We start from the raw sequence: 262,711 nt of genomic DNA on the forward strand, positions 1-262,711 counted from the left end.
TCCTGCATCAGTCTTATCATATCTCAGGGAATCCAATGATTCCTTTCAGATTTTGAAGTCCTTCAACAGTCTCATTGACAATTTTTGCTGTTTCATGAGTCAATTGCCTATACACATTGGATTAATAGTCATATGCTTTTTCATGTGCTTCCACACTAGCGAAAGTCAGAGATGGAACCACCAGATGTTTCTTGGGTCTTTTCCTTTGTTTCAAGGTCTTCTCTTTTTCTTTCTCTCTCTGACGGACAAGGCAAATATGGCTCGTTGGCACCCATCTGATTCCTTCTCCATCTGTAGAAATACAAGCAAACCCTCTCCCCCAAGCAGTTAACCTATCTAGTTCCTTCCCTTCACCACTTTCTGGCTCTCTCACACTGGATACTGCCCTTCTGGCAAGTTATAAAACCTGTCTGCTGAAGCCAGTGCATTGTTATCAAAAATCAAAAAATATTGTAAAGACCTAAATTTAAAAGTTCTCTAGGATTACTTGTGGTTCCCCCTTTCTTTTGTTTTTTTTTTTGAGGAGCATCTTGATTGTCTCTGTTTCTCCTCTCTACTATTGCCCCCTTGAGGATTAAAAAGTATGCCAGTGGTGTGTAAAATCTGATACTGTGCATAAAAGTATGCAAAATTTTTAGAAGTATGCGCAGGTCCATTATCTGTTTTAATTGCTTGTGGCACACCCATAATTACAAAAGCTTGTATAAAGAATTCGGTGATCACACAGGCAGTCTCTTTTGCTGCAAAAGTAAATCCTGAAAAGGTGTCTACTACAACATGGATAAAAGACAGATGACCAAAAGATTTATAATGGGTTACATCTATTTGCCAAATTTTCATTGGGTCTCAAACCATGAGGGGTCTTCCCTGGAGGGAGCATAGGAGTATGAAAAGGAAGGCAAGCTGTACAGGCTTTTACTATGCTCCTAGCTTCCTCTTTTGTTATCCCGAATTGCAAACATAAAGCTCAAACAGCCTGATGATATTTAGAATGAGAATCTTGGGCTGCCTGAAATAAAGGAGTATTAGCTAACATTGTTAGAAGGCTTATTTGCCTTTGAATTACCATCAAAAATAGGACCTGGAAGTCCACTATGAGAGTAGACATGCAAGATAAAAATCTTACCTTGACTCTTTTTTACTTGCTCTTGAAGTTCCTTAAAACTATTATTTTTTTTTATTATTAGAATTTATTAGAAGCTATAAACTTTATTTGGGCTGTGGCAATTCTTTGTACCACACCTATTGAATAAGATGAATCAGATATTATATTTACATCTCCTGGATAATAAGAGTTAGCATGATTACATACAATTCATTCTGCTAAGTGGACTGAAAAGGAGTTCTGACTACTCTATAGTTAAGTCATGAGAGTATACAGTATAAATGTTATGTATGGATGCATCTGTAAAGATAGTTGATCCTTTAAGAGGAACCTTAGAAACCTTTTCTTCAAAAATCCATTGCCAATTATGTAATAGCCAGATTATCTTTAATGGAGACCCCTGTGTAAAATGTGGAGCAGTGGCCAAGAAAATTTGCCCCTCTGGGATGGTTTCACAGCATACATTAATTTGTGCATTGATATAAAAGGTGTATATCTTGTTAGGTTTTATCGCAGATAATTGTACTACTCTCTTATTGACCTTTAAAGATTCTAGCCACAAGCACTGGGTAAGGAGTAAGGCTTTGGTCTGGCTCTGCTGGGAGGGTCACCCATTGGATCACACTTTCTCCTTGAAGGACTGCTGTGGGTGCATCTTATAGCAAAAACTGAATATTTCCAAGGGTTTTTGAGTAACTCTTTCAACCACATTGGATAAAGCCAGTTCAACTTCTCTCAAAGCCTCTTGAGCTTCTTTTGTAAGCTGGCATGGTGAATTTAAAGCAGTGTCTCCCCTTAAAATGTCACATAATGGTTGCAACTGATAGGTAGTTAAACCTAACACTGGATGCATCCATTGGATATCTCCTATCAATTTCTGAAAGTCCTTTAAGGTGTTCAACTTTTCTGTTCTTAAAGTTTTTGCACTGTAAGCACCTTAGGATATACTTCATATCCTAAATATTGAAAAGGAGCATGCCTTTGAATTTTTTTCTAGAGCTATATGCAATTTGTAGTTCCTTAGTGTTTCTATGTTCTTTTGTAAACATGCTTCTAACATTTGCTCCTCAGGTACATACCCCAAGATATCATCCATGTAATGTAATAACATAACCTTTGGAAATGCTTTTCTTACAGGAGTAAGAGCAGCAGCAACATACTTTGACACATAGTAGGGCTATTTTTAATTCCTTGTGGCAAAACTGTCCATTCATATTTTTTATAAAGTTCAGCTAAATTAACATTGGGTACTGAAAAGGCAAATCTTTTCATATCCTCCTTATCTAGAGGGATGAAATAGAAACAAACCTTAATGTCTATAACCCAAAGAGGCCATTCTCTAGGCAACTGAGTAGGAGATGGAAGCTCAGGCTGAAGAGTTCCCATAGTTTCCATCTGTTCATTTATTTTTCTCAAATCAGTCAACATCCTCCATTTTCCAGATTTCTCTTTTACAACACACACAGGGGAATTCCAAGGACTTAGAGAAGATTATAAGTGTCCTTGGTCAAGTAGCTCCAGTACTATATCTAATAAGGCTTGAATTTTTTTCACTTGTTAAGGGCTACTGTTTTATCCACACTGGTGTATCAATTTTCCATTGAATGGGAACAGGTAAGAGTGCAGGCAGGCCTTTAATAGAAGTCCTGCCTAAAAAGCTGAAGTACTCAATTGTAATCATAACTGTTGTAAGATGTCTCTTCCTGTAGATTGATGGGGATCTTTTTAACTACAAAAGGAGTAAAAACTCCTGCTTACCTTCAAATTTCCATCTTAAAAGGGTAGCACTAATTTCAGTTACTATTGATCCTCCTATGTCAGACATATGGGTTTCTCCCATAATCTCTGGCCAATGACTGGGCCAACTGGCATCTTTAATGACTGTACAATCTGTACCTATGTTTATCAACCTTTTCAATGGTATTCCATTTATATAGATTGTGAGCCTAGGATGGTCAATTGTAATAGTTGCAGTCTTAAATATTCCTGGATTCTGTTGCTGGGAGCCAAAATCTGGGTAAATATCATCACAGGAGTGTGTTATCAGTAAACCTGATGTTACTACTTCTCCTGGGCGATAAGTCACACATTGTCTACCTGTATTAGTGACTAGCTACATATTCCCCAGTTTCCCAAATTAGTGTATGGATGGACATTGTTTTGTAAGCACTCTCAGGAAGTGAAATAGTCAAGCCTATTGTGTGTGGAGGCAAAGGATCTATAGGCCAGATAGGGACATATTTCACTTCTCCAGGGTATATCTCAGTAGACCCAGCTGCATACAACTCTATTCTCCCCAATTATAATCCCTTTCCCCATCTGGTTGCTTCTCTGCTGATTGATCATGTTGGAGTACTGAACTTTTAAAGACTCTCTGGTTGTAACATGGGCTGCCATCATGGCCCAAGTGTTTTTTGCCTGGGGCCCTGGAACCAAGCCCTGCTTCCCATTTCCCTGAGTCAATCTACATTCTGATGACCAAAGGAAGCCTTTTTGCATTTTGGACATGGGGTTTTGGGTTTTGTTCTCCCACCCTGTTTTTTCACTTTATCTTTATGCCAACACTGAGCTTTCAGATGCTCTACTTTACCACACTGAAAGCATCAACAAGTCTCTTTGGAAATGCCTTGCCAAATAGAATCCTGTGTTCCCATGTTCAGATCTTTTAAAGTCTGCATCATAGCCTGGGTATAAAAGGTATTTGTGCCCACTGTGGCACAGCATCTTATGATCTCCTCTAAAGCGGTATCCTTGTGTAGTCCTAGTATAATTCTTCTACAATCCTAATTAGCATTTTGTCTAGCAAGTTGTCTTATTATAATTTCTGTTGCAACATTTTCACCAATAGTTCATAAGACAGCTGTTTGCAGACATCCCATGAACTCAGCAAAGGGTTCATTTGGACTTTGCTCTATTTTCGTGAAGACTTCCCCTGCTATCTTGCCTTCCTGGGAGGATGCCCCATGCTTTAATAGCAACAGAAGCAACAGATAGAACATATGTTCATATGCTGCTTTAGGGCAATTAATCTGCACTAAAGTGTCTGCATAAGGATCTATACTGGACCTATACTTGCTAGTTGATCAAAGGTGACTGATATATTAATTCCCATTTGCCTATTTTGTTGGGCTTGTATTCTACATAGTTCACTATACTCAGAAAGCCACAACAAGTTTTGTCTAGGTTCTAAACATGTCTTTGCTATAGATTTCCAATCACTAGGGGGTTAAAATGTCATAAGCAAAATTTTCTAATACCATCTTAACATAAGACAATGTAGACCCATAAAGAGCGCAAGCCTTTTTCAGATCTTTGACAATTTCCAGATTAAAAGAAGTGTATCTTCTCTGGTTTGACCTGAAGAATCAAACTCTGAAATCACAGGGTATGCTTTTATACTCAAATCAGATGTATCCTGTCCTTCCTCTTTAGCTTTAACTAATGCCTTTTGTAACCATGTCTTAGAGGGTGAACAAAACTGCTACATGGGTGGTGTTGATGGTGTCACTACCTTTTCACCTGATGGTATCACTCCTCCTCTTCCCTCTGCCTACGAAGATGAAATTGAGGGAGGAAGGTCAGGAGATGGGTAATGCTCTAAGGGCACTTTGGGTGTAGGTAGAAGTGAAATTGAGCTGTGAAAGTGAGAAACACCACACTTCTTAAGCTCATCAGCACTGTCCTTAACGTACTTAACTTTTTCCAGCCCAACTGGCCATGCCCTCCAGCTGTGTTATTAGTACCATCCCCCTCCTGCTCTTTCTCCTCACACTTCCTTCTCTGGCTGTTAACATTAAAATTTTTTATTGTTTTAGAACTTGTGGGATTCTTTAAAACATTACATAAGGAATGTTTCCTCAGGAATTGAATCAGGACCCATAGCTTTGTAATATTCAATTAATTGCTTTTTCACTATTTTCCACATATGTGGTTCTAATTTTTCTTTCTTAGAGAACCAAGGAAACATGCACTCTCATATATTTAAAAGTCCAGTGATTTTCCAAGTTACCAACAAATCTTGCTTCTTTATTAACCTAACTATGCATGCTACACATTCCTCTGAGATGGGGGACGCTCTTTTCTTAGTATATGTCCCATTTCAACTGAAAAACAAAAGTGACTAATTTAGCCCTTACTAAAGTTTCCTGCTTGTCTATTTTTGTACTCACCTTATTTTTGGGTCACAGGGACTTCTCCACTAGCTTCCGATCATTCAGTTGAACTGCTGAATGTAGGTCCTTACATTCAGAGTCTCAAGTCTAGGGCCCCACATTGGGGCCAAAATGTAACGTCTGAACTAGTTCTCTGGAGGATCTCTGGATGATCCTTGGTCTTAGATGGAGGAGTATTGAAGGCAGGAGACTTACGAGGGTGGTCAAAGATGGAGTCTGTTTATTTCAAGTCCTCTCAGCCCTTGAATATCTTAGAATGATTACATCACTACAGCACACTGAGCATGTGCCAACTGTAGAACCATTACATCACTATATCCATTGCGCAAGTGCTAACTATGGTAGCATTACATCACCATAGCACACTGCACATGTGCTAATTATAAGCATTCTGCTATTGATATGTAAATGCATCTCTTGACTGTAAGTATTCCTTGCTTCAAGTAAAACACAAGTGGTCACACTCTCCCTGACTCCTTAGGAAGGGGGAGAACCCCAAAGGGAGGTGGTCATGCCCTCCCTGACTTCTCAGGAAGGCCAAGAACCCTTAGGAGAGATGGGGAGCCAAACCAAAATTTGTCAGCAACCTCTGGGCTGAAGGGTCTTATACCTTACCCAGAGCTCCCCCATTATCTGTGACTCTCTACAATACTTTACTCCTTTTTTTAATTTGCAAAAGAGGAAATGGGAGGTAAAAAGAGAATAAGTAGTTCAAATTCAGTAACAATGTTGATTTCCTTATTTCAGCAGTTTGTATACTATATGGCTTCCTATAAGCATTTATTAAATGGTTTCTATATTCCAGGTACTAGGCTGAATGCTAAAGATGCAAACATGAAAAATCTCTTCTCCTCAAGGAACTTACATTTTATTGGAGGAGACAACAGGTATACATGAATATGTGTGTGTGTGTGTGTGTGTGTGTGTGTGTGTGTATGCAGATATGTGTATGAGTATACACAAAGTAGATTTATTATAATATAGGGAAGGGGAACGTCCTCATTAAGTAGTCTTATTGATTCTTCCTCTTATCTTTTATATGTGCCTCCTCTCCATTCATAGGGCATCAACCTTTTGCAAGTCCTCACTAACTTGTTCCTGTTTAGGAAGTAAAGGTGAAAAGAGGGTGGATCCAGGCATGGAAAACAACAGCCTGTACAAAGACACAGAGATGCAATGTAGAGTGTTATATATGAGAACTAACAGGAAAGCTAGTTTGCATGATCACACAGCTCATAAAGGGGAATAATGTGTAATAATAAGCCAATAAAAATAGGCTGAAGCCAAGTAATGAATAGCCTTAACTGGTAAGAGAATTTTGTTTTCAATCCCAAATGCTCTGAGATTGACATGAGCAAAACTGTACTTTAGCAATATTACTTTGGCAACAATGTTAAGGATAGATTGGAGAAGAGGAGAGACTTGAGGCAGGGGGAATCAATTAAAAGGATATTGCAATAGTCTGCAAAACGTAATAAGGAACTGAATTAAGGTGGTTTTCATGTGAGTGGAGAAAAATATTCAGATGTAACAGATGTCATGGAGGAAAAAAGCAAAAGGACTTGGTAGCTGAATGGAGTATGTGTGGAAAGAAAAAGTGAGGAGTCAAGAATAACTGCTAGGTTACAAATGAAGTTTGCTGCAAGTATTGTGGTAACCTTGACAGAAAAGGGATATAAGAAGAAAGGTAGGTTTGGAAGCAATGATAATGAGTTCCACTTTAGAAACGTTGGATTTGAATTGCCAATGGAACATGTAGTTTGAAATGACTAAGAGGTTGGACCTCATATGCTATATAACATTGTAATTCTATGTAGAAAGTGAAATTTTTCAATGATTACAATATGTTTCTTTTTTTTTTTCAATGTAAGAGTTTCTGAAGACCTTAATGCATCAACTTAGTCCTAGTGTCTCCTAATTTATCACAAAATTTTAGAATCTGCTACATATTAGATGTGATGGTAAAAATATTGTTTCTAAACCAGTGCATTATGACACTTTGTTGTGTTACTAATGATAATGGAAGGGTGTAGAATAGGAGCAAGTATCTACATTTCCTGTCATTTACGTACATGTAACAGCCATTTCGAACTCATGTTATTGATTGTTCTCACAAGTAATGATTTGTGTATTCTCTCCCCTATTGGAATGTAAGCTCTTTGAGAAAAGGAATTGTCTCTTGCCTTCCTTTATATCCCTAGCATTTAGAACAATGCCTGGCACACAGTAGGCATTTAATATATGCTAGTTGCTTGACTGATTGATTAAACTGGTAATTTGAACTTCATTTTTGTCGTTAGTCATTTCAATCATGTTTGGACTTGTTGTGAAACCATTTGGAGTTTTCCTGGCAGAATAGTGGAATGATTTGCTATTTCCATCTCCCTGTTTATTTTACAGATGAGGAAATTGAAGCAAACATGGTTAAGTGAGTTGCCTGAAGTCACACAGTAAATATCTAAAGCTTCATTTGAATTCAGGAAAATTAGTCTTTTTAAATTCAGACCTGGCGCATATCTACTATACTACCTAGCTATTCTTTATACTTTAGCTCTAAAACTTTAGGAGAAAATGCTTGAAATAGACACATGTATTTTATGTAGTGTTTATTCTGAAAGACAATCTAATTCGTTAGACCGCTGAAATTAAGTAATTTATTGAATTTAATACAACTCTTTGAAATACTTTTAATCTTTATTTAAATGTGGCTATTACAATGAGATAATGATACACTGTGTTTGAGACAATGCAATAGATACTGATTACATTTTAAACATGAATAAAAGTTGAGAGGAAAAAAATTTTTGATATAATTTAATATCTTTTTTTATTGAGCTTATAGTCTAAAAGTAGGATGTAGTACATATACAGATAATAGAAAAATACAACAACCATGTAGTAGAGAAGTTTGATTTTAAAAAAAAAATTATTTGAATTATATCTTGAAGTAAAGTATTCAAAGCAGTGGAGTTGAGGAGAGAGTACATTCCTGGCACAGAGGATGATCTCATACAAAGGAAAAGAAATGGAAAACTGAGTGTTGTATGTGAGAAATTTTAAGAAGGCCAGGGGGGTTAGATGATAAATATGAGAAGGTAAGTAAAGTGTAATAATGCTGTAAAGGTTGTCGGAGTCAAGTTGACAAGTGCTTTGAGGACCAAACAATATTTTATCCTAGATACAATTGAGAACCATTGTTGAGTACGACAATGACATGGTGAGACATTTTTTGGTTTAGGATATCACTTTGGCAACTATGCGAAGAAGGGATAAACACGGAGAAGACTTAAAATAGGGAGACCAGTTAAGAAGCTTTTGCAATAGTCTAGGCAAGAGGCAATGCAAACTCTAAAATGGGTGGAGAGGGAGTGTGAATAGAGGGAACAGAAATGACATGAGAGATGTTGTGAAGGTAGAAATGAAAATATTTGGCAATAGATTATTGCTGTATAAGGTAAAGAAAAATAAATAGATAAATAAGGCTGAAAAATTTTTAGGCCTTAACAGAAATAGGAAAGTTTGGAAGAAGGAAGGTTGTTGTGGTGGTGATGGTGTTCTGTTTTCCATAGGTTGAATTGGAAATGTCTTTGGGACATCTAGCTTGAAACACTTAATAGGTAGTTGGTGATTTTTAACTGGAGTTCAGAGAGCAGACTGGATATGTAGATAATATTAGTCATTATCAAGTGAAAAGATGTAGATAAAAAAAGTGAAAAAAGCTTAGAAGAGTACCTTAAGGTACAATCACATTTCAGAGTCACAATAGGGATGATTACTAAATGAGAACTAGAAAGAAATACGAGTAGTGTTCAACAAACACAAGAATATAATTGACAAAAACTGCTGAGGAAATTGGAAAACAGTATGGGAAAAATTAATCTTAGGACAACATCTTAGACCAGACATCAAATAAGCTACTATGAATGAGGGACCTAATCATAGAACACTACATCAATAACAACTTAAAAAAACCCGAATTTATAAAAAATACAAAAACAGTAAGTTCTTTCCAGAGTTTTTCTGGGGAAAATGAATAACTACTCAAGAGATAGGGAAGATCAGAAAAGACAAAATAGATGTTTTCTATCATATAAGTTTAGATGCTTTTACAAGAATGGATTGATATATTTAGGATAAGAAGAAAAGTTATTTTGTGGGGAAAAATTCTTCATTAAATATTTTTGATAAAGGGCTAACATCTAAGATATAAAGGGAATTAATATAATCACACAAGGCAAAGAACCATTATTTGACAAGTTGAAGCATAGAAATAGTCTTCAGAAAAAGGTAAATTATCAACAATCACATAAAAATGCTCTCAAATGAAAAAATTAAAACAACTTTGAGGTTTTATCTCAAACTGACAAAAGTGATAAAAGAAAGATAAAAGTATTTACTAAGTACTTACTATATATAGCCAGGCATTGTTCTAACTAAGCATTGAGGATACAAAAGCATTGTTAATAAAGCTGCACCATGATCTAACCTTTCTGGAAAAAAATTGAAATTGTCCAAAAGATATTAAATTATTTATACCCTGTGATACAATTAAAAAGGGCATATATTCCAAAAAAGTAAAAGAGAGAAAAAAGTTTCATATATATCAAATTATTTGTAGCAGAATTTTTCCTCTCAATAATATTTTATTTTTCCAATTACATGTAAAGATAGTTTTCAAATTCATTTTTGTAAGATGTTGTATTCCAATTTTTTTCTCCCTCCCTTACTTTTCCTGTCCCCAACACAGCAAAAAATCTGATATGTTATACACGTACAATCATGTTAAACATATTTCCATATTTGTCATGTTGTGAAAGAAATACATCAAAAGGGAAAAAATCCATGAGAAAGAAAAAGTTAAAAAAAAAAAGTTGAAGTGGTATGTTTTGATCCACATTCAATTTCCATAGTTCTGTTTTTGGATGCAGATGACATTTTCTATCACAAGTCTGTTGGAATTGTCTTGGATCAATGTATTACTGAGAAAAAACACGTTAATCATATTTGATCATCACATAATCCTGTTCTGCTCACTTCACTCATGTAAGACTTTCTAGGCTTTTCATTTCTGCTCATTATTTCTTATAGAGCAAGAATATTCTATTCCATTTACATACCATAATTTATTGAGCCATTCTGCAATTGATGGGCATCTACTCAAATTTCAGTTCCTTGTTACTACAAAAAGAAATGCTACAATTTTTTTTGTACATGTGGATCTCCTTTTCCCTCTATGATCTTTTTTGGGGTATAGATGTAGTAGTAACAGGGTGTAGCAGAATTTTAAAAGATATCACTAAATTGGAAATTTACTGAAGTATCTGTTGAGTAGGGAGAAAGCTGAACAAATTGTGATATATGAGTATAATGGAATATTATTTCTATATAATTTGTGTGTATGAAGATTCAGAGAAATTAGTGAATATTTGTATAAATTGATGCAGAATGAAGCAAGCAGAACCAAAAGAATAGATACAATGACCACAGAGGTTGAAGAAGTAATATGGGAAACTTGAAAAGAGAAAGTTTGAGACAGCTGTTGTTACAAATTCAACACAATCATTTAAGGAAGAATAAGGAGATTTCCCTGAACTAAGGAAAGCCCAGTTGAAATCATATAATATATGATATATATATAATATATATGCCAAAACAAGGAGTGATCACAGAAGTCCCTGGTCAATTTTATGGGTTCATTAATCAGAAAATTAAGAGTGCAACAGCCATTGTTTGGAAATATTTTTAGAACATATCCCAATGGGCTGAATCATAACAACTATACTCTTGCTGAGAGGATAGAAGGAGTTCCTTGTGAATAGGAATCTAGAAAATAGTCTGCTGTTAAAAGAGCTTTCTTTGTGGTCTACAAAAACAAACTAAAAGATGAGCTCATTTTGGTGTACTTCCCTTTCTTCTCTTATTCAAAAATCCAATGTGCAGCAAAGCAGATATTAATATGCTTTCTGCTGGGAGAGGAAGGACCTATACTCATGTGAAATATTCCCTTGTGTATGACTTCCTCCACCAACATTTAATACTATGTGAATAGTTAGAGAGAAACCAGATGGCTGGGAGTTGGCAAGTCATAAGTACTTATAAGACAAGAGAGCAAGAGACAGTAGATGGTTCCTACACTTCTCTTTATTCACATAGCCATCAACAATTTTAGACCCTTATGTCTCTCGAGTAGATATAAATGCAAAATCCTCTTAATTGGTTTCCTTGCTCCAAATCTCTTATTTTCTATTTAATCCTCCACATAGTTGCCAAAGTGATTTTCTTATCATATAGATCTCTGAGAAAGCAAAGCCAGAGTAGAGATGATGGATATGGAGAGTAGGGAGGGATTGAGAGACCTAATATTAAGGTGAAAACAGTACAGGTATAGAAGAATGAGGCAGAGGAAGAGAGAACAATACATTATGATACAGGTGAAATGATTTTTATGTGTTAAGTGAAATAAGTTCAGTGTTTTGAAGATTAGAGTTTTTTAAGGAGGTATCACTGTATTCATTGATGTTGCAAACTAGTATGTGTCAGAGGTGGTAGTAGAAGGAAATGGTGAGTCAAGGCCTGAACTTCTTGAGAAAGGAGATAGAAAGATCTGGGGATCAGTAGATGACTTCAAAAAAGACAGAGCAATATAGATATAAGATAGGGGAAATTAAACCTCAAAGAAGAGGTTACCAAGTAATGGTAGAAGAGCTATCTAAAATGGTAGTAAGGAACAAAGTTTATGTCTATTCCTTGCCCCAGCCCAATGTGTCAGGAGCACAGTACTATGATCCCATGATTGAAAGAAACATTAAAACTAAGTTCCTGAGCAGGATCCGAGATCCATTTCCAAAGGTCAGGAACCTGTGATGGTATCATTGCTCCTGGTCCAACTCTGAGTAGGATAATAGCAGCCCTCCAGGACAAAAGATACCCTATATATTTCTCTATTAGATAATGATCCTCACATCCTGTAGGAAAATATCCATGAATGGAACTTTATTTTTTATTAAGGCATGGTATGTATGTGGCCTTATGTATGTGAAATTGTTCACAAAACAGGGGTACTGAATTCAACCAAGTGTACGGACAATTAATACTGTGGAAGTGAAAGATGAAATGACTAAGGAAAGATTCAAGCTTCCTAGCTTATCTATTTATTAAGCAATGTATGCCAATTGTCTAACAAATAGGTATCAGGCCCCTTCCTCAGTTTAAGGCTGGACCTGAAATACAGGGGGAGACAGAATTTTATACATTAAAAATAATTAATCAAATAAGGTCAATTAACAAAAAGGAAATAATAAAATATTAGATTATTTGATTTGTAATTGGATGAAAGATTAGGGACTTTCCAAATTGGGAGAGGGAGAGTAAACAGATGCAATTCCTGAATTCAGAAGAGGTATTTTATTTCTGCCAATTATCTATGACCACTCAAAGGAACATGAACACAATAACTGACTGATCAGTATGGTCACTTTTCAGAAAGGATATATGGATATATGGGTTGCTTGAGATATACAACTATTTGAATCTCACTTCAATTTCTAGTCAATATATGTCTTTGGTTAAGGAGGAGGTAGATCAATTTCTCAGTCATAATGGGCAAAGTTCAAACAATATAAGGTTTTCTACCAATTCTTAAAATTGAATAAAGTTTTCTCATAAGAAAAAAATTGAGCTAGATCTATAATAGAATAGGAAGGGAACTAGGCTAACTCCAGAATTGAGTCACAAGAGGAAGTTAGTATGGTTCATTCAATTTCCATGATTAACCACTTGTTCTAATCCCATCAATTTACTTAAACTCGCAGGTTTTATTAAATTACTTCAAGGAGCTCATGATCTATTTAGGAATTAACAAAAGAAAATATATTTATTAAAGGGTTACTATGTGCAAAGCACTGGCGATACCAATAGAAAAGACAGTTCCTACCCTCAAGGACCTCACATTCCAATGGAAGAGAACGTATTTGGGAAGTTTCATCTATAAGGCAGGTAGAAAGGCCCAGTGGATCTAGGATGTAGCAACAAGGCAGATAGTACTGCATCTCCTTTACTATCACTTCCACTCATAAAACCTACATATATTTCTGATACTGAACCATTTGTTAAGAACTTTCTTTCCTGGGCCTTTAGTATCTGTAGCTATTGAGTCAGGGACTGCAAAACTTAGAGAGACAAATTTGTTGGGTATAGCCTCCATGAGAGTCACTCTTGAGTTGATGGCAATAGGATTCATGCTGTAAGAAGGTATTGTGGTTAAAGAAGAAAACATAAGAACAAGTGAAAAATTAAATAAGCATTTTTTAAAATGGCTTGGCCATGTGGACATGTAATGGACATGTAATGAAAAGTAGGATACTCTCTTGGGACTCTAAACCCCAAAGTTGAGGTTTAAAACAGAAAGCCAATGATGGAATGTTGAGTATTGAATTGCTAACTAATTTATGAAATTATGAAATGAAGATGGACATGCCCAGTTCTTTGGATACACATTGGAAAATACCATGATGGCAGTGGGAAATGGGGCTATAATCACACTTTAATAATCATAGAGAGTGGGGACAAACATAGAAAGTAGAGACAACTGGTGAAAGGAGTAAAGAGGCAGATGGTATGGAAATAAGACATGGGATCATGAAGGAAGGCAGGGATGATGGAGAAGAGAATGGGGAGGAGAGGTAGAAATTAACACTCACATTACCATCAGTTAAACAGAATTGGGAGCACTAATTAACATAGACCCAATGAAGATGAAAGTGGTAATGATGGGAGGAGTTTTTATAGATATTTTGGAGGTAATAGTGGGGGAAAAGCAACTATTCCATTTTTTAGTCAGTTCACTAACATATCCAAATAATTTCAAAATTGTCAGTAAAACTTTAAAATTAACATGTTCATATCATCTCAAACTTCTCAATACCATTTGGTGATCTGCTGGTTTTTACTATGGAAGACTGGAATTTATCTGGAATTTACATATCATAGGACCAAGTGATCCTATAGGATGCAGTGCCTACCATAGCTTTCTTTGATTCAGCACATTATTACCACAATGTGAATTTTAATTAATATACAATTTATAAAATATGTTCCCCTTTGATCTTTTGGATGGTTTGTATGTGACTTCCAGTTTCTCCTTTGCAATCTTACTTCTTGTTATTGTCCCTTTATACTAGCTACTTATAAACTTACTGTACTTACTAGAAAATTGGAGGTGAGATAGTGAGAAGGACCAGAACACGAGTACAATACATGGAAAAGAGTAAAGTATAAGAAAATTGGAAAAATTGGAAGTGACCAAGTTGTTAAGGGCTTTAAAAGACAAATAGAGAATTTTATATTGAATCTCGGAGAAAATAAGGCACCACTGGAAGTTATTAAAAGGAAAATATGGTAACATCTGTGATTTAAGAAAATCACTTTTGTAACTCAGTGAAAGATAGATTGGAGTGACAAAACACTTGCAATTGGGAGGACAGCCAGAAGGCTATTATAAAAGTCCAGTCATGAAAGGATGAGCATCTGAGATGCTTTACTGCCATTTTTTTACCTGTCATGACTGGGATTCAAAGGTGTCAAAACATGTCAGAAGGTTGCTTGTAGCCTGCAATACTCCCAAGTATAGCCAAAACCAGATTAAAATGCAATTGGGGAATATTAAATAAAACTACAATAAAGAATAGATAACATCACATTTTAAAACTAAGTCTATATGTAGCCTACAGGTATCCTTATGTACTAGTTAGTGGCCTTTGCTTCTATTTGAGTATGACACCACTAAGACTATCACAACATATAATATGTGGGAGATTAGGAAGAAATGAAAGAGATGATATGGTAAGGAATAATTAACTGGAACAATTTAATTTGATTAAGAGAGTGAGAGCTAATGCATAATTTTATTTATTTATTTAAGTTTATATTTATTTATTTTTCAGGTTATACATGTATATTAATTTTTTACATATTTCCATATGAGTCATGTTGGGAGAAAAAAAAATCACAACAAAAGAGAAAAATCCTAAGGAAAAAAACTGAAGAAAAAAAGGTGGAAAATATAGTATGCTTCCATTTGCATTCAGTTTCCAGTTTCCTCTTTGGATACAGATAGCATATTCCATTCAATTGGAATTGTTTTGGATCACTGCATTGCTAAGAAGAGCCAAATCTATAATGTTGATCATCATACAATTTTGCTGTTGCTGTGTACAATGTTTTCCTGGTTCTGCCTGCCTTAGTCAGTAGCAGTTTATGTAAATCTTTCCAGTCTTTTCTAACTCATGTACAATTTTAAAGAGATAGCGAACAAGGTCAAAGCTGCTTTAAAAAAAAAAAGATAAGTTAATGGCATTGATTGACTTGCAAATATAAATTTAATATGTTATGGAGTATGGCAATAAGATGAAATAAAAGCTTAAGACTGGAAATTTGCTTGCTGTAATGAAAAAATAAGTTATTCTAAAAGTCTTAGTGCAGCTTTAAGCTTTATTGTTTAAAATCGCTGTTAAAACTGCACTTAGATTTTTGGGATACCTTATATTAAGTAGAATCAGCAACATAAAGATAGAATAGTAGGAAGTAATAATGTGAAGAGAATTGGAGTACGAATCACCGAATCAATGACACAAAAGGAAAGGAAAGACAGGATATCAGAATAAGTTCTGAGTCATGGCTATAGACCAGTTATAGGAGATGCTGAGATAAAGTGTTATGATTTTTAATGAACTGAAGTAGTAATATAGGTGTTGAACTTGAAGGCTAGAATGTTTGAGAGGTGATCAGTCTATGTATTGAATTCCCAGGGAACGGTGTCAAGGGTTTAGTGGTAAGGAAGACTGTAATAGGGACTGAACAACCAAAGAATATACAAAAAAGTTGAATTAGAAAAAGGACTTATAGAGGAAAAATATAATTTATGCAGTATGTTTAGCTTGAAGTAGTAGCAAATATTGAGTTGGGAATGTCAGTAGTAGGTTTATCAGAATAAAGAGAAAGGATGATCTGAATGTAACTCAGGCTTACAGAATTCTTGTAGTAATAATGGGGTTTTGAGTGACTCTCCTTGTACAGGGACAACTAATTAATGGTGTTCAGCACCAAATGTTGGGAAAAGGGGTTTTGGACCTCCAAAGCATATTGGGGTTTTGGGCCAGAGGTTAGGATTGTCTCAAAAGAATTTGTAGCCTTAGACTACAAATCAAGGGGGAAAAAGTTTAATACTCTGGTGATAGTGGGTTAAAACCAAAGAAAATGGATTTTAGTAATTAACAAAGAGAAAACTAAGTTCCTTAGTGGAACTCACAATTAATCAGAGGGAAAATGCTATTAAGGAGGATGACACTGTTAAGACATGGCAAATTGTTAGAGCATTTGAGATGCCATAAATTGGGCTAAATTCCTAAAGATGGAATTTTAGCAGAGGGATTAACCATGGACTAGTAGACTAATCTTAAATAGGAGTTAGGTGCTAGTGGGAGTTTACAGTAGAGTAGGTCTAGGAAAATATAACTTCAGAGATTGACATCATAATTTGGCTTTCTGATTGGCTATAGTAAACTGTGGGATCAAGATGATTTTTCACTTAAAGCCAGATAATGCTATCTGTGCTTTTACCAGTTTACTTCAGGGAGTATCTTGGACAATAAAATTCAGGTTCTCCATGGATATAACTCCCTGCTACCAAATACCTGGGATCTTATTGAGGCCCCATTAGTAATAAGATGTAGATGAAATATAGCAGGGAAAGGAAGCAAAATGGGATTAAATAGTGTCTCATGGCCATTTAGTCCAACCCTTGACTACAAGATATTTCTACCACAACATACCTGAGAAGTATGGCCATCTCAGTCATTCTGATTTTGTTTTTTTGAAAGTTCAGCAATGGAAAATGCTTAGAAGTCATATGTCTTGCCACATTCCCTGAAAGTATAGGTAGAACAAGATATTTTTGAGAGATGATCACCTCCAATTAAGGATGGTTGAATTTCAGCTTCAATGATTTTGGAGGCCATGTATTGTGACAAATAAATAAATAAATTGGAACTTACAATAGTCAGGAGGTCTCCTTCAAATCTCAGCTAGAGCTTTACCTTCAAAAAAGTCTTTCCTGATCCCCTTTAATGTCAGTACCTCCTCTCTGTTGATAAGTTCCAATCTATCTTCAATACAAACACATATGTTTTTACATATGGTTGTTAGCATACTGCTGTACCAGGCAGCTGGATAAAGCCTGGAGTCATGAATTTGGCCTTAGACACTTACTAGCTGTATAACTCTGGGCCAGTCATTTCACTATTTGCTTCAATTTCCTCAAGTGTAAAATAAGCTGAAGAAGGAAATGGGGACACAATGGAAACAACAACTTCAATTGTAAAATGTGAGGATCAAATAACATGTATAAAAAATGCTTAGCACATTGCCTTGCATGTAATAGCTACTACATAAATACATACTCTTTCCCTCCATTAGTACTATATGCTCCTTGAGAGAAGGGCCTGACTTTTGCCTATTTTTGTGTCCCAAGTACTTAACCACAGTGTCTAGTATATAGTAGGTACTTAATAATAATTGTATTCTCTGTACTTTTAGTAAGCCACCGTCTACATTCTATAATTAAGATGCTGAACCAGAAGTATTTTTTGTTCTTTGAGGAACAAGGATGAATCAAGAAATCTATCTTTAGAAATTGTAGAATTCAGGAATTCTTGAACTTGAAGATACTCCTGAGGCAACTGACACTGTTCAGGATATCTCTCTGAAAGCTAGTTAGCTAGATTCCAGAAATATCTTCTTTAAGAAATTCAAAATCTTTCTTCTACAAACAAGTTTGGGATTCAAGAAGCCCAACAAATTTAAGAAATGAGAGTCTTTGAACTCCCTTTCAGGCTGCATGCAAGAACATATCTCCTACTGATATGTATTTCTAGTCTGTTTACTGCTGATCCTGACTGGGAGATAGGACAGGAAAAAAAAAAAAAAAGGGTCAAGGGAAAGAACAAATTAAGAGTAGGTCAACAGCTTGAGAGCCCCAGAGAATGCTATCATAATAGCTAAAATTTATAAACTGATTATTCTAGCTCATATTTTATAAATTTTAATTATTATTATAACTGATTATTCTTTACTTAAAACTTCTTCCTCCTTTTGCCTCTGTGATATCATACTTATATTCTCTCTTCTATATTTCAGATTACTCTTTAGGTTCCTTCCTTAGCTTTCTCATGCATGTCCTTTCTGACCTTGGTATTTAGGATTCCCACCACTGGATCCTAAGCTATCTTTTCATTGGTATCTCTCATTATTCCCCAACACTCTTGTGGTCAGTTAGTCTGCAAATATTTATTCAGAGCTTATTATGTTTCAGGCAATGTTCTAAGCACTGGATATATAAAGAAAGGCAAAAAACAGTTCCTGTCTTAGAGGAAGACACATTTTGAACCTGCTTGTTAGGTAGGGAGGTGGCAAGTGAGATGAAAATATGTTGACGCTGCTTTTACATGCATATCTAATTTTGTACTATAACAATTAAGAATTTACAATCTTCAGAATCTCCTCTTCCCTTTTCCTCACAGAGGAGCCCACTCTGGGTTAGTGACTCATTACCCTTATAGGAAATGGAATAGATTCTTAGCTGAGAACATGGAAAAGGTATTAAAAAACTCTGTCAGGTCTTTAAGCATTGAACCTACCTAAATTCATAAATAGAACCTAGACTGGGACTCACATGGGTTCTATTGGCATTTGTGAAAGCAGCAATTGAGATCATATGAGAAAGAATTGGCTAAAGAGATCTAGATAGCAGAATTTGCTTTAAGGTATTAGCAGAACAGAAGAGGGTAGGGCCAGTGTAGAGATCTTCATTTAAGGTAAGGTAGATAACAAGGTTTGAAAACGCTGGTGAGCTAGTTTGGGAGTCTAGAGTGAGGGTGGGGGAGGAGGGGAGTCCTTCTTACTGGAATGTGTAATGGACAGGTTAACAGGTTAAGAGCTAGGGTGGTGGTAATTGTAGTGCTGGTGCAGGACTGGAGTTTGGAGAACAGGTTAAACTTTCCCAGCCCAGACCTACTGGGTCAAGGGTGAGGAATCCCAAGAATGACCAAACTGGGAAAAGTAAGAGGAACACAGATTTGGAAGATCATTTAGTTCTAAGGTGTGTGTGTGTGTGTGTGTGTGTGTGTGTGTGTGTGTGTTGACTCCAATGGCAGTCTGGTGAAATTCACCCAAAGGAGGTAGACTTAAGTAGTTAGGATCAGTAGAGTAGACAGTGGATCTGCTAAGAGTGAGAATGATTTTTTTGTTAACCAAATGAACAGTTGACACTTTTATCATTGACCAAATTGAAAGAATGAATCTTTAGGAGAAGCTAGTTAGTTCTAAGCTATTTTTGATTAGGGTTTCTATTTTAGTAATTCTAAAAATAAAGAAAAATGAATTTTTGTTTTTACCATAATTGGGGAATTTCACCTTTTGTTTTACAATGACTAGAGGGAGGGTTTTTTTGGTTGTTTTGTTGTTTTTTTTTTTTTTTTTTTTTTTTTTGTCAGCTAAAAAACCTAGGCTGGCTAATGATCTCTAAACAGATCTTTATACCTTTAATAAATAATAATCTGACATATTTGACTAAATTTGAGATTGTTTTTAATTCTACAATGCTTAATAAATGTGTGTTGAATAAATTATACAGTAGGAAGATTATCTCCTTTTTTTCTATTGATACTTCCTATGTAAGCTCTTTGAGAGTAGGGATGGTTCATTTTCTGTTTGTATTCAGATCACAACACCGTGCCAGACTGGTAGAGTATAGACATTTAATAATGGTTTGTATGATTGATTGTCTACACATCTGAGTTTTGAAAATTCTTTTTACCTTTCTCAATAAATTTTTACCTTAAACTAAAGTTTAGGAGTTTGGAAAATTCTCATTTTAAGAGGATGTCATTAGTGACACTTTCAGAAATAACAATGGGATTAAATGCCTGAAAAAATAATATTTAAGAGTTAGAGGTTAATGGAGTTGGTATTAAGAGTTAAGTCTACTAAAAAGAAACCTGACAGTGACCTCTACGGAGGGGTATTGTGTGATCACACAATGCTTCTATGATATATAAAGTCCTTCACAATCTAGACCAATTTACCTTTAAATTTATGGTACATTATTCCCTATTATGTATACTTCATATGTAGCCAAATGGGTATTTTTACTATTTCTTATATTATGCTTTCTAGCTCCCATTTTCCTGTTTTGGCAGTGCTGGAATGAACTCCCTCTTTATGTCTGCTCTAGTTTCCTTCACACTCAATTCAGTACTACCTTCTCTTTGAAACCTTACCTCACTAGCCAGAGCTGTTAGTACTTCAACAAAACAAAACAAAACAATTTGTTATTCACATATATTGACACAGAAAACACTTTAAAAAAATATATATACTCACGTGTTGTCTTCCCTGATAGAACTTAAGGGCCTTGAGGCTTTAGGACTTTCCTTCCTGTCTTTGTATCCTTAGTACCTAGAGTGGTGCCCCGCACCTGGCATTAAAATGGTTATTAAATATAATAATGTTTTTATCTTGAGAGATGACCTTATTTTATTTTTAAATTAGAGTCTTTGTCTTTTATTTTTAAGATCATTGTATTTTCCTAAATATCTTAAGCAAAACTTTAAAGAAATCTCCATCATCATCAAGCAAGTATTTATGAAGAGCACTTGCTAAAGTGCCTAGAACACCAAAAATCAGACCACAGTCCCTGCTTTCAAGGAGCTCATCTTCTAATGGAGACAATACAAAATCGACTTTTTGCATACAAAATGGAAGGTAAATCTCAAGAGGAAATCTTAAGCAGTCATAGAACCATATATTTAAGAATTGTAAAGTCAATAATGGAGGTCTCTAACGCCTTCATTTTACCAATCAACAATAGAAGTCATTCAAACCAACTCCCTCGTTTTGCAAATAAGGAAACTGAGGTCCAAAGAGGTTATTGACTTGTCGAAGGATAGGATTCCTTAAATTTTTTTCACTCGTAATTCCCTTCCTCTACTTCACCTTACCCCAGAAATTTTTGACTCTGATATAAATGTATGTAAAAATAGGATATACATCTTTTCTGATAATAAATCATAATTCCATGATCCTCACATTATGATCTCATCTGGAGTTATGAACTAATTTACCAAGCTGAGATCTAAGATTTTATATTATGCATATGCATGAATATACTCACCAAGTCCATGCATATGCATAATACATACATATATGCATAGGTAAATGTGTGTGTGCCTGGCACATAGTGGGCACTTAATGAAAGTTTATTGAATTGAATCAAATACATGGAGCAGGGTCTTCTGACTCCAAATGTAAAATTCTATCATTCTGCCTCTTCTCTATACTATTCTTTGGAAGGGAGATGAATGGCATAAGAGGTTTCTTTAATTACTTTTAAGCACCACGAAAGCCTGGATGTTTATCCTAACTAGGTTGGAGCCCACAGTTAGTGTACCGTAACAAAATACTAGTCGGCCTGAAGTTAAGAGAGGCTCCCCTGGACAGGAGGGGGTGCTCTGAGAGTTCTCCAGGGGAGCCTGTCGCGTACCCCAATCTTCTCTGGCTCCCTTTGTAGATCACCTTCCATCCTCCCTTTAGGATGGCAACATCGCGAAACTGGGACACGAAAGACTCAGTTTTCGTACCCGCAGCAACTTCCCCCGCACCCGGTCAAACAAACTCGGGACGGTAGGGAGAAATAATCTCTGCAATCGAGACCATTCCCACCCCTTTCCCCCCTCTAATGGTCCCGAGACTTCCTGAGGCGAGCTGGGGCTGGGAGGGGGGCTCTCCGCCCAAACGTCATCGATTGTCACGTCGCCCCCCGCTCCTCCAATGGCCAACCTCCCTCCACGATACGCACGGACCCTCCCCCCCCACCTCGCGGACGCAGCTCCGGAGCCTGGGAGACGTGACGTCACCTCACCTGGCAACTGCCTAGCGGGCGGTAGTAACAACTAGGGAGGTGGGCCGGGGGTGGGGGTTTCGGGGAGAAGGGGGAGGGAAAAAAAGACTTCTCGCGAGATTTCCCCCACCTTCCACAAGTCCCCGATCCCTTCTCCCGGCAGCCGCGTCCGGGCTCTCAAGTCAGCGGAGCTCGAGCGTGCGCTCCTCTCCACCACAGTAGGAGAGGGGAGGGGTTGGCTGACGCCGGCGGCGGCGGCGACAGCCTCGGGCTTGGGACCGGCTAGCTCCCCACCTACCCTCCAGAAGGGGGCCGGGAGGGGGAAAGGAGCTAGCTGGGTGGGGGGAGGGACGGCAGGGCGTTTGGTCGCCGCCGCCGGTGTGGAGTAGCCGGATCCACCACCACACCACCACCTCCAACACATCACCACCACCACCCAATCACACCACTACCACCACCACCACCTCCACAGCCACCACCATCACCACCGCCACTACCATCATCACCACCACTTCCACCTCTACCTCCGCCGCCGTCGCCGCCTCTTCCTTCTCAGATTCTTTAACTGACTGGACCGGCTGGAGGGAGCTCGGGCGGATGGACTCGCCGCCTCTCCCCGCCTGAGCCCCCGCATACCGACCGCCCTGTGGGGCTGAAGCCCGGCTTCTACCGCACGAAACCACTGCTCGAAAAAGAGGAGGAGCCACCACTATCGGGCTTCTCCGCGCCGCAGCCTCCAGCATGGGTAAGAGACCAGCCCCTGCCCTTCGCGCCCGAGCTTACTCCTCTTCCCCGACCCCCTCCTCTGGGATGGCGCTCGGTGGGGTGGGTGAGACACTCTAATTTGCCCTCGCTGGGCCTCCCTCCCCCTACCGCTAGGAACCGAGCTGGCGGAAAATTTGAGAGAAAGAGTCCCTCTTTCCCCCTACTCAATTCGTTGACACTCCCCTTCCCAATCAAACACTGTTGTAGAAGTGAGAGAACGAGGCATACCGGCCTCGGCACTGACTTGGGATAAGAAGGCACCCTCCCCCTCCCCCACGGACTCCTCATCTTTTCTTGGAAGGAGAATCATTTAAATAACTCTTTGGCTTCTTCCACTTTTGATATTTTCATTCAGTCTCCTTGATTTTTCTGTTCCCTCCAAACTATGCTCTTCAGATAGGTGTTGGTGCTAGGGATTTGGCTTCATTTCCTTTTAATTTTTTCTTGTTTTCCTTCCCTCTACTCCCCTCTACCCTTCTTGGAATCTAGCCTATTCCCCATGGCATATCTAGAGAGGTTTGGGGATGAATGGGTGGTTCACCCCATGTCTTTACTCCCACCACCCAGAAGAAACAGACCTCGAACTATCTTTAAGGATTTTACTTTTCCTTCGCTTCCTTCCCCTGTCCTGCACCTACACTCTTCTCCGCCCCTTTCCCTCCTCCCTTCCCGGTCCACGTAGTATAGAGGAGGGCGATTGAAAAAAAAAAAAAAAAAAAAAAACCTGAAAAAGATAATTCCATGATTACTCTTTTTAGAAAGTTTCAGCAACAGATCTAACTATCCCTTAGAAAAGGGATTCTTAACCTTTTTTTGTCAATGTCATGGCAGTTTGGTGAAACCTCTGGACCCTTTCACAAAATGTTTTAAAATATTACATAAAGTACATAGAATTATAAAGGGAATTATTGAAATTTTATTGAAATACAATCAAAACATTAAAAAAAAAAAGCCAAGTCACGGACCTCAGTTTAAGAACTTTTATTTTAGAAGATATTTTTGGAAAATGTATCTAGTTAAAATGTACCTTATTCAGAATTTTGCTTCTGTGTGGAAGTGATCCTATATGCCATGAAGACTTCAGTGTTTACGTTTTTTGGCCAATTGTTGGCAATTATCAGATATCCTCTTGAATGTTCTTTTAGGGTTTGATGTGATTTAAATTTTGAACCTTTTGAGAAAAGATTTCCTGTTTGGAATTAAACTTCCTTACCAGAGAGAAAAAGTTCTAGTTAGGATGTTTTTCATAATATTTTCAAGTTTTTTAGGGTTTACAGACTTCAGGGTGCTTGGTGTGGACTGAACTAGATTGCTTTTTCCTTTAATGTAAGTATTAATGACAAAAGAAGTGTTTTATAAATAGTAAGAAAATCTCTAACTTACTAAAGTAACTAAGAAGTTTTTAAGAGGTAAGAATATGTTGCTTTTAAAAAATTTTAATATCTTTTTGCTGATACAAAGTATAAAATAAAAGTCTCAGTAATTTTAGTCTTCTGTTGGAATGGTGTGAATAAAACAACCAACAATTATCCTTTGTATTTGATAAAGATATTGATCCAAATCAGTAAATTTTGGAGATCAATCAGTGGTTTTGTAAAAGCCAAGAATATAGGATAGTACTGATCTGGCCAGCATCATGTTTTATCCATCTTTTTTTTTTTTTTTTTTTTTTGGTAGATATTTTAAATGTAGCAATTACTAACTTTTTTATGCATGCTTGATTAGAAATTTTCATTGTTTTCAAGTTAATTTTTTGGCCTATTCTTTTGCTTTAGAAATGTAAATAACTTTTAATGTCAATCAAATATTGAGATCAGGCACTTAAAATTTTTTTTGAATGAAAATTTTTTCCCCTCAGTAGTATTTTATTTTTCCAATATGTAAAGATAGTTTTCAACATTCATTTTTGTAAGATTTTTTATTCCAAATTTTTTTCTCTCCCCTTCTCCAAGACAGCTGGTAGTCTGACATAGATTATACATGTATAATCATTTAAAATATATTTCCATATTAATTGTTGTGAAAGAAAAATCAGAACAAAAGGGGAAAACCATGAGAAATAGCAAAGAAAAAAGATGAAAATAGTATACTTCGATCTGCATTCAGTCTCCATAATTCTCTTTTTTGATACAGATGGCATTTTCCATCCCAAGTTATTGGAATTGTCTTGGGAGCACTGTGTTGCTGAAAAGAGCCAAGTCCATCAAAGTTGATCATCACATAATCTTGCTGTTACTGTTACAAAGTTCTTCTGATTCTGCTCACTGCATTAAGCATCGGTTTTCTGTTTTGTTTTTGGCTTGGCAATCATAGAATTTTATTTTGTAAAACTTTATTTAAATACTGTGTGAAGTAAGAGTAAATAGGTTTTGAGTGAGAACCTGCTCAGAGGACTTTAATGTGAGAAATAGCCTTTTTTTTTAGTGCATAGAATTTATGAAAAATATTTTGATTGTTTAGACATTTTCTACTTATATATTCTTGATGCTGTTCTGTATTAGTGAGATTGCAGGAGAACTGAAATGATAGATGAGGTTATACTGTATCATGAATTATTGACTGAAAAAAATTTTTTTAAGTTATAGTAGTATTTACCCAAATTAAAAGGTTTTGAAAATTCAAGCTCAGTTTTGGCCAAACAGGTTTACACAATTAAAATTTTAAGTTTCAGTATGAAGTTGTGTTAAACTTCTCAAATGAAGTAACTTGTATTTAAGGTAGTAAACATTTGTCTTCTAACAATATGTGTGTGACCTTGGACAAGTCTTCTAATCTCCCTAGACTTTATTTTTTTCTTCTCTAAATGAAGTTTGAATCAGATGGCTTCTTGATCCCTTCCAGCTCAACATTAATGATGAAATTGTCTTTAATTTGAAAATACTTAATTTAACGTAATTATTTGTTAATTAAAAACATTTGTTAGTGCTAAAGGTTTTAACTTAAAATATTTTTAATTTTTTTCATCTATAATTTAAGTGCAAAAATCTGAAATTCTTCCTATGCTTAACTTATTAGTTGTGTTTTTGGTGTGGGTACTTTCTTCCTTATTTTCCCCAGTGAACAACACTAGTTTTCTGTTTCAATTGTTATCTATCAGTGGAAAAAAACAACTTGATAGCAGAATATTGACTTGATTTGATGTGATTATTGAAATAATAATAATAAAAAGTTTATTTCCAGAAATTAACTGGGAAATAAGGTGACAGTTCTATCCATTCATGTTAGGTATTTTGCTGATAAAAAGCAAAAATAATAAGACAAAAAGTTGCAAAAAAGAACACTAAAAAAACAGGAATTTTAGTTTTCAACTTGTTACCAGATAAAAGGTATTGGCATTAAATGAATGAAAAATCAGTTAGTCTATATTACTTATTATGTTGTGAGTACCACCATCTTTTCCCACTACCTTATATTTATTTTTCATTTATTTAATTGTTTTTCCTGATATGTACATATTCTTCCTTTCTAGAAAGGAAGAGTCCTTCTTAGAGGAGAGGGACTCAGATTTTGTTTTTATACAAATTTTGAAGCATGCAGAAAAGCATTTGCAGCTCCTATAGCTCCTTGAACAGTATAGTATTTGACACATTATAGTTTTTTGTGTATGCTTTTTGAGTGATTAAAAAATAAGAAAGAATTTTTATAGTTATGTCAAATCAATAGTTTTGCCCTACACTGTCTGATCTAAATTACTGTCGTTTGAAATGAGATTGGACAGAAGTTACCTTAGCTATTTAAGAAAATAGAGTTAAATAAATTAATACCATATTGAACTGAATATATACAACTTTAAATTGAAAATGACCTTTTCACAGAAGGAAAAAAAAAATGGTAAAAATATTCTTTCGCATCTAAAACATCAAATATTTTTTAATCAATATGAAATCAAAATGCAAATACATCTGTTTTCCTAGTTAGAAGAAGATATTATGAGTGTTTCTGATAGATAATATAAAGCTAGCACTGAAGAGATTATTGTGGAATATCTTTATAAGCTTATGATTTCCCATGAATCATTTATCTCATTTATCTCTGCAGATAATTCTCAGATCTCTGTATCCAGCCTTAGCTTCTGTCCTGAGTTTAGTCTCACATGTCCAACTGTCTCCAGTTGATTGACCTGTAGACACCCCAAGCTTAAAAGTATCTAAAATTCATCATCTTTGTTTTTGGATTCTCCCATTTTCTCAATTTCCCTATTACTTAGTCATTGTGATATCATTTCTGGCCTTGATTTCATTCTTGACTCTTTTTTTTTTTTTGAGCTCTCATCACTTCATATCTGAAAGGCCTTTGGAACAATTGCCTTAGTAGTTGACCTTCCAGCCTGAAGTCTGTTTTAAAAGAGAGTCTAGTCTGTCACAGGTTTGACCTTGTCAAACCAATTTCTTCCCTTAGTGAATTTCTATGGCATTCTTTTGCCTCCAGGATTAATATAAAATCCTCTATTTAGCATTTAAAGTCCTTCAGTCAGTCAGTAAACTTTTGTTAAACTATTTGCCCAGGCTCTGTTCTTTAGATACAGAGAAAGATCAAAGTAGGTTTTTGAGGAATTCATACTTTGGTGGGGAAGATAACATAATGTAAAAACAAACTACATAAAAAGGTTGGAAATAATCAATAGAGGAAATGAACTAAAATTAAGATTAGGAAAGGCTAACTGTAGAATGTGGAATTTTAGCTGAGACTTGAAGAAAGCCAGAGGGTAGAAATGTGGGGAACAGCCAGTGAAAATAGCCAGAATTGAAGATGTAAGTCTTTTTTTGAAGAACAGCTAGGAGGCAGGCCTAGTATAGCTGGTAGGATATAAGATGACTGGAAGATATGGATAGGTTCTAAAGAGTGTTGGATGACAAATAGAGGATTTTATATTTTCCCCTAGAGGTTATAGGCAGCCCCACTGGATTTTATTGGGAAGGATAGGAGATTGACATAGTAAGATTTAGGCTTTGGGAGCATTGTTTTTACAACTGAGTAAAGAATGGTTTGGAGTAGGGAGAAACTTGTGTCAGGTCGACCAATTGGTTAAGCTATTGAAGTGATCCAGGCATGAGATGGTGAGAGCCACCTCCAGCAGAATAATAGTGACTGTGTCTAAAGAGAGAGCGGAGAGTAGAATTACATTGAGAGATGTGAAGATAAAAGTGACAGGAATTGGAAATAGATTGGATATGCGTGTAAATGGAGAATGAGGAATCAAGGATGACACCTAATAATGTAATCCTGAGTAGTAAGGAGGATGGTGTTGCCCTGGACAATAATAGGAAAGATTGGGGAAGAATATGGAAGAAAATATATAGTTCAGGCTGCAGAGAGAGAAAAATGATTGAGGATTGAAATAAGGTCATTAGATTTGGCAGTTAAGAGATCATTAATAACTTTGGAGAGAACAGTTTCAGTTGTATAATGAAGTTGGAAGCCAGGCTGAAGAGTTAAGAAGATAGAAAAGAGGAAATGGATATGACTTCTCAAGAATGTTAGCCTTAAAAGTTTGGAGAGAGGTGGGACTCTGATTTAGTTTGGCTGATTGGATCAAGTGAGGGTTTTTTGAGGCTTGTGAGGACATGGGCATATTTGTAGGCAATAGAGAAGCAGTCAGTAGACCAGAAAGATTTAAGATAAGTGAGAGAGTAGGAGTGGTTGGAGGAGGCAAGTCTGTTAGAGGAAACAGGTTGGAATGAGATCACTTGTACATGTTAGAGGGATTAGCTTTGGCAAGGAAATGTGAAATGGAGGAAGGAGGACATAATAGGTAAGGTTGCAGGGGAATATGGAAGGAAAGATATGGTTCAGGCTGTAGAGAGAGCAAGAAGGATGAAGATTGAGGTTATTAGATTTGGCAATTAAGAGATCATTAGTAACTTTGGGTTTGTTAGAAGGCATCTGGGTGATATGAGGAAGAAGGGAGAGATCTCGGTGAATATCCTCATTTTTTCCAGTAAAATATTAGACAAAGTTCTCAGCTAAGAGATTGTGGGGAGGGGCAGGGCAGTTAAGGAAGATTTGAGGAGGGAGGAAAAGATTTAGCAGAGTTAATATAATTTATATTTGAAGCTATCTATGCTTATCTTCCTACCTCCTCCTCTTTTATTCCCCTTGTTTTTTTAAACATTTCTCTTCACCCATTCTTTGGTCCAATAACTGAACTTGTTGCTTCCCCTTAAACGTAAGTTCCTTGGTTTCCTTCGAGTCTTTTCAAATCCCACGTTTCATGGGAGACCTTTCCTGATCTTTTAGTTCAAAAGTCATACCTGTATCCTGTTCAACTCCTACTCATGTCCTTTCATAAGTTCATTACATGGAAGTGTCTGCCAAATATGAATGACTTATTTTTTATTTTTCGGATATTATGAAAATATCAGTGAAGCATGAAGGCTGTCATTTGGATGGATAGCTCTAGTTTTTGTAAAATGATCTGGTTTATCCTTTTGTTGTTGTTGTTCATACATTTTTTTTTCTTTTTGACAATCCTTTACGATTTTTCACATTTGCTTGTTAGTGATGTGTTGCAGCCTTCTGATAGCCACCAACACCCTTTTTCATTGCTCCTGTAGTGATCCTTAACTTGTCTATGCATTGGAGCCAAATAACATCCTTTGGAAAGACTTGGGTTTAAAAGATAAGACCTCTGTTTCAGGGAGAGCTTGGTAACTACAAGAACTTTAAAATTTTGGTCAGTGCTGCCTAATCTCTTCAATTCCAGACCCCATTGTCTATTGGCAAAGGGATCAGAAGATGATAAAATCTGTTATGAGGGTAGGTCTAGGTTACTCAGGTTCATTGATAATACATTTTGAAAGAGTTTAGAACTTTTGGAAGTCTTATGGAGAGTTGTACACAGTCTTTTCTTTTTTATTATGAATTTAAATATCAAAGAGCATGGACCGTTTCAGTATACAGAGAACAAATCTCACAAAAATTTACCAGCCTGTTCTATTTTGGGCACACAGACTTCTATGTTTCAAATTTGTTATAGCTTTTACATAAATTTCTTTTCAAATGATCATCTCTGTATATATGTATATGAGATCCAAGACAGTTCCAGTACTCTTGGAGTGGAAAATACTATCTTCATCCAAAAAGAGAACTATGAAGACTGAATACAGATTGAAGCATACTATTACTTTTTTTTTTTTTTTTTAACATTTAAATGCCTTTACTTTTTTTTTTTTTTTAAATTAAAGCATTTTATTTACAAAGCATATGCATGGGTAATTTTTCCAACATTGACCCTTGTATAACCTTTTGTTCCAGATTTCCCCCCCTTTTTTCCCACCCCTTCCCCTAGCTGGCAAGGTAGTTTAATACATGTTAAATATATTGAAATACATGTTAAATCCAATATATGTATACATATATACGTTATCTTGTTGCACAAGAAAAATCAGATCAAGAAGGAAGAAAAAGAAAAACTGAGAAAGAAAACAAAATGCAAGCAAATAACAACAGAGTGAGAATGCTATGTTGTGTTCCACACTCTGTTCCCATGGTTCAATATCTTTACTTTAAAAGAAAAAAAGAAAAAGGTAGGATTCTGGGTTTTGAATCCACTTTGCTATTCCTTTCGTTTTTATTGGAGATTTCATCTCACTCACACTTAACTATTTTGATTACTACCTATATTTTCTTCCATACTTTTTTCCTTCTTTTTTTGTTTTTCACCCTTTTTTGTAATCTTTTGCTTCTGTCTACCATCTCCCTTGGTCTACCCTCTCTTCCGTCAGTTCTTTCCATCCCTGATTGTGTATGTTATTCCCTCTCTGAGTCAATACTGATGATGATAAGGTTAAGGTTAAAATGATGCCCATTACTTACTTTTCCATCTTCCCTTCCATTGTAATAGATCTTTGGTGCTTCTTCATGTGAAATAATTTACTCTATTCTTCTTTTTGTACCCAGTATGCTCTTTCTCATTCCTTAATTATTTCTTAGGTCATTCCCTCAAATTCATCTTACATCACCTGATACCACCTTTTTATATGTGTATGTGTGTGTGTATATATATAATCATGTTTATATATATATATATATATAAAATCATATGTTTATATATATATATAATTTATAAAACTTCTTCTGGCTATATATATAGAGGGATAGAAACAGTTCAGCTCCATTGAATCCTTTATATTTTCTTTTGTCTTTTTCTTTTTAAAAGGCTTCTCTTGGTCTTTGGGTCCTGACAAATTTTTTGTAAACATTACGAGTGACCTTTTTATTTTTCCCCTTGAAGTAGTATGCTTAATTTTCCTGGGTAAGTGATTCTTGGTTATAGTCTTACTTAGCTCTTTTGCTTTCTGAAATACCAGGTTCCATGACCTCCAGTCATTTAATATTGCAGCTGCCAGATCCTGTGAAATCCTAATTGAGTTTTTTTCTGGTCATTTGCAACATTTTTTCCTTGGTCTGATAATTGTATAATTTGACTATGGTGTTGCTTGGAGTTTTTATTTTGGGATTTCTTTCCTGAAGTGATAAGTGTATTCTTCCAATGCCTTTTTCATTTCTGGTTCCAGCATATCAGGGCAGTTTTCCTTGACAGTTTTTTGAAAGATTCGATTATGGCTTTCAGGTGTCCCCTGATTCTGACACCGTCTTTCTTGGATCTGTTTTCCAGATTAGTAGTTTTTCAATTTTTTTTTTTTTCATTCATCTGAATTTGTTTGATTGCTTCTTGATGTTTCTTGAAGTCATTAGCTTTCACTTGCCCAATTCTAACTTAAAGAGTTGTTTCCCCCAGGTTAGCTATTGTATTTTCTTTTCCATTTGGCAAATTATACTTTTTGGTTGGTTGGTCGTTGTTCTTTGTTTTCAAGGAGGACCAAAATGACATCACTATGTTAGAGTCAGGTTAATATGTCCAACTGGCTGATCCAAAAAAATAAAAAATAGATACCAATATGAACTCCGAATGCTCTGCCTCAGGTCAGATACAAATAATTCCTATGAACATTTGTAGAGGTGGCTTCTCTAATTTATTGCACCTCACATTTCTTTTAAGCTAATTAAATTCAGCTTTGCTCACAGAGCATAGCACCTTCTCTGATGAGAGCACAACATACTGGGTAGTCCTGTGCTTGTTGTACATCTTGCATGTTGTACAATAGATTCTAAAATTTTTAACAGAGACCTTGAGAGTTGTCCTTGTATTGATTTTTCCATCTGCCTCATGAGTTCTTTCAATATATGATATGTCCATAAAATAATCTTTTTGATATAGCATATAGCATTTGAACAATGTGGCCAAGCCCAATAGAGTGTGCTCTCTGCAGTATATTTGGAATACTTGACAGTTTAGTTAAAAAAAAAAAAAAAAAAAAAAAAAAAAAAAAGGACCCTGGTGTCTGGTTTTATCCTGCCAGGAGATCTTCAGAATCTTCCTAAGACAATTCAAATGGAAGCGACTGTTTCCTGGCAGGGCCCTGGTATATTGTCCAGGTTTCATAATGAGGTAAGCACAACCGATTTCTGTAGACCTTAAGTGTGGTAGTCAGTTGTACATAATACCTCTCCTCTCCCATACTTTTCAGGGAGTTTTTTCTTCAGGGGATTTCTGTATCTCCTTTTATATTTGGCCAGTTCTACTTTTTAAGCCCTTTTCCTTTTCCAGTCTATTGACTCTTTTTAAAATTTTCTTGCATCATTCTCATTTCTTTCTCAAGTTCTTCTTCTACCCCTCTTATATGATTCTTAAACTACTTTTTCAGCTCTTCCAAAAGTTCTTTCTGGACTTGAGATGATTTCCTATTTTTCTTTGGGGTTTTGCTGTCTCTTTCCTTTCCTGGCTGGTATAGTTGCAGTTTCTTAGTGAAAATTTCTAATTTCTCTTCTCCAAGAATGGGCAAGTCCTTACTAGTTTTACTTACTGACTTAGGTGATTATAATGCTGATTTTATGTGATAAAACCAGTTTGTCCTCAGTCAGAAAATTTTGAGAAACTAACAAACATTATAAAAGATATAAAAGAAACATAAAACTCAATACGTGTTATATTTTTATGCAAATCAAACTTCCATCTATAAAATGAAAGACCCAAATAGACCTGTGATCTCATCAATTTGGATTTTCCTTTCTGTGAAGCAGACAACAACCTATGAACTTATGCAAACCAAACTTTTTATGCATCTCTTGACCTCACCCTCCCATGGACTTGCTACTTATTTTCTCACTTTCAGTTAATAATATGAAGATGCCAGTGGATTTTTAGGGATGTGTCTCAGTTGTCTTATGACCAGCCCATTTTCTTTTCTGCTCATTTTTCTTTTCTGTTTTTTATAGCATTTATCCATTATAATTCTTTTTTAGTAGTATGTTGCAGCCTGCTCTTGATTATTAGGGACTTCTCATTTACTCTTAGAGTAATAGTCAATTTTAGTTCTTCAGAGACCATAATATTCCATATTTCCTGCTTTACAGAATTATAATAATGTTGATATTGAAAATGGGTTTCTGAGAGAAGTTTGGGGATAGAGTAAGACATTTTCTGTTTTCTCAAATCAGTCCAACTTGTTCTCTTCTTCAGATGGAAACCCTACTTATTGTCCATTTTTATTGTCTACACAATCAATCAAACATGCCTATGAGGCTCTGGGGATATAGAAATACAGTCAATAGGATGCTCCATGCTTCAGGGGCCTAATGAAAGACAGCAGTTTGGAGTTTACATTCTAATTGTAGCCAGCAAGAATACATATTTATGTGCCCTGAATATATTTAAATAAAATAAATACAAAGTAGTTTGAAGGGGAGGGCATTAGCAGTTAAAGACTTCAGGGAAGGCTTCTGATAAAATCTGGTGCTTGAAAGTGCACTTTGAAGGAAAAAAAAATTAATAATTATGGGTATTTGGTACTTTAAGATGACAAAGCACTTTACATATGTTACCCATTTGATCCTTGCAACAACCTTGTAAGATAGGCGCTATTATTTTACTCAGTTTGCCTATGAGGAAATACTCACAAAAATGTTAGGGGACTTGCTTAGGATTACATAGCTAGGACATGTGAAATAGAAGTTAAATTCTGGCCTTCCAAATTACAAGTACAGAACTGAAACCATTGCATATCCTGCCTGAGTCTCTTTTCTGAGGAAGGATGAGGAGGGAGTACAATCTAGACATTGGAGACAGCCAGTATAAAGTCATAGAGATGGGATATCCAGTGTAATTTGTGAAAAGAAGAGAGAAAGCCAATTCAGCTGGTTTGAAGAATGCAGATGGGAGAATAATATATAGTGAGGCTGGAAAGATAAGAAAGATAGATTTGGGGAAGATTGAAAGACTTTAAATGCTAACCAGAAGTTTGTATTTGATTTTAGAGGCGCCCCTGACATTGTTGATCGCTGTGTTTCACTGAACTGAATCTGTAATAATTTCAACAGCAGGCATTCACAGAAATAGTCAACAGATTTTTAGAGTTAGAATAGACCTCAGCAACCAAAAGAAGTTGCTCCTTACTGATTATACCTGACTAGTGGTCAGGTGGTCTAAATGCTGTATATCAGAGACCTCCTTTGAGGAAGAATCTATTACTTCTGAGGTACCTCATTCTAATTTTGAATAACTCCCAATTGTTTGGAAGTTTTTCCTGACATCAAGCCTGACTGTGTCTTTCAGCATATCTTTAGCTCATTTCTCCTGGTTTTGCTGGTGCCAAATACAATTTAATCCCTCTGCCTTTTGACAGTGTTTTAAAGACATCAGTCATCTCTGTCCTTTCCCCTCAGTTTTGTCTTGAGTTTCTCCTGCATTCATCTTGAGTTCTTAACCTTTTTTTGTGTCAGGAATACCCTAAAAATACCTTTTTAGTCTGGTAAAAAGTCTTTGATCCCTTATTATCATCATCATCATCACTATCAATGCTAACAAATTAATGGTTTGTTGCCTATATTCATAATTGAAATTTCAATTAGATGGTAGTAAAAATAAAAATGAAATTTTTTAGTGAATTCCTGAACTCTGGATTTAATGTTAAGAACTCCAACCTTTAAGTGATCTTTATGTGATAATAAGTCAAGATCCTGTGTGATCATTCTGTTCTCATCTGGATACTTTACAGTTTAGCAGTGTTTTTTTGAACTAACATATAAAACTCCAAGTGTAGTCCAATCAAAGTTACAGGACAGGCTTTTCTTATAAACAAGGCCTTAGCTTATATCCCAAAGAGATTTTAAAGAAGGGAAAGGGACCCAGATGTGCTAAAATGTTTGTGGCAGCCCTGTTTGTAGTGGCCAGAAACTGGAAATTGAATGGATGCCCATCAGTTGGAGAATGGCTGAATAAATTGTGATATATGAATGTTATGGAATATTATTGTTCGGTAAGAAATGACCAGCAGGATGATTTCAGAAAGGCCTGGAGAGACTTACATGAACTGATGCTGAGTGAAATGAGCAGGACCAGCAGATCATTGTATACTTCAACAACAGTACTATATGATGATTAATTATGATGGACGTGGCTCTCTTCAACAATGAGATGAACCAAATCTGTTCCATTTGTTCAATAATGAAGAGAACCAGCTACATCCAGCAAAAGAACTATGGGAAATGAGTATGAATCACAACATAGCATTTCTATTCCCTCTGTTTTTGTCTGCTTGCATTTTTGATTTCCTTCTCAGGTTATTTTTACCTTATTTCTAAGTCTGATTTTTCTTGTGCATCAAAATAACAGTATGGATATGTATATACATATATTGTATTTAACATATACTTTAACATATTTAACATGTATGGGTCTACCTGTTCATCTAGGGGAGAGGGTAGGGGGAAGAAGGGGAAAAGTTGGAACAGAAGGTTTTGCAAGAGTCAGTGCTGAAAAATTACCCATGCATATATCTTGTAAATAAAAAGCTATAATAAAAAATTAAATAAAAATAAAAAAGGCCTTAGTGCAGCCCAAGAAAGCCTATTTGACTGCCACTTAATACTGCTGACTCGTATGTAGTTTGATGTCAATTTTTCTTAACAAACTATCTTCTAACTTGCCTCTTTCCTCAACAAGACTTTCTTGTAAAACACAATTTAATTTTACTCTTCAGCATATTAAGGTCTTTTGGGGATTGTTGCTTCTGTCATCCATTGTGTTAACTGTCTTCTGCAGTTTTTGAGAAGGTTGTCAAGACTTTTAAGTTATTGGGGAAAGTGTTAAAACATTTTTAGGGCATTGGTGCTAGAGTTAACTCTTGCCAGTTTGACAATGAAATCTTAGAGACTAGATTTTCAAACAGTTATTAATCCATCTAATTGTATTATCATCTAGCCCACATTTTTCCGTCTTTTACATGAGAATAATACAAGATAAACGTCATCAAATTCTTTGTCAAAATATAGGTAATTTATATAGCAGTTCCCTGATAAACTACTCCAACATCATTTTTTTTACTATTGTATTAACCAATCCAATAGGTGTGAGGTGATACCTCAGAGCTATTTTTATTTTCATTTCTCTAATCAATATTTATTGAGATCTTGGGGGATATGACTATATGTAGTTTTGATTTCTTCAACTGAAAACTGCTTGTTCATATCCTTTGGCCATTTATCAATTGAGGAATGTCTTGTAATATAAATTTAACTCAGTTTTTAGGCCTTTATTAGATATATTTGCTATAAAAATTATTTCCCAGCTTTCTGATTTGTTTTTAATCTTGATGACATAGATTTTGTTTATGCAAAGCCTTTTTAATTTAATATAAACAAAATTATCCATTTTGAATTTTTATAAATGTTCTTTGTCTCTTGTTTTGTCAAAAATTCTTCCCTTTTCTGTAGACAGGTAAACTATTGTTTGGTCTCCTAATTTGCTTATGCTATTATATTAACCTTTGTGTCAATGGTAGTACTTTCTGGGTTTCTTTTGATTATATCATTTATGCCAAGTAAATCACCTGAAATTGGATGGTTGTTAGTTTTGACAAATATTGGGAGGTTCTCTGCTTTTTCTTACATATATCTGTGTCCTGGGAAGACAACAGATTTCTTTATTGGTGTTATTTTTATTGGTAACTTTTAATCAAATAAACCTGCCTTGAATGGGGAATTATCCACTACCATGACTATTCTTTTCTTTGTCCTTTGATTCTTAATGCATGATCTTCCATCTGATAGTTGCAGTAGCTCCATTTTCTCATTCCTTGAAAGAGGAATAGACTCTGAGAGCATCTACCTTCTTTCTCTTTGGAAAGAGTTTCATTATATAATAGATCAGAGGACTTGCTGGTGATTGAATTGCCAGCTATTTAATATACAGTGATAAGTTATGGTTTTGAAAATCTGAATATAAGTAGTAGACATATAATGGAACATTTCTCTTAATTTACATGTGGACATCTGAGATTCCTCTTGCTTGCATAAGTATGCTTACTTCTGACTGATGTGTTTTAAGGATAGTATTGACAAGCAGCAGTATATTCAGAGTAAGATGATCAGCATGCGGAGAAGATTTGGAAACTATCTATTTTAGATGGTTATCTGGAGAAAAGAACATTTAAGGGAGAAATGATAATTGCTTTCAAGTTTTAAAGGTTGTCACATAGAAGAACGATTAGTTCTATTTTAGTTGGCTCCAAAGAGCAGAATTAAAATCAATGTATTAAGTGCCTACATATGCTAGGCATATTGGGTACACAAAGACAAATGAAATAGTTCCAAATACAAGGTAGTTTGGTGTGAGGGGAGGACCTGCTACTTGGGTGGATTCAGGAAGGGCCTCTTACAAAAAGTGGCATTTGAATTGAACTTAGAATTCTAAGATTCTGAGTTACAGGATGAAGAGTAATGCATTCCTGGAATGGGGGACAGCCTATGCAAAAGCCTAGAGAATGGGAGCTGCTTTGTTGCATGGGGAATAAGAATCACCAGTTTGGACTAATTATCGAATGTGAGAATAAGCTGGAAAGGTTAGTTGGTGATTCTGGGCAAGTCACTTTTTTATTATAGCTTTTTATTGACAACATATGCATGGGCAATTTTTACAACATTGTCCCTTGCACTTACTTCTGTTGCAACTTTTCCCTTACCTCCATTCACCTCCTTCCCTAGATGGCAGGCAGTCTTACACATGTTAAACATGTTAAAGTATATCCTAGATACAATATATATATGTGCACACAGTTCTCTTGTTGCACAAGAAAAAATGGATTCAGAAGGTAAAAATAACCTGGGAAGAAAAACAAAAATGCAAGTAGTCCACATTCATTTCCCAGTGTTCCTTCTCTGGGTGTAGCTGATTCTCTTCATCATTGATCAATTGGAACTGAATTGGATCTTCTGTTTGTTGAAGATATCTATTTCCATCAGAATACATCCTCATGTAGTATTGTTGTTGAAGTATATAATGATCTCCTGGTTCTGCTCATTTCACTCAGCATCAGTTCATGTAAGTCTTTCCAAGCCTCTCTGTATTCATCCTGCTGGTCATTTCTCACAGAACAATAATATTCCATAACATTCACATGCCACAGATTACCCAACCATTCTCCAATTGATGGGCATCCATTCATGTTCCAGTTTCTAGCCACAACAAAAAGAGCTGCCATAAATGTTTTGGCAGACACAAGTCCCTTTCCCTTCTTTAATATCTCTTTGGGATATAAGCCCAGTAGTAATAGTGCTGGATCAAAGGGTATGCACATTTGATAACTTTTTGAGCATAATTCCAAATTGCTCTCCAGAATGGTTGGATTTATTCACAACTCCACCAACAGTGCATCAGTGTCTGGACAAGTCACTTAGCCGCAATTGCCTCAGGGAAAAAAAAAAAGTTGGAATCAAATTTTAAAAGGCTTTAAGTGTCAAACTCTGGAGTTTTGTATTTTATTTTACAGGTAATAGGGAACTACTAGAGTAGTGTTATGTTTTTTCCAGCATGATCAGTTTGAACAGTATAATTTTTAGCATCTGGTCAAAGACTTTGAGAGTAGGAACTATTTTATTTTTGTTTTTGAAGTCTTAGTGATAGGAATAGTAGTTCTTTAGGGATATTGGGCTAATTTTTGTGCAAGAAATATAAGATGACTGCATTTTCAAAGCTTGGATAGAAGCATCCATAGATTTCCTTTTCAACTAAGTTTAACAATAAGATTTAATATCAAAGATCCTAGATTTGTTGAGTTTCAAGGGACCTTGGGAAATATTAAGTTCAGTAGTGTATAGTGAAGGAATTGAAGCTGGGGCAGTAAAGTGACATGTTCAAGACCCAGATATAGTAAGTAGATCACCTAACATTTGAACTTAGTTTAGATCCTGAATCTAGTGCTGTATCTTCTACAGTGACATAAAAATATCCTACTCAGAAAAAAAATAAGCTACTTTATTTGTTAATTGATGAATTTTGGTGCATGTCATAGAAAGGATTTCTGTTCATGTTTGAGTTTGAGATAATCTTGTTTTATGAAACAAGTCAGTTTTATCATACAGAGTTTTGTTTTTGTTTTTTAAAAATGAGCTACTTGGAATTACGTTTTTTGGTTTTGAAACTTCAGTGATAAAAGAAAAGTTGAAGATTATGTAAAAAAGTTGATTTTTACCTTAACTAGTATGGTTAGTAACTAGTATACTAGTATGGTAAAAGAAAATTTGCTCACCAGATTTAAAAAGGCAGAACAATATTTTGGGGGTTCTTTTTAGTCCTGTTGTGTTTTTAAATCCCTTTTAGAGTCTTTGAACAAATTTTAACTGGACTTTGTGATTTTTAGTTTGATATAATGTTGAAAATATTTAGTCTTTTGTCTTGAAAGCAATTATACTTAATTTTTGAAGAAAAATTTGTATGTTGTCAATCTTAAATCACCTATGGGTAAATATCTTGTTTCTACCTAGCCCTTAATATTTTAATGGAAATCCATGTCTTTTCAGCGGCATTGTAGTCTGAATACCTGGATTTTAATTCTAGTCTTGCCATTTTATGACCTTGGACAAGTCATTTAATCTCTCTGGTTCTCAGTTTGTTTAGCTACAAGATAGCTTCCAAGGTTTGTCTTCATTCTAATCTATGTTATTAAGACATTTCCGAGATTTTAAAAAGTTTTATAAATAAATTATTATTAGCCACATTCTGTTCAAAATAATGTCATATTTTTTACATCAACTCTCTCCTGATACATGGATTATATGAGCCTTACTCAAAATTAATCTAAAAAAAAATGTAACAATTTTTTAGCGACCAGTTTGAACATCAAGTTTTTTGAGGAAAACAGGGACTATTTTGTTTTTGTATTTGTATCCCTACTGACAGACACAGAATAAGGTGCCTAAAAATGCTTATAGGATATTACTATATTAAGAATTAAGAATAAAGTATGGAAGATTCTTCAGCTACCAGAAAAATATGTATTGTTTGGGAATGTGCAAGAAATGCTGCTTATCAAAGAGTTTAAATATTTAAAACCCCCCCCCCCCAAAGAAGTTGGCAGCAATTTTGGCCTTATTTTTGGTAAAAAATAAAAAAAAACCCTCATCTGTAGCCTTAATTATATTGAATTCATCAGTCATTTATGAATTTCATTTATCATCAAAGCACTGTGTTAGGGAGGATGAATTCTGTGAGTAGTTGTAATGTTATCTTATCAATTTGGTTTTACAAAAGCTTTGTGAATTATAGTGTAAGTATTCTCATTTTACAGAAATGGAAACTGAGGTTCTGAGATTGAATTCTTGCTGGAGAAGATATTAGAGCATAAACTAACACCTAGATCTTTTGACTCTTAAATCTATTGTTCTTCCCACTAAGATAGATCCAGTGCTCAATTGGATTCTTTTTATGAGGGTAGCAAATGTAACATTGACCATTTAAGATGCTTTATAACTCTTACTTGAAAATGTCTTTTAAAATAGTCTAAAAATGCTATATTCAGTTTTGTTAAGTATTGATAATGAAGAATATGATGGTTTTTCTGATTTCCTTTCCCTTAAGTTGATGAAATCCATTTATCTTATTATATCATCATCATTCTTCTTCTTCTTGTATAATTTTTATCTTTTTTTTTTTTTTTATGACTTGAGAATCTGAGTAATAGTACTTGTTTGATTGCCTTACAGTGAAATGAACAAACATTCAGTTTATCTTGTAGACTTCTGTTTGTTTGGATCAGTTTTAAAGTGTAAATGATAATTGTAAGAGATAGATTCTAGGAGATGGCATCTTGGGATGATATTACCTCTGTTGTTGAACCTCATTCCTTTATGACTTGCAACCAAGTGTTAAAAACCTTTTAATTGCCTGCATGTTATGAATATCAATGAAAATGCATTGGACAGAGTTCAGTTAAATTAAATTATGGATTAAATTATTGTAAAATTTCAAAGAATTTGGACTTCACTATCTTTGAAGTTTATTTGTACTTGATTTGGTGTTTGATCAGTATTGTAACAACTTTCCCCACTTAGGACACAGAATGATCTTCCAGGTTATAAATAAAACAGAATTGGAAAGGTGAGCTGTGTGTCCGAAATAGGAACTTTCTTTGGTGCTTTTAGTCTCTAAAACTCTTGTGAATGTAATTTTAATGGTTTTCAGAGATTCTGTGACTGTTGTCTATACCAGGAACAATTTTAATCCAGGTCTTTATATCTCTAGAACTCTGATAACTTGTTTAGTAACTTTTCTTGTCTTCTCAGAGTAGTGAATTCTCAACTGTTATTTATTTATTTTTTTTGGTAATGAATTCTTACTGTTTATATTTTTTCAATAAAATCTGACCCTTAGCTATTTTGTCATTATTTCTGCTTTGAGTTTAAGACATTTGATGATTCTATACAGCCTACTTGGAATAAATGAAGTTATTACAACTATTTGTTTTATGGAAATAAAAGTAACAGCCCTGATCAAGTAAAATAACAACAAAAAAAGTAAACATCTTTTGGTGACTTGGTGATAGTATTAGTCTTTTATCATTTGACTGAGAAATATTGTAATGCCAGAGAAACTGAGGGAAGATAGAGATTAGAGAGTATTTAATAACTTATTTAAAGGGGAGAGATTTACTGAGACGGAATGGATCCATGGTTTGGTCCCAGGGCTGAATGAGACTATCATCTCCAAGAATCCAGCAAACAATGTGAGTTCTCAATGACTTATATACACATGGCTCAGACTCAGGGGGTAGACTGCCCCTGAGGCAGGGGCCGAATCAGGATGCTGAAAGCAGAACAGGACTCTAGAGCCTCCAGAGATGGGGAAAGGTATCTTGATAAGACAGTATCTGACATTCTCATAGCTTGGGATGGGGAGAGGTATTCTGATATTCTAAAATATAAGATCTTTTATCCTTATCAAATATTCTGATAAAGAGGCAGGGAAGATTTTGCAGGACTGAGCTTTGAACTGATAATTTTAGACTGAAGCAGAGAAACTGAGTCAGGCCTGGGTCAGGATAATTAGAGAAACTGATTCAGGACAATAAAAGAGAACTGTGGCATAACAGTATCAGGGGGTAATCTAGAATTAAAGATATCATAAGCTATCTAGTTCAACTGCCTTATTTTATAGAAGATATCTTTTAGATTATTATAGCAGAGTAGAGAAAGCACTGGAATTACTTAATGTAGTTCTGCTACAAATTAATATAACCTTAGGCAAATGATTTCAACTTTGTATGTCTCAGCTTCTGTCTCTGTAAAATGAAAGGAGTGACAAAACATTCCTCCATGTGACCCTGCCTAAAAATGTATGTGTATCTCATTCTGCATCATAAATGTATAACACATCTTGTGTGACTTATTTAATTAGCATATGTTATCATTGTCTCTTTGGAATCACATGTAATCATTTATCAGAGTTCTTAAGCATTTCAGAATTGTTTGTTTTATATAGTTTTGCTGTTATCTTATCAGTTGTTACTCCTATTCTGCTCATTTCATTTATATTAGTTTGGATATTATATTAGCTTTGGATTATTAAATTTGGATATATTGGATTATTATATTAGTTTGGATAAGCCTTTCTAGCTTTTTCAAAATTATCCCCTTCATCATTTCTAGTGGCACAATAACATTCCATGACATCCATATATGTTAATTTGTGCAGCCATTTTCCAGTTGATAACCACCTTTGTTTCCATTTCTTTGTTACTACAAAAGGAGTTTGTGTAACTTTCAAAAAAGCTGTTTTTGATACATAATAAATCCCATTCATATGCCATACTTCATTAACTAAAAATTGGACGTAGAATCATCTTTACAATATTGCTATTACTGACTGGCTTTTTCTTTCTTCTTCTTCTTCTTTTTTTTTTTTTAGACATGTTATTTTCCTCCTTCTAATAATATCTTTTTGGTTTGGCAGCAGACTGTATGTATGTTGTCCAAGGATTTTTTTTTAAAGTCAGTTTTATTTTCATTTCTGAATTCTTTTTCCCTCCTCTTCCCTCTCCCTCCCTTCTCCCCGCCCCCCCACTCACTTCTGGGAAGACAGGTAATACAAAATACTTTACAAGTATGTATAGTCATGCAAAATAAAATTTTAAATTAGAGAAAATGTGCTATATAATTCCTTCCTCACCTTCTTTTAGGTAAGATGAATTTCTGACTCCAATTGTGTAGTCTTTCTGTTAACCATTTCAGATGAGTGAAGCTCAAGTATTTCTTTGTCTCTTCCCCTTCCCCCAATATAATTGTTTTATAAACTCTTCCTTGTGCATTTTTGTTTTCTTCCTCTCTTTTCTCTCTCCCATTGTATTCCCCTTCTCTATTCTTTCATTTTTCTTTTGAGATCATCCAGACACAACAAAATCACATCCAGACTCTGTTTAATTCGATTCCCTCTAATATTTTTGGTGGTGATAAAGTTCTAAGGGGTTATGTATGTCATCTCCCTGTATAAGAATGTAAGTAGTTTAATCTTATAGGTTCTTTTTACTTCTTTTATTTACTTTTTTATGCTTGTCTTAAAAAAAAAAAAACCCTTATTTTAAAATTTTTTATTTCTGTTTATTTTTTTAAATTAAAAAAAAAAAACAAGATAAGAAAAAGGAATACAAAACAAAATAAAAGAGAACATTGTCATGTGCCCAACAGAACATTAGGGAGGATTTAAAATATCTAACAACAAAATACCAGATCAAGAAAGTATATATATTAATAGAAGAAATTATATTCATGAATGTACATTTTTCTTTACATCATTGTGAATTGTTCTTTTATTCTTGTCTCTGCACCTTATTTACTTTATTCTTTTTTTCCTCCTTTCATCTCCCCACCCCAAGTAAGCTATAGTTAAGAGAAAACACACACACACACACACACACACACACACACACACACACACACACACACCCACCCCATTTCCTATTTGCCTATTACTTAACTTCCCCCCACCCATCAATCCCTCCTTTTTCTTCTTCCCATACCCTTGCTTCCCATCTGCCCGTTCCCCCCTTCTTTTTTTATAGATTTTGTAGGATATTACACCCTTCATGGTATATATGTACTATTGCCTATTAAACCCATTCTCTATGTGAGTCGGTTTTCAGAACTATGAGCCCTCCTCCCTCCTCAATGCCTCTGTTAGTCTATTCTCCCTCTGAACCTCATTTGTATAACATAATTATTTTTACCTTACCTCTGCCCCAATCTTTCTTTTGAGTTGCCTTATTGTTAATTTCAATTTTAAACATATGCTTTATGTAAAAAAAAAATACATTATATATTATATTATATATGAATGTTTTGTTCATGTTGAGTTCCTGAAATTGATCTTTGATAATTGGTTCTTATGTGTTAACTTTTCTTTTAAGTTTGGATTTGGTTGATAGAAAAAACTGAAAATCTGCAAGTTCTTTGAATGTCCATTATATGTTGCTGGGTTTAATTTTTTTTGGCTTCAGGCCTAGTTCGTTTGATAGGGAGATAAGATTCTAAGATTTGCAATCTTAATTATTGTGGCTGCTGCTTTTATACAATTCTAATTGTAGGTCCAGTGTATTTGAATCGTTTTTTCTTGTTTCTTGAAAATTTTCTGTTTGATCTGGGGTTTTCAAAATTTGGCAATACTGTTCGACAAAAGTGTTTTCTACAAAAGAGCTCTTTGAGTTTGGTGATCATTGGTGGATTTTTTCTATTTTCACTTTCCCCCCCCCCATTTTCTATAATTCCAGGACAGTTTTCTTGGATTATTTCTTGTGTGCCAAGATTATTTTTTGGTCACAAATTTTAGGTAGTTCAGTATTCTCATTCTCTTCTTGATCTGCTCTCCAGATCAGTCATTTTTCTTATGTTTCACATTCTGTTCTTTTTTTTTTTTTTATTCTTTATATTGTTTTGATATTTCTTGGTCTCTGTTTCATTGGCTTCTTAATACTAATTTCTAATTGTCTAATTTTAATTTTCAAAGGGTTATTTTTGTTTTTGAGACTTTGTTTCTAGTTGGTTTAACTTTTTTTTTCACAATAATCTTGATTTTCTTGGATAGTTTAAAAAAATCTTTTTTTAGTTTTCCCTCAATATGTCTCATTTGATTTTTATATTCTTTTTTGAGTTATATAAATTTTCTCTGGGCAGGGAGCAATTTCACATTATTCTTTAGGGGTAGAAGCTTTTTTTACTTCAATGCCTTCCTCTGAAGATAAATCTGTTTTCCCCCTTCCTATAGTAGGTTTCTGTGGTGGGGTTCTTCTTTGCTGGTTCTTTTTTTTTTTTTTAAAGAGATGTTAATATAAGCATCTATGAAGGGATGGTGCCTCAAGCTTCCTTTCAGCTCTCCCTTCTGACTAGGAACCCCAAACCTAGAACTCCACCCTCTTGCAAATGCTCATAATCCGAAGTGTCTATGCCCCACTGCTTCTGCACTCACCAGGTTCTGGTTCCTTCTCTGCTGCCTCTTCCTCCCCTCCCACCCTTCACCCCTCTTGCCCCCTTTCCCCCAACAATAGCTCCCAACAACAGCTCAGCTGAGCCTGGCATTCCTTATCAGACAAGATTCTCCCAGTCTTCTCTGACGCATACACTGACTACACAAATAGTCCAGGAAGTGAAAATCTGTGGTTCCTTCTGAGATTCCAGCCACACCGAATTAGCCCAAGGAGTTCCTACTTAATGTTTCTTTTGAGGTAGCTGGAGGTGTTTGCACTTTACATTGCTTTAAACCCTCAATTTGGGGTCTTGTCTTCAGAACTCATTGGCTTGTCCTAGGAGATGTCTGTTTTGCCCCAAATCTTGATTTTTTAAAAATCAGTCTGTTTGTCCTGAAGTGCAAATTTGTTTCTTTTGTGTAGGGGAAATTGGGAGAGCTTGAAATTTACCAACCTACACTCCCATATTCCCAGAATCTTCCCCTCCAACTTATTTTTAGCATTTAAAAAATTCTGCGTTTCAAACTCTTCCTTTTAGCTCCTCTCTTGCCCATTGAGAAGGCAATTAGTATTATTATTTTAAATTATTATTTAAATTATTATTTTAAAATGCAAAATCATATAAAATGTTTTCATATGAGCTATGTTGCAAAAACAAAAAAGCAATAAAAGATTTAAAAAGTGAAAAAAAAATTAACAATTTACTTTCAGAGTTCATCAGTTCTGTTTCTGAAGGTGGATAGAATTTTTCATTATGAGTCCTTTGAAATTATCTGGTATCACTGCATTGATAAGAGTAGTGAGTCTTTTTTTTTTTTTTTTTTTTTTAATAATTATGACTTTTTATTGACAGAACCCCCATGCCTGGGTAATTTTTTTTTTTTTTTTTACGACATTATCCCTTGCATTCACTTCTGTTGTGACTTTTTCCCTCTCTCCCTCCACCCCCTCTCTCAGGTGGCAAGCAGTCCTATACATGTTAAATGACACAGTATATACTAGATACAATATATGTGTGCAGAACCGAATAGTTCTCTTGTTGCATGGGAAGAGTTGGATTCAGAAGGTAAAAATAACCCAGGAAGAAAAACAAAAATGCAAACACTTTACATTCATTTCCCAGTGTTCTTTCTTTGGGTATAGCTGCTTCTGTCTAGCATTTGATCAATTGAAACTGAATTAGATCTTCTCTTTGTCGAAGAAATCCACTTCCATCAGAATACATCCTCATACAGTATCGTTGTTGAAGTGTATAATGATCTCCTGGTTCTGCTCATTTCACTTAGCATCAGTTCATGTAAGTTTCTCCAAGCCTCTCTGTATTCATCCTGCTGGTCATTTCTTACAGAACAATAATATTCCATAACATTCATATACCACAGTTCACCCAACCATTCTCCAATTGATGGGCATCCATTCATTTTCCAGTTTCTGGCCACTACAAAAAGGGCTGCCACTAACATTTTGGTACATGTGGGTTCCTTTCCCTTCTTTAGTATCTCTTTGGGATATAAGCTCAGAAGTTACACTGCTGGATCAAGGGAATGCACAGTTTGATAACTTTTGGGGCATAATTCCAGATTGCTCTCCAGAATGATTGGATTCGTTAACAACTCCACCAACAATGCATCAGTGTCCCAGTTTTTCCACAAACCCCTCCAACATTACTCATTATTTTTTCCTGTCATCTTAGCCAATCTGACAGGTGTGTAGTGGTATCTCAGAGTTGTCTTAATTTGCATTTCTCTGATCAATAGTGATTTGGAACACACTTTCATATGAGTGGAAATAGTTTCAATTTCATCTGAAAATTCTGTTCATATCCTTTGACCATTTATCAATTGGAGAATGGCTTGATTTCTTATAAATTAGAGTCAATTCTATATATATTTTGGAAATGAGGCCTTTATCAGAACCTTTAACTGTGAAAATGTTTTCCCAGTTTGTTGCCTCCCTTCTAATCTTGTTTGCATTAATTTTGTTCTTACAAAGGCATTTTAATTTAATATAATCAAAATTTTCTATTTTGTGATCAACAATGATCTCTAATTCATCATTGGTTACAAATTTCTTCCTCCTCCACAAGTCTGAGAGGTAAACTATCCTATATTCCTCTACTTTATTTATAATCTCCTTCTTTATGCCTAAATCATGGACCCATTTTGATCTTATCTTGGTATATGGTGTTAAGTGTGGGTCCATGCCTAATTTCTGCAATACTAATTTCCAGTTTTCCCAACAGTTTTTGTCAGATAATGAATTTTTATCCCAAAAGTTAGTATCTATGGGTTTGTCAAATAATTAGATTGCTATAGTTGACTATTTTGTCTTGTGAATCTAACCTATTTCACTGATCCACTAATCTATTTCTTAGCCAATACCAAATGGTTTTGGTGACTGCTGCTTTACAATATAGTTTTAGATCAGGTACAGTTAGGCCACCTTCATTTGATTTTTTTTCATTAATTTCCCTTGAGATTCTTGACATTCCATATGAATTTTTTTGTTATTTTTTCTAGATCATTAAAATATTTTCTTGGGAGTCTGATTGGTATAGCATTAAATAGATTAGTTTAGGGAGTATTGTCATCTTTATTATATTCACTCGGCCTATCCAAGAGCACTTAATATTTGTCCAATTATTTAAATCTGACTTTATTTGTGTGGAAAGTTTTCTGTAATTTTGCTCATATAATTCCTGACTTTGCTTTGTTAGATAGATTCCCAAATATTTTATGCTATTGACAGTTATTTTGAATGGAATTTCTCTTTGTTTCTCTTGCTGTTGGATTTTGTTGGTGATGTATAAAAATGCTGAGGCTTTGTGTGGATTCTTTTGTATGCATAACTTTGCTAAAGTTATGAATTATTTCTAATAGCTTTTTAATAGAATCTCTGGGGTTCTCTAAGTATACCATCATATCATCTGCAAAGAGTGATAATTTGGTTTTCTCATTACCTAGAGTAGCTGAGTCTTTTATAGTATTGCTATTATAGTGTACAGTGTTTTTCTGGTTCTGTTCATTTCACTTTGTATCAGTTTATATAACTCCTAGGTTTTTCTGAAACTTATCCTCCTTATTATCCTGACCATCAAAATAGTACTCTATCACAGTCATATTCCACAGCTTGTTTTAACTGTTCCCTAATTGAAGGACATTTTTTTTTTCAGTTTCAATTCTTTGCAACCACAAAAGGCTATATTTTTGTACATAAATATTCTAAGTGTATATCTATATAAATGTACATATTACATATATATTACAGTGTATATAAATGTTCTATAAATATTTCCATTCATAAAGTTCTTTTTTCTTTGATTCTTTGGGATAGAGACAGTAGTTGTATTGCTTTTATGTTTTTCTTGAGTCCTCTGTCAGATTTTTAAATTTTATTTATGCTCTTCATCAGGAATGCTTAAAAATCCTCTATTTGATTTGAAGGATGTTTTTTTTTTCTCCTGTAGAATTATACTATGTTTTTTCTGGGTAAGTTATTTTTGATTCTAAGATTAAATCTTTTTCCCTTCTGGAATATCGTATTTCACACTCTACACTCCCATTTAGTGAAGGTTGCTAAATCTTGTAGAACTCTAACTCTGATCTTAAGGTACTTGAATTTTCTCTCTCTCTGCCTGCATTACTTTTACCTTAATTGGAAGTTCTGGATTTTGGCTATGATATTTCGGGAAGTCTTCACTTTGAAATTTCTTTCTGAAAATTGAACAAGTGAATTTTTTCATTGTTTACTTTGCTTTCTGAGGTCAAGGCAATTTTCTATTATGATTCTTGAAATTTAATGTCTAGGCTCTTTTTTTCCTTTATGGGCTTTTAGGTGGTTCAGTAATTCTTAAATTTCTTCTTGATGTTTTCTAAATCAGTTTTTTCTATGAGATCTTTCATATTTATTTTTTTCAGTACTGACTTTATTATTTCTTAATGTTTCTTGGAGTATCATTAACTTTGGCCAATTCTAATTATCAAGAAATTATTTTCTCCTGTGAGGTTTTATGCCTCAGTTGTTAATTTCCTGGAGTTAGAATTTTTTTTAACCTTTTAAAAAAAATTCTTTAATTCTTCCAGAATTTATTGGTTTGTATTTTACTTTGAAACTTTGCTAGTATTTTAAAATAATTTTCTTTTTCTGTGTTTGTGTCTTGAGCCTTACTTTCACCATACTAACTTTTTATGAGTAGTTCTTTTCTTCTCTCTTCTTTCTTCCAACCTACTTCTTGACTTTGGACTTTGTAACTTCAGAATTCTGAGTACTTGGATAGGTAAGAAATCGTCCTCCCTGAGTTTGTCCTTTTATGTTCTCCTGCTCTTTTCACAGCTCCATGGTGCTTCTATCTTTCTGTACTCCCAAATTAGTATAATATGAGGAGAACTCTGTTTATATCCTCCTGGTATGAGTTCTTCAAGTTTCCTGTACCAGGTTGGGTTCTGTTGACCCAACTTACTTGAGTTTCAGTAGACTTCTATTGGACTAAAACACCATCAGTCCACTATTAGGTACTCTGTAGATTTAGTGACAGGGTCCTTTTGGATATAGGACTTTTAACCTGCTGAGTTCACTGCAGGCTTAGATTAAAAGCTATAATTGAGTCTTTGCTGCTCTGGGTTTAGCATAGAACCACACAGTTCTTTTTTGTTTCCAGAATTTGTTTCTTGTTCATTACACAACTGAGATGGGGTCATGCTATCTTGTGACTAGCTCTTTTCCACCCTGGACTATGACCTGGAACTGGATAATGTGTGACAGAACTGCCAGATGGTACCCATTTTTGTATGCTGTGCTAGTTAACTACAGAGATTCCATGGGATCTCCCTCAGTGCAGAAACTATCAACACAAGTGATCAGTCTCAATTCCTTTTAATACCTGTTCCCTGTTTTGTTGCTGCATTTGGTTGCTCTGGGCTGGAATAACGACTCACTGTGATTTTTTTTTTCTTGGTTTCCTGTGAATTTTCTAGATTGTTGTGGAGGAACGATGCAGTGAGTTAGGTAAAAATGATTTTCACTTTGCCGTTTTGATTTCCTCCATCCCACCAGTTTATCAAGCTCTCAGTGTTTATCACCAGGTTTATTATAGAATTTTTTTACTTTAATTTTTTTTAACCATAGAAACTCTTGAATACCATCTTATATTAAAGAAGAATCTTACATATACTGTAGGAAGGGATAGCCATACTGACAAAATCACAGGTCACCAAAAATGTCAAAATTTAGGGATATAATTCTTCTGGTAATAAAATCACTGGCTCAAAAGTGGTTTCATTTTAAAACTATTTTTTATTTCCTGATTTTTTTCTAAGGATGTCAAATTAGTAGTTTTATCACAATATACTAATAGGTAGCCTATTTTTTCACAAATCTGTGGTGATACTGATTTTGGGTATTGGAACTTGTAGTTTTAACTGTCTAGGCTGATTGTGATTTGGAAATTGCTACTTAAGGGAAACTAGCAACCCATTGTCAACTTAAGTGCTTGGGTAATTCTGTGGGGGCAGTGAGAGATTAAATAGCTTGTACTTAGTCACCCAGCAAATTGTTTTTTAAATGCTGAATGTTAGCCTCAACTTCCTGATTTTTAGGCCTGCCCTTTATTGTCTTCTACAATTATCTTTGCCAATTTGGTGGATAGAAGGTGATACCTTGAAGTAGTTTTATTTTCTTCTTGCTCATAATTAGAAAAATACAAACAATATTCAGTTGATTATTAACTACTTACTTTGAGAACTGTCTGTTAATTTTTTTAGCCATTTATTTATTGGGAAATGGCTGTTGCACAGTTTAAATAGTTTTGTGCCTACTGAGAAGATAATATGTTTTGGTGTGGAGGTGTCAAATATGTAGACCACATATAGCCTGCACTCTGAATTAGATTAAAATGTAATTGGGAAATATTATGCAAAATAAACAAGTATATTAAAACATAACATTGCATTTTGGTTTTTAATTATATTTTTTATTTCATTAAAAACATAACAATTCAAAATTTTTTCAACATTCATTTAAAAAATTTTTGAGTTCCAAAATTTCTGTCTTCTGTTACTACATCCCTGGAAAAAGCAATAGGATATTAGTTATGCATGTAAAATCATCCAAAACATATATCCCTATTATCCATGGTTGCAAAAGAAAATACAAAGCAGCAAGAAAAAGTGAAAAAAAGTATGTTTTGAGTTCATCAGTTCTTTTTAAGGGTGGAATAGCATTTTTCATCATGGTTCTTTTGGAATTAATTGTTTTTGTTCATTATTTTGATTAAAGTGCCTGGATCTTTCACAGTTGATTACATTTTTAAAATAAATCAATATATGGCTGTTAAGGATTTTTATATATAGATTAGTCGGCCAACTTATTTCTATTTTAGTTTCTCTTTTATTTTGAAACCCCTGAAAAAACATCTCTTCCTCTCTCCTCCTCTCTATGCCTCTTCCCTTCTTCTATTTTTTCTGCTTTCCTTTTTCTCTCTCCTTCTCCCCCCCCCCCCTTACTTTCCCTTTTATCGTCCCATCTCTCACTCCTATCTCTCCTCTTTCTCTTCCTACTCCTCACCTGAAACAATTTTTCCACTAATTTTATTGGAATTAATTGTTTTGGCAGCTTGGTTTTTTTATGGGGGTTGGAGTTTGAGTGTCACTTATTAAATGGGGAGTAAACAATTTTGTTTTTTTAAGACTATTCTCATTCTTTCTACAGCACAGGCCATAAAGATGTCCATAAAGGTATTGTATCTGAATGGAAAAACTCAGCATCCATAAAGTAGTTCTGAATGTAATCCCTCAAACTGGGAATTTTTTCCTGAGCATTTTGAATGGTGCTGGGAAGAAGAGAGGATTACCTCTAGGTAGACATTTTCTAGGATCTTCTGCTAATAGAAGGGATAGGGACAGTGAAAATAACTTACCTTGACTCTGGCATGATGACTTCCTTCATTTAGTATCCATCAGGTATTGTCTGGCTGGTTATTAAGTAAGCATTATTCCTCTGCTACTTCTGTTTTGTATTGGTGAGATCTATATTTTGGGGTTCCCGGTCAGGAAACCAAATGATGAGATTAGATTCAGGGAACCAAAATAATAAGATTAGGGTTTCTGGTGGTCAGGGAGTTAAATGATAAGGGTTAGTAGCAGGTTTGGGGTTCAGGGAACCAAATGAAGATATTTGGCTCCCCTAAACCCCTTGAGATTTGGCGCATGGATAGGAAGTTTTGGGAACCCCCCCTTCTGGTGGTGCCAGAGATTCTTCATAAAAGAATTTATGAACCAAAAAGTTAGACTGATAAAAATAAGTTTATTATAGGTATTGGGAAGTCAGTCTTTGCTATGCATGAATAGAAAGGCTGAATTCCTTAGTGGCAAAGTCCTGACAGAGAGATATAAAATCTCATTAGGGAAATAGATGAAGATAAAGAGAGGGTAACACCAGAAGAAAATATCATCCTAACAGGCAGAGTTTTCTAATATGCCAGGAAGCGGTTCCTTGGCATGGCATATTAGCTCCTCTGCAAGGATTGAGCGCTAAGTTGGTTCTTTTTATCTACATGCTGGGTTTCAGCTTGAGCTGGAATTGAATAGAAAATCTTCATTTGATTAGGGTTGGAATTTCTCACCCAAGACTCAACCAGCCCCACCTACATAATGAAGCTGTTTGTCCTCAGGTGGGATCTTTACAGTGGCTGGATTCAAAGGAGAATTTGTCCTTGAAGGAGTTTCAGAGTTTTGGGGCTCCCTTCAGTACCATCTAGACTTATCATCTTCCTGCTGTGGCTAATGAAGTAATTCAGTTCAATTGCTTTGGAGACACTTTCAAGAGATGTAGCTTTTTCTCTTACTCTGCTTTTTCCACTACAAATTAGTCTCTTTTGCTACCTAAGAATTTACCTGTTTAGATTCAATATCCTCTGTGAACTTTTTCTAAGGTGAGATCTGTCAAAAATATGTGATTTGGAAAGATTGTAGAATTTTACTATTCTTCCTAAGATTATCACTTACTTGCCCTGGGGACTAACTCTGAATGATCAATTTTCCACTAATAATGGGAGCTACCACTAACTTGAAGATCTATGGCTGCAGATGGTATCACTTATTTGTTTTAGTCCTTGTCAGTATTGGTGATAATTTGAAGTATGTGGATGGTAACAAGTTAGAAGAAAAAATATAGTGATGTTGACATTCTGAAAGCCTGCTACTATTTACTGGGATGTTTCATGACTGAGAACAACAGTTAAAAATAATTGGTTCCCTCCCTAGAGGATAAGAAAATGGTTTCCTTTCTCTACATATTATCTTAGACACAATGGCACCTGTCTAAAATGACAGCTCCTTGGCTAGCATCCACTTTATTTAAGGCAGAATTGACAGCTCCTACAAAAGCTCCAGCCTGAGCCAAACTTGAAATATTTTATAACAGCCACATCTCCTGAAGGACTCAATCTTTCTGCTCTCTTTTCCCTGTGAAAAAAGGATGATCAATATGATATTAATTTCTTCCTCCTTTCCTATCATGATAACCAGATATTTAAAAAATGCTTTATTTCCCCAATATTTATAATCTTTTTTTATTGTATAATAAGCTATCTGTTGTAAGCCTAGATTCTAATGATGAGGCACATAACTTCATGTAGGGAAAAAGCCCTTGAATGAGGTAAGAACTAAATTCTAGTTACATTTGGCTTCATCATTGACTAATTGTATAACTTTGGACAATTTTTTTTTTTGGTCTCTTTTTTTTTCCCCCCAAATAAAAGCAGTTGGATTAGATACCCCTCAGAACTCCTTTTCAGCTTCAGACTAATGTGATTATAACAGTTAAATTTTCCATAAAGAGTTCTCTGTGGGATCATATCAAGAATAAAAAATTCAAAGCTTAATGGCAGATGAAAAACAGCACTTTAAAATGATAACCATAAAATGCCTATTAAATTATTTCAAACTAGACATCTTAAGATCAACATATCCAAAACAGAATTCATTCTCTTCTTTCCCTATTCCAACCTTTTCTTCCCAAATTTCCTATTTATGTCAAAGGCATTGCCATTTTTTCAGTAGCCATGATCTTTGATTCTTCATTTTCCCTCACTTCACAAAATCAGTTGCCAAGTAATGCTTTTTCTATTTCTGTAACATCTCTTGCAATTGACCCCTTCTCTACACTTACAGGTACCACCTTGGTTCAGTTTTCATTCTGTCTTAACATTAAAATGTTCTAATTGGTTTCCCTGCCTTAAGTACTTCTCCACTTCAGTCCATTCTTTACACAACTGCCCAGACCTGATGATGTCAATGCTCTTCTAAGTAAACTCTTAATGATTCCTTGGATCTGTGGGATGAACTATATAAACTCTTATTAGGCTTATAAAACCCTTCAAGACTTAGCTCAAACCATTCTTTCTCGTATCATTGTACATTCATTATTCCCCCATTAAAGCAATCTTGCCAAACTGGCCTCTCTGTTCTATTATACACTATACTGACTATTGTATCTATGATTTTGCCTTGCCTTCCCCCAGTTCCATACCTGTAATTCATGTATTTCCTCCTCAACTCTGCCTAATTGATTCTCTGTCTTCATTCAAGGTGGAGCTCAAGTACTATCTCTGACCTGAAGTTTTTACTTAACCCTCTACTTTTTTATGCCCTCCCTCCTAAACACATGCAAATTAAAACAACTTTAAGCTTCTCTTTATTTCTATCAAATTAGCAAAAGTAGTTAAAAACAGTTAAATTCGTTGTTTTTTGTAGTATGGGGGGAAATGTTAATTGCTAGGATAATTATAAACTTTTGGGATAATAGGAAAACAATCAAATCATTATTTAAATCATAAGAGCTGTTCAAAGATTTTTATAACAGCATTGCTTTTTTTAGATTTTTGCAGTTTAACATAAGGGTCCTACAAAAAAGGGAATGAACAAATAAGTTGTGATATACTAATTAATGAAAAATACTATAATGAAACTAAATGTGAGAATTTAAATACATATGATGTTTTTCTTGAAAAAAAGAATTAAAATCATAAGATTGATGTGATTTAGGACCAGATGGTATCTTTGGGGTTCATCATGTGAATTCACAATGACCATTCTCTTTGGCAAAAGATTTATTTAGGAGAGGAGAATACAGACAAGAGGAAGAGATACATAGACACCAAGAATTGTATTAAATAAGATTGGCAGAGCACATAGTTAACAAGAAAAGGTGTTTTGACAATTAACGATAGGAAAGACAAGTTTCCTAGTAGAACTCATAGTCAGGAGAAAGGAAATATTCCATGAGGTGTGGGAGTATTGCATTGACTGGCAGTCTAAATCCTAAAAGGGATTCAATATCCTAAAAGAGTTAGTTAGACATAAGGACAAGAAAGGCACCATGAGGGTATAACAGGAAGAGGAGACAGACAACCATATGGCATGGAGGAAAGATACCATGAGGCAAGAGTACCACAGAAAAGTATAACTCCAAAAGGAGTTCAGCAAAGATAATGTGAGCTATGGACAGATTTATATGGGAAATTTAACCTGAGGGGTTTGATATTATTCAGATTTCTGACCAGACATAGCAAGGTGGGACTAGTGGGCCTACCCACCATCTCCACAGAGGTTAAATTGATCCCCATCAGCGCTTTCTTGTTTGCTTTCGGGAATAATTCCATCAATACTTCAATCTTTCTTTATCAACTCCACCTAATTATTCAGGACACCTCGGTAAGACTGAGGTATTCATAATCTTTTTTTCTTATATCTAGTCAATCTAATTTTTCTCCTTTTCCCCTTCCAGTTAAGGAATTTTATTTCACTTCCTCTTTAACTTTTTTCATTTCCTCATCTTGTCCTAAAAGGGATTTCTTTGACTCATCCTCATTTTCTTCATTACAAACTAGAATCAGTGGAATCATAAGTTAACTTGGTTAAAAATTGGTAAAAAAATTTTTTTCCCCAGTATAATTATTTTCCTCTGTAATCCTGTGCATTTTACTTTGTGCATGTAAAAATATTTTCTTGAGAAGTTGTCCACAGGCTTCACCAAACTGTCAGAGGACCGGGACTCAAAAAAAGGTTGAGAATCCCATATAAGAGGATAAGTGAATGGTAATGATTTTATTTTTTTTTAAATCTTTATATGGAACTTATTGAGACTTAGAGCACATAGAAAAATAAAAAAAGAATAAAAATAAATAAATAAAAGCGCTTTTATTTTTACACTGTTGCTATGCCAACTTCTCTTTCTCTCCCTAGGATATTTGGGGAAAAAAAAGACTATTTAGCAAGTCAAGTAACATATAACTTGTGACTGACAGGGGGAGTCAGGATAGCATTTTCTCAACTATTTGTCATGTTTTTCCTGAATCCTGTGTTTTGTCCTGGTTTATTAATATTATATTACATTTATGAACCACTTTGCTCAGTATTTATATAATTCTTTTAGATTTTTAAAGGGCTTTAATGTATATTATAGCATTTGATCTTCGCATAGCAACCAAGAGGCAGCTGCTATTTATATTTCTAATTTTACAGATAAGGGAACTGGGGCTGCAAGTAAGAAACTTGTCCAAGGTCCATAGGTGTAGTAAATGTGTTTGAGGAGGTAGTATTTTAACTTGAATTTCCTCATTTTTCCTGGCACTCCACTACATGGTTTTGAGTATGTTGGGGTATATATGTAAAAATGGCAAAGTTTATGTTGTCACCCTTGAAGGAAACACATTTCCAAATTGCTTTCCAGAATATCTAAACCAATTCACATCTTCACTTCTTATAGTCCTTCTAATATTGACTTAATTTCATTTTTTGTTATCTTTTCCGATTTGCTGGCTGTAAAATGGACTACTAGAATTAGTTTGGTTTATTTTTTTATCTTAGTATTGAATTTTGGAGCATTCTTTCATAAAAGACCAAAATTCTTTTTTGGAGAACTGATTGTTTATGGAATGAAGTAGAAAAACAAAGAAGGATAAAATACTTTTAAGCTTCTGACCACTTCTATGTGGTAATGATGATAAATATTTGTGTTATTTTCTTATGTTTTGGATTGAGAGGACAGAATTTCCTTGATATAAGAACCCTGATGATTAACTACCTTTTTCTTCTAATCAAGTTTTAGAGTTGCTTAGAGTTCTGATTAAGTAATTTGTCCAGGTACCACTTCTATATTAGACTGGATTTACAGTATATATCAGAGACCAGATTCACATCCAGTTCTTGGCTTCCAGGCCAGTTCTCCTCTCTGTGTCTCTAAAGTCATTGTCTTATATTTTTAAAAAATAGAATAATTTTTTAAAAATGGTGTTAACATTTTATGTTAAGTTTGTGTATACATTTTGACTTTATTCTTGCATATGGCAAAACTAATTTTTGCTATATACTTTTCAGTTTTTCTCAGCTGTTGTCAAATGGAGTTTGTTCTTCCTTAAGTAATTTTATGTTCTTTATAGAACAAGGACTCGAGGAGTTTGAATAAAGTTACTAATTATGTGTGGATCTATATTCCTTTTAGTAAATTTTTTTTAATATTTAAAACTAAAAATGAAATAAAAAACAAAATAGAGAAAGACAAAAAGAAAATTAAAAAACCCCACATTGTCATGTGCTTAGCAGAACATGTGGGAGGATTCAAAATATGTAATCATAAATTTCTATTTCAAAAAGCATATATAATAGAAGAGATGGTATTAATGGATGTCCATCTTTTCTTTGCTTCCTTAAAGGTTGTATTCTCTTGTTCTCTGCTCTACACGTTTTACTTTTTTTTTCTTCCTACTTTTATCCCCCCCTCAGTCCACCTTCTCTAATAAGCAAGCTACTTCTTAAATTCAGGTATATTCACATTCACACAGAAGCACATGTGCACACACAAGCACATGTACAATACATATATATCTATATATGCATACAATTGCATACATATATACACACATATATATGCACATTTATACATAAATTCTACAACAGTATTGAAATAGCTTGACATAATGTAGATTTCTCTCTTGATTGAATCTTTTAAGTTTGACTTTGTCTAAGATCAATAATTACTAACCCTATTTTTTTCCTAATAAATTCTACCCTTAATCCTTGTTATAGTGTTTGTGTATATCTTTCATTTCCTCTCCCTGCTAACTCTTGTATATTAATTCTACTACTTAACTTGTTTTGCTGTTATTTAACCTCCCCCATCCATGATCCCTTCCTTAAGCACATGTATAATACATATATTTCTATGTATACATATACCTACATACTTATATAATATACACATAGCACATAATTTACACATAATTTATCTAAAGCAGTATTAATATAGCTGACATATAATGTAGGTTTCTCTTTTGATTGAATCTTTTAAGTTTGACTTTGTTAGATCAATAATTACTAGTCCTATTTTTCCCTAATAAATTCTACCCTTAATTTTTGTTATTGTGTTTGTGTATATCTTTTATTTCCTATCGCTGCTAATTCTTATATGATAATTCTTTCCTTAACTTGCTTTGCTGTTTTTTAACCTACCTCATCCATGGTCCCTTCCTTTACCTTCTCCCATCATTTTCCTCTCTTTTTATCCCCTTCCTATTAATTCATATACTTTATCTGGCTCACCTTAATTTAAATATCCTTCATATCCTATCTTAGTCCTGTTCCCCTACATCCCTTATTTCTCTATAGATTTTGGAGGATGCTGTTGTTCCCTATTTAACTCATTCCTGATGTGAGCAGGTTTTCTAAACTACCAACTCTCTTCCCCACTCTAAAGCCTCTGTGTGGGTTCTTCCTCTGTGCATCATTTATATAGCATAATTACTACTTTTACCTTTTCTAGATAGTTTTGCTTTTAGAGTGAGAATCACACTTAACTCTGTTCCAATCTTTCTTTTGAACTATCCAATTACTGATATTAATCTTAAACATATGGTTTACTATTTTCATGTAAAAAACATAAAAAAAAATTGTTATTTTTCTTGAGTGCCTTGAAATTAATTTTTGATGCTGGTTGTTATATATTAAATTTTACATCACGTTCAGATTTGGTTGAAACAAAGTCCTTGAAATCTGCTAGCTTGTTGAATGTCCATTTTTTTTTGTTTTATTTTGTTATTCAATATTATAGTTTTGCTGGGTCTAATATTTTTGGACACACAGGCCTACTTCTTTAGATTCTTTCTCTCTGTCTCTCTCTCTATATATACATACATATATATGTGTGTATGTGTGTATATATTAAAAAACAGGACCTACGGTATTTTATTGTAGTTATTAATAAATCTTGTATAATTCTAATTGTAGCTCCAGCTTTTTTTTTTTTTTTTGCTTCTTGTAGAATTTTCTCTTTGATCTGGGGATTTTGAAATTTAGCAATAATATTCCTATATGTTTTTCTTGTAGCATCTCTTTAAAATTTTTTTTTAATAATAGTTGTTTATTTTTCAAAATGCACACAGAGAGATAGTTTTCAACATTCATTCTTGCAAAATCTTGTGTTCCAATTTTTTCTTTCTATTAGTCCTTTCTAGAAATCAAGTAATCCAATATAGGTCAAACATGTGTAATTCTCCTAAACGTCCTTCTATTAGTCCTAGAAAACAAGTAATCCGATATAGGTCAAACATGTGTAATTCTTCTAAACATCCTTCCATATTTATCATGCTGCGCAAGAAAAATCAGATCAAAAGGGGAAAAAATGAGAAAGAAAAAACAACCAAGCAGACAACAAAAAAGGTGAAAGTGTTATGTTGTGATCCACACTCAATGCGTACAGATGGCTCTCTCTTATTTCAAGTCTATTGGAATTGGTCTGAATCACTTCATTGCTGAAAAGTTACATCCATTTCAGTTGATCATCATCAATCTTGTGTATAGTGTTCTTTTAGTTCTCTTCACTTTACTTACTTAGCATTGGTTTGTATAAATCTCTCCAAGCCTTTCTGAAATCAGCCTGTTCATCATTTCTTACAGAACAATAATATTCCATTACATTCATATTCCATAACTTATCCAATCATTCTCCAACTGATGTTTCCAGTTCCTTGCCACTAAAAAAAGAGTGCCATCTTGTAGTATCTCTTTGAGAGGACGATAGGTAATTTTTTTTTTTTTTTTAATTCTAATTTCCTTTTGTTTTCTATCACTTCAGGACAATTATTTATTTATTTATTTGTTTTTACTGAGGCAATTGGGGTTAAGTGACTTGTCCAGGGTTATATAGTAGGACAATTTCTTTATTTCTTGCATTATTGTGCCAGTCTTTTTTTTTTTTTTTGTGGTCACAGCTTTCAGATAGTTCTATAATTATTATATTTTCTCTTCTTGATCTATTTTTCCAGATCTGTTGTTTTTCTTACAAAATGTTTCACACTGTTTCTGTTTTGATTTATTTCTTGTTCTTTTATAGCTTCACTGGCTTCCCTTTGCCCAATTCTAATTTTCAAAGAATTATTTTGTTCTCTAAGATTCTGTTTCTCCTTTTCTAATTAGTTAACTTCTCCTATCCTCTCCCCCTCCAAATAATCATCTTGTTTTTCTTGGATGGTTCTTATTTTATTATTATTTTAGTTTTTCCTATCTGTCTCATTTCATTAAAAATTTTTTTTTGTCTTTTTTGAGATCTTTTATAAATTCTTAGCCATTTGACATTATTCTTTGGAATAGAAAGCACTTAAAAAAAAAAAAAAAACCTTCATTGTCCTCCTCTGAAAATGAATCCCAGTATTCCCTATTTCCATCGTAAATTTCTATGGTTGGGTTCTTTTTTCCTGCCTGTTGATTTTTTTTTTTTTTAAGAGAACTATTAGTGTAGGTATTGGGATGGCAAGTATAGTGCCTCTGGTTTCACTTTAGCTCTCCCCTCTGATCTGGAGTCCCAAACGACTACCTCCACCCTCTTGTCAAGTGTCCCTAGAGTCCCTGCCTCACTGCTTCTGCACTCTCCCATGTGGTAGTTCCTTGTCAGTTTCTGCCGCACTGCTCAGTCTGGTTGTTCCTAATCAGCAGAGTTCTTCCTGACCTCTGACTACCCTTGCTGTTAGGAAGAGGTGAAAATTCTGTGGCTTAGGTTACCTTCCCAACCCCGCTGATCCCAGGTCTCCCTGCTTGTTTTTTCCTGCAGATCTATCCTGGAGGAGTTTACACTTCATATGGATCTAACTTTGGTCTTAGGGTCTTTTTTTGGATCTTTTAGGGCTGTCTCAGGAGGATATTCCTCTTCTGCCCAGGGACTTGGTTTTTCCCTCATCTGAGATCATCCTAAGGAGCAGTTTTGTTTTGTTTGTAGGGGAAATCTGGAACTCTTGAATTTTCTGTTCTACACTGCCAGTTACTTAGAATCTTTCCCTTTATAGTAAATTATAAGAAAATTAAAACAATCTAAAAAATTGCATAGCAAAGTTAATGAACCTTAAAGATTTATTCCCTCTTTTCTCCCCCAAACACACATGCCAATTATAAAATAATAAAAGCCTATAAACTTATTTTTCTCTAATAGAAAAAAAAAATTAGAGCTTAGAGACTAAAAATTTCCCCAAAAGGATCTTTTTGTTGGATTTGCTAATTTTAGATGATTGAATTAAATGGTTTTTTTAGTGGTCAAGTAGTAATTTCATCTAGCACATGTGTTATTGTGATTATTTTATAAGTCATAACTGATTATAATTAATTTGATTTTTTCCTTTCAGTTGACTATATTGTGGAGTATGACTATGATGCAGTACATGATGATGAACTGACCATTCGTATTGGAGATGTCATCAGAAATGTGAAAAAACTAGAAGAGGAAGGATGGTTAGAAGGAGAACTAAATGGAAGAAGGGGGATGTTTCCTGATAATTTTGTTAAGGTAAGTACTTTTATAACTTTTTTCCATATCTTTTGCAAATTTTGAGCTTTTTGTTAATTTATTTAAAAAATTCTGTTGTGTTATCTTTTAAAATACAGGTGAAATCATTTCAGAGTAAAGCTGAATTTTTGTCTTGTCATGGATAGTATTAGTAGTGTTTTGTACATCTACTATGATGTATTTTTTTCCTTTTTTAAAAGTATGTGTTTATTTAAAAATTAAATGCAAAATAAGGAAAAACAAAATAGGAAAAAAATACTGCCATGTACCCAGCAGAACATCAGGGAGGATTCAAAATATGTAACAATAAATTTCTATTTCTAGAAAGCATATATATTAATAAAAGACATTGTATTTCATGACTATCCATTTTTTCCTTTGCTTCTTTTAGGTTTTCTTTTGTTCTCTGATGTGCAGTTTTTACTTTTTTTCTTTATAAAGAATAATATCATATGACAAATATTTTCTTTGCCTCTATATGTAATATTTATACTTTATATGTCACAGTTATACTTTAATGATTATTAATATTTACATAGCTATGTTTTATAGGATATTTTATATTTCATTTAATTTTTATAACAATCACATAATATTTATTCTGATACCTAATATGTTGTGCTAAGTCACTTACAAATGTTACTTCATTTAATCTTCAAAATAACCCTTGGATTTTAGGTGCTATTATCCATTCCTATGTTGCAAAATGTGTCTCTCTGTACCTTCCCAGCCAGCACTGCAAGAAGGCCTCCAATTGACACGTTTTTTTTGTATACAGACACATACACACACATACATACACACACACCCTCTCCCTTATAGTATGTATACTTATGTATACTTCTATTCCAAGGTCACATTTGAACTTGAGTATTTCTGACTTCTAGCACCATGCTTTTTCTATAGCACCATTTCAGATTGGTTATTAAATGAGTCACCTGTGAATGCTTAGGATGCAAAATAAGGATTTTGGGGAGAATTTAGTGAGGTCATTGTGAAGTGATTAGAACAGTGCCTGGCTGGAAATGTGCTTCATGCAAAAAAAAAAAAAAAAAGAATTGGGTAACTATATTATATTTTGTTGATCTGTTAGATGTTTTGTTTCCTATCTTAGCCAAGGAAATCAACTAATCATATTCATTTCATGATATCTTTGTTTTTATTTTAATATTACCTAAGTTAATATCTAAAGTAGGAGGCACTTAAAATTGGAGTTGTTCAGTAGTTCAAGAAGTAAAAGACACAGAAGTTTTAGTAGCAGCAAATCAATTCGATTAAATAAGTTGTTGAATCATGCTCAGCTTTTAAAGACTACAGATAAGATCCTTGTCTTCTAGGAACTTTTAGGAACTAAGAATACTTAAGTAGAAAAGTAAAATCTTATTTTATCTCCTTGAGAGGGGGGAGAGAGAAGAGAAAGAGAAAGAGAAGAGAGACTGAAGACAAACATATACTTTTATACAACTACAATTAATTGTTGGGAAGACTTTCGTTATATCATTCTCAAACATGCCCCTGCAACTTCCTTTTGGTAGATCTAACTCTACCTGATAGAGCCAATTAGGACAAGCTCTTAATTCTTTCACATAATAGCTCTTCTCATTTTCAGAGTAGATATCTCCTAGTTCCTTGGATTGAATCCTTAGGTAGCATGGTTTCAAGGCTTTTACTTTTTGTCTTTTGGAATATCATATTCCAAGATTTTCTGTCTTTTAGGGCTGTTGGTACCAAGTCTTGTTTTTCTCTTGGTGGACTTCTAATCTGTGTATAAATCATCTTCCAAAATTTGTGGCTTCAGCCATCTTTCTGTGCAGTTCTTTATATAAAGGAAGATATTCATATTTTTCTTTGTATTTCTTGTTTGTTAATTGGTGCCTTTTTTTGAACATTGCTGCTCTGTGTGTACAAGAGCTGTTTTCTTCCCTGACATTCTATGGTACTGTTTGAACTGGAAATCCCCAGGTCCCTCTTTTTCTGATTTGAGTTATTTGTAATGTTTGTGCTTATGAGAATTTATCTTTTTCTGTCTTTTAGATTTCTGTAATACAATTTATATAATATGGATACTGTAAGTTTTTGTGAACTTCTGAAAATTTCTCATTTGCAAACCAAGGATGTGTGTCCTGCTTATCTTTTCCTTCTCTATTAAGATAAAGTGATCAAGTTTCCCCAAGGTATCCATAATTTCTTGAGGTACTAGTTTCTACTTATGGGTCCCCATCAGGTTCAGAAACTTTAGTTTTTCTTTTTTCCTTTCCTGGATCATCATATATAAAATATATATTTATTTATTTATATTTCCTTCCCTTCCCTAAACTTTGCCTTGAGATTATTTATCCCTATCCTTTCATTGAATCCTATTAGTTCCCTATGGATTCTCAATTATCTTCTTTATGGAGATGACCTGTTTATTATTGTTCTTTACTGGACTCAGTGTCTTATGAAATTCAGCTTTCATCTCACTCTTTTTACAGAACATTATCTTTTACATGATTTTCCTTCTATTTTCTGTATATTTCTTTGTTAGATCTAAATTGGTTGTGAGTTACTTGTGTATTAATCTCTTCAGAGAAGACCTATTTTTCTTTTTCAATGGAGTTGCTTCTCTCTTTGTGTTCAGAATTTTGTTCTTGAACATCTCTTATTCCTCCAGGGACTTATAAAGCATTTCTATCTTTTTTTCCTAATTTTTTAAAAATAAATTTTTATTGATGTCCTTTATTTTTTAATGTCCCCTATATATACTATTCATTTCCCTTCCCTCTCTCCTCTCTTATACAAATTTTTAAAAATAAGAAAAAAAAAAGTAAGCTAACATTAAATGTTATGTTCCACACCTGTGGTTCTTCAGTCTGCAAGGGAGATAAAGAAGGGGAAGGGATCCTCTCATATGACTTTGTTGGGGTCTAAATTGGTTATTATAATTTTGCAGCATTCAGTTTTGATAATTTCCTTGTTGTTGATGCTTTTTTAAATTTACATTAACATTATATAGACAGCTAGTTCAAACAGGCCTTTGACACCTAGACTTGGGAGGATCTGAGTTCAAATCAAGTCTCAAACATTTAGTACTTGTGTGATCCTGGCAAACCACTTTAAACAGTTTTCTCATTTGTAAAATGAGCTGGAGAAGGAAGTTGCAAGTCACTCCAATATCTTTTGCAAGAAAACTTTTAAGTGGGATTATGAAAAGTTTGACATACAAAACAGCAACAACAAATTGTATATTTGGATTTCTTGGTTCTGCTTGCTTCACTTTCTGTCAGCTCATATAAATCTGTATTCATTATTTATTGTTATCAAAAGTCTTCCTGGAACTTGGATCCGGGAGTAAGCCCAAGAGGAGCTGCCGCTGCCCACTGCTTTCCCAGTTGTGTAAGCTAATCCAGGAGTAGTGTTATAACCAATGCTCTTTTAGAATGAAAGAGGAATTCTTTATTCAGTTCTTAAAAGAAGCAGGTGTACTCTCAAGGAGGACACACTAATAGAACCAGAAGCAAGCCAGATACTGTTAGTTTACTTCTCCCTTCATTACCTTTCCCTTCAAGATTTGGATTGGTTGGATTAAATGTCAGAATATAGTTACACTTGGTCACAGAAATTATAATTGGTTGGCTTTACAATCCCTTTTATTTTTCTATTCCATATGTCAAAAGGCTTGTGTCCTATAATTGACTTTAGTCAGTTTGGGCTAATTTAAGCCTGGGCCCCTTTATTTAGGAACTTTGTTGTTCAGCCTGTTCCTTGACTCATGGAGATACCTTAACAAGATAACTTCACCCCTCCCTTCATAGTATTGTGACAGTATCTGTAGAAACCTAACTTCTCATACTTCTCATATTATACACAGTATATTCTGTTACAGTTATGCATCACAATTTATTTAGCTGTTCATTCAAGTCAAGCCAACGAGCATTTATTAAGGGCTTACTACATACTTACTACATACATATACTGGGATAACAAAAATGAAAGACAGAAATAGCTCCCAACAATTTTAAGTGAATAGCAAGGAGATTATGCAAACCATACCATACTATGTCATGCTGTGCCATATATAAACAAACTGTAGAATAGGATGAATTGAAAGTAATCTTGGAGGGAAAGACACTAACATTAAGGAAGACTTGGGAAAAGCTGCTTGCAGCAAAACTTGGGTTTTTCGCGAGACTTGAAAGAAGCCAGAACCAGAAGACAGTTGTTAAAGGAGAGAATTCAACACATGGGGCTTTGAATAGCCAGGGAATAGTAGGAGTTTCTCTTGAGTAATTTGGAGCATTCTTATGATTATTAATAGTAGCAAAAGTTAATTGTTAATTAGCTAAAATTAATAGCAATTTTGGGAAATATTTGCTCATTTCCTTTGAATACTTATATATCAGAGAATATATTTTGATCAAATATATTCTTATTGTCTGTATATTTTGAATATCAGACAGTTATCAATTTGATAGAAAGTACTTTCCCTACTTTGTATTTTTATCTGCTTCTTTTTCCTGCGGTGGGGTGGGGAGGGAAGGGAATGAAATAGTATTTATTAAAAGTGCTTGCTTTGTGAAATATTCTGTGCTAATCATTAGGAATACAAATGCAAAGAAAAAGAAGAAAGAATTCTGCTTTCAAAAAGTTATTGTACTCCAATGAAGATAACAACATATAAAAAGGAGCTAAAAAATGGTATATGATATTGATTTAAGTCTATTTCTGTCAAGGGACTTTCTAGTTTTCCAGTAATTCTTGGCAAACAAGGAGTTTTCTAAGTTAAAAAAAAAAAATTGGTGAGCTGGGGAGGAGTTAATATGTTCTATTTAATTTCCACTTTGTCCTTATCTAGGATGTTTCATTTATCTTACTTTTTCTATTTTTTAATCAGTACCAAAAGCTTTTGATGATTATTTCTTTTTATATTGTTTGAGGTCTGGAAATATTCCTCCTTGATGCCTACTTTTTACTTTATTTTCTTAGTATATCTGTTTTTCCTTGTAATTTTACAATTTTGTCTAACTTTGTAAAGTATCCCTATAGATTGATATATGACTGAGTTTATAACTTAACTTGATATACTGTTATTTTCATTATACTGTGACATGATTGTGTAATAATCATTGAATGTTCCTTCAGTTACTTAAGTTATTTATTTCTTTAAGAAATATTTTATAATTATGTATTTTTAGATAATGAGTGTGCTTTGATAAATTCAGCATTTTTTTCCCTGAGTAAACTAAACTATCATGTCATCCAGAAAGAGATTTTTTTTCTTTTCTTTTCCCAATTCCTTTCTTTTCCTTCTCTTAGTGATTTGCTAGAATTTCTAAAATTAATATTATTGCTGGAGTTTCTAGATCTAATATCCCTGTCGCTTGAAAGTACTTATGTAAAAAAATTACTTTTCTAACCAAATAGGAGCAATTTTATGCTGCTTCTAAGTTTGTCTGCCCAATAGCAGAAACTATGATGCTAAAGAATTAGGTCAGATTAGGTAATCAGTATTTCCATGTTTATTTTCTTGGTCTTTTTGTTTTAGTTCCTACTTTTATTCTACCCTATTTTTTCCCCCTATTTGCTTTATTGTTATCTTCTCAGTTTAAGATGAGAAAAAAGAGAAAAATATCAGTTTTAAGTTATGATAGTGGTATGGAGGGAAAATTTTTAATGTTAGGATTTTTTTTTAAAGCTTTTAGAAAAGAGATATTTCCTTTGAAGATATAATAGCAGCAAACGTATGTTACCTTATAGTATATTCTTTCTTGTACTACTTTAGTTCTCTTGGTAGAATAAAATCAGTCTGATCAAGGCCTTGTTCCTGGATAATCTTTGATGACTACTATTGCTACTCTTGAACTGGTACTCCTTAGCTCCTTGGGGCTTTAGTGCTTAGATTTCTTTAAATATCTAGATCCTTTTTGGGGTTTAGCTTTCAAGAATTCCAATGCTTCTTTATTTCTCCTTGATTTTCTAGGTCAGTTGTTTTTGCCATAAAATACCTCATATTTCTTATACTCTTTTGAGCCTTTTGACTTTATTTTTTTAACATTCTTTATTGTCTAATGGAGTCATTGCTTTCTTTTTTGGTCTGTTATAATTTTCAGGGACTTTGTTACTTGAGCAAGGTCTTGTACCTCTCATTTCAGACTATTATTTTCCATTCTTTTCCTCCAGTACTTTTATTTATAAAAAAAAAAATAGTTTAAAATTCTTTATTAAACCCTTCCTCTCTTATAGGAATTCTAATTTAAAATTATGTTCTTTATGTTTTTCTGAGACTTTGTAGTTATATTGGAGTCATTTTCTTATGGATCTGTAATCTTAAGGGTTCCTGTCACCATAATTATTTGTTTGCTTCTCTCAGGCTACTTCTAGACTTTGTTAGGGCTGTATTCTATACTGGAGGAAATGCCTGGTCTGGTTTTATTGATGCTTTCTTGAGATGATATTGCATGCTATTTTATTCCAAGATCTCAGGGTTAGCTTAGAATAGAGACTTGCAAGATATTAGTGCTCCTAACTTGGTTTAATTCAGGGCAAAATTTGATTTCTGGTTTTCTGGTCTCAACTCTGCATTTTGTCTGTAGATTGCTGTTGCTCTCATCTATTCTTGCCATTCATAAAGTTCTGTTTATTTAGAGCAAAGAAGTTTAAGTTAGGTTCTTGACCCCTTGTGATTCTTCATCAGATTTCAGACTGGGCTGGAATTTAGATGTGAATGAGATCCCATTTTTCTTATAAGGAACCTGTGTCATACAGCTACTGATTGTTTCTGGGCTTGATCCTTGTTATGTTTCTTGTTCTAGGACTTGTGATGCTCCATAACTCTGAATGCCAACTCTGAATATAGGATTCTCTCCTCTTTCTATCCAGGATCTATGATCTGTGACTGGGAACTTATGCAGCATTTGTCATATTCCTGCACACTGTACAAATTTAGATCTCCTTTACTTGGATACGTGTTTTTTTTTTTTTTTTTTTTTTTTTTTTGTCCTGATGTACAGCCTTTTCCTATGATGGATTGCTCCACGTGACTATTACTGACTATACCTCATCCACAGTACCCACATACTTCTCTGTTTATATTACTATGCTGACCTGAATTGGAAAAATGATTCACTGTGATTTCTCTGGTCCCCTCCCCCACTTAAATTTCTCAGTCAGGATTCAGTTTTTTGTGTTTTCTAAATCTGTTTGGTGGAGTTGTGGGAGAAAAGTTAATTCTGTTTGGTCTGCTTAACCATCTTGTTTCTGACTTTCTTTAGCCTGAGCCATGGTTTTGCTTGCTTTTTCTTTTAACCTCTTAATCAGATTTTTTTCTTTTATCTCTAGATTCATTTGACAGTTAGGTGGCACGTTGAGATAATGTTTATAAAGTGTTTAGGATACTGCCTGACCTATAGAAGGCCCTTAATAAATGCATCCTTTCCCATCTCCCTTTCCTCTCCCTTTCTCTGCCCCCCCCCTCTTTCTAGCTTCCCCTCCCCCCAGATTTATAATCCTAATCACTTTGGGGAAATATTTTTGATGTTTTTTTGTTGTTGTTGTTTTGTTTTTGTTTTGTTTTGTTTTTTTTTGCTGAGGCAATTGGTGGTTAAGTGTTATGTGTCTGAGGTCAGATTTGAACTCTGGTCCTCCTGACTTCAGGTCTGGTGCTCTATCCACTGCCCCACCTAGCTGCCCCCTCTATTTGCATGTTTAAAGATTTTTAAAAGTAGACTAAACTCTGTCAAAAGCCAAGATATGCATTTTTTGTTAAGGAAACTTAAATGGTTATAAATAAAAGTTCATTAGAGCTTTACTTTTAGATGTAAAGAGCTGAACTTAGCAAGAATTCAAGTGAAGAAAGACATTTGATAAGAATCATAAACCTTTAGAATTGTCCTAGATCTTAGATATGATCTAGTCTAACAGTCATTTTATTTTATTTTATTTTTTGATTAAAGCTTTTTATTTTCAAAATATAGGTAAAAATAATTTTCAACATTCATCCCTGCAAAACCTTGTGTCCTCCAATTTTTTTTCTTCCCTTCCACCCCAATCTCCTCCCTTAGATGACAAGTAATCTATACATAATCCAATATTTGTTAAACATTTGCAATTCTTCTATACATATTTCCATAATTATCATGATGCACAAGAAAAATCAGATCAAAAAGGAAAAAATAAGAAAATAAACAAAATGTAAGCAAGCAACAATAAAAAAGGTGAAAATATTGTGTTGTGGTCCACATTCAGTCCCCTCTATATCCTCTCTGGGTACAGATGGCTCTTTCCATCACAAGACAATCATTGGAACTGGCTTGAATCACCTCACCTAATGTTATAAATGCTTTAGATTTAGTAAAATTAAGAAGAGGCTGATATGTGTGGTCATATTATACTAGATATAGAGGAAATACAAAGATTAATAAAATATTGTTCCTGCCTTAATGAATTTATTATCTTGTTTGAAGTATGGGAAGGAAGGACCTGATTCAAATTTAAGTAATTTATAATATAAAGAGTTATCATGTTTTTGCAAATGAGAAGTATAAATGAAGTGTGATGCAGGGAAGAGTCTAGAGAATAATGGGATATTTACTTTAGATTTTAAAAGGGGACCTTGGAAGTCATTTAATTCAAGCTCTAAATTTTACCGAAAAGAAAGCCAAGGCTGTTGAGAATAGTTATTTGGGTTTTCCAGGATTAGCCAGGTTGTGTGGTATAACTGGGGTTTGAACCAGGTTCTTTAGATTTAATATAATTCAGCACTTTTACTGATATATTATGGTCTTTTCTGAAAGGATTTTTCTAATGTAATATGGAAATATTCTGCTACCAGAAATTTGGAATATTTTTTATTTATTTATTTATTTTTTATACTAAAGTTTTATATAGCTCAGAAGAAGGAATTTTTGTGAATTCACTAACTGAAACAGCAAAGTTTGAAATTAGTGGTGCTTAATTGGAGGATTTTACTTCTTAGGCCTAGGGAAATATTCACAACACCCAAGGGAAAAAATATTGAGGAAAAAAAAGCATTTTTTTTTTTTTAAGTGGGAAAAGAAAGGGACTTCAGAGACATAAAAGGTTTATTTGACTCATCTGCCAAAACTATTTTTGTAATCCTTGGTTTTGATCATATTTATTCCTTGCCTCCCAGATGAATGGCTCACTTTTGCCCATATTGTAAAATACAGAGTTCCTTAGATTAGCACTTATTATTTAGAATTTGACCTTTTTTCTCAATCATATTTCATGCTATTTATGTCACTATATTAGACACCTTGTATAACTCTGTCTCAGATGCTTTCCTTGAAAGTTTGTTTTGACAAAGGAAAAGTGAGACAGAGAGAGAAAGGAGGGAAAGAGGGGAGGGGGAGAGTAAGGAAGAGAAAGAAACAGAAGACAGACAGAAAAGATAAGGGGAATATGGTGACTGTTTGGTGATAGAGATATCACTTGGCAGTAAGTAAGTCTAGATTATTGAGTGGGACAACCTCCCCTCTCAAGATAAACATCATTAATATTATACTTTGATAATAATAGGTCTTATCATATATATTTTCTTACATATATTTTTCAGCAGTTTCCCAGACTTGCTGCAGATTTAATGAAGTAAGTGATTCAGTAAAGAATGTAGTCATACTACTTGCCTTCATCTAACTAACTTCATGCTAGATAAAAGTTTTGAATGCCTTACCTCTTGCAAGAAAGACCTTCCATCCACAATTTAACTCTCTTTCCTTAAAGTCTTATCTCATAAATTCCCTTTCAAGTTACATCCCAGTTATTATTCCCCTTCTATTCCTGCTTTAATTTATCTTAGTGCCTTTGTTCATACCGGTCAAATACAGTCTCCTCTTGAAAGCCTTATCTGTTACTGTAAAGCTAGGAAGCATTATTCTCTTATCAAATTTTTTAATATTTCATTTTATTTAATAAATTATTTTTAATTGAACAAATACTTTATTTTTCCTTTCCCTTATTAAACATGTGTGGAATAAAGAAATAAAAGATAAAGAATTTACAGGAATATGTGAATTCTTTTTCTGTATTTTATTTTCATTATTTCTGTTTTTTCCTTATGACATGTATATGTGTATATGCAGGCCCATATGTACTTGAGCCTTGGCCAGCTATATCTGAAGACTGACGGCCTGATTTTCTGTTTCCTAGAAATCAGATGTTTTTCCTCCCGGGTTATTTATACCTTCTGAATTCAATTCTCTCTGTGCAACAAGAAAATTGTTCAGTTCTGCACACATATATTGTATCTAGGATATACTGCAACTCATTCAACATGTAAAGGAAAGGACTCTTGCCATCTGGGGGAAGGGGTGGAGGGAGGGAGGGGAAAAATCGGAACAGAAATGAATGCAAGGGATAATGCTGTAAAAATTACCCTGGCATGCGTTCTATCAATAAAAAATTATAAAAAAAAAAGAAATCAGGCGATTTCGGGCATACAGAAATCTTCCATTCCAATCTCTCTGGATAGCAACAACCAATTAGATGCCTCCCCCTCTCCTTCTCTATGCTCTCTTACTTGTAATGTAATCTCTTGTATAAAAGTTGTGTATCTTTACTATTTCTTTAGCCCTCCTACCACGAGCTTTCTCTTTCCCTTGTCTCGTGATAGAATGGCTCATCCTTCGGAGATACTATTGCTTTTTGGGGGAGTGGTTCTTATTTACTCTTTTATAGAGCCCCACTGGTGTCTTTTTTTTTTTCCTCCTTCCATCTTTAATAGATCCTAGAGAACATATAATTTGTTACTTGTACTTTTTTTGGTTGTATTTATTTACTTTGTATTACTATAAAATTATTTCAAATGATTCTTTTATTGAATATCTTTATTAAAAAAATTTTTTTATTGTCATCGATGATTAGGCTCAGGTTTGCAGAGTAATTTCGGATTGTGTCTTGAACTGTGTGCTCTTTGGAACACTATTCTCTTCAGTTCCTGACTCAGTTTCTCTGCTTCAGCTCAAAGCTCAGTCCTGCAAAACCTCCTCTCCTCCCTCTTTATCAGAATATTTGATAAGGATAAAAAATCTTATGTTTTAGAATATCAGAATGCCTCTCCCCATCCCAAGCTATTGGAATGTCAGATACCTTTCCTCCCCCCATTCCTCCCCTCAACTCCCCTCAATCAGAACCAGATTGTCAGAGTCCCGTCCCGCTCTCAGCACCCTGACTCCACCTCTACCTGAGTCTACCCTCTGAGTCTGAGCCAAGTGTATATATATATATGTCATTGAGAACTCAAATTGTTTGCTGGAATTCTTGGAGACTATAGTCTCATTCAGCTCTGGGACCAGTAATTCTCTCCCAATTTAATAAGTTATTAAATTTTTCTCTAATCTCTATCTTGCCTCACTTTCTCCAGCATTATATTATTTGCATTCCGTATCCTTTATATTTGAAATTTTTTTTTTGATTGATTACAGATTTGATGTTTGTATTGAAATTTTAACCATTGTGTTTGTATTAAATTTTGTGCAACTGTCTTACTGGTTTTTAACTTCCTATGTTTTTCTGAGAAGCCCATGATCCTTTTAACCCTGTGCATCCTCTTTGAGATCACTATGTTGCTTGGTTGGAGATCATGTTTTGTTTTGTTTTTTTAAACAATATTTTTACTTTTCTTCTAGATTGGCCTTCAATTTAAATATGTTTAATTTCCTTCTTATTGCTCCTCCATTATAAGAATCTGTTTTATTTATATCCATCCTTTCACTACATCCTCTTTGTCTCCTGTTTACGCCTGTTGAGTGTTGCATAGTATTCATAGCATGATGTTTGTTTGCTTATATTGTAATGCTGGAAAAACTGAGGCAAGGTAGAGATAAGAGAGTATTTAATAATTTATTTGAAAGGGAGAGATTTACTGGGACCAAATGGATTCATGGTTTGGTGCAGCATGGATTCAATGCTGAATGAGACTATGGTCTCCAAGAATCCAGCAAGCAATCTGAGTTCTCAATTACATACATACAAGTGGCTCAGACACAAGGGCCGAGTCAGGGGCAGAGTCCAGATGCTGAAGTGGGAATGGGACTCTGACAGGGTGGGGGGAGACACCCTAGAGATGGGGAAAGGCATTTTGATAAGACAGTATCTGATATTTTGATTGCTTGAGATATGGGGAGAGGCATTCTGATATTCTAAAATATAAGATCTTTTATCCATATCAAATATTCTGATTAAGAGGAAGAAAGAGGTGGTTTTGCAGGATTGAGCAGAACAATCAGAGAAACTGAGGCAGGATAATTTAGGGGAACTGAGTCAGGATAATTAGGAAAATTGAGTCAGGATAATAAGAGAGAACTGTGGAACAACAATATGTATAAATGTAATTGTGTTAAACCTACCTTTGACTATTTCATATGAAAGTGAAATTTATGAAATATGTTATTTTCATTTTACTTTCTGTTTCTAAGAGATCTGGGCAATTTTTACTTAAAATTTTGAAGTATGATCTCTAGACTTTTGAGGGTAGTCTTGCATAATTTCTTAGATTCTCTCTCCATAATCTATTTTCTAGATCTTCTAGTGCTTTTCATAATTTTTCCTTACATTTTCTTCATTTTTTTTTTAGTCTTTTAATTTTATATTATTTTTGTCTCATTAAGTCATTCTTCCTGTCTTAAGGTATCACTTCTTACTGTTCTTTCTTCTCTTAACTATTCCAGTATTGTGCCCCATTTTTTTCCCCAGGTACTCTTGTTCTCCTTTTGTTCAGGACATTTTTCTCTCTCAGGCTCTACATGAATTTGTATTGGAGTTATTCTTTTTTGTATTCATTTCTTTCTCAGTTAATTTCTCAGTGCAAGATTTTTCTGCATCATATTTGGCATTTTCTTTGATTTGTTTATATATTCTCACCTCAGTGCCTAAGTTTGGAGCTTGTGTTTGAGTCAAACTCTGCACCTATACTCCTCGATGGCATGGGTAGTTGCTGCTTGTTCTATAGTACTTAAAACTAGGCCCTACTTTTTCTACCTTTGGGCATTCCTAAAGTTGTAGGGTTTTCACACTGCTGTGGCTGTATATTCTGTTTGTGGTGTCTCATTTTAACTCCAGGATAGCTCAGCCTACAGAGTCACTCTGGACAAAGCAGCTTTATACTTGTTGAGGCTCTTTTTTTTTTTTAAATCATAATTTTCAGGTAGTCCAGTAATTCTTGAGTACTCTCCTGGATCTCTTTTCAGGTCAGTTGTTTTTCTAATGAGATATTTCACATTTCCCCCCTATTTTTTCATTGTTTTGATTGTTTTATTGTTTCTTGGTGTCTCACATAGTCAATAGTTTGAGCAAACTTGATGCGCAATTTAGGTATGTACATTTTTTAATATGTAAAAATGTACATTTTTAATTTTTAAAGGAATTGTTTTCATCAGGGAATTTTTGTACCTCTTTTTCCCATCTCACCAATTCTATTTTTTAAGGAGTTCTTTTATTCAATGACTTTTTAACATTCTTTCCTTATTTTGCCATTTTTGCTTTTTAAGGAATTCTCTTATTTATATATCTTTTTCCCATTTGGGTCAGATTTACTTTTTAAGGAATTTTTTATTTTGCTTTTGTGCTCTTTTACCATTTAGCCAATTGGTTTTTTCAAGTATTTTCTTAAGCACGTGTGTGTGTGTGTGTGTGTGTGTGTGTGTGTGTGCGTGCGCGCGTGTATGTGCGCGCACGCATGTGCATGGCTTCTTTACTTTTTTCCTATTATTTTCTTGCATCACTTTTATTTCTCCCCAATTTTTTCTCTACCTCTCATATAATTTTATGAACTCTTATAGGAATTCTTTGTAAGGGTGAGAGGTTGAGGCAACCAGTTGACATTTTTCTTTTAGTTTTGATTTTGTTGTCACCTTGAGTTTTTGTTCTCTTTCCTGTCACCTTAGTAACTTTGTATAGTCAAATTCTTTTTCTGTTACTTGCTTATTTTTCTAGCCTTTTTTTTTTTTTTCCTGAGGCAATTGGGGTCAAGTAAGTTGCCTAGAGTCACACAGCCAGAAAGTGTTAAGTGTCCGAGTCCAGATTCGAACTCAGGTTTTCCTGACTTCAGGGCTGGTGCTCTAACCACTGCACCACCTAGCTGCCCATTTTTTGATTTTTATCTGTATGTTAAAGTTGGCTTCTGCTACTGGGTGGTGCGGGGCACAGAGTTCCAAGCTTTAGGTTTTTTGTGTATCCGTTTTCAGAGCTAGTTCTGGGGTTCTATTAGTTTTCAGTTCTTCCAAGGTGGTATGATCTAAGGAGAGCTGTGCTTAATACTCTCCTGTACTATGCTCTAGTCTGTTATCATAAGCACTCTTTTCTGCCCCTCACACTATGAACAATGGTCCTGCTTCCCTGCAGCTTCAAACTTTGATTTGCTTGGTGCTGTTTTTTCATCCTAGTACTGTGACCTAGATGGAAGAGAGTAGGCTGTGCAGTAGAGTCCTACATCTAGGGGCAGCAAAAGGACCCTGTAATTTCCCTTTGACCCATTGTCTGACTCCCTTACCATCTGAGAGATTCAGAGGTGCTGCTGCTGCTGCTTTTAATTCTGTCATCTTCAAGGCCTTCTGCTTGTTTGGTGGGACACTTAATCTGTGCTCCATTCTTACCCAAATATTTCTTGTCAACCTTCTAAATTGTTTTCGGCTAGAAAATTTCATCTCATCCTTTTGTGGATTCTGCAGCTTTAGAATTAAGTTTGAAGTATTAAAATTGTTTGGAGAGGAATTTGGGAGAGTTCAGGAGAATTTATTTCTGCCTTTCTCAGCCATCTTGATGTTTCATCATCCTCTGCCACCACCACCATCTGAAATGGTATTTACAAATAGGAATACAAGAATATTACTTGGAACAGGATCAAGAGCTCATTGCACACAGAAACATCAAGATTATGTGATGATCAACTGTGATGAACTTGGCTCTTTTCAACAGTGAGATGATTCCAGGCAATTCCCGTTAGACTTGTAATGGAAAGGGCCATCTGCATTCAGAGAGAGAACTTTGGAGATTGAATATGAATTAAAGCATAGTATTTTCATCTTTTGTTGTTTGTTTACTTGCTTTTTATTGTCTTTTTTCCCCTTTTGATCTGATTTTTATGTGGCTTGATGAATAAGGAAATATATTTAGAAGAACTGCTCATGTTTAATCTTTATTGCTTGCTGTCTTGGGAGGAGGAGGAATACAGGAAGAAAAATTTGAAATACAAAGTCTTGCAAAAGTGAAGTTTGAAAACTATCTCTACATGTATTTGAAAAATAAAATCTTTTTTTTTTTTTTTAAAGAATTACTTAAAGGGAACAGAAAAAACTAGTAATAGCAAATTTCTTGGAAAAGAAGGTAAATAGAAAGTATTTATTGAACCTAAAAGTAAAAAGCAGAATGGCATGGGGGTAGCTCCTATTTTCGAAAGCTTTATAAAGACTTTACAACTATTATTACAAGTTAATGCACAACCTGTTCTCTTTGTGGCATTTTTGATTCAGCAGCTTAAAAGCAAAAGTGGGTGTGTTCACAAAAATGTTTCAAGTGCCAGTAAGTTAATTGTTGTTCCTTCTATTTTTGTTTTTAAAATGTAGTATTTTTCTTGCTTCACAGTCATAAATCGTGATTAATTATTTTAATTCTTTTGTATTTAAAATATAGTAAATTTTAAGTGAAAATGACTCATGTCCATGATCTATTCCCAGAAAAATATATTGTGGCTTATGAGTAAATTTAGCACTTTTTCTAGAAGGATCATTGCTTTGTTTCTGTTTCTGTTTTTAATATTATTTTAAAAGTTATGAAACCATTTCATTATAAGTGGTAGTAGAATATCAGCGCTCAGGATTTCTTTAGTAGTCAAGAACCTACTTCCTTTTATTAAATTTATAATTAAATTGAGCAGGTGACTTAATGGCTGTCATTTCATTATTAGATTTATATAGATTAGTTTTATAGCAAAAAAGTTTTTAAAAATTTGAATTATTTAAAAAATTAATTTATGTTGAGAGAATCCAAAAATTCAAAATATATTTTGTATATAACATTATTCATTTGAATTTCTATTTTTTAAAATAGAAAAATAGAAACATCAAGATGTTTTTTTCCCAAAATGTATGCAAAGATAGTTTTCAACATTCATCTCTGCAAAACCTTGTGTTCCAAATTTTTTTTCCTCTCCTTTTCCTCTACCCACTTTCCTAAATAGCAAGTAACCCAATATAGGTTAAACATGAATAATTCTTCTATATATATTTCACAATTATGCTGCACCAAGAAAATTCAGCTCAAAAAAGGGAAAAAATATGAGAAAACAAAAAGCAAGCAAGCAAACAACAAAAAGGTGAAAAATACTACATTGTGATCCACAATTAGTCCCCACCAAACTCTCTGGGTGCAGCTGACTCTTTCCATCACAAGTCTATTGTAGTTAGTCTGAATCATCACATTGTTAAAAAGAGCCATGTCCATCAGAATTGATCATTGCATAATCTTGTCTTGTTACTCACTGTACACAATGTTCTCTTGGTTTTACTTAACTTTATTTTAGCATCAGTTCATGCAAAGTCTCTCCAGACCTTTCTGAAATCATTTTGCTTATCATTTCTTATAGAAGAATAACATTCCATAATAGGTTAATCAGCTTTCTCCTCCTGATGGGCATCCACTCAGTTTCCAGTTCCTTGACACTACAAAAAGGACTGCTACAAACATTTTTGCACATGTGAGTCCTTCCCCCCCCCCCCTTTTTTTTAATCTCTTCATACTGGGATACAGACCCAGTCAGGTACTGCTGGATGGATGGGTATGCACAATTTAATAGCCCTTGAGGCATAGTTTCAAATGGTTCTTCAGTTTACTACTCCACCAACAATGTATTAGTGTCCCGATTTTCCTACTTTCCTTCCAACACTTACCATTTTTTCCTATAATCTTAGCCAATCTGAGAGGTGTATAAGGTTTCTCAAAGTTGTCTTAATTTTCATTTCTCTGATCAGTAGTCATTTAGAGCATTTTTTCATATGATTAGAAATAGTTTTAATTTCTTAGTCTGAAAATTGTTCATATCCTTTGACCATTTATCAACTGGAGAATGCTTTTTTGAATTTTTATTTTTAAAGGAAAAATTAAATAGAAAACTGAATAAACTAGAGAATTATTAGTCACCCTTTGTGTGTAATGTCGAACTGCTTTGAAGGACTGAAATAGCAATCTCTTTCTTCCTACTCTAGTGTCCCTCACACCACATAATGTAATCTTAAACTATTTGAATATGATTTCAATACTAATCTTTTTCTAGACATATAGGATATTGTTCAGACAAAATAACAGTTTTGATTTTATGATGTTTTGTCTTCTATTTTTTTTTCACCGCTGCATGATATTTTTAAGTGTTCAGAGGTGCCGAGGTAATTTGTAAAACTACAGTGATTCAAACACAGGAATATATAGGCATCCAATTTTTGAGGAGCATTTGAGAAGTTAGTTTCATTGCCTTATTCTCATCTCATGCTTTTTAATATATGCATAACAAGAATTTATGCGGATAAAAAAGATAGAATTGGAAAATGTTAGGAATTAGAATTAAAAATAAACTTTATATTTTATGTAGCTTGCAATATAGAATGCATTTTGTTGGTATGTAAAATAATCAACTATCATATCATTCCTGATTTTGTGATTAAGAAGCAGCTTGTTTTTTTTAAACTTGTGTTTCTGTGACCTGCAGCAACTATATTAATAGCTGGAATTGAGAAGTAATACCAGATTACTTTTACTGAGATATGAGAGAATTAGTTTAATAATGGTAGTACTAGAAAATATATACAACTAATTATTTTTGCCCTTGGAGTTCTTTCCTCAGAGGTCAAACTTGCCTTTTATTGTGGACTTCTTTTTTCTTGTCATTTCTTTCATCTACTTATCCTCATAATTTATGCTGGTGAGCTCCATTATCCATGCCAATGCTTCCTCAAAGTTTTAAACTTTATATATCTCAGCAGATCCCAAGGCTTACACCACTTCTTAGCATGAACAAAGATGTTCATACTCTGGGTCTCAGCAGCCCACAAATGTTCCATTAGGGAGCTCTTTTTCCTCTCTTATCCCTCTCCTCTGTCTTTTCTCTCTCCTTTTCTCCCTCTCCTCTCATTCACCTGTTTTTCTACCTATATGTCATCTGTCATTTGTCTTTAAATAGACAGAGATGAGAAATGAATACATACCCAGATATTCAACTTTTTTTTTTACTATCTTGATAGTCAACTTTTTTTACTATCTTGCATTCTTTTTTTTATTAAAGCTTTTTTAATTTTTAAAACATGCTTAGATAATTTTTAACATTCACCCTTGTAAAACCTTACGTTCCAAATTTTTTTCCCTCTCTTCTCCCCATCCCCTGCCCTCTACAGCAACTAATCCAGTATATGTTAAACACGTGCAGTTCTTTTATACATATTTCCACAATTATCTTCAACTTTAGTTGCGAATAAGCATGGTAGAAATGTTATGTATAGGGAACAGCCAGTGAACCAGTTTGATTTGAACAGTAGGTAGGTAAAGGTAACATTAAATAAGTTTGGGAAGACTAGATAGGGAGCCAACTTGTGGTATTATTTAAATGCCAGCTGAAAAAATTTGTATTTTATCATAGAAGCAATAGGGAGACATTTACAGTTTTTTGTTTTTGTTTTCGTGGTGTTGGTTGTTTTGTTTTAAGCAGTCTTGTCAGTTTTGCAACTGAAGAAAGGATTGGAGAGAGACTTATCTCTCATTCTTAAGTCTAATTAGACTAGAACATTGGTGTTTCTCTTGCCAAAAATACAGATGTCTAGAGAGGATTAATATGAGAATTCTAAGAAGAACATAAATCATTTTATCAGAAATTAATTTTTTATGTTGAACAAATGACTCCATTTTGAAAGGAGTCAAGACATTCCATGTCACTTCACCATATCTCTGTGCAGATACCTTTTAAATTCATCCTCAGTCTCTGGAGTTGAAGGTATCTCAGAAGCCACCAAATCCCAATACCTCATTTTACAACTGAGAAAAATGAGATCTTAGGAAAGATTGTGATTTGTCCAAGGGCATTCAAGTAAGTGAGAGGCTCAAACTTTGAACCCAGATCTTTTGATTCTAGTAGATGTAGTAGATTTTTCCCCTGAATTAGACTATCCACCAAGCAAGCAGTTATCTTAAAGGCCTATTAACCTCACAGTGTCCAAAAGTAAACACATTTTCTTTATCCAATCATCATTTGGTTTGCAGCCTCATAGTCATCTTTCTTCCTGTGACTATTTTATTTTACTTCCAATCAGTTATTAAGTATTATGGATTCTTCTGTCCCAGTATTTTTCATTTATTCCTTTTCTTTCATTGGCCATCTCTTTATCATCTGAACTGTTGCAATAGCCTCTTAAATTGGATTTCTGATTTCTAATTTTTACTGGTTCTCTTCTGTTGTCTATCTTCCACATTCCATACAGGTGCCAGTTTATAGGCATTTCCCTCTAGTGATGTCTTTGTCAATTAATTAGATGTGTGAGATGAAATTTTAGAGTTTTTTATTAGTGTAACACATCTATGTTACTTCCCTACAATGGGTATCCCTAGTGCGTCTGGTAAAAAATGCAAATTCTGAAGCTTAATGACCATTAAAATATGACTGGAAACCTAGCCTTACAGGCTTTTTTACACTTGATCAATGAAATATTTATTAAGCCTCACTTATATACCAGGTACTGTGTAGATGCTGGAAATAGAGAAACAAAAATAAAAAATAATCACTGCTTTCAAGGAGCTTCCATTCTACTGGTAGGGGGAAAATATGATGTTGAAAGGTAAAGACACTAGCATTTGGGGGATTAGGAAGAGCTTCATGTAACACTTTAGTAGAATTTTGAAGGAAGATGGAGATCTTAGAATTGGCAGTGAGGTTAGAGTGCAGACCATACATTCAGATAGACCTGTTAGGAGTTCTTTTTGTATGAGGAATAGCAAGAAGGGCAGTTTGGCTGTATTGAAGAATATAGGAAAGGAGTAATGTATAATGATGGGGAATAGAAGAAGATTGGAGCCAAGCTGTGAAGGGATTTGAAAGCTAAGCAGAAGAGATTGTATTTGATCTTAGAGGACTGAAGTATAATGCTTAAATTGCCAAACTAGGTGATTACATAGATGTTGGCAAAAGGATTTTTCATTCATTCATTCATTCATTCATTCACTCATTTCATACTGAGTTTTTAAACACATGTGGGCATGTCAGTGTGAAATAGTCAATAGGCAATTGCTATTGCAGTACTGGACTTCTGGAGAAAGAGGAGACTCAAGCAAGATATACATTTATTAATCTAATCTAATTAAGATTAAGCTTTGAGATAAAAGAGATTACCATTATTCTCCATCATTCTGTTTTAGCTGTATTGACTGGCTTTGTTGCCATTTTCTGAAGCCACATTTCATTTTATTTTAAACAGGCTTCTTTTAACTCAAAATCTCTAGCTTCCTTTAATGCTTATGTGCTACAACTTTTGGGCTTTCTTCTTTCTCAGATGATTAGGTATATACTGTGATGACCGCGTATTTAAAATCAGCCGGAGTCAGGAATTCAGATTAAGGGAAAAATCTTCAATCTTTATTGAAATGAAGAGGTGAAAAAGGATTGCGATAGCAATATGGGCAAGAAGGATTGCGATAGCAATGTGGGCAGTTGTGACAGGAAGCCTGATAGCAGAGGGAGATCTGAGCTAAGGGCTGTCACAATGGCAATGCGAGCAGCTGTGTCAAGACACCAGCCAGCAGTCTCTCCTTCCGCTTCCCTTTCCACTCCCTTGCCTCCACCCACCAAAAACGTCATTTCCTATACAACACATCAGGACTTGCACAAAGAGTGGGCAGGGCCATTCTTTCTCCAAGGATATATATTAATAGAGTATGGTCCAATTTAGCCTCATGGACTTGGGACCTCAGTGCATCAACTCAAGCCTCAGCCCATTACAATATACTTTACTTTTTTACATGTTAGATCATCCCTAGTGAATTGTAAGATCTGTTTTTGTCTTTTTATTAATCTCTCACAGGTAATACAATGCTTTTCTCATAGTAGTAAGTGCTCTTTATAGCAAAGAATTGGAAACAAATTAGATGCCCATTGATTGGAAAGTGGCTAAACAAGTTGTGATACATGGTTGTAATGAAATTAATATGCTGTACCAGTGATAACTATGACGACTGTATAGAAAGAAGCATGGGAAAAATCATGAAGTGATACAAGCATAGCCAAGGAAACAGTATATGAAATGTTTACAACAATGTAAATGAAAGAAATACCATACATTAAAAAGTGAATGTTGCAGAACTGCAAAGTACAGTCATAATCTTTAAGAAGAGATATGAGAGGATGTTCCTACCCCACTCTTTTTCAGGGATGGGAGGTCAGTCACTATGCAACACTAGATTGATTTTTTTCCAGTGTATTGATAAGTTTGGTTGACATTTTCTCTCTCATTTTATCTCAAAAAAAGTATTATTTATTTTATTGAATGTCTCTTTGGGACAAAGAAGGATACTGGGAGAAATTTTGGTAAAACAAAAATCAGCCATAAAATTTTATTTTTTAAAAAAATAAGTGCTTAATAAATAAATCCTGATTAAATTGAGTAGTTCAAGCTTTAGATTCTTAGTTTGCATACTAGAAAAACATGCTGTATAACTTACTTTAATTGTGATCACTTTATTGTGGTGGTCAGGAAGAGAATCCTCATTATCTCCAAGGTATGCCTGTAGCTCCTGTTATTCAGAAGTTAGCAAATGCCCAAGCCAAAATTAAATGTTGATTCTGCATATACCCAACTAGCTGAAACTTCTGAAACTTAAGTATGTGTAACGTCCCTTATTTTATAATAAGGATTGTATTTATTTATCACAAGTGAAAACAAGGTCCATCTGGTTATACATGTACTCCTTGCTAATAAATACAGAACAACATTATTACTTACCCTATGTTTTTCTGGTGTGCATAAATTTTTGGTTTCTGGGCACATATTAAAAATATGTTTATTGCCATAGTCTATTAAGTATACAGTAGAATTGTGTTTTTAAAAAAATATACATATGTTAATTGAAAAATTTTGCTAAAAAATGTTAACTATCATCTGATTCTTTAGTGAGTTATAATCTTTTTTGCTGGTGGAGAATCTTGCCTTATTGGGTGGCTGTGGCAGTTTCTTAAGACAACAATGAATTCTGCTGCATTAATTCTTTTACTTGAACACTTAGAAGCCATTGTAGAGTTAAGTGACCTAATTTCGATATTGCTGTGTCTCAGGAGAATTGGGAGGTCAAAAAAAAGAGGGGTGTATTAGGGAAGTCTCATTAGTGGAGCAGTCAAAACACAAATAACATGTGTTGATATGTCTTATCTTGGTATATTTTATAAAGTTCCAAAACAATAGTCACATGAAAGAACATTGGTCAAAAATCCCAGATAACCATTGAAAATATTTATAAGAATTACTAACTCAGAACACAGAGACATGGTGGGGAAGTGAATAGTCAGAAAGACCTGAATTCAAATTTATGTTTAGATGCTACCTGTGTGACCCAGGGCAAGTCATTTATTCCTCTTTACTTCAGTTTCCTCATCTATAAAATGAACTGGAGAAGGAAATGGCAAATATCTCCAGTATTTCTGCCAAGAAAACATCCAAAACTCATGAAGAGTCAGGGACAATCAAAAACAACTGAATAACATAAAAATAATAAATGATAATAATAAATAAAATATAAACATGAGAGCACATTGTGTTTAAAAAAAAATTATGCCGATTGACTTGCTTGCATAGGGTTGCCACAAACCTTCAGTTTGTTAAAAACAATTATTTGCTTAATAAAGCAAAGCACAATAAAACAAGATCTACCTGCACTAATATTTTCTGATCTAGTCTTCTGGAAAGTAATAGGTACACTTCTTACAGAGATTTTCTTCTTGATAACCCTGTACTTTTAATTTAAAATTTTTTTTCTTTTTTATACTTTTTAGTTATGTGTAAATAGCTTGAATACTTTATTTGCTAAGGTGATGATAATTAGATGTTTTAAAATATATCTTTTAGTTGTATAACAAAAAGATTAAAAAGAAAATACTGTGTTGTGGTTAGATTTTTGAATATATCTATAACTTGTGTTTTTAATAAAATAGAATCATAGACAAAAATAAAAAATACTTTAGTTGGCAATATGATATAGATGTATAATGAGATATTCTTGAAGCTAATGTACAAGTGTACAAGTTTTGCCTTCTGATACATGGTATTAGCTTTGTGCTCTTGAGCATGTTTTTCAATCTTTTTGAACTACAGACAATTCTCTATGATAAGTTGTTGAGAAGGAGCTGACTCAGATTAGTAGGAATTTTCCTCATCTGGAATTTCTTAGACCAATTAAATCACAATTCTCTTGTCTACCAGAGAGGAAACAGTCTTTTGTATCAAGGACAGTAAAAATGGATCCATACAGTGAACATGTATAAAATGTATATTTTTTGAGAGCATTTCTGTTAAGAAGTTGATAACAGGTTTCATCATAGGTCCTCAGGAGGTAAGGTTTGGTCATTGCATTGATCAGAGTTCTTAAATTTTTCAGAGTTGTTTGTCTTGCCATTTTTGTGCTTGTATAAATTGTTCTTTGACTTTACATCATTTCACTGTAATTTTTGTATTGTGTATGTATGTGTGTCATAGATTACTATGTAATATACTATTCATGTACTACAATTTGTTCAGCCATTTCCCAATTGCTGAACATCTGCTTAGAATCTAATTTTTTCTCTACTACTTTTTCTTTCTTTATATTTTCTTTTGCAGGACCAGGTAATTTATTTTTTCTTGTAGTTATTATCATCTGTTGTTGTTCTTACTTATAACATCTTATTCCTAGTTGTATTCCTTTTAAGTTTCCATACCAAACTTGTTTGTATAATTGGTCAACCCTTCTTTATCCCTTTCAGTCATGAAGTTCAGTTAATGCCAACTTTTCCCTACTCTTTCTTGAAAGAATATTAATCACATAATCAACATGTACATTGTATGGATAGCCCTTTTCCTAGTGAATTGGAAATTTATCATAATTAAACTTTCTTTTTGTATGCCTTTGCAACTCAAGTCAATAAGCATTTTTGTTAAATGCTTGCTGTGTACCATGCATTTTGGTAAATCTCTGGGATACAAAGAAGGACAAAAACTGCCCCTTATCTAAAATCTGTGGGAGCTTAAGCTTCTAGTTGAGCTAGATGGCATGCAAACAAATATGCACAAATAAGGTATCTCCTACTTGAGCGAGACAGCATGCAAACAAGTATGCACAAATAAGGTATGTAAAAGATAAATTGGTAGAAATCTTTAGAGAAGACACACACAATAAGGAAAACTGGGAAGGAGCTAGCAGAAGGTGAAATTTTAGCACAGATTTGAAGAAAACTAGGAAAGCCCAACAGGTCAAGATGGGGAAATGAATGACATCCAGCAATTGAAAATGTATGGAGTTGGAAGATGGGAATACTTTGTGGGAGCAAAGAAGCCAATGTCATTGGATCACAGAATGTATGAAAAAAGAGGAATTAAGTTTAAGAAGACTAAGAATTCAGGAAGAAGGCAGATTATAAAAAGCAAAACAGAAAATTTTGTATTTGATCCGGGAAGCAATAGGTTGCTGGAGTTTAATGATTAGGGAGTGATAAGTTGATCATAGGATGATCATTTTGAAGCCGAGTAGAGAGGATAGATTGACAATAGGGAGAGACTTGAGTTAGACTAGCCAGAAGGTTATTGCTATGTGAGGTGATAAGAGCTGCCTGTGTGAAATTGGGATGGTAGAAGAGGGAACTTTATATACAAGAGATGTTGCAAAATTAGAATTGACAAGACCTGAAATTTGCTTGTGGAAGAGAACGTTAAAAAGGGTTGCAGTTTGTGAATTATTATTAATTATTATTATTTTTATATTATTAATGGTTTAGTTTTCTTCAAGCTGTTTCGTGAGGATGAAATGGAGCAGAAAGAGACTTGAAATTCTAATTATGCATTTTTGAAATATGCATTATAACATGACTGACTACCCATGTAATATCTTTGATTTTGCTTCTTGGCCCACAAAGTCTGAGATGTTTGTTAACCTCTGGGTTAGAACACTGAGCCAGTTCTACTGAGTTAAAGTTTATAGGGATAAATAAATAGACTTAGGGTTTTTTTTTAAATTTCATTTAAAAACAAAAACAAACAAAGCCTCAAACATAAGATAGACTAGACATAGTGTAGTATTTTATCTGGAAAAGAACTGGAGATTTTAGTAGATTACAAACTAGAAATGAATCTAAGTGTGTCATGGTAGATAAGAACTTTAATGAATTTTTTTAGTTCTTAAAGAGGAGCTGAAAAAGAATTGTGAATTAGAAGATTGAGAGAGTTGGCCTAGGTGTTTGAGAAGACCAGGGTTCATATCCTGTCATTGTCTTATACTGTCACTAACTTTTCAGTGCTCTATGAAACACTAAGATGATAGGGATGGACCTACATTGGTACATTTCAGAAGCTGCCTAGATTAAGGAAATCACAGTTCCACTTGTGCTTCAGTTCTTTCTCAGTCTCCTAGTGACCTAGAATGAGTATGGGTTTCAGCCTTGTGTCAATCTCTGTTTATACAATCCCCATCAGAGATTGACTCAGTCCCTTTTGGAAGGGACTCCCAAAAGCTCCATTTTGAATATAGGAGATTAAACTTCTCAGACCTCCAGGAAGTTTCTCTTGAAACACAGGCTCACCATGTTTGTTGTTGTGATTCAGAGAGAAGTATGAATCTAAATCTTGAGTTATTCCAGATGATATCTTTATGTAAATACTGAACTTTATGGAACAGTCAGGATTTACCTATTCTAGGATCTGTTTTCTGGACATTTAGGTTTTGACCCCTCTAATAGGTACCTTCAAATTTCTGACAATCTTGTTTGGAATGGAAGGAGGAGCTTTAACCCAGTTTGTATTTGATTGTCTCTATCACTGTTGCATTGGAACATGCTTTGAGTTCATTATAATTGCTTTGTACACAGGCAATCAGAGATTGAGGTCAGTAGCCTGGTCTTTCGAACCAACCAGATTTTGAGTATAGTTTTAATACTTTTTAAGGAAAAAAAAAATCTAAATCAAAAGGGGAAAGGACAGAGATATTGGTCACTACCACACCCTATGTATATATAGCACTGCTTGGGCATCTACTATAGATCTCAATACTTGATTTTCGTAAACATGACTGTAGATTGTCCGTAGATAGCTAAAATGTATTTAGTATACTTTTATTTTAGAAAAATTTCCATTAAAATACTAAAAATTTATCATTTAAATTATTAACTATACTGAAAAGTAGTATTATCCAGTGGATTTTGATTCTCAAATACAGAGGAAGTTTAAATGGAAATGTGCTTTTTCTGAAGGGATTCATATAAGTCATCTAATCTAATACTCTCATTTTACAGTAAGAAAAAAGAGGCGCAGTAAATAACTTGCCCAATGCTACCTAGTTAGTTGATATTAGAATAAGTATTAGAAGCCGAATCTGCTTATAATCCCTCTAGTGATCTTTTCATTATACCAGATCACATTTTACATCTGAAATTTTCTTTTGTTTGGATAAAATTGAAAACCCAGTAAAATGACTTTGTTGAAAATATCTCAAAATTCAAAATGTTGATTTGATAACAAAAGGTTTTTTTTCTATTTTACTTCATTAGTTTATTAATTCCTTTTTCTTATAGCATCTATAATTCTTAACAAAAAATGCAAAATTGTTTTCAGTATTATTGTTTTTCAAGTTTAACATAGATTTTAAATCTTTAGATGTTGCTTTTGAAACACCACAATTCCCAGTATCTTCAAAAGTATTCTCCTATTAAAAATTTAAATGATACTTAGGAACATCAGATATTGTGGATAATAAAATAAGAAAATGAGGTTGCTCTTATTTTATATTGTAGCAATGGGGAAGCCATAATGTAAATAACTGCCTGCTGCCCTGCAAATTTCTGTTGATTGCTATATTGCAACTGAGTATTTAGGGTGTGGTTAGTGTGTAAAATAGAAGATTAATTGAAAAACAAGTGGAAGAAATGTGAAGATGGAACTAGAGGGAGAATAATGAGATAGGATATCATTTTATGAATACTATTCACATTTTTCAAGGGACTGGCACATTGTCCTCTATCCATTGTGATGACAATTTTTTGCTTTCCCTGAGATTCTAGAAATAGTCATTCTTTGATGTACTATTGGTCTTTTCTGCAGTTTTGCTACATAAAAATATTTTTCATAAAGCTGTCATTATTAAATATTGTGACTTTATTTTGTATTAGAGAATTTAATAATTTGAAATTTTAATTTTTTATTTCATTTCCCCTCTTTGTAGGAAATTAAGAGAGAGGTTGAAGCCAAGGATGAAAATTTTCCTTTCAAGCGAGATAAGCCCGGAAATGTAGCCAATCTTGTACAACGCATAAGCACTTATGGACTTCCAGCAGGCGGAATTCAGCCACATCCTCTAACCAAAAATGTTAAGAAGAGTATGTAAAAACTTTCTTCATCTTCTAACCTTTTAAAATATTATTTGAATAATTTAATACAGTAGCATTCAATTTTTTTTTTAATTTAAGAATGATGTGTGGATCATTTGTAGTTACTCATTCGCTGATTCATCTAAATAGATGTGATCTGTTTTTCTCATCTCCTGCTCCTTAGTTTTTCTGTTTTTTTAGGCACTTTTGTATTCTGTTTCATTGTTATTGAATTTGTTTTAGCATACTGGTAATAATGCTAATTTTTGGATTTTGAAGTCACTGCTATGACTTTGAGCAAGTTTCTGAGCCCCTAATTTCCTCATCTATAAAATAGGAATAATAACAGTTTTACCTTCAACAAAAACGATCCATCCAAACTCTATTTTAAGGACGATGGTGAGAGGCAGCATCTTAATTCAGATAGAGATCTGTTTTTGGAGTCAGGAATATCTCTGTTCAAATCCTGCTTCTGATCTGTTAGTTGCATGGTTGTGGGCAAGTGGCAGCCTTTTAATGCCCCAGATCACTATCAAAGATTATAAATTGAAGACAAATGGAGTGAATATCTGAAAATATTCACCATAGTCTCCTTCCTTTCTCCTACTCTTAAGCAATAGATTTTAGAAACTCTAGTTACAAACTTTTAACTAAATAAGTATTGTATCTGCTGCCTATAATTTGTAAAAAAGGCTCTGACTAGATAGTCCATTTAGTATTTCTATTATAAACTCACAGTCATCTAATGTATTTTGAGATGAGAAAATTCTTTTTTCTCCCAAATCTTAATGGTACTGTGTGCTCTTGAAGTTAAGTCTTAATATGCCCTTTCATTTTTGCTAAGGTATTGACAAGAATTTTGCTAAATAAGTTTTATTTTTAGAGACAAGAACGATAAATTGAATTCTTCAAAAATGAACCTTAACTGCTTTAATGAACATTTGTACCTACTAGGCATTCAGGAGGTGCTTGCTATATAAATGAAAGTGGTCAAGAGATCACAATATATTAGTCTAGTAAGTACTAAATTTGTGTAATGTTACCCTTAATTATTATAGAGGATTGAAAGCTACAAAAGAGAAAGCCACAAGTAGAAAATTGAATTTTATATTACATTTAAAAAAAAAATATTATATTTCAGCATAACAAAAAGAATAGTCCTTAAGGCTATTTGTAGTTCAATTTGGAGAGAAGTCTACATTGTGCTCTGTGTATTATTTACAAAAGTGTAGTTACTAGAATATGTTGTGTTAGAATGTAGTTTAGTAGGAAGGTGTGTTGGGTTTTTGCTTAACAGTATATAAAGTATCATATACCTTTATTTTGAATCTCTGACAAGCCTTTGACATATTAGTAAGATAATTGATAGAGAAGTGGTATTTTCATTTTCCTCAAGTTAAAGCTCAAAGACAGTAATATGTCTTGCTAAAGGTCACATGTTAGATGGTGGAACCTGGCTCAAACTGTTTTCTTTTCTCATCAAGCCCCCAAATTAGTATCCCTTTTCTCATTACTCTGAAACATTACCTTAACCATTTTGCAGCTTTGACATTTGACTGAGAATGGACCTTTTCTTAAAATGTTTTTAAATGTGTAAAATAAAGCATAAAAGAAATTACAAAAGAAGTCAATTAAAATGAAGTACAGCTACCAAGATTTTTTTTAAAACTTGTGTGTCAGTTTGATATATGTTATGGGCCAGAATTCTGAAACAAGGATTCTTACAAGGTGTTAAGTCAGTGGAATGGATAAAGACAATGGTTATCTAATTTAGCATGGTGCTTAATAGTTCTCTAGTTCAGTACATGTACTTAGTACTTAATATAGTTACACAAGATTCACACCTTTGATAATGGAGTACAAAACAGCCAGCAAGGACTGGACGACATTCATTCCATCTTCGGTCAGGTTCTTGGTGGCTCTCCTGGGGCACCAGAGGCTCAGAGACAGCTAGAGAGGACAAGCAGACTGGAGGCAGGAGTTCAAAGCTCTGGGAGTCAAGGAGAGAGAGATTCATTTCCATCTTCATCAGCACCATGGCTGACCTGTCCTCCTGCATTTTCTCCACTGAAACCAAGTCCCCTCTGAAGGCCAGGAGAAAGCTAGCTGAGCACCAGGGGAAGGAAACAATAAAGACTTTTGGACTTTTAACACCTAGCTATTCTTGTGGTGATTGCTCTACAGAAAAGGCTGTTCCCAAGACCTCCAGAAACCCAAAGAGAACATTTATATATAGATATATACTTTATTTTATTTTTAAAGACATCAGCATATGAAAGCTGTTGTTTCCAAGTTCTAATATTAAATTCAATATTCAAAAAAGTGATGAGTGTAAAAAATATTTTAAAGTTTGTAAAGGTTGTAATACGATATCTGTGATTTCTCTTGGTGCCGAAGTTGCTTCCCACAGTGGTTGTGCCTGCATTCATAATTGAAAGAAATGAAATAAATTTCAATTAGAAGTTAGTTAAATTAAAGATGTAATTTTTTTCTAAATTCACAGATCCTTAGAAAACTTAACCTTTCCCTAAGCATTTGATTTGTTTTTCTACTTTGCTCAGAAAATGGAAGGTTATGTTCTTTGTACCCCCCCAAACTTGGGTTTTCTTAATACCACTTTTTTCTTCTCACTAGACTTATCCTTGATCTTCAGCCTCATCCCTTCTGCCTAAATATGTTTGTCTCCTTTATCTTGAAAATATCTTCCACAGATTCTTTTGTCCTTTCATACTTGGACATTGTCATGTTCTTTACCTTATCAAAATTCCAAAAGAGGAATTTATGCTTAACAGTTTGTCTATACTACTGGCTCACTCATCAACTCTCTGATGCTTTTTTATTTCTGTCCCATTACTATGCTGGATATGTTTATCAGATTCATTGACCTTTTCTCAGCCTCATGACTTCTTTGCAACATTTGATGCATCCTGGAAGTAATAGGGAGCCTCTGGAGTTTTATGATTAGAGGGTGATATAGTCAGATTTTGACTTTTTAGGAAGATCATTTTGATAGCTGAGTGGAAGATAGACTGGGAGTGGGAAAAATTTGAGGCAGTCAGACTAATTAGCAACTTATTGCAAATAGTCAGGTGTGAGGTGATGAGAGCCACCTGAATGAAAATGGGACAGTTGAGAAAAAAGGAAGAGCTTTATATATGAGATGTTGCTAAGATAGAATTGACAAGACTTGTTAACAGATTGAATATAAGGGGTCTAGAGTCAGAGAGGACATTTTATGTGAGCCTGGATTACTGGGAGGATGATGGTACCCTGAATAGTAATAGGGAATTTGCAATGTAGAAAGGGTTTTAGGGGAAAGATTTTTGACTTTAGTTTTGGATATGTGTTTAAGGTGTCTGTTGGACATCTATCCTGTGATGTCCAATAGACAAGTGGAGATGTGAGATTGGAGATCAGCAGAGAGGGTAGGGCCAAATAAATAGATCAGAAAATAATTGAATATATTGGAGTTGACGAGTTCACCAATAAAAAAATTGTAGATGGAGGAGATAGAATAGAGGATAGAGCTCTGAGGGACACTCAAAATAGCTCCTCATGACCTGTGTAAATATCTAGCAAAAGACTTTTGAGAAGGAGAGAGTCAGAAAAGGTAGGAGGAGAATCCAGAAAGAGCAGTGTCAGGAAATTCTAGAGAGAACATATCAAGAAGAGGGTAATTGAAAGTGCCAAATGCTGCTGAAAGGCCAAGAAAGTTCAATATAGGTTTTTTGGAAGACATGTATATACAGATAAAAAAATAGATCTTGTGCCTGTGATATATTCTATTAAGAATATTTTATCAGTAGCTTGAAATAGTTCAAAAACATTTCATGGGAATATAGAGAGATTAAATGACTTGCCTATAGTCTACTTGCCTTATGCACTACTCACATATTGAGTAGTGGGAAAATGAGGACTTATTCTACATCTTACTGACTTCTAAGCAGACACTTAATCTACTGTGCTGCATAAATTATTAGGTCAAAGATAATTAAATTAATTTTTTTTCAAATTACATGTAAAATTTTTTTTGTATATATATATTTTTTTTAATTTAAATTTTATTTTATTTAATAATAGCTTTGTATTGACAGAATCCATGCCAGGATAATTTTTTTACAACATTATCCCTTGTACTCGCTTATGTTTCGTTTTTTCCCCTCCCTCCCTCCACCCCCCCCCCCCAAGATGGCAAGCAGTCCTATATATGTTAAATATGTTGCAGTATATCCTAGATACAATACATATTTGCAGAACCGAACAGTTGTCCCGCTGCACAGGGAGAATTGGATTCAGAAGGTAAAAATAACTCGGGAAGAAAATCAAAAATGCAAATAGTTCACATTCATTTCCCAGTGTTCCTTCTTTGGGTGTAGCTGTTTCTGTCCATCATTTATCCATTGAAACTCAATTAAGTCTCTTTGTCATAGAAATCCACTTCCATCAGAATACATCCTCATACAATATTGTTGTCGAAGTGTATAATGATCTCCTGGTTCTGCTCATCTCACTTAGCATCAGTCCATGTAGGTCTCTCCAAGCCTCTCTGTATTCATCCTGCTGGTCATTCCTTACAGAGCAATAATATTCCATAACATTCATATACCACAATTTACCCAGCCATTCTCCAATTGATGGGCATCCATTCATTTTCCAGTTTCTAGCCACTACAAACAGGGCTGCTTTTTTTGTATATGTTTAAAAAATTTTTAATTTTGAAAAATTTCTCCCTCATTGAGAAGATAAAGCAAGTTTATAGAAATTATACACATGCAGCTGAGCAAAACAAATTTTTTTAGCCATGCATAAAAGGATACTTTGATCTGCATTCAGACTCTTATTAGTTATTTCCCTGGAACTGGATAGCATTTTTATTATTAATTGATGTTGTATTATTTAGAATAGTAAAGGCATTCACAATTGATTGTCATATAATATTGCTATTACAGTATACAATATTCTCCTGGTTCTTTTCATTTTACTTTGCATCAGTTCATGTAGATCTTTTTAGGTTTTTCTGAAAAGATCCTGCTTGCCATTTCCTATAGCGTAGTAGTAGTATTCCATCACAATCATATACCACCACTTCTTATTCCTTAATTGATGGGCATCCTCTCAATTTTCAATTCTTTGCCACCATCAAAAGAGCTGCTATAAATAGTTTTGCATATATAGTATAGTTTTGTGGTATATATATTTATATGTTGTTCTGTCCCTTCTTCCCCCAAGGCTTTTAAAATTTCTGTAGTATTCAGATCTATTGGTGATATTGCTGTGTTGAACAGTATGTATACCATTTTATAATCCTTTGTTCATAGTTCCAAATTGTTCTCCAGAATGGTTGGATCAGTTTACAGCTCCCCAATAGAGCATTAGAGTCCAGATTTTTCTATAAGCCTTCCAGCATTTGCATTTTTCTTTTCTGTCATATTAATCAATTTGCTAGGTGTGAAGTGGTATCTCAAAGCCATAATAATTTGTATCTCTCTAATCGATAGTGATTTAAAGCATTTTTATCATCATAATGTGATAACTTTGATTTTCTCTATTTGAACACTTGCCTGCTTATATCCTTTGACTATTGATCAATGGGGGAATGACTTACATTCTTATAGATTTGACTCAGATCTCTATGTATTTTTAAAATGAGGCCTTTATCTCCCCCCACTCTCCTACTGTTTTCTGCTTTCCTTCTAATTTTGGCAGCATAAGTTTTGTTTCTGCAAAACCTTTTTTGTTTGATATAATCAAAATTTCTCATTTTACTTTTTCCTGTAATGTTTTTTCCTGATCTTGTTTGGTTGTGAATTTTTTCCTTCATATATCTGACAGGTAAGATATTAAAAGTTCCCAATTTTACTTATGATATCATCCTTTATATTTCAATCATGAACATATTTTGACTTTATCTCAGTTTATAGTGTGAAATGTTGGTCTATACCTGCCAAACTTCTTTCCAATTTTCTAAGCAATTTTTGTCAAATAGTGAGTCCTTGTCCTGAAATCTTGGATCTTTATATTTATCACACTAAATTAGTATGGATCATTTGCTGCTGTGTATTGTGTACTAATCTACTGATCCATCCTTGCTTTCTTATCCAGTAACAGATTATTTTGATAATTACTTTGTAATACAATCTGAAACTGTTAAGCCACTCTCCTACCTTTCCCCCCTATCAATTGCTTTGATATTCTTGACCTTTCCTTCCAATTTTTTAAAACTCTTATATGTAATAATTTTTTGTTTGTTATTAATGCTAAATTAAATTAATTTAGTTAGAATTGTAATTTTATTATATTGGCTCACCTTAACTATGAACAATATTTTTTCAGTTTTTTAGATCTGACTTTTACTTGTATGAAAAGTATTTGTAATTGTGTTCATATAGTTCCTAGATTTTTTCTTGGCAGGTAGATTCCCAAGTATTTTATATTATCTATTGTTATTTTAAACAGAATTTTTCTTTCTGTTTCTTGCTGTCAACTTTGTTGATATAAAAATAGGGATGATTTATGTGGGTTTATTTTATATCCAGTAACTTATTTCTATTAGTTTTCTAGTAAATTCTCTAGGATATGGGTTTATTTTATATCCAGTAACTTATTTCTATTAGTTTCCTAGTTAATTCTCTAGGATATTAATCATCATATTACCTCCAAAGAGAAGGATAGTTTTATTTCCTTATTGTCTGTTCTAATTTCTTCAATTTCTTTTTCTTCTTATTGCTGTAGCTAGCATTTCAAGTATAGTATTGAATAGTAGTAGTGATAATGAACATCCTTGTTTTACTCCTGATTTTTATTGGAAAGGCTTTTAGTTTATCCCTGTTACAAATAAATGCTGCTGTAGATTTTATATAGCTACTACTTAACTTTTTTGCTGAGGCAATTGGGTTAAGTGACTTGCTAGGAAGTGTTAAATGTCTGAGACCAGATTTGAACTTAGGCCTCCTGACTTCAGGGCTGGTGCTCTATGCACTGTGCCACTTAGCTGCCCCTACTACTTATCATTTTAAGGAAAGCTCATAAATGCTAGCTGTAGGTTTTATATAGCTACTACTTAAATTTTAAGGAAAGCTCATTTATTCTTAAGCTTTTAAAAATAGGAATGAGTGTTGTATTTTGTCCAAAACCTTTTCTGCATCTATTGAGATAATCATATGATTTTGTTGTTTGTGTTATTGATATGGTTAATATGTTGATAGTTTCCCTAAAATTCTATTAGTTTTGCATTTCTGGTATAAATCCCACTTGGTCATAGGCTATGATCTTTGCTGTACTTTTCTTACTAGTAAATTGTTGCATTAAGTATTCATGAGGAAAAATAGTATGTAGAGAAATTAGTATTTCTTTTATTTTTGCTCTTCTTGCTCTAGATATGTGTCATATTTTTATTGTAAAAATAATTTGGTAGGACTACTTTTTTGCCTAGTTTTTCCCATATAGGTTATACAGTATTGGAATTAACTGTTCTTTAAATATTTGATAGAATTCACTGTGAATTTGACCCTGAGAATTTTGTCTTAGGGAGTTCACTGATTGATTATTCGATTTCTTCTTCTAAGATAGGATTACTTAAATATTTTATTTCATCTTACGTTAAGTTGCGTAATTTGTATTTTTATAATATTCATTTCGCTTAGATTGTTAGATTATTTGGCATATAATTGCACAATACAATTTCTGATAATTTAATTTCTATTTATTGGTGATGAATTTAACCATTTCAGTTTTGATATTCTTAATTTGGTTTTCCTTTTTTTAGAAATCATTTTCTCATGCCAATTTTTGCCTCCATGATTTTAGTAAGCCAATTTCTTTTTCCTTCCTCCCCCATCTATAATGAGTATTTCCTTTTCTGCCTAATAAAATCTTCCTTGGCCTTCTAGTTAATGTTTTTATTAAGCTTTTATTAAATTCTTACTTTATGCAAGGCATTATGTTAAAGGGGGTGTCTATGTATGTGGGGGGGGGAGCAAATAAAAATGCAGAGACATATGTAGGGAAAGGAAACATTAGCAGCCTGGGTTGGGAGCATTAAAGGCCTCTTTGAGAATTTGCACTGAGTCTTGAAAAAAGCCAGGATATAAAGGTAAGGAGAAAAAAACATTTCAGACATGGCGGGATAGTAGGCAAAGGAGGACATTCAGTGAGGAAGCATAGAGAAGTGAGTATGATTGAGATTTGTGATCTAGCAATTGTAAGTAGGCCAGTAGAACTTTACTGCAGAATATGTAGAGGAGAGTGAGGGATAAATAAGAAGAAATGCTAGGAAAATGTGCCAAATGGAGGAGTTTGTGTTTGAGCCTGGATATATAATAAGAAACCACTAAACTGGTCTTTAAGAGAATCACTTTGGCAGCTGAAGTGTGATAATACTGGAATGAAGACTTGTGGCAAGGAGCTTAACCAAAAAGCTGTTGCAGTAATCCAGCCAAGAGGAAATAAGAACTTGCACCAGAGTATTGTCTATGTGAGAGGAGTGAAGGGGAGATACATACAAGAGATGTTGCAAATTTCAAATAAGACTTGTTAACAGATTATATAGTGAGAGTGCAGATATGAGTTGAAGACATTGAAGTTGTGATCTTGAGTGCTAGGAAGGGAAAAAAGAAGTTTTGGAAAGTCACTGTGGTAAGTGGAATAGTGGAAAGTAGGTTAGGGAGTATAAATGAATTCTCTTGGTGCAGGGAGGGCCCAATTTGAGAGTATATAACATAAATTTGAGGAGGACTCAAACAGTTTTGTTTTGAGATTTTCTCTAGTTCTATTCGGTATCATGTCAGTATCTAGGGCAAAGGCAGTGAATGATAGGATGATTCCAACATTGGGGATGGGTAAGGCATGATTGATGACAGGACAAAGAATTTTGAGAAAAGAGAATAGTATAGAGTTGAATTGATTTATTCAGGGGTTGAAATAGGGCAGAATGAAGGAGAGTTTAGCCAGTGCAGGGATGATGGTCCAGATTGGAAACATAACAGTGAGAGAAGGAACAAGAAGATTAGGGCCTGAAATACAGAAAAGAGGAAATAATAAGAGGTTATAATCGGATGAAGAAATTTCATAGTTCATGACCTTCATGGAAGTCAAACACTTGTGGGTGATAAGATAATGGGTTATGTCCACATCTTTGTGTAGCTGAGAGGGAATAGAGAGGAGTAAGTTTTGAGAATTTATTGAATGGAGAAACTGGGAAGTTAAGGATGTTGAGAAGAATATCCATATGTATTTGAAGTGTCCTCATGAAGTCAGGAGTTTAGGAAAGAAAAAGACTAGGGAATCCGAAATTGAACTAATTGGGAGGTGAATATTTTAGGCTTAGGTATATAATACCTATAGGATGTTGTTGGGGGTGACATATTTAAATAGCATGTATTCTTTTTTTTTTTTTCTTTAAGAGATTTAAACATTTATAATTTTTTTTTACAAATTTTTATTATGTCTTTTATTCTTAATATCACCTTACATTTCCTGATGCAATCCCCTTTCTTTCCTCTCCTTGAGAGCTTATCCCTCTTAATCAAAAACAAAAGAGAAAGAGCAAATAAATCTCAGCAAATTTAATGAACACATTGTAAAAGTCTGACATCCTCTTAGCCTTCCCAACCACAGTCCTTGACTTTATGATGAAGTAGGGGGAGGTTTGTTTTTGGAAGTTAGTCTTGCCATTATAATTCCTTAGTGTTCATTTCAGCCCTTTGGCTAGGGGAGAGGGGTGCAGGGGAGGGGTTATTTTTTCTTTCCATTTCCATTGTTGCCATCATTTAGTGTGAACTTTGAATCATATTCATATGTGAGCGAAAATACAATCTGTTACTAGAAAGGATGACCAGGAGTACAGTGTCATAAGCTCAAAAGAATGAGACATTGAAAGCAAGTTTGTTAACTATGGAGCCGAGATTAATTATGGAGAGCATAATCAAAGGAATAGGTATTTAAGGGATAGATTTAAGGATGATGAGGAAAAGGGAATGGGCACTTAGGCAAATGCCAGACCATATTCCCATCAGTAGCCCAGGGATTCAAAATGTGTTGGCAATTTTGTAAGGGGTTAGGAATATGGTGGAATGAATCTGGGTAGAATATGAGTAGTTAAGAGATAGATCTGTTGAAAGCAGCAGTGGGTGATTTGACTTGACTGGTGGTAACAAGACATCTTCTTTGGCCCCAGAAATACCACCTCCCCCTCAGGAACTGGTGGAAGTGTGAACTTAGGAACATATACTCATTCCTCCTAAATCAACCCCCTTTCAAACTTTTTAAGTTCTATTAATGATACCTTTCAGGCACCAGCTTTGAAACCTTCAAAGCCTCCTTAACACTTTAATCTTGCATTGAAGCATTTGCCAAATCTTGTTCATTCTACCTATATACATACATCTTAAACATATATACTTTTCTTCTCAGCTGTCCATATTTTTCAAAGCTGCATCATTTACTTGCCCATTGTAACAGCCTTTTGTCTCATCTCCCTTCTGAATAACTTCCTTCATACTCTGTATCAAAATTACCTTCCTGATAATTGAGCTGTGTCATCCTCATATCAGTCTTTCATAAGTTCTCTATTTCCTAAGATAAAATAAAAACTTCTTAACTTACATTTTGTTGAGGTATGGGGGTGCAAGCATGTAAGCAATTAAATACAAGGTGATTTAAGGAGGAAGAAAACCCTCTCAATTGAAGAGAACAAGAAAAGAGTAATAGTTGCTACTTGTGCTGCCCTAAAGGAAGTTAGGAGTTGTAAGAGTTGAAAATAATAAGACAAATGTGCTTTGTCATTCTAGGGCAGCTAGGTGGCGTAATGGGTAGAGCATCAGCTCTGAAGTCAGGGGAACCTGAGTTCAAATCTAGCCTCAGACACTTAACACTGCCTAGCTGTGTGACCCTGGACAAGTCACTTAATCTCAATTGCCTCAGCCCCCCAAAAAAAGAAAAAGAAAGAAAAGTCATTCTGTTGCTTAATTGATTAATTCTTTTGTATGATGATTCAGCTGTAATATTTTAATAGTAACTTCAGTAGTCTTCAATATAGTATAAATTTTACTTATTTGAGCAACTGAAAATAGTACTCCACTTAAAAGTACACATAGAAGATGGAGAGTTTAAGGATGTGACAATGCTATCAGAAAATAGCCTTTGCAACAACAGAGGGTAGAAATTATGAAAGTTCAAGTTTTGAGAAGTGCTAATAGCCTAATTGCCTGGAATCGAGTATCTGAAGAATAATGATATGAAATATATTTGGAAGGTTGGGTAAGAGCCAGATGGTGGGTCTTACCCATAAGCAAGCTTGGTATTGATACAAAAGTAGCAGAGCTTCATGAAAGCTTTTTGAACATTTTATCTTTCATGCTATTAATTTGACAGCTATGTGGAAGACAGGTTAGAGAGAAATTTGGCAACCAATTGGATAACAGATTTTTTCATGTTGTTGCTTTCTAAAGTTCTGCAGAATTTTTTTTTTTTTTTTAATAGCAGGCAGTTTAAAAAAATCACTTCTTAGACTTTGATCAGGAAATAATCAGATAACTATTGAACTGGAGTACTCTTTTATGACTCACCTGTTATACAAATAAGGCTTTAAAAGTGTTTTTCTAGTTTTATAATTGGCAGTACAGTGTTTGCTCCCATGTAATTGGTGTATTCTGATGTACAAATAGAAATTGCCATTGCCCAGAAGGGTGTGTCTACTTTGTTAGTTTGCACTGAAATTGGAATAACTAGGCTGGGTTTTGGGTTTAGCATATAGACCATAAATTTAACGTGGTTAGCTCTCTTTTGGGCTTAAAAAAGGTTCGGTTTTATAAATATAATTTTTTACATTTAAATACAAAACAGACAGGTGCTATTCTTATTTTAATACTACTCTCAAACTTAATTTTCTGTCGTTTTTTTCTTTAGAAGCAAAGAAACGACAGTGTAAAGTTCTCTATGAATATAATCCACAAAATGAAGATGAATTAGAGCTCAGACTGGGAGATGTTATCGATATTAATGAAGAGGTAAGAAAACATATGTTAAAGATAAATAAGGTATTTGATCTATCTTTAGTGCTTTGTTTAAAATATAAGAAAAATGTAGTGTTTTTTAAAAAAAATCACTATGTTAACTTCATTGCTACCATTCTTGTATAAGGATTCAGGTGTATGCATGCTTTGAATGAAAGTAAATCCAACAAGCTTTAAGTATATATAATAAAGTTTACTAATTTGTGCAACTGAAACAAAATAATGTTTAAAAGTACTCATAAGTGTTTGCTTATGCATATTTTAGATCTGAATGAATTCATTTTATTTAAATTGGTATGTGTGATATGTTTGTAGACTTTGGATTATAACTGTTACAATGTTAATTACAATTTAACACTATTATAAAAATTTTTCTTCGTTTTACTTTTCTGTTGAAATTTTTAATCAAAGTAAATAATAACTCTTAATTCTGAGTTTAACACAGGCCTGAAGGGGGAAAAGGTAATTTTTTTTTCTCTTCATAGAATTCAGTGGCATAAACTAATTTAAAAAAATTTTGAACTTGAAAAAACATCAAATAAAATGACCCATTTGTACATATGAAGTCAGACTGAAAAAAAGGATTATGTATGAAGCCTAAAATCTGTTTTCCTTATAAATGTATAATAAATTCAACATGTGGCTTTTAGGATATTCCTGAATTTTTTCCTATTTCCTTCTAGTTCTTTTTGTTCTTTTATATGTATTAAAAAAATATTTCAGTGACACTCTTTCTTCTTTTCTGGCCCCTATAATGTTAGTCTGACTACCCTTTCTCCCACCGAGAGTTTCTAATTTAAAACAAAGCAAAAGTTTTTTGTTTTTGTTTTTGTTTTTTTTTTAAAGAAATGTTCTTAAGCAAAGCAAATTCCCAAATTGGCAATTTTGAAAAATTGAATGATTTTTGATTGACCTATGGCATAGATTCTTAACTTTTTTTTTGTTTTATGGAATTTGTCTTGTCATTCTGGAGACTAAAGCCTTTGGGCTCCTCATGCTGATATCATTAAATACATAAAATATTTAATATTACAAAGGAATGTAAATACATTGAAATATGCTTATGCAATATTTAAAATACTAGGTCATGGATCCCAAATTAAGAATTTCTTAGTCTTTAAAGCATTTTGGATTTTCATGAAATTTTGTATGCTAACATGTGTCTTCCCCCCTCCCACCAGGCATCATGATCAGTTAGAATTGTTTTTTTAAATATTTTCAACTTCTGTCCACCTTTGATATAGGATTTATTTTGTTTTTAGAGAGAGCATTATTTTATAAATTTTCATAATGAACTATAATAATTAACTATAATTGTTAATTTTCATAGTAGTTAACTATAAATTTTTTGTAGTAGTCATTTAACTATAGACTAGAATTTATTATAATTGTAGAATTTAGAATATATAACTATAGTTATAGATAACTATAAAATGTATGGTTATTTAACGAGAAATAAACTTGAAAATTTAACTAAATTTTCAGAGTAGTTAACTATAATAATTAACTATACTTGTCTTCGAGTATAAATTTGAAAAATAAAAAGCTACCATATATTTTGGTGAGGAATCAGATTTATATTTTCATATCATATGATGTGATTGCTGCCACTTTATTTCCCTGTATTGATTTATTTACCTAAACTTTAAAGAGGTTTATTGTATTAATCCTTGAAATAATTATCAAAATATGGGTTGGTAGGTGAGGCAGTGGATAGAGCAGTGGGCCTGGAGTTGGGAAAATTTGAATTCAAATATAACTTCATTCATTTACTAGCTGTGTTACCCTGGACTAATCCTATTTACCTCAGTTTTCTATGTGTGTAAAGTGAGGAAAGAAAGTGGTAAACCACTCTAGTATCTTTGTCAAGAAAACCCAATGGAGTCATGATGATTTAGAAATGCCTGACTATGACAAAATAACAGCAGCAAATCGAAATTTCCAATTTTATTTCCCATAATCCCCCTGGCCTCCTATTTCTCTTTTTTGTTTTGTTCTGTTTTTTGGTCAAGCATTCTCTTAAAACTAAAGCCAAATGCATAATTTGGTACTTTCTAATTCTAATTTAATAATGACAACTTAAAATATCTCTGACTTTATAATAATGTATGCTCAGTCTTGTTTGGTTATTCTTTTCCAAATTTCCTTGGAATCTTAGACTCAATGTCTCCTGGATTTGTTCATGAATATGAAGCTTTGTACCAATTTCTCAGAGACATAAGATTTTTCATAACTTTGGAGGTGAAATACTTCAGCTTTAGGGATTTTCCACAAATTTTCATCTTTTGTATTTTCTCTCACCCACTACTCTATGGTAGTGTACTAGCAAAACTTAAATTGGGAACCATATTTACCTATCTGGAAAAACAATTGAATGTTCCTTGCTTACTAATTGATTAGATAATAAACAGGGCTGTCTTCCAGGTCTAAGTTCTTTTGCTCTGGTGAGTTGAAAATGGCAAAAAAAGAAAAAACAACTCTATGTAATTATTGTTTACTAATTAATATTTGTAGGATTTAAATAATAAGCCATATATTATATAGTCACTCATTACAATGACTTATCTACAAAATGAATAGATTAATATGACTTATTTTATTACTTATTATTATTCCTACCATTAATTCTCATTAATGAGCAATAATTATAGGAGGCTGCATGCCTTATTTTATTATATATATATAATGTATATATTATTATAATATGTCTATTAATTTTCTAGTTATTTGCATGCCATAAATTGGATAAAATGGATCACTACATAGGTTTAGGACTGGAAGAGAATCATTATTTAGTTTACTTTTTTTATTTAACAGAAGGAAATGAAGGTCCAAAGAAGGGAAGTAATTTGCCTTTAATAAAATGGGAAACAGGACTGAACTTAGTCCCTCTGACTATAATAAATTCATGTGAGATTATGTTAATATAGAGAATGATAAAATGGAAAGAATGATGATTTGGGAAGTGGACTATATAGATTTGAGTCACTTCACTCTTTGGGCCTCAAGATAAAATGTGGGGTGGTATATGAATGAAAAAAAATACATACACACACATAAATGAAATACATATTTCATGTATATACATGAAAGAGTTTCTGTAGCGCTCTTCAACTACAGTTTTATTCTTCCTTTTCTTAAGCTGTCTCTCACACTTGCCTGCTGTAGACACCTTTATTACAGCAAATCTTTTACCTAGCATCTTCACCCTTAGTCTATTATATATAAAACTAAGGGGATTTCCCTAAAATACATTATTTTCCTCATCTTAGCGCACTGTTTTGTTTACTGTAAACTTCTTTTCCTGCCTTTGAGGGTGGTCTTTACCCATTCAAAGTCTCAATTTTTATCTGTTTAACCATATTTCATATTACTCTTTCATATCTAGAGTCTACTATATTCTCTCAATGTCCTTGTCTTTTATATATAGTGTCAGTTCTAGCCTCTTCCTTTCTTTTTTATTATTTTGCCTATATATAATATTTTTATTCCTCTGATAATTTGAGGCAATTTATCCAAGTTTCATCATGATTGTGAGGTATAATCTCATAATGATGAATGTCTTCTTCCTCTTACCAATCAAAATTCTTCCCAATGCATTACATTATCTGATGACTCCAGTTTTCATTAATTTTTCCCTTCTCTGAATTCCTTTTTATTTCTACAATCAAGACCATTCAGTTTTGCCTATAAAAATATGACAATTTCCCAACTTTCAAGTCCTGAGAAGTTATTTAATCATATTTTAGAGCTACGTGAAATTTGATGAAATGCTTTTAGAGATGGAAGGAACATTCAATTTTGGAATCAAGAGACCTAATTTCCTTTATAACCAATATTTACTGGGTGGCCATGGTCAAAGCACTTCTCTTGATTTTGGTTTCCTCCTATCTAAAGTGGGGATAATGGGGATAAAGTAATATTTTCATTACCTATTTCACAGTGTCACATAGAAAATGCATTGTGAATATTAATGTACTATTTAAGTGAGTTACTTTTTAATGTTCTCTCTTCCCCTTATTTTATATATAAAGATACAAGGTCATGGTAACTTCTCAGAGTCAAAAGTCTTTCCTCTTACTATTATAGGATTTGCAGCTGGAAGGACTTCTTATATAACTTAACCTCTCCCAGGCATTTTCATTTTACATGTGAGAAAATTTGAGCCCAAGGGGAAAAAATTAATTGCCCCAAATCATACAGGTAGTAAGTAAAAAGCCAAGACTCAAACCTAGCTATTTGTGATTCCACACAGTGTATTTTTCAGCTGTATCATTGAGGACCATGCTGGTGGATACCTGATTATCTGCATATTTTGGCTATCTGGTGGAACTCAACATGTCCAAAATGAAATTCTTCATCTTTTTTTCTTTAACCCTTTGCTCCCATTTTTTTTTAAATCAAGGGAGCAACACTCCTCCTTGTCATATAGGTTCACAACCTTAGAGTCATCTTTGAATCTTTTTTTCATTCTACCTCCTTCATACCAGTCAATTGCCATGTCTTCTTTGTGTAGATATTATAACTTTTCTTGAACATTGCTCTAGTTCAGTTAGACATTCATTGCCTCTTATGTAGATTTAAAATATTGTTACAACTTTTTTCACTATTTCAGTTATGTATTCTTACTGTATTATAACTGACAATTAATTTGAAACCCGGCCATATTGTCAAATTATTGCTAAAAATTTATGTTATTTTGCTTTTTAAACTTTTAAATGTTTATTGATAAATTTATGTACTCTTGTAAAGTAGCATTTCCTAATGTTTGATGAATATTAGGTACTTGTTATGTGAGGGTACATTATGCTAGGTGCTAGGAAACATATAATAAAAATTAAGATGTAATTAGCTCAAAATGCTGTGAAATCAAGTGAAATTATTTCTAATTGGGAGGGTCAGAGATTTCATGAAAAAGCATTTGACTTGGGCTTTGAAAGATAAATATAATGTTAACAAATGGTGGGTCAGAAGGAAGGAAAGTATAAACTTTATAGAATGAATACCACATTTCTGCCAAAATTTACATGTACAAACGCAAAAATAAGAAAGAATATGATAAATACTACTTAGTTTGCATTAATTAGAAGCATAGAATAAAGAAGTGTGGTGTTTTTGTGTGTGTGTGTGTGTGTGTTTGTTTGTTTTTTATGAAAAGGATAGAAAAGTTTGTTAAAGACATATTTTGAAGTACTTTGTAATGCCAGGCTAGGTGGTTTGAGAAATTTTAAAAGATTTTTCGAAAGTGGACTGCTTAGTTTAGAGTATGTAGAATGAAGGTGGAAAGGGGTGAATGGTGGGTGGGTAACCTTTTAAATACAGTAGTAGTAGGGTAATAATATTAAAAGAGAAGATAGGTGTATAGAAACTGGTCATTGAAATTTTAAGAATTAGCTAAAGTCAGCATTCAGAGATCACAGGAATAGGCTTTAGAGATTATCTAGTACAATTCACTCATTTAGCTGAGCAGGCTGATTTCAGAAAAGTGAGCAGAATCAATAGAATATTATATAAAGTAATAGTAAGATTATATGATGATCGATCAACTGTGATGTATTTTACTCTTTTCAACAATATGGTGATTCAAGGCAATCCGCATCCAGGGGAAGAGGTATAGAGACTAAGTATAGATAGAGGCATAGTAGTATCGCCTGTTGTTGTAGTGTTTTATTTGTGGTTTTCTTTTTTCCTTGTGATTTTACCTTTTGATCTAGTTTTTCTTGTACAACATGACAAATACGGAAATATGTTTAAAAGAATTGCACTTATTTAACATGTCAGATTGCTTGCTGTCTTGGGCAGGGAAGATAGAAAAGAAAGGGAGAAACATTTGAAACACAAAGTTTTACAAAAATGAAGCCGAAAGTTATCTTTACATGTATCTGGAAAAAAATACTATTGGGGGAAAAAAAGGGGGAAAAAAAAACCACTCATTTAAAGATAAGGAAACTTGAGGACTAGAGAGATTAAATGATTTTTTCCAAGATGTCCTAAAGTAGTAAGTTGCATATTTAGGATTTGAATTCAAATCTTACAATTATAAATTTAATCCTCTTTCTACTATACATGTTGCCTTTCTGAGATAACTGTGACAGATAAATGGGAAGAATATAGAATGTTGGTTTTAGAAATGATAGATGAAGAGACTTTTCCTTTGGGGGAACAGGTTGCTCAGATTTTATGTGCTATGATCTTCTTTACAGCCCTTTCCCCCCACCCACTTTAGGACCTTGTTTTGTATATCACAGAAGAAATAGAGAAAGTTATCAATAAGCTCTCACTTTTCCCCTCGTCTTCGTCATTCTTTTGAGGTAGGGGGTCTTTTCAGTTTGCCATGATCGTCAACTCCTCTACAAGTATCCTTGATTCCATCACTTCTTGAGCTCTCTAATAAATTGCTTACTTTCAAGCCTCTCCCGTTCTCTTAAAAAAAAAAAAGTGTCATTAGATCCTACCAAACCTACAAGCTATTATTACATATCTCTTCCTTCTTACCTAAATTCTCTGAAAAAGCATTTGGTATTTATTCTTTCTATTTCTTTTCCTCCCCTATATGCCATTCCTCTGCAGTCTGGCTTCTTATCTCATTCAATTGAAGTAGATTGCTCCAGAATGATAGTGATATTTTAATTACCAGACTTATGAATTTATTATTATTATTATTTTTTAATTTAATTTTATTTAATAATAAATTTGTATTGACAGAATCCGTGCCAGGATAATTTTTACACAACATTATCCCTTGCAATCACTTATGTTTCGTTTTTTCTCCTCCCTCCCTCCTCCCCCCCCCCCCCAAGATGGCAAGTAGTCCTATATATGTTAAATATGTTGCAGTATATCCTAGATACAATACATATTTGCAGAACCGAACAGTTCTCATGAATTTATTATTGATATTAACTTATTTCCTGTGGATCCTTTGATCATGATATTTATGAATGCCTTTTTTGTTTTGTCAGCATGATTATATCTGCTTTTTGAAAATTAATTTGATAATCCCCATAGTTTTATTTTGTGTCTTTGGTTTTAAATGTACTTCTTTTAAACAACAGATTGTAGAGTTTATTTATCTAAAATCTTTCACTTTTTAATTTTACTGGTTTAATTATTCACATTTAAAGTCACATAAGTTAAAACAAGAGTTTTCCTCTTGTCACTAATAGTAATTTTTTCCCAGGTATGATTTTTTCCCCCTCTCTTTTGCTGTAAACACAGTATTGTGTCTCTTCACTTACATTAACTTGATCTTTCCTAAGATGGCCTTATTCACATTTGCTCTCTTATCCATATTTCCCGTCCTCTTTCCCTTTGGAATTTTGCTTATTAATTGCTACTTTCTTTTCTGCTTTTATTTGGTTATTTAATTTTTCCCTAGTTTTTTTTTTCATCTTAGTCAAATAGGTTTCCCTTTTCTTTCCTCCCCTAAACTAGTCCTATTCATTAGTTTTTTAAATTGCATTTTTTTTTTTTGCATCCCTTTTTGGAGAAAATTTCTTTTCACTCTTTTCATTATCCTATCTTTTTGTCTTTTCTAGACACTCATTCTCTGGTTCATGACCTTATACTTAGCTAATTCTGTTCTCTGTATTGTTCACAGAATTAAAACTTTCAAGGTATCTGTCCTAGAATCTTCCTTCTAGGTAGTTTCTGCTACTGCCTTGTGGATCTAGCTTCCCCTTGCATTCCCATTTTCCAGTACCTCACTCCCATGACAATGCCAGTTGCACAGATCAGGGTTTCTTAAATGTTTTTCCACTTGTGATGCCTTTTTGTTCGAAAAATTTTTATATAACTCCAGGCATATGGGTATATAAAATATATATACAAATCAAACATTTACTGACAATAAATCATAAAAAAAATTATTTTAAAACAATTCTTTGGTATACATATAATTTTGCTATAAAGATGAAAGCATATTTGCATACTAATGAGATAGATGTGCTTGTTTATTTTTATATAAAGAATTAAATCTTGGTGGAATATTTATATTTTAGTGTTGCCAACCTTTTTGTGATCCCCACATTGTTACGGAACCCATATGAGGTAGCAATCCACAGTTTAAGACTAGGTAACAGAGTATACTCCTCTATGTGATAGGCCTCTATACTCCCTCATGTTCCTGATTATGCAGCCCCCTGCTGATCAATCCCTTCCTCTTGTTATCTTTTTTTTTTCCCATTTGTTTCAAAATCTCCTTACTGGGTCCATGCCTTCATACTCTTTCAGGTGCTAGTTACTCCTAGAAATTCCAGCTCACCCTCCTAGTATAGGACAAGTGTTTTATGGCTCAAATTTCTCAGGGTCCCTTTCTTATGTGTTGGATCATTTTCCTTTGTTTTGCAGCATGCCTGAACTTGGATACTAGATCTGGAGGCCATATTTCTTTCTGTTGTTAATGATTTCTCAGTTGATTTATCTCTGGTGACTGGATCTCAAGAGATTATCATCTTCCTACCTTACTAAAAACACTTCATAGTTCATTAGTTTAGATCTTCACTCCAAGTGATTTTTGTGTGTGTGTGTGTGGGGTGGGGGGGAAGAAATAGCATTCTCTCTTTTTCTTTCTTTCTTTCCCCTTCTTTGTTTCTGGTTGTTTTGAGACACATTTTTATTATTTTGTCTTTTGAGCATGATGATTTCATGTGACATCTTATATTTTGTTTCATTTTTCTTTGTCTACAATATCCTTTAAGCATATCTGCTTTCATACAGTCATCATTCTAGTTCATTCTCTCCGTTACTTTTTGGCCTGATGTTCAAATGGTCTTCTAGTTCAACTCCCTGCCTCAAGTCTCTCTTCACTTTAAATTCCTATTTCACATATCTGCAAAAGTCATTTTCTTAAAGCATAGGTTTTAGTTATATCAACTCCTGCCTATTCAATGATTCCCATTAGCCAGTGATTCTCTTTTACCTGAATAACAATCAGAAGCTCCTGTCTTTGGCGTTTAAAATTCCATATAATCCAGTTTCTTCTGTATTTCCAGCCTTATAAATTAGTCACTTAATCTACTTCACATACTATGCGGTACAGCCATACTAACCTACTTGCTGTTCTTCATATCAGATGCTTCATTTTCTTTGACCAATCCTTATATGAGTAATATTCTTCTTTCCTCCTCAGCTTTGCCTCTTAAAATCTCTGACTTTCTTTTACGACTTTGGTCAAATAACAATTTCTGCAGTTGTCCCAATCTTCCCAGTTGATAATGCTTTTCCCTCTAATGTCACCTTACATATATACTAATTGTTTTGTATATACTGATGTATGTTTTTCTCCTCCAACTAAAGGGCAGGACCCTTTTGGCTCTCTCTCTCTCTCTCTCTCTCTCTTTGGTGACTCCTTGAGGCTTAGCTTAATTATTGGCATATAATAAGCACTTAATAAATGCTTGATGATTAATCATTGCTCTGTTAATGGTTTTGATATTTTCTTTGAAAAAAAAGTAAAACTTTGAATTCTGAACTCTTTTAGGTAGAAGAAGGCTGGTGGAGTGGAACTTTAAACAACAAGTCAGGACTGTTTCCCTCAAATTTTGTGAAAGAAATAGAGGTAGCTGAAGATGGAGAAGCCCATGAAGTTCAAGAGGAATCAGGTAAATCATGTTGAAGTTGATGTGTAGCATATTTTGTTGATTTATCAAGTGATCAATAAAGAGGGGGAAGCATTAAAAAAGCTTACTTGATAAGGAAATAGATAAGGAAATAATGTACTCATGCATTTTAAAGAACTCTTTCTAGTAATCCTCTTAAAGATGTAATCAGTAATTTAGTAGTCTTGCTTGTTGACTATTTGAACTTTTAGTTAATTCTCACATAACTTCAGACTCAGTGAAATGATGAAAGGTATCTTAATGATAGAGTCAAATGAGGTAATATTTGTAAAGTACTTAGCATAACTATTCACTCTAAAGCATTAAAATTTCTTGTGTTTGGCACATACACATGGACATATGTCTGTGGCATAAAATACATATTTATTTGAGTCTATTGCATTGACCTCCCAAAATCTGAGCTATATGTATTTTAAACTCTTCCTTTAAAATGACATAATATGATGCATTTTGGACTAAAGACTGAGTATTTATAAAGTTACATATTGGTTATATATTAACCAATATTTTTATTCAATACCTTATTTCATCTTAATTTTTTTAAGTGAGCACTTAACTGGGAGACAAAAGGTCTTGATTCTCATTTGGCTTTGCTATTACTCATGTGACCATGAGTAAAGCAATTAACCTTTATGTAAAAAGGATATCTTTCTTGCCTTCCTCACAGGGCTATTATAAAGATCAAAGGCAATAGCTCATGTGGAATTCTGAAACTGATTGCTTTACATTATGGAGAAATATTAATCTTTATTACTTTCTCTTTGTTCTACAAAAAAAGGCTTTTTAAAAACCTTTGACCTAAAAGCAGTGAAATTTTGATTTAACTTTGGAGAGGTTAAAGAAAGCACATAGCTATATGTAATAAATGGTTATAATTTTGCTTTTTATTTGTCTATCTTGCCCTTAATTATTTTTACTATTGGTAAAAATCAAAATAGTAAACTGTTGCACAAATTTACAACCATCAATGACATAGTGCTTTACTTTAGTTCAGATATTTTTGATTGATTCAAAACATACAGAAATGGGAGTATCTTACATTTCTCAAAGAGATCTCAGGCTGCCTAGTCCAACAACTACCTTTTGAGTCATGAAACATATCCACAACATTTTATACAAATAGTCTGGAGTGCTAAAGCTCAACACTGAACAGAGCTTAATGGTAAGGACAACAAAGAGTTTGTTTTTTAAGCTATATAAGGAGAAAAAGGAAGATCAAAAAGGAATGTGAATCTCAGTTAGAGCAGGATAAAAAGGTAACAACAGGACTTACTCTGCCAACCAATCAGTAAACATATATTTTTTCAGTTGCTTGTAAAATGTCAGACATAGTGCTAAGATATAGAGAGATAAAAGAAAAATGGATACAGTTTTTGCCAACTTAAGGAGCTTACATTCTATTTGAGAAGAAAACAGGAACACAAAACACAGAGAAGACAGAAAAGGAAGATCAGGCAGCCTTGAGGAAAGTGGTATTTGAGCTGAGTCTCTAAAAAAACTAAGGATTTCAAAAAGAGTGAGGAGGAAGATGGCAGGAATTCTAGGCCTTGGAGCTGGCCTGTACAAAGTATAAACCATATGGAATGGAGTTTTCAGAAGAGACCATTGTGGAGGCACAGAGAATTTTCCAACTTATTTAAATCTTTAAAAAGAAATGTATAGAAGATGGAAGAAACAAGGATAGGTAACAGAAGATGAATTTAATAGTGAAGTTTTTAATGCCTTTTGGCTAGGTTTTTTCTTTTAAAGCCGTATTTTCTTTAGTATTTTTTGCCTTTTGAATTTAATAGTGAAAATTTTAATTCCATTTAGCTAAGTTCTCTATTTTAAAGAATTACTTTCTTTAGTATTTTTGCCATTTTTTAATCAAGCTCTGTTTTTTGCATTGCTCTCATTTTGTCAAAATTTTCTTCTGCTACTCTTATTTGATTTAGAAAATTATTTTTATCTCTGTCAGGGATTTCTATTGGATTTGTGTTGAATTAATATTTTGAGACCTTGTAGTTGTTTTGACATCTTTGTCTAATTGACAAAGTACATTTTTATAGTTAGGCTCTTTTTTTATTTGCTCATTTTTACAAATTATTTCTTCTTGACTTAGAACTTTTTGCTAAAATTTGTATTCTGTTCTTTTGTTGTGTCTCTGGTTTCAAACTTTTTAGTATTGCTATTTTCAGAGCTAGTTCTGAAGGTTTTGAAGATTTTGGTGCTTCTGAGATGGTGTGATTTGGGGATAGGTGTGGTCACTACTTTTCCTGATATGTGTTCTTGGGCCTTACCCTGGGTAACACCCCTGATCTCTTGGTGTTTCATTTGATAAGGCTGTTCAGGACTCCTGCTTCCTTTTAACTTCAGGTACTCCCCTCATTCCAGAAACTATGACCTACCGTGGATATTGATTATGGAGTGGCCTGAAAGCTCCTGAATCAGTACCCAGTGTTAACACAGAGGTCCATTTAATCCTTTTCTGATCAGTTGCCTGATCTTAGGGTATCTGATATGAGAGCTCCTGAAGTTTCTACTACTGCTGTTGCTGCCTCCAAGTTCATTTTAGGCACTATGTGAACACTGAGTCACTCTCTACCCCAGTGTCACACAGACCGAACTTGAGTTGGGCTGGAAAAATGGCTTACCCTGATCTTTAGTTGGCTCTGAACCTTTAGAATGTGATTTGAGGTGCTACTTTAAAGTTGTTTTGGAGGATAATTTTGGGAGAGCTCACCTATTAGTGCTTTGTCCACTCCACTGTCTTGGTTCCACCCCAAGAAATCCCTGGGACTCCTTTTTCCCTGTTCTTTTCTCTTAACTTGTAGTTCTAGGAGGAACTAGAAATAGCTTCTTTCCAAACACCTTATTAAATTCCTTTCAGTAACCAGTTCTTCCCTTTAATGAGTACCAAGTCCAAAATAGAATTTCTTTACTTTTCCTGGTATGCAATTCTCAAAGTTCTCAACAATTCTCAAGTTCTGAAAGTCTGTCCAGTTGATTGTCTTTTGAATGGTCCCCTTCACCTTTTTAAGGATAAATTATGAAAGAAAGTGAAAAAAATCATTAGCTACTTTTCTTTAGGGAGAAAAAAAGAAAAACAAGAGAGCTCATTTCAGTCCATGTTTACAAAATCGAAGTCTTATTGTGTGTATGTGTAAAGCCTCTAATTATGCTACAAATGATGAAAGTAGAGTTTTTTTAACTAAATATCTATTGGCTATATACATATATATACATACACACACACATGTCTAATACATACATGAGGGAACTTTAATCATTTAGACATCAAGTGTTGCATTCTTCCTGCTAAAAGCAGGGCAGCTGATAATTTGTTGACTTAGTAATCATTTAAATTCACAAAAGATGGAGAAACAAGGGGAAATTCCCTCCTGAATTTAATGATAACTGTGATAAGGCACTAAGGGAGAAGTCTATTCCTATTTTTCCTGTGTAGAAGTTCTGCTAACATTTTCAGGAAGCTATCTTTTTCAACCTCTCATACCTACATACATTTCTCTCATAACCATATTCATTCCCATGTATTATTTCACCTTTCCTTAGTTCTAGAGATATTTAGTGAATAATCATATAATGTTTTTGTAAGTATTTTTAGTTACTTTGGAAGAGTACCAAAAAAATATATGTTAATGATCCTTATCATGATTCAGTTTGAGAAGCAAAATACAGAGATATATATAGAGAGATGTGGACCAGTTAAGATAAACTTTAAAGCAGTAGATTATTGTCCAAATGTGTGGTGTATACAGTCAGTTATGTTAGAATTCAAGAGTTACTGTATCTTGGAATATTTAGATAAGCTTTGCCATGTGGAGTGAAATTCAGAATTTTTAAGTATGTTTTTTTGTACTACATTTTCTTGATTTTTTTTTTTTTTCAGAAGCTGTTTTTACTAGCCCTACCTCACCAATAACCCCTCTAGGAAATGAGAGCGAAACTGCAGTTGGATCAGTTGCACAGCCAAAGAAAATTCGAGGAGTTGGATTTGGAGATATTTTTAAGGAAGGTTCAGTGAAGCTCCGAACAAGAATGTCCAGTAGCGAAGCAGATGAGAAAAAAACAGACAAGGTACAGAATTGAACTTTATTTGTTATATCGCATGTGAAGTTCACTTCAGTCTTGTTTCATTTGATTTTTTTGACATGATGAATAAGCTAGTTTTACTTTTAATACTTTTAGTTTTACCTAAAAAATCTGAAGTAGTTTCTTATACTTTTAATTAGCTCAAGTTGCATATTTTATAATTCCTCTTTTCTACTGAAATATTATTAAGCAGTAAAAGTCTCTCTTTAAAATTAGTCTGTAAAATGTATATCAATAATAAAGTGGGGAGAAATGCTTTAATTTCTTTCATGAATTGCCCTCTCACTTCTTACTGTTCAAGAGATGGTTTTCTTTTTTCCCTCTGGGCATTGGAGGTTAAGTGACTTGCCCAGGGTCACACAGCTAGTCAGTGCTAAGTGTCTAAAAGCAGATTTTAACTCAAATCTAATTGACTCCAGGCCTAGTGCTTTATGCATTGCACCATCTAGCTGCACCCTCAAGAGATGATTTTCATGAAGTACTTTACAGTCAGATATTTGAATCACCATCGAAATTGTTTTAATTTGACAAAAAATGAAAACTATTGGGGATTTTTTTTCACTTCTGCTGTTCAGTTCTTTCAGTCATGTCTGACTCTCTGTGACCTTATTTGAGATTTTCTTAGCAGACACACTTAAGTGGTTTGCCATTTCCTTTTCCTGTTCATTTTACAGATGAGGAAACTGAGGCAAATAAGATTAAGTGACTTTGCCACAGAGTCACACAGCTAGGAAATATCAGAAGCTAAATTTGATCTGGAAGATGAGTCTTTCTGTTTAGACCTGGTGCTCTATCTACTGCACCTCCTAGATATCCCGAGAAATATGACTATAGGAAATAATAAGTTGTACTGCTAGACAAACAGATTCATAGTAAAACATTTTTGAAAGAATAGAAACTTTTAAATATGATTCACTCTTGGGAGGAAACAGTTAACTAGAAGTTTAATGCCTTTTACAAAAAACATTTAGCAGTATTTGCTTTTTATTTTCATTCTGAAATGGTTGATAAGCAGTTCTTAAGTTTTTAAAAATGACTATTATTTCAATTATAGTTGATCTTTTAGTCTTATCTTTAGCTTTTTATTGCTTAAAAAACAAACATAAAAACTTGATGTTTCCTTCTAAAAAGTTTGACACCCTTATGATTTATTTATAGTTTTATAATCTATGATTATAGATTTATATAGAGTGTCATCTTTTGAGTTTTTTTGGACACTTTCTGAATTGATCATATTAATTGCTTTATCGTAGATTGTAAATTGTAGAATACTAGCTCTTTGATAACAAGAACTGTTTTGGGTTTTTTTGTTGTTTAACATTGTCTTCCTATTCTAGCAGGGAAAAATGCATTTGAATTGCATATAAAAAGAATTTAAGAATAGTTTTATGAATTGGGCATTTTATTATAGAGCCATCGTTTTAGATTAGTAAGAATAATCCTAATATTTTATGATTTTGTTAGGTAATCAGTAGTGACAATGTTAATTAATTCCCCCACTCAAAAGAAAAAAATAAAGGCTCACAAAGCAATAGCCATTTGTCATAGTTTTATTGCTGATCCAGAAAACTGAGGTATCTGGAGGGTTCTTTAAAGTATTTAGTTAAGGGCCTACTTTCAAGTGGTGATATGAAAATTATAAAAGCGCCTAGGCCTCATATCTGTAACAGAAAAGACTTGAAAAAAGCATTAGATTCACTAATGATCAAGACATTTAATTAGAATAGAGAAATAATACTGTTTCTCTTCAATAACCAAAATTTCAAAAAGAGTCTGCATGCACTAAAGAGAGATATTCTTATCAGGGAAGTTAACACACATTAAGAAAAACAGACTGAATACTTCCAGTTTACTAACGAAGGATGTTCTAAGAAGATCAGAAAACCTTAGCCCTCTGAGAATGTTTTAGGAAGGTCAAAATTATATATTGTTGTGACTGGCTTCACTTTGGGAGATGGAAGAGAGAGAAGGTGATAGAAAAGCCGGGGTGGAGGTAGAGGTAGTAGAGGTAGGATGGAGTGGAGAGTTTAATCCCTTGTAGGAACCTCAAAAATTGTGGACAGGACCAAATAAGCCCTTATGTATTCTATCCAAAAATGCAGGAGTAGAAGGTAGACACTGGCCGGAATACAAATTAAAAATTGAGGCTAGAAATATGAGTAAATAGAAGAAAACATTGAACCAATGAAGTTCTATGGGTTAAGATATGATGAAGAAGTAAATCCAGAAGAGAATTCTACAAGCATAATAAAGATTCTTAAAGGGGGAGGGAAAGCTGCAAGAGTTCCTGGAATGACTTGGGAAAAAAAACTAAGCAAGAGATAGAAAATGAAATGAGAATTATGAGTATAAACAGCATAGAATAGAAGACAGAAAATCTTACCCTAAGGTAGTACACTACCTGAAAAACAAAGTAGTGGAGCAAACAGAATTCAGTCAGTGACTAGGAAACAAAAATAAAACTTGGAACAATATAAAAAGGTTTAGAAAATGTCTTATACCAGCAACCAAAAAGAATTAACTTGGTAAAAGATCAAAGACAATTTAAGAAACATCAAACTTTTTAAAAGTGTAATGAAACAAAAAACCTAGTTGTAAATATTTTAAGAGATCACACACAAAAAAATTTTGTCCAGATCCTCTTGGAATTAGGGTTCAAAGTGAAAATGGAATCCGAATGTCACATCCTGAAAGAATCTCCACATTGAAAGTACTTAAGAATGTCTTAAACAAAATCCAGAACTTTCAGGTTAAATGAGAGTACCTCAAATAAGATAGAGTTGGAGCAGACCATTTCAATAATAATTACTACTTTTTGTAACATTCCTTCTCTTTCTCTACATTCTTGGTTTTTTTAAAAAAAAGAATGGGATAAAGAGAAGAAAAAGTAGGATACGATTAAGGGAAATAAATAACTAATGTTTGTGACTTTGAAGGTTAAAAGGATGAACTAAATAATAAAATTGAAGATAGAAGGAGATAGTATTAGAAGGCAGAATCCCTTCCCTGTAGGTATGAGTAAAAGTGAAACCAGTACAGGAAAGGGTGACCATACGGTGTCATCAGGAAACAACTAAGGCTCAGTGAATTCCAATAAATGGAAAAAAGGAAGAAGTTTAAGCTGAATGCAAGTTTGTTGATTATAGAGCAGATCTTGGGGCGGGCATAGTTAAAGAGGGAGGATAGATTTGGAGTGGACTACTGTAGGAATTGAGAGTGTTTAGGAATGATTGAGTATACAGTTGAGATTGGTGATGGTGATTTATTTTTTGACAGGAGTTTGGTTTTATAGGAATGGGAAGCATATACAAAGGTTAAAACTTTGTTAGTTATTGGAAAATGAATCTAGACAGTAAGGTTTTATGCATAAAGACAAATAATTAGAAGAGTCAGGGTCAATATTTTGTGTTGACATGGCCCTTGAATGCTGATTCCTGTGGTGATGAATTGGGACAAATCTGCTTGGATTATGACCTTCAGAATATTTCAAAATGATTTGTCTCTGCCCTGCCTACTTAGGTTTTTTAAAAGGTTGAAATAGAATTCATCAGCTTTTAAATTGTACATCCAATTCCTTTTAGGTATATCATATGTTCCTTTTTCAGTCATTCTTTCATAAAGAATAATCACCTTCAGTAATAATGTTATCTAAAAGTAGTGAATACAGTGATTGATACTTTATGGGATATATTTAATTATACCAAAATTATAAATTCAGGAAGTAGAGCTAATTTTGCTTTTAGAAACTGACAAAGCTGTATTTATCATTTGTATCACTATCCAATTAAAAGTATGCAGGTTGAACTTTAAGTTCTGAACTCTGGAATTGATTCTCTTTACAGCATTTTTTTCCTCCTGTTTTTCTGATGCAAGTGTTAGTGAGATCAAGGTTCTTGGAATAGGAGTAGAATGCAAATAAATCTGCTCAAATTGAGAAAGTGAACCAAATGTTAACTACAAAAGAGTTCAATAAAGTTAAATGTAAGGTTTTGAAAAGGTTTGAACATATCAGTAGGTCAAGAATACTATCATATTATTTTCTTCCTATACTAAAGTACAGTTTAATTCTGATTTTAGATCAATCCCTAATTCATTTCTCATTGATAGAGAAAAAACCAGAATCTTCCTAAGGCCTTTTGATAGATCACATTTCACCTACAGGGTGATCATTTGTAAAGTAGCATACTACCTAGGATGTAGCAGGTACCTGATAAATCCTCCTTCCCTTCCCCTCTCATTTCCTCTCTCCCTCACTTCTTCCCTCCCTATCTTCCCCCTCTTACTTCTTCTCTCTCTCACTTCTTCCCTCCTTCTCTTTTCTTTTCTACTTTCCTTCCTTTCTGCTTTTCTCCCCTTTACCTTACTTTCTCCCTAACAAGAGATTCCAACTTAAACCTGAAAGAAAACAACATATGCATTAAGATATCATATTGAACTCTTTTTAGTTTTAGTAATATAAAGAGACATACATCATAAGAGATAATTTATGGAAAATTAGTTACTTAATGCCATTTCAATGGAAAATAATTCCACAATAATGAAAGTATAATTTTTTATGGTTCACTCATTCTACCCTATTAAAGATTTCTTTTTCATTTTAAAGATATAGTAAGTTTTATATTGTGGATATACTGTCAGTCACACATGAACAATTATATTTCTATACTCTTAATTTAGTTTATCTTATTTTTGACTAGTGTATTGCTTAAGAAATCAAATAGAACTTTATTTACGTATTCTAGTATTTTTATATAAAATTTCCACATATAGAAAAGACAATACCAGTTATTTTAAAGGGAATAGGTAGAATAACTTTAAATTGAAAGTTTTATAGTCTTAATTTTATTGGCTTCATTTTATTAAATCATTAATATATTTTGTGTTCTCTAGCCTTTATTTACACATTCACTAGGATACAGACCAGCACAGTATCAGAATGTAGAAGTAGCAAAAGCAGAAATTGAAGGCAAATATAAAGGTAAGGCTAATGGGTTACATTTTTTGGCCTTAAATTTTCCATAAACTGGAAATATAACTAAATATTTAATTCTTGTTTATCAGTGTCTGACATATTGGATACATATGACTTGAGTAATTAGATATCATTTAAGAAAAAAGTTAATTATTAAAATGTAGACATTATCAACCTTTTTATTCATAGCACTTACTGCTGTGCCTTTTTACATAACAGGCACTCAACAAATATTTGTTGAATGAACAAATTCATATAACGAACCATTAGCCTGATGTTCCCCTCCCTGCCAATTTTCTTTTTCAGCTAAGGAATATTGTAGAACATTATTTGCCTACGAAGGTGCTAATGACGATGAACTTTCTTTTAAAGAAGGGGAAATCATCCATTTGATATGTAAGGTATGACATTTCAGTTACGTCAGTTATTTAGGTGTCACCAGTCTAGTTTTCACAATAGAATATGATTTCCTCCAGTTTTAAAATATTGACTTTAAAGATGGCATAATTTCACATGCTTATGGTTCTTGTTAACCCTTTTCTGGTACCCTAGAACCATATCTTAGAGGATTCTGTAATTTCATATGTTTTAGTTTAAACTATGAATATATACCTCTAAATGAAATATTAAGGAACTTGAAAACATTCAGCAATGTGATAGTTATTTAGTAAGACTTACTCACTTCAAGGTTCACTGTTAATTGTGGGGACACAGAGAAAAAGCAAGTCTTTACTCTCAGATATCTTACCTTATATTTGGGTGGGATATTATATTTATAGAAAGGAGTATAATACATAATACAGTGTGAGGGTAACACCATAATAGTGGTGCAGATAATATGTTTTAGGAAAATTTGTATAAGGTAGATACATAGAGGTTTGGAGAACAGGGACGGGTTCATAGAGATGATAACACTTGTATTGAGCCATCTTTAAAAAAGGTTTCTAAAGGACACATATGAGGAGTTGCTAAATTACAGCTATCAAGATGGCTTGTCAGCTTTATGAAACAAATCCAGTTTGATTGAAATCTGAAGTATTTGAAGAAGAGTGCTGTGGAGTAAAATTAGAAAAGTAGACTGGATCTAGAATATGGAAAATGTTAAACACTGGCCAGGGCGTTTGAATTTTATGAGAGAGCAGGGTGAAATTGGGTTAGACCTATCTCTAGTTGGCTTGTGTTCTCTTTTCTATGAGATTCATTAGTCTCTCTCCATTCATTTTACATTTTAGAAATCTGAGGCACAAAGAATTTAAGTAATTTGGTGACGCTTACAAAAGTAGACAATGACAAATAGGATTGGAACCAAAGCATCTTCTGACTCCGAATGCCTCTTCTATATTAGATACCTCTGCCCTTCCTTGTTACTTTACAAGTAATCTTTGATATCTTAAGCACAGATCCTACTTTTGCCTTTAAAATTCTAACTTTAAGTATTACTCAATTCTGTAGTCTTCTGTTCATGCCTTTCTTTAATTATGTGTTTTGGAGTTACTGTTCTGTTTTTAACTAGTTCCCCATCATTGTTTATCTGTACTCTTTCCATGTTCTTACACTTTCTAAAGCCTAGTATTTTCCTGAAAAGTCCACCTATGTGGCAACCATTTCCAATATTGAGTGCTGTTTTGTCTATTTCTTCAGTCTCTCAGTAAATGTGAGGACATGGAGTATAGATTAATTATGATTGGGAATTGGTTTTAAAAAAAGAAACAAACAGAACAAAAACTATAATAAAGAACATACTGGAATGGTCTGGACAGAGTTTTAATGCACTACTTCCTTATTACCATTTTGAAATTCTTCTTCAGCCACCCTTACTTAAAAAAAAAACAAAAACAAAAACAAAAACCTTTCCTTCTTTAGGCTTATTCCAGTTTCCTGATTTTTGTTGCTGCCATCTATGGTCTTTAAGTATGATTCTTCCATCTTCGCTAGTGACTTAGGCACTATATTTAATCCCATAGATTTTAATTATCTATGTTAGTGATCCTCTTAATGCCCTTTCTTTATTATGAACTTTTCTTAAGAAACATCAATAATTACTAACATTTTGGGAATAACCAAAAGTTTCATGTAAGAACCAAGAAACTAGTAAATGTTTATATATTTTAAAATTAAATTTTATTAAATCTTATACAATAGAGGCAACTGCTGTCTATTGATCTTTTTTTCTATTGGTTTCTATCTCTTTCTGAAATTCCTTCCCCTTTCTTCTGCACATTTTAAAATAAATTTTTGAAATTTCCAAATAAACTTCCCCTTTCCTCCTCTCAGAAAGCAAACCTTTCCTATATAATAGTATTTTTCAAAAAAATGAAGGGGGGAAGGGGACAGGACGTATTAGACCAATAAGTCTAAAAATATGTATAATGATCCTGGAAAGGAGTGTATGAGGTGAGGGGGGTATATGTGTGTAGTGTCTCTTCATTTTGTCTGTATAATTTTGTAACATTCACATATTAGTGTTTTATAGTTCTTTTGTATTTAATTAGTACAGTCAGTGTGCGTATTGTTTTATGCATATATTAATTTGTTTTATTGTTTACTCTGCCTGTTTATGTAAAGTTTTTCATGCATCATCATTTCTTACTGTACCAGTAATAAAGGCATTATTTACCACAGGTTTGTTTTTTTTTTTTTTTGCCATATTAATTGATGGGCATCAACTTTGTTTCTAATTTTTTGCTATCACAGCTGTTGTAAATATTTTTATGTAATGCTGTTAATCTTCATGGTGAAATAAGACATGCTTTTATGTCACATTAAAGTTATCAAGCCTTATAGGTACTGGGGGTTTGCCATTATATATATATCAGGAAGACCCTGACCCATAAGTAATCTAGGATATTGCTGGGAAATGACACCCCTTTCCCACTTTTTATTAGCTAAATATTTTATTACATATCCAGAGAAAACTCAAATGGAGAGCCCCACACGCTATCACATTTGCTGAAAAGAACAACAGATTCCTTATGGTATACAGTGATTCTACCATTGCCTATAAAAATACAATGAACATTCCAATTATGTGTTAAAAAACATTAATGTTAAATTCTATACCTAGAATAGTTAGAGAATTGTACTTGAATTAATCTGTTTCCCAATATTGCCAATGGTAATTTTTTCTTGTGTGCAACTGTGCAGGTTTATAGTATTATTTCCCAATTATGTGTTCCTTAGCAACTTGACATATAATGGCAAATTGGCCCACACTTGTAAAAGTAATCTATGGTCTGTCAGCTACAGCATCAGCTACAGCACTACCACTAGCCAAGCAGGGAGTTATCTTGTCTTCCTAGACTGCCTTCAGAGTGATTCTCTTTCCCTTTTGAAGCCCCCTGGGGACTTATAGCTCCAAGACAGTTTTTCAGTTGTGGCATATCCTCACATCCCCATAACTGGTTTGGAACATGTGAAATCATCTATTAGTGTCGTCTCCTCCATCCCCACCAAGTCATTTTTTAATAACACTATAGGTTAATGGGGAAGGGGAGGAATCCACCAGAAATTTGAGGTGTGTGGTGGTAGCTTCTGGAGATGTCATTGCCATCTAGAATTCTATAAAACAACATGGAAATGAGATAAAATTCCTCTCATCTCTGTACCTTTTATTAAGGAATTGGTTGCTTGAAACTCCTGACTAAAACTGAGTAAGTTCCTTCTCCTTCCAAATTGAGGTTTTTCTGTAGCACAGATAGTTTTACAAAATTGTATTGTCTTCATTTTCATAAAGAAGGGACCCTGTACCGTGATTAGTCAGTCTTATCCTATATTAAATGCATCAGGAAATCGTGACTGGCCTTCAGAAGATCCAATAAGTTATAGCAAAAAAATCAGTTACCCAAATGACCCTTAGTGGAATCCTTTCTCTTGGTTCACTTGGTCACAGTAAAATGGTTTCTTAACTAACCACTTTGTAGGTAGATGGACTCTTTTATTTTAATGCTGCTTCATTGTTCTTAAAATTTTTTTGTCAGCAATTGTGTTCAGTTAAAAGTTTCTTTCTTGATATGCAATGCTAATAATAATCACATAAAAAACATTATATCTATGGCTTATAGGGATTTTTTCCCCCCAGGGGCTTCCTTGTGGTGGGCCTGATGGAGAATCTTTTTTTCTGCCAAGGGCCATTTGGATATTTATAATAGTATTCATGAGTCATATAAAATATTAACTTAAAAGAGCAATGGGAGGTTGTTATCTGCATTTGCTTTGGCGCAAAGTTAAATCAAATGATTTCCCATCCCTGTTTTAGTGGAATCTCTGGATTAAAAGATATGGACATTTTAGTTTCTTCATTCTTCATCTATATCTTGATGTCATTCCCTTGTCATGTCTTTCATGGCATTGTTTCTTCAGTCACATTCTCTCTAGCATATCCTATCTATCTCTCTCTACCAGTTCTTTTTCCTGCACTTACAAATGTGTTTAGGATTTATCAATAAAAAGAAGGAAAACTTTTTTTTTTTTTGGACTCTTTCTCCTTGGGCTGTTGTCTTCTCTTTCCATATATCAGTACTGAATTTCTAGAAAGAGAAGGCTCACTGTCACTTTACAGCTTCATTTCCTCATCAGTTTGTTTACTTCCTTAGACACTTCTAATGTTATCAGTTGAACTCTCTTAAGTTTATTTAGGGACCTATCTAATCCTCCTTGACTTCTCTTCACCACTTTATTACTTAACTCCTGACACTTCGCTCCCATTTCCTCTTGAAACTCTTTTTGTCCTTTTACTTTTGTGACATTTTACCATTATGGTTTTTTGACTTCTAAACCCTATGATGTCATTCAGGCTATCTTTCTTACCTTCTTTCTACAAGAACTTTTGAGCCCCATTCCTGATACTACTCTAGATTCTGAGTGGTTAATTATATGCTTTTTGCTGCCTGCAACCAGTTCTCATTTCTTAGTTTTCAATTCTAAACTATACAGCCTGTTCTCCAACCAACATTTGCATTTCTTCCTGATAGGAATTTTGGACTTTCTTCTTGGATCTGGACACATAGATTCTACTTCCTGTGTTCCTCTTTATATTTTTTCTTCCTTCTGTGGAATATAGGGTCCTTGAATAGTTCCTTGTTTTTTTGTATCCTCAGAGCTTAACATAGTACTTTAAAAATTCTCCTTCCCTCCCCCACTTTCCCTTTCTTTCCACTTCTTCTCCTCTTTCTTTTCTTCCTATCTGTGTTAGCAATTTTAACCATTCCTGTGATTTTGCTGATTGCCTTTATATGAATGATTCTTTCCATCTCCACTTTTCCCCTCTATCTTGAGCTTTCATTTTACATTATTGCTGCCCAATATATATCTCTATCTCAATGTCCCATTAATACTCAAACCAAACTAGTTAATTGTCTCAAACCAAACTTAATTTTCCCCTAAAACTTGCCATTTCTATCTGACTTCTTTATATATATTGGTGGTACCACAATCCTTCCAATAACCCAGGTTCAAAATTTCAGTCATTGTTGACTCTTAATCTTCCTGCTTTTCCCATTCTTTTCATTAGTCAGTTTTTAAATCCTATTGGCTTTGACCTCTGCATTTTCTCATATTTGTGCTTTCTGCATAGAGAGCAACCATTTTATTTCAGTTCCCCAGAAGTTTTCAACTGAATATTATCTTAATTTGCTTACTCTGTACAAATTCCTGATTCTTCTGTTCCAAATTGACTACAAATTTGAGTATAGTTTTCCAAACTTAGCTTGCATTTACTTCTACTCTTCATGTACCCACATTCTAAATAGATTAGACTGTTTTTGTTGTCTGTTCTTGTCTATCTTTTGCTCATTCATTCCTGATATAGACTTCCCTCCTCTATTAGCTGATTGAAACACTTTCCTTCCTTTAGGACTCGACTCATGTACTATCTCCTTCATGTTTCCTGTTATACTCTAGTTGAAAGTGCTTTCTCTGGTGTAGTTACATACTATTTTTTATCGTTTTAATTTACATGTTGAATTGCCTTCTATTAAATTATAATCTTTGTTACAAAGATTTCTATTATTTAATTGTATTTCTGTTTCTTGATAAAATACCATTCGTGTCGTAAACACCTAAGTATTTATTGAATTGACTAATAATATTGGACATCTATTTCTTGAAAATTACATAGGCATATGATAATTAAGGTAGCTAGATAGCATAATGAATAGAGCACTAGGCTTGGAGTCTGAAAGACTGATCTTCATTAGTTAAAATCTGGCCTCAGACCATTACTAGGTGTGTGATTCTGGGGCAAGTCTTTTAATCTTATTTACCTCAGTTGCTCATATATAAAATGGGAGAAGAAAATGGCAAACCATTTAAGTATCTTTGTCAAGAAATCCCAAATAGGGTCATGAAGAGTCAGATAGAATTGAAAAACAATTAAAATGAAGTGATGATTTTCCTGCATAACACAGTTGGTTTTGATAAGAGTCTGAGCTGTGATTCCAAAATCTGCGGAGTCATTACATTTCTTTTTTACAAAAGGAAATTGTCCTATAGATATACTTTTTTTGTTATATCATTTAGTAGTTTTATCTCTCCTTTCAGTTTTTCAGAATATCTTATTCTCTAGTTTTTCAGTCCCCTTTGTCTATTCTTATTTGTATCTATTGCCTAATCTGTTTTAACTTCACTATATGTTCTTATTACTTATTTTTGCTGCCTCCTATCATTCTTTACCACTGGTATCCTCTGATACCACTATCAAATACCAATGATTTACCTCTATAAATAAAACTTTTTATTTTTAAAGAACATATCCTGTAATGGGCTGAGGCTTGAGTTGATGCACTGAGGTCCCAAGCACGTGAGGCTAAATAGTAATTGGACCATACTCTATTAATATATATGTATGCTTGGAGAAAGAATGGCCCCCACCCACTCTTTGTGCAAGTCCTGATGTGTTGTATAGGAAATTACGATTTTGGTGGGTGGAGGCAGGGGAGTGGAAAAGGAAGGGGAAGGAGAGATTGCTGGCTGGTGTCTTGACACAGCTGGTCACATTGCTATCGTGACCCCCCTTCACCTGCACTCCCCTCTTCACCTCCGATCCCCTTTTCATCTGCAATCCCCCTTCACCTCTGCTAGCTGGCTTCCTGTCGCAGCTAGAATAAAGATTGAAGATTTTTCCCTTAACCTGAATTCCTGACTCTGGCTGATTTTAAATAGCGGTCATCACAATATCCCACCTGATAGTGCTGTCCTTTTAATATAGTTTCCCTTGCAATATTTTCATAAACTAAATTCCTACCTTTCTCATCCCTTTATTTGCATTATATTCAGCATACACTTCTTTCATCTTGCCTTTTTTGATGCCATTTCTTTCCTCCTACCCTTTTTAACTTTTTCATTGCCATAATTAATTTTACCTATAATTTAAACTTATTTATCAACTATTGACTCATGCATCACTCACACTATGTACTTCTCTATTAGTGTTCTTAGTAGTATTGCTTCCTTGCTTACTACTCTTGTCTTTTGCTTTAACTTAATGGGCAAGATCTGCCAGGTATGTTCCTTCTGGCTCTTTGATTCTTTCACTGAGTTCTAGCCTTTATTTCCCCAAGAAACCTCAAGGCTATATTTCCACTATAAAAAGATTTACTTATGATGAAGCTCTTTGCTAAGTTCCCTATGAGGTACTCTCTTTCTCCCTCATAGTGTCTTCCTTTTAATGGCCCCATACTCAAGCTAACTCTGGTTAGTCGTTCAAACTCATCTATGGATCTAATATACTAGTCAATGATTTATTTTTTATTTATTTTTACCTCATGGAGGTAATCTTTCTCCTGATTAATTGTGAGTTTCCCCGGGGAACTTGTGTCTTCTTTTTTCCTTGCTAACTATACGTTCTCTCAACTCTTTATGTTTGTTATTCCTGGTGCCTGTTTTACTACTTATTTTTTCTGTAGCCTCTTCCCCAGGTTTCTGCCTTTTGCCAAAAAGAATGGCCATTGTGAATTTGTCATGTTTATTTCAAAGTAGGAATTTCTACACAAACCTCATCACCTGTATTTTTCTTCTCTTTTCCAAGCCTATTTTACCACCCCACTCCAGTTCCATTTTACTACTTGCAGAGATAGGGTTTTTTTTTTCCCCTTTATGAAAGCTAATGAAAAATTTTAGAATCATACTCCTCCTCCTCCTTTGTGGACTTTGCCACTGTTACTTTGGCTTCCTTCTTCCATTGCTACTGCAGACACCTTCTCTAGGGGTTGAGTCACTCCTAGAATTTCCATTTTGAGGGAGAACCCAGACCAGCACCACTCCATTCCTTGTACTTTGCCATCCCCTAAATTATTTGTACTTTACGGCCCCCTCCTCAAATACATCCTTGCCCCCCACTCTTACTCTAATAGTTTCTTTTTATGTGTTGTCTGTAAACCACTTGAGGATAGGGACTGTTTTCTTGTTTTTAGCCCTGTTGTTAGTAATAAGGCCTTAATAAATGCTTGGTGATTTGACTCACAGGTCTTTTAGGGAATGGCATAATGGTTCATTGCTATCTCAGCCATTGTTTAGCCATCTTCAATCATATCCAACTTTTTGTAATCTTATTTGGAGTTTTCTTGGTAAAGCTGCTACAGTGTTTGCCATTTCCTTCTCCAGCTTATTTATAGATGAAGAAACTGAGGCAAACAGGGTCATATGAGTTGCCTAGAGTCACGCACAGGCTGAATCTGAGCTCAGGTTTCCCCCGACTCCCAAGTCCATTGCTGTGACACCTAGCTGCCAGGTACCTCAAATGTTGTAGAGTTGTATGGCCATACATTTTGACTAGAAATTTAGCTAGAATGACAAGATGAACATGGCTGGATATGCTTTCAACAGCAGGCATGCTTACAACCCCAAAAAATGTATGTAACTCAATGAGAAACAAAACATATGGGTTGTTCTGTACCAGAGAAGGACCAGCTACTGGTGTTTGAAAGGATAGCAGCTATAGCTAGTTCTTTCCTATTTGAAGTAATACCCTCAAGCAGAAGTTAGTCTATTTAATACTGTTTCAGAAACTTTTTAGCTGAAACCAACAACCTTTATTTTATTCTGTGTATATTTAGCTTCCTTCTTTGCTTAACTGTCTGGCCACATCTCCCTGAATACACAGAAATATGGCTTCCCTAAATAAATCAGTATTTTCTTTAAAAGGATCAACTATGGAACAATTATAAAAATGAAAACAGAAAAACCTCAATAACCTAGTTAGCATTTTCAACCTCAGGCTACCATTTATCTCCTGTACTTGTCCAGTTAGCACAGTGGTGAGAGTCCTTAGCACTTGATAAATATTTGTATAGAATCAAATTAATCACAGTTCTGATCAAGGAAGGGATTATATTCAGACCCTATTCAGCCATGTAATAATTAGCCTCTCTAAGGATTCTAAAAGCTAGATTTCTTCAGGTTAAAATATCTCAATTACATTGTTTAGGTACAACCAGTGAACAGATTTCAAATCTCTTACAAAATGGTTACAACTCAAAATGCAGTTTTTCAATTAGTCTCATTACTTTATGTGTTAATCTAATCAGCCACCCTTTCTATATGAAAATTTATTGTAATATCAATGGATTTATCTTTCCTCAAGCCTCAACAACAATAATAGTCATCATCATCCTAATTATAGATTAAAAACTAGAGAATTGAACTGAGGCAAACCATAAATGAAACATGTTAATGGTCTTCATTAATTTGCTGATCCTTGAACCAAATCACATTCAAATACTTTCTCCCTACACGTAATAAAGTTATCTTTATTTTAAAATAGAAAAAAATGAACTTAATAAGCATCTCTTAATTGCTTATCTCCTTTATGTACATTGTAGCCTCTCTTAATTTTTCTACATCTGTCTTAAGATTTCTATGCTTGACTTTGAGCCAGGCAGGGTACATAATTTTTTTACTAGTATGATATATTTAAAGCATAAACTCAATAGGAAAATAAACATTCTATTCTTTAAGATCTACTCCATGACAGAGCTACTAGACAAAGCTAATAGAGGTATGTGTGTAAGATGCAACATCAAAAAGGAGGAATTTTGAACTGTTTAAAATCTTTGCTATTTATAGCTAGTTATGTTTTTTGTGCTTATCTGTCAGTAAAATTCTTTTTAGATTATTTTTTTAAAAGACTTCAGGCAGGTAGACAGATATAAATTGAGTCATTGCATTTGTGTTTTGTTGCAAGGGAATTTTGTTGAAATGTTTTTGAATTGGTTTGCTGGCATCTAGATAATTAACTATTAATTATCTTAGTGATAAACACTTAGTGAAAAATAGAATTGACAGCATGGGTTTTCCCTCCCCCCAATCTCTTGGTGAACCAATTCTTTAAAAGTGATTTTTATTATTATTATTATTATTTGTTATTGTATAACATTAATATTGTCTCCTTATCTGTTATCATCAAAATCTCTTAAATGTTTTACTGGAATTGTCCATTCAGAAATCTTAGCTTTACTTAATAGTTCCTCCTAACCACTTCCAATTTTTGGTGTCTTTGTTTTGATTACAAATTCAGAAAGTGAAAATATAATACCTAGATTGGATTTTTTTTTCCTACATCATCCATTACATCATTTTGTTAATAGTAATTCATGGTAAATGAGAAATAACTTTTTAATATTACATATTTACTCTCTTGGGCATAGACAGCATTGTATACTACTCCTAGGATGTACCTTACACATCACTTGATGGTTGTTGTCCTATTGTGTACAAAAATGAAAAATCAGATTATTACCCCCAATACTTATTAGCTATGTGACTGTGAACAAATCACTTATCCTGTTAAAGGTAACATCTGTGACTTTCTCATCTGTAAAATGAGGATTTAAAGTAATTGTTTCAAGGTCTTTTTTTTTTTTTTGAGGTTCCAATGTTTGTATAACACTTTATATCTCAAAGTGACATATAAATGTTAGCTATTACTATATTCAAAAGCTAAAATGGTGAAATTAAAGAACTTTAAAAACTAGTCTAATTCAACTTGTTGAATTATTTGTGAATTGAGTTTGTTATAATACTTCTTTTTATGTTTAACATATTTTTATATATTGATTATTTCCCATTTACTTAACTACTTCGGTTGTTACTAAATTATTATCTTTGAAATATTTCCATTACTTTTAAAATAATTTTTCCCCATCTTCCTGAAATGTTAAGTTATGGAGAGAATGGATTACCTGAAAACTTTTGGTATTTTTTTAAATAACCTGTTCTTAGAACTTTTTTAGAATTTTAATCTTAAAAGGGACTTTAGTGGAAGACGAGTCTTATAAATTGTTAAAGCTACTTAATTGCTCTAATTTCCTACATTTGGGAAAAGTGTTTTCGAACATTGGTCTTGGGAAATATTTTAGTAACTGAAAATGATAGAAAACAGATCAAACTTTTTTTCTTAGGATAATTCTTTTCACTTAACTTAAATAGACAGTGGTTTCTTTTAATTTGGTGAATGTGTTGTCATAATTTGTCCATTAGAAAACAATAGAAACAAACAACTCTTATTTTAGTTATGCTATAAATGATCTTTTTTGGCTAAATATGTTTGTAAAAACTTAACTTGATAAAATTGAATGAAAGTTTTATTAAGTTGTGTATTTTTCAGTTCAATTCAATTAACTATTTTCCTGAGTAATAAATATAACTTTTATTTCAATTTTAGGACACTGGAGAAGTAGGATGGTGGAAAGGTGAACTTAATGGTAAAGAAGGAGTGTTTCCAGATAACTTTGCTATTCAGATACATGAACAAGACAAAGACTTTCCAGTAAGTGAAGTGTTTTTGGTTGGCTGTAATTTTTCAATTATTTTGTTACCATTTTTTCAAGAATATGTTGTTACATTTTCTTTGAATTGTGATAATATGAAGCTACTGGCTTACATATTTGTTTAAATTATATTTTAAACAATCAAGATTTGTAAAAATATATCAGTTGAATATACTTCACACCAATATCCCTAACTTGTCTGAAAAAAGTTATCTGTCATAAGTGCTTTCTCTGTCTCCTCTTGCCCCTCCTGTTATCTTTTTTTTTTTTTTTTTTTTTAATTTTTTTATTTAATAATTACATTATATTTACACTCATTTCTGTTCCGATTTTTTTTTCCCCTCCCTCCCTCCACCCCCTCCCCTAGATGGCAAGCAGTCCTTTATATGTTGGATATGTTGCAGTATATCCTAGATACAATATATGTTTGCAGAACCGAACAGTTCTCTTGTTGCGTAGGGAGAATTGGATTCAGAAGGTATAAATAATCCCGGAAGAGAAACAAAAATGCAGATAGTTCACATTCGTTTCCCAGTGTTCTTTCTTTGGGTGTAGCTGCTTTTGTCCGTCATTTATCAATTGAAACTCGGGTCTCTTTGTCAAAGAAATCCACTTCCATCAAAATATGTCCTCATACAATATCGTTGTCGAAGTGTATAATGATCTCCTGGTTCTGCTCATTTCACTTAGCATCAGTTCATGTAGGTCTCTCCAAGCCTCTCTGTATTCATCCTGCTGGTCATTTCTTACAGAACAATAATATTCCATAACATTCATATACCACAATTTACCCAGCCATTCTCCAATTGATGGGCATCCATTCATTTTCCAGTTTCTAGCCACTACAAACAGGGCTGCTACAAACATTTTGGCACATACAGGTCCCTTTCCCTTCTTTAGTATTTCTTTGGGATATAAGCCCAATAGAAACACTGCTGGATCAAAGGATATGCACATTTTGATAATTTTTTGGGCATAATTCCAGATTGCTCTCCAGAATGGTTGGATTCGTTCACAACTCCACCAACAATGCATTAGTGTCCCAGTTTTCCCGCATCCCCTCCAACATTCATCATTATTTTTTCCTGTCATCTTAGCCAATCTGACAGGTGTGTAGTGGTATCTCAGAGTTGTCTTAATTTGCATTTCTCTTATCAATAATGATTTGGAACACTCTTTCATATGAGTGGTAATAGTTTCAATCTCATCCTCTGAAAATTGTCTGTTCATATCCTTTGACCATTTATCAATTGGAGAATGGCTTGATTTCTTATAAATTTGAGTCAGTTCTCTATATATTTTGGAAATGAGGCCTTTATCAGAACCTTTAACTGTGAAAATGTTTTCCAGTTTGTTGCTTCCCTTCTAATCTTGTTTGCATTAGTTTTATTTGTACAAAGGCTTTTTAATTTGATGTAATCGAAATTTTCTATTCTGTGATCAGTAATGGTCTCTAGTTCATCTTTGGTCACAAATTTCTTTCTCCTCCACAAGTCTGAGAGATAAACTATTCTATGTTCCTCTAATTTATTTATAGTCTCGTTCTTTATGCCTAGGTCATAGACCCATTTTGATCTTATCTTGGTATATGGTGTTAAGTGTGGGTCCATGCCTAATTTCTGCCATACTAATTTCCAATTATCCCAGCAGTTTTTATCAAATAATGAATTCTTTTCCCAGAAGTTGCCCCTCCTGTTATCACTTCCTCCTGTTAACTCCCCCCTCCTCCCCCCCCCCCCCCCCCAGTATACACAAGAATATACTGCAAAAGAGTATTCAGGTATTCAATTTGTACTCTAATGACCCTAATTTAAATCCAGGTTCTATTTGTTGTTACCTTTGGAAGGTCCTTTGAAATCTTTTTCCTTTAATTTCTTCTGTAAAGTACAGAATTGTAATAGATTCTTGTCTTTTCTAGTTCTAATTCCAAGAGATGATATGTAGATAATTGTAGTTAGATAGAAAATATATACAGAATAATAGAAGGGAATCTTAAAAAAGGAAAAACATTACCATCAGTGGGGACCAATAAAGGCTTCTTGGAAAAGGTGGGATTTGAACTTGTCTTGAAGGAAGTCAAGTGAAATATGTATCTGAAAAAAGTTATGTGCAGATTACATTATTGCAGATCAAAACATTTAAATGCACTAGCTCAGAAATTTTTAAATCTTGTGTATATCTCCTTTAAGAAGTCTGAACCTGACAGATTCTTTCCTAGACTATTTTAAATACATTAAGGATTACAAAGGAAACCACAAATGTTGAAATATATCTTGCATGATATTTATTTTTTTAAACAATCAAGATTTGTAAAAATATATCAGTTGAATATACTTCACACCAATATCCCTAACTTGTCTGAAAAAAGTTATCTGTCATAAGTGCTTTCTCTGTCTCCTCTTGCCCTCCTGTTATCTTTTTTTTTTTTTTTTTTTTTAATTTTTTTATTTAATAATTACATTATATTTACACTCATTTCTGTTCCGATTTTTTTTTCCCTCCCTCCCTCCACCCCTCCCCTAGATGGCAAGCAGTCCTTTATATGTTGGATATGTTGCAGTATATCCTAGATACAATATATGTTTGCAGAACCGAACAGTTCTCTTGTTGCGTAGGGAGAATTGGATTCAGAAGGTATAAATAATCCCGGAAGAGAAACAAAAATGCAGATAGTTCACATTCGTTTCCCAGTGTTCTTTCTTTGGGTGTAGCTGCTTTTGTCCGTCATTTATCAATTGAAACTCGGGTCTCTTTGTCAAAGAAATCCACTTCCATCAAAATATGTCCTCATACAATATCGTTGTCGAAGTGTATAATGATCTCCTGGTTCTGCTCATTTCACTTAGCATCAGTTCATGTAGGTCTCTCCAAGCCTCTCTGTATTCATCCTGCTGGTCATTTCTTACAGAACAATAATATTCCATAACATTCATATACCACAATTTACCCAGCCATTCTCCAATTGATGGGCATCCATTCATTTTCCAGTTTCTAGCCACTACAAACAGGGCTGCTACAAACATTTTGGCACATACAGGTCCCTTTCCCTTCTTTAGTATTTCTTTGGGATATAAGCCCAATAGAAACACTGCTGGATCAAAGGATATGCACATTTTGATAATTTTTTGGGCATAATTCCAGATTGCTCTCCAGAATGGTTGGATTCGTTCACAACTCCACCAACAATGCATTAGTGTCCCAGTTTTCCCGCATCCCCTCCAACATTCATCATTATTTTTTCCTGTCATCTTAGCCAATCTGACAGGTGTGTAGTGGTATCTCAGAGTTGTCTTAATTTGCATTTCTCTTATCAATAATGATTTGGAACACTCTTTCATATGAGTGGTAATAGTTTCAATCTCATCCTCTGAAAATTGTCTGTTCATATCCTTTGACCATTTATCAATTGGAGAATGGCTTGATTTCTTATAAATTTGAGTCAGTTCTCTATATATTTTGGAAATGAGGCCTTTATCAGAACCTTTAACTGTGAAAATGTTTTCCCAGTTTGTTGCTTCCCTTCTAATCTTGTTTGCATTAGTTTTATTTGTACAAAGGCTTTTTAATTTGATGTAATCGAAATTTTCTATTCTGTGATCAGTAATGGTCTCTAGTTCATCTTTGGTCACAAATTTCTTTCTCCTCCACAAGTCTGAGAGATAAACTATTCTATGTTCCTCTAATTTATTTATAGTCTCGTTCTTTATGCCTAGGTCATAGACCCATTTTGATCTTATCTTGGTATATGGTGTTAAGTGTGGGTCCATGCCTAATTTCTGCCATACTAATTTCCAATTATCCCAGCAGTTTTTATCAAATAATGAATTCTTTTCCCAGAAGTTGCCCCTCCTGTTATCACTTCCTCCTGTTAACTCCCCCCTCCTCCCCCCCCCCCCCCCCCAGTATACACAAGAATATACTGCAAAAGAGTATTCAGGTATTCAATTTGTACTCTAATGACCCTAATTTAAATCCAGGTTCTATTTGTTGTTACCTTTGGAAGGTCCTTTGAAATCTTTTTCCTTTAATTTCTTCTGTAAAGTACAGAATTGTAATAGATTCTTGTCTTTTCTAGTTCTAATTCCAAGAGATGATATGTAGATAATTGTAGTTAGATAGAAAATATATACAGAATAATAGAAGGGAATCTTAAAAAAGGAAAAACATTACCATCAGTGGGGACCAATAAAGGCTTCTTGGAAAAGGTGGGATTTGAACTTGTCTTGAAGGAAGTCAAGTGAAATATGTATCTGAAAAAGTTATGTGCAGATTACATTATTGCAGATCAAAACATTTAAATGCACTAGCTCAGAAATTTTTAAATCTTGTGTATATCTCCTTTAAGAAGTCTGAACCTGACAGATTCTTTCCTAGACTATTTTAAATACATTAAGGATTACAAAGGAAACCACAAATGTTGAAATATATCTTGCATGATATTTATTTTTTTAAAAAAAAGTTCATAGACTTCAAATTAAGAATCTATGCACCAGACAAATTACTACTTATCATTAAGAAAAAAGTTGGAATTTTAGTGGAGAAGCAAGCTAAGTTAGAATCTCAACTATGCTATTTAGTTAGTATCTGTATGACTAGTCAAATCACTCACCTTATTTAGGTTTTTTCCAACTTCTTCATGAGTAAGATGAGGTTATTTGGGAGTAGATAATGTAAGGTTCTATCAGGCCCCCAAATCTATGATTCTTATCATTTAAAGAAGTCATATGGATTAAATCTTTTGTATAGCAAAGAATCCTTTAATATGAACAATCTCCTAATTAATGTATAAGTTCATAGATTCATGTTGGAAGTTTCTTAAAATGGGCACACTTACTGACTAGCATGTTTTTGCTGTACATCCTTTAAATAGTTTATCTCTATTTGATGCTATTTTAAGTTTTTCTTTCCAGTTATGGAAATAAAAATTTTTGGTTATAAACAAGATCTTCACAAATTATCACTAGCCTTAATTCAAAAAAATTTTTGAGTTAGATGTTTGTCTACATTGTTTGTAAAGGAGGTGATATAGCCAGAGGGCTAGACCTGGACTTGAGTAAATCTGAGTTCAAATATGGCCTTAAAAATCTCCTTCCCAGGGTTATTGAAAAGATCAAAAGAGATTATATTTGTAAAGCACTTAGTACAGTGTGTAGCATATAATGAGCACTTAATAAATTCTTCCTCCTTTCTCTTCTCTTTTCTTTCCATTGTTCATTACTTCTATTTTGCTTGCAGTGTCATGGCTTAGGAAGGTGAGCCCATGAAATTATTTGTTAAGGCAGCTGCAGGTGATGATGAGCTTAAAGCTAGATACAACAATCTCCCATTGCTTGAGTTGTATAAATTGCTAATTTTGTATAGCCCATAAATATGTCATGACTATCCAAATGGCCCTTGGCAGAAAAAAGATTCTCCACCCTTTTGTAGTGGAACTAGTGCTGGATTTGGAGTTACATGAACCAGAACTGAATTGTGCCTCAGATACTTGCCAAATGTTTAGCCATGGTCAAAATCACTTAACTGCTTAGTCTTGGTTTATTTATCTGTGAAATGAGGATAAGAATACTTGTGCTATTGACCTCCTAGTGTATTAATAAGATTTTTCAAACTAATTGGATGGGGTTTGTGAGGGAGAGTGAGCAGTCTAGGATGACTAATTTTGTGAACTTGGGAGATTATAAGGATAGTAGTTATTTCACTTGAAATCTAGAGTTTTTGAAAATGAATGACAGATTTCAAGGGAAAGATAATGAATTCTTTTTTTAGATATGTTGAGTTTGAGTTATTTATGGTGACACTTTAGTTAGAAAAACAGAGAGACCATAACCACATTATTAATCCTAGGAATCATTTGCATAGAGATGATGATTGAACCCTATGGGGGCGGGGGGGGGGGGGGGGGGGGGGGGGAGGGGGCGGAAGGTAAGAGACTCAGCAATAGTAGAAAAGAGGACCAGTGCAGAGATGTGAAAACATGCTCATAATTAAGGGGTTGATTATGGATAATTCATTACAAGGAACAACCAGAGGGATAGATATTGGTAAGCCAAAAGACAGAAAGTAAAATAATCTTTAGATTTTAACAGATGGATGTATATGCATATAAAATAAATACAAGAGGAAAATGAGTGCTATTCCACAGAGTTTAGGATTTACTTTCTTGATGCAAGTTAAATGGCAAATCTCAAACTCAATAATAATAGTAAAAGGTGGTATTTTATATGTCCTTATTTGAAAAGCACCGTATAAATAACTATAATTTGGCTAACATTTTCACCATCCTGTGATTTTTTTTTTTAATTCCAGTCCATTTGTGCTTTCTAATATAGATGCCTTAATTAACTGATTTTTCATCAGTCAGTCATGAAGCATTTATTAAAGCACTTACTATATTTGAGGCATGTGTAAACAGTGACTATATCTATATATAAAGAATGGCAAAGTCATTGTTTCCTGCCTTAAAGGGAACTCTCATTCTAATTAAGAAGACAGAGTGCAAACAACTACATGCAGAAAACAGATAAACTAGATGAAAGACAATATCAGTGTAATATCAGCAAGACGGCACTTATAGTAGAGACAAGAGGACCAGAAAAAGCCTCCTGTGGAAAATTGGATTTGAGCTCTGTGTTTAAAAAAATCCAGAGAAAATTGAGAGAAAAAGTTGAAGAGGAAAAACATTTAAGAAATGGAGAAAAAGCAGTAAAATGTCAAGGAGTGCGGAAGGTGGAATGTTATTCACTTATATGTGTATTTCCCCAATTACACATTAAAATAATTTTCAAACTAAATCAAATAGAATGGCAATCATTATCAATGAGTAGGGGAAAGTGAACAAGTACGACACCCTCCTCCCAATTGTTGACTTCCTATTTTGTTCAAGGTATTTTTGTGTTTTCCTTGGTATTTTTGTGAATTGTAAAAGGTGTTATGGGGAAAAAGATGTCCTGCACAGTGCTTATTCAATGCTTATTGAACTTTGACTTATTTCTCAGTAGTTTAGAGGGTTAATGATTCTGAACCAGTGACTTCTTCATCCTTTTCCCCATAGCCAATTGCTCATTTTCTCATTCTCATCCTTAACCCTCCTTCTTCTAGATCTACACATCCCCTTTTTAAAGTTCTCTGAATTTCCAACATATAATGAATAAACTTGCTTTTATCTTCCCTTTCCTTTCTTCTTTTTTTCATTCTTATGACACTTACTGATACCTAGATCTCTCCTAGTGACATTCCTGATCATTTTAGTTCTGGTTGCACTTTCAGTCAGAATTTCAATACACTGATCGTAGGATCAAAGTATCCCTTTATCTCCATTGCACCTTCTCTAATTTCTCCCTCTATCATCATTCAGTAATTTCTCTGCTGATGTTATTGCTATTCGTGTCGTATATAGTTCAGTTCTTTTCCAGACTATCACCCTGCATTGGTTTACATCTCCTGTCCCTATTTTGATGTCTGAACCAGTTCATCTGTTGTCTGTCTCTGTTTCTTGTTGTTGTTGTTTTAATTTGACATGTAATTTCATTGGTTTCATATACTCCCTATGTTGAAAACTATTTCTATTTATTCAAACAACCCTGCACTTGAGTGGCAACTTAGTCTTCATTGCCTGAGAGCACTGAGAATTATATAACTATCCCAGGATTATAGAGATAGTATGTTATATCAGAGGCTAGCTTTGGGGCTCAGCTCTTCTTCTTGACTCTTAAATTAAACCATCTATCCTCTTTTCTCATGAATCTTCTCTCTTTTTAAAATCCATTGATATGTTGTGTCTGAGAACCGAAAAGGAAAACAAACTGAGATTATGGATAGTGAATTTTACTACTTTAGTCATATTATCCTACTTAAGTGAAAAACTAAGTACAGTAATCTGTATTCTAAAAGATAACATGAAATAATCATAAAACTTTTTTGAAGTGTAAAGAAGAAAAGGAATTGTCAAGTGGCCCAGAATTGTTGTGGAGTAAAGGGGATTTTGTCCCTGATTTTTGTATGTTGGTTTGTTTTTTTTTTAATTTAGTGAAGCACTTGTAAAAATGTGTCTGCTCAAGGGCTTCAGGAAATTTGTGTAGATCTAATAGAAATCTGGGCTTTGCGTAAAACTTTTTTTTAAAGCATCCTTGAAGCATTTATTTTGAATAAAAACTTTGGTTTTCCATTTTTAATTTAATTGTTGCAATCCAAATTCTCAAAGGAGAAGTGAATTAGAGGAAGAAATAGCAAACTGTATTAGTGGGGGACCTCAGCTGTCTCCTTTGAAAATTCCAAAAGTCCAACCAAAAAATAAGAAAAGTAAGTAAGTAAATTAGAAAAGTTAGATATGACAGCCCTTTGGAGAAAAGTGAATGGGGAAAAAAGGAAATATACTCTTTTTTTTTTTTTTAGTAGCACATGACACCTGCTCAAAAATAAATTGTGTAATAGAGAATTAAAAACCTTAGTTAAATATAAAAAGTCAGAATATTAACTGTATTCTTTTTAGAACATAATGCAGTAAAAATTACATTTAGCAAAGGCAGTGGAAATTAATTGAAAACTAATCCTAAAGAACAAATCATAGAAACAGTTTCATTAGGAATGAAAACAGTGAGATAACATAACAAAAATTGTGGGCTATAGCTTTTGAGCCAATAAATCAAAGAGGTGGCTTTATGAAAAAGCAATAAGATAGATAAGCTATTGGTTAATTTAATTTAAAAAGAAGAAAAAAGAAAACAAAGATCCAATCAAGATGAAAACTCTGAAATCATCACCAGCAAAGAAATCAAAGTAATCATTAGAAAATATTTTGCCCAATTATATGCCAATAAATCTGACTGAGCAAAATTGATGGCTATTTAGAAAAATATAAATTACCTAAACAGATCAGTAAATAGAAATCCTAAATAACCACTTCTTAATTTAATTGTACTATGAAATTATGTATTTTTAAATATATTGAATATGAATCAGATTAATAATTCAATGTATTTTAAATATTACTTCATGCTGAAGATGCTGCCAGTTGTTGTTAGGATTCTTACCCTAGATAAGATTTCACTTGTGTGTGTGTGTGTGTGTGTGTGTGTGTGTGTGTGTGTGTGTGTGTGTGTGTATGTGTATCTGCTTTAAGAACTGTTTTTATAATCTCAAGAGATGAAACAGTACTTGGGAGTTTTAAAAACTCAGAATGCCGTGAGTGATAGCATTTTTATTCCACTATTCTCAGGATTATTGACTTTAAAGTAGATTTCTGTTTCATTTGTACTCATTCCTTTTTGAAAGCATTAACTGATTTTTGACCAGGGGAAAAATTGTTCAGTTGGCAGGTGCTCACTACGCCTTTTTTTTTTGGTAATTTTTAGGAGTTCTCCAGTTGAGCAAGCTTCTTTCTCCTCTCATCACCTTCTTATTTCCCTCTTTTCTCTTCACCTTCTCTCTTCTTTGGTAACATTGTTTTGACACAGATAGAACTCTTGAAACTTTTTATTAAAAAAGCTATGTACTAATAAGTTTTTACTAATTTATTTTAACAGAAACCAAAGAAGCCACCTCCCCCTTCCAAAGGTCCAGGTATGTAAAAACAAGTTATTTTCTTTCAATGTAATGTATGAAAGAACATAGGAATAGGATGAGAATTTAATGAAATGTCATTATTTCTATTCTTCTCATTAAAATGGCATATTCTCTGGCAGAATTAATCAATCTTTGAAAAAAAAACAGTAGAAAATTTAAGAATTTTAGTTAGATATTTTCAAAATTTGCCTGATTTTCTCCTACTATCAGGCTTTTTTTTTTTTTTTTAAATTACAGATGTTCTTTCTTAGTGATAGATGGTCATTGTTCTGATATCCAGTGGTGAATGCTTTTGCCTTATGGCATTTATTCTGTAATACTTTGTCTTTATATCTTTTAATATTATAGATCCTTAATAATTACAAATAAGATACCAAATAGAATGTGAATAATAGTAGGAATATCTTCTATTTGTCCAGGAATAATGTTAACATGAAAAGGACAACTTTTTCTATGATCTCTGCTCACATTTCCTTCTCAGAGACATGTGCATTCTCTCCTCTCCTTCCTTAAATATCTCTCCCCCAACTCCCCTTTAACACTCTACCTCTTCCAATAAAATAGGAAAAAATCTAGAACTGTCTTTTAAATTTTGAAACTTGTACAAGCAATGTAAGCCATTGTAGTGTGTGTGTGTGTGTGTGTGTGTGTGTGTGTGTGTGTGTGTGTGTGTTTTTAAATAGTTTAAATATTATAGTAAAGAAAATATTGCATTTGACCTATGGACCTAGGTTTCATTTGCAGCTCTGTTATTACTAAAACTTAGAGTGTTTTAGGGATATATAAAACATTTTTCTTATGACAATCCCAAAGTTGGCACTGCAATTATTGTTGACATGATTTTACAGATGAGAAAACTGAGACTTTGGAGATTAAATGCCTTTTCCATCTTTTAAATATCTGAACCAAGAATCTGTAACACACATTTCCTGAATCTAGGTCTTGTGTTCTTTCCAATATGCTACATAATCTATGTGATCTTTGACAAGTAGTTCATCTCTGCACCTGTTTCTTTGCAAAATAAGCAGATTAGACTATGTAATCTTTAATATACATCTATTACAATTCTAAGATACTATGATCTGTAAATGTTCAATGATAGGTATTTTCTGTTATGGAAATTCCAAATAATCAATATAGGTAAAAGGCGATTCCCTTGGACCTGGAACCTTTTCCTTGTCATTAAAATCATATTGTGTTGAATACGCTAAGGTAGATGTCTATAAGGCCCTATTATAGATAGGGCCAGCCCAGTGGCATAGTAGATAGAGTTCTGGACCAGGAAAATTTGACTTTGAATCTGGTCTCAGACACTTAATAGCTGTATGACCCTGGTCACTTAACCCAGTTTATCTCAGTTCCTCATCTATAAAATGAACCAGAAAAAGAAGTGATAAACCACTCTGTCTTTGCCAAAACAACCTCAAAAAAGACAAATCACAAAGAATTGTACATGACTGAAAAATAACTGAACAAGGACTTTCTAGGTAATTTAATTTACTCCTTTTTTTCCCTAAGGCAGTTGGGGTCAAGTGACTTGACCAGGATCACACAGCTAGGATGTGTCAAGTGTCTGAGACCAGATTTGAACTCGGGTCCTACCAACTTCAGGGCTGGTACTCTGTCCACTGCGCCATCTAGCTGCCTCCCATTCCCTTTATTTTGCCATTATTTTAAAATGCCTTGTAAGGTTTGGGTCAGAAGGGATGGTAGTCACTTTACTGCCCAGATGCCAAGACATTTCTTGTTTGTTAGAAGAATAATTTTTGTTGTTGCCTATTTCTTAGGAGCTAGTGGGAACTTGGAAATCCTAGTCTGTTAGTCTGTACATAGATCTTCTATACTCTCAAATCTTTCACTTCGGTTTTGCCTTAAGAATTCCATTTGCTAATAATAAATAGTTTAATCTTTGTGTACTTTGTCCTCCTTTCTTCTGTCACTATTTTGAGCCTCAATATATCTTTATTAGTTGCCACCATCCTTTTAGCATTAGTGATGAAGCCTGAGCTAATGATATATGTGAATTAGATTGTGGCTTGTTAAGGGGGAATGAGATGGGGAGCGGGCTTGAATAAAACTAAAAACCAAGAAGATATGGAAAAAGACCCAGGTAGTTGTGAGGACTTTGCAGGGGTTGGGGGGGGGGGTGCCAATCAGAAAAGAGGAATAAAGGGAATAAGGAAAATCAGAATAGAAAAGGGAAAGAACTGATAATACAATTGCACAGACAGACAGATCAAGTCCATCTGATCTAGTTCTCCCTATGTTTTTTCTTAATACAACTTGCATAAATTTTAGATCCTGTCCCCAGTTAGTGTATAAAAACTTGATTTTTTTAATCATCTAGATCTGATTAGGCGCAGTAGAACTTAACCCAAACCCAATAATCAAACTTAATAGAAATTCACTTATAAACAAGAATGCTAATTTATAATTTTAATTAATGAAATTAAGTACTTTATTTATAAAACAAGGGGTTTAGATTGGATGGTCTTTGAGCCTTCTAATTCTCTGACTGTAGACCAATTAAAACAGAAATGCTTTTATAAAGTAGGCTTCTCGAATCTAAGGAAATGGAAATAACTGTCAGTTACATTGAATGCAAGCTGTGTTCTAGAAATCTTTGGAAAATATATGAATTATTGGCTATTTTACTTTTTCAAATTGTCTCAGTGTTGCTCCATCTAATACTCTTTATATATTTTTTTAATCAAGAATTAATGAAACCAAAGTTAGCTCATTTCATATTTATAAAAACTGAGGTGCATTGAGATTGAATTCTTCAGATAGTTCTTGTGTGCTCTGATTAGTTAAGTCTTGACTTCAGATGATTATTTCTCAGAATTGCTATGTAGTTTATTTCTAGATGTGATGTACTTTTAAGAAATATCATTCTTTATATTTCCTCTACATAAACTTTTAATGATGTTTATGAATAGTGAAACTCAATTTAGAAGAACAAGTTTTGCATTCAAAGTCAATTTCATGGAAACAGTGCTAAAAAGTGGAAGAGAGTGGTTTAGTGATCATCAAGTGCAATGATTTTATTATATAGATTAGGAAGCTAAGGCTCAGAGAGAAAAAAATGACTTTGCTGAAGTTAGAGACTTGTTAATGATAGAGCCAATACCAGATGGAACCCAGGTATTTTGACTTGTTGTCTAGTGATATGCCCGTAAACCATCTACCTATCCAGAGTTAAAAGCTCAACTTTTGTTGTTGTTGTTGTTATTAAGTATAGGAAGAATTATGATTGTATTTTGCAATTATAAACAGCCAATGAAATGTCTGGTGCTTTTGTTTTTTCTTTTAGCTCCCAAGCCTGAGCCTGCAGTTTTAGAGAAGAAATATTTTTCTTCTAGGCTTGAAGAAAAGGGTAAGGGTTTTTTGTTTGTTTTTTTGGCAAAAGTAACACTGCAAAAATGTTTAATGTAATTAGTGAAGGAATTTTTATGATGATTGGAAAAGCTTAAATTAGTGTAAGAGAATGGAACATTGATCTAAGTTATTTAAAAAAAAAAAATAGAAGACTTAGGCTACTAACTTATCTCCTAGGTTACTTGTGTTCATCATTCTTTCTGGCCACTGATACTCTGCCTAGATTCATTTTTTCAGTGGTTAGCATATTCCTTTTATTCTACTTATCCTTGTGATTTCAAACCTCTAATTACTAAAGAAAAACCTATTTCCCAACCCCAGCTATTGGCTCTCTCATTCCCATTCATTTAATGCCCACCTTCATCTTTCAGATTATTGACACATTCTAGATCTGCCTACCTATTGCTGTGTTCTGTGGTTCATGTGAAACATTGGGATCATAGCACAGATGATAACATTTCCTTTATACTCAGTGATCCTTATCACAGGTTAATTATAGTTAACAAGAGGTCATTATCTTTTTTCATGTGTAATTAGTGCCAGGGTCATTACCAAGATATGCTTTGTACCACCATTCTTGCTCACCAGCCAGAAACTTCTCCTCCTCTGTCTCTTCCATCTCCCCCCCTCCCCAGTTTCCAGTTTCTTCCTTTCCCCTAGTCCCATAGGAAAGGGAAAGTGATACACTGGGTCTTTGCCCCTTTATAGGCTTCCACAGACATTTCCCACCTCCTCTTGCAGGAGCCACCATCTAGTTATGCAGAGATGATTTCATCATCTTGTTTTTAGAAAACAAGGCACTGCCCAACAATTTAACATTGGATTAAAGGTAGTTACAGAATTTATACCCTGTGGTTCCTAACTCCGTAGCATGGAGGCCGTATCAGTTCAATTGAGAGTTATAGTAAACCACAGAGTTATGATTGGCCACCTTGTATTGGCTAACATTACTTCTAATGTTGGCCCCCTCCCCCCATCCTTCTCTTTTGTCTCTCCCTCCCTCCCCCCCAAACCATTGCCCATGAGACTGCTGGTGCCTTCAGAAATGAGGCCATCAGAAATGGCCTCAGCAATCAGTGTGATAACCTTCAACCTCTGTGGTCCATTTGAAACTGTCAGGTACCATTTGCCTTTTGTTACTGGCCATACAGTATATCTGTTCTCTGAATATGTCCTTTGAGGTAATTTGTTTTGGGTAAGCCAAGCCAGGACTTAGTTTCCTTTTTCTGTCATGATTTTCTTCTCTTTTAGCTGAAATAGCTATATTAGGATATTTCTTGCAATGTAGACAGCATCACTTGACAAATACCTAGGATCTCCTATCCTCCCAAATCACAAATTCTTAACCTCCATAGTTAGAAATATCCATTATAAGATTACCATTCATTTACCTTTGCTTAAACAAAGGAACAAAGAAGATGTTGCCAGAGAACCAATGGTAAAGTCTACTTTGCCTAGACAACATAGAAATTTGAAGCCACTTTTAACTGCTGCAAATTGGGGAAGTGTAGGTTACTTCTAGTCTGAAGGTTTTTGTGACAGTGTATATAATAGGCAGGTAAGTGGTACAGTAAGTGAATAAATAGAGCACTGGATGTGGAATCCAGTTTAAATTTGACCTCAGACTCTTTTAATAGCATTTAACTTCTGCTTCAGTCTCCTCATCTATAAAATGAGTATAATAATAGCACCTACTTTCCAGGATTGTTGTGAGGGTAAATGAGTTAATTTTTGTAAAGGACTTTGTAAATCTTTTAAAGTGCTCCATAAATGCTAATTATTGACATGCCACACATTCTGGAGTGAGATAGAAGCTCACTTTGCTTAAATCTAACTTAGCTACACCTCATCTCTTTAGTTACATTTTCAGTAAATCAGATGGGATACATTTGACACCTTAGTCCATATGCCCAGTTCTTCATATTATTGACATATTCCAGATCTGCCTGCCTATTGTTCTATTTCTCTGGTCTTTCTAGGTGATGTGCTGTATGTATTGACAAGCATAGTGCCACAGGAAGGCAGGCTTTCTGTAGTAATTAACTCCAGGATTCCCCCTTCTCACAGGCCTTTCTCCATTTCATTCTTTCCAAACTAATCCTCCTGACAACCCTGAATGTTCTAGGCCAGATTCAAGGTTATTCTGATGATTTAGGTTTAGGATTAGAAATGAAATTCCTAGACCATATAATTTTTTTTAGAAGTAATTTAATATCCTGGAAGAGATATATATTCAGCAAAGTTATAGCATGGATTCAGATAAAAGTCAGTTTTCCTTACTTTGGTCTTGGGTCAGAAATCTTAGTCATATATTGATTCCATGAAGCCTGATGAATGGTCTGGATTTTTTTATGTCTCAGGTGACCAGTAAATTTGCAGTAATGGTTCAAACCTTATCCCTGAATCAATTAAGTCTTTAGAATGATTTTCTTGACTTTTAAGGAAGAAACCAATCTAATCTTCTTATAGTAGATGTTGTTATTATGTAGTTATCCTTTCCATGTAGCAACTTTATCCATCATAGTTACATATATTTAGGTTGGCATAAAAAATCAAGTGGAAATTTTGAGAAGTTTTGTTGAAACTTACTATACTTTCCATATAGCAACTTTATCCATCATAGTTTCATATATTTAGGTTGGCATAAAAAATCAAGTGGGAATTTTGGGAAGTTTTGTTTAAACTGCAGCTGGCACATAAAGTCCAGCAAACAGTATAGAAAAAGTTTAGAAACTTAGAAAATGCATAAAATAGGTGTAATATTGTATATAGTAATATTTTTTAAAATAAAAAAAAAATTAGACGACTTTGTTATGAAGGGAAGGCCAAAATTTTTTACATGGATTTTTCAGATTGCCAGAATCTCTGCAGTATGTACTTGCTGATCTTATCACCTCCCATGGATTAATTTATATCTAAACGGCTAAGTTATTGGAGCTAGGTGGCATAGCAGATAAGAGTGCCTAAGCCTGGAATCAAGAAGATTCATTTTCCTGATATGAACATATCTGGCCTTAGACATTTATTAGCTGTGTCACTTTGGTCAAGTCACTTAGTCTTGTTGCCTCAGTTCCTTATCTGTAAAAGGAACTGAAGAAGGAAATGGCAAATTACTTCAGTATCTTTGCCAAGAAACTCCAAAAGGGGTTACAAGTTGAACACAACTGAAAATGATTACTGCTTAATGTACATTTCAGATTCTGTGTCCTAAAGGACAAAAGATGAATAAATTATCTGAAACTTATGAACAAAAGATGAATAAAATATCTGAAACTTAATAAAACAGGCTCTTTTTTTTTTTTTTAACCATCAAGAACAATAGTCATCACATTTGAACTCAACATTTTAACAGTCCTTTTACAACTTGAGGAAATAGAAATTATATTAAAGGAAATGAAGAGAAAAGTAGTAATTAGATCAAACATGCAGAAATCTATGCTAGAGCTAAATTTTGAGCAATAAGACTTTGATTTTTAGGGCATCAGAAAAAAATATTAGAGGCATGGCAAAAATATTGGACTTGCTATTTTATCCTCCAAAAATTTGAAAAAAGATACGACTATTGATAAATATGTCTTGTTAGTTTTTTTTTTTTTTTTTAATGAGAATCATAACATATATACATTAAGGACATGATTGTTGAAGGTAATAAAAGAAAAGCAAGCAAACTTTCAAAAATGATAATCCATAGTAGACTACATATTTACCATCATATTTGGCTAAAAGATGTTGAGAATACAAGATTTCCTTCTATGTTCATTTTTTTAACTTAAAAAAACTATTTTATTCAGTAATATTACTTGAATATTGCCTGAAAGATTTTCATTTCTTCTAGATAATGTCTCCCTTATATGTCACAATTATGCTAGATTTATTACAGGGGAAGGGGAGAATAAGAAAATTCTTAATTTTTTACTACTCTAGTCAGTCGTACCAAGGGAAGCATATAAAAAAGCGAGACATACTTTACAAAAGTACTTAGCACTGTGATGAAGAAAATTCAATACAAAGCCAGCTAAAAATGGGTTCCTTATCATTGAATGAATATTTGAGAAAGCATTTATTAAGCATTTATAATATGCCAAGCTTTATTAAGTTCTGGAAATACCAAAAGGTAGTTCCTATTGTGAGGAAGCTAACTTTTTAATTGGTGATAGCTACACATAAAGGCTTTAAGATAAGGTCAGGTCGTCCAGATATCCCTCCTAGCAGATGAATTCATTTTGATATCATAATATCCAATTCTAAATTAAATTTGTGACCAATCTAAAGAATTTGGCCTACTAGGTCAAGAAAAAGTAAGTGTGTGTGTGTGTGTGTGTGTGTGTGTGTGTGTGTGTGTGTATAATGTATAAATTGTGTATAATTTGTATATGACAAATTATATATATGTATTGTATGTATACACTATATGTATGCACATTTACACAGTCATTTAATTTAGTAGATATGTAGATAAATATGTTGTTTGGTTTTTATTTTGAAGAGAACCAGTGACATAAACGTAACATACATATACTTAGTAGCTCTCAGAAAACCTAAATAGTTTGGATTATGCTTACTTTATTTCTTAAAAAAAATTTTGTATAGATGAAAAATCATCCCTGGAACAGAAATCTTCAAAGCCAAATGCTCCCCAAGTACCACCCAAGAAACCTATTCCTCCTAACAAAGCCAACAATTTATTAAGATCCTCAGGGATGATGTATCCAAAGCGACCTGAAAAACCAGTTCCTCCACCACCACTACCTGGCTCTAAGTAAGTCACTTCATTTTAAATTAATTTTTCTGTCATCAAATAATTAATTCCATTACTGAGTTTTTAAAAAAACTTTCTTACCTTTTTTTGTTTATTCTTGACAAAATGTTAATCTTACTAAGCTTATATCCCAAATTATGATGAAAATATTATTGCCTTTCTGATATTATTTATTATACTTATACTGGTTAGTTTTATAGAATATGAAGAATAAAATTAAATTTCCATTTTTATTTTTTTGTAAGTTGCCTGAATCTTTTAAAAAAAAATTTATCTTTAAACTTAGGCATCAGAAAAAGCATCGTATTATTACATATAAATTTCATATTCTTTGCCTTTAAAAGTTTATATTAAATTTTTTGTGAAAACAGTATAATTTGATTTAATTTTTTTTTTTTACACATGTTAAATGATCACTATTGTCTCTTTGTTTCTTCATTTTAGGCTCAATGGGGAAGTTCCTCCCTTCTCGACAAAGGCAGAAAATGAGCCAGGATTGAAACCAAAGTTAGATTCTGAACAAGTACCTCTTAGACCAAAATCAGTAGACCTAGATTCATTTGTACTAAGGGGCTCTAAAGATACAGGTATGTTAACAAATAAAGTAATCTCTTAAAATGTTAAATCTTTAAATGTGCTTCTCATTAAACTCCCAACATATATAGGTCTTTGTGTATGAATTTCAATGTAAAAAGTGGAATGATGGCTTATATATTCATATTTCATATGAAGTTTGATTGAAAAAATGAAACTAAATTGAAGATGAATGACTTAAATGATTTTTGGCTATGTGTAGTGTATTTGTAATTAGTCATAAGACAGCAAGGGATTTTGAGAGCATATTTTCCCTTAAACCACTGAAACTGTCCCACATAAGGCAGAATTCATCCTGTTTTCAAATAGAGCCAAAGAAATTCTGGTCTTTTTTTTTTTTTTTAGTGATATAAACAACATTATTAGGTTTAAGAAATATTATTTTGATTCCTACCTGCTGTATTTTAAGATAGCTTCTTTTTGTATTCTATCTTTGATTAGGTAGAGTCTATATAAAGACTTCTTACATATTTGAATAACCTTTCATAATCTTTTCTCATAAGCTGACTGATCTTTATCTATTTATTTTAAAAAACAGATTTTCAATCTTTATTCATCTTTGTGACTATGCTCTATACCTTTTCTGTCACTCCCTCCCGTCCCTGGAGTAGCAGAATTAGAAAGTGAACTCTGAGATTTATGTTTCACTGGTATACAAAATTTTGTGAAGATTATTTTATAATTCTATCAGTCATATCACTATCGTCACTTATTAATTATACTTTGCACTTGTATGCTTTTTACTTTTTAAAAACATGTTCACAAATAATACTTTTTTCTCTTTATTACAATCATGGCACATTTGTCATTTAAGATAGCATATGGACAGGTTGAGTTAGTGATGTAACCAATACATACAATAGTGGTTTTATAATAGCCTACATTCAACTCAGTGCCTTTTCACTACTGCTTTATCAGCCTTTCTATTTATTGATTTCAGTATTATACTTTTAAAAATTATCATAATATATTAACTGTTTTGTTTGGAAATTTTTGCATTTTATTTTTCCTTTGAAAGTTATATGTTCTATTTTTATCATTTCTCTTTTGGTTTTCTAAATTTTTAGACTATTCTCAAACAGTATCCTGCTCCCCTTCTTTTAGTCACTATACTCTACAAAGTGCTTAATACTGGAATATTCCCAAGTTTGGATCTTTCCCACCAAGGACAAGGCATGTTGAGAATAGGGATTAGACATGACTTCACTGAAGTAGGAAACTTGAAAAAAGAAACTACATGTACTGATGAAGATTGGCATGGTCTCTGCAATTTATAATCTTTCAAGAATTACCTAAAACATTTAGATTTTAAAGGGTTAGTTTCAGGATATGTTTTAACAAGAATTTCTTCACCTACTTAGCTTTTGATTTAAATAAAAGGAGCTGCTTTCAGTTATTTTCTTTTGTAAATGTTTTTACTATTTTGTTTTTTTTTTATCTAAGCAAACCACAATAATTTATTATTTTGAAGTACATTGAAAAAATTTTTGAATTTTGGTACCAAAATTACAATCTAATTTTAAAAGTCAAGGTAGTAGGTTGAATAGATTAAGGAATTTTGTTTGATTTTGGTTCCTGAAAGTGCAATTAGATAGATAGAGAGGTAGGTAGGTAGATAGAGCTATATAGATAGATAGATATAGAGTCTTTGAGCATCCTTATTTCTAATTTATAATTTTTTTTTATTGTCTCAGATTTTTATGATACTTGTTTGGGGAAAGTGTTCAAGGCCCATATAAAATTTCCTGATTAATTTTATTAAGATATTTAACAGCATACTTACTACAATATCTTTGATTTTTAATTCCATTACATGCCTTTTTAGAATGTGATCATCTGTTTCTTAAGGCAATAATTTATTAGTTTCCTTTTCTGTCTCTTTAAACACAAGCATCTTTTGTGTTTTCATTTTTTGCCTCTAAAATTTTTTTTTAAACATTTGTTATATAGTGTAGTTTGTTTTTGAGAAATTTCTAACAAGCAAAATATTTATTTTTTAAATTGGGCTATACATGTACAACTTTTTTAAAAAACACACACATATTTTAATGAATCATATTGGGAGAGAAAATTTAGAACAAAAGGGAAAAAAAAACCACAAAAGAAAAAGAGAAAAAAAAAAAGTGAACATACTATGTGTGGATTTACATATTTAGTCTCCATAGTTATTTCTCTGTGTGTGGATAACTTTTTTCATCCAAAGTTTATTGGGGGTGCTTTGGATCACTGAACTGCTGAGAAGTACCAAGTCTGTCATAGTTGATTGTCACACAGTCTTACTGTTACACAGTGTGCAGTGTTTTATTGTTTCTGCTTGTATCCCTCAGCATCACTTCATGTAACTCCAGAACGTTCTAAAATCAGCCTATTCATTATTTTTATAGAAATATATTCCATTATTTTCATATACCATAACTTATTCAGCCATTTCCCAATTGATGGGAATTTACTCGTTTTCCAATTCTTTACCACAAAAAAAGCTACAAACATTTTTGTACACGTAGGTCCTTTCTCCTCTTTTCTGTTTTTTTTGGAATACAGAGTCAATAGATGAATCAAAGGGTATACACAGTTTTATAGCCTTTTGGGCATAATTTCAGATTGCTCTCCAGAATGGTTGGATCATTTTACAACTCCACCAATAATGCATTAGTGTTCCAGTTTTCCCACATCCCTTCCAACATTTGTCATTATCTTTTCCTGTCATTATACATACATATATATACACACACACACATAGTGTATTTAATACCATATGAACCAAACATATAAATAATTAGATTAAAAAACCCACTTTATTTTTGACTGAAAAAATCCTTTTCCTGCTCTATCTTATAGATCTATCTTATATTTTATAGATATCTTATATCCAGATGGAGTCCTTGTTTTAATCAATATGTCCAAAATAGATAGTGTGGGGATTTACTGATAAAAAATTCAGTAGTTAAAATTACTAGAATAATGATTTTTACTATAGCTCAGTCATTCCACAACTTAAGGTTATGGAATTAAACAAATTTTATAATACAATTAAATATTGGAGAGTCGGTTAATATATAGTTCTACAGATAGTTATTTCATCTATATAGGTACATGTGTATAGGCCCAATGGAGATACAAAAACTGCTGGAGTGTATATAAAAAATGCTGGAGTATATTTAACTTGGCCTTTTTCAAATATCTTAAACTCTTTATTTTTGTTTTTCATTTAGGTATTAGGGTTGTTATATTTAAAAGTAGAGAGGAACTTAGTGGCAGTCTAATTTAGTAATGTTCTTAATTTCAATTTATTTTGCCCTTTTTATGACATGCTGACATTTTGAAAAGCATAATCCCACATATATCCAAATGGAGCCTTAGCAATGAAAGCTTATCACAAATGTAAAATATTCATATTAACCAAGGACCCCATAGAAATCTTAATCCAGTCTTAGAAGAACAACATCCATCATTGCCTTTCCTTTTCTATCTCCCCTCTAAAAGAAAGAAAAAAGAAAACAAAAACATAAAAACAAGATTAATGGTGCCCATATAGTCATAGGAAAAATATTTCAAATTTTTAAAATAGTACTGATACACAAATTATTCTCAAAATTTGAGAAGAAAATACCCTGTTGGACTCCTTTTATGAGACAGATGTCATCCTGATAACCTAAACCAGAGAATAATTAAAACATAAGAGAACTACTAGACCAATATTATTAGAAATTTAGACAAATATCATTTTTAAAAAATTAAATAAATCTTTGTCAAACAGACTACATATGAACAGACTACAGTTCATTATGATCAAGTTGGATATATATCAGACCATGTAACAATAATTCAGCATTCATAAAACACTAAATATAATGTATCTTGTTAAAAAGCAAAATTTAAATCCATTATGATTAACTCAACATAAATAGCAAAAAACCTTTAACAAAGGATAATATTCATGTTTAGAAACCAAAACAAACCCTACAAAGTATAGGCTTTTTAAAAAAAAAATATCCTATATGCGACAGCTAGGTGTGGTGCAGTGTGGATAGAGCACCAGCCCTGAAGTCAGGAGGAGCCAAGTTCAAATGTGGCATTAGATACTTAGCACTTCTTGGCTGTGTGACCCTGGGCAAATCACTTAACCCCAATTGCTTCAGCCAAAAAAAAAAAATCCTATATTCCTTGAAGATAGACTGGAAGCTTTTCTCAAAATACAAAAGTAAATTAAAGATGCAATTCACTGTGTTTTTATACACACATATACACAGTTCTAGACGTTGTAGTAATAGCAACATGAGAGAAAGAAAAGTATAATGAAAGGAAAAGTGCAGGAAAAACTATCCCTATTTGCTGTTGATATGATGATTTACTTAAAAAATAATAGAAACTTGGCAAAGATATTAAGACAGTTGCTTCAGCAAAATTTCAGATTGTGAAATAAACATATAAAAATTGAGATAATTTTTATACAATAAAATCTAAAGGAAATCTCATTGCAAATAATTATATGATGCTGATGAAAACACTCAAGATCTATAAAAGTATATTAAAATACCTTTATAAATTCAGTTACAGAATGCTTAATGAAAAAAATAAAAAACAATTTAAATAGCTTATGATTTGCTAAGTGGTGCAGTGAATAGAGTTCTGAAGACTCCTCTTCCTGAGTTCAAATTGGTCTTAGATACTTATTAGCTGTATGTGTCTTTGGGCAAATCACTTATCCCTGTTTACCTTAGTTCCTTATCTGGAAGGAAATAGCAAACCATTTCAATATCTTTGCCAAGAAAAAACTCTAAATGGGATCACAAAGAATTGAACACTACCAAAATGACTAAACAAACAAATAGCTTAAGGAATATTCATTTTACAACTGTGCCTATATAATAAAAATGACAGACCAAAATTAGTTTACAATTTTAATGCTGTACCAGACTATCAAAGGAATTCTTTATAAAATTAATTTAGAAAAGCAAAAGGGAAGTTGAAAAAAAGGGATGAAGATAAAAACACTAGAACTGTGGAAGAGTCAGAAACAATGGAATCTAATAACTCAGTGTTTGAGAAAACTAGAAAATATAAATTTGGAGAAAGACTCCTTAATTGAATAAAACTACTGGGAAAAATAGAGTTTTCCAGCAGAAATAGGGATTAGATTAATACCTGATACCATATTACATAGGAAGTTCTAAAGGGATATTTGACCTATATCTTAAAAAGGAGGAACTATTACAGAAAAACAGAAAATGTACTTTTCATGGTTGTTAAAAGATTATTCTTAACCAAACAAGGGTATGAAAGATAACTGTTGATTACATAATGTTTAAAAAAAAGTCATGTATAAAAATTTATTTTAAAAAAACAGGAAAGTATAGTTTAGGAAAAAAATGATCAAAATTTATTTGTATTTTTTTAGGTCATCCAATTTAATAATATATGAGTTTTTTATGGTTACTCGTTAATTATTAACTTGGGAAAATATTCGGTACTGGTTTATTTTGTGAAAATGTAAAGGTGCTGGATTTAGAGTCAGAGGGATCTGGGTTTGAATCTCGTTCTAGCATTTTCTGCCTATTTGAACTTGGTCACTTTACCTAATTTTTCTGGATCTCTTTCCTCACCTATAAAAGTGAAGTAATGTGACTAGTTTTTAAGTTTCCTGCCACTCTGAATATTAAAAGCTATGAAAATAATAATGATATAACTAATATAGAGAAATTTTCTTTGAAGCAGCTAGAAAAAAATGTGTTGCTTTATCAAAGATATCTTTTTTAACAAGGAATACAGATAGTAACTAAATGAACATATTAGCTCTTGACACTCCATGCATAGACCCTACTTTCATATGTATATTACATTTGTGTATATTTAAATCTAGAAATGTTATAGTAAGTAGCATACTCTCTTTCTCTATCTTTCTCTTTCTCTCTTTCTCTTTCCCTCCTTCTTGCACTCTGTTCTCAGATAAGAAACTACTGGTATGTGAACTCTCTCTAAGGAAATCTATGACTTAATTGATTTATTTTGATAAGAGTAGCTTTTTATCTTTTTAAATACATGCAAAGATAGTTTTCAACATTTCCCCCTGCAAATCCTTGTATTGCATATTTTTCTCTCTTCATCCCCTAGACAGCAAACAGTCCAATACAGGTTAAACATGTGCAGTTTTTCTAAACATATTTCCACATTTTCATGCTGCACAAGAAAAATCAGATCCAAAAGAGGAAAAAATGAGAAAGAAAAAAACAAGCAAGTAAACAACAAAAAAGATGAAAACTATGTTGTGATCCGCATTCAGTCCCCATAGACCCTTCTCTGGATACAGATGACTCTCTCCATCATAAGTCTGTTGAAAGTGGCCTGAATCACCTCATTGGTGAAAAGAGTCAAGTCCATCGTGGTTGATCATCATATAATCTTGTTGCTGTCTATAGTGATCTCCAGGTTCTGTTCATTTCATTTAGTATCAGTTCATGTAAGTCTCTCCAGGTCTTTCTGAAATCATCCTGTTGATTGTTTTACATTCATATACTATAAGGGCTGTTACAATTTTGCATATATGGAGCTTTTTCCCTTTTTTATGATCCCTTTGGAATACAGACCCAGTAGAGGCACTGTTGGATCAAAGGGTATGCAGAGTTTGATAGCCCTTTGGGCATAATCTGTGACATTATTTGTAAAATGCTAGGAAGATCGTCTTCAAGCATAAGATAGTGGCTTACCAGTTTCCTGGGTTCATTGGCTTCTAAGCCCAGTACTTCATCTACTATTCATGATGCCTTATTTTATTTTATCATGGGGTTGGGGGTAGGAGGAAATTTACTTTTTCTCAATTTTTTTTTTTCTCCCTGAAGGATGGTATTTTTTTTTTCTTGTTGTATTATGAAGTACATAGATTTGACTTCAGGACCTCTTGATTCCAGGGCTGATACTCTTATCTACTGTACCACCTAGCTATCCCCTATTATGAAGTATATAGAGACAGCTTGGCTTAGTACATAATACACTAGGTTTGAAGTCAAGGAGGTCTGGGTTCAAATCCTGTATGTAATGCTTATTAGCTATGTGTGTAAGCAAATAACTAAAACTTCCAGTCATGGCTTTTCCACATTTAGAATTTCCCACACTGATGAAACTGCATATCCTTCCTTTATTCCCATTTATGTAATGATGCTACCAGCATAACAATCTGTTTAAATATAGTTTTGTTTTTCAGTGACGTTAAAATAAGAAGGGAATATCTGATATTAATCCTTAAAAGGTAAAAATGACAGTGCTGGTTATAGGCTATATTGGATGTATTTTTTCATGATCAGCAGTACTTCTTGGTTTTCCAAATTTACAAGTTAGCTTTGAAAGGGCATAGACATATTCTTTATGGTATTTCTCTGTTAGAAAAATAAGTCTCCTCTTTGATCTTATTTATTCATTTACTGTGATTTTCCTCCCAATATGATCATATTAATAAGATGGTAGACATCATATAAGTTTTATAATATATAAAAGGGAACACTGTATAATCTCATTGAACTTAAATCAAGACAAGTACACATGCATAGCTGTTGTAACATTAATTCACTATTTTTAATAGTAGTTTGACCTTTTAAAAAATTTTCTATTATTGAGATGATCGTATGGGACATGAACATATTTTCATTGAATATAACTGACACAGCCCACTTTTCTGTTCAGGTTTTTTATAGCTTGACATCTGCAGTCTTTAAGGAAAAAGAAAATATATAGCATTAATCATGCTAATATTATAAAATCTCAGAGATGATGTTTATTGGAATAATATACCAAGAAATTGATTATAACACAATCCATTTATAACCATCAAATATTTGTCTTTATCAGATTGTATTCTTAAACAACAAAATCAATGTTGAGGCCATCTTTGTTCTCTTTCTAAATTTATTTACTTCTGAACCTTTAGTTATAGTTTGTTGAAGCAGGCTCACTTAATAATTAAAATAAAACTCAAATAAAAACCAGTTCATTTTTAAGCCTAATATGTAAAACTATATACAATCAATATGCTGAATAATGAAACTGTGCTGTTTCTTCTACTAGTGTTTCTTTTTCCTGCTTTGTAAAATGATTTTTGGGTTCAGAATCTTTTTTCTAGACATTCCTATCCTTGACTTTTCTTTCCAGATTTTGTTTCCTATCCTGTTTGCCATGTTTCCCTTCTTACGTGTCAGGAATTTACCCTACCTTTCTCCATTTTGGTAAGATGCTATTCTATTAAAAAAAAAAAAAAACTGGTATTCTCAGTAGACATAGGTGTATGTAGACTTGTCTTTTTATAAAATTAATGTCTTTCAATGTTTATGCTAACATTTTGGTTTTTGTGAGAAAAAAACAAAATCTCTTTGGAAACATTTCTATAAGTAGACAAAAAATTTTGCCAAATAATTTTTAAATATATATAGATCTTTGCAATTTTGAAATCATAGAAATAGTCTAATGTTCTTTAAACATTGGTTGTTATACTTTGACTTTTTAACCTTGTCTTGAGCAGCCAAACAAAAAATTCAGGTCATTAGAAAGTAATCAAATGATTAATATTTGCTATATTAATGGACAATCTAATTCATACTGTTATTATTCATAAACAAAATTTAAGGGTTTAAATATTTTAAAGGATATTTTAAAATGAATTTATTTAAGTGACATGTTTGAGGATTTAAATATATGAAAGTGTGATCTTATTAAATATTTCATGACCTTAGGGTATATATATTTTTTCAACTAACCTAAAAACAAGTAAATTGCTAAGTTAAAATTGGTCATCTTTAGAGAGCTCAAAAATATTACTGCTATTGTTTGTTGTTGGTTACATGGAATGTGTTTTTTCACGTGTATGCAGTGTTGTTAAAAATCCATCTTTTTTTTGTTTGTTCTTCCATTTTTTCTTTTACCTTTTACCATTTTTTCTTTTTCTGTTAACTGCTTAAATATGCATTCGAAATAATACCTACAAATCCAAGTTGATTGATTGTACTAGTTACTGAAGTTTACATAAAACATTTTTAGCAGTAACAAAAGCAAATTTGCATATTCAAAATAGAGAAAATATTTTTCTTTTTATATGTAGCATCTCTGGTGAATTTATAAATATAAATGTACATCTTGACAAGAGGTTTTTAAAAAAATTAATTGACAAAAATATCCTTAGAAATTCCTTTTAAAAAAAAATGGTATGTAGTATTAGTAACAGTAGAGTTGAGATAACCAGGATGGAAAACACAAAATAATCAAAATAGGAAGTTGGAAAAGTGATGACTCTTATTCCAATGAAAGATATTATTTTTGCTATAAAGCTAGCATTGTTAGATGGTGCTATCTTCAGTTCTAGTACATTCTCTCCTCTTCTTCCTCTTGTGCCCAGACACAGAATAAATTGGTGAGAGCTAGAATAGACCATGGATATTGGGTTAAAATATAACATTATTAGAATGCTTTAGAAAAATGAAATTAAATGTATAAAACAAATGAAGTATCTTAATTAAATAAATGAACCAGAATTTAATATTACTTAGGATTCAGGTGGGGGTAAGTGGAAAGAGTATCGATCTAAATCTGAGAGAACCCAAAACTGTCTACTGCATTGTGAGACAGTTTACTTCCAGGTCATTTTTGTTTGGGACTGTATAGAAAGATGTAATATACAGAATTAAATCTACACTGGAATGACTCACATTTCCCTTAGACTCTTCTGCTTACCAACTGTGGCATGAGGCATGCGTTAATATTAGAGGTGAAATCATAGGAAAAACAGGCACCAATGATGTGTCAAAGTTTCACCAACTTTAATATAGTGACAAATAAGATAATGTTTTCTATTGCCTTTTTCTCATATTCTCCTTGTCTTGGGATTAATATAGCAAGTATAGCAGTAAGTAAAACTAATAAAATTGCTCAGTGAATCTGTTGAGAGCTTAGTTATAACCCTCGATGTATCAGACTAAACAGAAGAACACAGAACAACTTTTTATTTGTACTAAGAAGCAATTTCATGTGGAAGTACACTGTTATACATAAATGAATTCATGTCAACATAAATTTTATAACTTGATGTTTTAAATGGTTTTTATGTATCCATATTTTTCTTTGTTTTGAGACACATAGTAGTTAATGTTTCACTTTTAAAAATAACCTGTGATTTTTTTGCATGTTATTTTTGTTTTTGTCTTTGTCTTTTTTTTAAAAGCAGGTTTTTATACTATTTCTAAGTAATTGTGGTTCCATGTTTAAACGACATGTTTTTTTTTCTCAAAAGTACTTTTACGAAGACTACTTCTGTACCTGAACATTATCTTAATTAGAAAAAAAAAAAACCTTTTTATTGGCTTAGTTGAATTACATCAAAAATTAAACTTGTTTTTGCTTTCCAAATACATAAGAAAAAACTGTATAACTTAATGAATATTAAATTCAGTGTTGTTGTTTTAGTTTATAGTTTTCAGAAACAAAAATTTCATTTGCTTTTATGTCTAATAAAATAAATTATCTACATGTTTATTTTCATCCTCTAGATGCTGTAAATTTTGATGACATAGCTACCTCCGAAAACCTTTTACATCTTACTGCAAATAGACCAAAAATGCCTGGGCGAAGGTTACCTGGTCGTTTCAATGGAGGTCATAGTGTAAGTTATTTACTGAGTTTGTAAATATAAATGTAACAATAACAGAGAGAATTCTTTCTACTATGTCTTTAGTATCTCCCTTCATTCCCCCCCACCAAAAATATATATAGATTAACTGAGCCATTATACACATGTGAACATTGGAATTCAGAGATCTCTGTGTTGAAGGAAGCAAAACAAGAGTAAGAAATAGTTTAGTTATGGTATAATGATTAAAGCACTAGTTTTGGAGTCAGGATATTTAAATTTGAATATAAATCTTATGAGCTAATTATAAAGTAAGGGTACTCATAGCCAAACTTTTAAATTAATTTTTTTCTTTTTTACTCTGTTTCAATTTCTTTATTTTTAAAATGGAAATGATCACAAACTATTTACCTTCACAAGTTTATTGTGCAGTTTAAATAACATAATATGTTAAAAGCACTTTATGAGTCTTAAAGCACCGAATAGAGGAATGTTGGTTTTCTTTTTTCGCATCTTTCAAGTGCCATTGTGCTATATTCTATTTAAAAATTCTACACATAAGGTTGGCAGATTGCAAGTGGGTAAAATATCCAACAGCTTTAATGTAGTTAAATAACAATATTGAAATATAAACTATGTAGCATTATTTATTGTCATGATAATTTTCACTTAATTTCCAGTGACATTGGAAATGTTTAGACTAATCTTGAATGATTTCAAAGTTGGGGAAGCTTCCCAGGAGAATTCTCAGGATGAGGAAAAAGAAGTAGGAAGTTTGCTGAGCACATCTAGCCTTAAAAAGTGCTTTTCCTGATTCAGGACTTCTGGCCCTGAATATGTCTAGTATTTACTTTGCTTTGAGCTTTTAAAAACAGTCATTTCAATTTTGATCTCTCAGAGCAAAATGAGAGAGAAACTATCCTGAAAACCTTCCAAATATATATGTGTTAAAATTTAATAGATGTATAATTCGAAAAGTACAGTTTCATCAGGAACCAGCTTATTTTTATTTTCAAGAGAGATATGTAATAGCTAGTTTTGCTTTTAATATCATGAAAAAAAGATTTGTAACAGTTAAGTTCTAGAGAACAAATTATTTTCTGGGGTAGAATAAAGTTATTCAAAAACCCCTGTTGCCTTTTTCTTTTCTATTATGCCCCTATAATCAACTTTCTTTTTAATTCTGTAGCCAATTCAAAGTCCAGAAAAAACCTTGAAGTTTCAGAAAGGTGAGGAAGAAGGTGCCAAATTAAAGACAACTGAAATTAAAAAGGTAAAATAGCTGTTGTTTAAAAGGTGATTGTTATGCTAGATCCACATTATCATAATTTCTGGCCTTTAGTAGCAGTGTGAGAGCACAATTTTAGGATTTGAAGGCTAAAAGGTAGAGCCATAACCTTTTAAAGAAATTTACTCCATTTCATCTTCCTTAGTAACCCTTTTTTTATGTCCCTATATATCTTGCCTTTAGTAAGGGTTGTCCCACTTTTTTTATGTCCCTATATCCTGCCTTTAGTAAGGGCTGTCCCAGTCTGAATTTATCAGAGCAGGGGACTCCAACTAAGGAACCTCCTCCCATGCACATTGACAACTGCAGTTTCTAGCATTGAAGTTACTTGGAGTGCTTACTTTGTTGAAAATTCATCTCCTCCCTTGAAAGATGATGCTCAGTCTCACTGTATAATTGATTCTTGATTGTACTCTTAGGTCCTTTGCCTTTTGGAATATGGTATCTAGGCCTTCTGAACCTTTATTGTAGAAGCTGCCAGATTCTGTGTAATCCTGACTGTTGCTCCTTGATACTTGAATTTTTTTTTTCCCCTGGCAGCTTACCGTATTTTTTTCCCTTGATATTATAGTTCTGAAGTTTGGCAAAAATATTTCTGGAGATTTTCCTTGTGGGAAGCTTTCTGAAGGTGACTGATGGATTCTTTCAATGACTTTCATCTTCTGATTCTAGTGTATCAGTTCAGTTTTCCTTGATAATCTCCTAAAGAATTCTATCCATGCTCACTCTTTTGGTCATGCCCTTTAGGTAGACCAATAATTTTTAAATTGTCTCTCCTGAATCTATTTTCCAGATTGGCTGTTTTTCCAGTGAAATATTTTACATTTTCTTCCATTTTTAAAATTCTTCTTAGTAGTTTGATTCTTGATGTCTCATGGTTATTAGCTTCCATTTGCTCAGTTCTGGTTTTTAATGTGTGATTTTCTTCATTTAGCTTTTGTATCTCTCTTTCCATTTGATTAATTCTACTTTTCAAGGTATTGTTTTCTTCACTGGATTTTTTTTTTTTTTGAATTTAGCTAATAGAATTTTTTAAGAAATTGATTTCCTTTTCCTAGCTATTGGAGATCTCTCTTGCATACCTCTTCCCTCTCCCCCCCCCCCCAACCCTCCCTCTTGTTTTTCTTTTACCTCTCTTTATTTGCCTTTTAAAATTTTTTATGAACACTTCCAAGAAACCCCTTTGAGCTTAAGACCAATTCATATCACTCTTTGAGATTTTCCCTGTGGGCATTTTGTCTTCATCTGAGTTGGTGTTTTTGTTGATCTTTTTTGTCACCATCGTAGTTTTCTGTGGTTAAGGTTCTTTTCTGTTTCTTGCTCATTTACTTTTTTCCCCCTCCTATTTTGTGACTTTTAAGATTGAGCTGGGCTCTTGGAGTACAGGGGTCCTAAGTTTCTTGTCTATGTAAGAGCATTGGCTTTCAAAAGCACAGAAGCCCCTTGTATTTGGTGTCTTGCTCATAGCAGGGAATAATCCTCTGTTCTCTCCAGGTAACAGCCTGGCAGTTTGCATTCTGGCAATTTTGCTGACATTTTGCCTTCTGTGCTGAGACTGGCAGCTGCCCTGCCCCACTGCTCTGCTGTGGACAGAGGGTCTCAGTTGCTGAACTGCTGTGATTAAGGCCCTCTTACTGACTTTTCTTGACCCTGTCTGAGCTGGGCTCAACTCCTTTCACCCTAGTGAGACTGACCTTTCTTGAAGTCCTCCTAGTGTATTTTGAATTGGAGAGTAGTTTCTTTCCATCAGACTGTTCAGAGGCCTGGTTTCATGTGGTTTTCAAGGGATACTGGGAAAGCTTGAGCAGCTTTCACTCTTTCATCTTGGCTCCTAGAAACATTTACCTGGAGTGCTAAGAGTGTAAGTCTCCAGGGTCACAAAGCTATTATGTGTCAGAAACAGGACTTGAAAACAGATATCCCGATCCTGAAGCTTGTCCTTTATTCCCTGTACTTTGCTACCTCTATGTTCTTAATCTCTTTAAGTTTTTAGGATAACACTGTCTCCTGGTTTTCCTTCTTTCTCTCTGACTATTCCTTCATCCAGATTACAGCCTCTAACTATAGGTGTTCCTCAGGATTTGGCCTTTAGGCCGTCTTGTTTTCTCTCTATATACGATTTCACTTGATGATCTCATTAGTTCCTGTGGATTTAATTACCATTACTCAGTTATTGATTCTCAGATCTACCTGTCCTGACTGAAACTCTGCAGTCTTGCATCTTCAGCTGCCTTTCAGCCATCTTGATTTCAATGCTTAGTAGATATGTAAACTTAAGATATCCAGAATGGATTAGGAGAAAAGATGTTCAAAATGGGAATTCATCATCTTTCCCACTAAACCTTTCTTCCCTTTTACTGTAGAGGACAACACAAGTCACTCCTTCTCTAAGATTTGTAACTGAAAAATTATCCTATATTCTTCACTCTCCTCAGCCACTCTCACGTTTTAACCCCAACACTCCTTCTCTTCTCCCCCCCAATATTTAAGCTATTGTGAATGCTTGTTGATTTTGCTTTTGCAACTATTCTTTCCTCTGGCAACTGCCATGGCTCTAAGTACACACCCTTATCACCTCATGCCTAAATTATTGTGATAGTCCATTCCAATATATCCTGCATTCAAAGATTAAATAAAGGTTTTCATAAAACACTAGTCTAATTGTGTTTACTCTGTAAAACTCTAATGGCTCATTGTGTCTCTGAAGAGCAAATACAAAATGCTTTATTTGGCAATCAGAGTAGTTTGTAATCTAGCCTCTTCATACCTTTCCATTCTTTTTACACTTACTCTTTGATCCACTGATTCAGCCTTCTGATTGCTCTGTGAATAAGAAACTCAGTCTCTTAGCTCTGGGTATTTTCTCTGTCTCCTATGTCACTATTAGATTTTTTTTTTTTTCTGAGGCAATTGGGATTAAATGATTTGCTCAGAGTCACACAACTGTCCAACACCAGATTTGAACTCAGGTCCTCCTGACTTCAGGGCTGGTGTTCCATTCACTGCACTACCTAGGTGTCCTGTCTCTATTAGATTGTAAACTTCTTGAGAGTAATAACTATCTTTTGCATCTTTGTGTGTATTAAGCTATCTCTGAAGACAGTTCCTGATACATCTTCAATTGTTTATGATTGATTGATTTTTTTGATTGATATTCCTAAAATAAAAATTAACTGACTTTATGATGGAAGGTTAAAGGAAATGCTTAATCAAGTATTATTCATTATATTGCAAAAATAGAATAGTAGTCATTACTAGTCACACTACATATGTATATGCCCTCATCCTATAGTATTGTTAATTGTTAATTGATATTGGAAATATTGTGTACTCTGTAAATCATTGAGGTTTACCTGTTCAAACATGTAGAACAACCCACAAAGAGATAATAAAATTTTTACTAATTCTGATAGAGAAATGTTTTGCTAAATAATAATGTCTAGAAATGCTTAGAGGTATTATCTTAATTGATCCTCACTACAACTTGGGAAAGAAGGTAGGTGCTTTTGCTATCCCTATTTTATAAATGAAGAAAACTGAGGAAGACAAAGACTCAGTGATACTCTCAGGATCATTCAACTAGAAAGTTTCAGAAACTCCATTTGAATTTAGATCTTTTCAAATCCAGTTCCAGTACTTTATTTGCTGAGCCCTTAGATGTATAGTAGGGAATTATTTGCAAAGAGAAAAGCAAAACTAGGAAGTAAGTTATATGATATATAAAGGATGCTTTTTGCCCTCTGTTAATGAAAATTTTCATTTTTTTTTCACAATTGATATTACTGATGATGTTATTGATGTTGTAAGTAGAATCATTTTAAGTACTCTAAAACCATCTTTTTCTTTAAAAACGAAATGAAACCAAACCAAACTTTGTAATCAGATTTTTAATACCTTTAATGAGCTTTGATGTTCTTCAAACCCACTGCATTTATTCTCCGTCTTATTTTAAGTATTATAACCAGTTAATAGCCAGCTAAGTGATACAGGGTATTGGACCTAGAGTTAATAATATCTGAGTTAAAATCTAGCCTCAAACACTTAGTAGTTTTGTGACTTTTTATACAAGGTACTTAGCCTCTGTCTACTTGTTTCCTTTTCTGTAAAAATGGATCTAATAATTCTTCTTCCCAGGATTGTAGTAAATAAGATAGTATTCTTAAAATGCTTTGCAAACTTCAGAGCATTACATTAGTGCTAGCTAATATTAATAGCCAGAATATATAACTTGCATTTTACTGAAGTAACTTTATATAACTAATGTTTGTGAAAATATTTTTACTGAAATAACTTGGAATATTAAATTACTCAATTATAACATTACTAATGATGTTATCCTTTAGTTCTTTGCAAAAAATTTTATATTAGAAAAATTATTAGCTGTCCAGTGTTTGAGATATATTCGTTTATTATTCATTCATTTATTTTGAGACAGGAACTAAGTGACTTATCCAGGGTCACATAATTACTAAGTGTCAAGTGTTTGAATCTATATTTGAATTCAGATCCTCTTGACTTCAGGGTTGGAACTTTATCTCTACTGTATCACCTACCTGCCTGTTCTCCCTTTATATTAGATGTCTTTTGACTTTACATCACATCTCACATTTCTGAGGCACAATCCAGATCTATCTCCACCACCGCTCACTGACTTCACTTATAAAGAAAAAGTTAAAATCAATTTAGCTAGAGGCAGATAGGTGACTCTGGATAGAGCACTCAAATCTGACTTAGTCTTAACACTTCCTAGCTGTGTGACCCTAGGCAAGTCACTTAACCCCAGTTGCTCCCTCTCCCCTCCCCCCCATAAATAAATAAATAAATGAAGATTGGGGGAGGGGAGCAATTAATAGAGTCAACAGTCCTAATACTTAGTTCACAGAACCTAATCCCATTCCATATGTGCTCTTTGGACATTCTTATTTGGATTCTTTTTGGGTCTTGACTCTACTTATTTTATCTAATGTGTTACTTATCTCTCCTAGCTGGTGGCACCTGTAATAAATATAATAAAGATATTGTTTTCATATTTACATATTTATTATATGTAGTCATATTATATGTAAATATTATATATTTATATATAATAAAGATTATATATATATGTGTGTGTGTGTGTATATATAATAAAGATTATATATCAGGCAATGCCATAAATGTTAAACTCTACAAAGTCAAGGATTGATAACTATAACATTTCATCAGAGACTATTTTCCATGTTAACATAGTTCTAGTAATAAATTGTTTGAGATGACCCATCATTCAACTATTTCTCAAATCAGTCAATTATACAATTGCCTAGATGATATCTCCCTATCTCATCTGTAAAATATCCTGATGGACTTAGCTAATGCTTTGCTGAAACCAAGGCACACTATTTCTGCCTGTGGGGGGGAAAAAGAAAGAAAATATGGTTAGTCTGGCATAAGTTCTTATCATCTTTTCTTCCCATTCACCTTTAGTTTTTAAAAATTAGACAATTAGGGGCAGCTATGTGGTGCAGTGGATAGAGTACCAGCCCTGATGTCAGGAGGACCTGCCCTCAGACACTTAACACTTCCTAGCTGTGTGACCCTGGGCAAGTCACTTAACCCCAAATGCCTCAGCAAAAAAAAGAAAGAAAATTAAAAGAAAACAAAACAAATACCCTATTCCTCAAAGAAAAATCTTCTCTCCTAGCCTCAGTTCATTCTGCCTTCTATTTAAAACCCTCTATAATTTGACTTGTTTTCTTTTATATTATTCCTACTCTTTCCATACTCTGTTTTAGTCAAACTGACATCTTAACATTCTTCACATATAATATCCCAGCTCCTTTCTCCTTGCCTTTATGTAGGCTCTAAGCAAGCCCCCCTTCCTCTCCAGTCTGGAATATTTTTTTCTCACTTTTATGTCTATGAATCCCCAACTTCCTTTGAAGTACAACTTAGGTATGACTTCTTAAATTCATCTTTCCAGTTATTAGTCCTTTCTCCTAGAAAATACTTCGTTATGTGATTTTTTGCATTTACTTCACTGCATGTATCTTATCAAACCAAATATACGTAAGCTCCCTGAAGACAGAGAGAGACTATCTTTGAATCACTAACATTTAACATAATGTAATGTGTATAGTAAGCCCTTAATATATTTTTTGAATTGAGTTCTGAGCTTTTAAAAATCTTTATTCTTAAAAGTTCATTACTTTTTTTTGTTTTCATTACTTGCTTGTCTTTTCATCTTTGAAGTGTTTTTTAATGTCTTGGGTTTTTGAGTAAACTTCCTCTGTATCCTAAGCATTTCTTTAAACAACTCCCCTCTTTCATAGTTAGCATACTACTTTCTACATGATTTTTAAACTAGTTACTGTACAATACAGTTTTGCCTATGTATTGGCTATTTTTCTTTTTTCAGGCACCTGGGTATTCAGGCTCTGCAGCTTCATGTCCTAGAACAACTTTCCTCAGTTCAGTAGATGCCAAAACAAAAGGAGAATTTGATGATGGGAAGAGAAACATACTAGATGACCTCAGAACACAAGTTGTTGAGTTACTGTGTGTTGTAGAAGCAATCAAAAAGGAACATGGGTAAGTTTTCTCTTGGAGAGGAGTATTACTTAATTCATAGTATATCAACCTAGAAGGGATATTAGAAAACTAATGATGTGTTTGTTCTTCTAATTTTAAGTAAACTCTAAAAATAGGTTAAGACTTGAAATGCTTTTCTAGTGCTATAGCAACAGAATTTTATTTTTTAAATAGCATTTTATTTTTCCAAATATATGTGAAAATAGTTTTTAACATTTGTTTCTATAAGATTTTGCATTCTATTCTTTTTTTCTCCCTCTCCCAACTTTTCCCTTCCCGAGATAAGTACCCAATGCAATATAGATTAAATATGTACAATCCTTCTAAACATATTACCACATTTCTCATTCACAACAGAATTTTAAAACAGAGACTATTTTGGTTATTTGTAGGTTATCCATATCAAAGAATCAGTGATTACATTCCAGGGAATAGAAAATTTAAACAATGATTACCTACTTCTGCAGATTGTAATATTCCTTTTGTGACAATAATTCTTAATAATTTTTTTTAAATAAACAGGAGGTATATTTAAAAGTTTAGACTGTATTGTCTGTAACATTTGATAAATGTTAATTATATATTTAGAACTTTTATTTTCCCCTGGAGTTCAAATAATAACCATCCCTATACTTTATATAAAGTATAGGTTTTGTTTCTTAGTACTTTTCATAAGATATATGGAAAGCATTCTTTTCTAGTGTACATTGTAGAAACTACCTCAAAATGTAACATTGATTTTTCCTAACAGTTTTTGTGTCCCATTCTGGAAGGAATAAGGATTGTATAGTTGAAAAACAGCACATTGAAACAGCCACAAGTCATGTGCAAACAATAAGTGCATAATTGTTTATTGATACTGATAGGAAATATTTCTTAACTGAAATAGCAAAAGTATTAGTATTACAAAATTTCAAAATTTTATCTAATAATGCAAAATGACAAAAACAAGTATATAAATATATGATAATCTTTAAAAGTTTAGGAACTCCTGATTTTTAGATTTGGATTTTTCACATTTTTTTTGTTCTTAATGAAATCTGTCCTGACCTGGTTTTGATACATGCTTGGAGTTTTGGTCCTTAGGAAAGTTGAGGATGATGGCTCCTTTGGGTTCAGGAGTTTTGAGTTGCCCTAGGATTAAAACCAGTCAGGTGTCTGTAGTAAATTTAGTACCTGTATGGTAAGCTGTGAAGGGGGAACCACCAGGCCACTTAAGAATAGCAAATGGACCCAAATCAGAGATCAAGTAGATCAAAATTTCTGTGTACATCAGCAGGAAGGACAGGCCTGTGAGTGACTACTGAGCTGCCCACCTAGGTGAGATAAGGAAAATCCAGTCTTAAATCAATATATTCAGACTTTTTATTATCTCACAAACACCCAATTCTCTCTCTCTCTCTCTCTCTCTCTCTCTCTCTCTCTCTCTCACACACACACACACACACACACACTCAAAATACTTCAGTAATTTGTAATTTCATCTGTTTGGATAGTAGTTCTCTATCTATATAGTTTGCAACCCCGACCCTTTAAAAGATGTTATAATTAGTTTCGGTAACTGTGAAAATATTCTTCATCTAATGATGTTTCTTTATCTGAGCTAACAAACCTTGGTAAAATAAATGTCTACTTCATGATTGTTCTGTCTTAAAAGCCTTTCTAGTTTATTATAGTATGCTGAACTTTGTGTTGAAAAAAATAGCTTTTAAAACCCCAAACCCCAGTGTTAGGCTACTTGAACTGAGATATTAGAATTGAATGGAACTTGTAGGGTGCATCCATAAATGTGTAAGAATTGCTTAGTTGAAGCCACAGTTATATTTTGAGTAACAAATTCTTGCCGCCTTACCATACTATAATTAACTTCATTTCAATAGTATTTCTTTTAAAAATGATCAATATTAGATGTATTAGTACTGTGAAATAACTTTCTCTTAATCAAAAATCTGCCCTTGCATGGTAGATAGATTGATGACATGATATTTTATTACACACTACATTAACTTTCATTTGTATTTACAAAGTCAATCCAAGAAAGACCATATTAGTTGAATGCATCATCTTTGTTCAAAGCTTCCTAAAATTTTGTTTTTACTTTTTTAAAATTTAATTTTGTTATTAAAAAGTTTTCACATTTAATTTTTAAAAAAAATAATTTTACTGATATTTGAACTAGAAATTTAAAATGTGTATATATTTGACATGACCATTTTCACTTCTATACATATCTAAAAAGCTATTTTGTTTTTTAGGAAAGAACTAGAAAAACTAAGAAAAGAACTGGAAGAGGAAAAGACAATTAGAAGTAACCTAGAGGTAATGAAGTTTTACAATATTCTGTCATGATTAAGCATCAAAATGAAAATATTAGGGGGTGCTAAACATAATGAGTATCTACATCATGTAGAATATGGTACTTTATGTTGAAAAAGGAATTCTTGTCTTGCTTTTAAAATTTTAAAAGAGAGAGTCAGACAGCTTGGCATAGTGAATAGAGAGCCTCCATCAGGAACAATCCCAGTCCACAGCCCACCTTTGACACTTATGTGACACTGGATAAGTTTGCTTCTCAATGCTTCAAACATCTCTCAAGATCATAAATTGAAAAACAGTTGCCTGTTTGAATTGGATGGAATTTCTTGATTGGGAATCCACAATACCAGTAAAATCACATGGGAGAGGGAGGAAATGTCAATGAGAAGTTTGGTTCTGTCCTCTGGTAAATTACAGCATATTTAGAAAATAGAATACATGTATGCGGGCAAGAAATTGTTTTTTATATGTTTATCTCATCGTGTTTTCAAATGCTAAGTCCTACCATATTTTCCTTTTGGACAATTGCGGTAGGTTTGTAGGAATAGTTTTTGCCTCCACTCTCTTCTCATCCAATATTTCCTTCACATTTCCCCAAACTAATCTTCCTTATACATAGATCTGGTCCTTATTCTTCTGCTAAAAAGTTTTCAGTGGTTCCCTTTTGCTTGCCAGGTAAAGTTCTAAAAACTTGGCATTCATGGTCTTCCACAGTGTGGAGTCTAATGAATTTTCCAGCCTTATTTCATAACAGATCCCCTTCTCATATCTCTATTTCAGCCAAACTACACTGTTTGCCTTCTCATACATACATATTTCACTTTTTCTTGAAATCTTTTTTTCTAAAGCTCCCCAAATTTCTGCATGTCCTTTCAAGTCCAGTTTAGATGTTAGCAAGAATCTCACATAGTCTTTTGGCTGTACCTGCTATACATTTGTGTATTATTTTATGTTAGTCATATAATTTTCTGTTTATCATTTATAGAGACTATATAATACTATGCTTTTTAGCTCTTAAGAAACACTAGGATTCATCTAAAATTTCTCTTCGGTTGTTTCACTCATGTCATAGTAAAATAGATTGATAGGTTTATTTAACTGAATGGATATTAATAAGTAAAAACTGATTTAGTTTAAAATCTTTTGGGGAGAGAATGGAAAAACATAGTGTGTGGTATAAAAGCATTAGCAGATTTTTGTGGTTCTGAGGTACTTAATAAGTATTAGGTTTACTTAACATTGATTTTTCCTTTAACTGAATGGAATGTTTCTAGCAAATTTAGTTGTAAAGAATATATAATTTCTACCAGATTCCCCCAGCTGCTAATAATATTTTAATATTTATTAATATTTAATATTTAAATAATGTTTAATATTTTTAATAAATAATATGTATAATTATATGATTATAATATAAATATTGTGGTGTAACATTTAATATGATAATAATATATGCTTATATTGGTACTTGTTTTCTTCCTTAGTAGAATGTAAAATTCAAGAATATATATTATTCCATTCTTTGTATTTTAATTCTCAACATTTAGCATAATGCCCTGGTCATAAAAGGCACTTCAATTTTTGTTGATTAATATGGGATTTTAAAAATCATGAACTTAAATTTTTGTTTAAGTTTCTGATCTGAAAGATGCTGATGAATTGTTTTTACAATACAGCACTCTGCTATACCTGATTCTTGTTCTCATAAGGTTTCTAGTTTTTTAAATGGAAAAAAAAAGTGATTATAACTCAGTAAAGTATGTGTTAAATATCTTAGATAAAATAATAGTGTCATAACTATCCAGATAAAAGAAAAATATTTCAGATTAGTATTATTATACTTAATAGATTACATTTATATAATGCTTTAAAATTTGCAAAGTGCTTTATATATGTTATCTCATTTGATCTTTATAACAATCTGATAAGATAGGTGTTAGAGCATTCCAGAGATTTCAGGAGATTAAGCCATTTGTCCAATGCCACAGCAACTGTCTGTGTTGGCTTAGTCTGACTCTTTTCAAGTATTCTATCCACTGCATTATCTGTCTGATGCTACTATGGTGCTTTATTAAAATGACCAAGAAAATACTGAATAATAAGATGGGTGAATTACTTTTTAAAAGACAAAAAAAAATCCAAAATATTAAAGTACAGAAAAGGTCCATATGGTCATTTACCTCATATAAGATACTACTCAGGTTGAAGTCCTTAAAATTTTAACCATTATGCTACATATCATAGCTCCAAAAACCTTAAGATTTTTCCAACTTCACATATATAACAACATATAAAAACTTCCTATCAACACACACGCAAAGTTTTCTAGGCATCTCAGTAGCTATATATCTTAATTAAAGCCCTATGAGAGGAGATATTAAGATAAATACTTAAATGTCATATTTGCTTGTCAGATTTTCCTTCATTGTTTCTTAATTTGGTGACCTAATTTCCTTTCATCATCTTTTGGCACTCACTAAGACTTTGCTCTATCTATACATAGTCCTTTGGTGTGTTGTATCTGCTATACATTTGTGTATTATTTTATGTTAGTCATATAATTTTCTGTTTATCATTTATAAAGACTATATACTATGCTTTTAGCTGCTTAAGAAACAAGACACTAGGATTCATCTAAAATTTCTTTTCTGTTGTTTCACTCATATCATAGTAATAGATTGATAGCTTTATTTAACTGAATGGATATTAATAAGTAAAAACTGATTTAGTTTAAAATCTTTTCCTACCCTCTTTTTGATTTAGGCTGTACTTCTTTCCCTGAATGCCCTCCTGGCTCACTAGTCATATGTCCACGGAGTCAGAATAGTCCTTACTCGACAATTCCAAACTGACTCTACCAACTTATATAAGCAACTTTTTTCTCCTTTTACATTCACACTATTCATATTTATCACCCACCCCACTAGTGGATTTTTGACATTTGAGTTCAATACCCAAGTCACAGTCTGTCTTTAATGGGGACTATATACCAACTTCTTAATTTCCTATGTTATAAATACAAGAGTTGATCCTTCCCTTTGACTTGATGTCATAAGGGTTTCACTTTATTTGTATGAATTCTGAAATTCCTTTATCTGACCAAAACTTTTCATCTTCTTCATCTTCATCATTCCTTCCACTAGTCATTTCTTATCCAGGCCATCATCCTACATTGTTTTCTCCTTTCCCTTTCTTGATCCCAAGGTGAATTATCTCAGCTCTGTCCTGTCCTCTCAACACTTTGACCTCGTGTCATGTTGTCATCATATCTTAACAAACCCCAGCCATAAATCAATCACTATACCTTTGTTCTTCTTCTTTGACTTCTGTTCATGGAATATAATTGCAGGAAATAAAGACACTCTGTAAACTAGGTTCTTTATAAATTAGGTATATTAATTTAACTGGGCCTAAGTGAAACAAAGCAAATGTTTTTCTTTTCCTCTCTAATCACCTCACATTGTCTGGAACAGGTGACCAATTCAAAAAGATTGAGGGATTAATCCAAAATTACATGCTTTTATTCCATGGCACAGAATAGGAGCTTTATTACTGCTTCTTGACTGTTGACAAAAAACTTCCTTCTTTATTGATCTATGAAAATGTTTACCCTCTGTAAGTGTGAAATCTTTGTACCAGTTTTCAGTGCCTCTTGACCATGGCACTGATTTCTCATCAAGTTCATGGGAATTAAACTTCAGGTGCTTTAAGATAATGGAACCTGATAACTACTATGGTCTATACTGATTTTGTCATTGTTGAAAATGTAAAAAGATCAAGTTGTACGATTTAGGGATAATACAGAGAAGCTTTAATACAGCCAAGATGCCACTGTTGCTTATGCTCTGTTTTTCCTTTTTAGGTGGAAATAGAAAAGCTGAAAAAAGTAGCCCTGTCTTCTTGAGGGAGGTGTGACGTAGACTCAGTGTTCTTCTTTGGCCAGGGATTCATAAACGAGAATATGAACTGAAAACTGACTTGTTTACTTCCAAGTAACAAAAGATTTTTGGCGTGCTATAGGGGAAAAAAAAAAAAGAGTACATGAGTTTTCATATCTTACAGAAGGGGAAAGATGAAAATTGTGTATTTTATTTTATTTTATTTGCCAATATGAAAAAGAGGCCTTATTTCTTACTGTGCTGGAATTGCAAACCTCTTTTTTTTCCTGGTTTGCATGAAAATACTACTGAACCTGTATAAAAAGGAGAGGAAGTTGGTAATAGATTTTTATTGAATATCGACAGTGTAATTTTCAAAGACGTCTATACTATAAATAGGTTGATATATATCTTCAAGTAACCTGCAAAATAGACTGTGGGAGGGGACACATTAGCTTAATAATCACTAACTTGTAGAAATTATTTTTCCCATAGTGCAAAAGGGACAATAGGATATTTGTATGTGTATATATGTATGTATATTAAAATATATATATATTTTATTTTTAGCTTTCCTACCCAAGATTACACTGTTGTGCCTATATGTCTGCAGTGCTGTTTATCATTTGGGTGACAAAACAGAAATGTGTTAGCTATAAAGCAGATGAATCAATCACATATGCAAATTTAAATAGCTTATGAAATAAATTTGATAGCTGAAATATTTCATGCCATTTGCACTATAGGGTTCAAAAAAGGAATTTATTAAACTGTATTTCAATCATTAAGTATATTTTTAAAAGAATAAGATATTCTTAAATCTGTCATAGCTAAGCAGCCAGAAAGTTGTCCCTTCAGTTCAATGTGCCTAGAAACTGTAGCACATTTAACATGTAAACATCAGCCTTATTGCTGTATTTCTCTGCTTAATCAAATATTACCTAGCCTATGGTCTTATAATTTAATCCTCTCCCCTTTTAAAATACCATTAATAAAATAAAATGCATCTTTAGGAAATTCATCAAGAGAGCAGTCAACTCATCATGTAAATATTCAATTTAAGAAATATTATTTGCCTACTTAACTTTGTGGAGTTAAGTTGAACTACCGAGTACATACTAACTTTATAAAAAATGCTGTTTTACTTCAGAGATCACAGTATCATCACATTTGTTCTATCATCACATTTGTTTTTTAAAGAATTGCATTTTCATAAATCACATGGTCAACAACAGCTCCTTTTAAATTCACCAACCTTGACACAATTTTAAAATATATTCCTAAAAATTTGTCAAAAACCTCAAATATGAACATAGTCCTACTTAGGATTTATAGGTTTTACTGATAACTAATGTCTTTTTAAAAACAAAGCCACAGTTTAAGGTGTAACTCCATTTTTGCAAATAGCCAGTAGATTTCCAGTGGATAAAATAAGACTTATGGGTTGTAGGGTGGCAATGTGCCAGAAGGTTGTAATTTTTTTTTTCCTTGTTATTTCAACTTAAAACTCAATACAAATTTTTCGCTTTGCAATTTAATTTTGTACAGCTGAAATGTTTGGGTTTTTAAAAATTATAATTATTTTCCCCCCAGTACAAAATAATCAAAATATTGATTCATATTGATGTTGAAATAATGCATATATTGCTTTTGGGATAGTTATTTGGTTAAATAAGTATGTGTTACCTCATTATGAAGGTCATAGATTTCTGTCCCAATCAAATCATCACTCATCAAAATTAGCTATCATTGTTCCATGTATTTGACCAATCAAATGAAGATTTTTTTTTTTTACCCAAACCTTTTCAAAAAAAAAAAAAAATTCCCTTCCCCTCCCCTGCCTTGGTTTTAATGATAAAAGGGAAAAAATTTAAGCTCTCTACAATCTAGGAATCATCTTCATTAGAAAGTATGTTCAAGGAAGTTTTTCTTTCTTTCCTTGGTTTGCTAGTAGTAAGATCATTCACATGTTAATTAAAACACATCAGGATAGTAAACTTGTTTTTTAAATATGAGATTTTCAAAATATATATATAAAAAAGTCACTGGTAACTGTTAATTGCTCTACCCCTAACTTCCTAAGGAAAAGAAAAAAGCAGTTGCATTAAATGGTCTCCACTTATCTGTCTTCATTTAAAGAAGAAAAATGTTCCTTCAGTATGGCAGCTTGTCAGTACAGTTTTGGTATATTATATAATGTCACTAGAAATTCATGTTCATGAGAGCTGTATCATCATATTATTGTATATAGAAATACAATATGTAAGAATGTGGAATTTACATTCTGAAAGGGGGCAATTTTCATGCATTGATGAAATGTTCTTGTCAAATGTGCACACATAACAAGCTTTGAGTCAACTATGTGATATCTGTGATTGCTATTAAAATGCTTTAATATCTGAGAATGCAATGCGTATATAAGTATGCCACAGTTTTTGACATGTAATGCATTGGTTTAGTATTCACATATCATCCTAAAGACATCAAAAATGAATACTCCCAATTTTAAAAATATTTGTTGTGTCTGTAATTTTTTTCTTTACTATTTTTCTTTGCTGATGAAAATGGAAAAGTAGACCTGATTTCATAGAAATTTATTTTCTATTTTCTCACTGTGATTATAGCACAACAAAATGTGCTCCAAATTATCTTTAAATGTTTTGTCCACATGAAAACTTACAATGAATGAGCAGAATAAGACAATCAGTTATACTTAGAAATGAAAAGTGTTAAAATAATAAAATGACCTTGTTTTGCTGTAGCAATAAAATGACCAAGTGCAATGACTTGATTTAATAAATCATCTTTACAAAGCTGCTGCTATGAGTATTTTTAACCATAAAATGTCCTAATCTAATGCATTCCTCTCTCTTTTGCTGCTGTTGCATATTTCATTGGGTTTGATGAGTATTCCAACATTCCAAAATGTATTGAATTCAAAGTCAGTGTAAACATATTCTTGTGTTTACAGATACTGTAAAATGCATGTTTTCCCTGGAAAAAAAATTCAAATAAAAAGAAAATACTGCTACTATATGCGTGTTTCTTTGTTGTTTGAGATATTTTCTATTAACACAATTGTATTTGTGTTTCAGGAAATGGTTGGATCTCACCATAATTTATAGCTTTAATTGGTAGATATGAAGTTCTAAGATTTAAAATGAAGTATTTGATAATGCAGTGAAATGACCTTAAACAGTGTCTAGGCCCATGGAAACTGAATTACTGAATTAGAAGATAAAATGTTCCCCATAGCTTTATACTTAATTTTGAATTTAAGTATTATAATCTTAACTATACGTATACTACTTCGATTGGTCCATGATCTCAGTGTGGTTATGCTGTAAGAGATTGTAGTCATTCTACTTGGCTGTCCATGGCTTTTAAATCCTCCTCTTATAGATTTCTTAGTATTTCCTGGATAGTATTGCCACAGTTGTACCACACCCTCCATTCCCTACTTCCCCCAATCCACTTTTTCAGTCACTTAGAATTTTGGCTCTGTGATATATTTCTTGATCCACACACAAAAACTTTAACCAGAATAATATTAGTCTTGAGAAATGGGCTTGGGTATCCTAGAACCACGTAAGTTGGGATTATTGAAGGTGCTGGTGTAGAGCTCACCAAAAAAGGAGATAGAAAATGTCAGTTTATAGGTGCCTGTGACCTGGGAATAAGACAGGTGGACAGAATTACCATAGTATAAAGCCAGCTGGGCATGACATACTTCCTAAGGAAACAAAGCTTTAAATGGTCTTAGAGGAAGCAAGCCTCAGTCTGGAACTTTGAATGGACTTGGCAGCCAAATAAAGAAAAGGTAATTGATATAGATTTCTTTAATAAAGAAATATATCTTTTTCATGATTATTCACCAAATGATATCCCATTATTAATTAACCAAAAATTTTAAGTCTTTGTAACACCAGAGAAACTGAGGCAAGATTAAAGAGTTTTTTAAAATATTTTATTATGGAGAGCTTGACTAGTCGGCTAGATTGGACTGTTGTCTGAAGATATTGTCTCAAAGTCCAGTAGGGAGCGAGGGATTTTGGGGATTCTTATATAGGACTTTGACAATAAGGGACACAAAGGCAAGGTGTGGGGATAGAGCACTGGTGAGTGGGAACTTCCAGGAATGAACCATAAATTTGGTTCTGAAAGATTGGGGGTAAGGAAGGATCATAAATTCTGGTAAATTGGGAGGCTAGGAGCCAGGATTTCTGAAAGAGAAGAATATGCCCACCTATCTTGAGATAAACCATCTGCATTTTAAGATTCTTTGGAATGCTAGTGGTCAGGAATCCCAGACCTAATTATCTCAGTCTCAATGGCCAGAAAGGGGGGGTTGCCACCAGGGAGACTAAGGCATAAGAGTTTTGTAACCATGAACTTAGCAAAATACAGTTCCTTTAAAAGGTTTAAGTCACAATGTTGGGATTTGGTTAATCAAGAAAAGAAATGAAAGATTCCTTTTTAGTCACTATTCACTAGGTTTTTTTCTAAAGGGCTACACAGTTTGCTAAATGAAATTTTTAGCCTACTGGCCACTTCACTTGTACAATACCTGCCCACTATTAATAATTCATTGAATACATTCACCTAGGTAGATAAATGGTGTAGATCCCAGCTTCTTAGACTGTGGGTCATATAACTGAATGTGAGATTATGATTTATCAATAGAGGTTTAATTTGTATACCTATTGTATATACTATATACCCAGGGTAATGTAAAAATTTAATGGGTTTGAAAAGTAGTTGAGTAGACAAATTTTTAAGAAGCCCTGGTATAGTGGATAGAGTTCTTAGGCCTAGAGTCAGTAAATTCAAGTTGAACTTCTATTTGTATAAGACCAGAAAAGTCACTGTGCCTCTGATTCAGTTTCTTTATCTGTAAAATAATAATAGCACCAACTCCCCAGGGTTGTCGTGAAGATCAAATGAGATAATGGTAAAGTGCTTAGCACTGTCGCTGGCACTTAGTAAGTGCTATGTAAATGTTAGCTGCTATTATTTTTGGATGTGCACAATAGCTTGGCCAAAATTGTATGTTAAGTGAAATTTCTTAGGCTGGCCTTCCTCCTTTTCATGAAACCTTTTTCTCCTCATTCACTGTAATCATCTTAAAGCTCTCAGGCATCCAGTAACCTTGTGAATCCTTAGTTTCCTCCATGAAAACCTGATTTGAAACAAGTTCAGTAAAATCTCAGTTTTGTCTGACAAAAATTAATTTATTACTAAGTGTGAGGAACACAAAAAGGAACAATCCCTTTGTTCAAGTTTACATTATTTTTCTGGAGAAAACATTTGTATAAGTTATGTATAGAATTACAAGATGGGTTGTTTTTTTTGTTTTGTTTTGTTTTGTTTGTTTTTGCCAGAAGAGGCACAAACAATAGAAAAATCAGGAAAGGTTTCATGTAGAAGGTGATGCTTGGGTTGAACTTTAATAGGAATCAGGATTTCTAAGAGACAGAAGTGAAGAATTGAATGAATTGCAGGTATGGGAATATAGCTTGGCAAAGTAAGAATGGGTTAACAGGTGAAGAACAGATCTATTTGGTTGAACCAAAAAGTGGATGAAGGTGCAATATTATATAGTAAGCTTGGAAAGGTAAGTTAAGGTTATGAAGATTTTAGATGCTAAATAATCGTTTCATCTAAGAGTAATTGGGAGCCATTCGAATTTATCAAACTGGAGAGATATGGTCAAACCTGCACTTTTAAGTTATATTAGTATCTGTAGAAGTTGGATTCAAGGGAAAGAATTAAGTTAAAGACCAGTAAGAAGTTACTGCAAAAGTGCAGTTTAGAAGTTATGATTTGAATTACAGTAGTGGTTCTGTGAATGGAGAGATGTATGTAAGATATTGTGGGAATAGGATCAATAAAACAAATGTGTGGAAGTTACAGACCTAGAAACCAGAAAGCAATAGTAGTTATTACATAAATGCTAGTTATCAATATTGTGGGATTATCAAATGGGTTAATTTACAAATATGATGGTCTACTAGAGTAATAATGAAATATAAGTATCTTTATATAAGAAGTAAAGATAAGTACACAGGACAAAAAACTACCTTTTTTCTCCAAGTTTTTATAACTAAATCAAATCAGAGCTACTTTTTTTTTTTATAGTTTTACAGAACTACAATTATATTTATAATCTTACAGTGTTAAACTATAAGTTCTTTAAACTCTACTTTCCCTAATAGCAAGCACAGATTTTCTGCATATAAAAAGCATTTGATGTTTAAATTAAACCTCTTCCAATACTATTTGCATTTTAATGTTTGTCCTTCCTTTCTGAAGAGGACCAGGACATTTGAGAGGTGATGCCTTGACATTTCAAGTGAATTGGATTTAAGTGAGGGAGAACTGTGCAAGATCACCTTAGTTTCCCCTTCAGAGCTATTCAGTGTCAAAATATGGATCTCTTGATCTTGATCCATCTGGAGATGGCCCTGGATGCTAGGGGAGATATTGGCCTTTTTAAACTAAGGTCTTGAACTGGTGTCAGTTTGCCTTAGGTGGCACCCATTAGGTGATTAAGGCTATTCAGCTATTGAAGCAAAGAATCTCATCTAGTTAAAAAAAATAAATCTAAGTAGAAGAATAATGGAATCTGGGAGGAAGGGTAGACTCTTAGGGGTTCTCCTCAAAGCTGAAGTGGCTGCTATTTACATTCAATCTGAGTCTGTCAGAACCAAAACAATGACCAAATGGGGCTTAGTTTAGGACCTATTGGTAGCGGATTAGAATCAGATTGGTTTTGATTTAAGGCCTGGTCCTTAAGAGAGAATTCTATCCTGTAAACCCCAAGATATCCTGAGAAGAGGGTTCAGAGGTGCTAAAGAGTTAAAATAAGCATCTGTAAACATAAAGGACTTACTTTATGCTAAAATACTGTACTAAGCTCTGGGAATGCAAAAAAGAAGGCAGTATCTTCCCTCAAGAAGTTCATAACCTAATAGAGACAATAAGCATATAGTACAGATATACAAGTACAAGCTTTATATTGGGCAAATAGGAAAAAAAAATTTGAAAAGGAAAGCACTAGAATTAAAGAGTGGTTGGAGAAGGCTCTCTGTAGAAGACAGCATTTTTGTTGGTATGTAAAGAAAGTCTATAGAGATGAAGAAGAGCATTCCAGACATGGAGGACAGTCAGAAAAATTATCCAGGACCATAAAGTGTCTTGTTCTTGGAAACAGCCAAGGATCCAGTGTTAATGGATGAAAGAATAGATGGTAGGGAGTAGTATGGTGTAAGGATCCTGGAAAGGTTGAAGGCGGGGTTAGGGGGTTAGGTTAAGTTATGAAGGGCTAAATAGAGGACTTAGTTTTTGATCTTGATAGTGATAGTTCCTGGAGTTTATTGAGTTAAGGGGATAATATGGTCAGACCTGTGTTTTAGAAAACTCACTATAGTGGCTAAATAGAGGACAGATTGGTATGGGGAGAGACTTTGAGGCAGATTAAACCACCAGCCAGAGTTTTATAGTAATAATTCAGGCATGAAGTAATGAGGGCCCTGCCTTGCGGTAGTGGCAGTAGCAATGGAGAAAAGGGAGCCTATAGGAGAGATATTGCAGGGGCAATTGATAGATCTTGGCAACAGATTGGATCTGGGAGGTGAGAGATACTAAAGAGTCAAGGATGATACTTAAATTGCAAGTCTAAGGAATTAGGTCCTCTACAGTAATAGTGGAGTTGAGAAGGGAGAGGAGGAGGACTTAAGGGAAAATGATGAGTTTTGTTTCATACATGTTGAGTTTAAGATGCTTACTAGATAACTGGTTCAGGATATCTGAAAAGCAATATGAGAGGTCAGCAGAGAAAGTGGGACAGGCTAGGCAGATTTGAGAATCGTTGGCAGAGAAATAGTATTTAAATCCCTGGGCATTGTTATCATCAAATAAAGAAATATGTAGGGAGAAGAGAGCCCAGGACAGAACCCTGTGGGACACCTATGATTAGAGGGCTTGATGTGGATGATAGTACAGGAAAGGAGGCTCAGAAGGAGTGGTTTGATAGGTTGGAGGAAGCCCAAGAATCAGAGTGGTACCTGGAAAACCTAGAGAAAAGAAGAGTTATCAAGGGAGAGGTACCTGGAAAACCTAGAGAAGAGTTATCAAGGAGAGGTTGATCACAACAGTGTTTTAAGACTACAGAGAAGTCTAGGAGAATAAGGATTAAAAACAGTTCTTTGAATTTGGTAATTATATCATTGGTAATGGGAAAGAGCAATTTCAATGAATGATAAGGTCAGAAACCTGATTGTAAGGGGTTAAGGAGAAGAGAGTGAGTTGTAGAGAAAGGGGAGGCATTTATTGTAGACAGTGTATTTTGAGATAAGCCACAAAATGCAGAAGAAATACAGAATGATAGTGGGGATAGCAGAATCAATTGATGTTCTTTATAGGAAGACATTTTGCAACGTCTCTCAAATATACTACCTTCCCTAACAGTGCTACCACATTAGGACAGGTCTTTAGCATTTCATACCTGGATAATTGCAAAGGCTGCTGCTGGGTCTTTCTTACCTCATTGCTACCCACATCAATTCACCATTCAGCCACCAGTAATTTTCCTAAAACATATACCTCCTCTCCTTTAAACACACACAACAAACACACTTCCAGTAGCTCTATTACCTCCAGGACCAAATACAAAAACCTGTTTGGTATTCAGAATCCTTCGTAATTTAGCTATCACCTTTTCAATGTCCTTATACCCTAAAACTCCTCAATACACACTCTTCCTGGCTGTTTAGAACACAGCTTTCCAGGACAGAAGCTCCATGCTTTGGAATATTCTCTAGGTTTCCTTTAAGAACCAGCTAAAATCCCATTTTTACAGGAAATCTTTTCTAACTTTTCAGTTCCAGTGCCTTCCCTTCATTAATTTCCTATTTAGTCTGGCCATAATTTGTATGTATTTATTTACATGTTGATTTCTCCATCAAATTGTTTGCTTCTTGAGGGCAGGAACTATCTTTTGTTTCTTTTAGTATCCCCAACATTTGTTACACTTTCTGAGACATAGTAGGTACTTAATAAATGTTTATTTGATTGATTGATATGAACATAGTTGTGGATACTAGGGAATAAGTCAGTAGATAGGAAGAAACTGATAATAAATGAGAGTGGGGATGACAGAGTTGGCAGTCCATTGAAGGAAATGGGATAAAGTAGGATAGTTAAGGCAAGTAAAGGGATTAACTTGGATAAGTAGTAAGGCCATCTCATCATGTAAAATGAGTGAAAGAGGAGGTAGCAGAAGTCATCTAATTTGAGATGAAGTGAGAAAAAGAGGAAGCTCATAATGAATGGCCTTAATTTTTTTTTCTCTCCTGTAAAATGTGAGATGAGATTTTTAACTGTGTGGGAAGGGGGAGGGAACAGGGTCAGAGTGGTGAACAGTTTGAGAAGAAATGAAAAGTTTCTCTCTGAAGAGAGTTACCATGGAGTAGGGGAGAGTGAATTGATAAAGGAGACATACAATACAGTAGGATTGTCTAGCAGCAGTGAGGGCTTAGTTGAGATTGTATAATGTAATTTGTAATGCAGCACAACTGTGATTTTCCTTAGCGGCACATGTATAAGAGTGAAGGTGGCAGATGATGGAATTGATAAGTTCCAGGGCACAATAAGTGAAATAAGGGGGCTAAAAGTATCAAGAGAAGAAGACAGTGCGGAATTGAATTGGTTTACAAAGGGGGTCAAGATGGGAAGAGAAAAATATTTCTAGTGCAGTAGAGATAGTCTAGGAGATAACTGAAGGGATCAGGAAATTGGAAGTCATGGTGTAGGCAAAAAATAGACTGTGGTAAGAGGACAGAGGAAAAGATGGAAAGCTGGTAGATTATCATCAGGTGGGAAGGGTATTTTAGATAAGGGTATTTGAAATATTGAACCTAGAGGTATTACAATTGTGGGTAATGACAAGATTAAGGATATAACCAGTTCTAATTGTAGAATTTCAGATAATGACAAGTTTTGTGAACAATTTTGGTGGTATATATCATTTTACAATGCCTGAAATTGTATCACATAATAACTCGTTACCTACTGCACCTAAGACTGGACATAGTCACAATACTGCAGTTAGGAAAACACTAAAGTTAAAAATGTTAAGTCTTTGGTCTGAGACTATGTAACCCACATTTCTCCACTAATTCTCTTTGACTCTAGCCAAACTTCTCCTAAAATTATGCTTATTTTTAAAAATACACTTTTTTGGTACATAAATGATATGAAGGAAATGAAATCACATTTTCATGTGACTAAAAACGATTTGTTTCAAGGCTAAGAAATGCAAAAATATGACTAAAAGATAATATAATCTTGACTTGGAAAGAATTGAGTAATTTCTACACATCAGGCAACTGGTGGGAATCCAGAGACTTAGATCCTCATCCCTATTCTGCTACTAACTAGTGGGGTGACTTTGAGCAAATATCTCTAGTCTAATTTTAGAAAATCTTCGAATTCACACTTAAAAGAGAACTGAATCCAGCATTCTCGTTTAGAAAGATAAAATGATGTAGAAGGTGCTAGACTTGAAGATGATATCTCACCTCTGATTCTAGCTTAGAATATCTAGATATCTTAGCTTCCTGTTCTCCTTTTCTGTCTCATCTCAAAATCCTTTGACACTAACCTCCTACAATTTCCCCCTGTAATTCAGTCGTCGTCTTTTTTTTTTTTTTTTGGCCAAGGCCAGTCTTTCTACATGTATGCTTAATCTCAACCTCACCTGTCATCTCCAGCCAGTTGCCTTCCACTATCATCTCATCTCTTATTCTCTCTAGTCTTTAATTTATCACTTCAGATTGGATTTTTTCTTCCCTCCTGCCTACAAATATGCTTAAGTATCTCCCATTTTTAGCAAAAACTTCATATATCCTACCATCCCTATTTCTGTGAAAAAGTCTTCTACAGGATACTTCCATTCCTGTTACTCCTTTTTAAGCCTCTGCAGTCTAGCTTCTAACCTTATCTAAGGCTACTTTGTCCAAAAATACCAACAGTCTTACATGCAAGTAAGCCTCTTTGCAAAAGCTTTGCACTCACCATTTTCAAAACGATTTTTCTTCCCCCCTTCCCAAACCTACTCCCTTCTGCCTTTCTGGAATACTGCAAGAGTACTATCATTCTTCCAGTCTCTTCTAATCATCTTAAATTCCTCATCTTTTATATCCAGTCATTTGCCAAATCCACACTTGTACACCATCTATACTCTTTCTATCCCTTTCTCTATTCACAGCTACCACCGTCATTTATATCCTTATCACCTCTCACTAGGACTATGAGAATAATGTACCATTTGGTTTCTCTACCAAAAGTTTCTATTTCATCTTTCACCCAGTTGCCAAAGTAATTTTTCTTATGTGTAAATTTAAACATATCACACACTCCCCTATCCAGTCAGCTCCATGATTATCATTATTTTTTTTAATAAAATAAAAAGTAATTTTAAATGAGCATTGAAAGCTCTTTATAGCCTATTTCTTTCTTTCCAATCTTCTTACATATTTCTCCCTTATGGTCTAAGGCCAAGGGTCCTCAAACTTTTTAAATAGGGGGCCAGTTCATTGTCCCTCAGACTGTTGGAGGGCTGTACTATAGTAAAAACAAAAACTTTGTTTTGTGGGCCTTTAAATAAAGAAACTTCATAACCCTGGGTGAGGGGGATAATTGTCCTCAGCTGCTGCAGGCCATAGTTTGAGGACCCCTGCCTAAGCCATATTGGTAGTCTTATTTTTTTTCACATGTGATCCTCTATCTTTCATCTTTGTGCCTTTACTTGGCTATCCCCCTCATGTCTGCAATGCTCTCCTCATATTCCTTTTTGAAATCCCTGGCTTCCTTCAAAAGTCAGCTCAAGTAGTACTTAACAGAAAGTCTTTTCTGATTCCACTCCTCAGCTTCTAATATCCTCCCTACCAAAATTACTTTGAAAATATTATATTTGTACATGCTATACCTCTCTTTCCTAAAACACAAGCTTCTTGAGGGCAGAGACTTGTTTTACTTTATTTGTGATTATTAGGCAAGTATTATTACTACTTTCCCAATCATTCATTTACCTGAGATGATGATGAACCACTCCCTTTTGAACCCAAGGAAAGAGGTAGGATCTTACATTACACTGCATTTAGAGTATAGAACCAAACTCCTAAAGAGGGACTATAATTTTATTTGTGATTTAATTTCTCTCATTTTCTTTCAATTTCTTCAATAAAATGGGAAAAAATAATAGCATGTCTTTAACAGGGTTGTGTGAGGATAGAATAGAAAAATAAAGTAAGACACTCAAGTAATTCAAGACAACTACTTTATAGATTAAGACTTGATTTGCTCAAGGTCATAGGTAGTCAGTAGTAGATTAAGAATTTTAACTCAACCCCAAGTCCACTTGATTCCAAAGTCACCACTCATTCCACTCTCATTTGACCACTGGTTCTATGTCATGCAGGGGACTACCCTTGTGGATAAGAAGCCTACCACTTATGCCAACTCCTGACAAATTGTTACTGTAAGGAAGGTAAGCCCAACACACATCTTCCTCAGTGCTCCCAACCCTGCTTACAGCTTTCCCACGAAGCCATTGTTTAGGGAAATGACCTTTGTAGAAAAGTGATCTCTTAACTACTAACCCTCCTTAGCAGCTGTAAGTTCAGAAGACTTGGAAAAGAAAATTCTCACCAAGATCCTTAACAATGTCAAATAGTTTAACATTAGAAACTGATAGGGTTTTTATTCATGGAAATGAAACTTAAAAGATGATGTTACCTTATTGCACTCTGAGCACAACTGGATCTTTTCATTTAACTTTTGACTAAAACTTAAGTGTATTGTCTCCTCATATTAGAATGTGTGCTCCTTGAAAACAAGGATAATATAACCTTGATTTGGAAAGAATTGAGTAATTTCTACGTATCAGGCAATTGGTGGGAATCCAGAGACCTAGATTGTCATCCCTATTCTGCTACTAACTAGTGGGGTGACTTTGAGCAAATTGCATCATATCTCTGGTTCTTTTTGTATCATCAGTGCTTTGCTTACACAAGTATTTAATCAATGCTTTTCACTCATTCAATCGTCTGTAAAATGAATTAGATTTAGATCATTTTGAATTTCATATCAATCTAAAGATTTTTGATATTCTCCTACCATCCTCTAGGAAAGCAAATTATTTTTAGAATATTTGCAGTGTAACAGTTCATTTTGGGGTTCAAAGGTGTGAGATACAAGCTCACTTTCAGGAACTTATCTAGTACTAATTTATTGATGTTTAAAGAAATGGAACATGTGTCATTGTTTATCCCTTTTGTTTTGAATGCAAAATATACTGCAGCCCACGTTCAACCAAGAGTTTGCCATTTCTGCTAAGGTTGCAGAATAATCAGGCTTTCTCTCTGTTGGATGTCTGATTAGGGTTATATTTCTTAACATAGTCAACAGTAGACAAGCTACTCAGGCATTTATTTCAAATTTGCCAATAGAAAGGAAGAAAACCTGATAGATCTATGAACATGTCAATCAGGAGTTAGCCAGATGTATAAAATGATGAATATATATGAATATGCATGCAAGTTTGTGCAGGTTTTTTCATGCATTTCTTGGTCATATCTGCTAATTCAATTATTCTGCCTATTATTTCTGCCCCCCCTCCATTGTAAATGAAATAAATTTTGAACAGGGTATTATTTTACCTCTTACCAGTGATATACATTGTTATGGTCCCTAGGCCTCCTATTGCATTTATTATATGCATTTTATAATCTACCTGACTACCAACTATAAAACAGTAGTTATCAGAGAATTTAAAAAATCCAAAACCAAGGGTATGATTAAAGCCTTATCTTCATATCATTATAAGGACCATGCTTACCAGAAGTAAGAGTTTGAAGTTGACTTCAGATGCCAGGGCTCATTCTTAGGTCACGGTTTTGTTTCTGCCGATAATAGGAACTACTATTCCAAAATAACTGTCAACACATAATATTCACAGTAAAAGACCAGTGGGTTTGTGTACATTAATTCCTTTTGTATTTCAGACATTAATGGGAAGTTCCCTGAAACCTCAGCTTAGGTGAACTTTTTGTTTCTATATTGTCATGTCCCTGGTTATGAGATAACTAGTTTTCACACTCTCATCTCCTTACACTGATGCTATTCATTCCTTATGTATACTTGTGTTCTTTTTTGGATATATACATGTTGGAATCCTTACTAACTGCTAACTAATTAGAGTTGATCTAATCTTACAAGAAGATTTTGGGCAGAACCTGAAACAAGGTACTAAGTAGAACTAATTAATACAAGGCTTGTGTTCACACTTTTACTCATTGGAGTTCAATGAGTTCACACCTCCCTTGAAGCTCTTTGGGCCAGAGAGCACTATGGGAGAAACCCACAATCCCTCTCTTGAAGGAGCATAAATAGAGCTTCAATGGGCCAGTCAAAGAAGTTCTTCAGAGTGAAGAAGCTACAAGTCGAGATTTCACCGGAATGACATGAAGAATGGAGCTGGCTGGAGGCAGAAGAAAGCAAGGCAAAGGCTGAAGGACAAAACCTTTGGATTTGGCGACATTCGGAGAGAGCTCTTGGAACCAAGCAGAGAGATAGGCCTCTAAGCTAACTGGGCTATATTGGAGATAATAAAAGATCTGAACTTTTATCACCTGGCTGTGTTTTGAGAAGAAAAAGCTCACCACATTTTGGCACCCGAACAGGGACCGAGTCAGATCCATCTGAACTAGATCACAACATTTTGGTGCCCAACGTGGGGCAAACAGACCCCCCCCCCCCCCCCCCCCCCGCCCCAGTGGATTTCAGTGGAAAAGCTCCGATCCTGATCCAGTGGAAAAGCCTCTGATCCTGATCCAGTGGAAAAGACCCTTCAACCCAGAAATTAGGGTGAGTGCAACAAAGAAATTTTGTTAGAAGAGTTAAAGTAGAATTTCAGCTAAGATGGGACAGATATTTAGAAAACAGCCTGTTTCTGTTCAAGGAAAATGTTTAGAGAGCATTGTCAAAGTTATGGAAAGCCAAGGTTTAATTATAAGTTTACAGAAAATCACTGAACTTTTACAAACTGTAAAGGACATATGTCCTTGTTTCTCTCTTGATAAGGAATTAGATCTAAATGAATGGAAATTGGTTGGAGAGGATCTTTGTCAATTCTATGATAAAAATGGGCCTAACTCAATAATTAATACATATAATGTAATACAATTGGCTATAAGAAGTTATTTAAGTGATAGAATGATGAAAAGGAAAGTACAGGAGGAAGAAGTGCCAACTTTATTAGATGAAAAGGAGGACGAATCAGATGAGAATGGAGTTAATTACAATTCTGAGTATGATACTTCACAGCAGGAGGAATTAGGTGATTCCACATCTCATGACCCTCTCCCCGCAATTAACCCTTCATGGGTGGAACAAGGGGGAGGGAGAGAGACAGAAACACAGTCAGCTTCTCCTGTAAAGCAGAATTGGACAAGATTAGAAAAAGCATTAATTAAAGCAAAAAATGAAGGAGAAGATATATCTGATTTTATAAATGCATATCCTGTGATTGAAGAGCTCAACTCCTCAGGTCAAAAAGAGAGAAAATACACTCCTTTTAATTTGGGAAAAATTAAAGATTTGAAAAAGGGTTGCACTTTTTATGGGGCTACATCATCTTATGTGAAGATGTTACTGGATAATTTGTCTTATGAAATCTTAATCCCGAATGACTGGAAATCCATCGCTAAAACTTGTCTAGAACGGGGACAAAATTTATTGTGGCTTTCGGAGTTTCATGAATTATGTAGGATTCAAGCCCAATACAATAGGCAAACAGGAGCTGTTGTACAAATCACTTTTGACCAACTAGCTGGTGAAGGTCAGTATGCAGAGAGTTCAGAACAGATTTATTATCCCATAACAGTGTATGAGCAAATTTCCAAGGTTGCAATAAAAGCTTGGAATTCTCTCCCTGGACAGAAAGATGGAAATAATGCTTTCACAAAAATAGAGCAAGGTCCCAATGAACCTTTTGCAGATTTTGTGGGTCGTTTACAAACAGCTGTAATAAGAACCATTGGAGATAATGCAGCAACAGAAATAATGACTAGACATTTGGCTAAGGAAGATGCCAATGAGGTTTGCAAAAGAATTATATGGGGGCTAAACAAAGATGCTCCTTTGGAGGAGATCATAAGACGCTGCGCCACAGTGGGCACAAATGCTTATTATGCCCAAACTATGATGAACATGGAAAGACAAGGTCCTTCTTGGCAAAGGAATTCTAGAGAAACTCGTCGATGTTTTCAATGTGGAAAAATTGGACATCTAAGAGCCCAATGTAGATACAGAGATACAGTGAGAAGACAGGGTGAGAGAAAACCCAAAACCCCATGTCCAAAATGTAACCGAGGCTTTCACTGGGCCTCTAAATGTATATTGACCCAGAGGAAGGAGAGGCAAGGCCCAGCTCCAAAGTATCAATCAAAGGACAGGTGGGGCATGATAGCAGCTGAGGTTACACCCAGAGAGCCTTTAGAAATTCAGGACTCTGATGTCATCAACCAACAGAAAAGCAATCAGGATTACAGTTGGGAAGAATACAGGCCTTTTAAGACAACAAGGCAATATCCAGTGCAAACAGCTCCAATGTAATTACCAGATGATGAGGAGAAATCCCAAATTTGGTAAATAGAAGGGAATTAGATTAACTGCTTGGGGAAGAGGATCTGCTTATATTTCCACAGATGGAGAAAGAATCAAATGGCTGACAAGGAGACTGTTAAAAAGACTTTTAAAATCTTCAGGAATCATTGGATTTCCTAACACAAGATGAAACTGTTTCAGTTCTTGAAAAACTAGCAAGAATCATTGGATTCCTTAAGATGAAAAATTGTTGATGAGACTTTTTGCAGTACTTCAGAGCTTACAGGAACTATTGGATTCCTGGCACATGAACTAATGGACAATGGATTCCTTATGGACTATTTCTAGGACTTAAGGACATGTGTAAATTTTCAGATTGATTCTTGTTATTTGTTACATTACTACTAGCCTGTGTTATATTGCTATGTGCTTATGTAAATTATGTGTAATGCCTCCCATATTGATGGATTTATGTATACCATGTATATCTGTTACAAAGTTCTGGCCCATGTTGATGGATTTATGTGTACCCCCTCAGAAACCCCCTATGTTTTAAAACAAAAGAAAGGGGGAGATGTTGGAATCCTTACTAACTGCTAACTAATTAGAGTTGATCTAATCTTACAAGAAGATTTTGGGCAGAACCTGAAACAAGGTACTAAGTAGAACTAATTAATACAAGGCTTGTGTTCACACTTTTACTCATTGGAGTTCAATGAGTTCACGCCTCCCTTGAAGCTCTTTGGGCCAGAGAGCACTATGGGAGAAAACCCACAATCCCTCTCTTGAAGGAGCATAAATAGAGCTTCAATGGGCCAGTCAAAGAAGTTCTTCAGAGTGAAGAAGCTACAAGTCGAGATTTCACCGGAATGACATGAAGAATGGAGCTGGCTGGAGGCTGAAGAAAGCAGAGGCAAAGGCTGAAGGACAAAACCTTTGGATTTGGCGACATTCGGAGAGAGCTCTTGGAACCAAGCAGAGAGATAGGCCTCTAAGCTAACCGGGCTATATTGGAGATAATAAAAGATCTGAACTTTTATCACCTGGCTGTGTTTTGAGAAGAAAAAGCTCACCACATTTTGGCGCCCGAACAGGGACCGATTCAGATCCATCTGAACTAGATCACAACATATACACACTCTTGTTTATTAGCCCAGTGGGCCATAAGCCTCTAGGGGTTACAGCTCTTTTTGTCCAGTGCTTAGTAGTTAATACTTTCCCAATAATTCATTTACTTGAGATGATTATCAACCACTCTCTTTTGAATCCAAGGAAAGAGTTACATCACATTGCATTTAGTGTATAGAATCAAACTCCTAAAGATGAACTCAAGTAATCTGGAACCCCAAGTTCTAGTGTTGTCCTCTTTGGGAAAACACTTTGGCAGCTACTTAACCTACTATATTAGATCTTTTTTTGCCACTTACTAAGTTTGCCCATTTTATTTCCTCAAATCTGTGGGCCATACTTCAGCCATTTCTATGAAAGGCATTTATTATGTCAACTTAAAGTGAACAAATTACATATGCCTCAACCCATTTGTTCCATTTTGGATAGTCCAGAATCTCTAGGCCAGGGGTCCTCAAACTACCGCCCTTGGGCCAGATGCAGCAGCTGAGGACGTTTATCCCCCTCACCCAGGGCTATGAAGTTTCTTTATTTAAAGGCCCACAAAACAAAGTTTTTGTTTTTACTATAGTCCGGCCCTTCAACAGTCTGAGGGACAATGAACTGGCCCCTATTTAAAAAGTTTGAGGACCCCTGCAGTCTAGGCTATACTTAGACAGTCCTGAAAGGAATCCCTTCTCCTTTTGCAGCCAATCTCATTCTTATTTAGCCCAGTCTACTCCCCAAAAGCAGTTTGGCCAGACTGAGATGGCCATGAATGAATCAACTTGCCTGATATTTTGAGCTTCCTTTCACCTGGCTATCTTCCTCTCTACAATCAGCACACATTGTTGGGTGAGTTTCCAAGTGACAGACCAAATTACAATTTTTATCTGAGGACTGACTCTCCACAGATTCTGGAGAAGGAAATGACAAACTGCTTTAGTATCTTTGGCAAGAAAGCCCCATGTAAGGATAACTGAACAACATCTACAGATCAAAATATAGGATCATTTATTGAGGGGAACAGTACAAAAATATCTGAGTTTGCTATCCAAATGACATTGTATCATAAGATCCCTTCCACTTAGAGCTTTTTAAGGGAATATTGGTTCATGATACTCCCAGATACACCTGGAAAGAAGGAAGAGGTCAAGACCCAACCATAGATTTTACTGAGTTTCTTTTCTTTTTCTGTCATTCATGTGTTTTAATCTGAACTTGCTGTGTTGATTTTTATCTTGAGCCCACTTTTGCAAGGCTCAGATTTGTGATATCACAACTCCTTAACTTGTGATGATTAGACTCTAAGCTGAGAAATGCAATCTTTTGCCTATTACTAAAACAGGATAGTGGGTAGTCTTTCTGTCAAAATCAGAGTCACTTCAACAAGAGAACTGTTCAGTTCTGCAAACATATATTGTATCTAGGATATACTGTAACATATTTAACATATATAGGACTGCTTGCCATCTAGGGAAGGGGGTGGAGGGAGGGAGGGGAAAAATTGGAACAGAAACGAGTGCAAGGGATAATGTTGTAAAAAAAAAAATTACCCTGGCATGGATTCTGTCAATATAAAGTTATTATTAAATAAGAAATAAAAAAAATCAGAGTCACTTGCCAATCAACTCAATGGTTCTCTGGGGTTCTAAGTCACTTGCCAATCAACCCAAAGGTTCTCTGGGTTCTGAGTCATACCTAATGCTCAAAAGGTACGTTTGGTTTAATCCAGACCTATGCAGAAACATTCTGCATAGAAACAGATACTGGTTCTCATGATAATTTGAGGAGGAAAGAATTTTGACTATCATCTCCCTCTACTACTTCCTTTCCTGCCTTATCTACTTATTTGTACCAATGAAATATATTGGTTAACAGCATAATGTCTAATAGGTGCTTAATACATGTTTCACTTCATTGATTTAGTGCATCGTATATGGACTTTTAAAGGTAAACTAAGATAATATCAGCCATTTATTTTATGAATATTTTATGTACTCTTTTTAAATCATGGAGATTTACAAGTTCAAATATATAGAGCACAAGGAAATTGTAAAATACCTTCTTTATAAGGAAGTAATAATAGCCAATATTTATATAGTGCTTACTGATATTATCTCTATTTTACAAATGAGGGAAACTGAAAGAGACAGAGGTTCCCAGGATTATTCAGCTGCTAAGTTCCAAAAGCTATATTTGAACTTAGGTATTTCCAAATTCAGTTCTAATACTTTATCTACTGAGCCACTTAACTGTATCTAAATAGATTTTTAAAGCAGGGAATTATTTGCAAAGAGAAAAGCAAGAAAGGGAACTAAATTATAGTACACATAAAGAATGCCCTTTTACCTTTGCTGCTGAAGATCATTTTTATGATAAATATATCCTATTTTCACAAATTATATTGCTAAAAAGTTTTTTGTAGAATGATTTTAAGTGCTATAAATTCTTTTTTTCTCCTCAAAAAAACCAAGTCAACTATTTTTATATAATTGGCTTTTTAATCCCTTTAATGATCTTTTGTTCTTCAAACCCACTGTATTTATTGTCTGTTTTAGGAAATCTAAGACAGTTAAGTGATATATAGTGGATGTGTAGTATAAGAAAGATACAAGTTCAAATGGGACCTCAGACACTTATTAGCTCTGTGACTATAGACAAATCACTTAGCCTCAGTTTCTTTTACTATAAAATGAGTCTAATAATAGCACTTGACTCCCAGGATTATAGTAAGGATAAAATGAAATATTTGTTAAGTGTTTTGCAAACATTAAAACACTATATTCATGCTTGTTCTTATTATTAATCAGAATATATTCTTCATTTTTGGAAATATATTTTCATTGTAATAACTCAGAATACTGAAATACTGAATTATAACATTTAAAATGATTTTATCCCACACACATCTTTAAGGAAATAATTTATCCTAGAAAATTTATCAATTATCCAGATTTTCAGAAATATTTTTCTTTTCTTCTATATTATTTATAAATGCCTTTTGAGTTTATACCAGAGTCATTTCCAGACCTAAATCTACCACCATTTATTTAGCCTTCCCTTATAATAGAAAAAGCCAAGACAAAATCAATCAAGAGAGCCAAGACCCCTAAAATTTGGGTACACAGAACTAAACAGTATTCCACATGTGCTCTGATGAAACCATATTATAGTAAGATTTTCAATTTGGGCACTGTGCTTTTAATGTAGCCACAGATCACAGGAGCTTTTCTGAACTCCTATTTTGTACTCTTGGGGCAATTAGATGGGCAGTGGATAGAGTACTGCACTAAGAGTCAGGAAGATCTGGATTCAAATTTAGCATCAGACACCTAGCTATGTTATCTTGGACAGATCACCAAAATCTGTTTGCTTCAGTTTTCTGAGTTGGAGAAGGAAATAATTTGGCAAATCACTCCAGAATCTTTGCCAAAATTCCCCCAAATGTGCTCAGATGGAGGTTGGGTAGGACCAAAATGATTTAACAGCAAAAATACTTATAATTTTTATATCTTTAAATATTTTTAATTAATATACAATGTTTCCTTTTTGGTGTTAATCATGTGTTTTCTGTATCTATTAAGTGGTTATTTTAGATAAGACAACATGTATCTGACATTGAACTTCTAATTGATTTTCCTTTAAAAAATTTAGTTCATTCCTTTTTAATATTTAATATTTTAATACCAATTTATTATAAATATTTTAATATTATTTAAAAAGTTAAATATTTCAATTAAAATTTTAAAAATCTTTCTCCAGCTAGCCATCTCCCTAATCCATTGAGAAGGCAAGCAATATCATATCAGTAATAGCTGTAAAGTCATGAAAAACATTTCCATATTAGTCATGTTGCTAAAGAAAAAACACACACACAAAAAAGAAAAAAAAATGTTTCAATCTGTATTAAGAATTCGTCAGTTCTTTCACTGGAGGTGAATAGTATTTTTCATTGTGAGTTATTTAGTCTTTTGAGATCATTCTGCTTATCATTTCTTATAGTACAATTATCTTCCATCACAGTCATATACCATAACTTCTTCAGTCATTTGCCAATTGATGAGGATCACCTCAATTTCAAATTCTTTATCATAATAAGACATACTATAAATATTTTTTGTACATATAGATCCTTTTCCTTTTTCTTTAATCTTTTTGGGATACGTAAGAGAAATATGACTGGATCAAAAGGAATGCAGTTTATTTGCTTGTTTGCTTTTTTAGACCTTTAGGTGTTTTTAAATTCTTCTCTAGAGTGGTTGGACTAGAGCACAATTCTACCAACAATGCTTTAGTGTACCTATTTTTCCATATTCCTTGTCACTTTCCTTTTTCTGTCATTTTGACTGATCTGTAAGTATGAGATGCTATGAATGAGATGTTTTAATTTGTATTTCTCTAATTGATGATTTAGAGCATTTTTCCATGTGTTTATTGATAGCTTTTCTCCCCTACTTAAAATGCCTGCTCATGCCCTTTCTACCCCTAAATTGATGAATGCTTTGCTTTTATAAATTTGGCTTGGTTTCTTATATATGTGTGTTTTTTAAAAGCTTTTATAAGAGAAATCTGCTGTAAAAAAAAAAAATTTCCCTGTTTTCTGGTCTCTAATTTTGGCTGCATGGATTTCATTTGTGCAAAAATATTTTAAATGCATATAATCAAAGACATTCATTTTATCTCTCATGATCCTCTCTACTTCTCGTTTGGTCATAAACTTTTCCCTTATCCATAAATCTGGGAGGCAAAATTTTCCATGCTTCCCTATTTTATTTATGTAATCACCCTTTATGTCTAAATCATTTACTCACTTGGCAGATGGGGTGAGATATTAGTCTTTGTTTAGTTTCTGCCAAAATGATTTACAGTTGTCCAAAAAATTTTGTCACATAGTGAGTTTTTGCCCCCCCAATTTTGATGTTTGGGTTTTTCAAATGCTAGGTTAATGTCATTTATTAATGTATATTGTGTACCCTTCTCAACCCAGCTGCTCCCAGGGCTTGTTTCTTAATTCTTCAGAGTTGGCCTGGAGATGTTTGCATTTCTGTCAGGCAAAACCTCTGTCCCTGGAGGTCTAGTCTGTCTTGGAGTCTTTTTAAATTATCTTAGAAACAACAAATGTATTTACCCTATATTTATTTCTGCTGCTTTGACATCATGTTCTGTCTTTTTTTTTTTTTTCTTGAGGAAATTTGGAAAGTTTTCTGACTTACTCTGCTATCTTCCCAAAATTCTATTTCATAAAGTTTTGATAATTGTTTATGATATTATGACTTAGGAAAAACCTGCTATTCTCGATTGCTTTGTTTTCCAGTAAATCATATGTTGTAAAACACCAGAAAATAACTTATGTAGGTTTAATTGTTAATATAGTAAAGACATACAGTAATATAAAATGTATTATTACCTTCACTCTATTTAATGTGTTGTAATTTTTTGTGTGTGTGTGGCCAGACTTGATGTTTCCGTGACTGTCATTAAAGCTTAGCTCAAGTTGCATTTAGTAGTCTATTAGCAACATGAAGCTTTTTACTGATTATTCCAGATATTGTTATCTTTTTACCTCCTCAATGTGTTTCATTTACTTTTTAGTTATTTCATAATTGTGAATATGTGCTCTTATTTTCCCTCATGATTGATTATCATCTTTTTGAATTCAAGGACTAAAATTTTACTTTTGTCATTGTAACTTCAGTACCTTTATGTGTTACTTGACATATAATAGACACTCAATAAATATTTTTTAAATTCTAGTCAAACTGAGACCTGTTAAAGATCTTAGCTTATAAAAAACCAAGGTCTCACATTACATCCAATGCAATCTTCAGTCATCCTGATTTATAACTAGCCATTGGATGCAGATGGTTCTAGAGGGGAAAGTGAGGCAAGTGACCTTGCATAGTCCTCCCTCACTTAAATCCAATTCACTTTCAAGCCATCACCTCCCTGAAGTCACTGTCCTTTTTGAGAACAAAGGACAAACAACATCTATTCTACTACTCCACCAACATTAGGTTGTTTTGATGTTTAATGCTTTGACATATAGTGAGTTTGATTATAAATTTTTTCCTTATATTGAATCAGCCCACACTCTTGGTACAATCCCTTTGGGTAATAGTATGTAACTTTTGTGTGATTTTGTGTGATTTGTGTGATTACAGCATTATCATAAAATTTTTGCATAAATATTAGGAGTTTACCTGTATTTTTCTTTTTGTTTTTGCTCTCTCCCAAATTTAAGAATCAAAACTGTAATTAGTCATAAAAGGAATTTAAATAGGACTTTTTCAACTTTATTTCAAATACTTTATATAGTATTGTGAATTATTATTTCTTGCATATTTGATAGAATCCACTTGTGAATCTATCTAGTCCTGGTGACTTTCTTAGGGAGCTCATTTATGGTTTGTTCAGTTTCTTTTCTTTTTTTAAACAGGGTTATTTAAGTATTCTATTCCTCCTTCTGTTAATCTAGGCAGTTTCTGTTTTTCAAATATCCATATATTTCATTTAAATTGTCAGTTTTACTCGTATATAATTGGGGAAAAAAAGCTCCTAATAACTGTTTTAATTTTTTCTTTATTTGATGGTGCATTTATCATTTTAAATTTGGTTTCTGGTAATCTGGTTTTATTCTTTCTACTTGTAATCAAATTAACCAATGATTTATCTACTTTTTTCATAAAGCTAGCTTCTAATTTTATTAATTAAACTTTTTAAACTTTCAATTTTATTAACTTCTTAGATTTTCATTATTTCCATTTTGTTGTTTAATTGGAAATTTTTTATTTCTTCTTTTAGTTTTCTTCTATTGAATGCCCAATTAATTGATCTGCTCTTTGCCTTTTGTTGATATATGTACATTTAGAGTATAAAATTCCCCCAAGTACTGCTTTTGCTGGATACCTCAAATTTTGGTATGTGACCTCATCTCTGTGATTCTCTTTAATGAAATTATTGATTGTTTATATGATTTATCCTTTGACATAGTAATTTTTTAAGGATAAAATTAGTTTCCAATTAATTTTAATTTATGCTTGCACAGCCTTTGATTAAATATAATTTTTATTGCATTATTGCATTCAGTGCATTAATGCATTTAACATTTATATTTTCTGCATTTTTGGTGAGCTTTTTATGCCATAATACATGATCAATATTTGAGAAAGTGCTATATATAGCTGAGAAAAAGGCTTTCTATTCACATTCAGGTTTCTCCAGAGGTCTTATTATATTTAAATTTTTTAAAATTCTATTCATCATCAAATTTTTTCCTATTTATTTTTATGGTTAAATTTATCTAACTCTGAGAGGGTGAAGTTGAGGGCTCCACTTGAATATAGTTTTTACTTTTAATTACCTCCTCTACATCACCAAACTTTTCTTTAAGGATTCAGATGATATGCTGTTTGGTATATACATTTAGTAGTGACAATACTTCCTTTGAATATGGTACTTTTTAGCAAAATATAGTGTCTCTGTTTCTCTCTTTTAATTAGGTCTATTTTTGCATTTGCTTTGTTTGAGAGCATGATTTCCACTGCTGCTTTTTTCCTTCAGCAAAACCATATTGAATTCTGTTCTAGTACTTTATTTTAACACTATGTATGTCCTTCTGTTTCAGTTTTATTTCTTGTGTATTACATAGTGTTATACTCTTTTCTAATCCATTCTGGTATCTGCTTCTTTATGGGTGAATTCATCCCATTTACATTCACAGTTATGTGTACTAACTTTGAATTTCCCTCCGTCCTATTTTCTGTTGTTTATCCATTTCTTTTTCTTTCATCCCTATTCAGTTTTGCTCCTTACCATTGCCTTTCAATCTACTTTCCCTGTTATCCCATTCCCCATCACCTTTTTTTCTTTCCGCTTTTCCCTCCTTCTGCCCTGTTAAATAAGAGAAATGTCTGTACCCAAATGAGTAGACATGTGTTTATGTACACATGTATATTCTTCCCTCTTTGAAACAGTTCAGATCAGAGTGAGGCTTAGATATTGCTCATTCCTCTCCCAATATTTTCCCCTCCTCTGTAAAAGCTTTCGTTCTTGTGTCTCTTTTATGTGAGATAATTTCACACATTCTTCCTCTTTATTATTCCCCCTTTTCTAGACCATCCAGGTTTTTTTTAGATTGTCCCCAAATAATCAACTCATTCCTCTTTCCTTTATCTATGTACAGTCCTAACTGTTCTAATAATAATAACTTCTTAGAAGTTATGATATTATCTGCTAGTAAAGTAATATAAACAGTTTAATCTTATTGAGTCCATTATGTTTCTCTTTCAAATTCACCTCTTTATGCTTCTCATAAGTCTTGTATTTTAAAGTCATATTTTCTATTCAGCCCTTGCCTTTTCATTAGGAATACTCAAAACTTTTCTATTTCACTAAATATCCAATCCCCTTTCCCTCCCTCCCCAATTATACTTATTTTTTCTGGGTACATTATTCTTGATTCTAATCCTAGCTCTTTGGCCGCCTTCCAGAATATTATTTTCCAAGACTTCCGCTCCTTTAATGTGGCAGTGGCTAACCCTATATGATCTTAACTGATCTTTACTTAGGTAGTTAACTTTTTTTTGTTCTCTTTGACTGCTTGAAGTATTTTCTCATTGACCTGGGAGGTCTGAAATTCAGCTATAATATTCCTGGAGTTTTCATTTTGGAATATCTTCCAGGTGGTGAGCAGTGTATTTCTTTAAATGTCTATTTTGCCCTCTGGTTCTAGGTTATCAGAGCAATTTTCCTCTATAATTTCTTCAAAAATCATGTCTAGGTTGATTCTTTGATCATGGATTTCAAGTAGTCAAATCATTCTTAAATTATCTCTACCTGGTTTTTCAGGTCAGTTTTTGCCCCCAATGAAATATTTTGCATTTTCTCTTATTTTTGAATTCTTTTGACTTTGTTGCATTGTTTCTTGATATTTCATGGAATCTCTAGCTCCCATTTGCCTGATTCTAATTTTTAAGGAATGATTTTCCTCAATGATCTTTTATATTTCTTTTTCTATTTGACCAGTTCTGTTTTTTAAGGAATCTCCCCTCCCCCCCTAGTATTTTTTGTGCCTCTTTTACCAAGTTGTTAATTGTGTTTTCATAATTTTCTTGCCTCACTCTCATTTCTTTTCTAGGTTTTTTTCTCTAGTACTCTTATTTGATTTTTAAAATTTAATTTATTATTTGTTACATTTTAAGATTTGAACTATATTCCTCTATCTCTTCCTCCTTACACTAAAAAATGTCTCCATTTAACACAGATTTATAAATATATGTAAAATAATATTATGCCTACTTCTTTCTGTTTATCAGTTCTTTCTCTGGAGGTCGATAGTATCTTTCTTCATAGGTCTTTTGTTGTTGATTGGAGTGTTTATAATACTTAAAATAACTTGTAATAATTACTCAAACAATATTGCTGTTACTAGTCATAATGTTTCTTAGTTCTGCTTACTTAGCTTTTTTATTATTTCATGCAAAATTTCCCATTTTTTTCTAAAATTAACCAGTTCATTATTTCTCATAACATAGGAACATTCCATCACAATCGTATACTACAGTTTGTTTAGCCATTCTCCAATTGATAGGCATCATTTCAATTTCTGTTTCTAACCGTCACAAAGAGAGCTGCTATAAATATTTTAGATCATATAAGTTCTCTTCCTTTTCCCCTGATCATCTTGGGAAAGAGATCTAACAGTAGTATTTCTGCGTGAAAGGGCATATGGAGTTTTATTTTGAGCATAATTTCAGATTATACTCCAAAATAGTTATATTTACTCACAGTTCCATCAACTGTATATTTATGTCCCATTTATTCCACATTTCCTTCAACATTTGTTATTTCTCCCTTCTAGCATTGCTGCTAATCCAATAAGTAATGAGATGGTATCTCCAAGTTGTTTTAGCTTATATTTCTCTAAGCATTAATGATTTGGGGCATTTTTATATAACTATATGTATAGTTTTGATTTCTTTATATCAGTTGGGGAATGACTCATTTTCTTATAAATTTGACAAAATTCTCCATATGAGAATAGTAAATTTTTGTCCAAGAAATGTCCTATAAATTTTTTCCCATTTTCTGCTTTCCTTCTAATTTTGGCTACATTGGTTTTATTTTTGTACAACCCCCTTTTAATTTAATATAATCAAATTATGCATTTTACATCTCACAATGGTTGTTTCTATCTTTTGTTTATACATAAATTCTTCTCTCCATAAGTTTGATAGATATGTTCCATGTTCTTCTAGTTTCCTTACGCTATCTCCTTTTATATCTGGATCATGTATCCATTTTGACCTCTTGAAAAATAGTGTAAGATATTGGTCTATACATAATTTCTGTCAAACTGCTTTCCAGTTTTCCCAACAATTTTTTTTTTTTTTACCAAACAGTATATACTTGCCCCAGAAGCTTAAATCTTTACACTTGACAAACACAAGGTTACTATAATCATTTATTACTGTATATTGTATGTCTACTCTATTCCACCAATGTACCTTTCTTCGCCAGTATCAGATAATTTTGATAAGTGCTATTCTCTCTCTCTCTCTTTCTCTCTCTCTCTTTCTCTCTCTCTCTCTATATATAGTATAAGATCTGCTACCATTAATACTCCTTCCTTTCTATTTTTAAAAATTAATTCATTTGATCTTATTAACCTTTTGAGTTTTGAAATGAATTTTATTATTATTTTTTCTAGCTTAGTAAAATAATTTTTGGTAGTTTGAGATGTCATTGAATAAATTAGGTAAATTATTTTTTAGTATGTTGACTCTGCCTGCTCTTGTACAGTTAATATTTCTTTAATTATTTAAATATACCTTTGTTTGTCTAAAAATATTGTATAATTATGTTCATGTCATGAGTAGTTCCTGAGTCTTGGTAAGTATACTCCCAAGTATTTTATACAGTATACGGTTAGTTTAAATGGGGCATCTTTTACTAGTTCTTGTAGGACTTTGTTGGTGATATATAGAAATATTGATTGATTTTTTGAGCTTGTTTTATAATGTGTATTTGTTTTATTTGATTTTCAGAATAATTTTAGCTCTTCCAGGGATTCTTATTGGGCTTGTGTCCAATTCACATTTTTTTTGGGAGAGGAAGCAGAGATGTTACTTGTAACTGTTTTGACATAATTTCTTCTTCTGAGTTTGTGTCTTGATCATCTTCCATGTTATTATAATAATTTCTATTGGCCAGGTTATTTTGTTGTTATTGTTGCTTGCTTGCTTATTTTTTTAGTCTATTTCTTGATTTTGAACTTTACTTTAAAGTTGAATTCTGTTCCTGGGGTGAGAGTACAGGGGCATTATCTCAAGTTCAGGCATTCTCACACTGTTGTTCTCAGAGCTAGTTCTGGGGGGTTTCAGTGCTTTTAAAGTGGTATGATCTGTGGAGAGGTGTGAATACTGCTCTCCTGGTCTGTGCTCCGGTCCTTATCCAGGAAGGGCCCCTGATTCCTTTCAAAGCACAAGCAATGCTACTCATTAGTGTCCCTGTTCTCTTGTGACCACAAGTGATGCAATTCCACAAGACCCCTGCTCCCTTGTGATCCAAAGCATTCTTTTATGGCCTAGAACTATGATATAGAAGTAGATACAGACAATGGAGTTGCCAAACAGCACTGGTCCTGCGTTTGGAGCTAGAACAGATATCCCATGTATTCTCTTTCTCACCAGGAGCTGCCAAAGCTGCTGATGGCTACTGCTGCTTCTGACACCCAAAGCTAGTCTTGCTGCCTTATGAGTTCTGGACTAGCTCATATGCCAGCATCACAGATATCTCTTTTTGCCCTTATAATGTGTATCAGGCTGAAAAACGTCTTACCCCCCTCCTTTAGCTGGCTTCATTACTCCAGAATTTAATTTAAGACCTCATTTTAAAGTTGTTTGGAGGGAAATGTTGGGAGAATTTGGCTATAGGGCCTCCTGTACTTGACTCCACCCCCAGAAGTTTCCTATCATTTCTTTAGACAACTTCCCCTTTCCACAATTAGCTTTCCACATGATTTTTAAGCTACTTATTCTGTGATAAAGTTTTGCTGAATTTGTATTTTTCCTTTTCAGACATCTGTGTACTCTTCAGCAGCTTCAGTTTCTACTAGAAAAAATGTCAGTACAGCAAATGTCAAAACAAAAGGAGAAATTGATGAAGGGAAGAAAAGCCTGATAGATGACCTTAGGTTACTGGTTCTTGACCTATTGAATGTTGTAGAAATAATCAAAAGGGAGCATGGGTAAATCTTGCTTTTATTTTTTCTCTTTGGGAATTAAGATTCATGCTATGTCAGAGCTAGAAGAATATATTTTTCCATTCCCCTCAATTAAATAACCTCCAAAAATAGGTTAGGATATTTTATCCCTTTAATAGAACATATAATTCAACATATACTCAACCCTCTCTTTTCTAATGCTACTCCATACCAACATAATTTTAAAACAAAATTTGTTTTGGTTATTTGTAGGTTATCTCTAATTAATGATAAAATGTGCTTTTGCAGGGAATGGAAAATTTAAATAATGATTGCCTCCATCTGTATATATAACCACAATCTTTTTGGGAAAATGGTTCTTAATAGTCTTTTATTAGAAAGGAAAATTCTATAACTATATATAACTATTCTATAACTTCAGGATGTGTTCTGTATAAAATTTGTGGTTATTGTTTAGTCATTTCAGTCATGTTAAACTCTTTGTGATTCTATTTGGGATTTTCTTGGCAAAGGTTCTGCAGTGATTGCCTACTCTAGTTCATCTTACAGATGAAAAACTGAAGCAAAATAGGTTAAATAACTTGCCCAGGGTCACACAACTAGTAAATGTATGAGTCTGGATTTGAATTCATGAAAGGAGTCTTTCTGACTCTAAGACTAGTATTCTAAATGGTATCACCTAGCTGCCTTGATATAAAATTTAGTAAATTTTAATTATTTATTTAGAACAGTTACTTTTCCTTAGAGTTCAAATAATGCAAACTCTAATTACTAAAAGTTTCTTACTCAAATTATTTTTCTTCTAGTATACATTGTAAAAATTATCTAAAAATGTGAAGAATAATTCAATCTTTATTGAAGGGAAGGAAGAAGGACTTTGTAAATTAAAAATAGCATCTTTAAGGAGCCAGAAAATGTATAGTATAAACCATGTAGTACTAATTTATAAATTGGGCTAAGCATGTAGTAGTTTAATAAATGCTTCCTAGCTGAATGATGGGGCAGCTAGGTTTCACAGAGAATAAGAGTCTGGAGTTAAAAAGACTCATCTTCCTAAGTTCACATATAGCCTCAGACACTTACTAGCTGTGTGGTCCTGGGCAAGTCACTTAAGTTTGCCTCAGTTCCCCCATCTGTAAAATGAACTGGAGAAGGAAATAGCAAACCAGTCTAGTATCTTTGCCAAGAAAATCCTAAATAGGGTCACAAAGAGTCAGACTTGACTGAAAAACAACTAAACAGCAGTTGACTGGTATTCAAAGGAAATATTTCCCATTTGGAGTAGCTAAAGTATATCTTTTGTGAGCCAATTTGGCTCCTAGAGAATAGAAATATCCTAGATTTTATTCAATATTACAAAAATAACTATTTAAACATATGGTAATCTTAAAAGATTAGGAACTCCTGATTTGTATTGTTTTGTCAACAAAATCTGGCTAGGCCTGGTGAACGCATGCTTGGAGTTCTAGTCTTGCGTAGCTGGAAGATGGTCATCTCTTAAATTCAGGAATTCTGAGCTGCCCTAGAATTAAAGCCAATCAGGTGTCTTTAGTGAATTTAGCACCAATATAGGAAGCTCCTGTGAATAGGGGACCACCAGACTATTTAGGAAAAGCAAATGAGTTCATGTCAGAGATCAGAGAGTTTTTTGTGCAAATCACCAGAAAGGATGGGCCTGTGAGTCTGAGCTGCTGAGCTCTCAGCTTACTTGAGATAGGGAGACAGCCTTAGATCATTAAATTCTGACTTTTTATTATCTCAGGAACATCCAACATACTTCAAGAATCTGTAATTTCGCCTCTATGGACATAGTTGTCTTCCATCACGGTAGTTTGTAACCTCAGCACTTTAAAAGATGCTCATAATTAGTTTCAGTGAAGGAAAAAATTCTTCACCTGAGATGAGCCTCGTCCAACTTTGTTAGGCAGGCCTTTGAAAGGCAAGCATCACTATTCTGTCTTAAAAAGCTTTCCCCGCTTCTTGTAATATGCCATAGTTTATATCCTGCAGTCATAGCTTTCAGAAACCAAGTCTTAGCCCCATACTGAATTGAGATATCAGATTTGAAGGGAAGATGCGTGTGTGTGTGTGTGTGTGTGTGTGTGTGTGTGTGGACAGGTAGAGGTATATATGTACATATGAAATGAAAGTAGTAGCATGGAATTTTTCTTTAGGTAGTTAAAGTTTACAATTATGTTTTGAGCAATATAGTCTTACCTTTTTATTATGTGTTCTATTATTTAGGTGCATTTGAGTTGTAAGATTTATGGGGATCTCAACCAGGAATTTATCTTTTTTGTTTTTTAATAATGATCAGTTTTGTTTGTATGAATACTGTAAAGATGTACTTAGTCTAAACCACTGAAAATTACTTTCTCTGAGTTAAATAATCTGCCCTAATATGATAGGCATGAAGTTTTCTTGAACTTTGCATTGAATTCTTTTAAATATTTACCATATTATAAAACAGAAAATATTTGATCTCTGCTGAATAGAGATAATTGGGAATAGCATGGACCTTTCCTAGCACTGAATTTACTCAGTGAATTATGCCCTCAATCTGGCAGATCAAGTAAAGAAGACCATATTATCTAAATTTATAAACTTTATTCGAAGCTTCCTAATATTTTCTATTTTACTTTTCTTTAATTTCATTATTAGAAAATTTGACTACATTTTAGCTTTTTTTAGTGTTAATTTTTCTGTTTTAAAAACTTTTGATATTTAACAATTTGGATTAGAAATTTAAAATGTGTGCATATCAGTGGATGGCCATTTTTGCTTCTACACACATCTCTAAAGTTATTTTCGTTTTCCAGGAAGGAACTAGAAAAAATAAGAAAAGAATTAGAAGAGGAAAAAGCAATGAGGAGCAACTTAGAGGTAATTTAATTTTGCAGTATTTTGTCATCAAAGTGAAAATATTGGTGAGTCCTAAACAAACACACTGAATATCGATATTGTATAGAATAAGCTACTTTGTACTGTTGAAAGACAGGACTTTTATTTTGTTTTTGAAAATTTAAAGGAGAAAGAGGCAAGGCATAGTAGATAGAAATTTGGCATCAATCAGGATGCTGAATGGGAAATACAAGTTAGCACTGTGTGAATTCTGGGCAAGTCACTTAACTAGTTAATACTTCAAGCATCTGTCTTAAGACCATAAGTAAAGCTGCCTATTTGATTTGGAGAAGGAAATTTCTTGATTGAAAATCCACTACATTAGTATTATCAAGCAATAAAGGGAGGAGAGGAAAAAAAAATTATTGAAAAGTTTGGTCCTGTCTTCCAGTAAGTTATGTCCTATTTAGGAAACAGAAGAGATGTAGAAGAAAAATTATTTTCTATATATTTATCTTATATTTCAGGTGCTAATTCCTATTATATTTACCTTTATTACAAAGTTCTGGACAATTGCAATATATTTACAATAATAGTTCTTGCCTCTGCTCTTTTCCCATCCAAATTATCTTTCATAGTGTTTCCAAACTAATCTTCCTTATACATAGATCTGTTTATTGTTCTTCCACTAAAAATCTTTCAGTGGTTCCCTATTCTTGCCAAGAAGAGTTCTAGAAACTTAGCATGTTATTTCATAACAAATCCCTTTTTCATATCTATACTTCAACCAAACTTGAATATTTGCCTTCTCATATATAAATTTCACTTTTTCCCCCCTGAAACCCGATCCCTAAACTTTCCAAATTTCTGTGTATCCTTTAAAGCCCAATGTAGATGATATTATGGATCTCACATAGTCCTTTGGTTGTACTTGCTATATATACTTGTGTATTATTTGGTCATATTATTTTGCATTTATCATTTATAGAGACTATATATACTATATTTTCAGCTGCTTAAGAAACAGGCACTAGGACTCATCTAAAATTTCTTTGCCATTGTTTCACTCACGTCATAGAAGGTACTTGATAAGTTTGTTTAGCTGAATGCATTTAAAAAAAGGAAAAACTAAAATTTAGTTTCAAATCTATTTGGGAGAGAATGGAAAAACATAAATTGTAGAATAAAAGCATTAGCATACTTATGGTTATTTGAGGTACTTGATTCATAATAATTAATTTTCTTAATATCCATTTTTCATTTAATTGAACAGAACAAAGTCAATTGTAAAGGAAATGTAATTATTTAATAAGTGATATAATTCTTTCCTGATCTTCCAACTGCTAATCTTTTATTATTTTTATATTTATGTATATACTTATTCATAAGATGAAGATTTAGAGACAAAAAGAGAGAGAGAAGCAAGAACAAAGTACTGAAAATTAAAATACAGAACCAGAAAATCTGTATGATCATTTTTCTCACACAATGAAGACACTATCCAATTGTGGCTGCATTTTAATTCTAACCATTTTAAGATTTCCTAGTTTTACATACAAAGTAGCATACGTATATACATATAAAAAGTTTGTAAATACACATATACACATGAATGATTCTCTGGCATCTTAATAGTTAATGTATTTTTTTAATTAAAGTCTTTCTCTAAGAAGATTATCTCTAAAGATAAATACTTAAATGTCTAGCATATGCTTGTCAGATCTTCATTCATTGTTTATTAAAATGGTTACCTGACTTCCTTTTCTCATTTTCTGGCACTCACTAAGACTCGGCTCCCTCCTAAAGACTTTGCTCCTTTCTCTGCCCTTTCCAGTATAGACTATCCTTGTTTTCCTAAATGCCCTTCCTCCTCCAATTTTACTAGTCATGTCCAGGGAATCAGAATACTTTGTTCTTCGGCCTCATTTCCAATCTTTCCTTCTGCAAGATTAAATAAGCAACCTTTCCTCCTTTGATTTTTACACTACCTAAATTTATTGCCCAATTCACAGATCTGTGTTGATCTTATTTTGACATCTTCTCCCTACCCTTCTACTCCCCAGATATTTTGCATTTTTCCTCACTTAGTTCAGTATCTGGTTGACAATTATTTTTTCCTCCTCATTTCTTGACCTCAGACTTGGGGCTTATATATTAACTTCCCATTTTCTTTTTCTACTCACCTATAAGGGTTCCACTTCACTTTGCATGAATTCTGAAATTCCTTTATCTGACCATAATTTCTGATAACTGTGCCTTTCCCTCAACTATATACACCCCCTTATTTTCATCTTTATCTTCACCATCTTCACCATTCCACTAATCATTTCTTACCCAAGCCAGCATCCTACATCGTTTTCTCCTTTCCTTTTGTTGAACCCTGCCCTATGCTCTCAAAACCTTGGCGCCTCTTACCATGTTGCCATCATATCTACCAAACTCCAGCCATAGATCACTGTGCTTTTCTTCTTTGAGTTCTGTTCATGGAATAGAGTTGCAGAAAATCAAAAAACACTATGGACTAGGCTCTTTATAAATTAGTTATATTAGCTCAACTAGGCCCTAAATTAAGCAAGTTGAGTATTTTTTTCCCCTCTCAAATCAACTCATACTCTCTTCTGCAATTGGCTAATTCAAAAAGGTTGAGGGATTGATCCAAAATCACATGCTTATTCCATAGCACAGAGATTGAGCTTTATTATTGCTTCTTGACTGTTGACATCACACTTCCTTCTTTCTTAAAATATAAAAATATTTACCTTTCTTAAGTGTGAAATCTTTGTACCAGTTTTCAGTATCTCCTTACTATAGCACTGGTTCAAATGTCTGTTTCTTATCAAGTTCATAGGAATTAAACTTGTCAGGTGCTTTAAGAAAATGGAAACTATGGTCTATGTTGATTTTGTCATTGTTGAAAATGTAAAAACATCAAGATGTAAGACTGAGGGATAAGAAAAGCTTTAATGCAACCAAGATGCCATTGTTGCTTATACTGTTTTTTTTTTTTTTCTTTTTTAGGTGGCAATAGAAAAGCTGAAAAAACTAGTCCTGACTTCTTGAAGGAGGTGTGATGTAGACTATGTGTACTTCCTTGGCCAGTGATTCATAAATAAGAATGTGAACTGAAAACTGACTTGTTTACTTCCATGTAACAAAAGATATTTGGTGAGCTGTAGGGAAAAAATTGAGTACATGAGTTTTCATATCTTAAAGAAAGGGTAAAGATAAAAACTCAGTATTTTATTTTAGTTGCCAATATGCAAAAGAGGCCTTATTTCTTACTGTGCTAGAATTGCAAGCCTCTTTTTTTTCTTTCTGTTTTATAGAAATACCAATGAATTTGTATAAAAAGGAGAGTAAGTTGGTAATAGATTTTTACTATATAGTGACAATATAAGTTTTAAAGAGGTCTATACTATAAATAGGCTGATATATTTTCAAGTAACCTGTGGGAGGGACACATTAGCTTAATAATCACTAACCTGTAGTAGTTATTTTTCCTATAATTCAAAAGGTACTTAGAACATTTATATATATGCATTTATATTTTATACATATATGTATGCATACATATATATGAAGTTATATTATATATGTTTGTATATATAAAATTATTACACTGTTGGACTAATATGTCTGCAGTGCTATTTATCATTTGAGTGACAAAATAGAAATATCACCCTAAAGTAGATGAATCTATCACATGTGCAGATAAAAATAGCTTATGAAATATAATAAATTTGATATCTAAAACATTTCATGTACTTACCCCTATATGTATATAGGGGTAAGTACATGAAATGTTTTAGAAATATGAAAAAAAATATATATATATACACACACACTTATTATTAAACCATATTTTCATCATTAAGCATTTTTTAAAAGAATAAGATTTTCCTAAATCTGTTAAAACTAAGCAGCCAAAAAACCATCCCTTCAGTTCAGTGTTCTAAAAACTGCAGCATATTCAAATTATAAACACCAGCCTCATTGCTTTTTTCTTTGCTTATTTTGTAGATTCAAATATGACCCAGTCTGTGGTCTTATATTTTAATCCCCCTTCATCCTCACATTAACAAAACAAAGTACACATCTTGGAAATCTGTCATAAGATCACACTTTTTCAGAGCAGTCAACTCATAATGTAAATACTCAGTTTAAGAAATGTTTATCTAATTAAACTAAGTAACTTTTTGAAGTTATTTTGAACTGCTGTGTAAATAATAACTTTATGAAGAATGCTATTTTATTTCAGAGACCATAGTATCACATTTGTTATTAAACTAAATATGGTCCTTTTTCAAAATTATACAACAGCTTACATATATATATATGTGTGTGTATATATATATATATATGTATATGTATATATATAATCGCTAACATTTATATAACATTTGCTATAGATGGTAACTATAACTTGTTTAAAGCTATTTATAACTATTATCTCCTTTGATTCTCACAATAGGCACAGAGAACTTAAATTACTTACTCAGAATTATGCAGCTAATAAGTATCTAAGGCCTGATTCCAGCTCAGGTTCCTGTGTTCTAGTCACCTGAGCCAACTAGATGCGCTGCTCTGTAATGTGTCAAACCCTTCAAATGTGAACATAGTTCTACCAAGGATTTTATTTTTAATTATAGATTTTTATTGACAGAACATATGCATGGGTAATTTTTCAATATTGTCCCTTGCTCTCACTTCTGTTCCAACTTTTCCTTTCCTTCCCTCCTTCCACCCCCTCCCCCAGATGGCAGGCAGTCTTATACATGTTAAACATATTAAAGTATATCTTAGATACAATATATTTGTACAGATCCATACAGTTCTCTTATTGCACAAGAAAAATTGGATTCAGAAGGTAAAAATAACCCGGGATGAAAAACAAAAATGCAAGTAGTCCACATTCATTTCCCAGTGTTCCTTCTCTGGGTGTAGCTGATTCTGTCCATCATTGTCAATTGGAACTGAATTGGATCTTCTCTTTGTGGAAGATATCCACTTCCATCAGAATACATCCTCATTCAGTATTGTTGCTGAAGTATATAATGATCTGGTTCTGCTCATTTCACTCAGCATCAGTTCATGTAAGTCTCGCCAGTCCTCTCTGTATTCATCCTGCTGGTCATTCCTTACAGAACAATAATATTCCATAACATTCATATACCACAATTTACCCAGCCATTCTCCAATTGATGGGCATCCATTCATTTTCCAGCTTCTAGCCACTATAAACAGGGCTGCCACAAACATTTTCTACCTAGGATTTTTTGAAATAGTTTACTGGTAGCTATTAATGTATTTTCACACAAAAAGTCAGTTTAGTACTTAAGATCAATTACAAAAAATGGTAGATAAGAGTGTCAGGCCTGTAATCAGAAAGACTTGAGTTCAAATTTCACTTCAGATACTTACTAATGTTTGGCTCTGGGCAAGTCACTTAATCCTGTTTGCCTCTATTTCCTCATCTGTAAAATGAACTGAGGAAGGAAGTGTCAAACTGATGAGGTTAGTGGCAGTCAGAGAGTTGTTAAAAACCCCTTTTGGTCAGCCCAGGTTTTTCATGAAAGAATTCATGAAACCTCGAATTATTAATTGGCAAAAATGAAAGTTTATTGTTGGACAGGAAGCCAGCTGTGCTAAGAGACTGACTTCTATAGTGGCAAAGTCCTATTAGGGAAATGGAGGCTGGCACTGAGAAGAGAATGCCTTCTCAGTGGACAGAGCCAGAGCAAATGGCTTTGGTCTTCTGCAAAGAGTGAGTTTAGGGAAACCTATTTTATATATACCTATTATATAGGTAGCTCTTGAGTCTGGGGCTGGGACAGCCTGTGCTGATCAGACCAAGATTTCTCAATTGAATGAAAATTCAGAATTTCAAAAAGATCAATGGGAGTTGATTTGCCCTTGAATAGTGTTGCTTCTCTCATCCTGGTAGGATGGGCCCTCTCTCTAGACTTCTTGGACCCTGGGAGATCCTGATCTCTCAGACAAAAAGGGGACACAATTTAATTTTAAAGGGAACAGTTTCCCTCCCTCTTTCTCCATCGCCCCTCCCCCCCAAGCAGTTATCACCCAAATTCATTTGGAGAAAAGGGCAAAGATCTCAAACTTCATGTAGCTGCTGACAAGGGTCTTAGAGACACTTGGGGGGGTTCAAGCCAGGAGGGGGAGGTGTGAGATCTGAAGACAGCAGCAGGGCATCTTAGGGGTGTTGTCCCAGTCTGTCCCAGTCTGCAAGCTGGAGGGCAGTTGAAAATTCACAGCTTGAAGCCTAGAGAAAACAGATCTCAGGAGTAGATTAAAAGTGGGGTGTCATCCAGGGTTGAGATGGTGACATTTGGAAATGGGGTCTTTTGCAAAAAATGCATCAGGTCCCATCTGTGGGCTGCCTTAAGAATGCTGATAGCTCACCCCACTGTGCTAAACAAGCCCACTGCCCACAGAGTTCCCTAGCTGAAAGTAATTAAGGAGTTAATTATTGGCAGAGGCATAGAAATGCCAGACAAGAAAATTAGGAGCAAAAAAGTTCTCAGCTTTGAAGTGAGAAAAAGTTAGGTAGGAGAGTGAGAGAAAGAAGGATTCAGACAACTTTATCTTACTTCCTCCAGAATGCTCACAGGAGTATTTTGAAAAAGCTAGGCTGTTTATCTCTCTGCCAGGAGCTTAGGCAGGTTTAGCAAGTGCCCTGAGGCTTTCAGGAGTGTTAGCAAAAAAAAAACCCGAAAGCAGTTTGGAATCCCCTTTCTTTCCAGACAGCCCCGTGAGCATGCAAAATATGAAAAAGTATATTTGGAGTCAGTATAAGTGTCCATTCTCATTCCCTTCCCCAGTTCTGAAGCTCTGGTTAGGCTCCAGGAGGCAATGGTTTAGCTGCCAGTGAGAGTCACCACAAAATAATCTGCCTTTGTTATCCCTATTTTCAGGGAGCAGGGTGGCAGGGTCAAAAGTGATGCACCTAGAGAATCAGGTCAGGTAGGAGACCCTGATACCTATTAGATCTCCCACCAAGCCACTGATGTCCTTTGTGTTCTAAAATGCTCTGGAACTAGTGAGATGCTAAAACTTCTAATGACTGTCCCAAAGTTCATTTTGAGGCTTCTTCAATTAAAAGGGCTGTGACAGTCACTGCTCTAAGGGCAGGATGACCAGACGAGGGAAATTTGAGTCCAATTTTAAAATGTGCAAGATAAACATGTTTTCTGAAAGAGCTAGCAGCTCCGGCTCCGTTAAGGATGGACAAGGGAGTCTGGGATGGGTGTGGCCCTTGTCTGTTCAGACGGCCAGTAAACTTCTCAAGATGATCTAAAAGTTCGTGAGTGAAAAATTTTTCTGGATGTCTGAAAAGATAAGATTGAGTCCCCAATCTTACCACTAAATAGTACCCCAATAAGGGAATAGGATAGGAGTATTTAAATGGCAGGTTACCAAGCCAGCAAAGCAGAGGAGAGGTCTCGAGACAGGTCTTGGGTTCCTCTGTAATCCCCACTCTATCTAGGGAGAGGGAGGAGAGACCAGAGTTGCAGAGTGAGAGTGAAGGAGAAAGAAATGCAATGTTCTTACTGGCTATAGATGTTGTGTTGGAACTGGAGCACGTGGGAGCTCAACCGAGCCCCAAACTCCTGCAGGAGGGCAGAACATTGGGGAGACAGTTCAACTCTTGTGGGCAATCTCTGTAGTTCCCAGGAATAACAGTTAAGAGAAGAGACATGTCTCCAAATCTCACTTTAATTTTGTGACCTCTCTCCTCAGCTAAAGTCCTGTCATTAAAGCCTCCAATAGCGGAGAGGGAGAAACTTGAGGACTCAAAATTGGCTTCTCCAGGTTCCTCCATTTATCTCCGCAGGACATCAAGGAGGATTTTGCTCTGAAAAAGTCGGGTGGGATCCCCAGAAGCCAGGTTTCTCCTCAGTATGGATGGGGTCTGGCTATGAAAGGGGCACTTTTGCTCTGAGTGTCTTGGCTGTTTCTGCCCAAGGGCAGAGCTTAAAATCAGAATTCTGCAAAAAGCTGGAAGTTCCAGCATTTAGTTCAGGTGAGAGAAAAAGGGATTTAGGAGTGCATTGAGATGCAAAGGAAGGCTCTTTTTTCTCTAAAGGGACTGGATGGAGGGAGTCTGATTCCTGTCCAGCAAATCTAATCAGCAGTTTTGAGGTTTTTCAAGCCAAATTGGTCTCTGTTTAAGGAAGGATTTTTAGAAACAGAGGTGCTTTTGTCCCATTTTTGCCAGGGAAAAAAACCTTAGTTTTTCCCAATTCAATAGCTCCTCCTCTATCTCTAGATGTTTCTAGAGATAGAGAGATGAGAGAACTCATGCATTCTCATATCAGGCATCCCTGAAGAATGCTGCTCAAGCCTGGGGCTCCAACGATTCAACCCTTCCCTGGTGTTTGAGTGTCTAAGCTATAGAAACAAACAAACAAACAAAAGGTTTTTTGTTTTGTTTTGTTTTGTTTTGTTTTTAATCTTGTATTTTTTGGGTTTTCCCAGTCAGGGAGCCAAAATGCTGAGGTTAGTGGCAGTCAAAGTTGTCAAAATCCCCTTTTGGTCAGTGCAGGTATTTCATGAAAGAATTCATGAAACCCCGAATTATTAATTGGCAAAGATGAAAGTTTGTTGTTGGACAGGAAGCCAGTTTTGCTAAGAGACTGATAGGAGACTTTCACTGAGAAGAGAATGCCTTCTCAGCAGTCAGAAGGTCCTAGCAGCTGAGCAAGATACTTTAGACCTTCTGCAAGGAGTGAGATATGGGTAGCTCTTGGGTGGGGGGGCTGGGACAGCCTGAACTGATCAGACCAGGATTTCTCAATTAAATGAGGATTTAGAATTTCAAAAATATCAGTGGGAGTTGATTTGCCCTTGAACAGTGTTGCTTCTTTCATCCTGGGAAGATGGGCCCTCTCTCTAGATCCTTGGAGCCTGGGAGATCCTGATCTCTTAGATCAAAAAGGGGACACAATTTAATTTTAAAGGGGACAGTTTCTCTCCCCCTTCAAAACTACTCTAGTAATCTTTGACAAGAGAACCCCAAGTAAAGTCACAAAGTGCTGGACATGACTAAATGACTGAACAACAACAAAATAGAAAGTGGCATTTGGATTTTTGTTTGAGGTGATTAAAAGACTTGTGAGGTGATGGAATAGCAATATGCCAGAGTGTTTTTATTTTTATTTTCTGTTCTTTCAACTTAAAACTCACCCCAGGTTTTTACTTTAAAATTTAATTTTGTATAACTTAAAACTTTTATCAATAATAGAAGATAATCAAAATACTGATTTATAGAAAATGTTGAAACAATGCATATTATTGCTTTTGAGGTGGTTGATCTTTAGTTAAACATTTGTATTTCTTCTTTATGAAGGGCAAAGATTTCTGTCCTAATGAGATCGCCTGCCAGTATTCCATGAACATTTTGAAAATGACTTGAGCAAATGAACTGTCTTTCTTTATTTTATTCTCTTGTCCCCCATTTAAAAAAAAAAAAGTATTTTATTTCATTAAATATTTCTTAATTGTCTGTAAACATGTTTTTAACATTTGTTTAAAAAAAAATTTGAATTCCAAATTTTTCCCCACCCTCCTATTTATCTTCTATACATTGAGAACCTTTCCCTTGTTTTTAATGACAGTATTAAAGGAAAAAAATGAGCTCTATGTATACTTGAAATGATTTTTCAGCTTTCCCTGTAGAAAGCATTTAAGGAAGTTTTTCCTTCTTATTCAATGAAAGAAGTTGAGAAATTACAGATTCTTGTCTTGGTTTGGTTGTATTTGATATCAACATCATCTATAGGTTGATTAAATTCCATCAAGACAACTGCCATTTTTGAAAATAGGAGATTTGCAAATATATATGTATATGTATCTATATATGTGTGTAAATCCCTGGTATCCTTAGCTTACTTAATCCTAATTCCTTTTTGAAAAGATATGGAAAAGAAAAAAATAATTGCATTAAATGGTCTCAAATTATCTGAGTCTATTTAAAGAAGAAAAATGTTCCTTCTGTATGGCAATTAATTGCTTGATTACTCAAATGATCTACCCAATTTGAAGTGAGTGGTAGCTTAATGAGATGAATTCATATCTCAAAGAACAAACCAAAGACTTTCAGGGGTCCTCAAACTACGGCAGCAGCTGAGGATGTTTATCCCCCTCACCCAGGGCTATGAAGTTTTTTTTATTTAAAGGCCCACAAAACAAAGTTTTTGTTTTTACTATAGTCTGGCCCTCCAACAGTCTGAGGGACAGTGAACTGGCCCCCTATTTAAAAAGTTTGAGGACCCCTTTAAACCAAATTCAGGAAAAAAAAAAAAGCCAACCCTAAACTGGAGTGTCATTGTATGAGAAGCATGTTTGATAGCTGAGGAAATCTAGTCATGGCCTGGAGGATGTTTATGAAATATCAAACCAATTTAGCCCAAGAAACTGGGGAATTATCCAGAAGTGTGTTCCAGGAAAGAAAGTCCCTGAAAAGAAACCCCTTGAAAATGAGAAGAGGTCACCTCAGCTACTAGGTTGGCTTCAGGACTAGGTCTCTTCCCCATCCCTCACTCCCTTGGCTAGATGAAGACCTTTTTTGAGCTTTGGAGTAATCTGGAAGATTTTGAATTTCCTATCTTTATATAGTGTCTAAGTTTCATCGCTAGAACAGCAGAGGCTGCTAGGGAAGCAGCTTCCTCAGGGCAGGAACTAAGTGTATACAGTGTGTAGGCAGGTTTTCAGTTCTATCAGCCCAGCAAAGAAAAGCTATGCATTGCCTAAAGGGAATGTCTTCAAGACTCTGCAGAAAGGATTTCCAGAAGCTGTGTTACTCCTGCACTCTTAAGCATGTATACTTCCCCCTTGTCTCAGTTTGTACTTGTTGGAAAGTCACAGACTTTTGGTGGGGAAGGGGATGTTTTGTGTCATTTCTCATTATAACACCATTTTCGTAAATAAATACTCTTTTATAAAACCTAATTGAGTCTGATTGATTCTCAACTGACAATTGATGTGGGTGATAAAGACACCAGATGATGGTAGATACTAAAAGTTGGGGTTTGATTTTTACAATCAAAGGTTCTGATAAAGGCCTCATTTCCAAAATATATAGAGATTTGACTATAAGAAATCAAGCCATTCTCCAATTGATAAATGGTCAAAAGATATGAACAGACAATTTTCAGATGAAGAACTTGAAACTATTTCTAGCCATATGAAAAGATGCTCCAAGTCATTATTAATCAGAGAAATGCAAATTAAGACAACTCTGAGATACCACTACACACCTGTCAGACTGGCTAGAATGACAGGGAAAGATAATGATGAATGTTGGAGGGGATGTGGGAAAACTGGGACACCAACACATTGCTGGTGGAGTTGTGAACAGATCCAGCCATTCTGGAGAGCAATTTGGAACTATGCTCAAAAAGTTATCAAACTGTGCATACCCTTTGATCCAGCAGTGTTTCTACTGGGCTTATACCCCAAAGAGATACTAAAGAAGGGAAAGGGACCTGTATGTGCCAAAATGTTTGTGGCAGCCCTGTTTGTAGTGGCTAGAAACTGGAAACTGAGTAGATGCCCATCAATTGGAGAATGGTTGAGTAAATTGTAGTATATGAATGTTATGGAATATTATTGTTCTGTAAGAAATGACCAACAGGATGATTTCAGAAAGGCCTGCAGAGACTTACATGAACTGATGCTGAGTGAAATGAGCAGAACCAGAAGATCATTATATACTTCAGCAACAATACTGTATGAAAATGTATTCTAATGGACCTGGCCATCTTCAACAATGAGATGAAACAAATCAGTTCCAATAGAGCAGTAATGAACTGAACCAGCTATATCCAGCGAAAGAACTCTGGGAGATGACTATGAACTATTACATAGAATTCCCAATCCTTCTATTTTTGTCTGCCTGTACTTTTGATTTCCTTCACAGACTAATTGTACACTATTTCAAAGTCCGACTCTGTGCAACAAAATAACTGTTTGGACATGTATGTATTTAACTTATACTTTAACATATTTAACATGTATTGGTCAGCCTGCCATCTGGGGGAAGGGGAGGGTGGGGGAAGGAGGGAAAAAGTTGGAACAAAAGGTCTTGCAGTTGTCAATACTGAAAAATTACCCATGCGTATATCTTGTAAATAAAAAGCTATAATAAAAAGTTGGGGTTTGGTCATGTGAAGAATTCACAATAGGTAGATTTATTTAGGGCAATAGGTTATAGGCAAAATGAAAGGATACAATAGACACCGGGAATGGCAAATACAAAATAGAATTGGGAGAGCATGTGAATGATAAGTTCCTCAGTGGAACTCACAATTACCCAGTAGAAAGGGAGTACCCCAAGAGCTTGGGACATGTCTTTATGTTGAGGATCAAAAGGAACCCCAAAAGAGTCGCAAAGTGTCTCAAAAGAATTTGCAGGCTTGAATAATCTTCAGATCAAGGGGTGGGCAAAGTTTATTGTAATCATGATGCCAGTTGAAGCAGGCTAAGTTCCAAAAGAATTTAGCAAAGGACGAAGAGAAAGGAGACACATTTATCCAGTTCTTCATGTCATTGATATATGCTAACTTTATGGCTTAGAGATAAAATTAGGGAGCCATCTCAGGAATTTGATTATCACTGACCAGTAGATCTAGGACTATCCTAAAGCCAGAAGACTTTAAAATCATTAACAGATTGTTAGAACAAAAGCACTCTAAGCACTCTAAAGTTAGAGTGTCTAAGGATCACTAATATATTTTCTCTAAAGTTTAAGGGAAGAAATAATATTATATTCCCAGGTCAGAAGACTTTTACAATCATTGATGAACAGATTTGTTAGAACAATAGCACTGTAAGGTCAGGGGGATCTCAGAATCACTGATTCTAAAGCTGAAAGATTTTAGAATCATTGACAGATTGTTAGAACAGAAGCACTCTTAAGGTGAGGGGGGACCTTCTTACTTCTGTTTCTCCTAGAAGATAGACTCCTTCATTTTCCCCCACTCAAGCAATTTAAACCCCAAATTCATTTGGGGCAAAGGTTTGGAGTTCTTATCTTCCAGAGCTGCTTCATGCTGATAAGGGGTGTAGAGCTGTCCTTGCGTCGTTGGAGTCCAGACTGAGTAGGGGAGGCATGTGACTTGAAGCAGGGTGCTGAGTGTCAGAATCAGTTAACCAGTGGTATTCAGTTTGAACAAATAGTTGGAAGGTCATAGGATGGAGTCTGGAGGAAATAAATCTCACAAATAGGTTAAAAAGACAGGAACAAAATATGATCAAAAAAGGATAATTAAAAGTGGAGTTAGTTTGGGGATTGCTAGGGACAGTTACCAGGACTCCACCCACAGGAAGACTTGGGAGAGGGGTGACTCACATCCAGACAACTTTTCCTAGGATAAACACCAAATAACATTTCCCCAATAACCCTGCTTTTGTCTCCTGAAAGGAGTAGGGGTAATGGGTGGAATAGTGGTATTATACACAATGAAAGGAGTGCTCAGGTGGCCTAGGGTGCAAGCACCATAATGTTTAAAATGTATTAAGCATTGGGTAGAGAGAATAACATGCAGAATGGAGATAATTAATCTAAAATGAGTTTGATCCCCTTTAGCAAAAACCTCTGAGCTCTTTCAGTCTTATAAGGGAAAGCTTTTACCCAATTAGTAAAGGTGACAAAAAAAAAAAAAAAAAAAAAAAGCAGTTTGAAGCCCCTGAGAATAGGGCATGTGTAAAATCTATCCATCAGTCCAATCCTGGGTGTGTACCTCCCTCCTCCAGATGAGTTTCAGGAGAAGGGGAGATTTAAAAGCCCTTTCAGAATTGGGTACAAACTGGACAGACCTGCTCTGTTTAATTGTTTCTCCCAGCTTGTGACCAGTGAGAATAAGTTTCACAAGGAATTGGAGAGCATTTTCCCCCAAGGGAATAGCTTGATTTAGACCAAAGAGAAGTTTCCACTGGCTGGCCTCTGGGATTAGAAATTGGCCTAAAGTTGCTGAAATCACCCATAAAAAGAAAGGGCTTATTCTTGGGAGCTATGAAAGAATGTAGGAGTTGGGGAGCTGGGGAATTAAAGGTGCCATGGTCAGGTTCAGCAGTATGGGCAGTTGAATCTGCAAACCCATTTCCCTTGGCCTGAAATGAATCCTTTTTCTGGTGTCTTTACAAAACATAATAGAAACCTCTCTTAAGTCCATGGACAGCTTTGCAGTAATTATAGAATTTCCCTACATACTTAATAGGAAATCTGTTTGTTTTTTGCTGTCAAAAGTTCCTTCTCTCCCTTCCCTCTCTCCCCATATAGCTCCATGAATGTGCAAAAGCATGAAAGGCATATTTGGAGTCAGTATAGATGTTTATTCTCATTCCTTTCCCCAATTCTAAAACTTTGTAAAGGCAAAAATGCTCTGACCCTAGTAGGGGGTTAAAACCTCCAATGGTTGGCCTAGGGTAAATTTAGAGATTTCCTCAATTAAAAGGGCTGTGGTAGCTAGCTCTAAGGTAGAAGGGTCACCCCAAAGACACCAAGTTTCTTTGAGAAGTAAGCAAGGGGTCTGAGATAGAGTTCTAGAGACTTGAGTCGAGACCCCTAAGACCTGGCCCCTCCTTTTATACAGAGTAAAAAGCTAAGGCGGGGGGTGAGAGATTGGTTTAGCTCTCAAGCTCTTAAAAGCCCTGGCCTGATCAGGGGCCCCCATTTGAGGAGAATTGTGTCAGAGCCTTGAAGAGAGTTATAGAGAGGCTTGGCAATAACCAAAGTTAGGTATAAAATCCAGCCATGCCCAGGAAAGTACTAGGCTGTTCCCTTGAGAAAGGTTCAGGGAGTTGATAAGGTAGCTTCATCTCCTTTTGTTGTTAGCAAAAGGGAGGTGGGAGTTAATTCATGGCCCAAATACTTAATAAAGGCAATGTGCCTTTAGGGCCTTTAGACAAAGAAACTTCATAGTCCCGTGTGGGACCTGGAAGTTAAGGGTTTTCATGGTTGCAGCCAGGGAAGCTTTTCAGGTGGGGATGCAGGTCAAGATATCATCTACAAACTGGATAGCTAGGACCTATCCAAACATGTGGGGTCTATCATGGAAGCCCTGAGTTATCTCCATGTTATGGACGTGATTGCCCATGTTAATTGGTAAGAGTTACATTCCTCTGGATTTGCCCCTTCAAAAGCAAAGAGAAATTGTGAGTGTGCAATGGTCTGCAAAAGAAAGCATCTTTAAGATCTAAGGTAGAAAGCCATTGTGTCCCCTGGGATACTTGTATTGGGCTCATTGCTTCTACTGACCATTTGCTCTAATTATAGAAATTTGCTATAAAAGGAAAAAGCAGGGACATGATTATAATAGCATCAAAACAGGTCTTTCAGGCCTCAGCCTGAGAGCACATACATGACAGCTGGATAAAGCATCCTTAGCGCTGTTTGACAATCATGCAGTAACACTTCCATCTCATAGCCAGACTCAGGAATAATCATATGTGAAGCAAAGAAACATAACTGAGAAACTGAGTCAGAAGAATCTGACCTTGAACAGAGGATGAGGTTGTCCTCCCAACTCTTGCCTAGATAATTAGTCCACCTATGACAGTTCAGGAAGACATTCCTCTGAGTAACTTAAGGCATTTCTCTCCAATGATGGGTTACTGATTTAATGATCAGGTTATGATATTTAAAACTCAAAAGAATATCAGTTACAATCCCAAAAGATTTTATCTCTAATAACAAATTCTACTAATTGCAGTTTAGAGCTAGATACCTTATTTTTAAAAGTTTACCAAACTTATACACTTGAGATTTTTGTTTAACATGTTTTATATGTTTAAACTTATCCTGGTGCAAAGGCTCAATCATTAAACAAGCTTATAGATTCTTAGTAAACATATTCCTTGTTAAGGAATTACAAAGCCTAAACAGGCTCATTTTTTTCAGGGCTGATGATCTTGATTACCCTGATGGTTTCATGAAAACTGGCATACTTACAAACTAAGGGGAGTTGACAGAGATCCCAGAGAAGGGGCTGAACTTGTGCACCCCAACTATTCTTAATGTTTTCACCATTCTGTTTGATATTTCTCCCTACCTCATAGTTGGAGGTGAACTGATAAAGCTTCCACCTTATCTCTCTTCTTCCATAGCCAGCAATTATCAATTTTAGGTTTAATATGATGACAGTTACTCCAAATAACTTAGTTAACAATTACAGAATTTTCCTAAGTTACAGCCAAACATTCTTAGCTGGAATTTCTATTCCCTTAAATAAGTTTCCCTTATGTTTTAGGGAGAAAAGAACACAATTCTTAAAATTGAGATAGAATAGATTTTAAAATTGGCTTAACTTTAGTTAACATTTAGTTAATGAGATTCCCTAAATTATGATTAAATGTTCTAGACAAACTGAATTGCCATTTGCTTATTTTCCAATTCACACAAACCATTTCTCTTTTTGCGAGCCAGGAAAAGGATTAAGGTGCCAGTTTTTACTGACAGGACCGTCAGAAGTCTGACTCTCAATAACTCAAAAGTAAGCTGTTTGTTGCCAGATTTTTAAAGTAGTAGCACGCTGCTTTTCTGTTTTCCCAAAATTTCCAAACTCTTAAATCTTCTGTTAGATTACAATTTACATATCTCTTTAGTGGGCTTTAATTAGAGCTCCTTTAAAATTGCTTTGACATTGTATGTTGGTCACATTTAAAAACCCATTTAAAGTTATCAAATATAAAGCAATACAATAGTTTTATTGCATTTGTTTTATGCTAAGCACTTTAGCAATCATGTGATCTTCACAACAACAATTATTTCTCTTTACAAATCAGAAAACTAGGCAGAGATAAAATAATTTGCCATAAATTACATAGCTACTACATATCCACAACTGAAACAGAATCAGGTGGGCTTATCAAATGCAGAAGCTTTCTGGCTTTCTCACCTCACACTGTCATGTTGGGTGCTGCCAGGAGTATCCAAATTCTTCCCAGGTAGTAGCTTGACAGAACCTGCTGAAGGCTGGTGTGACTGGTGCCAGGCTCTCCCTTTGATAGTAATCTCAGATGCCAGGGCGCAGAGAATAATGACCATGGAATTTGACCCCCACTCCATCCCCATTCCCTCAAGCTAGATTGGGAAGGTGTTTAAGCAAGGTTGTATGGAGTCCTTGAGCTGTTGCTGCTTCCCCTATTTCTATAGTTGAGGCAGAATTTGAGTTTCCCTAAAATACTTTATTCTTTTAATCTGTTCTGAGATGAGAAGAATTAGCAAAAAGAGGGATTTGAGCTATATTAATCTTGTTAGCAATCCCTACAATTGGGATACACTCAGTATTCTGGGGAGTGGAGAGGATTCCTTAGTATCTTCTGGGATGCTTTCCCAGGAAGAAGAAGAGGACTCTGGTCAAGATAGGAGTCAAGGAAGGATTAGCAGAAAGTTGCTATTTACCTAGTTTGTTTTCTCTTTTTCTTTCCTCTTAGAATGGGATTAATTTCTGGAATTTTCCCCAATATTTCAGAAATTTTTCTTGCAATCTTAAAATGACTACTTGCCAAACTTCCTAATCATTACTTTCAAAACTTTGAGAATGTGCTAAGATGTTATTTTAATTTTAATTAGCTAACTTTATTTCTGTAGTCCCCAGTTTGGCCAGAGCTGAAGTCCATAGGAAAAAGTTAGGCTTTTCCCTTTTTTAAAATGGAAAACAAGGATGTTAACAAATCTTCTTAGCATCCTAACTACAGCATAGAAGTTTTTGTGGTTGTTGTTGATGTATGCATTTTAAATCTTTCCAGGTAACAAAATCTAGCTCACAGAACAAACATGGCACAGACATTCAGCCACAGAGACACAGATACAGACAAAAATATCATGAAAGAGGATTGTCCCATCTTTTATCTAAAGTCATCCTATTGCACTTTGTTTCCCCTAGAAACTATACTATACTTAGTTGGTAGGTTAAATCCTGAAAGGGACTTAACCCCCTAAAAATAGTTAATTAGCTGTAAGGAGAAATGGGGTTGAGAAATATAGCAGAGTCAGGAGGTATCCCAATGACATGGGGACAGAAGTAAGGAGAAAGACACCATGAGGCAGAGTGCTGTGGAGGACTGACCCAAAGGAAGGCAGCAGCCATGAGATAGCCCATAAGTAGATTTTATAGGAAAAATTTAACCTCAGGGACATGACTGGGTTTTCTGACAGGACAAACAAGATAAGACTGCTGTAAACTTCTACAGAGGGTGGGTCTCAATAGTTTGACATAACTTGGATTTCAGATTGGCCACCTCCCCAGAGAGTGGGATCTTGAGGCTAAATTGATCTCTTAACTTTTTTTTCCTTGCTTGTTTAGGATATCCATTCTTTAGTTTCTCTCTGTCCAACACATCATTGAGGGGCCTCATCAATAATAAATGAGAGAAACATACTGATGGGGGTTCATAAACTATAGAACTAAAATAACACCTTCCAAAGGCTAATCGTAGAGTCTGAAAGGGTGGCCACACTCTGGGGTCCCAACTTCTCAATGGGAGAGGAGAAGTTAGAATAGTTGCCTCAGAACATGTGATCCATTAGAAAAGTGAAGCACCTATCCTTCATCAAGAGTCCAGTGCCCATATTTATTCCCCCAAAATCAGAGTATATGTTCCATATAATACAACCAAATTGGAGTTCAATCCTGCCTAGTTCACTTGGTCCTCACTTCAATTTTTCTTCATTTAAAGTGAAACAAAAGTAATGTCTTTCTTGAATCCCACTTTTGTTGCTAGAATTTAGCAGTTCATTTCTGAATTCCAGATAGAGAGACACCCCAGCTCATAATCCAGGAATTTAACTAATAATCTTTTATGGATAATCTTAAACAAAGGAGACAATCAGGACATGTACCTACTTGCTCCTTTTGTCTTAATGCTGGTTTTGTGTGTAAACCAAGTGGCTCACTGCCCCACCCAACAGCAAGGGAGGGGTGGTAGTGGTGCTGGTGCAGGCAACATTCCTTTCTATGCAAGAGTAAACAAACTAGTCAGTCCTCTGACCAGGGAAAGGAAATTCCAGGTTCTCAGAGCGTCAATAAACACTGGAGATCGGCCTCACAGATCAATTAGTAAATAATTATTCCCTACTAAGGGTCGGGTATTATGCTAGCTGTGGTTGGATCAGCTGACTCCTTTACCCACAGCCCCATCCTCCAAATCATAACACACATTACATGGCTTGGGAATGGTAACAAGCAGAGTGAGGTGTGGATAGATCCTTTCTTCTGTTTTCCCCATCGTAAACTAGCCTTCTCTATTCACTATCTTTTTTTTTTTTTTTTTAACCTTTCCAGCATGTCCTCTGGAAGTCTTTTCTGTTGTTAAAATCGTTCTTCATTCTAAATCTCATTTTTTCCCTACTTTCCATCTTCGGGTACTCACTGAAATCTGGCTCTCTCCTGAGTTCTTCAGAACTGGCTGCTCCTTTTTTTCACATTCCCTGACACAGGAAAGGCAGAAGAGTTACTCCTTGTTCTCCACTGCCACCTTCTGATCTTCCCTAAAGAACCATCTCTTTTCTTTTAAAGTTCACCTTTAATGTTTGGGTTTGTTATTTATGGATCTTTCAGGTGGCTTTCCATTCTCCCTAATATATTTTATCCTTGACCTACAGTGTTTTCTAATTTAACCTTTGAAGCCTTTGAATACCCTTTCAGAACTTCAACTTTTCTGCTTCTATAAACACTATTAACTCCTTTCTCATTTTCCCCTTTTGAGCTGATTTTTCTTGTGCAACATGATGTATGTGAAAATTTAGAAGAATTATTGCACATGGGTAGCCTCTATTGGATTACTTGCTATCTAGGGGAGGGAGGGAGAAAAATTTGAAACACAAGGTTTTGCTAGGGTGGATGTTGAAAACTATCTTTGCAAGTATTTTGAAATATAAAAAGCTATTATTTAAAAAATAAAAGTAAAAAAACTATAGACAATAACAACCACCACAAAACACCTTAGTATGATTTTATGTGTACTGAGCATAAAAGAACATAGGATCATGGACTTTCAGCTGGATAGGTTTTTTGATATAATCTGATTTAACTCCCTTGTTTTATAGAGCAGGAGAGTGCCAAACGATTTAAAGTAATTAGACAAGGTCACATGAGTGGCAGAGCCAATTTTAAACCCATTGTTGACCCCAAAATTACCTGGTAAGCCAATCTTACCATTGTACTCCTAGAACTCTATTAGTCAGAAGTTAGCCAGATAAGCAGAGCCTTCTGTATGCAGAGCCTTCTGATTCTGCATATATTTCTCTTTCCCACATAGAAAAAAGGACCAAGTCTAACTAGACTGCTTTAGTTGCATAATTGTAAATCTGGTTTTGTTTGAATGTGAATATACTTCATGATTGTGATGGACAAGCAAATTGTACTCAGGTACTACTACCAAGAAATTCAGAAACATAGAGTTGAAAGATTGCTCATAAAATCCATTACCTAATAAATGAATTGTTTAGACAAGTTTACAATACAGGTTTGTTGGCTCTGGCTCTTGAGAAATCAATGTTGAAATTAAAACTATTCATTTTATATGCATTCATTAAATCAAGCATCTAATGGAAAGTACTGTGGGAAACCACTGGAATATGAGAATGAAAAAAAAAAAAAAGCTAGATTTGAATTCAGAGGATTTGAGTTCTGTTCCTGGCTCTACTGCACAATTATCTTTTGGGGCCAATAGCCTGACTCTATTGGCCTTCAGTTTGTCATCTGTAAAATGAGATAACTGGACTTAGAGTGGTGGTATCAAAGTCAAATAGAAAAGAAGGCCATGAAACCATACCTAAGATCCCTGTGGGATTGATTTAGAAATTGACTTAGAAAACCACATATTCAGATTTAGGTTCTATTGTATTTTTATTTCTTATTAAATGTTTCCCAATGTCATTTTAATCCAGTTTAGGCTATACTAAATAGTATTGGAGTCAGGGTATCTTGACACCTCTGGACTAGACCATGGAGTTTTAGTCCTAATACTGAAAGGGACACCAGTGCTCTAAGTCCAGTCATCTCATTTTATATATGAAAAATTGTAACCCAAGGAAGTCAGTCATTTAAGCCTTCCCCTACAAAATTCATAACAAATAAGTTATTAACATTTTTTTTAAGCAAAGAGAATTAAAGGAAACCAAAATTATGTCATACAATAAAGGCAGGTTGGTACGGAAAGGGAAAGTGGGGTCATAGGATTTGTCTGTAAAGTCTCACTGCAAAATGGAGAAATGGTACAAAGAGTTCTGAACCTGAATTAAGGAAGACAAGTTCAAAACCTTCCTCAGATACTTACTAGCTATTCAATCCTAAACAAATTACTTAACCTCTGCCTAATTCAGTTTCATTATATATAGAATGGAGATAATAATAATAATGAATGCAGCTAGGTGACACAGTAGATAGAAAGCCAGGACTGGAGTCAGAAAGACTCATCTTCCTGAGTTCAAATCTGGCCTCAGATATTTACTGTGTAATGCTGGGCAAGTCATTTAACTCTGTTTCAGTTTCTTTATTTGTAAAATAAGCCGAAGAAGGAAATGGAAAATCACTCAAGTATCTTTGTCAAGAAAACCCCAAGTGGGGTTGCAAAGAGTCAGATATGACTTGAAAATGACTGAACAACACCTCCCAGAGTTATTGTGAAGGTCAACTAAGATCATATTTATAAAGTGCTTTGCAAACCTTGAGTCACTATTTAAATGCTAGCTGCTGTTGTTAGCAGATTGTTGGAGAATTAAAGTGGAATGAGGGGGAAATTACTGAATAAAGGAGTCAAAAAAACTTGAATGAGTTCTAATGGTTGTCTCTACCCAATTAATGGCTGTATTGTCTTAGGCAACATACTTAAACTCTCTAAGTTTGTTTCTACATTTGTGAAGTAAGAATGATACTTGCTGGGAGGATTCTGGAAAGATGGTGGAAAAGATCAGTAAATTTTAAGCTCTCCAGATTTCCCCCATAAACAGGGTAAACTAGTGAAAAATCAAGAAGACTTGAGGTAGGACAGGGGTCTTCCAGGTGTTATGCCCTGAATAAAATTATTATAGTCCCCCTCTCCTTTTCCTTGCCATTAGGATTAGGAGAATTGAATCAGAAAAGAAGCTTTGAAATACCACTGTCATAAAACTCCAGGTGCCGTATCTCAATTCTTGCTGGGATAATTCCCCCTCTTTTTGAGTATTGTCCCTCACTTCTCTGTCTCCTGCCCTTCTTGACACCTTATCCTGAAAGATAAGTTATGGTCCTCTCTTGGAATTATGGCTTTTCCACCCACCCAGTGTCTTTGTCCCCCTTATCTGTCTTTGTCCCCTGCAAAATTGTATATCCTGTTTAGCTTAAAAAAAAAAAAAAAACTCTATAAAGTCCCTCAGGATCAAATGATTTTTGACCATGAGTTCCATTTGGCTGGCTAGACTAAACTCTCCACATTAAAAAGATTAAAAACTAATCTGTGTCTTGTCTCAGTTTCTTGGACATTATACAGGGACAATTCAAGAAAATTGCAAGAAAGACCTCAAGTTAAGGATTAAACAGTGTGAAGTGCAAACATCTCCCCACTAGCTCCACAGAATCACTGAGTGGGGGCCTTTGGGGTAAGCTGGGTTTGGCTAGCGCCTTAGCAGGAACCACAGAAACTTCTACCTCCCACACAGCATGGGAAAACTGAGTAAACCTTGACTGATTTGGAATGCCAGGCTAGCTGTGGTGCAGACACAGCCCTGGATGAGAAGGAACCAGCATACCTGGTGAGTGCAGAAGCAGTGACGCAAGAATATCTAGTTGGTGTAGTGGATAGTGTACCAGCTTTGAAGTTAGGAGGACCTACCCTAATCTGAGTTCAAATCTGACCTCAGACACTTAACACTTCCTGGTTGTGTGACCCTGAGCAAGTCATTTAACCCCAATTGCCTCAGGGAGAAAAAAAAATAACCTGTTGCTGACTGTGAGTATTTGCAGGAGTGGGGAGCTCTTGGTTTGGGGTTCTAGGTTAGAGGGGAAAGTTGAAGTGAAACTAGAGGCACCATTCTCCTACCTACACTAAAACTTCTCATTAAAAAAAAAATGATCTGGCAAAGAAGAAACCCAATCATAGACACTATGGAAACAAGGAAGACTGGAATTTATCTTCATAGGTGTACACTGAATTAAAAAAAATTTTCTACCCCCCAAAAGTAACATGAAATGGCTCCATGCCCAGAGAGAATTTATAAACTCAAAAAAGAATTTAAAAATCAAATGAGAGAGATTAAGAAACTAAAAAATAAAATAAATACAAAAACCATCCAAAAAACCCCCCAAGATTATGAAAAAAAAGTTAACCAATGAGAAAAGGAGAGTCTCAAAGATGAAAATAAAATTTTTAAAAATTAGAATTGGTCAAGAGGAAGTCAATGAAACTATGAGGGACCAAAAAATAACAAAACAATATAAAAAATGAAAAAAAAGAACAATGTGAAACATCTTATAAGAAATACAACAGATCTGGAGAACAGAATAAGAAAAGAAAATGTAAGAATAATTGGACTACCTGAAAGCTGTGACCAAAAAAAGAATTTTGACACAATACTGCAAGACATAATCCAAGAAAATCGTCCTGGAGTGATAAAACATGAGAGGAAAGTAGAAATATAAAAAAAATCCACCAATTACCATCTCAAAGAGATTTTTTTGTGGAAAAAATTTATTGCCAAGTTTTGAAACCTCCAAATCAAAGAACATTTTGCAAGAAACAAGAAAAAAAAACAGTTCAAATACACTGGAGCTACAATTAGAATTGTATAGGACTTATCAGCAACCTACAATAAAAGACCATAGGTCCTGGAAACATATACTGGCAATCAAAAATATTAGACCAAAAATATATCCTGCAAAATTATCCATAATATTGAATGAGAAAAAAATGGATATTCAAAGAACTTGAAGATTTTCAGGACTTTCTATCAATCAAACCCAAACAATAGAAAATTTAACATATAAAAACCAATATCAAAGATAACTTTCAAGGAATTTAACATGCACAATTTATGGGGTTTTTTGCATGAAAATGAATGTATGCCATATGTTTAAGATTACTATCAGCAATAAGATAGCTCAAAAGAAAAGTTGAAGCAGAGCTAAGATGAAAATAATTTTGTTATACAAATGAGATGCAGAGGAAGAATAGACACAGAGGCATTAGAGGGGATAGAAAGGCTCATAATTCTGAACACATACATTGGGAATGGGTTAAATAGGCAGCACTATGTATATACCATAAACAGTATAGCACCCTCCAAAATCTATAAAAAAATAAGGTGGAAAGGGATGAGTGGAAGGAAAGTGATGGAAGAAGACATGGGAGGGATCATGGGAGTGGGGAAGTTAAGTAATATCAAAGTAAATTAAGGAGTAGAACTAAAACAAAGAGCAGGATTAGGAAAGATGTGTGTGGGGTATGGGGTTGTGTATATATGTGTGTGTATGTGTGTGTATGTCTGTGAATGTATATATCTTTATGTATAATAAATATATCCTTGCTAAACTAGAGCTTGTTTAGGGAAGTGGAGGGAGGGGTGGGGGTGAAGATGAAAAGGGAAAAAAGAATGAAGTAAAGAAAGGTGTGCAGCAGAGAACTAAACAACCTACAAGGAAGTAAAGAAAATATGAATACTCATAAATATTATTTTTCTACTATTATTTATCCTTTCTTGAAGTGGTAATTTATTATATGTATTTTTAATCTTTCCTGATGTTCTGCTAGACACATGATAATGTTTTGTTTTGCATTCCTTTTCTGTTTTTTCTTACTGTTTTTAATAAAATAAATTAAAATTAAAGTAATAAAAAGAATGGTACCTCCTAAGAAGATTGTGGGGATCAAAAGAAATATATATATAAACTGATATGTAATTATAAAGCTATAAATGTGAAGTGCTATTATCCATTGAAGTCCATTTCATCAAGTGACTTAGATTTATTTTGAATTTTTAGCTTTCTTATCTTAGTCAAAATCATTCAGTACTTCTTATATACATCTCTTGGAGAGATCCAAATAATGAGCAAACTTCCCTTCCTTTTAGGTTTCTTATTCTCATACTTTTGGTATCCACTTGTACTCCTAGAGGCCCAGCTTCTCCCAATTATTAGTGCATCCTTAATGTATAATGCCAGAGAAACTGAGGCAAGATAGAGATTAGAGGGTTTTTAATATTTTATTTGGAAGGAGAGATTTACTGGGACTAAATGGATCCATGGTTTGGTCCCAGGGCTGAATGAGACTATCATCTTCAAGAATCTAGCATCCAGTAGCCAATGGACGTTCTCCATGACATATTTATACACAGCAGCTAAACAAAGGCAGGGGGGTGGAGTCCAAACTCTGGTGAGTGGGAATCTCCAGGCAGGAACCATCAACTTGGCTCTGACAGGTTGGGAGGTAGGACCATAAATTCAAACAAGCTGGGAGTTAAGAAAGTGTCTGACAAGAGACAGAATGTCTGGAGTCCCCTTTTCTGAGTTTACACATTGACAATTTATAACCTTAGAGCAAATAGCCCTGAGTTATATCAGTCTTCATGAACCAGAGCGGGGGAGGGGGGAGAAGGGGGTTGCAAGTAAGGAGATTGAGGCAGAATAATTAAGGAAACCAAGGTTGAACCAATTAGGGAAACTGAGGCAGAACAATTAAAAGAGAACTGTGGCACAACATTCCATACTCTCTCTCTTCTGAGTATTCAAATCATTGAATTACCTTCCTCTAAATACCTGGAAGATTTTAGCACCATAATTTAGATCAACCCTATGTGAATCAAATAAACCAAAATAAAACTAGAAAAATGCAAGGACAAGTCTCTCTCTGATAATCCAGAGTTAACAGCAGTACAAAGGCTCTCCCTGTTGCAAGCATGTCAGGTCCTCTATACTTGGGGCACCATCTCAGCCAGAGAATCCAGTTTGAAATGGACAATTCACTGTGAGTTAGGTCTGTGATCATTTGTGCATTTAACTCGGCCTCTGCTTATAGAGCAGCAGGGCTCAAGGGCTCAAAGTCCATTCAGAGGGGCAACTCTTTCCAGGGGAGAAAGGTGAGGTTTGGAGAAGCTCCACTTGTCCTCACTTAGAGGAACAGACAGAGCTGCATAAAGGATCAGATTTCTGAGCAGAGCTATCAGAGCATGCACAGTTAGACCATCAAGGCAGGCATTCCCGAACTTTTAGAAGCCTGCTATCAAACTGCAAGGTCCTTTGAGAATGCTGAAATACTAATTAATGGGGTTATAGGAGTGGAGAAACAGATCAAAGAGACTGCCAGTCCCAAGACAGGTGTCTGATTTCTGGTTGTTTCTAAAAAATAATCCCCAAAACTGAGTCTGCCAGGGTAATTCCAACAGAATAAGGAGTTCCAAAGCTAAAGCATTAAAAAAAAAAATGAAAAAAAGGACTGTTTAAAAGACTTACAAATTCATTCTGAACTAGTGAGATGGAGGTGGGGTAGAAGAGCCTAAAAGTGAATAGGAGCTAGGGTTCCTATTCTTTCAGGTATTTTGAGAAAAATACACCAGTTTCCCCAATTTTCTATCTCTTCCTTTTTTTTCTCATGGAAAAGAATGATCAAATAACCATTCCCACATATAAATCCCAAGAGTGAATCAAAATTCCTATACATAACAGATTAGTACAATAAATTTCCTAAAAATCCCTCAAACATAACAGTAATATTACTTAATTACACAGTAATAGATGACCCAATCAAGGTTTAACCTTTATCAACCATTCCCAAAGTCCCCCATATTAGTCTAAAGTACACTAGGAGCAAGGTCCATAGTCTCATTCAAAAACTGTTTCAGGCTGAGAAATGGTCAGAGGCTCTTAGTCCATGCAGGGGGTGGGTGTGTTGTGCTGACAATCAAAGCTGATCTAGGTCCCAGTCCGAGACAGAAAGACTGGTCCACAAAGACTGCTACAAGATTTGGGGAGGCCAAAATAGATTGGCCAGCAGCTTCCTATGTGAAGAGATGAGTTTGCCTTACAGGACAAACAAATGGCCATAGTCTCGTCTCAACAGCAATTAGGTTTCATAGACCACTGTTAATTGTCCTTTTATCATTTAGAAATCTTTTTAAAAAAATACAAATATCCAGTAACAGACAGATGACAAGGCTAAATACTTATTTGCCTGAGTATTTAGGATATAATTACATATAACAAGACTGGAAACAGCAAGATATGACATAATTGAATTGCATTAACAATTTCTATTGACCTGATCCTCTGATCATAGAGATCAGTCACAGGAGGAAAAAATGCAAGAACATAACTATAACATAACATAAGCAATTAAAACTCAACTTTCAGTACATACAGAATAAAATAGCTTTAATTCATTTTTACTCCAGTTAATTGTCCTACTAACTGTCAGAGAGTGGAGCTTTAAAACTCCCAAATAGCATTAACTACAAGCCCAAGAAATTTTACCTCCAATAACAAATCCCATTAATCAAATTTCAGATAAATCCTAAATAGATATTTACCATAACTTTATATTGATAACTGTAAGAAATCTGTCCCAGTAAGTTCACAACTTAGAACAATTATCATATCTAAGTAGATGTTTCATAAGTGATCATTATACATACAAACCAGTTTGCTTTTAAAATACCCAATACATAAACATCCCAAATTGCATATTGTCCATAACAGAAATATATTTAAAAGGACAAAGAAAAAATTATTTCCAGTAGCTCTTTAAATGATGGGCATAACATCAGGATACAATCATGTAAAACTTAGATAGAATATCCTAATACTACATAAAAGAATCCAAGAAGTTCTTAAAAATATTAAATTCTTAGAAATAGCTCTACCAAATTATAGATCACATCTATGACCATATTCCTTAACCAAGGAAACCTTTATGTATCAAAGAAACAAATATTCAGTCAATTAACCAAGCCTCTGCAGAAAGTGACTGGAACACACTTAGTGGAGGGAGGGGGAAATTCCATGTGGCCACTCTTCCCCCACTCCTACACTTCTGGACAAAAGATTCCCTCAGGTTCCCCACTCAATTTCTTACACAGAAATCCTTCCCAAGATTTAGCCAATCAGTTTATTTACTTTCTCCCAATATCATGCTTCTTCCCAAGTCCACCACACTTCCCAACTTTCTCTTTCTTTCTTGCTACTTTTCCTCTAATCCTACTAACAGGCTACTTCTCAAGGAAAAAAAAAAACTTTTCTTTTTCCTCTTTAGTAATAAAGGTATCAATATTCAAACGAATTCCAATTTGTTTCCAGAATATTCCAATTCCAGAATAAACAAATCTAGCAGGAAAAGACAATAGTAAAATTATTTCCCACAATTTCAGAATTATCCCCAAATTCCTAATCAAATGTTTTCTCCTGCCTGACTTTCAATCAGATAAAGTTTTATTGTTCTTTACTCTAGCAGGCTCTGAAAACTTGCTCCAAGGAAAAACCATCTGCCTTTTTGTTCCTTTTACTCACAACTTAGTACAACAGGTTAAAAAGTTTAAAATCACAAGCATATTTTCAAATAACCAATCCCCAAATTTCTTAATCATTGTTCTTAATACATAATAGAGCAATTACAGCAAAACATTTAACATATACAGACTACGGGCTTTTCCCCAGGAATAGCCCTGAGAGAAGTTTGTTTCAGCTTGAGATTCTTTTCTTCCAGAATCTAAACAGAGCTTCTCTAAACTTCCAAGTCCCATTTGGTGCATTTCTCTGCCTTCACAGAGAATGCCTACATATAACCAGAACCAAGATTTTGCCCGGAGGCAACCAGAATCAGAACTAGACCCAGATGGTGTCAGAATACCCAGCCAAATTTATATTCTAGAATACCCAGAGTTGTGCCACTGGCACACAGAACCAGATGTATCTTAGAAGACACTCAGAACAGAGGATATCTTCCAGTGTCCCGTAATGATATCTTTCTCAGAATTTAATGCTTGTCAGCATTTTATTATTCTGAGAATACAGATGCTAGTATAGACAAACAGAACAGATAAACAGATCATTCAGACTTACTCTCCCGTGGCCAAAATGAAGGTGTCCACTGTCGGGCATGGCTGCAACTGAAAATGGCTCTTTTCCCTGGAGACTGCCAAGAACTCAGATCTTTAGCCGATCCTAAGGCCAAGGCAGAGACCCAGAGGTCTCTAATCTCTAATCCAGTGGTTCTTAAACTTTAGTTTTCAGTATCTTTATCCTATTAAAAATTATTGAGGATCTCTCCAAATCATTTTTGTTTATCTGGATTATATTTATAGGCATTTACCATATTGGAAATAAAAACTATTTTTGAATTTGTAGACCCTCTAAAAGGGTTTCAGAGATCCCCAGGATTCTCTAGACCATACTTTGAGAACCACTACTCTAATCCCATTGTCAGTTTCTAAAATCTCAGTGGGACTTCCAAATGTAATGCCAGAGAAACTGAGGCAAGATAGAGATTAGAGAGTTTTTAATATTTTATTTTGAAGGAGAGATTTACTGGGATCAAATAGATCTATGGTTTGGTCCTAGGGCTAAATGAAACTACCATCTCCAAGAATTTAGCATCCACCAGCATCCAGCAGCCAATACGACTTCTCTATGACATATTTATACACAGTAGCTAAACAAAGTCAGGGGAGTGCAGTCCAAATTCGGGTGAGCAGGAATCTCCAGATAGGAATCATCAACTTGGCTCTGATAGGTTAGGGGGTAGAACCATAAATTCTAACAAGCTGGAAGTTAAGAAAGTGTCTGACAAGAGAAGGAATGTTTAGAGTCCCCCTTTCTGAGTTTACACATTGACAATTTATAACCTTAGAGCAAATAACCCTAAGTTATATCAGTCTTCATATCAGTCTTCATGAACCTAAGTGTGTGTGTGGGATTTGCAAGTGAGGCAATTGAGGCAGAATAATTAAGGAAACCAAGACAGGATCAATTAGGGAAACTGAGGCAGAACAATTAGGAAAACTGAGGCAGAACAATTAAAAGAGAACTGTGGCACAACAAATGTTCTTCTCTAGCGTGGACTCTATCTTATCTCAAATCTCCTCTTACATGGATGTTGGAGGGGCAGTCAGAATACTTCTTGCTCTCCACTCCCTTTATTGTCATCATACAGCAACTTGTCTTCTTTTGCAGTTCACTATATTAAAATGTTTTACCCTTCTACAGATCAGTAATGATTGTGTACTAGTTCCAACATAATTTCCCTTCCTTTTTCAAGGAGTTCAGTAGTTGGACCACTATTTTTTTTCCCCCTCAACTCTGATTTTATATTAGAAGATGCTAGAAGTGATAAAAGCATTCTCTAAGACTATCAATTCCTTAATCTTTTCAAATCCCATCACCAATGTCTCCATTCCACCTCCACTCAGAGATTACACCAGGCCTGGATATAACCATGATACACAAGAATTCCATTTACTTGATCAAAAATTCTGACATTCCTCTATTTGACCTAACTTCCTAACATTTTATCTCTTTCTGTGTCTCACACCTACTAAATCTCTTCTTCTCCCTTATCTCAACCTCCTTATCTACCCTTCAGTTCTTGTTACTCCTGCTATGATTCTGCTTTCTTTTTCTAAGCTTGACCCTGTAGTTAACCAAGTAAACTCCACACTGTCCTTTTCACTGTAATCCCTCACCAGCTTGTCATTCATAGCACATTTAATGTCAGCTCTGGATAACTCCCACCACTCTGTTCTGTTCAATTTTTTTTTTTATCACTATCTTATATAAAAGTAATTTGTAGCTGACATAAGTCTGGGACCTGTCAGATGACAAAATAAGGTCCAAAAAGGCGTGAACAGTTTAGAAAAATGGAATGAATATATAAAATGAAATTGTATAGGGATAAATATAAAACAAATAAAAAACAAATTCTAGCTATCTAAGTTCAGGATGACTAGACAGCAGTTCATGTAAAAAAAAAAAATCTGAGGGTTTTAGCAGATTGAAAAGTTAGTATGATTTAGTTTTGTAATAAATCAGCCAAAAAATCCAAAACACTATTGAGTTCTTTGATTGCATTGAGAGACAGCATCTAGAAAGAAGGACCTGATATTTCCTCTGTACTTCTGTCCTGTCCTGGGGTAATATTTTTAGGTCTGGGACCAAATCTGGGGGGAGATAGTGCCAAATTTGTATATGTCTAGTATATAAATAAAGGGATTAGAGATTATGCTTCATTAGTTTCCCCTGGAAGAATTGTAGATGTTTAGTTTAAAGAGAAGACTTAGATGGACTGAGGTTTAGGAGGTGAAGAAAAGAATGACATAATTTCATTTGGAGGACTATTCTGCAAGGGAATTATTGTTCAATTACATCAGTAAAGTTTGATGCTTCATGACCTCATTTGGAATTTTCTTGGCAGAGATTCTAGAATGGTTGTCATTTCCTTCTCCAACCCATTTTTCAGATGAGGAAAGTGAGACAAATAGGGTCAAATGATTTGTCCAAGATCACATAGCTAATAAGTGTCTGAGGCCAGATTTGAATTCAGAAAGTTGAGCTTTCCTAATTCTAGATAGAAGTCTATTTATTTCACCACCTGGCTTCCAGGAAGGAATTTGACCTCTATTTGAAGAGCAATGGGTAGAAATTGCCGATGTAACTGAAGTGATCAGGGAATTCCTTCCCTCCCAATCTATTGAATTTTACCAACGCTCATTAAATTGGATGTATACACTCTGCTTTCATTGGAATGAATCATGAATGTAAGAATGAAGGATTTGCATTTTGGGATGATGCAAAAATCTCTTATTACTCCCCATCACAGGGTGGGGTGGGATGGAGGGGGCTATGATGAAGATAATTGAAGACTGAGCAAGATGAACACTGTTAGGCTTAAATGAAAAACAAACAAACCTACCAACCTTCTGCTCTGTCTTTCCCTTTTCTTGAATATGTTTTAGGAAGACTGTTCTCCCTTTAACTTCTAAAAAGAGAAGTAAAGGTATTTCTCTGTTCCTTCCCTTCTATTGTAGCAGTTATGGTGGCTTTATGCACATGATTGTGAATATATGTCCTTGCCTAGGCAAGTCTGACGTTGGATCTCAAGTACTTACCTGTTTCATTTGCTTTTATTCCCTCAGCATAAGTGATCAAACACTAACCCCAAGATGCACATTTCTAGCCTCAATTTGGGATTGTCAGGAATTATGGAATCTAGGTATCTGCCTAGCAGGGAGAGATACTTCCTACAATTGCACTGTTTCTTGGAGAAGGGATGACTATCAGATCTGTATCATACTAGAACCTGAAAATCTAAACTGAGTCCCTCTTGTACAGAAGATGTGGATATTGAGTTTCCTTTTAGACAGCACTGAGTTGAAAGTGATACTTGTTTAGCACTCATAAATCTTTTGTGAGCCTTTACCTTCCGGCATAGTATAATAGCAATATTGGGGAACATAGGTTTTATTACATGCTTATTGGACTTCATTGAATTCTTTGAGTGCCTTGTATATTTCTGTATCTAGTTGTGGACTATTATAAATCCTGTTTTGATAAGTTACTGTTTCACATTTTAAGTATTTGCCAGTACATGCTTAAAGAGTCTTTCTTGTTTTCAATATTTTGTTTGTGGTGGAGGAAGTAAGTAACTCTGTATGTGATAAATTGGGATACAGAGTAATTTTTGTAGACAAGACTGTGTTAACCCTTTTTGGAAAAGTGTTAAACAGGAGCCAAGCATAAGCTTTGTGTGTAAAATGTTACTCAGAGTTTTAGCCTCTGTGAAACAGAGAATGCAAGGAAAACTTGAGACTTCTTTCTTTTAGGTCAGTTCCCTGAGTCTGCATGAAACAAAAATTGGATCTTCTAAGACATCTTAGTAGTAAACATGGAGTGAGGACTAAGGGTGGGAGTGGAAGGAAATTATAGTCCCCAAATTGTAATGCTGGAGAAACTGAGGCAAGATAGAGATTAGAAAGTTTTTAAAATATTTTATCGAAAGGGAGAGATTTATTGGGACCAAATAGATCCATGATTTGGTCCTAGGGCTGAATGAAACTGTGGTCTCTAAGAATCCAGCATCCAGCCTTGAATGGAGTTGTCCATAACATATTTATACAGAGTATCTAAACAAAAGCAGGGGAGTGGAGTCCAAACTCTGGTGATCAGTAATCTCCAGGCAGGAACCATCAATTCAGTTCTGGGGTTAGGACCATAAATTCTTACTAACTGGGAGGTAAGAAAGTATCTGGCTAAAGACAGAATCTGTGGATTCTGCCTTTCTGAGTTTACACAATGACAGTTTATAACCTCTGAGTTATACCACCCTTAATTAACTGGAGGGGGGTGGGATGGGTTTGCAGCTAAGGGGATTGAGGCAGAACAATTAAGGAAACTGAGGCAGGACCAAATAGGGAAACTGAGGCAGAACAATTTAGGGAAGTTGAGGCAGGACAATAAAAGGGAACTGTGGCACAACAAAATAAGGAAAAACTTTTAAACAGATTGAAAACTTTAGGAAGCTGCTGAAGATTCTCATCTGTGGAAGACTCAGAATGAGCTCTCCTGAAAAGTATTAGATTCTAATAAGTAAAGATCAAGTAAAACAGAATCATTCATTTTTACTAAAATGTTTTCTTTTCTAAAATATCTCTTCTAGGCTGATTACCAACATTAAATATAATGTCTTGGACCTTGTTATACTTGTCAGTTGAATATTTTATTTAGTTCATGAACACATTTGTAAGAACAGATATTTCTAATTTTATGTGATTCCCTCGGCATCCAATCATTTTTCTCATTATAAAATGCCATTTATTCAGTTCTAACTCATTGTTCTCATTGTAAAATACCATTTATTCAATTCTAACTCAGTGTTTACTAGTCATTACTGAGCATACTATCACTGGTGAACAGATTTGCTTTCCTCCCAATCTATATACTAATTTGTATTTGCTATACTGACTTTATTAAATTAATTAACTCAGAAAAATACATTTCTTTTGAACTGACATGTGAAAGTAAAATCAAAATACTAAAGGAAGTAAGGGTTATAATATAGTTCAATATGCTAAATCAAATACGATAATGTTAATTTCTTAAAGCATTTGGCATCTCTTCTTCATTGAACAACCAATAAGAAGAGGCATTAAGTAAGCTCTTATTAAGAAGTAGGAATTAGAATGCAAAGAGTACAATAGAGTTCACATCTTCAAAGAACTTACATTTCTCGGGACAAAATATGGGCAGATAGAAAAATATGTCAACTATATGCAAAAATGCAAGGTATTTATGAAAGTGGAATTTACTAGCATCTGGGAGATCAAGAAAGGTCTATATGAGAGATAATACTTAAGTTGAACTCTGAAGGAAGCTAGAGAGCTGAGGAGGGCAAACATGGACAATTTGTGGAAAAGGTCCAGAGATAGAAGATGGTATACTATGTGTGGAGAATAGTTTAGTTAGGCAGAAGAGTGGATAAAAAAGAATTAGATTATTAATCAGATTGGAAAGTTAGGTTGAAGCCAGATTGGAAAAGGGTTTAAATTGTCAGAAGAGTGTATATTTGATTTTACAGGAAATAGAGAGGCACTGAAGTTTATTGAGCAGGGGAATGACTATGTCACTTTAATAGCTGTATGAAGGATGGGTTGATAAAGGGGAGAGATTTGAGGTGAAGAAACAACTTAGAAGGTTAGTGAAATAATCCAAGCAAAAGGTGATGAGGAGCATTGGGGTGGGGATGATGCTTATGTTATTGAGGAGAAGAAAACAGATGCAAGAGATGCTGTGGAGATATATCATGGAGATTTCCAATAGGCAGTTAATAACATAGGACTAAAACTCCAGAAGAAAGTCAAAAATTGGAATATGGGATATGGGAATCATTACAGAAAGGTGATAATTGAATCCACAGATGCTGATGAGGTCACAAAGAGTGCATAATGAGAAAAGAAAGGGGGATCCAAGGTAGAACCTTGAAGTTTACCCGTAGTTGGGAGCAGGACTTGGATAAATATCCTGCAGAGGAGATTGAGAGCAGAATGGTAAGAGGAATCCCAAGAGAAATCAATGATATGACAATTCAGAAAGGAGGGAATATCTAGGAGAATGTATGGTAGTCAGTATTATCACATGCTTCAGCAGGGTCAATAATAATTGTGATTTAGAAATGGCCATTTTATTTGGCAATTAAGAAATCATTGGTAACTTTGGGAGAGCAGTTTTAGCTGAAGGATGAAATTGAAAGCCAAATGGCAGAAAGACAGAGTAAATGTGATTTAGAGTAGCAATGGTGGCAGGTAGTATGGTCAACTTTTTCTGAAATTTTGACTGTGAGAGGGCAAAGAAACATAATATAGGTTTATAGCTTGAGAAGGAGCAGCTGGTTGATACAATAGATAGATTGCAAAGCCTGGAATAAAGAAGATTCATCTTCCTGAGTTCAAATCTGGCCTCAGACACTTAATACTGGGCAAGCTATTTAACTCTGTTTACCTCAGTTTCCTCATCTATAAAATGAACTGAAGAAGGAAATGGCAAACCAAAAATATCTTTGCTAAGAAAATCCCAAATGGGATCCAAATCTGAATGACTGAAATAGAAGAATAAATACCTTGAGGACAATAACAAAGACACTAAAATATGTTTAATTACTAAATAATTTAAAACCATATCTGTTAGTTTGTACAATTTTAATACTTTGAAATGATTTATTCAACAAGCATTTTTAAGTGTTCTTTATATGCCATACGAACAATGGAGATACAAAAACTGTACTAGGCTTTGGGAATACAGACAAAAGAATAGAATAGTTGTTACCTGAAAAGGATTTAGAATTTATTGATTATCACCTTATGCAAGTAGCTAACTGAAAAAAAAAAAGGCCTCATAAAATATTTTCATAAAGTTTATCAAGTGGCATTGTTTTGTTGTAGATAGGTGGCTAATTTTGGGACCCAGAAGACCCTCAAGATCTGTTTATGCTTAGTTCAAGTCTGAAATGTACCTGAACATATATGACCATGAGCAAATCACACTTTTTCAGTGTCCAAAGATTCTAATTTGATGATATTATAAAGCATGGTACAGAATTGCAAAGAGTAATGTAATCAGTGTATATTTGATGAGATTTGAATTTTGGTCTTTCTGAGTCTTAAATCAGCTTGCTATTTATTACATAAAGCTGCCTCAGTTTTGTTGATCCTTCCTTCTCAAAGTGGACCATGACATCAGGGAGATGATGCTATAATATGCATATAAAATAGATTTAAGTGAGGAAGGGCTAGGCAAAGTCACCTGCCACACTTTCCCACCAGAACTATCTGGGTTCAGTGGCAAGATAAAGAAAAAGGCGACTGAAGATGGCCTTCAATGTGATGGGAGATCTTAGCCTTTTAAGCTAAGGTCTTCAACAGGTCTCAGTTTGACTGAGGCTGCACCCATTCAGTGATTAAGGCTAGACAGCAATTGGAGCAAAGAATCTCCTCATTCACCTAGTCCAATCCCCCTGCCCCGCCCCCCAAAAACCAAAACAAACCAAAACCAAAACAAAACAAAACAAAACAAAACAAAACAAAACAAAACAAAACAAAACCCTAGCTAAATGAATGAATCTGAGAGAAGACTCTCAGGATTTCTGGCCAAAGTAGAAATGATTCTTATTTACATTCAATCTGAGTCAATCAGGGCCCAAATGATGACAAAATGGGGCTTGGTCTAGAACCTATTGGTGGCCAATGAGAATCAGACTGGTTTTGGTTTAAGGCCTGGTTCTTAAGAAAGAAATCTAGCCAGTAAATCCCAAAATATCTTGGGAGGGTTCAGAGGTGCAAATGAGGAAAAAAAAAAGTGCTTTTAAGAACATCTCTGGAGGTCAGGGTATGATACCCTTTGTGGTCAGAGGAAGGGAAGGAAAGAAGGAAGGAAGAAAGGAAGGAAAGAAATAAAGAAGGAAAGAAGGGAGAAAGGGAGCAAAGGAGGAAGGAAGGAAGGAAGGAAGGAAGGAAGGAAGGAAGGAAGGAAGGAAGGAAGGAAGGAAGGAAGGAAGAAAGGAAGGAAAGAAGGAAGGAAGGAAGGAAGGAAGGAAGGAAGGAAGGAAGGAAGGAAGGAAGGAAGGGAAAGGAGAAGGGAGGGAAGGAGGGAGGGAGGAAGAGATATAGAAATAAAAGAGGATACAAGAAAGAGAAGAAAGAAAAGAAGGAAGAGATATAGAAACAGAGAAGGATACAAGAACCAGAAGGAAGGAAGGAAGAAAGGAAGAAAAGAAGTTAGTTTCTAACTGACTAATTCCAGTTTGTGAACTAGTTGTACTCAGAGAAATTGTTTTTTCCTTTGTTCTTGAAGAAGACTCTGACATCAGGGAGGTTATCACGAAAATTTCTAAGTATCATAGAGTTAGAGTTGGAAAGAGACCCTAGAAGCCATCTCATCTCATCGAACCCTCTGATTTTACAGATGAGAAAAAAGGACCAACGAGAATAAATGATAAGGTCTTTTCTTCCTCTAATCAAAATGATAAAATAGGCAAAACTTGTCTTTGACCCAGTTCAGGTCTCTTTTTAGGACCTTTATCAAGGCCTCTATTCATTCCCATGATAAATGTAAAAACTGTCTAATTATATAAAAGCTAATAATTATTTAGGTTATTATCACAAACCATCTTTCAAGTGATAACTTGCAAGTTGGAGTATAGAATTTAAAGCTGGAAGGAACACCAGAAATGATTTAAAATTCACCTTTTCATTTTTTAGATGAGAAAACTAAGGCCCAAGGAGATAAAAGGTATTTGTCCAAGGTCACAATGGTACTACCAAATGACAGCTTAAGGGGATTGCTCTACTTTTTCTCCACTATTTTTGGTTACTGTGCCTAAGATGTAGATTAATAGTTGACATTTCTATAACATTTTAAAGTTTGCAAAAAACATTTATATAAAATATCTGATTACATAAATTATACATGTATTATCTGATTTGCTTTTCACAATATCCTTGTGAGATAACTTCATTTCCCAGATAAAGAAACAGATTAGAAATTAAGTGACTTGTCTAGGGAAACACAGCACATAAAGCATCAGATACAAGGTTAGTAGTGTGTTAATACTGAAAACCTTTATTAATAGTATTCTTAATTAAACAATTAATAATAAATACATTAATTGGTAAAGTTAGTAGTTATTATTATTATTAATTGAATGTAAACAGAAAACCCAGATTCTATTTTATTTTTTCTGCCATCACATGAACTGTTTCTCCCCAGGCAGTGTCTGCCTTGGCTTTTAAAAAAAGTTCTTATTATTAGCATAACCTTTTATGGTATATTTCGATATCTAAGGAAAACACTGGTCCCTTTTAATTGCTTTCTATAAAAAGTAATTGCATTTAGAAAAGGTTTTTCCAGCTGAGACAAGTGCAAGAAGAAAATGGTATTATTTAAATCTATAGAATCACCACTAGATGGTAGTGCAGTTAATGGTTTGACTCCTACATAAAATTTACAACTCATAGGATAAATCATATATTTAGAACAATGGAAAGAACCTCAGAGGCCAGATCTCCTTTTACAAATGAGGAAACTGAGGCCCATGATGGTTAATTAACTTTTTTCAAAGTCATGCAAGTACTAAGCCTCTGAGCTGTAATTTGAATTCAGGTCTTATAACTGAAGAACAATCTTCTGTTCAATATATCACATAACCTTGGGAAATTCAAAAAAGATAGTGTGTTTTGCAGAAAGATAATCAATTATGTTTTGGGCATGTTGAGTTTGAAATGTATGCTGATCATAGATTTCTAGCATGGTATTGGCAATATGAAGCTAAAATAGGAGAAAAAGAAAATGGTTGCAAATATACATCTGGGAACACCATCTACATAGAACTGATTATTGAACCCATGGAAACAGATTAGATCACAAAGAAGGGGGAGTGTAGAGAAACATAGCCTTTGGTTATAATTAAGAATAGGACATAAATAATGTTCCTGTAAAGGAATCTGAGAAGGAGCAATGGAACAGTAAGGAGAGTATAAGTAAAAATGAGAAAGGAGCATCACTATGGGTATCAAATGCTTGCAGAGTGGTCCAGACTAATGAGGATTTAGAAAAGGTGCCATTCACCATCTTTTGCAGTTATAGAAATGTGATCTATTATTCAGAGATATGTACTAGATTTATTTCATTGATGTGGAGAATTTTTGCTTATAGAAATTAACTCTATCAAATGTAGATCAGCCTTTTTTTCTGAAAAGTAGGAGTCCTTAGCTTAGGGTCCTTGGACTACTAAGAGGTTTATGAGATTGGGTGGGGAAAAAATTACATTTGAAGGGAGTGGATATTTAACAATCATCTCTCAGGAACTGCATGACAACACTTTTAGATTTAATCTGCATCATTAAATGTAATTAATCTATAAAACAATAAAATCAAATCCTGATTTGTAGCAATTGTGAATTTCTGAAATGTAAATACTCACACTGAAAATTTAACAATCTGCTTTCAGAGCCACAATGAACTGTTTCCGACCCACCCCTGCAAACTTTAATGGAAATTTAGCATAAACTTCAATTATGAATTAAAAAAAATTATTTTGAGAAAAGGTCCATAAACTTTATCAAATTGCTAAAGGGTTCCATGATACAAAAAGATAAGATACCCTTGTCTTTGAGAGTTGTTTAGAGCACCAAGAGATTAAATGTTAAGCCCAGGGTTATGTAGCCAGTATTTATATATCAAAGATAGCATTTGAATTCAGCTTTCTAACCATGATATGTCACAATTCTTTCTGAGCTGTTGTGCTGCTAGTAGCTCCTGCTACCACCATTATCACCACCACCACCACCCTACTACTACATTACTATTACTACTATGATTATTATTGTTATTATTGTTTTAGGATCTGAGTAACTGAAATTGTGAGAGAATCTGGTAAACAGTGAATAATTGATTATAGACTTAAAGTTTTCCCTTTTCCTTGAGGTTGCAGATACAATGAACTATCTATGCCTCTTCTAGCATTGTTTCTTTTCTGAATAAAAACTACCTTGAGTCTTTTCTTCAAGAAATAATGTGTTTCATCCGGCCATTCTGGAGAGCAATTTGGAACTATGCTCAAAAAGTTATCAAACTGTGCATACCCTTTGATCCAGCAGTGTTTCTACTGGGCTTATAACCCAAAGAGATACTAAAGAAAGGAAAGGGACCTGTATGTGCCAGAATGTTTGTGGCAGCCCTGTTTGTAGTGGCTAGAAGCTGGAAAATGAAAGGATGTCCATCAATTGGAGAATGGTTGAGTAAATTGTGGTATATGAATGTTATGGAATATAATTGTTCTGTAAGGAATGACCAGTGGGATGAATACAGAGAGGACTGGCGAGACTTACATGAACTGATGCTGAGTGAAATGAGCAGAACCAGGAGATCATTATATACCTCAACAACGATACTGTTTGAGGATGTATTCTGATGGAAGTGGATCTCTTCGATAAAGAGAGCCTTAATTGATCAAAGATGGACAGAAGCAGCTACACCCAGAGAAAGAACACTGGGAAATGAATATAAACTGCTTGCATTTTTGTTTTTCTTCCCGGGTTATTTATACCTTCTGAATTCAATTCTCCCTGTGCAACAAGAAAACTGTTCGGTTCTGCACACATATATTGTATCTAGGATATACTGCAACCCATTCAACATATATAGGACTGCTTGCCATCTGGGGAAAGGGGTGGAGGGAGGGAGGGGAAAAATCGGAACAGAAGTGAATGCAAGGGATAATGCTGTAAAAAATTACCCTGGCATGGGTTCTATCAATAAAAAGTTATTTAAAAAAAAAAGAAATAATGTGTTTTATGCAGGCATGTGACAGGATAAATCATCTATTCAGTATTGTGTTAAATTTATGCAGTGACTTTATGGGAATGCTGGGATCAGAACTGACACTATGGATCCATTGTTGATAGACAAAGGGATTGTACCCTAGAAAGAGTGCTAGATTTGGAACCTGAAAATCCTATTTTAAATCCTCAGTGGCCTCATCTGTTAAGTGGAGGAAAGTTTGCAGAGAAGAATTGAATTAGATAACACCTAGGTCCCTTCTAGTATTCTATTTTTGTATGGTTCCTATTACCTTAGGAAAATGGGTAGAAAATCAAGTCAGACTCTTAAAAATTTTGAGTCTGGGAAGGATCTAAAATATAAATTAATCTTGAGTTCAAATCCTGCCTCAGATATTTACTAGCTATGTGTCCCTGGACAAACCACTTAATTTGTGTCTCTCTCTCAATTTTCTCATCTGTAAAATGGGGATAATAAAACAGAAAAGAAAGGATTGGGTTAAGTTGAATTAGTTGATACTGTTAAAACAATTAGAACAATTAGGTGGAAATGTTTCATCTCTTCCCCCCCCAAAGAATTCACTATCAAAATTAAATGCAATAAATGGGCTTTTAAAGGAGCCCAGGTGTCTGTATTTCTGGCAAATAAATGCATTGAAAGAAGATACTAGTGCTTTTTGAAGATCATAAGAGTCTAAAAACCCATTTAGCCATTAAGGCAGAAATAATGGAAAATTAAGATTTTTCCCCAAGGGGTATATTATATTAATATATAATATCAATATATAATTAATAATTTAATTTATTATCATTAATATTTAATTATTAATAATATTATTAATATTATTAAAATTTATTACTATATTATTAATAATATATATTAATTAGGTATATTAATAAGAGAGTTGGCAAACAAGAATCTTGAATATGGAGGAGGAGGTCCCTTTAAGGGCAAAAGTAATTAGAGGGAGGCAACAAGTCACATTTCAATACCACTTTCAGATTTACAAAGCTCGTTCCTCCAAAAAAAAAAAAGAAAAAATCAAACAAATAAAATCTCTGTGAGGATGATTGCTTTGTTATGGTTCAATCATTTTCAACTCTTCATGACCCCATTTGGGGTTTTCTTGGTGAAGATATTATAGTGGTTTGCCATTTCCTTCTCCAACTCATTTTACAGATGAAGAAACTGAGGCAAACAGGATTAAGTGACTTGCCCATGATCACACAGCTAGAAAGTTTCAAATTTGAACTCAGGTCTTTCTTATTCCAGGATTGGTACTTTAATCACTGTGCTACCTAGTTTTCCTTATGAGGAAGGTAACAAAGATATTGTTATCATCCCCTTCTTCAGTTTAGGACAAGGAAACTCAGAAAGGGGAAGTAACTTATATAAGATCACATAGCTGATATCAGAGCTTCCTTTGGTAATCTGGTGAAACTGATGAATCCTTTCTCAGAATAGGATTTTTAAATGCACAAATTAAAATTCATGGAATTATAGGGGAAACCATTTACATTGAAATAGTTGTCAAAATATATTAAAAAATAAATTTATAGTCCCCTCAGGTAAAGAAACCTGCTATAATAATTATTATCACTAGTAATAATTATTATTATAGCTACACTAACTGCTTTATAAATATTATCTCATTGGTCCTCATAAAACAAATCTTAGCAGTTGGTGCTGTTATTGTCCCTATATTACAGTTGAGGAAACGGAGAAAGAAGCCAGATTTGAATTTACAGAGCAGGACCAGTGCTCACTCCACAGCACCACTAAAAACTCACCATCAGAAATCTGTGGGCTACTGAAGCTATTCTCATGAGAAACTGTAGAATACATTTGAGAAAGGATCTTCTGAAGTATAGCATAAATCCAAACAATCTACTTTGGTCTATAGACATCCTTGAGTGCTAAGCAGGGAGATTCATTAATGGGCCACTGGAGTTCAAGGGAGAAATGGTTAGGGCCTGAACCAGGGCTATATTTCATATGAGTAGTTGCTGTTTGTTGTTCTTACTTAGTTCTCAAAGAGGACCAATGACATCAGGGGATGATGTCTTGACTTGCAAGTGAATTAGATTTAAGTGAAGCAGGCTGTGCAAAATCATTTGCTTTACATGCTCCTCCAAAGTTATCAGGGTCCAGTGGCAGGACATAGGGCAAGATGATTAGTGACAACTCCAGTTGTAGTGGGGGGCCTTCCTTTTTAAGCTTAAGTTTTTCCCCAAGTATCAATTATGAGTGTATAGAAAGAATGGAGGCAAAATATACTGTAGAGATAGAAATGACAAGATCTGACAACTAGCTGAATATGTGTGGGATGGGGGAGAGTGAGGAGTCAAGAATAACATCCACATTGCTTTTCTAGTAGCAACTTTGAATGTAAAAATGTATATATTATATATATATATAATGCATATTGTCCTAGGCACTGTGCTAAGCACTGTGAATACAAATAGAGAAGGGTGATAGACTTACTTTCAAGGAGCTTCTAGTAGAAGAAAATATAAGAGACATATGGTAGCTAGGCAAAAGTAGGGTCTATAAGAGTCTTACAGTGGTGGATTGATCCATAGGATAGTCAGTTGACATGCTCGTACCAAAACCAATTACTATGCACTTACCATGCCCTAAGCAAAAAATAGAAAAGAGTGGGAGGAGTGGGAGGACATTGGTTGCAGTGGAATAGGAGCTGAGGAGGAGGGAAAGTAGCAGACATAGTTTGGGTGGGATAGATACAGGGGATAAGAATCTGAAAGTTCCATTGTGGGATATAGAGCCAACTAGATATAGAATGCAGGTAAGTAAGATCAAGGACCATTTCCAGCACCTAACACAGGGCTTGGTACAGAGTAAGTGCTTAATAATAATATTGAATACATAGACCCTAGTCTAAGCCATATTAAAGAAATTTGGAACTTCTGTTTCCTACTCTGATACTTAACCCACTCTTCTTAGGCTGATGACAGTTTCTTCCAGGGTTGATGATAGCTTGCCAAATATTATAGATCCTGTCACTACCACTTCTAGGCCCCTTGCCAAAGAAGGAAACCTGTAATTTCTGTGAGAGTCTGTGTTCATCACCTAGTGTGTGAGTCACCCACTATTTGACACCCCATACCCCGCCTTCTCCACTCCCCTGCTACTAGAATCATTCCCAAGGAATACCAGTCTATCAAGATACAGCTATGTATGCTCACATATGTGTGCCTGTTTGATTTTTGTGAAGTACTTTTTTCTGGACAGCTCAGACCACGACCCTGCCTTCAGAGCTGGAAGGATGGCATCAAGAAACAAAATTTCTGTCTGTTCATTCCAAATGAGAGATGATAAAAGGTGAAGGGGAAGAGAGCAACTGATTGCTAAACTTCTTTACCTTTTCCCAGACTGTGAGTAATATCTCTTTGCTTTTCTTATTTCAATGCCTTTTTGGGATAGAAATAGGTATGAGAGCTATTACAACTTTGAGAAATTGTATTTAATTATATGCATAAAATTACATCTGACCATAAACATTAATTGGAATACTTTGAATCAGGTTTTAAAAACTGATCAAGAGCATCCTTTCCCCTCCCCTCCTTCATTAGAGCACGAGTTCTATTACTTTGTTTTCCTTTCTTTTATCTATTGACGCCCTACTCCCAATTTTATAGTAAAGCGTATTGAGGCCATGGAAGGATGTGAGATATTTTTGATGACCACCAAGTGACAAAGTGCAAATAGAGAATATAATTAGCCTGGTTTGTTACTTTGCTCTAAATAGGCCACCAAAGGATGTAAATTTTCCCCTCACAATCTTAACTCATTATGAGAAAATCAGAAGGCTAAAAAACACATTGAGAAGTGATGGGATATCGACAGATTATCCTTTGGACAAGATTATACAAATAGTTGAAAATCACATACTCACACATTACACAGATCAGCCAAGATCAGCATAGTTGAGAGTCTATATTGTTCCTCATCAGTCTACCAACTCTAACTTTTAGGACATTTTTCCTCTATTCAGATTTTTAACTAAATTGAATTTGGGACTTTATTGATCAGACCATAAATCTAACATAGGAATTTGACAGATGAGGAAAGGTAGTGATTCCCTCGAAATCATATAGGTAGTAAATACCAGAGATCCTTTTCTCTTGGCTTATAGGCCTATCCTTCATGACATGTTTATTTTAGGAAAATATAATTTAGAATCAGTATGGCATAGTGGGCTAGAGCTCTAGACTATATCCAATTAAAAGATTTTGGTCTATGTTTTGGCTTTAGTCTAGATTAATGTCATGGATTAATAGTGAAACAAGTCGCTTAAGTGAGTTTAAGTTTTGGGCTTGGAGGGAATTTCAAGGCCCCTCCCAGCACTACTATTATTTGAATCTATATCTCAGATGAATTTCACTTAATAAATTCCTTAAAGCCTTGTTTGCACTTGAATAAATAGAAATCTAAGCTTAGACTTAACTTTGTTCAAAGTATCATGTCAATCTTTTGTAGTCTTTCCATTTCAGAAGGCCGGACTTTTTGTCAAAGCTTAGCTGCTGCCCAGTGGTTCAATGAAATATTCTCTTCCTGCTCTAAACATGTGGGCTAAGAAAAGGATAACATTTTCCAGAATCACACTTAGAGTTGGAGTTATAAGTGACTTTGGAGGCCATTGAATTCAACATGTTATTTTACAAATGAAGAAAATGAAGCATAAAATTTAAAAGACTTGCCCAGAATTTCATTAACTTTTTTCTATTAGTGTATAAAGTGTGTAAAAGGCCAAAAAATGTGAAATTTTTCAGTGAAATATATCCAAAACATATTAAAACTGAGTAACAGGATCTTTGCTATAGTTTATGATTATGTCTTTGTGCATTTATCATATTCTGCCTTGTTATCATAATTATTTATGTCATCTCATCCATTAGATTATAAGCTTCTTGGAAATAGGATCTCTATGATACATAGTTCATTCATAGTTCATCTTAGCATTCCCAGTAGTCAAGGCAATTAGTATTTATTGAACTCATTTAATATCCTCTATGAAATAAGCAACATTTCTAGAAGTTAAAACTTTTTTGTTCTCTCTCTTTCTCTCTGTTTCTCTATCTCTGTCACTGTCTCTCTGAATCTGTCTCTCTGTCTCTGTCTTTCTCTCTTCCCTCTTTTTACCCTTTAATAATTTCTCATCACTCTTCTACTTAGTAAATCCTCCCTTGTAACAAAGAAAAAAATAAAGTAATACTTGATCAACAAGTGACCTTATCTGTCATTATATGTATCAGTACCCACTGAAAGTTCCTACCTCTTTAATGGAAAGAGGCAATCATTCATTCAGCATCTGTTCTCTGAGAAAAATGTTGGTTAACACAATTAATATCAATCTGACAGGCTTTTAGTGCTGTTTTCATTTGCACTATTGTTATCATGATGTGGTTATCTTGGTTTAGTTTTCTTCATTCTGTATTAGTACCTATAAATTTTTTTGTGTTTCTCTGAATTCTTATATTCATTATTTCTTATGGGGCAATAATATTTCATTACATTACAATTTATTCATTCATCCATCAATAGATGGAGTCTTATTTTGTTTATACATTGTTTTTTAATGAGGCAAAAAGTTGGAAATCCAGTGCCTTTCCTATTCACAGATATAGAATATGTTCCAAACAATTAAATTAATGGTATCCAAGTGTGATGATACTGAAGGCCATCACTGCTTATGGTGTCCATTTCTCAAGTGGTGACTACTTTAAAAGAATACAAGAATAAGAACATTTTTTCTTAATTAAGGCAGAAATATGTCTATTGCTTAAAGCAAATAAAGTGTCATTATAAACTTATCTTATGGTAGGTTGGGCTTCCATACTTGATTGATTTATCAATTTACAACTGATACCTAGTCATAATTTATATCATCTGTTTGTGTGAAAGGCCAGAAAGATTCTAGTCATTTCCCTTGCAATTTAAAAACAAACAAAAATCAAAGCTAGTATTTAGGAATGGCAGTGTATAATATAACTCACTTTGCCCCCACTTCTCCTAAAGTCCCAGAACCATACCTATACCTCAGATATTTTGATTATGAAATCATAGGATTTAGATCTAGAGAAATCCTTGTTCTAGAGATGAGAAATCTGAGCCCATTTTCACTTGAATAAAAATGGTGGAGGTAGAGTGGTGTGTTTTTTTTTGTGTGTGTGTGTGTGTGTGTGTGTGTGTGTTTTCATGGAAGGGAGGTGGCTCATACAAGATGGCTTATACATAATTAGGGATACCATTAGGGGGTGTCCATGACCATACCTTTTGAGGGTAGTACAGTGGACAGAATGATAGACCTAATATCAAGATCTGAGTTCAAAGCTAGACATGGACATTAGCTATATGACTCTGGGCATATCACCTAATCTTTAATTTGCTAATCTGTCAAATGAGGATAATGAAATTAGGAGAGAAAATCTAAAATCTTTCAGGGTTGTTGTGGAGATAACGTGACATAATGATTGTAAAGTATTTAACATAGTGCCTGACACATAATGATATGTAAATGGTTAGCTGTGACTACTACTATTATTACAATGCTTTGGAAATATTAAAGTACTTTATAAATGCTAGTTATCATTATTATTATTCTGGTAATCCATAGACCTAATGGATAGTTGCCTATGAGCCTATATTAACTCTTCCTTCTCTTCAGTCAAGCTATCTATCTCCATGGCCTGTGATGGTACCTGAAATTCCTTGAATCTGCTTTTTAAAGGTTTTAAAAAATGGAGTGTTAGAAGATTAAGATTCTAACAGGGTAATACTTAAATAATCTATTTCTGATTACCCTTTACCTCTCATTGTTTCCTGGAGTACTATAAAATCTTAAAGATTGTTTTTCATAGGGAAGATGTTTGAGACCTTCTTTGGAAGAATGGGAGAGGCAGCTTTCTCATCAGCTCCAGGAAGGCATATGAGTTCCCCATTGCTATGAGGGATCAGCCCTGAGTTAGGAGGTAAGGAGCATTTGACTGAAGTATCTACTCTAGATCAAGCCAGGATGGATTCCCCAACACTTCCTTGTTCTGTATCTTCTGAATCTTGAAGGGCAAGTTGCTTAAACCTTAGGGGATGTTTCTATGAGCTAATGAGATGATATGATAGGGGTCTGGGCCTGGGGTGAGTGGGTGCCTGAAAGATACCAATCTTTTATCTTTAATTGCTGTTTTCTCAAATGTATTCCAGCTCCACCTGTCCTTGCATGTAGAATTTCATCTGAATTCGAAAACATCAGCTTGAAACTTGACTGGGACAATCTGCTTTAATGCAAAACAGCTAGTTTAGGATTTCTAACTCAAAAGCTAGAAGTAGTGTATGAGGAAGAAACCACAATTTTGAATATGGTGGGGTTGTCCTTGTTTACTTGGTTATTTGGTCTCTCTAGTTGCAACATGGATATTTCCTTCTTTGTACTCTTCCTATTTTGACTGCTTGGAGAAAAATAAGGATTTGCTCCTTAGAATCACAGAATCTCAGCTTTGGGGTGATCCCAAAGCATACATACTATGTTCTATAACTGACAAGAATTGTCTCTATGATGTCCTAGACATGTGATCATCTAGCCTGGACTCTACTTGAAGATCTCTTTTTTTGGATAATTCTAATTATTCATTTTATTGTAATTAAATTTTCTTTTTTAAATAATAGAAATCTTCCTTCTCTTTCTTCCACCTCTCTACTTCTAAAACTTAATGAGAAAGCAAACAAACAAACAAACAAAAAAACCCCATTACAAACAAGTATGACTGATCAAAACAAATTTTTGCCTCTCATGGCCCTCCAAAAATGTTTTTGCATTCTAAATCTGACAGAGCTCTATCTGGAGGTCCAATTTTGATTGGTAGGGACTTAATCCAATTTTGATTGGTAATGGTTAATCAGAGTTACTATTACAAGTTGTTTGCCTTTATGCTATTTTTATTGTATTGTTTTTCTGGTCCTGCTCACTTCATTCTGCTTCATTTCATATAAATCATCCTAGGTTTGACCAAAAACATACTTTTTATCATTTTTATAGTATAATATTATTATATCATATTTATATATCATACTTTGTTCAGCCACCCCCAACTGATGAGCATAGTGTCAATTTTCAATTCTTTGGTATCACAAAAAAGCAACTGTAGTGGTTTTTTGGGTACATTTGCATTCTTTTTCTTATATATTTTTCATTTCATTTTAATTTGTTTTGTTAGTTATTTCCTAATTATATTTTAATCTGGTTCTGGCTCTGTTTGATATCTTTAATTTAAATCACTTTTTCATATGGCTATTGATGACATAGATCTTTTCTTCTGAAAACAGCTGGTTCATATTCTTTGACCACATGTTGATTAAGGACATAGTTTTAAATCTTAAGAATTATTTCTACCATGTACATCCTTTGACCAAGCAATCTCACTCCTATAGTTTTATATCAGAGAGATAAAAAACCAAAAAGGAAAAAGACCTATATATACTAAATTTTATAAATATAAAATATTTATGGCAGCTCTTTTATTGAGCAAGTTTTATATATATTATAAATTATAATTTATGTTATAAATTATAATTTATATATTATAGAATTATAAATTGGGATGTCCATCAATTTGAGGAATGGCTAAACAAGCTGTGGTATATGATTGTGATGGAATGCTATTATGCCATAAGAAATTATGAGCAGATGCCCTTAGTAAAAGTTGACTTACTTGAACCATGCAAAGTGAAATGAGAAGAACCAGAATAGCTTACATAGAAACAATAAGATTGTAAAATGACCAACTGTGAATGAGACTTAGCTATTCTCAGCAATACAGTGATCCAAAATAATTCTTTTTTTAAAAAAATATTTTATTTTATTTTATAATAACTTTATATTGACAGAATCCATGCCTGGGTAATTTTTTTTTATAACATTATCCCTTGCACTCACTTCTGTTCTGATTTTTCCCCTCCCTCCCTCCACCCCCTCCCCTAGATGGCAAGCAGTCCTATATATGTTAAATATGTTGCAGTATATCCTAGATACAATATATGTGTGCAGAACCTAGCAGTTCTCTTGTTGCACAGGGAGAATTGGGTTCAGAAGGTAAAAACAACTTGGAAAGAAAAACAAAAATGCAAATAGTTCACATTCGTTTCCCAGTGTTCTTTCTTTGGGTGTAGCTGCTTCTGTTCATCATTTATCAATTGAAATTGAGTCTTTGTCAAGGAAATCCACTTCTATCAGAATACATCCTTATACAATATCGATGTCGAAGTGTAAAGTGATCTCCTGGTTCTGCTCATTTCACTTAGCATCAGTTCATGTAGGTATCTCCAAGCCTCTCTGTATACATCCTGCTGGTCATTCCTTACAGAGCAATAATATTCCATAACATTCATATACCACAATTTACCCAGCCATCTCCAATTGATGGGCGATCCAAAATAATTCTTAAGGACTTATGATGAAAAGTGCTATCCATTTCCAGAGAAAGAAATGATAGACCCTGAATGCAGATGGAAGATATATATATTTTTTGCTTTCTTTATTTTTCTTGGATTTTTTTGCCTGCATTTTCTTTTATAGCATGACTTACATGGAAATGTGTTTTGCATGATTACATCTGTAACTATGTCAAAATGCTTGCCTTCTCAATGAGAGAATAAGGGCAGAGAGGGAAAGAATTTGGAACTCAATATTTGAAAAAAAGAATGTTAAAATTGTTTTAACATTTAATTGGGGAAAATTAAACATTAAATAAAAAATTCTTTATAACAAGTTGAAGTTTACCTCTACAACTTCTACCCATTGTGCCCATTGCGGTGAATTGATGTTTCTTGCTATCTTTGGTCACCCAACAGAACTAACTCTATCAACTTCTTTACCTCCTTTTGATCCACAGAGAGCTATCATTCCATTTACCTGTAATCTCCTCATGCCTTCTAGTTGCAGTTATGGTGAGAATGTCAATATGAATATTGTTTAGTTTTTTTCAATAGCAGATTTAGATTTAGATCAGCCTAGCTGGGTACACACAGGGACTTCACCAGTATGTAATTCTATGATGCATTCTTTGACTATGACAAGACAAGAAAAGAAAAACAAATTTTGAATGATTCCTAGCCCATGTAGGGACAGCTAGGCAGTGCAGTGAATAGAATGCTAGATCTGGAGTTAAGTGGATTTATTTTTGTGAATTCAAATCTGCCCTCAGACACTGAATAGCTATGTTACTCTGGAAGAGTTGGTATTTATCTCAGTTTCTTAGTTGTAAAATGAGGTGGAGGAGTGTGAAACCATTCTTTGTCCACCAAACCCCAAATGGAGTTATGAAAAGTCAGTTACAATGGACACTATAGAACAATAAAGTCTGCCGAGTTGGCTGATACTTTAGGAATAGCTAGATGGCATAGTGGCTGGAGTACTAAGCCTACAGTCAAAAAGACTCATCTTCCTGAGTTCAAATCTGGCCTCCGACATGCTCATACTAGCAATGAAATTCTGGGCAAATCACTTAACACCATTTGCCTTAGTTCCTCATCTGTAAAATAAGCTGGAGAACAAAATGGAAAACTGCTCCAGAATCTTTGTGAAGAAAATCTCAAATGGGGTCATGAAAAATTGGGCTTGACTGAAATGACTGAACAAGTCTTCCCTTTAAGTTTTTGTGGTACCAGGTCCCGAGTGATAGGAAAGGAATCATAGGATGTTAAGGATCATTCTTTTAAAAGTCATATATAAGCATAAATTTAACTGTTGGCTCTCTAAGTACAATATTCACATTGACATTCTTACTATAACTGAAACTAAAAAACATGAAGAGGTTGCAGGTAAATGGAAGGATGACTCTCTATGGATCAAAAATGGGTAAATTAAGCTGGGTGACCAAAGAGAGTAAGAAATATCAGTTCATTGTACATTTTGTTGTGCTCGTGATGAGTATAATTTAAAAAAGATTGCTGTAAACATAATTGGAGCTTATATGTTAATACACATTTCAGAAGATAAAGAAATAGAAAAAATTCATGAAGAATATAAGAGAATTCAAACAATATCATACATACCTATTCCTTGATTCTCTATTTCAATGCTATTTTAGGTACAGCAGTCAATGGAGGAAAAATGTGTCAGGAAATGTGGCTGGCACTAAGAAATGAAAGAGGTCAAATACTTTTAGATCTCATGAAAACTTCACATCTATATAACATGGATGCTTTCTTCAAGAAGAGAATCAGAATGTGCTGGATGTGAGAAATATTGAAGAATAACACAAAAAATGAAATTGTCCACATTTTAACACATGAAAAACTTTTGATTACTGAGGTGGTTTTTGAATCAGTTTTCTATGTGCAGTCATACTATTGATTATTTAGAGTCAAAGTTGACTATATAACATATTTGAAGAAAGGATGAAGGCAACCATATTTAATGAGCTATTACAAGTCCATTGCAGTCAATTTAAATAAATTACTGACTGAAAAGTGGGACATGGATAGAAGTAAAAAATCAATTCTGATTAATGTCATTTCTTAGAGTAGTTTAACATAAAGCAGTCACTACAATGAGGATACCCCCAAAACCTATAAACCAAGCACTTGATTTCCTTGTAAAAGGTAAAGGTGTAGCAAACAAAAGCAACACTTCATAAATTAGCTAATAATATATTAAATTATCAAATATTAACATCCACATATTAATATAACTTATATTACATTATATTATTAATATAAGTTATTGTATTTATATATCAATATGATATATTAATATTAAATGTATACTTGCTCAGGGTTACAGAGGTAGGAAGTATTAAGTTTCTGAGACCAGATTTGAACTTACGTAGTCCTGACTTCAGGGCTGGTGCTCAATCTATTGCACTACCTAGGTGCCCCTGAAAAATAATTCTTAAGAATTTCCCCTAAAATTGTATAGTGTGTCAGACTCAAGCTCATTGCTTTAAAGTGTGTAGATTCTATTCTTTTCAAGTGGATTTTTTTTAATTGGGGCATTTGATAAAATAAATGAGGGGCCTCTTGTATCTCTCCCTATCCATGATCTGTGAAATAGCATTGTAGTGGCATAGCTTTCACATTGCAGTTCTCCAGTTTTAATTGAGGAAAATTTTTTTTCCATTAATAAACTTTGTTAGCACTAAATAAATTTTTTTTCATCAAAGGAAAAATATTCCTCTTAAATAGACACAAGTAGCCTTATTTCACTTGAATACTTCTGATTACCTATATATATATATTTTTTTTTTTTCCCAGTCACTTTTCCTTTAAGTGCTTTCCAACTACTATAGTTGTTATTGCTACCAAATACATAAATATTGTAATTAAATTTTCATTATCAATGAAAAATTAGCTTGTAAAGCTTTTAAAGGATGAAAGATTTTTGCATGTTTTATTTTTATTTATTTAATATTTTTATTTTTTCCCAGTTACATTTAAAACAAGTTTTATATTTGTTTTTAAAACTTTGAGTTCTATATTCTCTCCCTTATTTCTACTCCCAGTCCCTTTTAAGAAAGCACATATGAAGTCATGCAAAACATTTCCATGAAATGGAAAAGTTGTGAAAGAAAACAGATCTCCCTCCTGAAAAAAAAAGACCCTAAAGAAAAATAAAATAAAAAGAGAGAGAATGTTTCAATTTGTATTCAGACACAATCAATTCTTATTGCTGAGAATAGCAAAATCATTCACAGTTGATCATCTCAGAACATTGCTATTACTTTGAACACAGTACATTTCACTTTGCTTGAGTTCATGGAGGACTTTCTAGGTTTTTCTGAGAGTATTCTGTCATCATTTCCCATAGAACAATAATATTCCATTATAATCATTCTGAGAAAAGTTTTGGACTTTTCTGTAAGGATATGTATAAGAGTATGGACCCTGCTGAAAATTTTCTGCCTGCAAAAAACATTGTGCACCAAAGGTCGAGGTGGTCTCGGTATACTCTCTCAACAGGGTCCATACCCTTGCAGATATGGTTCTGCTTGGAGATACTTCCAGATAGTTATACAAAACCTCAGCATTGGAAGGAACTCTAAAGGTCTTTCAATCCTACCTCTTCTTAAAGCATAAATCCTCTCTTATAGCATCCATAATGGATGCTAGAGAAAGCCACTATCTCATGACAATGTAACCTATTCCGCTTTTGGACAGTTTCAAATTATTAAGAAGTTCTTTCTTGTATTGAGCTATTATTTATGGCTTGAAACCTTTATTTATTGATACTAGTTCTGTCTTCTTGGGTCAAGAACAAGAAGTCCAAGAATTCTCAGCCAGCACTAGCCTTGGAGGTGAAGCCCAGGATTTATGCCACAGCTTTTAATTGTGTGAGTGTGGACAAGTAGCATAATCTTTTTGAGTTGATTTCCTTCATTTGTAAAATGAAAATAATAGTATTTTTGGAATCAACTAAATAGGTTTCCATGAATAAAAATGTTTTGGAAAACTAAGCATTAGCCTCTAGTACCTATGGTGGTACATGTC

General features: G+C 34.1%; 1 protein-coding gene across 7 annotated transcripts; it reads left to right on the forward strand.

Moving 5' to 3' along the window:
- Window positions 1–22,577: 22,577 nt before the first annotated feature.
- Window positions 22,578–211,535, forward strand: CD2AP (CD2 associated protein). 7 transcript variants are annotated; one of them, XR_007953545.1, is made up of 20 exons: window positions 22,579–22,973; window positions 62,444–62,604; window positions 90,019–90,172; window positions 102,068–102,168; window positions 111,656–111,776; window positions 115,684–115,871; window positions 120,777–120,864; window positions 121,165–121,259; window positions 132,515–132,619; window positions 142,142–142,178; window positions 145,495–145,557; window positions 150,150–150,318; window positions 150,763–150,905; window positions 161,436–161,548; window positions 162,705–162,788; window positions 169,198–169,370; window positions 171,626–171,689; window positions 188,046–188,114; window positions 208,385–208,448; window positions 211,425–211,535. XR_007953545.1 is itself a non-coding variant. In XM_051997107.1 (20 exons), exons 1-20 carry the CDS (start codon window positions 22,970–22,972, stop codon window positions 211,464–211,466), a joined length of 2,139 nt encoding a protein of 712 aa, XP_051853067.1. In that variant the 5' UTR covers window positions 22,580–22,969; the 3' UTR covers window positions 211,467–211,535. The 7 variants fall into 7 exon arrangements, 6 of the variants coding, with proteins under 6 accessions (XP_051853068.1, XP_051853069.1, XP_051853072.1 ...); XM_051997107.1 differs by lacking the exon at window positions 188,046–188,114 and adding an exon at window positions 205,420–205,589 and having other exon boundaries at window positions 22,580–22,973; XM_051997108.1 differs by lacking the exons at window positions 145,495–145,557; window positions 188,046–188,114 and adding an exon at window positions 205,420–205,589 and having other exon boundaries at window positions 22,578–22,973.
- Window positions 211,536–262,711: the final 51,176 nt, after the last annotated feature.

This window comes from Antechinus flavipes, chromosome 4, assembly GCF_016432865.1.
Source record: "Antechinus flavipes isolate AdamAnt ecotype Samford, QLD, Australia chromosome 4, AdamAnt_v2, whole genome shotgun sequence".
In the NCBI taxonomy this organism is placed as follows: Eukaryota; Metazoa; Chordata; class Mammalia; order Dasyuromorphia; family Dasyuridae; genus Antechinus; species Antechinus flavipes.

Bases quoted from the DNA above. Each gene is read 5' to 3' on its own strand.
- CD2AP (XM_051997107.1), top strand. The intron at 132,620-142,141 runs GTAAGTGAAGTG...TTATTTTAACAG, and splicing joins AACAAGACAAAGACTTTCCA to AAACCAAAGAAGCCACCTCC. The intron at 145,558-150,149 runs GTAAGGGTTTTT...AATTTTGTATAG, and splicing joins TTCTAGGCTTGAAGAAAAGG to ATGAAAAATCATCCCTGGAA.